This window comes from Neodiprion pinetum, chromosome 4 (assembly GCF_021155775.2).
Source record: "Neodiprion pinetum isolate iyNeoPine1 chromosome 4, iyNeoPine1.2, whole genome shotgun sequence".
Taxonomy (NCBI): domain Eukaryota; kingdom Metazoa; phylum Arthropoda; class Insecta; order Hymenoptera; family Diprionidae; genus Neodiprion; species Neodiprion pinetum.
This window is the reverse complement of record NC_060235.2, coordinates 40,687,661-40,961,088: the sequence shown is the minus strand read 5'-3', so window position 1 is coordinate 40,961,088 and position 273,428 is coordinate 40,687,661. Positions and strand designations below refer to the sequence as shown.

Here is a 273,428-nt window from a genome sequence, read left to right as displayed (position 1 = left end):
GCGCATCCGTGATGTATTAAAGTTACTCTGAATTTTTTTCCATACGAACACTTTTCGAAAAACAATTTTGCTTCTTCACCCAACGTAGATACTTCACTTGCGACTAGCTAAAACAGCGTTTCGATTCTATGCCTACGAAAATTCAAGATCGAGAGAGCAAATGAAAAGTTGTTTGAATAATTATGAATATTAATGTTATAGAAAACATGGATGAGCAGGGGGACGAGGAGGATGAAAGTGGTCGGTGTTGGTCGGAGGTGGTTGAAGGTGTTCGGGAATATTAGGAAGTGTTTGGTGGTGGTAGGAACAGATCGGCGGCGGTCGAGGAGGACGATGACGATGTTGTCGCCGAGGGGTGTGGGGTGGAGGAAGAGGCCGGGCAAAAGGTGGACGAGGTGGGCGAAGGTGATCGGCGGCGGGAGGAGATGGTTGATGGTGGTTGGAGGTGCTCGGCGTTTGTTGCGGCGGTTGGTGGTGGAGGCGGTTACTCGTCACTCACGGGGATGATCGAGCTGATCGACGTTTCTAAGTCGCAGTCGGGAAGTAGTCTTACGTACTCACTTTGTACCGACTCAATCTCAAGCTTCCATACCGACACTACTTTGGCTGCTACGAATATCAATGCGAGCCCGTTAAGTACAATCGATAGAGCAGAACCCTCCTACGCTCCCAGGCCCACCTGGGCCCACTTGCCCACCAAAAACTGGTCACAAAAATTTACCCAAAGGTATTCGTCTTTATATTCTTCATTCAACGATTTTTGTTATTGATGCATTGATGTCGATAACAGACATAACTGGCGAAGGAAAAGCCAAAAAGGATTCCAAAAAATCTCCTTTCAACATCGACTGACATTTACGGTTGATAATGTGACTCGTCAAAGTTAGCACCAGTCGATAAGGTAGTAATCTGCAAAGAAATTCCTGACTTTTAAATCTTTACATGTAGAGATCGATGAACATGATCGATTATGAAACTCTCGTTTCATTGTAATTTTGTCTAAACAGTTTTACAGCCTTTCAACTGTGTATGACGTTTCACTTTCTTTCTACACACAATTTCCGAGAAAAATTATTTTTTGATCATAACTTTCTATGTGTAACTATACTATCCGGTGGTATATATCACCTTATCAAAAAAACGGTAATATGATTAGATGCATCCTAGGCACTGATCTCTATTATAACTAGAGATCAGTGATCCTAGGTGAAACGTATTATCATTCAGGGTTACACACGAAGAATTTTCGTGTGGGATAATCATTAGTGATTATTGCAATGCCATTAAGAAAAAAAATATCTATATTGCAAGAGAACGGATATTCCGAAATCGATCCTACATGTAAATTTCGAAATTGGACCGCCTTTGTACAATGGTCTGTAATAATGAAATGGTATACATAAGAGTGTATCCATGCATACGAGAACTTGTTTTCAACATAATTTATCAACTCTACAACTTCGCTAAAGCTGGCTGACCGAGGGACGATTTTGTATATGTAAGAAAATGATCTGCAGATGAACTGCTCCATATTTACAAGTTTAAAAATTCGACGATTAAGGCCAATTTTGCTGTTGCTGTTCGTCCTTGAAAATCGGCCATTTAGGACGCTTATACATACATGTATCAGTATACGTATGAAATTGTACATAGTAAGGAATTGATCATAACGGTATAAGCGATCTGAATATTTGAAAAAATGTTGAAATACCGTGACTAAGGCGTTAAAATTACACCTCAATTCCGCGAAGGAATTATTGTCGTATATATCTGTAAGACTTTATATAACCGCAGATCGTTTGCAGGTGCGCGTGGGTTGTAGAACAGGAATTGCATGAATTTGCGCATAAGCCAGAAACCTTGATATTGACCGTCAAGAGATTGGTCATATTAAACGACGCAGAAAACGATCTATCAAATATGTTAAAAAGCGGAGCGTTCAGTTCTGCTTTCGTAATTCCGCCTGGTTTTGCAAGGGTACGTACATAGGTATGTATGATGCGAAGCCATTATTATACGAACGTATAGGTATATAGTAGACATATACCATAGACCATAGACTTACAAAAGATTCGTCGGAGCGAGTGTATCCAAAGTTAAACTGCGTTATGTGAATTAGTTCTGCTCCAAGTGGCACCGCAGAAAACTTATTCTATTATTCTTCTTTGCCTATTAAACAACCGTATGTATAATAGTAGGGTATGTACAATAGCTGCAGGAATAAGTACGTCGTCTACACATAGATATCTATGCACATACAGTGCAGGGTAGTTATTACACGTGGTGCGAGTTACAACGCTTCGAGCATTGTAACAATACGAAAATCCTGTAGCATTTAAAAGTCGCCATTACGTTATGCATGGTGGGACCATTAATACACACCTTTTTTCCCTACCAAGATACCGCAGCATTCTTCCCACTGTAATGCTGCGCAATCTTATACTGACATTCGTAAATACGATAGGTGGTAATATCCATTCGATTTCTTTCTACCAACGTAGAAAGTGACCGTTCTCTAAGAATAACCAAAAAAAATCGGTTTTCGATTAAACCGATTATTTTTCAAACTCGATTAATCGACCGACTCGATTATTTTTCCTCACGATTGGTTTTTGTTTTTTACACCTATGAACGATGCAATTACTATCATTGTCTTACTTACTAAGTAACTATTTGATATAATATGTGAGAGATAAATTAATATTTTCACCTGAAATTGAAAAATATTTTGAATGAAACTATAAATTATCAAAAAACTTTTCCGCTATTAGGATTGCATACTGAAATTTTACGAAACTTTGGCTTCAAATGCACCGTTTCAAAAAAATACGAATCAATCCATTAATCGATTAATTTTTATCGATTCAATCGAGTCGTGTTCGATTATTTTTTTGGACTCAATTAACCGATGTATCGATTATTTTTAGCTCAGTGGCCATCGTTAGCCTTCTCAGCGCTGACTCGCCAATTTTCATGGCAAAGTGATTTTTGCGTGCATCACACGGTTTGCATTCGCATTTAATCGTTATACTGCACGGAATTTAATTTGTTGACTTTTCATACTCTCAACCAGTGTTCTCTAGGCGCAAGATAATGAATTCAATAATTATCTTGCGAATGATTTGGTGGCTAATTGTAAGAGAAACGGTACTTCTTAACGACTTGATTAATTGAAAGTAATTCAGGCGTATAGATGAAGATTAATTTTCTCTCATTACTCATTGAACAGATATGACATTTATGCGGACGTATTCTCCTTGTAAACACGACGAGGCTCGGCTGATATTATAACCCCGTGAAACGACGATCAGCGGATAGAAAGAGGATGTGCGATCAATGATGTAGCAAGTTTTATTTAATACAAGCAAAGGTCATCGCGTCTGTATTCGGTTCTTCTGTAAGTGTAATGTCACGATATAAAAGGAATTACTAACAATTCAGGGGCGATCGCGGATATTTATATATATAATACCTGTTGCTTAAGAGCTAACAACAACCTGCAGCCATTGAAGTTTGAATCCATTGTCCGTTTCATCTTTTTTATTTAACTCACAAATGCGCAGAATTTCGAGCAATTATTTAATCTCCCAGAAAAAAAGACCTGAGAAAAAATGCGATTCATCATTACCTGCAAAATTCAATCACGAGGTAAAACTCGAGAATTTGATCTGTACCAAGACGTGCATAAAAAACGACTTCCGAGAGGCTTTTCCGACTTCGCATTGAGACGGCGGAAAACCCCGGGGAAATCTTGGTCGGCAAATTTAAGGTTCTGCACGTTAATTATGGAAATTATACCGAGATACTCGCGTTCAATCGCTTGAATTTTCAAGGATTATTGGCAAGGATTCCGTGTACGTAGTATACCACAAATAAAAAATGAGCTCGTCATTTTCACCCGCAGCTCGGTCAAACATCATCTGCAGGAAGTGAAACGATTCGCCCGTGAGGCAATTTATATCTAAGAATGAAAACTTTTTCACCCTGTAATATAAATTTGAGATGCTCGATGTATCTAAACGACGATAATTCAACCGGGCAAAGAATCTCGACTTTAAAGAAAATATTTTCCGTTCGCATGGTGCTAAGACGTTGCGAAATTAATGTAAGTCCGGCTCTCCGTGGAAGGAACGTGTTCCACGTGTTCCTACAACCAACGCTGTGAATCTGGCACAAGGATGAATCTTCACCGTTTCGCGCGCTCGGTTCACGACTTGATGCATCGGAGTTCTTATACTTTTCATATATCTTTCCGGTGCGATTCCGATGTTCCCAATTACGCCTCGCCATTATAACCTGAAGGTACGTGCATGACGGGGTATACATTGCAATCTGGCCGAAAATTGGCACGCGCAAATTGCTCAAACTGCAGCTGCGGACGCGTGCAAACCGGAAACTCTGCAGAATTATCTTACTTTTATCGACACGTGACGTGCTGAGAAGCCTTCAAAAATAGGCAATTTAAATCTCAAGCAGATATTCGCGGCCTTCCGCTATCGTTAAACACGCCGGTAAGCAATATCTACAACGTATTATAGGCAATTACTGGTAAATTGGCGGAAATCGGTTGTTTGTTAAATAACCGTCTATGGTTGTAGAATTATATACAGCAACTCAACACGTTTTGAGATTTATTTCACACGTTTATAATTGTGGTAATCGACTTTTTTCTTTTTACCTCATTCTCAAGGTCTACGAATAAATTTTCTCTCTCGTCTTGTTGAAAATTAAAAGTAAAATATTTATTCACAATCAACGATCGTGGTTACAGATTCATACTAATTTGCATACTCAATTATTTAAGCTTTGGCAGTTTGCGGTTGAATTGGGTGAAAAATAATAAAAACGACAGCGTAAAACAATTAAAAGGAGATCGGCACTGCTCAAGTGTGAGAAATAATTGTTATACGAAGTTTAATTAGAATCAGCAATGTAGTCTCTGTGTAAAAATTGCGCAGTAAGCAATAACATATAATATATCATTGAGACACACATCAGTGGGTGAGTGTATATAACGCGTCGTGTCTAAATCATCTTCACGCATCACTTTCTCCTTTCACCTTTCTCTCTTAAGGCAATTCTCTATAATGTACCTCTACTATGTAACTTCCTACGCAACGCATGTCCACGTGACAAAAACACCGTTCGAAGTTCTTTTGGGCGCCGGTTTCAAGCGAACTTTGACACGCTAGCAGCTGTAGAGGAAGCGTCAGTTGTTATTACACAAACCCGGTGTAAATTGTTCAGACTTTCTTCAGAACAATTACGCGGAATTTCTTTTCGGGTGATTTTTGTTGGAAAAAAATATAGCGCCTGATTTTTCGACAACTGTGAATATAAGACGCATGATATTTTCCTAATTGCCTCATAAGATCAACAATCAATAAAATTGTTTGGAATGAAATTAAGATTGGTATATTTTTTACCTGTCGAATTTTCCGTCGTTCGAAATTTCGATTCGTTTCTCGGTAGCCGAACATTGACTCGAGTGACATAATAAGGCAACTAGGTATATGTATACCAATCAAGGCACAAGCTTATGTAGAAAATAGCGCTTGCGTTGTAAGGGGATTTTTCCCATGGTAAGTAAATTCTCATAACGTGAAGGATAATAGAATTCGTTGAATGCCCTGAGGAGTTGAGACCTAATTAGCAATTATTATAACATATACACGGAGACGAGGACGACGACGACGACGAGGTAACTTTATGGGAAAATGTCTCACGGAGATTGCGTGTATATGCGCTTCTATGAATAACCTGAGACACATAACAACGGTGTATTGCCGCAGTGTTTGACGCGACGCGAAGTGACGTGTTTTCCCTAGGCTAACGCGATCGTTACGCGCGATTATGAATATATATCGCACTCGTTACATAGTTTTGACGACATCAAAGACGGGGGCGCAGCGAATGCGTCTACGAGCGAGAACCCAACGTAACCTGAAAAAGAACATGGCGCCGATAATTGGGCTGCCAGCCGATGATTTGAGGTCTGTAATTATGGGATTAGAAAAGTACGGATAACTTAGTGCAAGCCGTGAGGCTTTAGTTTTTTCACTTGCTATCGATATATTGAAAAAAACACGACGAAATACGTATTTTAAAATTAAATACGGCGGCCATGTTAGAGTGACGAATATTTTTGCCACCAGATGTCACGCCGCCACATCTTTATCCCTAATGATTGCAGAACTCTGCGCAAATTCTGGGAAGGAACAAGAAAGGAAGAAAAAAAGAAGAAGAAGAACGAGAAATAGAAGAAAATCACTTCGTCCTCCGTAAGTGAAAGTTCCTCCGATACGCGAGGCCATCTTAGTACATCGCTCTGACCTATGGGATGATCAGCTTCACTGATTTATCTTCGACTTTTGTGAGAGTCGCGCAGATGCAGAAGAAGCACCGTGTGTGCAAAACTGCGTGGCTTTGAAAACTGCAATCCGCGTTTTGCAGAAAAGTGTAAGGACGGGCAAATTCCGTAGGAGCGTCTGCTGGTGACTCGTGCGCTTGAAGACGTTGATGATGTCACTATTGCATGCGGATCTCCCTGAATCAACAACACGTTTATCGTGACTCGTGGCTCGTGGCTCGTTCTTCTCCCGGGAAGACATTTTACGGTTCTCAATTCTGCCTTAAATCGCAAAAGGTCAAAAATTATCGATTTTGTTTCAGTCCTTGTAAGTATATATATAACACAAACTTTGTTGCGAACGTTCTTTCGCTTATTTGGTGTATTTCTATTGCGATTTTGATTGGTTGTTAGACGGGTTTGGTAAATGTATAAACGGAGTGCCAAACAGGAATCGTAAAAATTAACCATTATGTACTTTGATTTGCAAGTATAATCGACGTTTTCGCCGAAAATTTATGTACAGCAAGAATATTAATTTTATTCGTAAAAGAAGTGTCATTTGTGGTTCGTATTTCGCGTCTCTTTGAAATTTCGTATAACTTTTTCAAATTGAAAATATTACTATGAGCATTTAAACTATGTAATTGTAACTAATTTTCAAACGATAACCTCATATTCAATTTTGGGAGAATGAGTCGTGTTATTATGAAGAAATTTAAATAATTTATCTCAAGAATCATGTCAAAAGTCTAGCGTATAACAATTTTTTTAAGTAACAGTGAAAATTATCGATATTCAAAAAACTAAATTACACAATTAGAAGCATCCCCATATATCATAAATCGAAACTAGAAATTGTGGTAATTGGAAAATTTCCGCAATAGATCGTTTTTAAACGCGTACTTAAGAAATCATAATTCTTAAGAGGACGATTTTTCATGCGCCTGTCGAAATCAATGAAACAAAATATGTGAGATCGGAGTCAGAGATTGATTTAATCACACTGTATAATTAAGTTTGTTAACCGATACCGACGTCGTTCAGACAAATAATAAAGATAGCGTAGAAACAAACTAGTGCTTAATACAATAATTACTCACGAGTCAGGCTGTCACGTGTTAATCAAATGAAATTAAGATCGTCGCGTGATAAATAACCATGGACTGCAGCTGCCTTTCGAGAGTCTAGTTGGCGTATAAGAAAAACTATACTCTACAGGCCTCAGTAATTCAGGTTAATCGAGGCAACCGGCTATAAAAATGTTCTCGTTCCATGCCTTGTGACTAGTTTGTTGTACAGGTACTGCATACAAGCCTGTACCTACTATAAATAACGTAAATCCGGTCTGTACGTACGAGCCTTATACCTTAATGCAGAGGATAATCAACTCTGGTATACTCGCAGTCCATACCTGCAGCAGGATTAGAGTTATCATCGTTATTATTATTATTATTATTATTATTATGTAAAACTCCATTCAGCGAAGGATTGAAAAATTGTGTTCACAGGGAAACTGTTTCGAAACCTTTGCCATGCATGTTATCCGGCTTATACTGCTACTGCATTGATGCGGCGTTTTACAGTTATATTGAAAAACGAAATAAATAAAATAAAATTTTACGTAATCTTGAATATTGCATACGTATGGACGAACCGTTACGCGATGTTGATTATTGTGATGAGGAAGCAGTGGTGATATTTTATAATATTTCATGTATACCTGCAATGATTATAAACGCCGATGGATATTTTATTATTTTCTTATCGACAAAAATTTCGTTACGCCTCCGTAAGTACGACTGTTAATAAATTTAATAAAATCACTTTCCTCGCGCAGGGTTAAGAATTTTACCTAATTTTTTCATTCGGCATTTTCATCGTTTGTTCACATTCTCAAAATGCCAGATCCCTGCAAAGAGGCAATTTACGAGTTGAGTACTTCCGCGAATGTATTTATTTTTACAACGCGAAATAAGAGGAAAAAGGTGGGGGAGAGAGTCGAGGGTTGACTGAGTTACCGTGAAATGAAATTTCACCGGGTAATTCGGAAGAAATTAGGCAAAAAAAAAAAAGAAGATGAAAAAAGACGGGAATAATGGTTTTACAATGTTCAATGGTCACAAGATACTTTAAGTGTGCTACAGGCATGTTAAAACCACTCAAATGTTCTCTAGGGGGGGGCTGAACATCTTCCATGGACCATGACACGCGGAATACGGTGTATTTCGGATCAAGTTGCGGTGTGTAATGAAGAATTTTAATAACCTTACAACCACGAGAGCATTATATATATTATACGTATAGCTCCAGACAAAGAGTCTTCTAACATTATACCTACTGTTGCATGCACGGTTAACTGTTTTCAAATCGAGTTACAGTTGGTTGTACGTATCCGGATGGGTGTGTAGGTGTGCAATATACACATAAGAAGAAGCTGCCGAGTTACTTTCACTTTCCCACGTGGGGATCTATCAACGCGTATATACCCTGGATCAGACGAGGAGAACATCTCCGCAAACTATGGAAGGTAATCACCTACGAGACGTCTACCTGCTACACAATCAAAGCCAAATGTTTGTGTCAGGGAACACGGACATGTTCCCCCTTGACTAACACAAGGTATATTTACCAATGCATGCGGCAGATGCCTCGGCGCATAACTTCGTCGTAATCCACCTATTCATGCGCTACGTTACATGATCAGCGTATCGCACTTTGTTTATGAAATTGGAACCCTTCGTGTGCAGCACGGATGTCAGGATTGTCAGGATTAAGCAGTGAACAGCGTTATTTCTACATCGAATTAAGGATGTATCAGGTGTACAGTCCAGTGGAAAGTAATCCATGAAAGAAAGAATCAGAGAAACGAAGACGGAACAAGTGGAACTCGGGTTAACTAAGGCCAAGAAAAAACGGATGGTACTACGTTTTATGTATGAATCCGGAATTAATTTTTCAATCAACCCTCGAGATTTTTATTAAAAAAAGGGTTGAATCGTTCAATTCGGAGCCTAATAACTTTGTCAAAAAAAATGTGAGACGAAATTTGTCGGGGAGAAGAAAAAAAAACAAACGTAAAAAAGTGTCCTGTGTTCATCTTCGTATCTTAAAAAATAAGAAATATCAGCAATCAACAACCTTCAAGATATTAGTTCATTCTGCCCATTTTCGCAGGTCATTTCCGATGCGAATGGATTATATGCAAATCACTTGGACTTGAATTTTTCTTGCATTCTTCAATTCACCATAAAAATCGAGGGTGCACCGAGGAAATCATTTTACGATCAATCTTGCCAGACCCTAATTGAGTTGCTGATTCGAAGCCTATCTTTCCTCATTTCTCCCTTTTAACACTTCTCGGCTGGACTGTACACGTGATGCATCTTTAGGCCTGTCCTATGCCCATGGTGTGGCATGTCTATGATAACATCGGGTTATTTGTCAATCTCGTATTTCTATTTATCACTCTGGCATCGTTCGTGACACCCATTCGAATTTAAATTTACATATCAGACCTTGAGTACATTAAAGAGGATTTATCAGAGCGAAAGATAGTGTAAGAAGAGGTCGAAGAAGAGAATCGGATTCTCCCGTTACCAATGCAGATATACGACGATTACACATATCCTGTGATAATATGTAAAATGTAAAAATAAATATATGTTTGCGATAATATTATAGGAAATACTAAGAACGCGAATAATTTTGCGGATATTACACGTCGAATGGTTTGTTTAAATGCGAATACAATGAAGAATTTTATTCCTTAATCTTCGAAACAATAAAACAATGGGACAATGAGGTCGGAGCGACTGGAGGCAGGTATAATGGGTATAATGTCCGGGCGTAAGTCACACTTTCCCCAGCTCAAACGAAATCTAAACAGAAAAAGAGAGGATCGGTGTCCTACGTCGTTAATATACGAGGTGAGAATTGAAATTTAAATAGAGATTTCAACTCTTTATTAGCGATATTTCAAGTCTGGGCGATGGCAGCAGCGGAAGAGTATCATGTACTTTTACAGCCGTACCTGTATATTTCTTTCCCTTCCATTTTTTATTCTTCTTATTTGTTATTACAGATCACGCGTGTACGTCGGTATTACAACGACTAGATATTTCACTCGCATACGCTTAGCACCTTTTTGCATCCGCTTAGGTAACATCCCTGCAGCCTTACTGCATCGAACCCCGTTGATTATGAACTCGAGTCTTGACACCGTTTGGATCTATTTTATAATATGTAGGAATGTGGCGAAAACGTTACAAATAGTTGAAACTATTAATCTGTCCTCACTAATCGTGAAAGTCATCGGCAGACAAGATGGATTCCCGAATTATACGAAGAAATTTCACAGGCTGAATTATCGAACCTTGAGCTTTCTTCGTACATCAAATCATAGCTCAACAGACTCTTGCCATCATTTTTATTGACGTCAGATACCTCTCGAAAATATCTTAGTCACGGGAATGATTGTACCGTCGAAAAGAAATCGCAAGCGTGTCGATGGCGGCCATTTTGATTTTCTTCTTGCAACGCATAACATATTAGCGGATTGTCACATATTCTACATTCGTTTCTCGAGAATTACTTGAGTTGAATTATCCAACGAACTGACCTTCGCTATTGCGTGCGAAAAATTTTAACGTTTTAAATTTAAAAATATGATGATTCGATTATATAACATCGACCTAGAAACTGCTACAAAGTTTTTCAAGTACCCAACATTCCAACCAGAATTTCGTGTTCTAGTGAACGTAATATCTGCACACTGTGTAATTAAACCAATGTATACAATCTGCGGTTGCATGCATAATTGAAGCATTTGACGATGTGGAATCAAGACACTTATTAATACCCCTAGACAATTATCCGAATCAAGTCTGAATTAAGGACGAGTGCAAATATGGCGAGTGGAAGATCTTACTCGAGACAGTCATTTGCAAATACGGCCTACAGTCTGCACGACAAATTTTTTTCCACACAGGTATAGAATGTGTGTCAAAAACTGGAGCTTTCTCTCGTCGCGCATGAGATTATATCTATATACAACGATTAAATCGTGCAGCTATACTCGAGACCTCCGATCTGGAGGTTCGTTGCTCTCTGGGATTGAACTTAAAGAAAAAGAAATTTACTGACGAGGTGGATTGAATTTTTGACACCACATATTGACGCGCCTTTTATAAACTTATCCGAGAATCATTGCCGCACGTTGCGTTTCTAACGGAATATTATCACGTATCAAAAGCGATCGATCAATTATAATAGTCATGAACAGGTTCATCAGCTTGTAAATACTGACGCGAGTTTGAAGGGGCAAAAGTTATGCGCATGAAAATCCCGGCTCAAGTTCTGAGTTCTGAAGCTTGGAGATGAGCAGCGCGATTCTTTATACATGAAACCTAAACGTCCAAACACATTTTCTACTATTCATGATCCGACCTCTGACACGGCAAAAAATATCTACACGTAAAACGATGTAGAAATACGTCGACGAAAATCAACTTCACATTCAACAATATTATTTCTATTTATCGTTTATTATACCTTATACAGTGATATCTATGCATCCGAGTTTCATCTTAAGGATCCTGATAATTATACCCCGTATATTATTTGTAGTTATACCCATAGACGAGTCGCGTATTGCGTAAACGGCGACATTTAAATCCGAGGAGAAAATATCTCCGTCAATATGTTGCATTAACGATTGATAAATACATAGTATAGAAAATATAAAAGAATAAAATAAAATACTATTGCAAAACAGATTGCAAGTAGTTAAGAACATGAGATGAGATGCTATAGTCAGATTTTTTGATCTGGAGGAACGGGATTGCCGATAACGAACAATTTACCCGGCTGCATACGAGGTGCATTAATTAATTTGTTGGTTGCATTATACATCGGCTGCACGGAAGTAGAGACTCGGAATCAATGTGGAACACCGGTGTTACGTATTACAGTTGCTTCTTCTCCTGCGACTGATGCCTTAGCAAAAGATGGAGTGAACCGAGTCTCGAGTTCCGAAGACAACTTTCGCCCTCCAAGGCTGAGAAGATTCCTTTGGTGTAGCCTCACCGCGATATTACGGAGAGACGATGCGGATGCCTCGGCGCGTGAGTCTAGACGCGCGATTAAAACGGCGATTGGAACTCCTATGGGACATGGAATCGGCTCGGCATTCTTCCTTGCTGGCAGCCAGTTACCCTGATTCCGGAATTGCGAAACCGTGGATTCAGGATTATCGATGGCGTAAACGGAGGTGGAATAAGATTGGAGGAGCAACGGACTGCGTTCTTCGTTCGTGGATATCCGGGATATCCGTGACCAAGGCTGATTTTTTCCCAAATGATTTAACGAGCGCGGTTTCTCCTTGTACGAGATCCTGCAACTTTTCGTTCCCACAACCGACGACCTTGATCCGACCCCGCCGCCGGTGAAGATGAATCGTACATCCAAATTCGCCGGGGCTGATCATCCTCCGTTGTTATTATACCTGCCTGGACGACTATCGTTTTTATAATTTATATCACGCGGTGCGGAGAACACGATTTCGATGTTTCGTTACAGGTGGTATACAAGGTATACTGTATACGTATAATGACGAGTCGTGACTAAAATATCGCTGATCATCGCTCCGTGTTTTTTTTCGGCCCATCAACGATTGGCCTGATTATCGTATTTCATTCCGTAGCAACTTAACAATTTTACTCACGGTACCTTCTTTTTTTCTATTCCAACTGAATATACGAATGACAGATTATTCGTTCAAGTTTACTGTACGGGAAAAACAATTTCGGAAACGAACGAATTGCCGAATGAATATACTAAACAAATTTAGATTTGACGAGAATTTATTTACGGATAAAATAAGCTACTGATCATTGAAACCGATCAAACCATACGGAATTTTGCATCAAGTTAAGGTACTCGCTAACGATAACCGTTTCGCGTTACTAACAATTCTCGTGTTTAAATTTTCTCTGTTTGTATACCGTGAGGATTATTTTTTGGTAAAACTTGTAAGAACTTACAAAACTTCTGTTACTTAATCGTTCCGTTTTGGCGCTGTTTCTAACGGACTGTACAGGCACATGACACATCCGTAATTAAGCGGTACGAGATGATTGTTTTGCTTTGTTATTACCTAACTGGATTTTCGACAAAAAACTTGTCTCTCATACTGTGCTGGATTGTTTAATGAGAGGAAAGAAGAAGAAAAAATAACGACGTCTTAATTGCTAAATTACAAATTGCGAAAAACGTCTACCTATATAGAAAAAAGAAACTCACAGTGTGTCTTCACATTGTATGCGTGCTGCAGGCATTAAACTCTGCATTGTATGGACAGAGTGAAAAGGGCAAATATTACATTATCGTACAGAGTTTGCAAAAACAACGGTTAGGGTATTGGAGATCGATCGGAGAATTTTATATTGATTACGTTGCGCAACTTAATTATATGTTTCGCTTGTACATGCGTAGATCAAATAAGTTCCCATCTTCCTAGAGGAATTTTTATATTCAAGAGAGGTGCTCTACGCAAGCACGCTACCTGTAAGATAACGATGTAACATAATCGAGCTCGTGCAGCCGTGCCAGCAGAGGCTAAAATACCGGTCCAAGCATCAAAGGTGACGGTCGTCCGAGAAAAAAGAATCATAAGATAAAAAAGAACGTCGTTAAATACGTCTACTTATCATTAGGCAGTGTTGAGCAAGCTGAGATTAACGATCCACATCCCGATAGCGCATTGACAGTTAGATAAAGCGTTTAAACTGGTTTCGAAACGCAATAACGAAACGCAGGATCTGAGAAAAAGAAAAAAAAAATTCATTCAGATGTCTCTGATTGTTGTTCGATGAAATTTTTAGGCGAAACGGAAGTCGTCTGATAAATCTTTAACGTATATTTGAACGTGAGTTTTCCACGAACCGAGAATGTATCACGATTAGTGAATAATCAGCATCCATGTGGTGTAATATTCTAGCCTCTAGCCAACCCGATCAACGAGTCATCGAAATTCTTAGTTTCTTTTTTTTTTTTTGTAAGAAACAGAAAAACATTTCAGTAAAAAACTGTTGTAGGAATAATGCAGGTGTAATCATAGGTTTTTTTTATTTTAACGATCCAGGATACTTTTTCTGTACGTAATTACAGGGATTTTATGCCCATGAACTGCTATCGATATAATTTTACAAGTTTTCGAAATCTTTGAAGAATCGAGGACAAAAAGAACGGGCCAACATTCTATCGGGATTTAATCGCGTGTCCAGAGAAAAAAATTTCACAATTAAGGGCCCGTTAATTTATACGAGAATCGTTTGATTGCACGAAGAGGAAATTAGGTTGAAACTGAAGTAACGTCAACGTTAATGTAGCGATGCATTTTTAGTTGAACTTTACGTTTTTTTCTGGATTTCAGAAAACCATAACGGAGAAAGACGTACTCATATTTTGAATGATGAAAATTTTCGAAGTCGTCATAAAGTTGTAAGACTGCTAATTTACTTCAAAGTTTTTAACTCGAACCTCGTAAATGGAAGGGCGAAACTCGGAGATGAATATGGGGTGTTCCACGCCAACTTGGTAAACGGTTGACTATGACATTTTTCAATTTCACCAAGGATGTTTTCTGCTTTAGCGCGAACTCTGCAAGGCTTCCAAAAAAATATTCAAATTTTTTAAATCACTTGTCTTTACTCTATGATTTTTTAAAACCCATCTCAAAACCACCGCAACTGATTTTTAAGAAACATAAAAAAAAAAAATTGGATTTTCGAAATGAAACATTTTCACGCAAGATTCAGAGTGGAATCTCTTTTTTTTTCTATTTTACTTTAATCGTTATTTCTATTCTCATACCTGTTCAAAATATGTGATAAAATTTTGAAAATTACGTATGTGTGTTTCAGAACTGGAGAAACAATTAGAAAAATCAGTTATCTCTCTGAATCTTGCGTAAAAATGTTTCATTTCTGTAGGCAAATTTTGTCTTTCCTGTTTCATAAAACTCAATTTGGGTGTTTTTGAGATAGGTTTAAAAAATCATGAAGTAAATACGAGTGATTAAATAAATGTGAAAAATTTTCGGAAGCTTTTCAGAGCTCGTATAGAAACGTCGGACAAATCCTTGGTGAAATTAAAAGAATGTCACGTTAAACCGTTTTCATGAGTTGGGGTGGAATGCCCCATATACATCACGACAAAAAACCGGGTCTGAAGAGTCCCAAAAAATTCCAGCGGAATTACTAAATCAACATTTCTGTTTACACAGAGATCGATCCTCTTTATTCATTCGCAGAAGACTTGCATCTCGGATCTTCATACTCCTTCCACAAGTCCGAGGAGAATAACCGGGGGCATAAGATCCCTTTCTCAAATCGGTCAACGGCGCTCAAAGCGACTTACCCGAGTGACGTAATCGTTCGTTACGTCTTCAACAGCAGCAGCAGCAGCAGCAGCAGGAGAAGCAACGAGTAAAATAGACAGAAATCCCTTCTCTCGGATCGGATGCTCGCGAGGATGGGACAAGAAGCTTCTTCAGGGGATCGAGTTGATGGGGTCAGCCGCTTCAGTTCCATCCCCGAGGTCCGTACGAGCAGTCAAGCCACTCCATTAGAGACCGAGTGATCAACCGCGATTTTGTTTTTTCATCCTCGTCTCCGATTCGTCAAGTCCGTGTTCTTTTCAGTGCACTGCAGGAATCGAGTCGAGTAAAAACGGTTTGGCTGAAGAAAACCTTCGATAACATCCACTGTAAACGATCAAGTTGCAGCCGATCGATCGACTGCTATGGCGGATCAGCGAATTTTCACTACTTTGCTCGGTTAGTATCGCATAATTTTTTGAAAAGAACGTCACTCGCTTGGTTCCTTTTCTCAAGTTAGGTAATCGCGTTTGACTGTTGCACGGAAATTTTCTCACCTATCACCGTGTCAAACGATTCTACAAATAGGCGGTGGAGTAACGAATATTATGTAAAAACAACGTTACTTTCGTTTTCAATTCGCACATTCGTCGTCTCGCGCGGTCGTTACAACGCGGCAGGTGATTACGAAATTTAAAAAAACGAAACGACGCGTCGTTTTTACGCATAATTAAAACCGGTTTTAGACCGTAATTTTCACCGCAGAAAGTATCGTACATTGTAGTGTCATAAAATCAATTAAACCCAACGCCGAGTCCCATCTTTTCCGAATACCTTGAAAATACGAATTACGTATTCCGATTCCGCATAACTTCAGCGTAATTTTTGTGTCTCTCCCTAAATCACTTTCGATTGACAATTTTGGGTGGTTATGGAAGATTTTTTAATTTCGTTTAACGGCGGTAACGTCCGAGTTGTAACAGGAACGCGAAAGCCGGTTGCGTGAATATCTCACACATTATGCAGATTCTAATTTAGAAAGGCTTATCAGCATTCGTGAGATCTTGAATATCGCGCGCGCGCACTTAGTACAAAAACCGCAACTGCCCAGAAAGCATTGAAACTGCACGAAACGTACGCACGTTGTATATTTGCACCGCAGACAATTAGATCATATCGCTATATTCAGTACATACTCTATCTTCGGTCTCGCTTCGCTGCAAGATTTTCTTTCATACCGCACCGCATGATGCATTATATGCAGTGCTTACATGCAAATCACTTGTGCAGCTATTAATTAAGACCCGTCGAGAGAAAATGAAATATCCTTAAATTATAACCCATCTTTAGCCCCAATCGGGTATTTACGCTAATGAGTTTTAAACAAACTACGTCTCTCCGTTAGAATAGAAATTTTGCCGGTAAATCTGAGGTTTCAAATAACATCGCGGAACACAAAAATTCTTAAGCTTGATTTTAGATCCAACCAAGTGTCATTCTGATTTCTAGAGTATTAAAAAATATGGGTCAAACAATGGATGCGGAAACGTTAAAGACTATTAGAAATTCACGTTTGTCAAGAAATTAAAATGATATATCGTTAAATTCATCGTACGGATTCTATGCATGTAACGAGCTTTAAATTCGAAAAAAACTCGAATTAAAACAAATACAAATCATTTTCAGTGGCAATATTGTGGGGATGCGTATTGGGCCTGCAGAGACCCGCGCCTAGATATTCGCAACAATTAATGCCGGACACGTCGTTCACATGTCATCACAAAATCATTGGAAGCTACTACGCGGACCCAGAAACTGACTGCCAGCTATTTCACGTGTGCGTTTCGGTAGCCGGAACCGTCCAGGACTACCGGTAAGTACTTGATGAAATTGAGGTAATGATTTTTCAGCGTTCGGAAAGGTGGGCAAGGCGCAATAAAATGGTCTTCCATGTTGTGCCGACAGGTTTTTGTGTCCCAACGACACCGCGTTCGACCAGGAGAGCCAAACTTGTGCGGATTGGTACGACGTGGACTGCGAAGCAGCGACGCTTTACTACGCGAGCGACAACTTCGATCTGTACAGACTGGGATCGGGTCTTGAGTCGCGGCGTTATGACGGAACGCAAAACGATCTAGAGCCGCTGGATCATCTGCAGCGCAGCGAGTCTAGCGACCCGGTTAGATCATCGGTTAATAATTTGAACAGGGTTGCCCCTAGCACGAACACGAACAACAACAACAACCGCGACATCTTGAGGGGAAGCAGCAGCAGCAATTTCTTTAACAACCGACACAACGGCAAGGAGGACGATTACGATAACGAGAAGATTTACCGCGAACCAGAACAGAGCCAGGCGGAACCGAAGAGGAAATCGGGAGTGAGAAAAGTCGCGAGGAAGCAACAGTTCAACAGCAACAGCAACGTTATCACACCGACAACCGCCACTCCATCCACAACCTTCGACAATCAGAACAGAAACAACAACCAGAACAGCGGTAGTAGCTACAACCAGAGAAACAACAACCAGAACAACGGTAACTACAACCAGCAGAGAAACTACAACTACAACAACTTCAACCAGAGACAAACACAGACCAACAATTATCCCACCTCTTCGTCAGCCCGGCCTTACGTCGAGCAGACCAACAATTATCCCACGTCTTCGTCAGCCCGTCCTTACTTCGAACAGACCAACAATTATCCCACCTCATCGTCAGCCCGTCCTTACGTTGAACAGACCAACAATTACCCCCGGAATAACCAGAACAGAAACTACAACACACCGTCTTCGACCTTCAGACCTGCGACGACTAACGCGTTCCAAGGCAGCAATTACAACAACAACAACAACAACAACAACAACAACAACCAGCAAACTGCGGGGGGCTTCGGTAACTTCGACAGCTCGAAATTCGGAGCGACCAATCAACAGACCACGAACTACGGAAGCACAGTCTTCGACCGAACTCCTGCGGTCACGACGACTGTGAGGTCGACGGACTTCACGGCGAACGTTGCCACCAAGATTAAGAAGCCCACCGACCAGAGCAGCCCGACTTTTACCAATCAGTTCAACCAATTCTCAACACAACCGACGACCCTAAGACCCAGCACGAGCTTCCAGACGACCGACTACACCGGTTACTATCAGAAAAACTACAACACCATTCAGAGAACAGCGAACACCGGCGGTACCACGTTCCAGACTTCGACTTTCGCGTCAACCTCCTACGACGACTACTCGGTCACCCCGAGAACCAGCGAGCCCCAGACTGCGAACAAAATTCAGACCACCAGACAGCAAGATTTTACTCAAACCACTCAGAGATTCGCAAACAGCTTTGCGGGTAGCAGCTACATCCCGACGACCTACAGTCCGGTTACCAAGAAACAAGCGACCATCGGTAATGGCAACACCCAAAGCCAGGTGATCAATCGAGGGAACGATCAGTACACCGGGCAGTACGAGAGCGCCAGAACAACGAACAGCGGCCAGTACCGCGAAAGGAACACTCAGCAGACCGAGCAGACCTACGACACCTCGAGGTCCAACGATAACAGCGGACAGTACAATCGCGAGGTGGCTACGAAAGCCCCGAAGAAGGTTGCTACGCAGTACAACAACTATCAATCTAAGACAAATTTCGACGGAAGCACCAAGAGCTTCGACAACTTCGACCAGGGCGGAAGAACGGCTTCCGTCAACGGATTCAGTCCCGCTAGTGTCAACAAGCTCGCAGAGAGTCCCGTCACCGTGAGAGCGACGACTCCCGTTCCGAGGTAGGTGATTTTTCTCATTGAAAGTGCTTGGATTGAAGGAATAGGTGTTTATATGTTTATCACTGATGTCTAACTTGTGATGATCTGTTATAGAAGGACTGTCTACAATAACCCAACAACTCAGAGGCCGTCGTCGGCTGCAGCGACCAATTACGCGTCGCAAACGACGCCGAATTCAAGAACTGGAAATTTCGTCAGTGCGACACCGAGGCCGTTCACATCCACGACAAGGACTGTCGATCGGCGTCAAGAATCTACCACGGCAAAATCAAAGTCGGAAAAGAAGAACGACTACGATTACGCTTACTACGACAATGCTGGAGCTTTGGAATACGACGGTATTGATCTGGAACAAGTTGGCGGCTCAAGAGACACCGCGAAAGTAACAAGAAATTGAAATTCATTATACGGGTTATATTATACTTGCGGGAAAAAATAGTTAGACGCAGATTTTTCAATCCATGATATACAGTCTTATTCGATCTATTCGTACGTATGGAGATTCATACGTATGTATTTGAGATTGCCAATTGCCAAACTGCGCGATTTTTATGATAAATATTTTTTGTCCAGATGTCATATCTGTCGATTAATACAATACAATACGCAAACAATGATCTGCTGTACTTACAATTAAGATATTTTTGTTATGTATGTACGTCTACTACGCTACGTACGATAAATATGTTATATGTATTATGTCGATCCACCTAAAATTAATTTGAATTTCAAGAATATTATTAAATATGGTTTTTTTATCAGTATTTTTAGCTTAGTATACGCCTGCGCCGATCGAACTGTGTCCCGACAAACATACAATAACAAATTTTTCACGCACATTCTTTTGTAAATAGGTCGCTACTACGGCTACCGAGTGTACATATTTTATGTATTTTAATAAAAAAGAAAAAGAAAAAAAAAAATAACAGTAGGTATAGAGATCCATATGCTCACCAAAAGTTGTAAGGTTCAGATCACCCGGTGATGTCTATATTCGTAGAGTAATGAATAAAACGTGACGATAAGAAGAATCATTCATCGTGGTGGAAAGAATGTATCATGATCATTTACGACTAATAAACTTTGATTACCGTTTTATATAGGTAGACAGTTTTAAATTTCCCGGGGTTTCCGTCACGCGTTTGTCCAATTTTGCCGCCACTGTGATTGTACTCGTTGCCTTGGCAACAAGAGCTTGTAAAATGATATCGAGTTTTTGGTCTTCCTGCATCTGACCACCGATAATTCGTCGAAGGATGGCGGAATTCACGTTATTCAAACGTAATCTAACCTAGGAAAAACATGTCAACAATGCGAAATTCTTAGCACGCGTTGCGACGAAATTTTTTTTAACCATATACCTCGCCTCGAAAGATGGGGGATATTTTGAGAGAGCCTGCTTTATTTGTGGGCGAAATTGACGCGGAATTCGACCTTATGCTACCTCCGTCCTCAGGAGAGGAATACATCAAGCGTGTGGTGTCGGTATTCCTGTCCCATCTTTCAATACGCTAATTTTCCCTCTGAATAATTCACTGCAATTGCAAAACATTTCTAGAATTGAGGCGCAGCAGTGCGACGACGTGGTTGTGGCAGAGAATATAAAAGCTCGTATTAGGACTCCCATGGTGGCAGTAAAGCCTGTAAGTCAATGAAACAAAACAAGAAGGCGAAAGCAATCATTTGTACGATGTGTGAAATGAGTAATAAACAATTGCTCAGCTAGCAGGATGTGTCGAGGCTCCAGCTTCGATGGTTCCGACTCTGGACTGGCAGCAGTGTCAACTAGCAGACTTTTCTTCTGTGAGACTAGAGATCGACCGGATTAAACACGATTTACAAAATGCTGAGGGTCGCCGCAGGCTTCGACAAACTGTTCTGGTAAGATTTAATTTCTGATCACATCTGATTTCAGATTACACTTATCCTTGTGCAAATTACAGCCTGACGCGGATGATCAGGTTGGCTGGCTGGAGTACATCTGCGACATGAGACCGTTGCTTGGACTAGTATTAAACATGAACCAGCCGCTGATCGAACAAGTCTTGGAACATCTCGTCGAAGCAGTAGAAGAAAAGGGCCTGATCTCGCAGCCATACGGAGGCTGGATTTATGCCCTACTAGCTACCCTCGAATTACCTTTAAATCCAGACACGTGTTCCTGCTTACGCTCGCTTGCTAGAACATGTTCGATAATCAGAGCTAGCATGGTAAAATACATTTTGAAAACACAGTGGCAAATGTTTGGAGTGGTAAATTTTTTATGGATAATATTTGTAATTTATTTTCAGACAGAGGAGAACGCTAAAGATGTCACAGCTTTGAATTTATTTATCTGCCTGGTCGCCAGATATTTCAGACAAATGGATTTGGTGGACTTGTAATTTGTGATTAAAGAACGACGTAATTGTGAAATTGGGGATCAATGAAATTTGTAACTACTGATTAAAATAAATATAGATTAATTTTAACGTAACAAGTTTTGTTTTATTATTATCATTATCTTGCACTTAGTTAACAGCTAAACATGATGGATGAATGTCGATTCAAGCGAGCGATCATTGAAGAGGCTACATTACATCTCTTGAATATTAGAAATTACATATGCTTAAAATATTCCTTAGGTCAACTCAATGAATTATTCACGAATGGAATTTCGTTGAACATTGCTGTTAAATATTGTGCAAATCAATCGTCTCAGCCACCTGTGGGTTTGCCATTTTGTGAAATGAGAGGGAAATTAATGCGTAAAACGGACGAATGTATAGAAAATTTGTTGTAAATAATTGATTAAAAAAGAGTGCAAAGAATTAATTTGTAAAAGTGAGCAGTACAAGAAAACATTATTCACTTTTCAAAAAGCACGGAAAACCTTACAATTAAAAATTTTCTAGATGCAGAGTTTTATTAAAAATTAACAAACGAATGATTGAAGGTATTCTGCAGAAAAAAATCCAAGGAAAATTTCTTCAAGTGGTACTTTCTTGATCCTGAAGCAGAGCCGTTGCTAATCTTTCCAAGTCGTCATAGCTCAAGCCGTCTACTTTCTTTTTTAAGTCTTTCATAAACTCATTAATTATCGACTGTGTTTCAGATTCTGTATAATAATGCCTCAAGACTCTTGACATCTCGCTTCTGAATAATTGGATGCCAGTATCACCTTGAGCACTCTTACCCTCACTTTGAATTTGCTTCTTTACAAATAAATTTAACTTGCAACCGTCTTTTATCGTTGGATAAAAACTCAGAAGCTGGTCGTCTGAAACGACGAAATTTTTTAGGATCAACTTTAAAGATATTTTCAACCAAATTTGAAGCAATTTCTCGTTTATTACTAGAAACCATTTAAATTTAATGATTTTTGAGCAATGATAATTGCAGATTATTCGTACCTGCAAGAGCCTTTCCTGTATGAATCAACTTCTGATGCGGTACAGCGATTCCTAATGATTCACTAACTTTATGTTTCAACTCGAGGACTGTGTTTGACGGCAATATCTGAAACGATGGATGGTGAATTAATGACAAATTAACGGAATTGTTGGAATGCTGGAAATAACAAAAAAAAAATGTGAATAATTCGGAGAATGTTTAATAATGAATACCTTCCGTACGTCTGATTGATAAAAAAAAATGCTCCAAAGAAAGAGAGCATTAGTCTTTAGCAATGTTCTCGAAACTTTTGCGGGGTGGTTTGGAACGTTGGGTGATGAAATCTGACTACGAATTTGTGATTGAAATGTGGCAAGGAAAATACAAAAGGTGAATACTCATAAAAACATGTCAATATTGACGATTTGACAATATAAAGACAACTCGTACTCACGTCAACTACACACTCTCTTCCCTGTAGAATTTTCACAACGATTTTCATGTTTGAATTAATTTAACACAGAACGGCGGGGGTAGAACTGTGTCAACGTTGACTCATCTTAATTTAAATATCCAATACCTCGCAATAATTAAACGATTAAAGCAATCTGTCCTACACCTAGGTTGGATTCCAGGTTAGATTCGTTAACGCAATTTTTTCTACTACTGCTGCTGCTGCTGACGACAGGTGAAGGCACAAAGCAACCCTCAATTTTTGTCCAATATTATCGCCATGAAGTATACGACGACTCAAGAACGCATACTCGCATAGAAATGTGGTATATATTGATGTATTTCGTTTATTCGGATGTCGCTTCGATGTCAAGACTGGTCTGAACCTTGCCGTTGACTGAGGAATATTTCAGTGAACGACCTTGCTATCAATCGTGCAGAATATGGCCGCCGCCTGTAACTTGCGGCCACCTGTTACTCTAGCCGTGTTCTAGCACTACTTCGGCGGAAAATTTATTGATCGTATCGTTTTAATCGAAAAATAATGTCATAAAAATAATTAATCAGCTCACATACGAACCCAAAACATTATTATCCATGCATACCTGAAACATTTGACTATCTAGCTCTAGCTATAATCTTGAGGCGCTGCTCGTGGTAGAAAGAGAAATTACTTTCAGGCGCCGAATTTTGACGAACACAAGGCTAGTCTAGCCGCCCTCACTCCTGCGCGCCAAAAACTTACACGCGGTAAACAAATAGAGAAAAAAAGCTATTCTCTTGTTTTGGTTTCTCAATATTTTCACTTCGACATTCTTTATAATAAACTGCTCAAAATCATGAGTGAAGACGAACAGAAATCAGAATTTGCAGTGGAACCAAACGAAGCTGAATCAATAAACGGTGTCGATCACATCACGTCCAGAGCCGATTTGACACCGTATTTCGTAAACAGTGATCATAGTGTGAATAAAATACACGTTTCAAAGGTATTCTTTCTTTTAGTTTCTACAGAAATCATTCTCGGTCTCACCGATAGACGATCAAACGTCGCGGCAACGTCAGCCGTTGCCGAGCTTTGAGGTTATAATTACAAAGTGGATCACGTTCAACGGTTTTCCAAACAAGAAATTGCCTATATTTAAAATTGAATTAACGTATTGTCACACGTAATAATCACGATACTATTTACTTATTGCACATCATGATGCTAAATTTTAATTTTGAAATTCTCTATTCGTATGGGACTACAACAATTATGAAAAATATACGATAAGAAATACAAGGTCTGTGAAACAAATAAAGTTGAGTTTCACTCATTTCAGGTGCCGCAAATTTGTCGCACAGAACCATGTCAGCTGGGAGTAGACGAGGCGGGTCGAGGTCCGGTTCTGGGTCCGATGGTTTACGGAATTTCGTACGCTCCGTTGAGCGAAAAGCAACTGCTGGTGGACTTGGGCTGTGCGGATTCGAAGACCCTGACTGAGGATCAAAGGGACGCAATTTTCGACAAGATATGTGAAAATGACGATAAAATGGGCTGGGCAGTAGAAGTAATATCACCCAATGTCATAGCGAACAGCATGTACAGGCGTAGCAAAGTTACGCTTAACGAGGTATCGATGAACTCTGCAATCGGATTGATCAGGAGGGCGATAGAGGCGGGAGTCAATCTTGCCGAGGTCTACGTTGACACTGTTGGAAAACCTGAAAAATATCAAGCAAAACTGAAGGAGATATTTCCCGAACTTAAAATAACCGTTGCAAAAAAGGCTGACTCCACTTATCCTATCGTTAGTGCGGCTAGTATCTGTGCCAAAGTATCCAGGGACCATGCGCTGAGAGCGTGGCAATTTAGGGAGGGTGAAAACGAGAACGAGTATGGTAGTGGGTACCCAAATGATCCTGTAACAAAAAAATGGCTCACTCAGAACATCGATCAAGTTTTTGGCTTCCCGCAATTAGTCAGGTTCAGTTGGTCGACAGCTGAGAAAATTCTTGAGTCAAGCGCTCTACCTGTTGATTGGGAAGAGGTCAACGACGAAGAATCTACCCCGAATAATCAAAAGATATCTAAATTCTTTAGCAAAGTTGATACGCACAATAAAGTTAACAGGAAGAAACACACGTTCTTTGCAGACAGGTGCTTGACCAACGCGACTAGCCTCTGATTGTTAATATTGATTTTATTATATCGAAAAGAGGAAAATTTTATTATCGCATTTAAGTTTTAAATTGCTGACACAATTTCTTGAAGTATAAAAACGAAATCAAGATATTTTAAGTCGCAAGTCATAATAAGCGAACAATTGCAGGCAGATTGAATATCTTGTTCTCTACCTCGATTTTTAATTTGTTTTTTAAATGATAGATGAGTTCTGGCAGTTTTATTTTTAATGGTCGATTTCACCTACCCAAGCCCCAGAACACTTTTTTTCTTAAACTTATTTATTGTTACTTTCAGCATTATAGATTTCAAATACTATGAAATTCGAAAGTATTGTCTCACTATATTGTACCGCCTTTGAATTACAGTTAGAAAAATAAAGCATTATTTCTGATATTACTTCGATCAGTGTTTGACTTTTGGAAAATTTTAATACATTAGTGTATCATGGAAGTCCTCTTCAATCCTTTCACATGTTATTTCCTTTCTGATCCATTTAAGTTTAAGTTGAACGAATACTCATTTCATTAATTCTACAGAAATTAGCCGTACACCAAATTGCTGTTGATTTATCGATTATTTTTGATATAACACTTTTATTACGGAATATTAAATTAATTCAAATAATTTTAATTATATACATATTTACATTACATATGTAAGGTTAAGTATAAGTAGATGAAAGCATAAAATACACGTTATTATACTATTACACGAATATTTGAAGAACAGTCAGGAATGTCTAGCGAGAAATGTGATCTCTTACAGCTAATATAGACACATGCTAAATTCACACGTTTTTTTTCGTTTTCTTCTTTAGAATATCAATGTAATACAATATTATTTGATGATTACTAAATACCGACTAGATTAGTAAAGGCTATACAGAAGTTATTAAAAATCAAAATATAATCTTTGAGAAGTATACAATAACCAATAAGCAAACTATCCTTGATGAATGACAAGTGATCGGGGACAACCGAAAAAAAGAAGTCATCGTCATTAATTTCCACCACCCGTATATGTAGAGTTTTACAATATCTAAAAAATAATAATAAGCCATTTTTTATGGACAGTGTTTGCGAACATTAATCATTTTTTATACGATATACTAAAAATATATTCTCTTTCTACCAAGATCAGTTATAAAATTTGAAATAGTGAATTGATAGTAGAAATCGTTCTTACTTCAAAGTAAAAGAATTTACTGCTACGCACATATCGCAAACCGAAAATTCTCATATCATGCAATAAGAAATTGCAGACTCTGTTCAGTAGAAAGACTTTTAAAAATGATTAAAACAAAGTTTACATATAAGTTTATGCGAAATATTCGTACCTCAACTCTTTATCACGTCTGATGTGACGGCAATAGTTGCAGTGGAGTCATTTCATTGTTATGTTATAGAACAGAAGCGTAAAATTCTTTATACCATTCACGTTCTTTTCAAACAAGTCAATAAATAGACTGCCCGATTAGTTCATTTTTTTCTTTATTCCTTAGATTTTTCCGAATTCCTGTTCGTGAAAAACGCGAGTTCCTTCTTGTGAATCTACACAATAAAAATTATCTAAACAATGCAATTATTACGAATATAGCAATGCAACAACCCCAGTACGTTAGAACGTCATAAATATGTGTTAAATATATAATCGATATACCTAAATGATTAGGCCCTGATAACTATTTTCGCATACGTTATTGTATATTATACATATATGTGTATATATATATATAATATATATATAATATGTATCTCTATATGTATATTTACATATAAAAAGTATTACAAATATGCATCATATAATATACGATATTCTATTGAGATATTTTTTATAATAATAAAAAAAAATAATAATAACAATAGTGATAATAGTAATCATGATAATAATAATATATAAAAAAATATCAATGACATAATTATTACTTTTCCAATATACATATGTAAGTATGTATAATATAATAATGCGCGTTTGCTTCATAGAGATATGTCTCTATGGTTTGCTTTCCTTATCTTTTCTCCGTTTTCGTTGTGAAGAAAATTCGTCAAACGAAGTCGAAAATGATGAGCTGCTTTTTTGGAAGAGGCAGGCGTATGCATGTGTGTGTCTGTTCAAGGTATCTTTTTATCGCAGTAAAATTAACGCTGCTGTCACGAGTACCAGACAAGATTCGATAGTCGTTCGACCACTGCTGGCTGTAATATGATTTTTATTTATCTTTTTTTAATTAGAAAAAACGAACATAGCACAGATTTATTCGGTGTGAATTAATGGCAGTTTGATTGCGTTTTTCTTACCCAATATGTGCTCGGCATGAGTGTGCCCTTGGGCTCTGGTCTCGCGACTTTCCATGGCCGGTGCTTTGACCGGTTTATCACCCTCGATGCTCTGCTCGTTCGATTTCCAGTACACGGTAGCTATCGTCGCGAGACATTTAATCTTCATGTCGCCACGCTTGAAGTGATTCGTCTGCAAACGAAACTCCAGACCCAAAACTGGGGTTTCCAACCCCTCGTGATCAACTCCCGTAATGTGCGGGCCTCTCAGGTATTGAGCTTTGACCTGAAGGAAGGAGGAATGAAAAAAAAAAAGAAGAGTTTATCAGCACGAGGTATATAACGCAACATCTTTATTTACTGTAGATTATGATAATTATTCGGATCTCCTCACCGGCTCTCCGTTAATAAACCAACTCAATATTGCTGGCGGCTTTGATTTCGACGAAGTGCAATTGAAACGGACAACGTCTCCGACTCGGAATCGTTGTCGTCCAGGCCTTCCTGTAATCACTGGTCCTTCTTCTGGTAGAGCTGAAGTACAGAAATCGTAGAAGGACAAAGGTTATCAGAATTTAAATTATCGTTTTTGAACCGTAACGATTCTAGGTACCGAAAATTCGGTTATAACGATGTTTAATTACAATTTTTTAGGGTTTATATCGGGAGTTTTCGGTGAAAAGCCCCGAAAACGAACGATCTTTAGCCTGCAGATAGGCAAACACAGTTACATCAGATGTAGCTTCGGTTGTCTAACTGCAGGCGCAGGCGTTGTTTACGTCTGGACTTTTTACCGAAAACTTCCGAAATACCACAGCTCGCATAATTTGGTTATGAAATCTACAAAGCACAAGACTTGTACTCACCGATAACCAACATGTCCGCGTGATCGGAAACTGTTGTGAACGAGGGAGCTTCCGCGGAAACTTCGCATCTGTACCGACCCGAGCTCATCAGCGTGACCTTTTGGAGTACGACCGATCTTTCGGTGGAATTGTGAATCTGTCGATGAAAATGTGTCGTTACAACGTTTGTTCGAGGGTGTGTTTTTCTTCCTTTATAAGAATTTCACCGTTGGCGCAATTAAGTTTCCAGCATCCAACGGCGATAGGGATTTTATTACAGGGTCGTTATATACCTATATAAAAAGATAGGAAGACGGATACGTCCTCGTCGTCTATCGGGAATCGCGCGACGAGGTGGGAAAGGGGGACAGAAACTATACGTCAGGTAGAATAATGACTTACGTCGACCGTTACGCCGGGCAGTAAGAAGTTGATAACGGGCGGCATTTCCTTCGGGACGTATCGGTAAAACTCGTTACCATCTTTGTACCATTTTACCGAATAAAGCGTTTCCTTGTCCAGCTCAAAGTTGCACTCGAGTTTAACGTTTTGCCCCCGCACAACGTGCTTCGGTATCAGTAGCTCCATCATTCTCAGAGCCTCGATTTCTGAAATTGCAAAATAATCATGCTGCAGACGGTCTTTAAATAACTACGAACGTGTTCTATACGTAAGGTGTTCCTTATTCATCTGTTATTTGTTCTCAATTTTATTCATACAAGCTGACCTCTCGGAGAAATTCTTTGTTTGTCGAAGGATCGACTCGCTGTATACTTCTGAATTATTTACCGACCGAAGACGAAAAATCCTCAGTAGATAAAATTGATCTTCAGGAGTAATAATTATGCTTGGGCGTACTTAACCGAGATATTTCGTTGAAATGTTCCATGGACAATTTATTCGGATGGAGTAAATCCGCCTGTATTTATGCAAGTCAGTGTACATTTCAACGACCGATATTTGTTTGTTCATATTATTCAGGATTGGCCGAATTCTTAACTAGCTCTAATCATTTACTACGAAACAAATGTCAATCGGTAAAATGTAACCAGCATTGCATAAATGCAGGCGAATTTACTGATCGCCAATTTGTCAAATAGAAATTCGTCAAATCGACTAATCTAATGTTTTTTATAAATAATTGGTTATACTTAAGAGTATCTACTGCGTGGAATTTCTAAAAAAAACATTTCATCGACGATCGTTCAAATACATAAATTTGTACAAGAAGTTGTTGTAAGGACATCCTTTATACATAATCACCCGAAATCACCCCTCATTAATTAGCAGTCATTTGACATTTTCCAGTCGACGGAGAAAAACTGCTTAAAATATCATTACGCGAATAGTGTTGAATAAACTAAATGGGTGAATTAACTTTCTAAATCAATGAACTTGCCAAACTTGGTGAACGGCGGAACTATTAAGTAGTGTCTTGATAACAACTTGACTCTGTAAATATCGTGAGGAAAAACTCGCTGGTTGTATCGGAATAACGACTGTGGGTAGAGTGATTGATTTGAAAAAGAAAAATTTGTGACCAATATATACTGAAAAAAAAATTGTCGTAGAACCTGGTGGAAGTAGGAATATATTTAGAGATCGCTGCCAATTATTATAATATTTTTTATTTAGTTTTAAACAAAATAGGTACATTAAAGTGATGTGATACTCCTCTTTCGATAGCAAAAACTGTTGTCCAAATTTCTCCGAGACGATTAATCTTTCCTATAAAAGGTGAGAACAGCCAACTGCGGAATTGTTAGGCGCAGTTTGGTGTTGATTGGTCAACGATTAATTGGACAACGATACTAAGAAAAAAAAAAAACTTATATATATATATGTCTGTGAGGTGTACACATAAAAATAAACAAAAAGTATCACAATAATTGGTAGCGACCTCTAAATATTTTCCTACTTCCACCAGGTTTTACGACAATTTTATTCCAGTATTTGTGACAAATTTTTCAATCAACACCTCAAGAAAAAAAAAAAAAAGTTAAAAAATGAACCACCCACTGTGGGGGTACAAGTTTGTCTGCGTCATCAGGCACAGCGTGTTTTTCGGCGGGGGTGCAGCGAGTCTAGTCACCCGTCGGATCGCTGAGTGCATGGCAGAATGACTCACGAAACAATATGCATATTGAATACACGCAATTGCATCACGTTTAGCTGCCGCCGAGCTGAATTCACACGCATAGTCATTCGCTTGAACGCAATTGTGATACACACAACTTGTGTGTCTGAATCATGTCGTGTCGGTTATATACTTACAATGTTAAAAAGTTACCCATGCACCGGACGAAAGTTAGACCGGTGTGTTCAAAATGTTTCGGTTTAATTAACCCCTGCGGCAATCTCGTCACGCCGCCCCATCACCCCGATAAATTTGTATAAATCTCGGCATGCGTGTGATTATATCTACCTGTCTTTTATTGCTTTGTTTCTGTACGTATACGATTACGTGACACGTTCATCATCCCCCCCCCTGCCCCTCCTTTCAAAAAATTCTGCCATGCGATCTTGATTCGGATTAGCGTCGCGCTTGTCCCTTTGCCGATTTTATTGACTTGTTATTTATTTGTTTTAATCCCCCCCCCTCTCCCCCCCCCCCCCCCTCTCCCCCTCACCCCTCATTTTCGTTCATTACACAAACCTATTTAATCGCAGATTATACTGGGATTTGATTAATGTTATTCCGAAAACATATCCCCAGCTGACTTGCTGCAGGAAAGTGGTCATATATATATATATACGTATAGGTATGCATAATCTAATTTGTCATTTTGTTGGCGATATAAATATGGAAATAAAGGTGACGCGGATACAATTTTCACGTATGATACCCCGGTTTTACATCGAATTTCATTTTTCGCGTCAAATTTCCTCAACAAATTTTCTGTATCCAAAGCTTGTCTGTCAAATTTTTATTGAAATCTCACACGACTCCTCAGTTCTTAATGATTACAAAAAAAAAAAAAATACAATATGTACCGTTTGATTTGTGCTGCAACTAAACCGTTGAATATTTATAATTATATAACATACGATATATATATATATAAATATATATCTACGTATAGTTTTGTCCATCGATTAAAATGCGCCAACTGCACAATAAATGCGCTCACGTTTATTATAATTATACGCAATACATCTATAACATGTACATGTACAAAAACATATGTATCCACAGCGAGGATATAGAATATTCTGGTTCAAATTACGACCTATTCGTATTAGAGAGCAGCGTGTCTCCGCGTACAGCTTTTATCATTTTGAATAAAAATTTAATTACAAACGGCAGACCAACGCTGATGTTAATTAACAATTTATTAATCATTCAGTCTGCGCGCGGTTATCACAGTGTCGTGTATTTGGAAACTCGTGTGCAAACCGCAGTAGCAGAAATTTTTATCCAAGTTGAAACAAGAATTTGAGTTCAACGAATATTGTTTGACGATGTATATCTTCTCGAAAATAAAAAACAATAAAGATTGTAAGAATATGGTGATAAACAATCGTATGTATGTATGAGTAATCTCCGTATAGATGTGATTTTGAAATTCTGTTACTGGAATGATAAACTGATGTGACATGTACGGATAGACCCAGGTATAATGTAACACGATAATACCACTACGATGTACAACGAAATCTAGAACAAGTTTCCGATTTCAAAACCTTCATCAAGTCTGTACTGCAGACGTGGAAAAACCGCCAATTAAAACAACCAAAAATCGTGGTAAAAAAAGAGAAATCGAAAAAAAAAAACTAGGCGATTAGATCGAGTTGCGTTCGTCGTTTTACAATAAAAAGAAGTCCACGAGTACGCACACATCGTAGGTTTTTCTTCCACCACATCCGCGTGTCTGGATAAATACACGAGGTATATAAGTATAATAAGTTATTAACGAATATCCCCCCCCTCCCCATTGATGATTCATAATACTGTAGGGCTGACAGAGCGGTCAGTAGCTTCGAGAGTTAGGGTAGGGGTTGCAGGAGAGACTGGAACAGCTAGCACACCTTGGGTGAAATTCGTTGCCGAGGAAAGGTGGCAGTTGACCGATAGATCAAGAGACGTGGGGGCCGAAGTATAGAGCTGATGGTTGGTGAAGTGGGGTGTAAACCGTGAGGCATACGAGAAGCCGACGACATCGATACGTTCACAGGGCAGGCGAAAATTCGAGTGTGTGTATATGTCGCGATGCATGGGGCGCGCCGGTGATAATAACTACACCTATACGCCTATATCTGGATCCCGAGTAAAAAGTACATCCGAGCCGCAGTCTAATTTCTGTTTAGTATTGTTTTACAGAAATCTAATACCTGACGATCCGAGGTGGGAGAAAGAGAAAGTAGATTGAGGGAAGCCCGTTATCTGCGACATCGGCAACTTTGCAGTCCGCTGCTACCACGGAGGGCAAACGGGTGTCGGATATCGAGTTAACACTGAGCCGCATTCGAAAGGGGTCGTCGATGACGACTGCAGCGCCCCCCCCGTCCGGCCATCCGTCGGGGGTCCCCCTCAACCCCGATTACTCCCGCACTAATTTGTTTTTTTTTGCCCTCTTTACACCCACTTTACTATCTTTTACTCCCTCTTTCTCTCTCTCTCGGCTCTTGCAATGCGCCAGCAGCGCGCTCTTTCGGAGAAAGAGATGTAGATATGATACATACATATATATAAATATATAATATATATATATATATGTGTGTGTGTGTATATATATAAATGTAATATGTATAACGGTGGACTCGCACGGGCAGCGGCCATTTTGCGGAGGGCTTCCTCGTCTCTATATAATATTACTGCTTGACTAACGCTCTCTGCAGCGCCATGCCGTGTTCATAATAATTCATCATCAACGTTTTCGCCGCTCGCTTACATGCAGGAAAAAGCAAATAGAAACGCCCGGTAATTATTCAACGTTACAACCTAACCTCTGCACCCTCGCCTCTTTACTCTAGCGTAATGCTCGCTAAGTAGATATAACGCGTTATGCGTGTTTACGCGGAACGGCCGTTCGAATTGATTTCGAATTTTTAGCTCGAACATGCGCCTCTGGGACTGTGTACAGGTTGCGGACACTCATTTTTAGAACGCGAAAATGAAACGTAAAAATTTCAGGGTTCCCCGTTCTTTGCCAATCGTGTCGTTTCTTTCTTGTTTTTTTTTTTTTTTTCTGAGTGGATCGGTATTAGGTATGTTGATTTTTTACTTGCACTGAAAAGAGACAAATTTAGATTACACAACTGAACAAGTTTGAGTTTCAAAATTGAAAAAGTTTGGATAACCTGTAGAATGAGGATTAAATATTATGTACATACAGTAGTATTCATTAATGCCTTAATTTTCCGACTAACTTGTATTCGGTCCGAAACAAAATGCGAATCGGGTTCTATGCGAATTATGTGACAATGACTCGCAATCTCGTATAGAATCGAACTCGTATTTTGTTTCGGATGGAAAACAAGTTAGCCGAAATGTTAAGGTATCAATGAATATTATTGTACCCAAAACCTGTAGGTTACCAAGTGGGTTCTAGATTGACTTACATCGTATTGTTCAAGCATAGTTTAAACAAATGTCACTCATATAACTCACTTTGTATATTATAAAAGGATTAGCAAACGTCAGCAGGATGTATTTCATAAGAATGAATTCAGTGTAAGTTTATAATACGCTTTGCCGGGAACAAAAGTGGATAAATATAATACTGTTTTCTGTTTTAATACATTTTGCTTTGACGAAACATCAGCGCTAGGAAGAACGGAAAATTTCGTATTCCTGTGGAATTAAAATTGTACACATCCTGCGCTCTATGATGTATTATTATGTACAATAACACATGTACGCATCTACTTAAGATACGATGTAATATTTATTAAGAAAATCAGCGCACCTACAGTGTTTATTTCTATTTGTTTGTTTTTTTCAGAATTCTCTCAACGACCAAATTCTGTACATCAAGGCACACAGGTTTCTTTACAATATACGTATACACGCATACGCAACCGGCTTATATTTACTTCCCCGCATCAAATTGATTCACCTTGGTTTACATATATATGTACATACATATGTATAAGCGGTGTGCGTTATATACCGTGTATAACATCCGTATTATTATCGTTTATGCTTATTTTATGCTGTTTATGTACCGCGAGGCAAACATCGAAGGGAGCAATTGCTCTTTATACATACAATTATTACATTATCCACATTCCATCGTCTGTGTATATACGAATATATACATTCACAAGTCCCCGATATCTATTATAAACAGTTCCCTCTTGCGTCTGTGTGCTATGGGAAACAATACACGTAACCCGTAACGCGAAGCGATGATTAGTTGATTACTATTTAGATTAGATTAGCAAGGCTGGACGTCGTCGCTGGAATGTGAGGGACTCGACATATACATTCAAGTGAAATCCGAAACCCCATGTAATCCAAGATAAGTTCCGCCTACCCAAAAGGATCGCAAATTGCAATTGAATATATACTGGGTGCACAATTGAAACGATATCAGTTACAATTCAGTGAAGGTATTTTTTGTATTTTATGAATCGTCTTATTTCAAATTATCACGTAGCAAACGTTGGAAACGTGTACGTTTCTGGAACATTCGACTGCATAGAAACTGAAATTAAAAACCGCTAAGCGTTTTCAGCGGTTCTAAACTTTCGATATCCTAATAATTAAGAATGCATGAGACGGTATGTCAGGTCAAATAAGGGTTGAAAGAAAAACCTAGTAAAATGAGGCTTTGATAAGTGTCATTGAAGCTAATCCAGCCACCTCTATTTTGAAAAATCTCCGTGATTGAGGACAAAATTTAAAAAACGATGTATTTCAACTGTCAACATCATTGTTAGATTATTGTTAACAACATCACAGTAAACCAGATTGTTCTATATTGATTGTTCGATTCTGACAAACAATACAGCTAATTTTATTCATAAATGAATTTTGGATGACAATAATTTATTTCCTTCTAAATAGTAAGTTTGTTATCGGTAAATCACGACGATTGTACATATCGGATTTTATTTATCCTGCAATTAACGAGCTCGATTTAAAACTTGTCTCGAATGAAACGAGCTACTTTTCATCATAATCTATCAAACTACACTTTTATTTTGTCGATACAAAAGTCTAGTATATAATAATGTGATTTATCCGAGACTGTTGTAACCTTTGTTAATTGTCACGTCTATCTTTCGACAAATTTTATTTATTTATTTTTTACATCTAAACTATAACTGCATAAATACACGCTCGACAGATCCAAAAACCTTGGTATCGTAAATTTTTTCGTCAGCAGTCTTTTTCAGCGCGTCGAGTTTGCTTGTACAAATTTTACCGAACGGTGGATAGGCTCCCCTATTTTTTGTCCGTCACGGAAGAGTGAAAATTCCAGAGGCAATGCGGAGTAGGACAACATATGGTCAAGTAACGTAGTCCGAACTTACGTAGGTACGTACACGCATACACGTGTTGGTACAAACGTAGAATAAAACGAGGAGTCGTCATCGCGGTGCTGCAGACGCTGCACGCGTGCCGGCTGCTCGTCGTTTAAAACGGCTTAATTGTTATTAATTGAAAACGGGTCAATTTATCTTTAATAGTCGTAGGTGGAGGCGGGAGGATATACATATAAGGTGCCTGCAATAAACGGGATCATTATTATTACGCCTGCAGCTGAGGCGAAGCCCGGGGGCGTAACGATTGAGTTATGAAAGGTGGAGGGCTAATACGGATGGATATACCGATGAATAAAAGGCAATTGAACCCTCGGATTTGCGAATCGGTGTCGTTCTCTTCGTTGTCCAACTAGCCGGATGACGACTGGCGTAATTCAAGCGCACAAACCCGAACGCGAACATTGAATGGCAAAGCAGTCACCCTCTCTCTCTCTCTCTCTCTCTCTCTCTCTCTCTCTCTCTCTCTCTCTCTATCTTTCTCTTTACCTCTTTCTATTTTATACGTACTTTGCATTTAGAACGAGAATTTTAACGACCTAGGACGATAATGTATAGACCATACGTATAATACGCTAAATATGTAATGCAATGCCGAGCGGCGATTAAGATCCTTATCAACCACTTATACGGTTTATCTTTCACCCCCTGTTATAACACAGAGTATATATGTAGACGTAACACCGAAACGTAAATAATATTTTTCCTCCCCCTCTCAGTTGGTAAAAAATTTTGATTTATACCTACTCAGACTGGGATGAGAATATCTTGAAGCTTTAGGCTTGGAGCCTAGCAAAAAAGCACGAAGCTAGTCTGGGAAAATAAATTTTAAAACCCATATACATATCGTACCTATATATTATACGTACGAGACTAATTTGCAAGCTGACGTTGAATTATTTTCGACGGAGAGTGAATAAAAAAAAAACGGTAGTCAGATTTTCCGTTCTAAACTTTCAAATCAATTGTTATTATTATGAAGCTCAAGTCACGTATTTGCTATAATCTACAGTGCAATTAAATCCTATTGAACGATACAAAAAATTATAACAGATACTGCAAGTAAAATTTTTTACTCGTTTTCAAATTCCGTATGATACACAAATTATATTTGCGGCTAGCTTATACATAGCGAAGCAATGAATTACACACGTCAGAGTCAGAAATATGACATATTATGCGGGTTCAACGAAATCGTTTAACTGCGGTTAACCATTGTCGATTCGATATTGTTACGATTGTTGTTTTGCTCGCGAAGCAATTGATATGGGCATACATTATTATACCTATACACGTATGGTAAATGTATGATACCTTTACACGCGGATATATAAAACCTTTTGTGATACCGGGATGAAAATTGGTTTACAATATATTCAAGCAGAGAATTTTTTATGCAGGACCACTGACATATATATATATATATGTATATATATATTGTCCCTAAAATGAATTTTATTATTTTGCAGCCCGCCCGGGCGTAAATATAATGTACCTGTATATAAATATTCAATTCCCGTCGGAAAGTTTTCCCCCCGTGCGGTAAAGGCAGCCAAAGCTTTCTCTTCGACTCGGGCTTGTTTAACAACATCCGAATTTCATTTGAAAAGTATATTATACGCCCGTTTTTTCCTTCAACGTTTTCATCTTCGCTAATGAAATTTAACGAATGTAAATAGTGTAATAATTATTTTATCATATTTTACGAAGCTTCCGTAAGATCGATGCTTTTATTTGTAATTATACACTTTTTCCAACGATTCGACAAAAGTTAGGGTGAAAATCGTGTAATCACCTCTAACCCAGTATCCCGTAATGACGCGCCCAAACACATACACAAAATAAAAACAAAAAAAAAAAAACAACATAGAACCTTTTTCAAATCCGTAACAGGTCGTTAAACTAATTACTAGCAGCGTCAGTCATAATGTCAAGGGTCTCGGTGGGGTCTCGGGTATACCCATAGTAGCCTGAAAGAGAGGAATTAGACGTTAGCGACAAAGCCGAAGAATTGAAAAGCGGAATTTGACGCGTATTACGATACGCATCACATTATTATACACGCACGAAATTTAATAAACGTGCTTAATTTCCGGCCGATGGAATTCCGGGTCTATTTATTAGGGTTCGGGTCCTTTATTTGGTTGTGTTCGTAAAAATTTTCAACCAGAGCCCCCCCCCCCATGTATAATGAACCCGCACCAAATCATCTAATTGTAAAACACAACGTGTCTATAATTTCAAATTTTATTTCCATTACAATTACAAGTAATTGACATCGATTGATTATCCGCAGGTGTTGTGTGACGAGTTTCACAAAAAGCTCCCTGTCGACTGCTCTCGAGTTTGGAAGCCTTACGTAGATTATAGGTGTAATGCATATAATACGTGCAGAGAACTCGAGCAGTTGAGGTTAGACTAGACAGTTTGCGCCGCAGCGCAAAGGCGCGTATATTAGTTTCTGCGCACCGCGCAAACACGGACAAAGAGAACTACCTAGAGGGGTAACTCCGTATAATCTTGACGCAGGGTTAAACACAATGCGAGCCTTCGAGAGAAGGAGCCGTGCCTTTACACAGTGACGGGCGAAGTCAGTAAGTCGTGTAAAACTCACATATGCACCGTGCGCACAGTGCAGCAGACATGCATTTATACATAGACAGAGAGGACAATAGGCACGTGCCTAGATATATGCGCTAGTTAAGTAGCACTAGAAACCAACACACAAGCGCAGAGAACGACGCGCGTGAGAGTGCATCGCGTAACGATTATAGGGGTAGGTTGAAACTCGTGTGCCCGTGGCTGGTGTTAGACGACGGGATGATGATGTGGATGTGTGACCGCCGCAGCTATATAACTAACTATGTAAGGATCGAATCGATATTTCCACGGTTCGCTGAAACCCGCGAGCGCGCGAAGCTGCTCTTGCGAATCCACCAAGATATCTCTGTATGCATAAAATGGGGATGTAGTTGGTCGCGTTGGCGTTAACGATTCGTGTTTGGGAATAATCGTTACTTTGCACATTTTAGGAATGTCGGAAATTTAGTAAACTACGACGAAGAAGAAATTATACTCGATGTTTTTGCAAAGCCAACTCCGCGAATGTTGTCCTAAAATTGCGAAATAATTACTTTTTTTACTCATATTTTCTTACGTTAACGTTACTAAATTTCGGCATTGTTATGTATAATTACTGTATTCCGTGCGTTAAAAAATTATTGCACTACCGTGCATTTCTGCGGATCGTTGTTGCATAGTTATAATGTTAAAACGGTTTGAAATTCTTCTTGCAATTGCAGGGGAATTTCTGTTCCGAGATTTATTGTAGACGTTCTTTTTTTTTTATTCTGCAAACACGGATACATTTTCAAACGGGAATATAGAGTTGGACTTGTATACATATAGTTAGTTTTTAAGAATGCTTTGTTAGACGCTCCTTTTATTTTGCAAGCTTTCAAAGATTCATGCTAACAAGAATGTAGAGGTGGAATTGAACATAGTTGGACAGTAAGAGCAATCACATTGTAATTTATGGATTTTTTTTTTCTTCACTTCGTGTACATTGTAAGTACAATGGAACGTATTCCTGTAACCAATTACCATTGGATATGAACTATTCTGTAGTGAAATAAAAATAACCGGTTAACATAAGAGGCTTACAAAACAACAAAAAGTTATCACAGCATTGGGCTGATTTCAAACAACCTCTGAAATCAAATATGAAACCAAAAAAATCCTACCCATTATTTAAACATTTGTAACTATTTTATACCAACAAACAAGAACGCGATGAATGAGTTTTGAGGTTATGGCAACAAGGAATAGAGAACTGATGTAATAAATTTGTGGATTTGTATTTTTTAAAGCTTAGCGCCTGCATTTTGTCAAGGCACATAATAGTTGTGTACGAAAATACCTGCGTCCAACATTTCATTAGATAAATTCGCAGTACAGGATTTCAGACGTAACATCAGCGCCGCCTAGCGGTAGCTAAACTTCTTCATTTTCGTCATATTTATTACGAAGTTGAAGGTAGTTTAATCGTTATTATTTAACGAACCGCATTTACAGTGAAAATAATTGTTTCACGACTTTATATAATTGTCGGAAATTCAGCGAACCGTTAATCGAATCAAAACACAGGCGTATATTATCGAAAACTCAACCACATCCTTCGATACAATAAATTTCCTTCAAACATAATATTCACTTTCTCTTCATCACTTTTCTCTGCTCTTATACGTATATCAATTATGTTGACTCGGTGAAAAATAATCGTTGTAACATTATTTTATACACAATTAAATTTGTAAATTTTTTTACGCTTAGATCATACACGCACCATTGAACGAGTCGACATAAAAATTTCGATGGCATTGTTACAATTGCATTGTCTTTTTTATATACGCATACTATGCAGCAGACATGAATTGCAGCATTTGTCGAAGTTCAATACTCCCTTGAAACGAAAAACAAAAGCATTACAAAGTGATTTTCTGAAGTGAATTCGGTGGGTCTCTGCACCGCGTTGACAGCGACCAATTTCGCGGATGCCACCGTATCCGGTTATTTCACGTGTATGTAACGTACGTACATGGTATGACATATGTATATGTATTGACCTGTGTCTATTGCGTGAAACACAAGTGAATGGAGGCAAGCAGGTAGAACGAGTAGAGTGTGTCATTGGATATATTGACCACTGCAGGGTGGTTTACGGGGGGACGGATGACTCGTTTCTTTCATAATCATTCCACGTTTGTTAAACAATTAAACACGAAACTAGCCGAACCCTTTTCCGTATTATTATATTATGTGACTTCCACGCATAGACATAGAGACATTAATGAATTATAATTGCCCCGGTGTGGATGATTTATGAAATAAAAAGGGGGCGAACAAACGAACGATCCGTGAACTTTAAAGAGAAACAATTTTTTGGAGTGATCGCGTTAGCTTAAGGGTGTATTCGCTGTACATGCTCAACCAAAAGTGAGTCTCGTCGACGATATTAAATGCTTTGTGATAAGATAAAAATATGAAAAAAGTCAACCACAATAAAGACGAGAAGAAAATTAAATTTCAATACTAACAATGCCCAAAAGATGTTGACAAATTTCTAGGGAAAGCGATTTTTTTTTTTTTTTTTTCATCATGTGAAATAAATTCGTCAATTTTTCTGAATACACATGAATTTTTAAAGAATATTCTCAATATTTAAAAATTTATTGATAACTTTTGGGCACTATTATTATTCAAATTTAATTCTCTTATCGCCTTTATCGTGGTTGATTTTTATCTCATCACAAAGTATTTCGGTCGATTTATATACACATTGCGAAACACATTTGTAATACGATTTACTTATTATATATACTTTATACATGTGTCGCGGTTTGAGTTTTTATGTACCAGACTGTAGTGTACACACCGGATAAATCCCCCTAATTCGTCCATGCGACTGAAACGGTAATTTGTACTACAATAATTGTATAATAATTCATTGAATTGTTATGGTCGATAATCGTTGAATAATTAATTTTAATTATTACCAGATACCCGCCACTGAACTGATCCATGAATTATAAACGCATAGCGGACGCTTTTTTACTGCAAGAAATTTGACAAGTGATTGAATTGAACGAGACGGAATTATTAGAATCGTTTTGGGTTTCATACAACATCTAAGCGCAGTGATATAATCCGAGACGACTTGTCTGAATATATGTATACATACAATGGCATATGTTTAATATACGAAATCTATTTTTGATGTAAGAATACAAGATATAAATATAATGCGGTGTGCATAATATATTCGTATAGATATATACTTATATACGCGCAAGATATTACACGATATTAGTATATCCCACCTTCTGTTGTAAATTAGACTCTTTTTTGCGTCTCTTGTCAGTAGAAATGTCAGGCTCAAAGGAGCGAGATTTTCAAGCAGCGTGGGCTGCAAGAATAAAATTAGACGCTGCTCGCTTGTATACGGAAGTATTTTTCCTTTTCTTTTCAGTTCATTTCATTTCATTTATTTTCTCCCCCTTCACAGTCGTTTCCTCCGGTCCACGATATACCCACAGACCACCAATTGCCAACGACCGAATGGTTCAATGCGCATGCGCTGAAATTCACGAGCAATAGCAGTCGTTCTGTCAGGGTTACCAACATTTTTGAGGTTACATACATCGCGGCAACCTATCACCTCAATTTATGATTCAGCGGGATTGACACTCGACTCTTTAGTACAGGACCCTTATTCAAAAACACGTCGCAAAACATTATGATGTGATGAAGCAACCAAATGTTAGTAAAACTTTCAAGTTTTCCCCCACGTTTTTTGGTAACAAAATTTTTACGCGGTATACTCTAGAAGTAGAAAAACTAACAAGTTTCCATTGTTTGTAATCATTGCAATCAATTTCGTCACTCTTGCCGGTCAATTTCCTTGGCAATAAAATGTCACGCAAGTTTACAAATAAGAAATTGGAAAGGGGAAACTTGCGTAACTCCGCTGTTATGAATTTTGGCCGGCCTGTCAGAACAACTGCTTTTTTTCTGCGCATGCGCATCAATCATTCAGACGTTCGCAATTCACTCTTTATAATGTACATATATGCTATGCATGCACGTAATCTCTCGACGTTTCGTGTACGCAGATCCGATTTGGAGTTTAATATAAAATATACAATAAACAATGATCCCAGCTATGAGGCAATGCAGGTTTTTAATCACCGCTTAGCGATCGCGTTTTTCTTTTTCAGTAATTTTCACCGACTGCACGTCACTTGGCTGCCGCAGTTCGTTCTCCCCCTTCTTGATTCGCAGTTCGCTTCGCTTCGCTTAGTTTGGCGATATTGTTAATTAAAGCAATTTTGCGGTACAATATCGCTACGCTACATGCCGACCTCGCTCACTCACTCGCTCTTCTTCTCTTTCCCTCTCTCGCTCTCATTTTCTTTCGCTATCTCGCTCCTTTGCTTCTCTGCTCGGAGGAATACAAATGAAGGTATTAATTCGTCTACCGCAAGGAAGAGAGACGACGAAGAAAGGAGAGAGAGAGAGAGAGAGGAAAAAGAAAAAAGCTAAGAAGCGGGTGGAAAAAAAAAAAAAAAAAAAACCCAAGAAAATGAACAAGAAGGAAACGGAAAAAAGAGGAAAACAGAAAAATGTCACGCGAGAGTCGCGTCAATAATGTATAATTAATTGCGTTATATCGTGCCGGAGTGTAACTGCTACTGGTCAGGTGTAACTTTTAAATGTTATCCGTACTCTAAACGATAATATTTTTCCCTGTATGTATAATAATGCATTCCTCACACGCGAACACACGTTTGCTGAAATCCTTATATATATATTTTTTTTTCTTTCATGTTTCATTCAATTTCATTTTTCTCAGCTGTCTCTGAGTCCTAATATTCGGACCGATTTGCCGCTCGGTTTATAAATTAGCGCATATTATAATGTGTTATATACATCCGTAATCGTTGTTCCTATACTTTGTGCGAGTTAACTTTAATAAATTGCAAATATTAGATGTACATATAGGTATAACAGATTCGCTCACGTTGTGTAATTTATTATCCCAGACAAGCGATCAATTTTCATCTTCTTCTTCAAGGCTGAGATTTACTATTTTCAAGAAAAAACTTCAAATGAGGATATTTCAAATTTGAGTGCTGAAATTTGCAGAAAATGTTAAATAAACAATTTCATCCCTTACATAGAAACCGAAACTTTCACAGTTACAATCAAAGTAAAAAAGTTTGGTTTGCAATCAGTTATGATAAAGAGTTTAGATTTTTTTTCTGTAAAGAGTTTGTGTAGTAGCCGCGTAAACATAAAAATTGAAGTCTGTTATAAAATATGTAAAACCCTCTAGAAAAAAAGTCTTTAATATAGTATATAATCAATGAACCGATAACAGGGAGAAGAGTATATGATTCGTAATTGCAGTTTGTAAAAAGAAATCGAACTTTTGAGAAAACATATTTGTATCAATGTGCGAATGACTCACAGCGATCTGATTAATTTACTTTATACAACGCGAGCATGTTTTACGCGTTTTTCCATGCTTGTTTTCCGTACAGAAAGTACCCGATTCTATGACAATCGAGTTATTCCGCGAATGCGCATGCGCGGAGTACAGAAAAGACCACTTTCAAATCCTAAGAGTGTTAAAAGTAGTCTTTTCCGTACTACGCGCATGCGCTGTCGCGAACATATCTGACATTACGCGATCCTAACCTCAATTTCGTGCTTGGTGACAAAACGCGTAACATAATCTTGTTGTATAAAGATTCCTGTGCAACAAGGAGGCAACGTACTTTTCGCCTCTCGTATTTGCAATATTCGTCTTCGACATCACCTACGACTCACATTGCAAACTTACGCTCGACCCGACAAGACCGAGTTTGCCTCCTTGTTACACAATGTACTATTCCCGCACCGGAAAAGAACGAATTGGTTTTTAAGCCCGCCTTGGCTGCAGCATCGACGATAGGTAACTGGAGATTCATTGATCTGTCACTTGAAACCCGAATAACTCCCACCTCGCTCTCCTTCTCTCTCTCGTTTTTTCAATTATCTAGATGCCGTAGAGGTAGCAGATTACACCTCCACCGGAGCCCGTTCAACCGTAAACACAGTTACTGGGGACACCATGCGTTCCAACTCGATCAGAAATTCAGCGGAAAACCGTCGCGGTGATGCCTAAAGGTGTGTGTGTGTGTGTGCGTGTGCGCCTATCTCGCTAATCGTCAAGTCCGCGAACTTCGAGGGTTCAAATTATTTTCCGCAAATAAACCCTGATGCGGTGAAAGGTTTTTTTCCTCTCCCTCTCTCTCTCTTTTTTTTTTTTTTTTTTTGGTTCGCATTTCGTTCGTCACACCAATCGCGATTTGATTTCAACGCAAAGCGAATCGAATCAGCTTTATATACCATTTTTCGAGCACGAAAGAAAAATAGATTAACGAATTATAAGAATGTGGAAAATAAAGACGAAAATAGATTTAAAAAAAATAATATTTTCATGTAAAACAACGGTTTTCAAAATTACATAACGGTAAATATTTCAGCTGTATGAGATAACACCTGTCTAGATCAACAAAATAGATTTTTTTTTTTGAGCTTCTCTTGAGATAAATAAATTTCGATTCTATAGATTGAGTAATAACCAATACCTTTATTTATTACTTATAAAGTTTGCTTTTTATCTTTTTTACGTTGATAAATAAGTCTTGAAGTTTTTGGTTGATAGCTGGTATGGGTGCCTGTTTGGAAGAAAAAGGAAAATGTTTTTACCAAGATGTGATCGACTTTGTCGTTATTAACGTTATCAGAGGCAGTATAATGAGAGCATGATGACAGATTACGTTTGGGGTTTGATACGAAAAAAGTCTGTAATAAAGTAGAAAAAGTACGAAAAAAATTGATTTTTAAACTTTGTCAATTTTACATTTGCAGTTTATTATTAATTATTATTTGTGAATAAAAGTGATTTAAATACAAAACTGAAGTTTGCTTAATAGTTACTTACAACAAATGATTGAGAAGATAGATAATTTTTCGTAAAATCCGAAATATCGTTCTGGTTTCTACAAAAACAAACTTCACCTGATAAAACTATTTTTTTTTTTTATTTGTCAGTGACGTAGAAGAAACCAAAATTTGACATCTAGAACCCAGAATCAAAATTCGTGTTGACCGGTTTAATCTTATATTTCATATCCCGCCGGTGTATAAATGCAGCTTAAATTACTACAGAAAGTTAAAAATTTGCATCTATTTCTTTCTAATACGCTTAATTAAACTCAAACTCCGTGCCGTTTGACACGATAATTATTTTCTACACTTTTCACCCGCCGCTGTGAAAACAAATCGTCGTACTTATAGGATGAATTACGATCCTGGTATTAAATTTCAGTTCCGCAGTGACCGAAGCCAAAGATCATATCCGTTAAGAAAATAAATACGCAATTGCGAAGTGAGGAGAAACAGCGTGGATTAAAAAAAAATGAATAAAAAAAAAAAAAAAAAAATTGAAAGAAAAATAAAAAGAGACTGTAGACGGAATTAGTTCCAAAGATATGTTCATTTAGTGGAGACTTTGCAGCAGCGGTACGCGGCAGAAGGAGGAAAAGAAAAAATAACAAACACCCGTACAGCAGAGCCTAACATGTTAAACATCTTACGTTTATATTTTTTTTCCGCTAACGCTGCAAGTCGGATTATTAAATTAACTCGCTCGAAACTTTTCTTCTGATCTTCAATTTCGTTCCTATGTATGTTAGTATAATCGTCTAACCGCGAACGAACAAATATCACAAAGTTAAGTAAGTCACGCGTTTTAATTTATAAATGGATATAGTATACACACGGGCGAATTGCGAATTTACATTTGCAAAACACTTTAGCTTGTATATTACTTGTATACACAGTAAACACGATGCGCGGTTTCGAGGTTTTCCGAAATCGTGTCTTAATTTTGAAAGTTCCGACTTTTTCAAAGTCTTCTTAAAAATAATAAAAAAAAAAAAAATACAAGGAAACAGTTTTAGTGCTGGAATAATCAGGAAACTAAAGTAACACTAAATAAACACTTTCTTATTGTACCAAATTTGGCTTCTAATTTGAAAAAATATTTGAATCCTTACATTGTATTATATAAAAGATATCGATTTTGCCGGAAGTTTTTGTAATTAATAATCATACGTATGTAACGTGACCATTTTTTTTCTTTTTTTTTCTTTTTTTTTTTTTCCTACCGCAGTGAACAAAGAGAAAGTCAAGGGGCGAACGGATAAGACACGACAGAGATCCCCTAAAACCGCAGGATGAGATAAGGGCTGGTGTAATAAATCTGGGATGAAAATTTAAATAAATAAGAGAACAGGCGAGTGTCTCTTTTCGAAAAAAATTTGCATCTCCTTTTCCGGGCAGGTTGGTTTGCTCTGGTTTTGTCGGCCGAGCGTTGGTCGCCGGAGAGAGAATCGATAGAACACGACCTCCTCTCCTCTCCTCTCCTCTCCTCTCCTCTCCTCTCCTCTCCTCTCCTCTCCTCTCCTGCCCGTCTGGATGGTGGGTATATAGCTATATACGATATATACATATATATATACACACACATATATATATACAGTATACCAATGTGCTTTGCTTTCCTCGTGTACACTGTTTAAATCACGTTTCTGTTATAATTCGTAACTCCGCGGGTTGTGTGCTGTCTGTAAAATGCATACATACGTATAGGTATTGCACGTATCAATGCATGTAAATTGAACGTGCGTTTAACACACTCGCGTTTTGTATATATATGTATATTAGGTTGGTTCTTGTTTCGGATGTGTTGGAATTTCTTCGCGCTCAAGGCCCAAAAATCGATCAGATTGTGTGGGAAAAAAAAAATTAGGCCAGATCCAAAATAAATTTCCGACAACCTTAACACACTCCGCCAAGCGGTAGAATTTTATATGGAAAAATGCAGGCATGTGAATTTTTTTTTAAAGAGATCTGTTAATTACTTTAACTATAGATTGCAAAACAGAAAAAAAAAAAAAAAATTCCTCCGGTTGTTTTGTAAGAAATTTAATCCTCTGCAGAAAAGATATGTTGTAAAATTTTCATAAATCTAATATTTATCACGTTATCAGCGAAGATCAGTTTTTTTTTATATGTATCAGTTTTATAACATATAGTATTTAAGTAGTTGACAGTGTTTTCTTTGAAAAAATTTTAAACGCCTGCATTTTTCTATACAAAATTCGACTGTTTGGCGGGGCGTGTTAGAATTATCGGATTTTTTTTTTTTTTGGTTTTAGCCTGATTATTTTCTATACCACATGCACTGATAAAAATTTCATTTGTTACAATAATTAAAAAAATTCAGTAAAAGAGATATCGTTAAACTAGAACTATATTTTTCGATAGTGGTAAAAAATGAAAATAATTAAAGACCGAGCGGTAACCGGAACTAAAAATTTCTCTCAGTGTGACTACTTTTTGTGGTTGAACGCGAAGCAATTCCAAAATTACCCAAATAAGAACCAGCCTATTATTTATGCACAAACAACATGCAAATTCCGCGGAACCTGTGGCAGCGAGTACTCGTGATACGTATACATCTCAAGTTTTCGATCGTGTGCAAAAATGTACGCAAAAATTAATCGGCGGATTATGACGACGACTTTTTGACTGGTCCAGTTAAATTTACCCACATATGTATACGGTGTCGTGTGCTTTTGCGCACCTTTACGAAAGAGGGACGCAGATCCTCCAGGACGAGGAGGAGGAGGAACACTCGCTGTTTTAACCATTTCCGCATGGCTAATGGACCCTCGAGTTGTAAGGCTTCAGCATGTTTTTGTAGGGTGGAAAAATTCGAGATCGGTGTACGTTGTAAGGTGACGCTGTGTCGTTTAAAATTTAACGCGAATCGCCGCGTCGTCGCATCGCTCAAGTGATTTTCTAATACCAAAAAGATGTATATTACATTAATATTATGCTGCGTGAAAAAGAGAATAGAATTTGCTAAATTTCCCGATCAAACACGGCAAATTGAATGTTTACTCGTTTATTATTATCATTGTTATTGTTATTATTTTTAAGCGAAATGTCACGTCACTTGATTTGAGGAAAAAAGAGTCATCTTGATCGAACGATTATTTTTTATTATTATAATCAGTGAAACTGCAAATCTGTTATCAAAATCAACGAAACATTTATTTCGGCATGTTTGTTAGACTCGAAAAATTAGCGATTTTTTTTTTTATGTCTGTGTAATTGTGATGTTTTTTTTTCTCTCTCGCTGAAGAGAAAAACACATATTATTCTGCACTTCGTCGACTGATTTCGAGAGAAATTTAGTTTAAAGTATAAAATCTTGCGTGATTCGTAATTTGATATGAACCGAAGAAATTCGAACGTGTATAAGAAGAGAAAGAATTAGGTACTCTTGTTTGATTACAAGAAAAATGGTCAGAATACACGAACTTGACGTTGGTAACGTTAACCTAACTTTACAACTGACGGTGAAACAGATATCTTAGTAATTTTCAACTTTACAGAATGACCTAGAATACTAGTTGAGTTTTCGATATCTTCGTGTTGTATTTACATGTTTCGTTTAATTTATACGGTTTTATGATCGAATGTCAGACAATCCCACCTATAATGTTGCGAAATAACGATTTTTTCAATATCCGGGATCGTTAAACGAACTGCAACATTGTTACAGTACAACAAAATGTTTTTTTTAATCATCTTCAAAACATAAGAAGAATTAATTTCATTGACTTTACCAATTGTACCAACGAAAAAAAACGTTACTTTTTCTATTTCTATTGAAATATCTTTGTTCCATTACGAGATGAAAATTTGGCAAATTAAACGAATGATTTATTTGTCTTATTTTTTTTTTTCAATTTCTCCTCTCATTCTCTCTCTCTCTCTCTCTCTCCTTCAATTCGATGCTGCTGAGTATATGTGTAAATGTGGGTTCTTGGTTATACGCGCGGCAAATAACCCCGGCAGTCTGAACAATTACCGTCAATTCGAACAAATAAGCAGAACTTCTTACAACGTCTATTATAACGGGGTGCGCATTTAACAGAAAACTAAGAGACGAAATAACCGACGCGGTTTCTTCGCTTGCGTGAATTTTTCCACCCCCTGTTTACACGTGCGTATAACGTGCGTACAAACAGGCCCACGGGGAAATCATAGGGTTAATATGCACATGTACGTTACAATACATAGGTACACGTATTGGTGGGTATGTATAAAAATACGTACATAACGGCAGGGCGAATGTTACGTCCAGAAATGAAATGAGAGAGAAAAAAAAAAAGAAAAAGAAAGGAAGGAGCTTTAAAATAAGAGAGGGCTAATAAGCAGGAGCGTTAAAAGCAAAAAGAGCGTAGGTATGCTTAAAAAATATACGATCCGCAATTTGACGTTCACGAGGAGCGTGGATTAACCGTAGAGAGCCGCAGGCACGACATACGACAATTACTGCACCCCCTCTATATTCGCGGGGTGAACCCTTTCGGCCCTGCTGCTTATGCCCCCGTTATATGCATAATGCGTAATTTACAAAAACCGTTCGTGTGTGTTGCCCGATATTATTATACATACGCCCGGTGGGATAATTAAATCCGCGGTAGAAACATGCGGATGGGGGAGGGGGGGGGGGGGGGGGGGTCGAGGGTTAAAAGTCGGCGATGCCATCATCGACGGGAATTCGCGTCGTCCTTGTCATTATGGGTATAATATACAGTCGCATGGGGTGGGGTTGAAATTACGAGTTTGAAAAATTCCGAAAGCGGTGAATGCCAAATTTTTTACCGCGGCGAAACTTGAAGTAAAGAAATAAAACTTGAAAAATTGAAATCAAAGTTCCGAATGTCCGAGAATGAGAAAATTTAAAGATCTGAAACAACGACGTTCCGAATGATCGAAGATTTTCAGTTCCGTGAATATCTGGCTTGCTGAAATTTCGCCACTTTCATCTTTCTTTGGCTTTGGATTTTCGATATCTTAACTTTCGGAATTTTAGACCGTCGGAACTTTATTTTTCGGAATTTTGGTCTATCGGGATTTGAATTTTCGGAATCTTGCAATTCGGAACTTTGAGCCGTCGGATTTCCGAGTATGTATTCGAAACTTTGTTGTTTCTTCGAAGTTTGATTTATTTACTTCAAAGTTCGCCATCAGATAATTCGGAATTAGGTGCCTTCGGAACTTTTCAAATTCGGAATTCGGAATTTCAGCCCCCGTTTTAAGACATGCGAAATTTTCGCCATCACCAAATCTCATGCTGGCCTCTCCAACATTCGACTCACATCTAATCACCCATCTAATCGTTTCCGGAGAGAAGAGAGACGCTATACGCTGTAGTTCAACGTTCAAGAGTCAAATATCCCGATGACCCACTGACGGCTAATCGTCCAAGTGCTACTTGCCTTGCTCATTAAAAGGGGGGTGGGGGACATGGAAAAGTTCCGAGTTTGCGCCTCGACAAATCTTCCCTGCAGACAAATGCCCGGATGCTTGAACTCGGTGCAGCGATTCAACTCGGTTTATTCGAAAAAACAATCGAGACTGAAAGATGATAGTGAAATTTATTGGTCGGTATAATTTTTATAATCCATGAAACACGATTAACGTCAACAAGACCGTATAAATTGTAAAAAAAATTTCAATCATACCGCAGTGATGACTGTGAATTTTTATTTAACAAAAACAACGCGATTTTTTAATCAAATTTTACCGTTACAAACATATCTTTGGTCTGTTTTCAACTGTCAGGGTTTCTCAAGACCGCCGTCAAAGATGCCGGTGATGCATGAAGAGAGAATAATTGAACGAATCTCGATGTTGAAAAAGTTGTTTACAAGAATAGAGAGATTTTTTTCTCAGCTCTCCTTTGTATGATACAACAGTATTTTTAATTGAATACATAAAAAAAAAAAAAAAAATCTCATCAGTTTTCAGAGAGTTCGGTTCGTTTGATAAAATGAATTTTCAGTACGATCGGATTTAAGCGTTTTTTACATCCAGGTAAACATATCGCGACATTTCACCGGGACGATAAAGAAACCCTTGCCTGGGAAGAGTTCAAGCATCGAGGAACTGTAAGAATAAAAAAATAAAAGAATCACTTGTTATTCCCTTGGAATAAAATTCCCGTCACTCGTTTTACGCGCATATAATAATCATAGGTAAAGCGTTACTTTTTATACGCTGATAGGGATCTTCTTTTGACATGTCAAAAATTCGCCTGGGGTTATATATTACATTTATACGTGCAAGGTTTACATCAGGTATGTAGTACGTTATGCGAACATCGCGTCTCTTCCTATAAAAGTTGTACTGAATTTTTATGAACACTGCCGCGGTGTGCTTCGCAGATTCTACAAGAAATACCTGAAACCATCGCATAAGTATGTATAATTCGAACTCCCTTCCATTTTTTCCACAAAATTTCTCGACGTCTGAGCACCCCGGAATTTTATTACGCGGTAAGAAATTAAAGCGTATATTTCTTCTCAAAATTGCAGGGCAATCGGAGACGGGGTTAAAAACGTCGATTAGCGGATTGATGGGTAAACAATAGTGGTAGTTAAAGTCTATTGACGGTATTAAAACATTAATCAACTTACTGGATGGAACGGAGAGGATGATTGCCGCGACGAGGATAATCCCTAGGATCCAATCCATGTCTCGACTAGCTTTGCGTTAACCGAATGAAATCTGCGGTTAAACGACCGGATTTATCCCCAGCAGAGAGCAGGAGAAGAATCAGAAGAAACGGCAGCAGCGGCAGCGGCGACGGCTGCGGCAAGAATGCCGAAGGGCGTGCAAAATTCGTTTTCTCCCCTATTTTCCGATACAAATTATCTTCAAAATGCACCAAAGATTGAACATAAAAAAAAAAAATGAATAAAATAAACAAAACTTATTACAAGTTATTACGTCTTGTATCAAGAGTCCTAGAAACGGTCACAGAAATTCACACAAACAGCGTCGAAACTGCGGCGTTAAAACAATTCGCACTGATTTCAGGTATAATCACAGTACCGAAAATCGACGGGCGAATAACGTCATCTGCAAACTAGGATAAATCGGTGTGTAGGAATCGTCCGGAGAAGCACATAGATAACTGCAGGGTTGAACCCTCGGTGGGAACATTTGTCGATGGGACGAGAATGCGCCGTCACGCGATTTTTAAATTTCAAAAATACATATACGGGGCAGTGTTACGTTTATCGGTTTCCCGCCGCGCGACCCTCGCGAAAATCGGCACGCCAACCCCTCGGAAAAAAATATCGCCCCTCCCAGTAATTCCGCGGCCCCGCGAAGGCTTGAGACTGTAATCGGCGTGAAAACAGCCGGCGCTACCCTCGGATGGATACCTACTCGGCAACCCTTCGCACTTGGTGTCTCGGGGTGAACTGAGTGGAAATGAGTCGGCGAGTCGAACGTTCGCGCGCACGCGTCTCTCTGTCAACGGTGCCACTGCCGTTCAGGCGCCGGGGTTCCCCCTCCGAAATCCACGGCCTCGAACCCTCGGCCGCGCCTGCAGCTGGTCGACGGGAGTGCCACTTGCGAACGCCACCTGGTGAGCGCTCCTCGAACTAATGAAATAAAGAACCGGTTCTCGTCTCGGATTTTAGGGTTAGGACTGTCGGAACTTCGAATCCTAACCGAAAACCGAAACCAGACGTGCATTTGCAACGTTGCTGTTATTTTTTTCCTCGACATTGGAAGAGCTTTTTTGCCATAGAGCCCGACGTAAACGATTATTAAATAGTATATACTTGGTGAAAATTATTTATAAGATTTTTATACGAATTCTTAACGACGCTGGTACATTTCGTACAGGTTTTTTTAGAAATAATTGTTCTCGCGGAAAATATGAAGTATACATAATTTCTCATAAAAACTTGTAGATTTTTACGAGAATTTTTATTGTTTTTTGGTAAAAAGATTTACAAGGTAGTACAGTGTTTAACGAAAATTAACTATTCTTTACGAAGATAATACGAAATGTTGCAATTTTTGTAAAAATTTGTTTTAGTAGAAATTTCCACCGGGGTGTATATTGTGTAATAAGGAGGCAAACTCGGTTTTTTCGGGCCAAGCGTAAGTTTGCAATACGAATCGTAGGTAAAGTCGAAGACGATTATTTCAAAAACGCGAGGTGAAAAGACCAATGCCTTTTTGTTGCAAACGATTCTTTATACAACAAGATTATGTTACGCGTTTTGTCACGAAGCACGAAATTGAGGTTAGGATCGCGTAATGTCAGATCTGTTCCCGACAGCGCATGCGCGCAGTACAGAAAAGACCACTTTTAACACTCTTAGGATTTGAAAGTGGTCTTTTCTGTACTCCGCGCATGCGCATTCGGAGACTCACTCGATCGTCATAGAATCGGCTGGTTTGTGTACGGAAAACACGCATGGAAAAACGCGTAAAACATTCTCGCGTTGTACAAATAGTGTTGTACAAATATTACACAAGCACGCTAAACAAAAAAGTCTTGCCGAGCGGACTAGGCCACCATACCTATGCGGAGTTGCTCCATCACCCCCAGATTTTGACTTACATTCCACGCTAACTCACGTACGGAAAAATTTTTTCAATGTTTGATGTTCAACGAACCAATGTTTCAGGTCGGCGTACCAAAAATCTGTGGGTGAACTGATGGAGAAATTTTGCAACTGATTCGAGAATTTTAATACTCGGTAGGAGCAAAAAAAGTTTAAATTTTGTGAGGTTGGTATTTCGATACTCTCGCAACTTGTTTAAAATTCGTTACAGGTGACGCTAGTGTCACTCTAGGCCACCAGATCTACAAAATGTTCGATTTTTAAGCGAATTACAGGTCGACGAGCATCTGTAAAATTAATTCCAGGAGAATAATTTATATCATATATATATTTATAAATATTGCAGGAACAGTTGCTCGAAATTGCATACATCGCCTTCTTTCGTTTCGACCAATTAAAAAACGTTCCTCGTATAAATGAGGTAAACTTCTCGAGTTACCGATCTTCGAAATCTTTTTAGTTACCAAAAACGGCACGATCTTTTATTTTCGAGAATTCTTCTTGACTCATGATTCGCGTGCATGGAGCCACGTCGGTCGTGCTTTTGTCCGGGTCGCAATGGACATGGTTCGCTCTTAATTTACCGCTAAATTCATCGTAGGGTCAATTTTCCTAATTGTCGGCTGATTCTTGGTACCGCGCGACTACAAAGGGAAGCGGACGTAGACGACATGCGATGTGTGTTGGCAATTTTTTTCTCCCCCCCCCCCCCCCCCCCCCCCCCTCGCCCCTTTTTCAGCTAGACGTACGCATGTTACATACAATACATAGATACTTCTGCGCGGTACCTACTCTTTTTCATTATATTCGTCGTTTGATTGCGATCCGCTTTTATACTTTTCACTATTTTCTCGCTGTTTGACATCAATTGTTTTTCTTTGTAAATAACGATTAAGTAAACTAGCGTCAAGCAAATTTCATCAAGAGTAAATCAAATTTCTTCATTTCTTGCAATAAAAATCGCCGGTTATTCGAAAAATTTTTAAAAAACCGTCCCGATGTATAAATGACAAGAAAAAAAATAAATAAATGGAACGTGTCAAGGTCACTCATCCGTGGTACATTATATAATAAAACCCAAAAACTAACATCCGTCTTCACTTAAGCGCCAACACCCGTGCCATTACCGTGCTTTTATGCGTGAATATGTACAACGTAAATTCCCTGACATTTCCACGTATATTTTTCAGACTATAAAATTCTACCCCATAATAATATTATACATTTCCAGATTTCCAGCGTTGTTTCTGTCTCTCTTTCTCTCTCTCTATCTCTCTTTCGTTCTTTTTTTTTTTTTTTTTTAGTTTTTTCCTTCGACGCAGCACGGCATTTCGCGGAAAATCGGAAAACCTGGCGCTTAAAATTACTTATTTATTTATCTCGTTTTGTTTTTCTTCACTTCTATTTTAACTCTCTTTTCACCGCGTTTTCTCGTTAATTGAAATTCTTGCGTGGTTATATACGAAAGAGAGTGTATAAAACTTGGCGCGGATCGTTGTTTTTTTTTTTTTTTTTTCTTTCGTTTTGTTCTTATTTTTTTGCTGTTGCTTATTTGTAATCTATGGAAGGGAGAAACGGGAAACGACCGGCGATACGGTCATTTCTACGTCGGTGGGTCCGCGCATCGTGAACGAACGGTTTCAGCGGCTGGAGGAGTGACTAATTTTGACATCGTCGTCGGGAGCCGTACAGGCGGCAAAATGCTTGATACTATCCCGAGGGTCCCGACGGAGCCACGAGGCTTTAAGTGCAATTAACGTTATCCAGGATTCTCTGGTTTGCAGTGGCAACTCCCGAACTCTCCTCTCCCTGCGTCTCCTCCCTTTCCTCTTATCCATCCACCCTCCCTTCCTAACCACCGTCCATCCGTCTGTCTCTTCCTCCCCCTCCCACTACTTCTCCTTCTTCTCCTTCTCCTACTCATCTCTATTTGTTATATAATACATTACAGCCTACGAACCGTCCGTCCAACTTATATACACATATCGTATACGTATTTTTATACATTATGTACAAATTTATTTACCTTCGCCCCATCATTATACAATTAATGAGTCACCGCGCCAGCGATCAAAGATTACATCTGCGGTATTCACTCATGTCGTTGGTATAAAGTAACATATGTACGAATACAAGTCCCTGTAGACTAATAATTGCTCTTTTTCTACAATTTTCTGGTTTGCGATAATTTTCCATAGTCTCGATTAGTGTAAAACGAAACAAAAAAAAAAAAAAAGAAAACAGCAATACAAATGAAAAATTACCTAATGTAACTTGAGAATAACGAGAAACAGATAGAGAGAGAGAGAGAGAGAGAAAATTGGTATTATACGTTACCGTGCATACGGGGTAAATTATAGATAATCGAGAGGAGGGCGTGAGAAAAAGCTTTTTCGAAAAAGGTAGAAACATACAATCGAACAAATAAAAACGACAGACGGACAAAAAGGATAGAATAAAAATAACAAAAAATAACGAGACGACAAATGAAAATAAATAGATTTAAAAAAAAAAAAACAAAAAAAAACGGGTACCGCACAGTGCGCTATAGTCTGAAATATGGGGGTGTGGGATAATTTAGGGGGAGATTTATAACCGAGTAAAGGGAATATTTCGCAACGACAAATGTACACGCATCGCCGCGGCCCGACCGACTGCCCGAACTGCTAGCAGCAGAGCGGTATGATTTAAGAGGAAAGAATAGAACGGTAGAGACAAAGAGGGAAATGATGAATATTATTAAGCAATATAGAGAAGGCGTTAATAAATTGAAGGAAAAAAAATTATATACACAAATTGTAAACAAAAAAATAAAATAAATAAATAAATAAATTCTTGATTCAGAAATGAGTTGACGGAAACGAAAAAAAAAAAAAAATAAAAACTCCACATTTTTCTATCCCTCTCTTCATTCCCCTCGATGTATCCTCATATATATATATATATATATATATATATATATAGTATTGAAGCACAGCTGATACACCATACTATCTCATATACTGGGTGGATTATCGATTTGTAAGGTGCATTATTTGTATGGGTAGATATGCGTCTACCTATACACGTTATACATACGTATAATGTTATGTGTACAATATACACACACTGATGCAGATATGCATAATGCCATAAATTCCGTCTACCTGTAACAGCTTTTTACGTTTTTCTTACTATTATCGTTATTATTTTTTGTTTCCATTTTGATTTTATCAAACCAAACCGAAAAACGCAGGGGAAATTATTTTAGTGAAATGAAACGGAAATGCACCCTAGATTTGTACCTCTGAGGAATTTTTTTTTGTCTTTCTTTACTTTTTTACCATTCCCATTTGTTCAAGATTTCTGTTCGGAAAATATAAAATTTCAAACGTCTCGAGTTTTCAACGCGGTAGGTACGACAAAATCAACCGTCGTGAGTATATGTATAGAATAATATTTCTTGTCGTCAGTGAATGAAGGAATGAACAAATTAATTAATTAAAACAGACTTGAGGCGATAAAAGTTTCTCGAACTTACACACAGTTACAGTTTCAAAGATTAAAAATTCGTTCCAATTTATCATCCAGCTGTATTTAGTGGGATTGTAGATTTCGCGAACTGTAGATTACAGGTGAAGCTGCGGTGGATTACAATGTATAAAAATACTTGAATCAAATTAAACACAGAATATTCAGCTGTAAAATCTTGCATGTGCGTGCGTGTGTATGTGTGAAGCGGTAGTGTGTTATACACGTTAGCCTCTGTTTATAAAGTTGTAGCTCGGCTATAAGTACCCAGAGTCTCCTCTCCTCTCCGCCATGCCTTCTGTGTTACACCTCTATACAACTGTTATACATACGCGTATGTAAAATACAGGAACTTCTGAATGGGTTTTAAATAAATAAAACCGGCGTAAAAGACGGGGGGGGGGGGGGGGTTACGGGTATGATATAGGTATAGGTGCAGGGTATATAACGCCACCGGTTATATACACGAGATCCGGGTAAACTCTCCCGCGTATACCGAAACATTCCAGATGTTTAGATAGGCATAAAACAGACAGCATTGCCAACCGCCCCCAAACTCTGCATCCATGTGCACGAGTCGTGATCGTCCCGCCAAGTCGACGTAAACTATCCGCCATCAAGGTGTTGTGTCCGTGTGTGCATATGTATGTAAATGCGAGGCTAATACTAAAAAACCTCCCCCTCCTGCGCCCCCATCATCGTTTAGAAACACGCGGGCACACATTTACCGTTTGTAATAATATACAAACAGGTATAACTGTATAAGTTGTATATAACTCGGGCTGTAAGGTCGCGCCTTTTGCCCCTGATGCAGGCAAAATATACACAGAGTGCAGCGAGGGGGGTTAACGTTGATTATACGTCAGGTATAAAGTTAAATTTAATAGGTTACAAACCCGAATTTACGACAGTAGGATGCTATTTCCGTTGCACTTACGATGGTGCGGTAAGGTTGGCATACGAGGATATATATCCTCGATTCGATATCGATCGTATATTAAATATACATACACGTATAATGAATATGAACTTACGATGTCAGATCATGGAAGAAAATTAAGCAATATTAACGCGTATGAAAAATAGGATTAAACGAAAAATGGGCCCCTTGTTAAATGTAGAAGGAGTATCGAGGATGAAGGATGGAAGTAAAGAAGGAAAAAAAACTGTCTCTCGCTGTACCTATAAGGAATTAAAAAAAATAAATAAACAAAAAGATCGAGTCGAGGTCTCTTCTCTCTTTGTCAACTATTTCCATTACTGGGGCGTATAAATTGAAGGTCCCAATTACTTTACCCCCCCCCCCCCCCCCCCCTTCGCCCGCCGACCATCTCGACGAACCCGTCTCAAATTCATCCTTTGAACGTGAATTTACTCCGGCATCCTGAACACCAACGTCTCCTCCTTATACCGACATCTTAAACGTATATATATATATATAGTATATGTATACCAGTTTGTCAGAAGTCTTTTCTATTGTTCCTTAGAACCGGGTCAACCGATTAGATTAATTGGGAACGTGTGTGCGATGTTGAGACTCTGTGTCTGATCTCCCAGTTTTTCCTATACCTACAGTTCCTATCCCCCCCCACCGCACTGATACTCCTACTTGGAGGTTTCAGTTTATTTACCCATTCGCTCCGAACGCCGCCCACATACTTCAACACCTTCAAATATACGGCACTCGGTTCGTAAAATTTCATTTTATTATGCTGTCCACTGCTCGCATGGAAAATAATAGGATGTTGTAATTAATCGACGTTTTTACAAAATTCTGCGATTGAAAACTAATTTGCAAATTTCTTATTACACATGCGCGCACAAAAAAAAAATATCAAGATTCAGCGGGTTTATTGATAAATCGTACAGAAAGTTGATAACAGATGTCGCTAGCGCTCGACGTTCCCGTGGCAAAAAGAAGTTCTTACTTTTTCGTGTTTAAGGGGGGATATTGGACGGTATAAAATCATACCTCTTTTTATGAGGTTCTTGATTTATTATTTATAGTTTATATTTAAAAAAATATTCTTCGAAATTAACAAGAAAATGGCAGAATGGCGCATACAAGTAGCGAACGATTACATTTTCAAGCTGGTCGCACAGATTCCTCGGTCAATTCTTATCCGATCTATTTGAAATTTTGACACAATCTTTAAAACCTGTTTATCGATTCGAGTTCGTAGCTAGGTTTTTGAATTTCAGCCCCAACTTTTTTGTACAGAAATTTTCTTAAAAATTTTTTGATCATATATTTGAAGAAACATTTTTTTTTTTACATTTTGGCCACGAGATCTAACCCGAAAACGTATTCTTAACTCTAAATTTTCTTCTATCCGTTACAAATTGAACAGTGATGTCAGGAGAAGCACCACCGCAAAACCCCTCGAGTTCGGAGTCGTTTGCTACTTATACGCGTCATGCCCCAATATTGTTGTTGATTTCAATGAAAATAAATTAAAAATATTCTTGAAACGATAAATAACAAAGCCCTGAAACTCAAATCGCTCCAAGTGTTTTCATTTTCTTTAAAAAAAAAATATCCTAAATACAGGTATGATTTTAGACCGTCCAAGCTGCACCTCTCCCCTTAAATTACCAATCAAACCTTTGCTTCGACAAGTGTTAATCTTTCATCAAGATGGGATAATATTTCAATCAAGTACTTGCATCACGAGGTTGAATTATCACTAAATCAAACGATCTTGTGTTCATTTAATAAATACACTGGAATTTTGAGCGCGTCTAATAGAGTACCGTTGTATCCAAGGAACAAAAAATTTTTTTTTTCAAACAGACATATATCCGAAGCACGAACCTTTCCATACTTCAAAAAGAGTGAAATTTCTGTCAGTCTTTCATGAAATTTTTTTCCAACGAAACCCGTCGTACAACGCGATGCAGTAGCTGCGAGTGTCTCGCGAGTCTGTAAAATTGCGATGAAATATTTGGAGAGTTGGCCGCAGGTATGCGTTGTAAGAAAATACCGCGTCAGTGGGCCAATAGTACAATGCCGCATATATATCGCTCTATAACACGTGTATCTTGGGACGTGAAATAAGTAAGGAGATACTGCAGTGTCTCAAAGTACACGCGTTGCGTGAAAGCGAATATTTTCCCTCCTACTTCTGCTGCTGCTGCTGCTGTTGTTGTTGCTGTTGTTGTTGTTGTCGCTGCCGCTACCGTTGCACGCGTTTTGTTGTTCCGTCATTCGAATAAAAGGTGGTAGTAGGGGGTTGGCGTATTGTGTATCGTCGATTCTCCGACATCTCAAAATCGACTTCTACGAATCGCCCCGAGCTCTTCTTCATCACTCGTGTATCCAATGAGTAATGAGAAACGCCCTTTCCTTTGATCGTTCGCCCACCATCACCGTCGGCAGGGTCTTTCCTGCATTTATACTATTATATACCATATACCTTCCACAAGCTGCATTATTATTCCTTGAACATCATTACATAGGTATACATAAAATATACATATATATATACGTATAGACGCTTCTAAAGTTTTACGAAGGGAAAAATTATTTCCATCTAACGCACACGCGATGCTTACTTTCTGTTTTTTTCTTTTTTTTTAATACGATATTCGTGCTGTGGTAATTTTACAAAATGAAAAAAAAAAAAAACACTACAACAACAAAATACGAAGACAAATTTTTTATCGCTCGTTCCTCGTCACCTTTTCTTTTTTCTTTCGCACTGGTGTCAGACTGGCGCGATTAAACATTCATCAATTAACGATAAGCTATTCTTCAGAGACAGGTCAAATGCAGACAATCAACCTTTTTAATCCTGTCCCAGCAAAACGTCCCTTGAATATTTAATTGTTCATCGGTTTTGACGTATTAATATTTAAAACTGAATCGAATTACCGGGTTTACTTCTTTGATCGTTCCACCGCGAGCTAATCTCATCAAATTTTACTTTGTTGCGTTAAGTCTTAATGTTTTATTCCATTTCTCTCTTTCTTTTTTCTTTTTTTCTTTTTTTTTTTTTTTTACACGCGAGCCGTTAATACCGAATTCTTTCCATCTCTTCAACTTTTTCTAGCATTTTTCGCACCAGTCTGGAATTGCCTTTCACCTGCACAATTATCTGTAGCACCGTATCGTTACTCAAAATATGGATTTCGGGTTCCTGTCAACCATGCACTTAGGGTTTTAAGTGGGTAACGAAATTCTTGCGAGACCTTCGCCATATCGTCTATGGCTTTGAGATAATCTACCGTCGTAGATCTTCCATTTTTCTTGCAAGTGAACTGCAGCGTTCACGAAATTCTTTACGAGTCTTAGCTCGAGGTATGTATAATGCATATCGGCACGGGTGGCGATATTTTGTGTCGTGCGCACAGACGATATGCGGTTTTTTTTTTTCTCTCTATTTCATCCATAAGTCACGTGTCTCCAGGAATTGTATATTCCTTGCGAAATACATTCGTTCGAATAATCGCGAGACAGGTATGCGTGGCAAAAAAGCAATACCTCGAGTACCTGAAAACGGCATTTTGTCACTTCGAATTTTATTCGATCTCAAAGCTATCCAATATCATTCTAAGCAAGGTAAAAAAGGGAAGTAAACGATTATATTAATAAATATAAATTTTTGTCCAAATTCGATTGATAGCCACGGCTGATCGTATTTCTTCCAATTCTTGTTACCCAGATTTCTAAATTCATGGTTATATCTAACTCGATGGTGTTTGAATGTTTCACAAGTACAACATGTGCCCATAATTTTGAAACAAAGAAATCAGTCTTTCTTGGCTTGGTGAGAAATATCCATGGATAGGTGAAATTTTTCTAGTAACATTTCAATCATACGACTGAAGTGCAGCTGGAGCAGTTTTGAAGTGATTGCAAAACGTCGATTCGCCTGGTTGCACGTAGTTACGCGACAGTTTCTCCGATTGGCCATCTGAACTCTCGTTCCGGTAACTCAAACACCATTACCTGTAATACCGGCCCTAAGTTTTCGAAGAAGAAAAAGAAGAAGTTGAATAACAATAATGACGACGAAAATAGGAACGCGGACTCAGTCGACGTTACAGGAAACTTTACCACCACGCCTGAATCACCCTGTACAAACACGGTCAGCCGACCTGCGTTGCTTGTCTAACAGGCGATGATCCAGTTGGCGAATGCGCGATCTCCGGCGTAATCAAACGTCGTCATCGCAAGAGGATGACGGGGAGGAGGAGAAGTCAGCAAACACGTCACCTCGGGGTGCGGAGAATTGCATTTACAGATGCAGGGAGGGTGCAGTCCGGAACGAAAATTCACACCGAGCGGTGAATCTCAACAAGTCTCTTGAAGCTTGACGGTAAAAGGATTTCCTACCGCCACCGACTCAATTAACGTCGTGGTCCCGTAAGCCGGTCGGTTATGTAGGACACTGCACCATTACCTCCGCGCTTTTTATACGCTTGCTTTTAGAAAGAACATCCCATGGCTGCGGGCAATGAGAAAAATTTCAGTTGGCATTGTTTGTAGTAGAAAATTCTAGCAAAATGTATATTGTTACGAGACTAGGTGCGGTTCAAATTTTGCCCAAATTGCAGATAGATAATTTGACACAAGTAACTATTCAGTGTAATCATAATTGTTGATACGAATTTTCTGGTTATTACTGGATTTATCAGCGTTTTGAAATCTTTTGAAACAATAAATCCACATCCAACCTATCGTTTATGATTAGGGAAATACCGAACTTACAATTAGGAATGCAGCAATTTGTTAAACACTCGATGCGTGAACATCTTGTAGAAATGAAATGCCGAATAAAAAGTATTGTTTTTCAACTATACAACTTGTAACAGTATCACGACTAGAAAGTTATTTCGGTGAATTACTCAAAGTTCTTTTTGGCAATCTTCAGTAATGGTCTTTACCCATGAAGATCTTCCTGTTTAGGAGGGTGGATTGCGGGTTTTCCGGGGTGCAGATCACGGCACCGCAGCGGAGTTTGAGGAATTAATTGGGGCTCCGATGTGTGCATGGCTTTCCACCCTGCAGGGGATGAAGGGGGATCCAGCGTTGCAGGGTGCATCATAGCCGGGTCGGATTAAGACTCGGCATGAAAAAATGTTACATGCGTACTAAGCAGAGAAACCAAAAATAATCAGGTCATATAGTTTCTCTTAGCGAATAATTGAACAGAAATTGATGAAAATACAGCAGACTTGAAAGTACAACAATATGATGTCACCCAGGTTAGCTGCATATCTAAAAATCACGAAATCAGTGAAATTTAATTCCTTGTGACACTCGCAGACGTCTTTTTTTCAAAGTAAAAACAAAAAATACGTCCTAAATTATTCTGTGTCTGTCGCGTCAGGTACATGTAAGAAATGATTTTTTTCACAACCAGCTCGAAAAGTTCGATTTTTAAATCCGGTCGAGCGTGCGTAAAATTCCCCATTTCCAAGCAATGCGGTAAAACGACGTAGGCGCATGCGCGTAACTGAAGTGCTCGATATTACTCACCAGAGCTTTCTTCGGCGCACGTGCACTTTCGTATAATTCAATTTTACGCACCGCTCCGCTGCTTCTCAAATCGAACTTTCGTTCACAGGTTTTGGAGAAAATAGCGTATGTCACGCGTGCCGATGGACGATATTTGATTCGCGTTGTTACAGCGCTCGCCTTGGCTCGTGCGGCAAACTTTGTCGCAGAGATGAATTATGGGACAGGATTTGTTTGATGGCACCCTTTAGCCTTTTAGATTTATCTATTACGATATAACAAGAAGCAGAAACTGATACAATTAGCATAGCTTCTCTTATAGCCTTTTATTGACGACGTCTCGATAGCTGCAACGAAGACGACCATAGAACACAGATAACTGTCTAGAGGGTCATCTCAGTCTTTAAAGTCTGTCTTTATAATTAGCCTCTTTATCTTTGGCTTATTATATTTCCAGTAAACTTCATGCATATTATAAATTGCCAATTTTCCGCACTAGCAACACAATACACTAGGTATATTATATTTTTCAAGAAAATTCCTTTGTTTTCTTCCTCTTGCAGGTATTGAAGAAAATATCGTGTGTCACACGTGCGGATGGGCGATACCCGACTCGCGTGGTTACAGCGGGTTCACACTCATCGGAAACGGCCTACTTTCCGCACTGGTAACACAACGTGCCGTGTTACCTTCATGAAAAAAAAAAAAAAAAATACGAACTTAATGATTCCGTGTTTCCCTGCGTCAGGCACATGCGAAATAGGATTTTTTTTTTTTTTCTTCCAACGCAGAGACTCGGCTCATCCTCGCGCTCCTCTCTTTCAAGGGCGTGGAGGAAGGAGTCCTGCGGCGCTCCGAGCCCTCGAGGCCGTACGTGCAGCGTCCTTACACATCCTTATCGCGCACGCGTCCCCCTCGTCGCCCCGGCAGCTATTTATTAGTAGTGCAAGCTGCGAAGATCGATCGAAATGGTCGCTTCACTCACTCCACACACCGCCTATTATGCTCAGGGCATGTGTATGTACGTCGGTGCTCTCTGCCCGTTTCTTCCTCGCTCGCTCCGCAGGCTGCCTTCAATTTCAATGGGCTTCTTCGTGTGCGCCTCGCTGATCCCGCCCTACGTGCGTATGTGCGGATCCTTTAGCCTCTCCGAGCCTCTTTCTTCGCCCGCTTTTCATCCCCAAGGCCGCCAGATTTTTTACTCCAGCACCTCGGTGCTCCAACTTTATTACACCTTTAACCGGTTTTTGTTACTATATTTTTACGTAAAAAAAAAAAAAAATAAAACAAATAGACGAATGCGATTTTTTTTATGCTTACCAGAAACTTCGATATCGATAATATTCATAAGATTTGGACACTGAATAGTTATTTGGAAAAATTGTTTTTTGCATTTCCTACAACTATTACTATCAAAATTTATTGTAACATTACCCATTTCACTAAAATTCCCTATAGTAACTATGATTGCTGAGGGTGGCGAGAGAACCGGAAACACATAATTTTTGGACGCTGAAAAATTAGGGTAAATTGTGGAAAGATATTTCTCTTATATTTGAGAAAATTGTTTAGATTTTATTGATAACGATTAACGAAAAGTCAAATAATAATTCGTTTTAAATGGAAAGAATAATTGTCCGATTTTAACTTCGATGTAACACATCTGATTTATAATATTACCACACGATTTTGTAGAATTTACCTTACATTATTGAAGCATGATAATTAGGTATGAATTGTGAAAATATGTCAGAGAATTCCGAGGAAATGAGGTCTGGGAATTTTGTACTTTAATTTCTCTCGTTACTCTGCAACAATGTAACAAAATTGCATTTCTTTGATGTCATTTACTTCAGTTTTATACCCGCTCATAATACAATCAGCATCAATGATTCTCAAAAACTGTTGCGAGAGATTAAAAATGATGAGATTCCGAAACATTTCTGATAGTGATTAGTTTATACTTATACATATGTAAATGGTGAGCCGGCTTGACGAAAGCTCGTTATTAAAAATTCCTTTTCGACAAGCCCGGCTTCTTAACACTTCACCCCCGTTCCCTTAACTCTATCTCGGACATATTATCGGTCGAAGCAGCGTCTCTGTATTTGGTACAGGTATATTCTAACATGAAAAATTACACAAGAAAATTATAACCTGTACATGATGTGTTACACCTTGGCGCAAACATGTTTTTGTTGTAAAACGGTTATTTATGAACGCTACGCCAGGCTGTATTAATCCGCCTGTTTATAAATACGTTAAATACAGGTAGTATTTTTACGTGAATTGATTCACTCCATATATCACGTGCAATCTTGTTTTCTTTTTTTTTTTTTTTTTTTTTTCTCAGCTCTTCGAACACAGCTATAATTCTTCTTTTGCACATAGACAAAAAATCTGTCGTATGCAACTTGACGCAACTTTGGAGCTAGTGTAATGTCGAAAAAGTGACATGTGCGGGGAAAACAAAACGCACGAAAAAAAAAAAACAGAATTATAAAAGTGGATCGACAGAAGTGGAAAAAAGAATAATAAAAAAATTACCGACAGCGACTTTTTCTCCTCTCGCATCCTCCCATGTGTATTATATGGGTATATAGCTCTAATGTATTATTACATTACATACACGTACGTTCTTTATCCCGGGAACTTGTCCGTATTCAGGCGTTATAGGATACCGGTATAGCGGCTATTAAATATACGTGTTATCGACGGGCTGTTAATACCGTTAATAGATATATAGGTCCATATTTACGGATATATACCCTTATGTATAAATACTGAAATAAAACGGCTACGGGTGTAAAATATGAGTAAAAATTTATATGTGAAATTAGATCGTTCCCAAAAGCACGGTGCGCGATCACACAATTTCTTTGAAGTGAATCTTCTGTAATAATATTTCACAAATAGTGTGGAAAAAAGTGCAGTTGGATATAAAATTGAGTCAATAAAATTCCGTCCCGGTTATTTTTCTATGTTCGAATCGTGCCCCTACAAAGCCACTTTCCCGGAAACAATTTCTGCCCAGAGAAATATACAGGTAGAGGCTTAAGTACCTGAAACCGGAAGTTATACAACGCGCGAGTAGATTAAGTTTTACGGATGCGGATGTATACGTACATGGGTATGCATTGTATCGGTATATACAGAGCTTACACGTATATTGTGTAACGAAAGCACCGCAAGGAGCGAACAACAAGGTGGATGTGGGTCTATACATACCTACGTACGTAGGTTGGACCTTCGCGAGATACCGCGGAACGTTTCTCGGGAAATTGTTGGGTCTACCCGTGTAGGCGTGTAGTTATATACGTATAAGGGATGCCCACGCAAGCTCGACCATAAAGCTTTCAATCCTGACTATAATCTATTATATCAGGATCTCATTCGTCTGTATTAATCTACTTTTATAGATTCTTTCATAGATTCGTTCTTTTCTCGTATTTGTCTGAATTATTCGTGCGTCTGTTTTCTCTGAATTCAAATTTTTGTCATTCGATTGTTGTTTTTTTTTTTTATCTTTTTTTTTTTATTTTTACTACGGACTGAAAATCGATTGGGAAAAAGAAGCGGAAGAAAATAAAAAGTAAGGGAATAAATTTCAAATTCACGTACGATTGAAAATTAGATCGTTCATACGGGTTTAGGGATTGTATGAAATACGATAGTGTTAACCGAACCAGGCATGAAAAATTGAAAAATTCAATCGAGCAAGCTGAAGAGTTGAAAAAAAAAGAGAACAAACATTGGTGACAGTTTTAACGAGAGCAGAGGGTGAGGGTCAAAATACAATAGAAGGTTCGCAATAACGAATTTTTGGAGACTGCGAATCTCGTGGAATTTCGATATGAATAGCAAAGTCGAAATACAATATGCGTACATGTAAAATGGTAAATTGTTGAAAATATATGATGTGAAAATGGGAAATACGCAGAAAAAATAGTGACACATAATTCTGTCTTTCTTCTAAACTTTGAAATTCTGTAAAAAAAAGATTTTCCCATCATTGAAAACGTCGTTACCTGATTTTTCTACATTTTCCTCCTTCCCGCGTGGAAAAAAAAATAAATAAAAAAACAAAAATACAGAAATTTACAAAAAATACATTTCGAAAATCTGTAAATTAGATTTCTACGTTTTTAAAAGTCCGACACACGTCGATACCCTGAATCCGATTACCTGATCAAATTTGTCTAAATCCAACCTTTTCAACCCCACCAGAAAACGACAAAAATTTCATAATTCATAAAAAAAGAAAATATCAATTCCGAATCTTCGACGAATCGATCCACCATATAGGTACATACATACATCCATACATCGCGTTCCTTACCAACGTAAACATGTCCGTTCCACTTTCCGTGCCTCAAGCTGCACGGAACAAGTGCAGTCGCAGTCAGAGTCGCGTGAAAAAACGGCGTATGCAGAAATCGTCGATTCCGGTGGTCGGCGGGGAACGGCCGGGAACGGGCGAGAGGTTCCGAAATCGGGTATGGTGGGGCGAAAGCTCAAAGCTTCCCAGGCGGGCGCGGGGGTTGAAAGTGCGCAAGCTCCGACCCGGGCCGGACATGCGCGTTGCCGAGCAATTCGGGGCTTTCTTTGCCCGGCGCGCGCGATCGTTGACGGGAATGTCCAGCCGCGCAGGAGCCGTTTCGACCCCCTGCTGCCCCCCCCCCCCCAACCCCCCACCCTCCCCATCATGCTACTCCGTTACCGACGTCGGCCGACGGAACGTCGCGCAGCATTGCCCAACGTCGACGACGTTTCAGGGCCCGTGTGCCGCAGTACCCGGAGGACGACGGGATCCGTCGGCGTGTTTACCGCGGCGTTGAAACCGCGTCGTTTTTAACCAGCCGCGAAACTGACCGTTTTTTGTGTGTTTTTGTTTTTTGTTTTTGTCCGTTATTGTTCTCGCCGTATCACCAGGCGAGAAATTTTTGAAACGTTGTTCAACGATCCGTAAATTTGTGGATTTAGTTTTAACGTTTCGGAAATTCGCGTGATCGATATGTCGCCCGGTTGATTTTCTATCTTGGTATTCGGGTTTCCCCGATTTTGTAATAAAGAAAATAATAAAGAAAAAGAAACGAAGAAAAAATGTGTAAATCCGTTTGTGAAACGAATTGTGACGATTTTTTTAATCGATTGACAAATTGTCGGTGAGGAGGAAAAACCGGTGAATTTTAAGTTAAATATACCGGATAAGAACGTTGAGTTCATGGTGTCTGATTTCGAGATGTAATATACGTGCGTCTACTTTGCAGAGTCCGATCGATGAGGCGCGGGTGGTGTTTTTATTTTTTCGTTACGTGAAATGTGTCGTGGGATCGGTCTCGGCGACGTCATGATGCCGATGATTGCTTACCCTGTGATTCGAATTTACTGATATATATATATGGATGATATACATTGTATACGTATACGTATATAGACAACGTCATTGAAGGGGGATATTAAATCTTCGAGTATGATGTCAGCACGGTTTACTTGCCTCGCTTACGTCACTCTGATCCTCGTCACGCTTTTGCTGATCCTCGTTGCGCCAGGTTAATGCTCTTTATGTGCCCACCTTTTAACCTCTTCGATGAATGTTCGTGTTCTTTTTTTTTTTTTCTTTTTACGATTTTTCGCTCTTTTATGAATTTCGCGAATTACGGAATTTTCAAAAAGCTCGGCGATCAGTTGCCTGAAAGCGAAAGTTGACGAGATAAAGACGAACGTTAATAGTCAAGACCCAATTACCGTGTGGAAATTATTATTAAGCTAACCGTTCAGACGTGCGATGATTAAAAACGAGTCGACGATGTTGGAATTTAGCTTTATTTATTCCTCTAGCTTTTTTTTTTTCCATCTCAGCCATGGGGCTGATAAATAATTTTTCGAAAGTCGTTGCGGAAAGATGGCAGTTTTTAAATCCGATGTGCAATAATTATCAGGGATTGTTCAAAGTTTTGTGTTATACAAAGGCATTTGATCGCTTTATACGGTTTCGAATTTCAGCAAACGCGATAAAGGAAATGGCGATAAAAAAAAAATAAACCGGTGAGAGAAATTAATTTCCTCAAGACGATTCGTCAAATATTCTAGGGATTAGTGTAACAGATCCATGAAAAATTTGAGGGCACGGGCCGTTTGAAATGACGTTTTATAAAGATCGGTGAAATATTTTTTTCACAATATTTGAGGTACATAATTAAATATTGTGTTTTATATTTTCAGAAGCGAATGTACGATACGCCGAACCGCGATGAAATATTGATAAGTTAATCCACTCGAACCGCGATTTGGCTTCCGATTATCGGCCGCGACGAATCGGTGTCTTCTAATCCGGGAAAAGGCGATGTAACACAAATGGACAGGCGAATTTCGTTGTGTTCTAATCGTGCGATTATCGTTATTGGATAAAAACCGGCGAACGAAAAGCGGGATTTATTTCTTGCCGATTTTTCACTTCTCTTTCGCCTCGATCCCGCGTGTCAAGGATTTTCAAGCTTTGGATGATTTCCTATTTTTCTTTCAGAAATCGGAGCGCTCAGGATGACGGCGCTGCAGATACCGGAGCACGTGGTTTTCAATCAGACCGTCACCCTTCAGTGCAATTTCAATCTCGATCGGGAATTCTTGTACTCTGTGAAATGGTACAAGGATGGCAACGAATTTTACCGATACGTTCCAGGCGAGACTCCGCCTGTCCAGGTCTTCGAGCTTTCCGGCGTCTCCGTCGACGTGAGTTCGCATTTCGCATTTTGTCAGGGAAGTGGTCACACACTTGAAAAACTTGGATTTGTCAGGGGATTTTCTAATTTGGACGTAGAAAAAACTGAAGATATAAATAGGAATGATTTTTTGTGATATCAAATTTACTTGTTTTTCCTCTAGGAAACAAATCGGCTTAAACTTACTTTTTTGAACATTATATTTTTCTTCGATTCGAATTGAATTTGAATCGAATATAGATTTAATAAGCTGAACGATTCAGGTTCCAGTAACTTGATAGAACTGAAAAAATTTCAGGGGAAATTAGATTTTAGGTCTTGGAAAATCTGGAAATGTTACGGAATTTTTTTCTCATTAATTTTTGCCCACACTGGTCAAGCATCTAGAATTTTCTTAACGAGTTTGGCTGGCCAAATGACAATACCTTTCATCAAAAATAAATGAGAAATTTTAGAAATCGTTTGAACCCCGAGTTCCAATTTTTTATTTTCTCATTAGAACCTCAAACATCGGAATCGGGATTAATTCTCAGTTTTAAGCCTAGCAAACCTCAAAATTTTTTTAAGCTTCCAATGAATTTTAAAATTTCGTCTTGGGAGGGTAAGAGAAAATTTTCCCGTTGAAAAATTTTAAAAGTGAATAAGCAGGAATAAAACGATATTTTAACCATGCGACAGAAATTATTCTGAGCGAATTCGAACAACAGAACCTTAAAATATCGCGACAATTAACTCAAGAAATTCTACAATGTAATTATAGAACGTTTAAAATGATTGAACCGCGGTGTTTTCGATCCGATTTTAATGTTTCGGGCCTATTTTCTGCACCATAAAGATCGCCCGATGAAAAATTTATACCGTTTCATAACGGAATGGCAGAAAAAAAAAAAAAAAAAAACTATTGATATTTGTCTCATCAACTTATTCTTTGTGCAAATCATACAATGTGATGAGTATCATTGCAGTATAGCAGTATCTTATTAAAAATTCTTATCATCGAAACGGAAATACATTTTCTCTCCCGCTAATGAATCGTTATATACATTATATGTCATTTTGTATATATATGGCATATATATGTATATATAAATTATACATATGGCTATAATGTGCACATGCACGTAACGTCCATTGCACATGCAACCATGCAACGTGCATTCATTCAATTTGATAGAAAAAGCTGAACTAATCGCTCCGCATCGTTCATTTCCGGTCTACATGCGTTAACCCGCATCAATTACAGCGCTCCGCAACCTGCGGCGTTCTTTTTTTTTTTTTTTCTTCTGCGTTTTACTGTTCTTTGTTTAACTTTTATTCCACAACCGTTACAATACTTTATATCATCTATTGTTGTAAGCACTGCAGGCAGATAATAGAAAACGCTGAACGCAAGTATAAAAAATGGAAAAATTGCAGAGCGGTGATGTAAAATGCATTACATTATAAAAAAAAAAGGGAGAAAAAAAAATACCTGTGCACATTTTTTCAATCATAAATACATATAACTCGCGTCGTATTCATCGAACATACAATAATTATTTTACCGGATTTTAATTGCAGGCTACATTGACTGGGTCCGCTATTTCCCTAAAAATACCATATTTTTTTATATTCCCCTACAAGGACTCTAAAACTGAAGGTTTCCCCTAAAGCAGTCTATTCCCCCCTAAAACCACTCTATTTTTGCCAGTCAGTTACTTTTTTGTCATAAATTATAATGGACTGAAAAAATCAATTCCATGGTTGGGAACAATTTTTATACTTCGAAATTACCATAGGAACAAACAAAGAATACGCTGAATTTCAAAACACCCTTATATTTCACAAAACCATCATTTTTACGATTTAATTCAGTGTCGTTATCTACGAAATACGTTTGCTCATCCCAAATTACGTTGTTCCGACATTCAGTTGAAAAAATAAACATTGTACTCAAGCGTTAAATTAATTTTTTCAGCACACTCAAGGTTATGAAAAAATAAAAAAAAATAAAAATTAAAAAACATCGAAAGTTTCAATGTATATCAAATTCAAATTTGAAAACTTTTATATCTGCGTGGGATTTTTTTTCTGTAATATGAACATTTTTTTTTTTTTTCGTGGTGCAAACAGGTACTAAAACTGAAAAATATGGGAACACCTCCCGTATTTTCCCCTAAAATTACCTGGCCTAAGCACTGCGAAGCCTTTAATTGTATGCGAAATATATTCGTTGTACAAAAAATGCTGCATATTTTTTTAAATACAATTATATTTCGAATTATAATATATATACGTATTTATATATTTTTTATAATTTGACCAGATCGCAAACTCTACGGAAAAATCGCTCGTTTTACGCAACGTGGATTTGTCGAGCACTGGACGATATCGCTGCGAAGTTTCCGCCGAAGCCCCGTCCTTTCAAACTGTATCAGATCACGCGGACATGGTGGTCGTAGGTGAGTGACAACAATAAGCGATTCGCGTATAATATGTATAATTTACATAAATATATCTCGAATTTCCAATCTTGGGCATTTAAAAAAAAATTCTACTAGCTTTTTTCATAATATTCCGAGGAGCGAAAAATAAAAGAGGCAAAAAATTCGCGTAACATTTGTCAAATTGACTTAGGTGCCTTTACGATTTACGGGGGGGAATGGGGCTCGAATAACCTGCAGTGATATTTTTTGAGGAACTGTTACACTGCCGGTGTGTTAGAAATGAATTTTTCAATAAGGCAATTTTATTACACCAGTTTTACTGCAGCGTGGCCCCGTGTATTTTCCCTTTGTAAATGAAAGGAAGGGGAGGCAAATGAGGATAACGGGGAATAAAAGTCTTCTCTCGTATAATTCATACCAGATTAAATTTTTCCGTTTAAAACTATTCACATCATGCGTATGATAATAATATATTCGCCTTTTTATGTGCATAACTCTGTATGTAGGTACAGTTATATTCGTTTACAGGTTTCCAGTGGCTAACTATTTTTCTGAAATTAAAACTGCAACGAGTTTCCTTTCTAATCAAATTTCATGTGTCTATGACTAGCGACGCGAGTCACGGGAGAAACAAACGATACGTTGATCATAGACACGTAAAATTTATGTACAAAGAAAACCCGATTCAGTTTTGATTCAAAAAAAAAAAAAATACCGAGTCACTCGAAGCCTAGTAATGAACATTACTGTACAGTAAAATGCAAAAATGCTTTAACCTTCCGGCAAACTTGTTTTCGGTCCGCAATAAAATGCGACGTCGATTTTATACGAATTTTGCGACAATGTAACCAATTTCGTCACGTCAATTGCATCGCCAGTCATTGTCACATAATTGGTATAGAATTGAACTGGCATTTTGTTTCGGATCGAAAACAAGTTAGCCGGAATATTAAGGCATTTATGCACTTTATTAAAATATCAAAACGACAAATTTTACACACTTAATTCATCGTTCGTTGTATTGAAAATGGCATATTTTTTTTTTTCTTTTTATTTCTTTTTAATAAAAATGTGTATAAAAAAAATTTGCAAAAATTGCGATTTTCACCTGCTGAAATATAATCAAATTGATAATTATCTATACCCATACACGATACATATATTTCACTCATCACTCCATTTCGTGGGAAAATTATTATCGCCCGCGTGAACCAAAGTTACGGATTCGCTATTTGCCGTACGATTACAAACACTTAATACCGTTCTCTTTGTTCTGTTTCCTTTATTTTTTTTTTCAACTTTTTTTTTTCCACATCCGTTTTGCACGGACAATTGAACAGTTCTGCCGAGTAAAGGACCCCACATATCCGGAGGTCGTTCACGTTATCAGGTTGGAGACACGGTCAGGCTCAACTGCACTTCTGCCCCATCGAAACCTGCAGCCATGCTGACTTGGTTCATAAACGGAGAACCCGTAAGTGTCGTAACAATTATCTTATATATACCTATGTATACGTAACTATCAGTATACCACATCGTAATTGTATTATTGACGATCTAAAGGGTATATTCTATGAGTTGCTGTACCTACTGCAGCTGATGCCTGATATATAATACATTCCTGTAATATGGAAGTGTCTCGCGTGAAGGGTTTCACGAATTTTGGAAAGGAATTAGTGCCTCGAAAAATTGGGCATTTTTTCTTACAATTTTATATTTTATCCTCGTATAATAAATACTTAAAGTTTACAATCGTGAGTTATGTACTTATAATATTATTATAGGTCAGTAACCAAAGACGAAAGTTTGGACCTCGTTTGGACCTTAGGGGAAAACATCGACGTTTTCCAGGGTTATCTAGTGAAACCTTCTTGGATACGGAAATTTGGATTTAAAAAAAATATGTCATTCTAACCTCAAAATTACGCTCAAGTCCCAATTCCGATGTTCGAGGTTCTATCGAGATGAAAAAAAAATTGCGACTCATTTGTTCCTCAGAAGTCTCAGTTGCGATATTCCTGGCTTACACCTCAGTTAATCACTGAGGTTGTTTTTCTGGAATTTGGCAAATTCGGAGTTGGAACGATTGTTAGTGTGATCGAGACATGCGAGGATCTCGAGGTTGAATTTCGATCTAGAATTCTTAGAACTTGGCGGCTCTGTTGAGTCAAACTAAGCTGCGAGGATCGGAAGGGTGTAAAAAGTGAGACATAAATTTGATTCGTTATGCCTGAGTTCTAAAATTTCGACTAGGGATAATTTCATTACTCTATGGCGTAAATAATCGTGCAATGAGCGCGAGACGTAAACGAAGCGTATCATGAGAACAACTAACGGAACTATAATGAATGCGATGGCGCCTTGAAACAGTGTACATATAGGTATATAATAGTGCCTAAAATCGGGCAACACCTGCTGCGAATGAAGTTCGCTAAGTGTTATGCGCAAATTCGATATAATAACGATTATCGCTGTTCCGTATTCACGCGTTAACCCAGATGGAAGGAACCGTTTGCCTCATGATTAAGGTGATGGACGAATGGATGGAAAAGGGGGATAAAGTCGTGAAAAATATACTTTTCAGCCATCGTACGAGGGGAACAACGAACCGAAATGATTTCAAATTGTTTTCGAAATCGATGTAATCCTGCAGGATTTTTTTCGGAGCGATTTATGTTCGAACGGACAAATTGTTTCGATTCATCTTCGGGTGATTTGATTTGACAATTGAAATATCGTAAAAAATGGATATCCGCATGGATATGATGATGTATACATGGTTTCCAATATCATGGAATACGTACAACATAATCTTAACCTCGTTGTTTCGTGTTTTTGTTCCCTTTTTCGTCCCGTTTTTCCACGATAAAAATTTTTTTTTTCCAAAACCTGCTTCGAAAATTTTATTTCCGAACCGTGGGGTAAAATGGCGTGGGCGCATGCGCACAACCGAAGTGCTCAATTTTACACACCAAGGCCTTCTTTGGCGCATGCGCACTTCCGAATAACTTCATTTTACGCGCCGCGTCAATGAGCGCAAATTACCTAACCTCAATTTGACTCGCTGTCAGTGGCATCTGCGTTGCTTAGCAAATCGAACTCTTCTTCACAGGCATTGGAGAAAATAGCGTGTGTCGCGTTTGCGGATGAGCGATATATGACGAGACTGAAGTTAGTAACGTTAACGTATCGAAACGTTGCAATAAAAAAATTAATATTTCGTACCTTCGTTTATATATTTAACTGAATACATAAATTGAATTTACGAAATCTGAATTTGTCGACGCTGTATTAACTTTGGTTTGCTAAATTTCAGATAATCCTAAAGTAGCCAAATAACGACTTTTTCTAGAAAGGCATCGTTACAATAACGTTACAAACTTAAGCCTGATGATATCTGACTCGTGCGATTCGCGTAGGTAAGTGTACCAGTTATTGACCCTATCCCAATTCTTGACCTTTTTTGGTTGTATCTGTTTGATCCTTAATTCTAGAATAACCAACGGAAAAAAAAAAAATTTGGAGTATCCAACATTCCAGCAACTGGTTTTAGTCATCGAGAAATTGACAATTTGTGGCATAAATTTATAATTTTGTAAAATACAGGGGTCAATAATTAGGTCTAAGCGTGTCAATAACCGGTGCACTTACCTTACTCGCGTATTGGTCCGATCGCAGCAAACTTCGCGCTCATCAGAAATCACCCACTTTCCGCACTAGCAATACAATAAACTATTTCCACAGGCGGACGCGAAGTATTTGAAAGGTCCTCCTCACATCACGGGCGTCGATGATAGGGGATTGGAAACGGCGATGTTGGGTCTGCAGTTTCACGTAACGCCGAAACACCTGAAGCGTGGCGACATGAATCTCAAGTGTCTGGCCACAATCGCGACGGTATATTTGCAGAGCAAGGAGGAAAGCGTTAAGGGCGTCGGCGTACCTGCACCGGGACATTCTGACCCCGATGATCGCAACAACGCCCTAAAAGCTCCCGAAAGTAGGGAAACTCGGGCGCAGAGTCACACCCGCAACGATCTCGCCCACGGTGAGTGCCTTTTTCTTTTCTTTTTTTTTTTTTTCGACTTTTCCACGAATATTTATGGGGATAAAAGATAAGTGATGGTCCGGCGACAAGAACCATGTTCCCCGCAAAAGTAATCCTTCGAAATATTTTCTTTGGACAAATTTTTTATTTTTTTTCTTTCTTCTACTCCAGCAGTTTTTCTTCACCGTCTTTAAATTTTTCACCCCTAGGAATAAAAGTATATGATAATTACAGTAACGGTGTGATAATGAAAAATAAAAAAATTACGAACTAATTTATTAATTCTCGCGAAAGAGAATGATGGTTTTTTTTTTCTTCCCTTACTAATTCGTACTTTGATCGGCGACGTAGTTTTTTATTTTTTTATTTTTTTTCTTCTTCGTGTACTAATGATTTTTTTTTAATTTTTAAATGTCCAGGTTCCAGCGGTGAATTCGTTGCGGACTGGTTCTCATTTCTATTGCCAGCACTGGCGGCGATCTTTTTGACACGATAATATTTACCGTTGCACGTACTTCCGTTATACGTACAACATCGTGCCGGAGATATGATACATAAATATAATATGTATAATAAATACATGTCAAAGTGAATCACAAATAATCGTTAATATATAAATCACGTAAGTATAATCTATAAGTGCAGATACACATTTATATATATATATATATGTATATGTATATGTATGTATAAATATAGGTACACCATTATTTAACATAATGTATAGATATATGAAAATGATCAATACATACTTTTAAACTGTGTTATTATGTACCTATATATACACAGAAATATAAACATCTTCGATGCGATCCCCTCACGAAGGTTCGCGGGCTTATTTTAAGCCTGTAAAAAAATAAAAATAAAGATCGAAGCTTGAAACTTCTGTATTAATATAATACATAAAAATATATGTATATGTAATATAACTATATATTACGTAGATATATAGAAAACGTGTATATGTATTATGTTTATACGAGCATTATACATATCGTATATTGATATGCATAAAATATTCTGCAATAAGCTCAAAGGAAAAAAGAGAAAGAGAAAGACCGCGCGCACACACACACACGAACACACACACACACACACACAAAGAGACACTAGAATTTGAATACCTAATCAGCTTGAAATTTCGCTCGACGCTTTACAATTTTATATAGGCTATTAGGAATCTTCGAATGCAATCATAACAAGAATAATAACAATAACAACAACAATAGTAATAATAATAATAACAATAAATAAATATTCAATAAGAATTTAACATACGTACGATATATACATGTAAAATATAGTTCAATATTTTGTACATAAATTTGTATAACGCCGTATACATATTATTACTTGTAATATCTATTTAAAGTATAATATACACAGGCAATTATACGCGTTTCCTCGCTTTACATAAACAGAGAGAGAGAAAGAGAGAGATGGAGAGAAGCGGGAAGATAATTTATTTAAAAAAACGACGAAAGTCAAGGAAATTGGGATAATACGATAACTTCGAAGTGAGAGACACGTTGAGACCTATACCTATAAACGTACACTTTACGTATCGACCGTCCCATGTAACGTCGTCCGAGGTCAAGTGTCGATGGGTTTTATATTCCATGCATCATATTATGCGATATACGTGTAAGGTAATATTTTGCACATCGCGGAATATGTTGACGAAACGAGCGGATATGATGCCTCGTCCGAAATTGCAGTGAAATTCGAATCGCGAGCCGCGGTATAATTATTTATTGATTCGGTTTGTTGTTATTATCGTTATTACATCGTTACCTGTATCATTATCTAGTATTACTATAAACGGCTAACGAGCTCAATTCCACCAACATGTTATACCCAACAAATACGTAGAGGAAAATGTCGTGTCATAATTTTTTGTTTGTTATAAGAAAGAAAAACGAGAAAAAAAATAAAATAAAATAACAAACAAACAACTTTCTAAAGCCTGAATCTAATTTTTTGATTCGCGCAAGACTTCCCGCGTTTTCACAACAATTTCTATTACCGCAACGCGAAAGGTTTTCTGCAATTGTAAATAAAAAAAATGACGAAAAGTCATTGCAAAAATTATTGCCAATTGTTCGGTAGATTGATTGACTATCGTATTGTTTGAAGATAATCAAAAGAATTGAAAAACAAAAAAAAAAAAAAAAACATTAGAAAACGGTTAATGTGATTTTGTCAAAGTGAAAATCTAGAAAATATCCATCTCGCCATCTTGTGGATAATAATACTACACCGTTGTATTATCGATTTCGCACGAAACAGCTGAACTCATTTAAAGTTTTTTCTTCTTGTTTTAATAGCGGCCCCATTACAGCGATAAAATTACATGGCTCAATTTTCTTCCTTATTACAATTTGCGTTGTACATGCCAATTTGCCTGCACTCATTCTTTTCTTACACATACCTTTACTGTATAAAAATCCAAACGTCGTTTGTTCCCGACTTTATACCGAAACGAAGTTACGTTACGTATGTATGTGCATACATACATAAGTAAATATCTTTATACCTACGCCTGCGTTACAGTTTATATACACATTTGCGATAAAGTTTGAAGCTATATATATATATATATATATATATTATTATAGTATGTAATATATATATATATATATATAGTATGTAATAGATTATTTTAGTTAATACATAATGTTATAATGTATATTGAAATTTCTTTTATTAAAATGTCGAATCCTCCGCTGAGTTTGTAATAATTATCATTACAAGGGTGATACTTTTGTTCCTTCTCAAACTTTACATTCGTTATGAATTATTAATTATATAGTATAACGTTACACTGGAGGTAGAAATATATAATTGAACGGTGATCTGACTCCGTACTTTAGGCTATCATATTTAGAAAATATGTTAACTTATATCCTAACAGTGTGTTAAGATTATATATTGAGCAAAACTTTCACAGCGGAATGAGGATTTTCATCGCTAATAACTCTTATCATCTCCGTACTAATTAAATTACAATCACTACTGTTATCGTTCTCACTCTGAGCTGCAAGTACGTGAAGGAAAACAACAAAATTTTTTGCAAAAATCCACGCCCACTGTACTTCATAAACTACGGGTATTGTACAATGTTATATATGCAGACGAAGCGGAAAATCCTCATTCGGAAATTACGTCAGTATTATTTTTTCCGTAGAAATATACAAATACATGTTAAAAGCGTCGAGGTGAATGCTGATGAAGTACGCTGGAGTTTTAAATATATATGTATGTTATTACGAATGTATGTATGTACTACGTATGAATGTGAACGATGAAAATAGGTCGGGCGTGGAATGGAACTTATTTATCATAATACATGACGTATGTATAATGAAAGGGCGAATTCGGTGGGGAAAAAAAAAACGACGTCGTCGCAATTGTAAATATGTACATAATTTACAGAGTTGTTGTTGTCGTTGTTGTTGTTGTTATTATTATTATTATTATTATTATTATTATTGTTATTATTATTAAAATTAAAATCAATCGACTAACTGAATTATTAATTCAATATACATATACGATTACGTACGTAAAATATAATGTTTTTATTATCCTCATGCCAAAATGTATCGTTGAAGATTTTTTTTAATTACACGAGATGCATCTTACATCAATTAATTGGCCCGTTTTACATACAGTTAGCAAGGCGCGACTATTGTACATAGTGATTAAAATCGTCTAGACACATACCTGTTTTTACGCATCGAAATAGTCACACAGAGAAAAATTTCAACTCTTATGGTAACTAGAAAAATTGAGTAAAACAGGTATCGTTGAGAAAACTGTTTGAATGTCGTTGGAATTACGAAAAACGAGGCACGCGTAACGATTTTGCGCTATCGTCGATCCTTTTTTGGTTATTGCAACGCAAAATCAGTTTCCGAGGTTTACTATACTTTTTTGTTTAAACAAGGCTCTAACGTCAATTTATTCTTGCACGAGCATTAAATTTTCGCAACAGTTGCAAGAAAATATAGCAACAGTGATCGTAATGAGAAAGAATAGCAACGGATACCAGACTTTCTGGTATCAGTTAGAAAACTAATTTTCATTTTCTACCTAAAACTATATTTTTCGATAGTGGTAAAAAATGAAAATAGTTAAGGACCGAGCGGTAATCGGAACTAAAAATTTCCCTCAGTGCATCCTCATTGTTTTGCTCATTCAAATCGATTATATATAGTTTCTTTATACATATATTTCACGTTACGCTACGAGTATATACCATATGTGTATACTTTTTGAAATTAATATATTCGTATCATCTGGCATGATAATAACAATAACAACGATAATAATGATAATAATTATACGTACATATATAGATGATGAATCTAGGGTAAAATTAAAACGAATAGCATACGTATAGAATATCGTCATGGTATTACAAATCTCTACGTGGATACACGTATCATAAGTGTTAAACCACGCAACAATGCCATGTAATGCGTGTTAATGAACGGTAATTAATGTACTTTGTATAATCCAATAATCGCAAGTGTTGAGAAGCGCTCAATTGCGGGATGATTTAATTACTGGTAAACGCGCCGATAATCATGTAAAGTTAGCTGGTTGATCGCTGGTGTGATGTTTAATAAAACGATTATTTAACGCTCGACTTGCGTCGATCAAGTATCAATATTTCCGACGCGTGTATAATGGACGAAAATTATTCATGCACGTACGTAAGTGAAGAGGAAAAAGAAGAAGAAGAAGAAAAAGGGAGAATCGAGCTCCACAGCGAATAATTATCATGTTGTAAGTTACGATAATATTTATTTATTCATCTATTTTTTGACTAGATAAAATCGTGGTAGATTTATCGTTGTGTCTGGCAAATATCTTAATTGTAAATTGACTGGTTGTTAAAATCACAGAAAGATGTAAAAGTCAGAAGAGAAAATAGCGGCGTTTCGTTTGTCCAATTTGAATAATGTGATCTTTGGAAGCTTGTATGTGCATGATTACATTTATACAAATATGTAACTTGAAAACTAGGATATCAATGTGTAAGATAATTGATCGAAAAATTAGGAGAACTGCAGGATGGCAAAAGTTAAAAAATGCAGATTGAATGTGTTACCGTCATATAACGATTTGTGTGGAACTAAAATAGTCGCGTATCAACAACTTCATCAACATCCCAGCAGGCAAGGAACCAGGATGCGATGTATCATTTATAATTCGCGCATATCTGAACAGTCCTGTTATAATTATTATCTTACCAATCATACACATATTATCATATATGACTAAAAATCATGTCGATTGACAACGTGACGTAATTAATAAACTAATTTTTATCCAAGGAAAACCTTGATTTCCCTAATGTTTGTAAAGTAGGCAGAACGTATCCCCTAAAGAATTGCAATTCAAATCTGATGACATTGTCAACAATTTTGAAACAATTAAAAAAAAACTTGCAAAAATAATTTTACTAATCTTTCAATTTTCTAAACAGTTCAAGAAACTGACAGACGAAGGAAATACAAACTGTGACGAAAAAAAAAAATAAAAATTTCACCGAAATCGCAATGGATTATTGTAAGTATATGGTACAAGATTGAATCCTTCCCCTTCGTTCTCAAAATAAATCGAATCACAATAGTTCGCGCGATTCTCTAGCATCCGGTTAACAGACAGCCGATAACCGGAAGTTATCGACAACAAAAGGTATGTGAAGAGAACAGAAATTGGATAGCGGACCGAGGCACCAGATGGAGCATCGCGACAGGCGCTGCCATTCGGAAAGGTGAAAATAAAATACCTGGTGTAGTGAAAATGAAATGTAAGAAAGAAGAAAAAAAAGACTATCATATACAAGAGCGGCCATGTTGGATCAGAGCAGATGTCGATGCGCGGTTGCGGCAGCGTGGCACAAGAGCACTGTGTTTGTTTTCACGATGCAATTACAACAGCTGAGCAAATTGTCAATGAGCTTCAGGATGGAAATATAACGTTGGTGAAATTTGTTGAAAGAGATGAGATAAGACGTGCAACAGAGAAAAAAAAAAAGATAAAAGTAAAAAGGATTCTACAAAAAGAATAAGGAAAGAAATTGTTGGGCAGAATTTTTCAGTTCTATCGAATTTTCTTGTTTCGCGTCTTTTTCAGTCAATGTAGATGGAAATCATACGCTATAATGGGTTGCGAAGAGTTATTTAATATTTTATTTTTATACGTTTTAGTGTAAAATGCATTACTGTGTTAATAAAACAGGAGGCTGGTTTGCTTCAAGATTTTCCATAATTAGTACGCGGAAAACGAGATAGCTGCATATACTGGAAGTTTTCCGTGAAACTCGTCGCGAAACGCCGGCAGATAGGCAACCGAAGTTACGTTTTATGCTCCTTGATATTGAAAACGTAGCTTTGGTTGCCTATCTGCCGGCGTTTCGCGACGAATTTGACGGAAAACTTGCAGTTTACAGTATAATATACATTTGTATTAAATTACGTAAAGCTATATGATAATAAGGCAGTATACGAGTATAAAATTGCAGTCGAGGAAGGTTACAATATATTGAATATCGTTGGTCTTTTTTGGTTTTTGAGAGAATTTTAGACCTTTGAAAGAAAGAGTTTAACGGTGTAAGAGGGATAAACATGACTGTCGACATGAAATTTTACGTATCCACATACAGGATACAATATGGAAAATTTTATTTAAAGAGGTTTAAATATTTTTCAAATACGGTACAATTACGATTCCTTGGTTATTGGAATATTAGAAGTCCGTTCATTCATCCGACTGTAATTCTTCAGTCACTACACTGCTGTAGAAAAACTGATTCAATTCTACACCCAGAACTATGAGGTATAACTTGACTGTTACGGCTAGGGCTCGGATTAATATGTAAATGCATATTAATTTTTATTTAAATAATTTTTATTGCTTATTTGGTTTTCTATATAAAGTATGATGTTTGGAGCCAAAAAATGCATTTTCTATTTTTCATATTCTTTTTGTCTATATTTTAGTTTTTCAAGTCTATACACATACATGTGCGCATATTTTGTAATTTTAAATACACCGAGAGAAATTTTTAGTTCCGGTTACCGTTCAGTCCTTAACTATTTTCATCTTTTACCACAATCGAAAAATATAGTTCTAGGTAGAAAATGAAAATTAGTTTTCTAGCCGTTGCCGGAAAGTCTAGTATCCGTTGCTATTCTTTCTCATTACGATCACTTTTACTATATTTTCTTGCAACTGTTGCGAAAATTTAACGCTTGTGCAAGAATAAATTGACGTTAAAGCCTTGTTTAACTAAAAAAGTAGAGTAAACCTCAGAAACTGATTTTGCGTTGCGATTACCAAAAAAGGATCGACGATAGCGCAAAATTGAAAACGAGGCGTACCTCGTTTTCCGTAATTCCAACAATATTCAAACAGTTTTCTCAACGATACCAGTTTTACTCAATTTTTCCAGTTCCTATAACAAATGAAATATTTCTCAGTGTAAATTAACAGCGACTGCAACCGATTGGGAAATCAACAAGTTGGACCCTCGGAGTCAGCGACGTCGTCGGCACGGTATTCTTGGGATATATTGATGTAGTTCGCATCGGGGGGAGACGCAGGCGCGTTTCAGGACACCGTTGACAGGGTACGGGCGGGGGTCTTCGAAATGGTCGATATCGAAGCTATAGTGGCGCGAGGCTTTCCCGAGGCCAGTCCGCCAGCCGACGACGCTGTCGTTTGTGTACCCGCGGTAGAATTTTCGTGTCCGTGAAACGTAATCAGGTCCTGACAATCGGCAGGAAGAACGGTCGAGGCTCGATAACGAGAGTTTAGCGAGATAAATATCCGGGGGAAACGGAGATCGTCGATCATCCTGACCAGCAGCAGCCTGCATCGCCGGAAAACCGCCGCTGGGCCTTAGACTAAAATCATCGGAGCCTTCGAGGGTCGTCAACGACGGAACTGTGAGTCGATCACTGAAACGAAAGCTCCCGTTCCATTTCCATCCGCACCATCTCCAACGCCAACGCGGACTCGACTCGTTCGTCGATGGCCTGCTTATTGATTTCCCGACCTTCCTTCGCACGATGCACCCCTTCTCTTTTTCTTCTTCTTCTTCTTCTTCTTCTTCTTCTACGGCTCCGCTTTCGCTTGGCTATTTTTTCAATCCGTGTTTAGACTCCCCGACTCCTAATCGGCGACTAACGCTTTTATTTAGGTCGACGCACCTCCGCCAATCAGCGAGCCTCGATAAGCCTGCAACAGCAACTCGCTTGTGACGTGCCTGCTTCCCACTTCCTTGAAGATAGCACACGATATTACGCTCGTTTATCGCCTCCTGACAGCTGAGCTAATTTGGATTCGTTTCTTATAGCCGTGAGGCGAACTTGAACGTCACTTGTTTCGACGTTATTCGGTCAGGTTCGAAACAAGCGAACGGAGAGCCAAGGAAAACATGGCTGATTGTGGAAAAGTCGAGTTGAGTTCGTCTTCTTATTCATCACCCTTGTCATTCAAGAATAGCCATATTTGATTCGGTTAACGGGCGAGAGGATCTGTGTTCTCGCGATACGGCAACGAATCACGGTCCGTTTATTCCGTTCTTTGCGTTTTTTGTTTTATCGGTCGGTTCGTTTGAATCGATTCTGTGCCAACTTCGTACCAGATGTTTCCAATTACAATCTTTGATGGCGGGCATGTGTAAGGTGCGCTATATATATGGGTATACGTCGTTTGTACGTGGTTCAAGAGCTAAACCCCCCTGATCAATAATTGAGACTGTCAAAAAGTAGTGAAATTTCGGCCATTATTTGGCAGTCGATATAAACGATATCGGATATCGCTTAATACAACGTCCGACGATTGCGTGTCGGGCGATTGTTAACTTTAGTACAGGAATAGACAAAAAAAATTTCACCAAATTTAACATTAGAATTAGAATTTTCAACAACAAGTTTATAATTCGCATCGAAATCATTTTCTCTACAACGGAGGGGTGGAAAATCTTTAGAAAAATTGAATCTGATCCTCGGTTGAAAAACAGTTGAATCAAAACCGTGAATAGATACTGTACGAAGAATACTGCAATATTTTGTGTTTTCTTTGAATTTTGTTAAATATTTTATTCTCATTTTTCTTTTGCACAGATATTCAAATAAAGAGGTTTAATCACTTTTTATTTTTCTCGATTCTCTGTCTTATCCGATCTTAACTTTATCCATTTTTTTAAATGTACCTAAATATCCCAAAAACAGTTTCCGCAAACTGTCTAACTTTGTCGAATATCACGTTGGATTTAAAATCACTTTTTTCAGCACAGGACAACCAGTTAAAATCCATAATACAGTTTCGTTTTTCAAAATTACAAAAATTGTATCCATTCCATACGGTGAAATAAATGATCTTTTCGCAGATTAGAAATTCGCACTATTTTGCGCTATACTGTACGGAAAATAATTTATACAATGCACTGATCTAAGCGACAGAGATATTTTACGCGAGATAAGGGAAAGACTCGAAAATATCGAATTTCACTGGAAAGCGCCACAATTTCGATAATAGTTTTTAACGATCTTGAAGAAACTAGGAGTGAGTGTAAATTAATGCACCGTGTATACGGACGATATTGAAGTTGGTAACATTATCGTAACTAAACATTGTGGAAAAAAATCACTATTTTCTTAATTTTACATTGATTTTGAAGTAACTAAGATTTCGGAACATGAAACAACGCTCTTTCGTCAACATGAATCGTTTCGATAACTTTACTAAGTTCAATATGACGTACACGAGCCAATCGTGAGTCGAGGTGGAACTAAGGTTAAAACATGTTCCGCAGAGCCGATCACTCGAAAGGCGACGTTATCAGCGTTACTTAAAACTGCGAACCGAGTCGTTCTTCGACTTGAAGCCACGTAGACCGAAGTGAGGTTCGCGGTGTGGTTTTGCGTTTTCTCTATCAGCAGCGGAAACCCAGTAAGGCGATATCGTAAATACCGAGGATAGTAATTATACATCGACAGGAAGGAGATCAACAGACGGGGAGAAAAATTTGATCCCGACGTTTAAACCGACGATTCTGTCACTCATTGACTGACTCGCATCATTCATTCATCTCGCGACGCGTTCTATAATTCGCATTCCGTAACCGTATTTTCGCTATTACATCGCGACAATGTCCGAGAATAAGGACAAAGATAGCGCCGCTAGAGTTCCTGTCAAGGATTCAGTGCTGGAACTTCGTACGCGAATGCAACGGATGATATCAATCGTCGAAATCACTTCCCCGGATTACGCGGTACATGGATTATATCTTTTCATTCCCACTTCGCGAAACGTCGATTGACGGTATTCTCAGCATCTGTTTTACCCGATTTTCGTCTTTTTTTGTTTATACTTTTCGATGCGATCGGTCAACGCATTATATTTAAGTATCAATTTTCGAATTGGTTTGAAAAGTAAGGTTGGACCGTAAAAGAGGCAGTTGTTAATACCGTTTGGATTGTTTTCAGATGGCGGGCCAAGACCCTAAGTGGCAGAAGGATGCGGCGGATCAAAATTTCGACTACATGTTCAAGCTGTTAATAATCGGCAACTCATCCGTCGGTAAAACATCGTTCCTCTTCCGATACGCCGACGACTCGTTCACCTCGGCCTTCGTATCGACGGTGGGGATCGATTTCAAAGTGAAAACCGTCTTCAGGCACGACAAGCGGGTTAAACTGCAGATATGGGTTCGTTCTTTGTTACTGTAAACGATTTATCTCTACTTACCAAAGTGAGAAATTCTATTTTTCAACGCGTATTTATAGTTGAGTGGAATATATTATGCTGTAGTTAGTTTATACCGATCGCGTTAAATGTCATTCATTTTTACTGTACTATGAAAGCCTACGCACGTCCGATATGAAAATACCGCAGTAAGCGTAATTAAAATACCCATAGAACAGTCAAAAACAGTGACATTTTGATCCGTCGGTAAAGATGGACTGTAGCGTATCCTCTTAACGGATAAAAGTGGCAATTAGAATGTCTTGATGAAATGCTGCAGTCAGCTTAATAAAAATACCCCTAGAACAGTCAAAAACAGTGACATTTTGATCTGTCGGTAAAGATGGACTATAGCATATCTTTTCAACGGATAAAAATGGCAATTAAAAAGTCTCGATAAAATGCTGCAGTCAGCGTAACAAAAATTCCCCTAGAACGATAAAAAATAGTGACATTTTGACTCGTCGGTAAGGATGGACTATAGCGTATCCTCTTAACGTATAAAAATGGCAATAATAAAGTCGTGATCCTAGTGGAAATGAGAATTGTTTTTTATTCCTGCAGGACACGGCGGGTCAGGAGAGATACAGAACGATTACGACGGCCTACTACAGAGGTGCGATGGGTTTCATACTGATGTACGACATAACAAACGCGGAGTCATTCAATTCCGTCCAAGACTGGGTTACGCAAATAAAGACATATTCGTGGGACAATGCCCAGGTTATTTTGGTCGGGAACAAGTGCGACATGGAAGACGAGAGAGTCATCAGTTTCGAAAGGGGCAAACAATTGGCCGACCAATTAGGCGTACAATTTTTCGAAACATCGGCCAAGGAGAATGTCAACGTCAAGGTAAGGTCATTCGAAATAGATATGGTCAACCTTTGCGTTATCCTGCAATCAGACAAAGCTAAAAAAAGTTGACACTAATTACAAAGTCATAAAATGATGTGACGGAAGGTTGGGAAAGTAAATATCTGCAGTCATGAGTCGAGTTAATCGACTGATTTTCACTAATTGGGATGAAAAAGCGATCAGAAAAACTAAATTCAAGCCAAACAGATCCTACAATTGATTGTGAATCAATTTGTCAACCACTTGAAGTGCGAAATCATAAAATGAGTTACAGGTTTGAAACAACACCCTGCAGAAATCGATTGAGTCGAGTCCTTTTCGATAACCTAAAATGAATTAGCCGGTGAAAAAATGTTAATGAAAGCGCAAAAGATTCTTCAATCAAGTCAATTTCTGCAAGTAAGCAAAGCGCGAAACAAAAAATTGACTAGTTAGAAATCTGAAGTGAGCAATATTGCAGAAGTGAACGAAGCTAATTGATTTACTGCTGATTAGAATGAAAAACGGATTAGGAACAAATAAATTTTACGGAAAAAATTTTCTCCAACTGAACGAATTTCCTCAATTAAACAAAATACGAAACGAAAAGAATGATTAGTTACAAGATTGAAAAAATTAGCAGTACCGTAGAGACGAATCGAGTTAATCAATTCACTTTTAATCAGAACGAAGAAACGACGAGAAATAAGTAAAGCCCATCAAAAAAGATCCTGCGATTTAACCAGTTGTATAAATTTTGTCAATTATATTTTCGTAACTAATAACAGATGTGTTCAAAATTTTTAGGCTGTGTTCGAGCGGCTGGTGGACATAATATGCGACAAGATGAGCGAATCGCTTGACAGTGATCCAACCCTGATGGGAAGTGGAGGTGCAGGAACCGGGGCGAAGGGCCAGCGACTTACGGATCAGCCGAGTAACACCGCTAATGCAAACTGCAACTGCTAAGGCGTCATAATTGCGCCTCATGGAAAATCCCTTTGAGTGCCGACGCTAGTTGGCTAGTCCATAATTTCGTCGTTCCTTGTTTGTCTCTTCTTCCTCTCCCTCTTAATTTCACCCTCTCTCTCTCTCTCTCTCTCTCTCTCGCATTCCGCCCCTGTACTTCAATTTCCATTCAGTCCAAGCCTTTGTTTTTACGGTTAGCGATACTCGGTTAGACAATACTCTCTTTACATTCTCACCGTTCTTATTCTGGTGTTCAAATTTCCCGCCATGTAGATTTACTCGTTTAGGATTCGCAGAAATATTATACAATTTGAAAATTTCATGCAGCAGATTTGAGTAAATGAATTTTTATCGTCAAATCTCGTCGGATTTTGAAATATCAATTCTGGATCGTTTGAAAAATTATCAACCGAGTAAAAAATAATCTTAGATTTAAGTTCACCTTTTGGTCAAAGTTAAACGTTAATTTTAGCCTCATTAAACCCGAGTGTTTTTCATTTCACATAACGTAAGAGTTAATCTACTGATTTTAGGATGAAATTCGTCACGAAGAGACGGGCAATTAATGGGAAACTTGTTTAAAAATGTTTCGAAAATTTGAACACCATTTTACGAAAGCCAGTTTATGGTCTCTCTCATCATTAAACATGAATATTATTATCAACTGGAATAGCAGTACGGTGGCTAACACAGATGACAACTGTTATGAGAGGAAAAATTACACGAGCGAAGGAACCAAAGTATAAACACAATCCTGTTGCACCAGCATCCTATAATATACGATATATCACTAATGTAATGTAATATTGCGCGGTGTACAGCTGAAATCAGCGAATTGTGAATTTATCAATTAGAGTCTCAATTATTAGAAGAATCTTTGTATATACATATACATGTACACATTACAACCGATTGAAAATGAGTGTGTGATGTATATTTAGATACATCAGCTATATATTGTATAATCTATATTATTAACTTATTCTATGACGTGTCAATTAAAGTGAATTTCAATTGCCTGCTACGACGACCACGATAATTTTCGTCATTGTATACACGAGTTGTCATTATGTATAGAAACTGAATCATAGGCCTTTTGTAACAGACAGAAATCAAACACGTTTAGTCAGGGGATTCGGTGTGGAAACGAAATTTGGCAATTTGGCGAAGTACAGATCGGTGATCCATTCCGATGAAGTAAAATCGGTGTCACGAATCAAAGTCTAGGCTTTGAAAAAAAAAAAAAAAAAAAAAAACAACGATATCAAATTTTCAACCGATACTCGATTTTTACAAGCTATCGAATTAATCGCTGCTATGATTTGTATCCTGGAAAATTTTAATTCTTCTCGAAATATGCAATACAGATAAAAGGCAAATATTTCGATGAAATGATTCTTGACAAAGTCATCGAGAAAAAAAAAAAAAAAAAAAAAAAAAAACCCACCAATTTTGTCGACTCAAATTAAAATGTCTTTGAAGTATGTAATATTCGTCATAACAATCTCTTGACGATCAGTTTGACGTCTTACGAAATTTTAACCCTTTTTGTTAAAATTAAAGATTATAATTCCTGTACAACGATTAACTATGTGTATAAAATAATCTGCAAACAAGATATTTTCCAAGTCGAAAAATTCATTCGTATCCCCGATCTTTCACAATGCGGGTTACAGACACGCTGGAAGAATTGTATTTCTCGCAAAAATTGTAACCGCGTTAAATGAAGTCTGTAATTTTTGTCACCTTGTTAAACTCAATTCGTACCGTTCTCTTTGAATATGTTAGTATAATAGTATATAAATTTATACATACGTGATAGAGGTATGTTATATATAGCTCACGTAATCAGCGCTACAGTATTCGCATATACATTGTATATGTATATTATAGATATGTATGCGGTATAATGTCCGTAATGTTATTCCATTGTCTATATTTTTGGAACTTTCCTTATCGTTCCATTGAATTAGTTTCATTTCAATTCCTTTCATTCCCTATTTCTTCACTCCCGTCCCGCCCATTTGAAAACTAGGCGAACTACCCTCTGTAAATAAGATATATTAAATATTATTGACATATGTAATGAAGTGTATAATGTATGCGTTAATAATTTATCCGTGTGAATTAACGAGGGTCCATTTCCGCACGATAGGATGCTGATAGAACCCGCAACGCAGAATATAAAACAATAAATGAATCTGATGATAAATTGAAAAGAAACCGCGTTTCGAATTGCGATTACAAATGTATATATATATACATGAGGGTGTTTCAAAAAAAAAAGAATTTTTTTTTTTTTTCTTATGGTGTCCAAAAATTGATAGTATACCTAAAAACAAAAATTTTGGCACCAATATGAGCTCTTAATATCAATAGTAAGGTTTGACTCTATCCATTTCTTTATTTTCCATTTAAATAACACGGGAAAATTTAATTTTTATTTTGGAATTCTTATTACTTTGGAACGGTTCATCGTAACAACAATCTGAAAAAGGAGATTTGTAGGAAATTTCACGCTCTACAAAAAACGTCTGAAGATCAAAGTTCCTCAGATCAACCGTTTCGAAGATATCAGCTATCAAAAATTTGTTGATTTGGTTGATCTGAGGAACTTTGATCTTCAGACGTTTTTTGTAGAGCGTGAAATTTCCTACAAATCTCTTTTTTCACATTGTTGTTACGATGAACCGTTCCAAAGTAATAAAAATTAAAAAATAAAAAATAAATTTTCCCGTCTTATTTAAATGGAAAATAAAGAAATGGATAGAGTCAAACCTTACTATTGATATTAAGAGCTCATATTGGTGCCAAAATTTGTGTTTTTAGGTAAACTATCAATTTTTAGACACCACAAAAAAAAAATCGTCTTTTTTTGAAACACCCTAATATATATATATATATATATACAAACATACTATATATATATATATATATATATTGTTACAAAGGGTGAAATCACCGTCTTTTATCTATGATGACTACTAGATCATTTAAAAGGGGACAAAACGGGTGATTTCACCCTTTGTAATAATATATATAATATACTACCTGCAATAGAAAATTTTTTATTTTTCTTGTTGAATTTATTGCTTTAACTCAATAATATATCAAATGCGATGTCTTCATGCGACCATATAATATATATATATATATATATATATATATATATATATATATATATATTAGAATTGTGCAAAAGGGAAACAAAACGAGAACAAACATGATAATAAGGAAGAAAATTAGAAGAAAGGTAAAAAAAAAAAAAAAATAAATAAAAAATTACACAATAAACATAATATAATAACGTAATAGGTAATTTTCCTACATATTTTGTGTGAAACGCCGTTTATCTATGCAATTATTATTACAGTCTGACGTCAAGGGGTATACAGATGTATTATTATAATAATAATAATCTGCAAACATACTATATATATATACAATGACAAAGAGCGGAGAAAAGGTATGGAAACAAAATCAAATAGTCGGCGGACAGATCGAAAAGATACGAATAGCGTGAAGACAAAAAGTAGGAGAAAGAAAATTGAAAAAAAAAAAAAAAAAAAGTACACATTAGAAAAGCTGGTGGATGGACACTGTATGTATGTATTGTAAAACGTATGTAACTACCGTTACTATTAATTTAATTATTATTGTTATTGTTGTTGTTGTTATTATTATTTTTATCAATAATATCATCACACGCCTAATAATAATGATAATAATAATAATAATAACCTGTTACTGGGACTTACTTCCTAAAAGTTATGCTGATCGTTCGTATTATTACAATAATAATAATAACAATAATAGTAATAATAATATTAATAAATAAATGTAGTATATATGAATATATAAAGTTAATGTTTTCAGTGCTGTCTACACAATATTATAATAGCAGGCAACATTGTCAAAAAATAAAAGTGTATTATAATAATAATTCAACATACGAATTGTGCCATCATATTTATTATACATATATATATATATATATATATTTAGGCGATGTTCGTATAACCGATAATTGAAACAAGCATACCCCATGTCATTTCTCATAGGTCACACGATCACCGGGAAAATCGATTTTCAAACCCCATTATAGCCGTAAACTTGTCGGGAAATGAATTTTTATTGACGAATAAAATCTGGAATGAAACGAACCGAGCTTTCATGCTCGATTACAACCATTCTAGGTTATTCGCAGTGAAGTGTTTCGCATTATATAATATCACTGCAGAGTTCTATGTTAATTATAACGAGGTATTTCAATTCCCCTCGAAGTTCGTTTCTATGCGTGAACCATAATCGACAATTGATGATGAACAATAAACTAAATTGAATTGTATCGGCCGTAAGACCGACCGACCCTTGACTCACATCAGCCGCGTATTTTCTTCACCCTCGATCAAAGTCAGCTCCCCGTAATCCCTGGATAAGGATAGGTTTTAGAATAATTAAATTTCATCGATCGGAACAGCAATCGTTCTTCCTCGACGATTGATTTGGGAATAGTGGCGGAAGTTGATGGGTCAGTTTTCTTGGAGGGGGGGGGGATTTCCCTCACCGAGAGGGTGTGAATCGAACCTTTCCTCTTGGGTTTCCGTAATCCGGTAAGTTTTCGAATTCCACATGTGTCGGGTATGCTATCTCTTCTACGTACGGGGTTGAAACTGGGTCACCAGTGATAACAATTCCCCGTCATAAACGAACGAACGCGACGTTACCCCTAAAGGCCTTGATTCTCGAGTGACGCGTTAACTCGGAATTAAATCATAAATTACTCACGCCAGACTAGCCCCAACGTTTCCTCATATAAGTAAGGAGACCTCCTGCTGGTTACATAATTGCTGAATAATTTCGATCTAATCAAGTTAAGATACTGGTGTGAAAATACCTTAATCAGGTTCTTTCGTTACTTGATGACGACGATGATGATGTGCTGAGGTGCAATTAACCGTATCAAGATATCTTGGGCGGACTATGAATGGACACGTTTACAGAAAGTACCCTGAAAAACAAAAGTGACCGAATGTTCGTCAAGTTTGCTCCTTATATCCTTGCTTCTAGGTTCATCTTGACTTTGACTTCATTCAACTTGAAAATCTTGATGAAACACTGAATCGAGACAGTCCGATTGTTGGTAAAGAGGTTTGTTTGAAGCGACGGGTGAGAAAATGTTCTCGTTGTCAACGTTGAGCAGCTTCTCACCTATTACATGGTTCGTGTTTGTACGAAACATCACGTTATTGGTAACAGAGAAGACATTTCGGATAAACTGTCATGTCGAAGGGCAGTTCTCCAGAGGGTTCTGCTTATCCCCCTGCAGCGACGGCGATGATATCGATATCTTGTAGGCGAACATCGAAATGGCGAATGGGTTGCCTGGTGACTATTATCGCGCTTCATCCGCAGGTGATAAATTTAGGAGTGAGAGCTGTGAAAATGACCAACTACAAAATGAAGGAGGGTCTTTGGTGTCGCGAAAGAACTTGGTGCTTCAAGCTCATTGCAGACTGCAGACTAAAAAGTCGATCGTCCATTTGCTTGGAAGTCAAATGAATCATTTCGGTTCCGTGACGTAGATTTCGAATGATTTCTATCGACTTCTGCCTTTTCATGTAATTTTCGTTACAGAATTCTATTTTTTCACGATTCAAAATGATGTCCGTTGATATCGCAAAGGTTACGTACCTGATTTCCAACGATTTCCCAGTGATCTCGGGAAATTCGGTGACTTTTGGTCTCAATGGAATCCTAGGAAGTTCCAGCAAGTGACTCGAAAGAGTTTGAGGACACCCAGAGAACTCTGAAAAGTCGTTGGAAAACAGTGAAAACCACTAGGTTTACTGTGAGTCAACGAAAGTACAAGATAAGACAGAAGTCAATAGAATGTCATGGGATTGAAACCATTTGGCGTTTACCGTAACGCTGAGGAACGTTTTCCATGACCTGCATCGTTCCTCACGCGATTTCTTCAGTGATAGCAAGTGATTGGCGATGAATTTCGATAACATGAGAAATCTCGATGAATTCCCCGTGATACCGAAGAGTATTTCCGCCATTGAAGTTCTTTCGAATATCGTCCTTCGGGAAAAGAACTTGTTTCGATGTCACGTCCGGTTTGATGACAAGGACGAGCGTTGGGTCAATTGGATCGAACCGCGTTGCTGAGAAGAGGAGGGAGGACAGGCATGTCTTTGAAGTACGGAGCGAAGGGGTCGAGGTGATCCTTCTGACGGCATTGATCCTTTGGCCGACAATCCTCACGTAGCTTCGAGACAAAGACGATATACCTCGAACATCGAAACTCCCAATATAACATTGACTACAATGAGCACGCAAGTAACGGAGGGCAATCGATAAACAGGTTGTTGGCTCGAATGCGAGCAGACGACGAATGGACAGGGAAAAATAGCCCGATCGATTCCCAGGCCCAGGTGAGAGAGAACCTGGCCTCACTGCTGCACGACCGTTTACGCATGTAAGGTTTCCTCTAACCCGGCGATGTGGGCGTCGACTCCGCTGCCCGATGGGCTCAAGCTTTTCTGGGAACAAGACGAGCTCGCGGTTCACCAGGAGCTCAGGCAGCAGGGCCGTTTCCAGGGCGACGAGACGCGCCTTTTGTACTCCCGTTAAAAAGGTTCCTCACCATGGGTTCTGTCCACGTTCTCCACTTTTCGAGTTTTATCTGTCAGGCTACTCCGTTACTTGTTAAATGGTGAATGATGGTACATGACTCCTCGACTCATTAACGTGCCAATAATTTCAAGCCGGCAAGGTCAAGTCTAAATTCCTCGACGTTAATATCTGCTCCTGGCAAACTCGCGAATAATGGTACATCAGTCCTGGACTCCTTCGTGCTAATGACTTCGAGCGGGCAAAGTCAAGTCCCGCTCCTCGACCTCACCTGAACTTTACGCGGTGTAGAAATGGTCGATGGCCACTTGATGACCACTGGCTGCCCGGGGTTTCCGCTCTCCTTGACAAGCATGAAATTTGTTATAACGATGTGGCGAAGCTGTGGCGGCTTCGCTACCGGTCCCAACATATGGTCTGACTATTATTCTCTTTGGTTAACGCAGTTCTCGTAGCATCGACTTCAGGTATCTCAAAAGCAGAGCTTCAGGGAACTAACAATACGTCATAATGACATGGTACGAGCTTACAAAAGTCTAGAGCATCGACACTTCTTTTCCCCGTCTTGGCGAAGCTGCTGGCAGTGATGGAAAGTAGTTTATTCACACAAACAGGACCGAGCTTTGCATCTTCGGTTATCATCATCTCATTGGTCCGACGAATTGTCGATATGCAAGAATTCATCGCAGTCAGTTTGTGCTGCGAATATGATGAGAGGATCGAGAATCATCGACGCTTGAGCTTTTCTTCCAACGCTACGAATAATCCGTGACTAACTCAAAAGCTTTCAGCTTGTCTGAGTAATCGTCAAACCGTTCATTAGTTTTATGATGAGAAGGACGTCCCGCCGCGTTTAGCTCGACTCCATTAACGGAGATTCAGATTAATGCCAGAGAACCTCTTTTCTCGATGTTTTCAACTAACTGTGTCAGGGATCCGAGGGGTCCGAATGTAATTTTTCTCCCAAGAGAACGTCTCGTCGAAACTTTCTCTCGGGCTGTATATTTCATTGCTGAATTATAAATACGGAATGGAATTCCTCTGGAGGAAAAGAACTGGACGTTTTATAAAAATCACCATTTGCAGGTAACGGTTTCTTCTACATGTATTCTCCATCTTTTTGATGCACCTCGCATACACCCTTTCGATCATCTTGTTTCAATTTCGAAAGCACCCTTCGTAAGTACATGACGCTCGAATCGGGAGAGAAAGCTGTGCTTTTATCGGAATCGAAATATTCGATGTATTCCCCGTTGGGTTCTATTGACGTCCGAAGTTCTAGAGAAGTTCCAAGTGTTCGGGGATGGATTTTCCCCCCAACTGCATTTCCAGAAAATCAAGAAGAATTCCGATATTCTTTATCCAGAAGAAAGATGGTTCCTCGATTTGTATCGATCTCACCTTCCTTAAACTTATTGTTTCATACTGCGTTTCGCTTTATCGAACCATGTTCGGAAGAAAATTCCCACCCTCTGTATCTAAATAATTACTATCCATATGCCGGCGTGTAGTTTCCTATAAATATCACAATAGTTTCCTATTTTCTGACTCAGCAATTTATTCCCAGAGTTTTGGCGCGCTAAAATAACACATCTCTATTCCAACTTGGATACAGTGTATCGCACGTACATCGAGACTTGATGTATCGTTGGCCAGCTGGCAGAAGCATTCCGTAAAAGATCGTATCACGAACAATAGAAATAATACCTACAAGACGTCTTTATTTCCTCGTGTTTTTATCGAACCCACAAAACGTTGGTATACCTAAATAGTTGTTGATAGCGTTTCAAGGAATTTTTATTCGACAGACCTCGGCCGAAGCTTCCGAGCTTTTTTTACCCTACTACACAGTTTCTCACGACCTCGTTTTGCTGTGTATCAATTAATACAAGTTATGCAGAGTGCGAGAAAGGGTGATGTAATTATTAGATTACGAAAACTTGGATCATTTGAGAAGCGGGCGTTAAGACTGTCGCTTAATGTATGCAAGCTCACGTCTCTAAAGCTCGTGGTAAGAGGCGGTGCTCCGACGTCGTCGGGGGGAAAAGGTTGAAACGTGATTTGATAAGTTTATCGATGAATCGAGGTTGCGGCATGCTTTTTACTTTTTCTTTTTCCTTTTTTTTTTTTTTTTGTTTTTTTGTTGTTTTTTTTTATACAGAAAAGAAGAAAAACGTCGTCAGCTATTTACAGGTCCCGGAGAAGAAAGACGAGAGAAACGGCGTTGGTGGGAGTATAAAAAGAATATCGGAACGAGAATAATGGCGATAAATAAACCGCGCAATGATACAAGCAGGTAAATAAAAACGGTGACGCGTTTAGGCTGCTTGCGCTGGGGGCTATTTCGTGCGGATTTTCGTTGGTTCTATATTTACGTGGGAATATTATAATTAACCCAAAATGCGCACGTACCGCACGGATAAGTTGAAAACACGAATTATACACACACCTATAATATTATTGCCGCATGCAGCAGCAGCAGCAGCAGCAGCAGCACATGTTACAAAAACGCCTCCCCGCCTATCTTTGAAACCAGCTAAAGCATAAGCTGAAATGCTTTACAATTAGAGTTAGGTACGATCTGAAATGTTTACACTTAGTCTCGAAGCTCTCGGCTGCAGGCTCGTTTAGTTTATTTAACCGACTCCCGGGAAGAAGTCACGTCGAGATTTTAACATCATCCGGCTCTCCGCGCGCATTTGTATGTTCACACCGTTCGCACGGCGAAGACAGGCAACTTGACGAAACCCGGTTCCTTTTCGAAATTAAGTTGCCCACGTAGTCGGATTGATCGGTGTATATTCCGCCTATTTTGCAATTTCGCAATTTCGCAATTTCGCAAGACACGATTTGCGTCTTTCGCTGCGAATTTATCGTGATAAATTGTCTAGTCGTTAGACTGCGTTTAAGTTTACATGAAAACTTTTTAAAACATACATATTATATGGGGCATTCCACGCCAACTCGGTAAACGATTACACCAGCTATCACATTTTTTTAAACCGTAAAATTTCTTTCTTTCCTCCAAGGATTTTCCCCACGTCAGTGCGATCCCTGAAAAGCTTTTCCAACAAAATTTTCAAATTTTTTTAATCGCTCGTCTTTGTCCAATGATTTTTTAACACCCGTCTCATGAACACTCAAAATGATTTTTATGTAATGAGAAAAAGAAAAAAAACAAACATTTAGTTTCCGAAATGAAATATTTCACGCAAGATTCAGAGGACCTCGTTTTTTTAATTTTCTTTTCTTATTTTTTAATCATTCTTTCTGTTTTTCTCATTTTTTTTTTCTATCTTCATACCTGTTCAAAATATGTCATAAAATTTTGAAAACACTCGTGAGTGTGTTTTAGAACCAGAGAAGCAATTTAAAAAATTAGTAATCAAATCGGAGATGCGGTATGTATTATAAGAGATTTTGAACAGGTATGAAAATTAAAAAAAACTATATTTTTTTTTCTTGTTTCATAAAAATCAAGTTGGGTGTTTTTTGGAACGAAAATTTTTTTCGAAGCTTTTCAAGGGTCGCACTAAGGTAGGAAAAATCCTTGGTGAAATAAAAAAATGTCATGGTAAACCGTTTACTGAGTTGGCGTGGAATGCCCCATATATATTTCTTACCTCGAGTTATGGTAAAATTTCCGTTATCTGCAAATTCCAGCTATCAGTCTAAAGGTTCGAAATACTGCGAACGAAAATCTGCTGTACACAACTTTCGTGGAGATTTTATCCGCGGGAAATGAGAAAAGTTGCAGCACTTTTGTTCCTAGTCTTGAGACCCTACCACGTCTCTTTAAATTTTCAGCCTGTTATTGTGGATATTTTATCGCGGTTAATAAACGACCTAATATACAAAATCAATCACATATTCAAATACTTCTCATATTTTTATACGCAGGTATACGATCGAGAGCAAAAATTGTTTTACAGGTATCGTCAAATTACATGATAATACCTGTTTGAATTTGGAACTTAAATGCGGGTTACTTTTTTGTTATCCACATGTACACATTGCTTACCAAGAAGACAAAGAAAATTACAATCACAGCAGCGAGAGAAATTTCTGATTGTGATTACTGTACACTACAGAGTCTTTGACTATTTTCAATTTTCAACATAACCTAAAAATCCTGTTCTGGGTACCAAATAAACGGGAATTTCTTTCGTATACCATTTTTTTGAAACAGTTGTCATAATTTGATGCTGGCGCGACGAGAGATTGATCTTAAGGCCTGATTCAACTGAAGCAATGCATTAAGTTGAACGAATAAATTTTACGTTGCAGTAACCAGAAAATACGTTATTGACAACTACAAGGTGAAAAAATTTTGTCCAGATTTCGTGTAATTTGAAGTCAATATACGGGCTCGTGTAAATTGTTCCACCAGAACCTGAAAAGTTTTCGCCCAAAAGTACTAAAAAATTTTAACAGTATACGTATGACACTAGACTACAAAAATTGTTCAAACCAAAAATGTTCGAATCGATGTAACCATTTTACTGAAATTTTCGATTAACACATAAACGAATGAAACCCTTCTGATTCCGAAAATGAAAAATATGCTATACAACGACGAATTTGAGTTTGCGGATAAAAAGAATTGAGTATTAAAAACCAGAAGTTCAAACTCTCGAAAAATTCTGCAACATCGTGCAAACGGTATAATACAAATATATATACGTAGGTACGTACAAAACCGTTACAAATAGTATTACATACAAGCCTCACAGAATCCAGTTTCACTCCGAGTCAAGTCAATTAGTCTAAAAATAAAGCCAAAAGGAAAGAAAAAAATGAAGAAATAGAAAAAAATTTCGCAAGACAAGTTCAAGTTCTCCAACCCTCCCGCCTTCCCCGCGTCTATCTTAAACATCGTACCTACCTATAGACGTCCGCCAGGTGTATGTACATACCTGCACTAAAGGCACGCTACATAGGTACAGTAGGTGTCTGCGCATCGAGTAACGCGGCGCGCGAAAGCTCGCGTACGATGCGCGCGCAGTCAATTCTCGTTCGGCAGCATGGTGGGGGGAAAAGCGCCGGAGCAACAAGCGTACGTACGCGTAAATTTGCGGTCCGCGCGTCCCCGCGACGTACGTACGTCTCTATCCGCGCACACATACCTGCGATACCTCACTAAAAGCTCCCGAAAAGCTCTCGGAGGTCCGCGAGGGCGCGTGCGACGTTTTCGCGTTCACCCTTGGCGCGTGTGCCCTGCGTCGGACGTGTGTATACGTATACATGTACGTTATGTATAACTGATATATACATGAATGTATATACATACACACACACACAGACATATATATATATATATATGTATATATATGGGATGAAACCGAAGAGCGAAGAACCAGACGAAGGCGGCGAGCGCTCGCCGTCAGTGCTGCGCGAGCTTTCGATCCGCGTCGACGTTGAATCCCTCCTTCGACCGATTCTTCTTTTCTTCTTCTTCTTCCGGTGCTCGTCGCTCGTCCGCGTTGAGAAAAGTTAATAATAGACAGAGAATAAGAAGAAAATAAATAGAACAAAAAAAAAAAAAAAAAGACAGTCCGAAGACTTTGCAGACAGATAATGAAGGAGGAAAAGCTCAGTGTGAGTTTTCACGACTATTGCAAAATCGTAAACTCTTCTCCCCTTAACGATCCCTGATGAAATCGAGCTTTTCTTCTAACGATCTTGCCGTTTTTTTTTCTTCTCTCTCTCTCTCTCTCTCTCTCTCTCTCTTGTTTTTGGCACTTGAGCGAAAATCCTTGGGGCCTTGTTTTTCCAATTTTCATCGTCAGTTTAAGCACGGCGTTAGGTAACGCGACGGCGGCTTTGACTGTCTCGGTATTGAAACGAATATACGCAACGATCCGTTAATTATGTATGAAAAATTGGCGAAATTGTTAATTAAAAGAAAATTTATGCATTATACATATAACGCGTTATTATAACACGACGCGTTCAGCTGCGGAGGATGAAAGTGGAACGTCTGAAGCCGGACAAGCGTGCGGATTGGAAGTGTATAATAGAGGTTATTTCTTTTTTAAATAAAGAAAAGCTCAGCTTAGCGGGGAAAAAATGTATGCAAATAATACCTGCGGTGTCGCCCGCGTCATGTGTTTCTAATATATACATTTGTTAACGTAATCGGTGAGCCGGGTTTCAAACGGCGGCGGTTTTCGCGATTCGCGGAGTTTCCGTTTTATTCGTTACTGTCGTTGTTGTTTTTTTTTTTTCTTCTTCTCTTCTTTTCATACAATCTTTTCTCTTTTATTTTTTTCAAAAATCGTCTCAATTCCGCGTTTCGTTCCTACCGAGTTTACGAAAGCTTCCGATGTGTAACATATGTATTATGTGTATATAATGGAGTGTAGAGCCGACTATATATAGCGGGTGTATAAATAAATCCTAACTGAATATTTAATGCTGCCAACTTCTCCGCTGACCAACACCGAACGTAACGAAACTAAACGAAACGAAACGAAACGAAACTGACTGAAACCCACCGTCTACTTGAGTATTTTTATTTCGTTCACATTATACCCAGCGGTGTTGCAGGACAGGGTCGGAAATCGGGCGAGGAAAGATAGCGTTTAGTTCGATCACTCGGTTATTTCTACGACTCGTCACTTCGGTCAGAAATCGCTCTCATCGTCGGCTAGGAGATTGCAACTCCCCTAGTTGACGATTATTTTTATATTCTCATTCTGTCTCTCGCTTCCCGCCCCTTTGCCACATCTGCCGAACATCCGCCGAGTGACAGATATTCGTGCGGCAGTCTTTTCCTCGCAATCGGTCTCTTCAGAGCTCGGGACTCGGTTTTTTTTTTTGTTTCGGGACAAACCGCACGACGTCTCGTTTCGTCGCGCCGATTCAGTAATTTTTATAGAATTTGATCACTTTGTTTAAAAATAAGAAAGTAATTGCTGAACAAGAGGAAGAAAACTCATGTAATTTTGTTACGCTATACGGATATCATTTCGCAAGTTTATAAAGCATATTTAGCTTTACATATTTCAATTTGGCGAAATTATTCTCATAAGATTTTGTTGCAAGAAACAAGTCCCAATTTTTCCAACTAACAATGTATAGAAAATCGAATTTACAATCTCTCGCAAAAGAATTGAGTAGATCATTTTTTTTTTTTCACCACTTATTTGAAATGTGTTTAAAATACTTTTGTAAACCTCTCGCGCGCGATTAATTTGATCTTTTGTCGTACAAAACGATAAACTCTCGGCTGTCCGGTCGAATTTTCAAAGGTAATAAAAAACTTCACGTCGGTTAAATTTAACGATAAATCTATAACGTTTAATAAATGTATAATCGAACAAGGTGTAAACCCGTTTTGAATACTCCGTCGTGTTAATATTGACTCAATTTAGGTAACCAGTTTCTCCAACCGTGTGAATAATAAGTCTCATCAGTTTGATCGAAGAGGCCGATTACTTGATTAAAGAACGTATATTTTTACATCAAAGCGATTGTGAAAGATTGTGAATTTTTTCAGTAGCGACAAAGAGCGTGAAACACGGCTAGAGGGAAATATTAGTCGGATAGTCAGATTCTATTTTACTTTTATTCACGATTTTCGTTGAACAAAAATAGCCGATTTTAGGGTAGCTCAACCTGCGCTGGGATACAATACACACTGTATAGCGCGTATACCGTATATTATGATGAGCTATTTTTGAGTTGATTAACTTAAGGTGACGTTGCCGCGTGTCTATCGGCTGTTTGTGAAGGTAATACGCTGTTTCTTGTTTTATAAAAGTTAAAATTAACCGCGCACCGGTGAGAATACAAATATATATATATATATATATACATATATAGCATAACGAAAAGTCGAATAAAAAGGCGACGGCTAGAATTTGACGAAACAATTTTCACAAAAAAAAAAAAAAAAAAAAACCAAATTCGTTAAGATTCCTCGCCCGATTATCCGCGCACTGATAAAATTATTCACTTAACAACGGTGATAAATAACTGTCTGATTTCAGGTGACGATGGAAACGCGTTAAAGAAGCCCCGACGCGTGAATAAATAATAAAAATATATACAAAAAAAAAAAAAAAAAAAGATTAAACAAAAAAAAATCAGGTTTTTTTTTGTGCTGCGAATCACGGCGATAATCGGAGACCCAGCTACGGGAGTATGAGAAAGATGTTTTTCACGGGTGGAAAGGACTTATTATACTACGTAAATAATCGCGGGGATTATAATAACAATAAAGGCCGGGGAGCAGGTGCGTTTAACGATGAAGTGGAGGATAGAAATGGTTGCTCTAGCGGTATTAATAATAAATTCGTCTTGGATCGGGCATGTACGTCATCTATCCGGCAGAAGAGCTCCTTAGAATCTATGAAACCAACAGGCTACCCGCGGGGAGCTTACTGAACGCTGGCGTGTTGACGAGTCGACGGTGCCAAGTTTCTAACTGGAGTCAGATTGACTCGAACGCTAAGAAGATAGAGAAGAGCAAGAAGAATAAGCCGGGAAAACCGACTAGGAACGATCACGATCAGAACAACAGTAACAATCATAATAACAATAATAATAACAACAGCAGCAATAATAACAACAACAACAACAACAACAACAACAAAAACAATAATAGTAATAAAATCAACGGTAACGGCAACAGTAACAGCAACAGTAACGATAGCGGTAGTTATAGTAATATCGAGAAGAGCTGTTTAAACTCGTCCGGAAATTCCGGCACATCTAAAGGCCGTAAGAAAAAACGAGTTATTATGCAAAATAACCGCAACGCCAACGAGGAGGGCGCACCAAACCCCCTTAAGGACTTGACACATGCATCCCTCAGCGAACCGCTAAAGCTCCACAATGCCAACACCCTCAAGCTCGTTCAGAACGGTCAGTATATCAATCATTTTTCTCTGTGACTCTGTAAGCTCGGTAATAAAGCACAAAGTTCAGCGGTATGAAAGAGTGCGGTGAGGGAAATTTTTACTTCCGGTTAACGCTCGGTCCTTGACTGTTTTCATTTTTTTTTTTTTTTATCGCTGTCGAAAAAATATTGTTCCGGGTAGAAAGTGAAAATCAGTTTTGGTAGCCGATACCGGAAAGTCTGGTATCCGTTACTATTCTTTCTTTGAAAAAAAAATTATGCAAATGTTTGTTAATTATTTGAAGTTGATTTGGGAGGGGGGGGGCGGGATGGAAAAAATTCGTCACACCCTAAATATGGACCATCCTAGTAGTCGGTATTTTATTTTTTTATTTTTTTGGATGGAATGGAAAAAAACGGACCGTTCAATGTTGCATTTCAGTAAATTGGAACTCTGGATTTTCATTCGCAAATGAATTCGTAATTAACCGGAAGCTAGTTTGAGGCAAATTTTTTCATTACCTTCAAACTAAATCACAGAATACTTATTCGATATATATATATATATATATATGTATATTCAAGGCAAAAACGTTTTGAATTATGATTGATTTCGACACTTGGGACCGAAAAAGAAATTGAAAAAAAAAAAAAGAACCAGCACTTGATGTCAGTTTCACTGTACTTTTTACTCGACCGTAGGTACGCCCGGTGCATTATATTTAATCCGATAATAAATTGATGTTGATATAAAAATGTGGGGTTAAAATATCGAGGAAAATTGAAACGTTTTCATTTTGTATAATAATACCATCCATGTATTCTGCAGCAAAGTGGTTTTCGACGCTTTTTATATGCATATTATATCACCGCAGATTCGAGTGGAATAAAAAGCAACGAAAAAAAAAAGAACAAAAAAAAGAAAAACGATCGGCCTTAGCCGTAAGTGTTGGATCATCAGCACCTTCTGCACACGTCAAAGAGTCACTCGTAGATCGCGTATCGCCGTGACCCATAACTGGTAGTGTAATTATATTTTCCCCCCAACAACTAAGGTACAGTCAATTATCGATCCTACGAAACGTGCACGGAGCAACTATTTTAATAGACGCGATGCGACGGTGAAAGTTGAATAGAATCGGAAAACATACATCGATGCTTAATTAAACGTCGCGTGTTAAATTTCGGTCAATCAACAACCGGTATAATAAGCCTGAACAAAGGGTGAGGTGCTTTCGAAAATGCCGGAATTTCAAAAGCAGCGTCCTTGTTAAATTCCGGTTGAAATTATTGCGATTTTTCGTTTTTATTTATTTTTTTTTCTAAAGAAAAAACGAACAAGGGATGTTATTGCAATCACCTTGGAAATGAAAAATTCAGTTTTCACTGTATCTTGAGTCTCGACGTTTCAAGGGAGGTTTAAAAATAATTTTTGAAAATATTCGAACGAACGTCTGAGTGTCTGTGCTATCAATTTTTCATCCGACGATATCTGGAGAACGAAAGAACGGATTCGGACGATTCTGGTCTAAATAGACGAGGCTTTCCTCAACTTAGAACCGATTGAGATTTTGGATAAGATCGATCCATTAGTTTTAGAGTTATTCGATTAACCGTACGAGAAAAAAAAAATGTGTATATGTGTAAAAATGATGATATCTCGAGAATGGATAAACGAATTTTCATGATCTTAGTCTAAATCGACGCAGCTTTTTTCACCTTGGAACCGAATCAGTTTTTGAATTTCATCGGCCACAAAATTTTTCCAGTCGTTTGATCAAAACATGAAATGCAAAAAAGTGAGAAAGTCAAAAAAAAAAACAAGCTTCTTCCGGATGTTTCACCGTCTCGAAACGCATCCCAGAGGAATGTTTTTAGGCTGGCCTTATCAAGGTCACCGAAATTAAACCACTTAATTTTTTACCCCGCCCAGGGGAGGGAGGGGATCATACATCGCAACGTAACGAGCAAATAATTTTGAATCAAGTTATTCGGCACGCAAATAGAGAAAACTCGCGTGCGGGGGCGAATATCGAGCCAAGTTGCAGGGTTCGCACGGCGAAGCTTCGCGACGGGACAATTTGCCTGTTCACAACAATGCGACCACGTCGCGACGCGTGTACGGAACGAAGTTCGTCGTGTGCCGTCGTAATTGCGGTAACGAGAACCCCGCAATTGAGTCGGGGGTTGTATCTGTGAACCTGCTCGAACCCCACGGATCGTTTTCTAAGTAGAGTTGGACAGCGACTCCGGACCTTGAATCATAGTTGAATTAATCATCGGGGTCGCAAATGGCAACTGGGCCTGAAGCTCATCCGCATTAACGATCTACGGGGTGTACAGTCGGGCTGAAAATTGTTGAAACAAAGACGCGACGAAACGGGTAGCTTTTAAGTAGCGTCGTTCAGGATGCTTTAGTTACATTTGACTGTAACTGACTTTCCCACGATGGAAGGATTGAATGTTGAAACATTGAAATTCGACCATAAACACATCGTTACTTTAGCTACTTCATAGAAATCTTATTATTATACACGTTTTTATTTTTATTTCATCGGAAACACCATATTGCTTGATTCGTTCTAATCGGCATGAGCTGATTTTGTTTTAAATGAATTTTCTTTTTTTTTTTAACGATAATTTATTCGTGTGTAAGTTGTTACGATTGGATAATCGTGGAATTTTTTTTTTTTTTTGTCATCTGACGAACCCAAGAAAGAATCTGCCTCAGGCAATTTTCCGGGAATTTATTTACCAGTAGAATAAGCTGTTTTTCATCACGATCAGACGAACTGTATCAATTTACCGGAAAAAAAAGTAAAAAAGAAAAAAAAAAAAAACAGTGAAATAATGTGATTTCTTTGATGTCGTTAATAACAAGTTTTTTACACTTGAAGTTCATTATTAAAACGCTTTCATCCGGATCACAGTGACTTCTCGAATTAGATTCAACTTGATCAACATCACTTGCCCTGTTTAACTTTCATCTTGTTACGTTTTTGATTCGACACATCTTTGACCTGACTATACGTCCCATACATCCTCAACCCTTTGAGTCACACATTATCGCGCTGAACCAACTTTTAAAACGAGACAGTGTTCTGTGGTTTTTGGGATCGCTGATTACGAATCCGAAATCAGCTTTCAATCATTCAAAATGGCGGATCCAACATAACGGACGAAAATTTCAAATTTGTTCGAATCCGGTCAAAAAACTCTGTGCAAGGGTTTTTGGGGTCGCTGCTTGGATTCGCCGTACCGAATTTTCAAAATCTGATTTCCGATTCGTAATCAGCGACCCCAAAAACCCCTCTACAGAGTTTTTTCTCCGGATTCGATCGATTTGAAATTTTCGTCCGCCATATTGGATCCGCCATCTTGAGTTTTTTGAATCCGGTATCAGATTCGTAATCAACGATCTTAAAAACTTATAACTTATATAAAACATGTATTTTCTTCAGTCAATTTGTGTCTAACAATAACAATTTACATTACATCGCAACAATTGCTCTCGAGTATTGAAAATCTATTATTATACCGTCAGATATAGTAAAAAAAAAATACGTTTTCAAATTTCTTTAAACGTCCATAAATGCGTATAAAATATTTGGTAAAAATGCTTCCACCACTCTGACTCAAAGGGTTAAGAGACTCCGGCGTTCCGTTTTCTCGCTTCGTTATGTCGGATGAGGTTCCCTGTGTTCTTGTTTACGAATATATTAACGCTGAGGTTATTAATTTTCCATTCGAGAAGAGGAACTACGCGTCTCACTTCGCCGATTCTTAACGCGCAATTTCATGTAAGTGAAAAAGCTGATAACCTAGAACGGGTAATGAAAATATTTAACAACGGAATTATTACGAGCCAGCTCTCTAATCTAATATCCTTCGCCTCGTTGCGGAATATTAAGAAGCAAAGAAGTTATCTCAATATGTTTACTGCTATGTACAACGTACAGATATTATACGTACAGGTATTTTTTTATTCGTCTTCGCCATTTCCCATCGGGGCGATTTACACTGCTGGTAATGTTTCGAACGAGTTTTCCAATAACTTTCAATTCTGACTGTGCGTATAATACACTTATATTTGGTGTTTGCTCTATGCGTGCAGGGGATGAATTTAATCAAATTATTTTCGTTCGGCCAACTTTCATTCCCGGTGAATAAACAAGACGAATAATTTTTTCGTACAATGTTCGCGTTGTTTCAATGCAAAATATACGAAAATCTGAGGCTTATAAAATCGGACGCAAATAGAATAAAAATAAAGAAAGAAAAGTCTACTTATGCATACAAAGTGAAATAAATCTTTTTATGGACGATACTTATACGCGTGTATACTGGCCGGGTTAAAAAAGATCTATTTTATTTTTTCAGAATCTTGTAACTCACAAACCAATAAACAAATTCAAATGACTCGTACATATTCTTATAGGAAGCCGAACACTCTACAAAAAGTGTTTCTTAACATTTTTTGATAAATTGACTCCTTCCAAAGTTATTCAAGCTCGAAGTCAAATTTACAGTACATTCGACTATTTTTTTTTTTTTAGTTTACGGCAAGGTGTTAAAATTTACTCCTAAACATCATCAAATTTTTCATAAAATTTCTATAGCTTGTGATATTCTACGAGGAAGAAAGTCAGCCAACAATTTTCAATTTATAAAACTCTACTTTCAATGATAAAATAACCTCACTGAAATCAATTCTACTTTTAAGTTAATGGTTAATTCCGTTTCAAATATTGTAGTATGAAATTTCTCATTCCACATGTTGAAAAAAAAATTTTTTTTCTTTAATTGCATTAAAATTGGTTTGCGAGCTACGAAATTCTGAGAAAAAAAAAAATTTAAAAAAACAAAGAAATTTCCTGTACCACTTAAATGGAAAATAGAAATCCGCGATGATTGACCTCTGAATATTAATACTGAGAGCTCTGCTTTTGACAGGCATCTTTTTTCACCCCCTCGAAAGTATTTCAGATGGGATTTTGATAAAAATAACAAAAAAAAAAAAAAAAAAAACACTCGACTTTTTTGAACCACTCCAATGTATACATATTATTTCACGATCGATTATATACGTGTATTATAGTCGTGCAGGAAACGTAGCGGGCATCGGTGAATTTGGAATTGTTTCTGCACATCCGCAGGCAATGAATTTTTTATGGTCTTTGGGGTACGTGCGTATATACGTGCCAACCGACGATACGCTTTTAACGACGTGAATGAATTTTTCATTCTTACAGTAGTTCGTTACGTGGCTAAAATTCTCGTCCGCGTTGCACAGCGATTTTTTCACACGTTTTACGCGAAACACCAATTTATCGCAACGCTTAGATTCTAGTCTATAAATACGCCTCGTGTTGAAAAGACGGAGAAAAAAAAAATCGATTTCGAATCCATCCAATTTCAACGCCATTTCGTGAAATTTTAAACAGTGGAACGAACGTGATTTGAACTTTTGAGATTCGCACACTGGAATCACAAAGTTGCTCGATTCAAAATTAACATCTCTTCGTTAATTTTGATGATTCTCAAACGTGTAGAAACTTAAATAAATATTGAAATTAGCAGTTTAAGAGGTTCGATAGCGATTTTTCATTTCGAGGTAATTTCTTTAAGAATTATAAAAAATTTCATTACACATACCTATTACAGATGAGTCATTTTGAAAATTGATCGGTACAGAAAAATTTATTACAGATATACTTTTGTTATTCTTATTTTACATCTTGATTGTTATATAACGGTCGGGAGAAGTTGATCGTAAAAATTTTTCTCTCCTCATATCTTCCGTCAGTAAATACCTCTCGTAATACTTCGGCGCTATAAATATATATATATATATATATATAATCACGACACCGTTTCAGGTAAAATGATTTTTATCATTCTTCTTCACAGTATTATACAGAGAATATTAAATAAGCAAAGTGAATGCAGCGTAATTACATCGATTATTCACGTTCTAACTGCACGTCGTGCTGTCGACGGCTCGAGAGAGAGAAAGAGAGAGAGAGAGAGAGAGAGAGAGAGAGAGAGAGCGATTGAGGGTTGAATGCAATAATTGGCCGAATCGAATTAGCAAAAGTAATTTGGTCCCTATTTAAAAAAATCGTTATGCAAATTCTATCGCCGTTGATAAAATTCGTCGAACAAGTTGTTTTGCAATTCGATTCCGTCGCCGTTAGTTATAAATATCGTTGTTAAAATTAGATTTCCCTTTGACGGTTGAAACTAGTTTGAAATTCTACGTTACGCGTAGTACACGGCTATTAGCTAGATAGAGAAATCAGGTGGTGGGAAGGTTGAAATTGGATCTCGGTTGGAAGGTAATTCGAGGGGTTCGTGTCGCTGAGCCGGAGCTGAAAACGTATTGTCCGGAGTTTGGTAGAGCGGATCCATGAGAATCCTGCGAGCCAGGCGTGACGCGTGACATTTAATGTAATTGTTTATATTTGTTTAAAAAAAAAAAATCCCACCTCACCGACCGAATCGGCATTATAAATATTTTACAATGTCGAAGGAGTCTGCAGGTTGCCATGGCAGCACAGCCGAGCTGGTGAACAGGCAAGGTATTGATCTGCCCCACCTGAATTCAGGTCAACCCCTGACTAAACACCTTTTCTGTATTATGTATGCATACCCACCTGCAATCTTTGACAAGGTTACATTAATTATGCATATTACCGGCCTGGATTAAAGGATCGAGGCTTCCCCGACGCGGCGTTCGTCATTATTAACACCACCGACAGCCGACCTGATAATTAAGCGCCAAGTGCATTCTGTGAATCCTCGTTATAACCGATCGTTCCTGACGAATCCGCTGCCGCCGATGCTGTTGGAGTCGATCGAACGGGCGACCGTTGTCTGGGGGAAAAGGGACGAAAGTGAGAAGTAGGGGGAAAAAATAGAGACGATAAGAATAAGGGGGACAAAAAAAAAAAAAAAGAAGAAAAAAGAAGAAGAAACCCGAGGTGAGAGAGGAAGGAAAATAATGTCGGCGGAAGGTAAAATCTAACGGCAACGTGATATCGGAGAGAGTCATTTGATATTCTCATGTTCCAATTAGGCCGATCCTGGAACTCTCAGAGCTGATGGATACTCGTTGTTGAAACAAACCGTCTGCGAGACCGCGGGTGAAAAATGGGGAGGGAGAAGGTCGTTCGTCGGGCGGGAGGAAGATTTTTGAAAATAAATTCTACTTCGACAATCTCGATCTGTAATGTTTTTTAACGAGTATACGGAAGAAAAAGTAAGTGAAACGATGAAAAACAATTCCCTGCGATGTCAGCGATTTTATGAACTAAGCTTTTTGAGGCCGCGTGTATAGGAATTTTTTGTTTCGCGGGTAAAAATGACAAACATATACACAATGTACGTGTATCCGTGAATTTTACAAAAGAAAAGAACGAAAGAAAGAATGTGTTACAAGTATAATACATCTATGCAGTCTATATCTTACGTATCGATCATTCGATTCACATCGCGATGGGTATTGAAATGTGTACTTTTCTTACACGCCGCTGCAGAAAGTATCATGCGACGCTTTTGTGCCTGAGAATTCAACGTATTCGCGATAGAAAAAAAAACAAAACAAAAAAAAAAAAATACCTATACAAATAATATTTAGGTTATACATTTTTTCGACACACTGTTTGCGTATAAAATTTGTACGATTCTTTGATTTTTTTCATCTCCTTGTATTTAACGTTATTTTTCCCCGTTTATCTCTTCCCGTATTTTTCCCGTACACCGCGATGGATAGATTTATTGTAAATAAAGAACGTTGCAAGGTAATCCCGCAAATGGGTGCAATAAACGTTTGAGAGCCTCATATGCGGGAGGAAAAATTGAGAAAGAAATGGAAATAAAAAGGGGAGGGATATGGAAAAAGAAGAGAAAAAAAAAAAACGAAACAAAAATAGAATAAAGTACCGTGGGATACGGTGACACGGTTTCCTGATGGTTTTCCTGGGGTTTTCTTTTTCGCCTCCCATTTTTTTTTTTTTTTTTTGGTTTTTTTTTTTATTCATCGTCAACTCCCGTCATGAAAACGATCGTTACTCACATCGGCTGACACCGGATCTTGACCGCTTTTCCAACCGGTATTATCTCATCGCGATACAGGTCGTATTAAGCTCGGCTGTACAATGCCTGTATACATAATCGAACGATGCGATGTGTCGAGTGTGTGCGCAATTAGGGAAAACACGCGATTCTACTTACGCAATTAACCGATTTCGATCCGCACGTGGCCGCGGGAAGATAATGGCCTATTCACTCGTAAACGCTAATTGTACTCAAACACCGTACATCGTATGGAGGTTGAAATGTTTCTAGTGTTGGTAAAAAAAAAAATATATATATATATATAAAAAATAACAAAATTTCCGGAACCGAAAAGGTTCAACGATTCAATTTCAAACTACATTTTGAAAAACTTTCACATCTGTGTCGCCCTTTGCGAATTTTGATTCCATCTGATTGGCATGAAATATTGTTATTTCTTCGGGTTTTGAAACAAGCAGCGATTAAAATGGTAAATATTTTTTTTCTGATCCCCGATCATTTTCTGCACAAAAAAAAAAAAACATTGCCCAACGGTTTTTAACGTCCAGGAGAATCGGGCGCTTCGCGCGAATTTTGTCCGTGCGCGAAGTCGTACTTTCCATGCAGATTTTACATGAAACAAAAAAATTTCTCACCTCGTTACAACCGAATCACACTGCTTTCGACGTATTTAATTTAGACGGTAAACTTTCGTACGGCCGACGTCGAACAGAAATTTTTTTCAATCCGCTGATAATTCAATGCTTTTGTTCTTCGTTTCGAATATGACCACGAAGAGAAGAGAAAAAAAACAAAAAGAAAAGAAGAAAGTCATCCAACGACCAAATTATTTTTCTCTAATTAGTCGTTAAAATAATCTCAAACGTACGAAATTCAACGAAGCTTACCTGACAGAACAACATTTCCTCGAGGCAAAAAACACAAGTATACGAAAAAAAAGAAAAAATGAAAACGTTGAATTTGTTTAATTAAACGAAAAAATCTGAATCATTGCTGCAATAATTTTATAAATTTCTCATATTTATGCCCTGCAACTTTTTAGCTAGTTATTTTTTCTCATCGGAAGCTAGGGTGCATTTTTTATTAATCAAGGTTATCCCTCGCCACGTTGTTACATTTATGACGGCGACACACCTCCTCCGGAAGTCGTAAAATTACACAGGATTAAAAAAAAAAAATACCCAGCGTTAATTATCACCTGTACTCCCGCCCCTTGCAGTGTCGGAATTCGCTCAGGAATTGGGGGGTGCGATGGAAAGCCACGCGGCGAACATACGGCGGCTGGTCGACGATTTTCGTGGACGTTCAGGAGAGCCGAGGGGAGATTCAGGAGGGATGCGACGCGCCTGGGAAAGTCTTTTGCGGCAGGTCGAGGCGGACGCTGCGGCGAATTTGGATCTCGCGGGTGTCCTGCAGCAGCAGCTTGCGCGGCCAACGCAGGAGGCGAGCTTCCACCGGAAGGTGCAATCGAGAAAGGTGAGAAAAGCAAAAAAAAAAAGAAAAATAAAAGATTTACCAACCAAGTGCGCAAAACAGTACATTCCCGCACTAGTGCGGAAAATGTTACATTCTCGCACTAGCGCGGAAAATGGTACGTTTTCGCACTGGTGCGGATTTTTCTCACTGTGATGGGAATAACAGCATACGCAACGGAAATTTTTTTCATCAAAGTGCTCCAAGTTTTGATCAATCGATCAATTGGTCAAGAAGAGTTTCAATAGTGAACGAATATGCAAGGTATGCATACAATTTCCGGTCAATAATCCCACCATTTGGTATAACTGTTTCATTCGCTCTTCAAATATTCATCACAGAGTCTCGGTATGTACGATGTCAGCAGGAGCTCGAGTTTTAGATCAAAATTGATCGACCGTAACTTCGGGTACATGTTACTTATTCATGCCGCGAGGATGAGTATGGATTGATTGAAATCCAGGAGATCGATCGCGCGGATTACGGCGTCGTGTATAAGCTGGTACATCTTTCCGCATTGTGAGTACATAATAGCTGAGGAGTAATAATCCATCTTCGGAAAAGAGAACGGCCCCCTTTTTCAGCTCGAAAAATCGACTTCGTTTATCGTAACGAGCGAAATACGTGCGAAGGTTTTCATTTATTTATACAAATATCGCCTGTTTTTCTGATTATACGACACGTATGCCTCATTTTCGCATGTATAAGTAATACGCGCTTTATATATAAGGTAGTTAGTTTTATGTTCCCGGACGATTGATTGCTTTGAGACCACGTAAGTCAAGGTTCTTATATTATTTATACTCTAAACGTGGTGGTTTTAACATTTTCGAAATATCGAGCAGAGTTAAGGATGTATCAGGTGTACAGTTTAGTTAAACTGACATTAATCAAAGTTTCTCCGTCATGTAAATCACTTCGAATTACTAATTACTCATCTATTTTAATCAAAATTTATAGCTTTCAATGTTTCCCTGTACAAAGGGTAGAATTTATTAACGAAACGTATAAGAACTTTGTTTGGTTATAGACTCTAAACATCTGTGTCTTAATTTTTCACTCGACTGTAAACATAAAATATCTTCAACGTTGTTTAATGCCCGCAGGATGATGTCAAAATTGTGAAGAAACGTCAGGTTTCATTTACTTTTGCCATAAAATACTTAAGCTTGTTGAAATGTTTGGGAATACTTTTAAAACTAATTTGCGAGTAAATTAATTTCAGAACTCGTGTCAGTTCCGAAAAAGCTTGTCAGTATTTTTAGAGTTTAATTACTTCGGAACGAGCTTACCGAAGTGTGTTTGAAATTCTTACACTAACTTTACAATACTCGTTGACTGGCCTTGTTAAAAAAAATTTATTCATGTATTACGGTTTTTTTTTTTCTCACGAATCAATCGCGTTTTGTCTGACTATGAAATAAGAACCGTTTTTTATAACCCGGCGAAACGACCTTTCGACTCGTGAAATTTCGTAGCGCGGCATTGCGGTCTGTAAGAAATTTTGAAATCAGTCCAAAAGCACTTTAATAAAAGGTCGGTGCACCGCGGAGCCAGCAGTTGCAGTTGGCTAGAGAAAGTACTCGACTGCCATATAATCCTGACTCTGCAACGTCGAGTCTATTTCCTGGAAGAAACGAACGGAATCGCGATATGCGTAGAGTTGGCACTGCGTTTTTTACGACCCAATAAAGCTTCGGTATTTCTTTTGACGGTTTATGACTCCTTGCGAATAAAAGTATCAAGCTCGTCAAAATGTCCGAAAGTAACTCACTGTGTCAGATCTCCGAGACTGACAACAATGAACCTACTGTCTGAAATCCGGGTGTAATTTACTCCTCTGCAAGCACCGGCTTAACACGAAGTCGTAAAAACTTACGATCCTTACTTCGGGGCGATTACACACTCGCATGTCAGGTACAACGATCAACCGATTTCAACGTCCGCATCTCAGAACCATAACACGATCGACACAAAGATATCGTTCTTTCTACGTGCGATTTTTTTAACGATTCCAAAACCAAAAATTTCCACATTTGAATCCCGTTCAATTTCCGAATCATGATTGCAGAATATTTTTGATCACTTTAGTCTTCGAGTCATTAGACGGGGAGGAAACCGGTGCAACTTGACAGTTGAGTGACAAGACTTGTAACAGTTATCAGTCGTTATTCAGATACTGACAAAAGTTGGTCAATTAGTCATAAACTAGTGCTGTGCGACTAATCGATTAATCGGCAGCTTCGATTAAGCAACTTTTCGATTAATCGTTTTTGCAATTGATCGGTTAATCGATGATTTCGATTATTCGTTTTTCCGATTAACCGATTAATCGACGGTTTCGACTCATACACCGATCGGTGTGCAGAATTATTACGAAGCGACTTCGATTAATCGATTAATTGGAAAAACGACTGACCGAAATCATCGATTGATCGATTAATCGCACAGCGCTAACCTCAACCGTTCCATATCTAGATAAATCGCGCAGGCTGCGGTTTACAGCCAAACTTAATTGAGTTGGCCCGCCTGCATCTTTGAAATACGAAAAAAGCTCAATCTGGTAATTTTCACCGTTTTCCCCTAACCGCTTATTTCAACGACCGCACAACGTCGACGAGTTTATCGCGATAATCATCGAAAGATATGATTAGAAAAAAAAAAAAAATCAAGTCCGTGTAACGTAACTCGATGCATCTAATCGACCCCACCGGCCTCGTTTAACGGCTCAACGTTTACGCGGTTGGTAACCGACGTCCCGCGGGCCGAGCTTTAAGGATCGTCGACTAACTTAGTCGCCAATGTGATTTTGGTTATGTGACGCAGATATTCGCCCACCGCGAGGCGTACGAGCAGGTTGTGAGTAAAACGGAGGAGAAGCTCCAGCGCGCCCGAGTCGATTACAAGCGAGCTTACGCCGCGCTTTTGAGCGTTGACGTTGAAGGTGGGGGTGATCACCAGGGCCTTAAGCGGTCCTACCTTGAGGCCCACAACGCTTACGTTCTCCAGCTGCGGGCGACTAACGCGATAACCGAACGATACCAGCTTCACTGTCTGCCAAATCTCCTCAAGGAGATGACCGAGGTATACGAGGAGCTTTGCGGGCTTGCGGGGAGCTGCATGGCCGGCATTGCCGAGGCGGGGGGGGAGCGGGCCGCCGATCAGGCCCGCCGCTTTCAGACCGCGGCTAAAGAGGCCCGCGCTGTCGTTCCGGCCAACGACCTTCAGCTCGTTGCCCGAAGCTTGGCTCCCGCCCCCGGGACCCGAAAGCCACCGCGACGCCTCTTCGTCCCTCCGTCACCCCCGGAGCAGGTGCCTCAGGAACGGCTGGCCCAGGTGCCTAATTTACGGGATGAGCTCGTGCCAACGGGAACCAGCGCCGCACCCCTGATGGAGGACCTCAGACGGGAGGCGGACCGTCTCACCCAGGAGATAAGCCGCCTCCAGGACTCGCTCGAGGCCCTGGTTCGCATTCAGCGAAAGTGAGTATATACCGCGGGGAGATTGTTAATATTTTAAAGGCACGCACTTCAATGTTTCAACCCGACCGCAACGAGTTACGAAGTTCGTGACACATTCTACTTGTACTTTTTTTTTTTTGTCATTTGCATTTTGATACAGGGTCGCGAGACGACTCTAATTGCCTATTCGTGATTCGTCTTGAAACGACGAGAGATAGCTCGGAATCGATGCGTCTTATTTATTGTAACGATAGACGGTAATGTATTCGGTAGAAATATATTTTAAGACAAAATTTTCTTACCCCCTCTTGTCGGATATTCCGACTCGATTTTTACATATCTGGGACTAAAGATTGTTATGGAAATGCTTCAAAAGTCACCGTGATAAGTATTGAAATATATATCTGTACAACGAGAAGATTGTGGAAGATGATTCATTTTTACGAGTCGATATCAATATTTCTAAAATTCAGAATAATTTTAAACCTAATCTGTGGAGAAATGTTTAATACAATCTTTAGTTTTTTTTGTTACCAAGGTAAAAATGTTAAGTTTGTTTTTTCTAACTTCTAAGCTCTTTTAAGGGAAAGTCGACCCTTCACGTTTCAACGACGAAATTTAGCGAATCGTATTTGACATTTTTTTCATCGCTTGCACAGCAACAAAACCGCTCAAAATTTGGTAGAATGACAGAATTTATGATCGCGCTTGTATTTTTACTATAGAAAAAATTTGGGAAATTGATTAATAGAAAAAAAAAAAAGTAACACATGAAATATATGAAATATATCTTGTCTCACGCATCTGTAGAATAGCATATGTCATAATTGCAAAACGTAAGTGTTTCACTGAATTTTCTAAACTTTTTTTGATTACCGCGCAAGCACAGTATTGCAAGTCCATTATTTTCTAGAGTTTGAAACGATTTCACTGTACTTAGGAGATGAGAAAAAAAAATGCAAAATCTGACTTAGCACTCTAAGCTCTAAAATTCTCTTGATACGTACGAAGTATTTTATATTCGTGACTTTATGCGCAGGGTAAACGTTTTTTAATTATGACGGGTAAAAGCTTTGTCGCATAACCGCAGGCGCGAATTAAGGAGCTTACATCGGAATGTATAATTAAGGACGAAAATATACAGTGTATAACAAACAAGGGTACGTAAATTTTGATTTCCTCGTTTTTTTTCCATCCCTAGGTGACTTATCGTGTTAAGAATTTCGCCAATCTTCTTTCCGAGCGGTTTAAAATTTTTAAGTTTCAGCTGTTAGGTTAAAAGCTTTCGCGGTCTTGTAACAGAATTGAAATAACGAGCAAGCGATGAAATTTTCGATCATTATCCTTGATTATACGCAAAGAAATTTACCCACGGATTGCTAATGTTGTAGGGTGTTTCAGTAGAAAATAATTTACGATTTTACACCATGACACTCCCTAAAAAGTTTGTTCGGGTCAAAAGAAAGGTTCTGTGAAAAGATGGGCGCTCTACGTTATGTGGAAGATCGCGTTCATCTGATTTTTCACTTTTTCGGACATTTTTTCTTGGATTTTGTGAAGAAATACGTTGTAGCTCTTCAATTATTATTTATTTCTTGCTACTCAAATATTCAACCCAAAGATTACGGTCCGTGACACAAGGATATATTAACCCGAAATCTTATTCCCCTGAATCAAAAGTTCACATTGAATTATTAATATTTTATGAGATTGAATAAATAATGAAAAAGTCGTCAGATACGCTTTTCAAACATCAACCGGAGGCTTGATATTACGAGTGTGGATTTTCTTTGTTACGAAATTTGTTATTACGATTGATGTAAGGGATGAAAAAAAAAAAAAAAATGAATTCACGATTATACTTCATAAATTTTTAAAAAATGCATAAAAGTAAAAGATCTTCCGCGTAACGTAGACCGCTCATATTTGGTCAGAACCTTTCTTTTAACCTACAAAAAATTTTCAGAGGGTGCCATGGTGGAAAATCGCAAATTGTTATTATCTTAAACACCCTTCCAGATACAGGAATCGATAATTTAATTCACAAGCGGGTAAACGAGCAAAAAGTAAAAGCTGACTTCTCCGTTTTCAGAAGCGCAGAAAGCAGCCTGTTCACCAAAGCAGCGGAACTTCAAGAGGACATATCGTTGAAGCGTTTTGACCTGGGGGTTGCTCACCTCCAACTAGCCGCGGTGCAAGCTCAGGTCTCGTATTCCGTCATTACTTTACCGTTTAAACGTAGCTAGCTCATAATTTCGAGCGAGGGTTTGTTTCACGGCTTTGCGAACTCTCCGAGCCCGAGACACTCTCGCTTTGCAAACGAGCTATGAAAGAAAAATAAAATGAGGTAAAGGGAGCTTTGCCCGCATCGAGGGAAGCACAAAAAAAAAAAAAAAGTAAATAATCTCCGTCGTCAAAAGAGTGATCAGCCAAGTAACGTCTCCTAGTCTAAAAAGCTTCGTGAATGTGTTATCGCAATCGAAAGCACGGCTTTGGCTGTACGTTTCTGTACATTCGCGCATTCACTCGTCCGTTTCTTATCGGATTCGCGCTGTTTAAAATCAAACCAGGCATCGGAGCTTTCGGGCTTAGCCGATTAAGCTCCGCTTCGCGTAATTCGTACGGCTCCACCTTTTCTTTACCCCTTTTTCGGCTACATATTCCAAAAGTCGTTGGAGTGGCTACGTGACTATATCGGGCAATTTACGCCGAAACGACGAGATTTTCGGAGGCTTTCAAGAGGACGTTACAGAGAAAGAGAGAGAGAGAGAGAAAGAGGTCTCCTTATGAATTCCGCTCGTGCTTCTGATATATTGCCGACCGTTGAAGAAGATGGCCGCGTGTTTCGTGCCGCTACAAGTTAACAACTTGTTCCGTGACCCTTGAGCCTTGGATCATGGAAGACTGACTGGGGTCGTTTGGAAGGTTGAAAAAGTGACAAGGGCGAGTCAGCGAAATGCGAGGTAAATTCGACGAAACACAAACGATGACAGATACGACAGGCTGCTGAAAAAAAATCTCCGCACATGTCGCACCTTGCTCGTTTCTCCTCTTATCTTCTTCTTTCCCTCTTCGTTTCGTCCAGCTCTCTTTTTCTTTCTTTCCTATTTTATTCGTTACCTCGCTGAGTGAATACCTCTGTTTCCCGAATCGAGTCTTCACTCTTGAAACGGACAGAGTGATGTGCACCCTTTAGGCTTACCCGACAGTTGAAGCTACCGGAAGCCTTGTTCCCGATACTTGCGGTCGGTATTCGGATTTATAAACCCGCGCGAGCAACATTTCGATTCGGACCGAGTAATTGGAGGAGAAAACCCCAAAATATCCTCACCATAAAATTACTCACTCGGACGGGTTAACGGTTCTTTCAATTCAAGCTGAAAATATAATCCGTCACTCAGCGAAATTCCATTTCTTTATTGTCTAGCTGTTTTCTTCGACACGTTTCAACGCTTGTATCTGTCGGTTTTGCAGCCCCAATTATGGAAAACTTCCGACACTCCCTCGAGCTTCGGTTGTAAAAAATTGTCGATCGTTTCTTGTAACAAATGTCTAGAGAATCGAATCCATGATAGAATCTTCGAATTTCAAACTAAAAGACGAATTTTCTATTGCATGAAGTTTTTTTAAACCGTCATCGTTGGGTCGAGTACGAAAATCGATATTTTTTATTCGTTTTATTGCACTGAGTATTCATCAAATTGTCATAAAAACTAAATTAAACAATTACGGCTAGGATATCGTTGCGTTGTTTCAAATCGCTTCTGACTGGTTCAAAATCTAAGTAAGATTTTTTTTTTTTTTTCCAGCTGTCAATTCTGTACTACCAATTGTTCGTTAGAATCAATATCGCTGCAATGTTGTAAAATTAACCGTTCAACGATTTCGACGTAATAAAAAAGGAAAGTATTTTACTGAATTCGCAGGCAATATAATCCGTTTGAACAAAGTGAGCTATCGTAGATTGAAATCTAACGTATCTAATAAAGTTTTACCGATTTCGAAGTGATTCGAAACGGGGTTTGGAAATTTGATCTTTCGTTTTACCATTTTCAATTAAATATCTCCGTAGTTCACTTATACGATGATTCGATAAATATCTCAATGCACGACTATCTATTATCAGTAAAACTAGTAAAAATTATTCAAAATTATCGATTTTTGGTCAAACAGCCTCCTCAAAACACTTCAAAGACTTACTCAGTCGTACTTCTTCCACCTTTTCATTGTAATTGCGAGATTTCAAGAACTGCTTGGACTAAAATCAGGGACTGATCGTAAGTGGAAACTTGAAACGGTGCTCGAAGCGTGGTTCAAGGGCGAGAAGGCATGGCAGGGAAAGAGCGGAAGGTGCGACTTTAGGAGGGTGTGATAATGGAGCGAACGACTAGAGAGAGAGAGAGAGAGAGAGAGAGGGGGAGTTTTCGCTTTGAGTAGTGGCAAAAACCTTTTTATAATTCGATAAGGCGAAATTGAACTCACACCTTCGTGACCTGTTCAATTGAATTGGGTCCCACGGATAGGCGAAGAGATAGACAGATAGATGGATAGATAGATTGAGTCAATTTTAAAATAAGATGGCTGCTAGGTTGGATCATCGCACGATTTCGCTAATTCTCGACAAATCGACATCTTCTATCGGAAAGCTTTTTCACTCCTTAAATTTTGAATCTTTATCAGACAAATTGAAATCCATTATTCAGCTCAAGAATATGTAAGGTCGGATAAAGCACTCGGGATACCGGAAATTGTTATTTCAAATTAATATTATGTTCAGATTTAATTGCCTTAAGATCGCCGATTTCCTCTGACAAACGAGCGTTTTCATATTCAATGTGCCACACCGAGAAGAATTTAAATTTGTTACAATAAGTAGAAAAATTGAGTAAAACAGGTATCGTTAAAAAAACTGTTTGAATATCGTTGGAATTACCAAAAACGAGGTACGCGTAAAGATTTTCCGCTATCGTCGATCCTTTTTTGGTAATCGCAACGCGAAATCAGTTTCTTCGGTTTACTCTACTTTTTTAGTTAAACAAGGCTTTAACATTAATTTATCGTCGCACGAGCGTTAAATTTTCGCAACAGTTGCAAGAAAATATAGCAACAGTGATCGCAATGAGAAAGAATAGCAACGGGTACCAGAATTTCCGGTATCGGCTGTAAAACTAATTTTCATTTTCTACCCGGAACTATATTTTTCGATCGTGGTAAAAAATGAAAATAGTTAAGGACCGAGCGGTAACAGGAACTAAAAATTTCTCTCGGTTTGGATAAGTTGGTAAATAAAATTAAATAAGAAAACGATAACGACAGTAAGAATAACGAAGATAAACAAATAAAGAGACAGAGCTTCGGTTCAAAGAGTCCACCCCTTGTCGAGAATCGAGCCTCGCTGCTCGACTTATCGAATTCCTCGCTTCGAGAGCGAGATAAAGGGGCGCGTGTGTCTCGGCATGCGCCTTGAAAACTGGGTCAACATGGCTCGCCCGAATCCAAAACCAGTGCAAGCCGCGGCGTCTGGCTAGGTCAGGGTGCTCTTATCGAAATATCGCCATGGGCTGGACAACTCTTCGTTCCCGAATTGTCAGTATAACCCGAATCTCACCTCAATGCTCGCATTACCGTCCCCGTGCTTTCATGCTTCTACGCCTCGTCGCCTGACAGTTTTTTTTTTTTTTTTTCTTTATTACGTTTTTTCTTCTTCTTCTACTTCCATCAACCGTCATCGCACTCGCCGGACAAAGTCCGTCTGTTCGTTCTTACGCTCGTACTTGTTTTCACGCGAATAATTCGTACGTAATTTGTCAGAATGAAACGGGAAATTGAAGCTGAGATATTGAGGAATAAATAAAGTACCGATAAGCGGTTTAGAAAAATTTAAACCGGATGCTCAAGTCTCTACTGTGGAAAATCGTAATTTTACGGTATCGATACGCTGCACCTTCTAATATTCTCGTCAGAATAATTAATCCTTATTCGGGGAATACATAAAAATAGAATGTTCATTAAGCATTATAACCGGACTTGGGGAAAAGGGATTGTAAAATAAATATAAGTCGACGCAAATAATTTTTTTCCAATATCAATATCAATATTTAATATTCAATCATTTTCTCTTTTTTTTTTAAATCAACGGTTTTAACTCTTTCAGTCACACATTTTTTCACTCAATATTTTGGCTGGAATTTTGTTACTCCGCGGTTTTCGGGGTCGCTGATCACAAAATCTGAGGTCAGAATTTGGATATATCGCCATATTGGATCCAGCATTTCGGATTTTGGAATTGTCAAATTCAGACTTCATATTCGTGATCAGCGATCCAAAAACCCCCGATTACCTAAATTCAGGCCAAGATATTGATTGGAAAAATGTGTGACTGAAATGGCTAGTCAGTTTTGAAAGCTTTTTGGGGTGGGACTTTTCTTTTCGTTAAAATCACAGTGAACGCATTCTGAATTTATAGTTGACGATGAACACCTCCGATTTCTCCATAGTTTCTTTTACTTTTCAACTTGTACGGTGCCTTTTCGTGCCAAACAAAAAAAAAAAAAAAATACAAGAACCCGTGAAACAGAAGTCCAGAGGCAGGTTGATCAAAAATCTCACGGAGTAATACGACTCGGTTATACGATCACTTTAAACAATCTTCTTAACAAAACGCTCAATCATTTTCTTCGTCGTTTTAATTCATACGGTTCGATTCTACGTGTTGTCGAAACGTAGAAATCCCGCTCCGGTGATTTGATCGGTAAAATCGGTTTCCCTGAGCTTGAAATTCAATTTCCATTTTAATACCTCAGACGAGAGATTCGTTTGAAACGCTTTTACGATCTAGTCTAACGAAAACGTTGTTGTCACTTTTGTATGAAAAAATAATTCTCGACAAAGGGTGCAATTTTCCAAATGTTCTTCTTATTCTTATAGAAAAATTCATCTTCTTTTACTCATATTCTTTGGATTCGTATCCGATGATCGTTGAAGAGCATTTAATTCTCCCTAATTCTTCTTATCAATAACCAGCCTGCTACCTCCTGATCGAAGATGATCGTAATATCAGAGACGAATCGGATTGTACGGATTATGGATGAGAATTTCACTGATCAGCTCTGACTACAAGAATGAAATTTTCGATTTTTAGAAGGAGCTTTTCGGAGGCAGCGAAGCGGGTCCCCAGGACGGGATGAACGATCGTAAAATGTCCAACGGATCAACCGGCAGCACCAAGCACAAATGGCTCAAAGCTTTTAAAAGCCTAAAAACAAGCTCTCCAGCGGCCTCGCCGGTTCCCGCAGAAAAGTAAGCTTCTTACATGTAGTTTAACGCTGCACGCATAGTATAACGATTATATTACCGAAAATTGCAAGACGTTTTTTTACTCTCTCGGATATGTAGCGTCTAGGTACATTTAAGGCGAATTTTTCTCCACCCCGAAACCCAATTTTCGGGCTAATAAAACCTATGACAGAATAACCGCATAAATATTCATTTCTTTACGTTTAAATTTTATTTTGCCATATGTCGATTTCTGGTATCGAGCAGTCGAATTATGATAGAAACGAATTTTGAGTATGGATTCTAGATGTCAAGTTTTTATTTCTACCCCGTAACTAGTTAGTGAAAAACTAGTTTCACTAGATAAAGTTTGTTTTTTGTAGAAAGCAGAACGATATTTCGAATTTTAAGAAAAATTACCTATTTTCTTAAAAATTTGCTGTACGTAACAATCAAACAAACTTCCAGTTTTTTCATTTAAATCGCTTTGATTCAAAAATAATAATCGATGATAAAACGCGAATGTAAAAGAATTGATAAACAAAGTTTAAAAATGAATATTTTTCGTACTTATTCCATCTTCGTACGAACTTTCTCGTATCAAACTCCAAACTCAATCTCCCATCATACTCTCGTTAAACCGCCCCTGGTAACGTTATTAACGATAAAGTCCATCATATCTTAGTGAAAACGTTTTCCATTATCTTCCCTTCGGGCACCCATATTAGCTATAAACAAAAAACTTTAAGACTTATTTATCAACGTAAAAAAGACAAAAACAAACTTTACAAGTTATAAATTAAGGCTCAGTTTATTATTCGATGTTTGTCGAAATCGAAATTTGTTTATATCCACAGAAACTCGGAATGTTTTTGTGCTTCTTTAATTTTTTATTTTTTTTTGCTGACCCGTGTTATTAGTCAGGATTTAGAGTTTCGTACCGTCGTACATTAAAAAAAAAACAACTTCCCCAACTTGTGTGTACGTAATTCATAAATTATACTCCACCCAATAATGATTAAACCATAATCCGGAGGCTTCGGTGTTTCGCCGTTTTATTTTCATTTGCTGGAAAATAACGTCAGTCAATGTTTGTGTAATGCTAAACTAACAAAGGGGGAAGCAAGCGATGTATCACGCTGTGTCCACCGTCGTCGCGATGTCCAGGTAATTTATCAACAACCCCCCCCCCCCCCCCCTAAAGTCCGCATACAAACGTCTCTAAGATCTGCAACCCTCTCACAACCCGCCCCTCACCGTTTTTACTGTTATTATATACTCGCAAGCATCCGTTTGTCACAGCACACAATCTATGTACATACATACCTGTATTTTTATACATTCATACCAGCAACGTACGAATGCAAACGGAGCTGAAATTTACACGTACGTTATATTGACAATACAACACGAACACGCAATCGATTCAATGACGGAACAGCAATTTATTAACGATATTTTTCCACCCCTTGATGGCTGATCACAAATTTCCGCTAGATGGAAATGCTGCATTTATTATTTTTCTATTCATCGTCGATATCTTATTATTTTTATCATCATTTTTTCACGCAATTTTTCGCTGTTCTCACCTTGCGCAAAAATTTTACGCCTTACCGTCTGCGGTTTGGCAATCTCTTGGACGAGGCGGGGTTGAAATTCCGATTGTGAAAAGTTACGAGAGCGCGAAATACCGAGTTGTTTGGTGACGAAACTTAAAGTAGAGAAATCAAACTTTGAGGAGATATCAAAGTTCCGAAAGTACGAGAATGAGAAAATTAAAAAATCTGAAAAACCGAAATACCGAATGACCGAAGATTTTCAGTTCTGTGAATTTCTGGCTCGGTGAAATTTCGCCACTTTGATATTCCTTTGTTTTGGATTTTCAACGTTTTTACGTTTTTCTCATTACTTACACCCACTCGTCGAGTAAACATACGCTGTGTGAGTATATTATTAATTTTCGAAATTTTACTCCATCGAAACTCTATTTTTCGGAATTTCGCTACATCGGAACTTTACTTTTGGTAACTTGAATTTTCGAAATCGTGCGTTTCGCAACTTTGAGCCGGTCGGGTTTCCGACCATTCGAAACTTTCTTGTTTCTTCAAAGTTTGATTTCCTTACTTCAAATTTCGCCACCAAATAATTTGAAATTTGGCGCTTTCGGCCCTTTTCAAATTCGGAACTTCAACCCCGCCGTTTTTGAACGTCGCTACTATACGTTATACACACTAATTCGCATTGATTACATAATTATGCTAACGCGGCACACTGATAATGAATGTGAATGTTGCACACCACCTTGCTTTACTCTCAGAATGTAAGTACGGCTCTGTTCTTCTCACAATCCCTGCACTTTTACACCGATCGCATAAAACCAAAAGAATAAAAAACTCAAAAGGAGATGGCAGACGACCATTTTTTTTTTTTTTTTTTTTTTTGATCCAAAGTGTGAAAAAATCCACCTAAAATAACGATCTCAACCCGAACCTGTTCGCATCTCTGAATGAACGAGACGAGTCGCCTTTTGAGTTCCGGGAAAACACTGAAAAAGAATTACAAAACCCCGGAGCGGTTATTTGGCAGGATGTCAAGTCTGACTATTACAGTGAAACCATTTCGTTACCCAAATGACCAGGAAAAATTTGGAATCCGAGGGCGGTCACGCTTGGAGAGAATACACTTACCGAAAGATCACACCGTGCGATGCCTGCGGTCAAGTTTTACGAGGCCACAGTCGACAGGGATTTCGATGTCGCGGTTGCAAAACGAACGTCCACGCCGACTGCATAACTTCCGTTCAGCCAGCCACTTGTCCGAGTCTTGGCTCGAAACGAAGCGGCGGAATTCCTCTTCTCCGCAGACAGCGAAGCACCACTTCGCACACCGCCGAGGACACTTCGTCGACAACCGATCACAGTAAGTCCCTCAGATTCGTTCGATCCCGGGACCTTCTTCGTCAATACGGTCGCGTTTATCGGTCACGTTTCGCCAACTCGCACGCTTCGTTGCTACTTGAGAGAACTGGTTTTGAAAATATTTTTTACGGATTTTTAACACCCGGGTCTTTTTTTTCCAACTTGTTTTTCACCAATTGAATATATTGTGAAGGAAATTTATGAAAATTTATGTAATATCTTCGAACCTTGCGTTATAATTCTATGAAAAAATTAAATTTGAGGTGATTATTTGCAATGTGTTTTTGGTGCAAGTACATTGCCACCGGATGCGTGATGCGCGTGGTTATCGATGGGTAATCGTAACTTTTGAATGAAATGTGGTGAAATAAAGAATCCAACGGGAAATTGAAGCTGAGATATTGAGGAATAAATAAAGTATCCGTAAGCCGTTTTGAAAAATTGAAACCGGATGCTCAAGTCTCTACTGTGGAAAATCGTAATTTTACGGTATCGATACGCTACATCTTTTAATATTCTCGTCAGAATAATTAATCCTTATTCAGGGAATACATAAAAATAGAATGTTCATTAAGTATTATAACCGGACTTGGGGAAAAGGGATTGTAAAATAAATATAAGTCGACGCAAATATTTTTTTTCCAATATCAATATCAATATTTAATATTCAATCATTTTCTTTTTCTTTTTAAATCAACGGTCTTAACTCTTTCAGTCACACATTTTTTCACTCAATATTTTGGCTGGAATTTTGTTACTCCGCGGTTTTCGTGGTCGCTGATCACAAAATTTGAGGTCAGAATTTGGATATATCGCCATATTGGATCCAGCATTTCGGATTTTGTAATTGTCAAATTCAGACTTCATATTCGTGATCAGCGACCCAAAAAACCCACGATTACCAAAATTCAGGCCAAGATATTGAGCGAAAAAATGTGTGACTGAAATAGCTAGTCAGTTTTGGGTACTTTTGGGGTGGGACTTTTCTTTTCGTTAAAATCACAGTGAACGCATTCTGAATTTAGAGTTGACGATGAGCACCTTCGATTTGTTCATAGTTTCTCTGACTTTTTAACTAACACGATTCTTTTCCTTGCAAAACAAATAAAAATTACAAAAACCCGTGAAACAGAAGTCCAGAGACAGATTTCAGCAGTCGAGCTACATAGGCGGTAAAACATGGAGTAAACATGAAATTGCTGGACAATGTTCGTCTCAAAAGTGTAATAACAGTAAAAACCGACACAGAAAAGCTCGTCACAATAAGCACGCGAGAACTTTCAGAAGTTGAGGATAGAGGAAAGAATACATTCCAGAACTAATTATCGGCAGCAAAACGTGTTGTTTCAACGCGGTTACTGTTATAACTACACCTCCAATTACCGTCACTCAGCACTCACTGTCCTCTGTACGCGGACACGTGTTGCTTTCGTATTGTTACGACGAGAAGTAACACGAAAGATTCTCAAACTCGCCGGTTTAACGCGTGTGTAAACACTGTCATTGTTGTTGATCGATAAATCCGGTCCAAGACGCGTAAACGTCGATGGCACGATATAACGTAAACAAGTTTGATAGGTGGGTAAAAAGGCTTAAAGAACACTCAAATATACGGCCTATACGCTTGTTGAAATGTAGATACATATCTTGGCAGGCATGATCGAAAACAGAGAAGAAAAATTCGCATCAAATAACGTATCGCAGAAATTTTGAATGTCAAACTCGTCTATGAAATTGATAATCACATAGTACATGTATAACGCAAAATGCATGACGAATATTAAATTAAAAATCCGTAATAAATTGTACAACAAGTTTTCTCACCTAGTAATATTGCGTGAAATTATTTATAAAGTTAGTACCAAAACTGACCCAATTGATAAAGAAGTTCCCCACATACAATACCGTAGAATGTAAAATAAATCACGTAAATATAAGAATCATTTTCAACGTAACATAACCGATATACCCAAACACATATACGTTTTTGCGAACGACGAACACGAGGAAAATCTGATCCGAGATAAATATGATTACAAGCTCGTGCTCGATGCTATAGATAGAATATTTGACGAGCCGCGTCCCTTTGATGTGTGCAAAGTTTAACCAACAGACACGGTTGACTGGTGAATTTTGGCAATGAACGGTTTATCCCCTCGTATAGCTTCAGCTAGTATCAAAATCATTGATCCGACGGATGATTTTCCTCGGTGTATTCTTTTTCTCGTTTTTTTTTTTAATCTCTCTCTCTCTCTCTTTCTCTCTCTCTCTCTCTCACTCTCTCTCTCTCTCTCTCTGTCTGTCCGTCTACTTCTCGTTCGTTCGTTCGTTCCTCCTCTCTTCTCTTCTCTTCTTTTTTTTTTCTTTTTCTTTTATCTCACACACCGTTTCCGTTGGTCCATGGAGAGCGGACGACCACAGCCCAATGATATGCCAATTGATACGCTGATGAAATCCTTTACCCTAACCAAAAACATCTCCTCGGCACCCTTGTGTGCTTGCGTTTGTACCATGGCAGACGTGGACGCGATATACCAGGTGCTGAAGCAGGCTGGGGAGATAAGGGGGAACTCGACGAACTCTCCACCAACACCTCCCACGGCAGATCATCCCCCTTCCGGTGCAGCAGCACCCCTGGCTACGAGGACCTCTTCTTCCCAACCCTGTTCCTCGTCCACCTCTGGTAAGCCACCCCTCTACTAACGATCACTACCAGGGACATGACTCGCCGCTCCGCTGATCGTTGTTGCATACCTTACCTTACGAGCTGTGCAAGCTTTTACGTGTCGTTTTACACATCCGGCATTATCTCACCCGTCCCGAAACTCTGCCAGTGTTCTTTCACTTAATACATCTTAAGCTTGCAACTACGACTGTACAGCTGCATTCGGGGACAATGAATCTGAGACGGATCATTTATTTTTTACACTAGACAGTCACGTTGGCAACACTGAGAAACCTACAGCGCCACGGTCGGCCGAGCGCGAAACAAACTCAATCTCGATAAACGTAACATAACCCGTGACTGTCGAGGATAATGACTTGTTGGATTGGCACGTATTCTAAGGTTAGATTCGACGGTCACGGGTTATGTTACGTTTATCGAGATTGAGTTAGTTTCGCGCTCGGCCGACCGTGACGCTGTAGGTTTCTCAGTGTTGCCAACGTAACTGTCTGGTGTAAAAAATTAGCCGTCTCAGATTCATTGTCCCTAAGCGTACCTGACTAGGAGTACCAATCTCCGACTGCTCTGCATTACGTACGCACGCACACACGAAACGTGTTTTTTAACGCGTCGTTGAACGAGGTGTGCGAAACCTCTGAATTTGCCGCCATGCTGCCACTTCGTTACGGAACTCTGAACACACTGACGGCTTGAATAACCAATTTGTGTTTTTCACCCTGCAGCCTTGTGTGTAGTGGGTACCTACCTGCGTTATTTTTGTCACCACATACCCCGAAAACCGTAATCACTCATCCGTCTATCAATCCGTACTTTTTTATGTCTTGTTTTTTTTGTCCAAGCTTGTTCTGCAGGTTTTAATGTACACCTTATTTTTCTCCGGAGTGTTGATATTCGAATGTTTGTTTTTTAAATAACACGCTGTTTGACGCGGACCTTTTACCATTAACTCTGAATCGACATCGAGCTGGTGTCCGATCTGGAAAGCATGGAATAACGGGTCTTAGTTCATACATTGAAGTCAAAATGCCCGCACGACATCGGTTCAACGCTCTTTCTACATTTTCTAAACTGGACACTACCTCGTTGTAGTTTTTATCTCGCGATTATTGCTGCGAATTTTTTTCCTTGCGGACGAATTGAATTTGGCAACGATTACGAGTCGAGTATACTACCAACGTCGACTTGATCTCACGATCAGTGATTTTATCACTTTTACGAAGTGCCGCTGTTGCAGTAACCGCATTTAAACCTGACGCCCGAAATTGCAGCAAAATGAGCAGAAATATCGTACGATATTCTTTCTATTTACATCAGTGGAGAAAGATTGAAAAGAAACCACATTATGACATGGAATTGTTGATTTTACCTGACGAGATTTGAAGAAGAAAACAGAGGAAAATATGCTTATCGAGATGTGTTCGAACCTCGACGGAAAAGCAATATTTTCTTTTCACATTCGCCCGTCGAAGACAGCTCATCAATTATCCTTTAACGGCTGAGTTATTCACCCGGCGACGGTGCGAAAATTGGTCGAAATAGAAGAAGATAAAAAAAAAAAAAGAAAAAAAAAGGGTTCCGCTTGTTTCCCTGCAAACGCGCAGACGGTGAGACACAATTCCGTCCCGTTTCCAATTTCGGATCCCCGACAAAAGCTGCGAGACAAGCAAAGCTCTCGCGATCCTTCGACTCGGGATAATTACACGTCGAAAAAAGACACCCCTGACCCGTTTGGCTCTTGTGCGTTTTGCTCCGCGAAGCCAAGTGGAATAGCCAAATCCGGCGGATCTAGCGTTAATAAAGCGTCGCATCCGGACCCTCGAAACATCAAACAGACAGCGAATCCCATGAAACTGATTCCCCTGCCAGTCTAGCGCCGCCTCGGTCTCGTTTTTTATTCAGCTTTCACCCGGGAACTCGCTCCAGAGATTTCTCGATTTACATTCAGGAGCAAGCAATTTTTTCTCGGATGGTACTGTGGTATAAATCCACTTCCTTTGATACGTACAGCTGTATATTTTCTCTTCGTTGAATTTTCACCCTGCTTACCCGGGATGAAATTTTATACCTCGTTTCGACGCCGAGAAAATTTCGAGGCTTTTTAGCCTTACGTGAGACGCTCTTACAGGGACGGTAACTCAGGTCGATATCTCCGATTTGATTTCTTTTGTAACATGATATAGTATACTAAAAACTAAGCGACACGTATGTTTTTTTTATCCGCCATTGAACACTTTAAGATGATGAAACTACCCTCCGAAGTAAGGGATGTCAACGGGTGATTTGACAGTTTTTTTTTTTTAATTGAGAAATCACATTTTTCATTTCTCGTTACGAGAAAACTTTGCTACTTGGATTGGTTGAAGAATATTATGTGCACTTGACACGCCTCACTTTGCAGGGTTGTTTCACCACCTTAAAGTGTTTAATGGCATGTAAAAAAATACGTGTCGCTTAGTTTTTATTAGTAGTCTAATGTAACATATTACAGAAGAAATCAAACCGGAGAGATCGACTTGCGATACCTTCTTTATTAAACAGAGAACTCCTGAGTCAAAAAGACCCTATTTTAATCTCGAAACTGCGCGTAAGGCCCGGTTCTGATGTTTGAAGTTCTAACGAGAACCAAAATTGGAACTCATTTGACCCTTGGAAGCCTGAATCTCAATATTCCGGGTTCAGACGTTAATCAATCCTCACGGTTTTCTTTTCTCGAGTCTTTCCAGACTCGATTTTCCATTAAGTGAGATGTTAGGATCTCTAGGTTAAATATCGATCTAGAATATTTGAGATCATCGATCTCGATCGAATGAATGCAACTAAGCTGCGAGGATCTCGAGGGTATAAACGAGAGCTAAATTCGATTAGGTTTAATTATAATAGGTTCGAACAAGTTCCGAAACTTCGTTTCGGGTTAACTTACTCAGCCGATAGAGGGTCGAACGATGAAAAAGTTTTCGAGTGTTATTCCGTAACAATTTTCCCGCAGCTTCTTCTTCATCATCAGATTATCGATGACGATGTAGCCGGTGCTACGGTTGCAACACTAACAAAAATCGTGTGGAAGATTTACAAGCTGAAGTATGAATATAACCACAAGTTTGAATATTAAAACCACTCACGCGATTTTGGGAGGAGCAAGGATAACGAGAATAAACAAGTAAATTAACGAACAAACAAACAAACAAACAAACAAACATAAACAAAGATATGCAGAAGAATATTGACGAGATTCGATTGGCTAGGGCGGGGTAGCGGAGGATCAACTTCAGGCACTCGACCCTTCGGACAGCCTCTGGTTCTGATGGCTCGAGGGCCAGCGAATCAATCCACTTCGTCCTCGCTGCAACTTAGGCGTAAATCGACCACGCGAAAATCCACGAAACGCCGATGATTTGCGTTTCCGATTCACACCTTTGTTAATTAATTTTTTGACAATTTTTTTTTTTTTCTTCTTCATTTGTTTCGTTCATTTACCTTGTTTCCAACAGCGAGAGTGCGGCTTCGAATTATATACGTACTTTTGCCTGTAGTATGTGCGCTACTATGCGCAAAGTTTCACCGTCGGATCGTTTGCGCAGAATTAATTTTTATCGCAGATGGATAAACAATCTTCGAAAGGGGGGAGGGGAAATTACTATATTTCCTAGCCAAATTACTATATTTCCCCTCCCCCCTTTCGAAGATTGTTTATCCATCTGCGATAAAAATTAATTCTGCGCAAACGATCCGACGGTGAAACTTTGTCAATTAGACTTCTGATTCTTTTCCACTTCCGATTTTATTTACATACCCCGTACATTTTTTTTTTATCTCGTCGAGTTTGCTGAGGAAAGGGGAATAAAAAATTAATCTACAAACGCACAGCGAGGAAGCGAACAAACGAAAGAGGAAGAAAAATTTATATCAGGATCCTACAAAGACCGGTAATACTCGTCAAAGAATTGTCTTTCTCTCTCTCTCTCTCTCTCTCTCTCACTCTCTCCCTCTCTCTCTTTGTAATTGAATGTAAATTGAATCGCTTGAAAGGCGCATGCTACGGATCGATAGAAGGAAAGAAATATCTGTGTTGAATTCTAAGACATGAAATACCGTTTACTACTGTTACCTCAATAATATAATTAAGCGATGTATATAATGTAAATAATAATGATAATAGAAATAATAAAAAGAACTTTATTTTCTTCAAATATCGTACGAATATCGGTGTGTCTTATTTTCAAATTTACGTACGCGTTACGTACGTACCTACCTATGTGTATAATTTATATATGTATAATGTATGTTCGTATGTATTGCGAGTCGTGTCCCAGCTCTCTTGGTATATCCTCGTTGTGCGCACGCGTATTATTGTGATGGAATTGTGAATGTTTGTTATTACATCTGTACGTCGTTGCCAATTTTATCCCCGTATTTTTATATACACTATATGTATTATGTATGTTTCTATAATAATCCAACGATCTCGTTGAAAAATCAACGCTTCGATAGCGGGCCCTTGTTTCGCTCGCTGTGGCTGGATGTATATTATGCAATATATGTATACGATACGTGATGCGATATTACAAAAAAGAGAACAGGAAGAAAAAAAAAAAAAAAAGAAAAAAATGGGAAAAAGACAAAAACAGTAATTATACATCGTAGTCTTATAATTTCAACAATTTTTATACCCTCGTTGATTATTTCCAGAGTATTTTCAAACTAGAGAATTAAAATCGAATCTCCTTACTTTGGTACTATTCTTTTAATTCCCACTCCGTTTCAATCCCAGAATTGTTTTTTTTTTTTTATTCTGTTTTTTAAAGAACGATATTCTCATTCGTCATTACGACCGATCATCATTTGTCACGCGACAATAACTGTTTCCTCCCCCTGCGTATAAAGAGAAATGAAAAATAAGCAAACACCGAAAAAATAAAAAAACACGCAAACACACACACACACACACACACACACACGCACACACAAGTATAAGAAAAGCAATAACAATAATTCGGTGGAGTTTCTCGACGAGACGAGAATCGCGCCGATACGAACGTTGAGCGATTACAGATAATGCTAATTGAATTGATATGATGAAAAATGAAGCGCCCCACAGTCCACAACGTCGGAGGGAGCGGCTTAATTTACGGATGAAGAGTTTGAGCCTGGATTCGCCGGAAGGTTCGGCTCACACGCGTCAGCGTCCTCGAGATTACTATGCAACTGGTCCGAGGGAATCTACGCCCCCGCGGTTATCCGACAGCGGTGGCACCAGCCGGTTATGTATGTATTTCACCGGATGATTGAATAATTTACACAACAAAGCCCGTGCCTTGATTAAAATCGCAGGGATTAACCCAGAGTTCGGCGGTTATAAGCGAAATACGTTACGCAGCCGCAACTTTGCGGAAAAACCGGCGTCTCGTTGGCCCCGATAAATCTGATCCACAAGGGGATATTCCGTCTCGTTTCACCCGATCGCCTGTAATCGGTACAAAAGTTCACCGACGCCGATACATTCGACCGTTTTGTTTTTTTTTTTTTTTTTGTATCTCGACTGCGTCACCGCAAAGAAAAAAGTGGAGATTGACGCGTGTCTCCGTTTTTCGAACAGCGCAAGTCTTCTGTTTTTACTTAATTATTTTCAATGTTTATGCAGCTTTTTTTTTAACTTTAAATGTTTATATTTTTCGAACAATTATTCGAACAACGAATTTGTCGTTGGATTGAAACTTTTTAAAGGAAATTTTTAACCGTAGAATTTTTAGATTTTCACGTTTTGACGAACGCATCGTTTTTCCTGAATTCGACCGATTGTAGTAAAGATTTTGTTTCAAATGAAATTCTGGAATTAAAATTCTCTTCGATGTTACAGGAACAATCGAAAGTATTTTGAGTAGTATTTATTTTTCTCTTTCTCTATCTTTAGCCTGTGCCAAACTTTTTTTACTAAACATTTTCATTGATTTTCGTCAGATTCTTTTCAATTTTTCTGCTGTAGTTAATTCGAGTTAATAACGGGACGTGTTGAGTGAAAAAATGTCGAATATATGAAAGGTGCCGCAATTCGGGTACGTTTGATGTTTCTCGACTTGATCTGAAAATCTCTTTAAATTCTGTTATTGAAAAGATGTGAGTTTTTTCGTTTCCCCCGAAGCTCGGATATTACGACAGAATGGTTAAAATTCGTTAAAAAAGTTTCTATTTTCGAAATTGCTGAAAAACAAAATAATTCGTAAAACCACCAGAGATGGTCTAATTAAAAATCGTTACAACACGTCATCACTTTTTTCATCGGCAAAATCTAGAAGAAAAACGGAGGAACAGATCGGTGTCGGTGAATTAGACGAAGGGCGAAAAACTCTGTCTAAATTTTCATAAAATTCTAGCGCCCTGCAGTCCTAGCCAAGGACACGGGGGTCACAAGCTTTTAAGAAGCACAATTCGGATGTCAAGCATGGAGCTTCCGGACGATATCGAGAAGTCCTATTCCTCGGCGAGTACTTCCCCGTGCCCCTCCCCGCACGCGGGGAACGCGAATCATCTGAATCCTTTTCCACCAGGAAAGCGTGTCCTGCCGCCGAACAACCTCTACGTTGTTCTCTACAACTTCAACGCCCGTCATCGGGACGAATTGGATCTGAAGTAAGTGCATAAATGGATCGAGAGGAGCGTAATCAAGGGGATCGGAAGGGGGGGGGGGGGGGTTGGTGGGGGTGTTAATTGCTCCGTACCGCCTGGAAAGCGAAATCGAATGATTTTATACCGCGAACACTCTCTTCTTAATCACGTTTCAGGGCCGGTTACAAAGTCACCGTTATAGACAAGTCCGATCCCGACTGGTGGAAAGGCAAATGTCTAGGTGGAAGAGCCGGCTATTTTCCAAGCGCCTATGTCATGCGCGTAGAATCTGGCCAAAGGACGCTTCAGGTCACCCGGAATCTTCAGCTAGCCGATCAGACGACTCTGCTCAGAGATCAGGTGAATTTTCATTGTTTTTTTTTAACGGTTCTTTAAGCACAGTGTTCCGCTTGTTAAACCGGATGAAGAAGAAGAAGACGAGGCCGGTTGACTAGATTCTTGAAAATTTTTTAATCCGATGTAGATGTCCGCCCGAAGTGTTAAAAAGCGAGAAGAGATGCACTGCCCCTATTTCTGGACTGTCCATGATCGTACAGATCTTCGGAGGTCGAAGAGACGGAGACATCAAGTCTTTCTATGTTTCAAATTGCGCATCGCATTCAATGTATACAAAACTAGTTCACAGCGATTCTGAATCACGGATAAAAATACATCGTGCAACGCGGAGGTCGTTCCGTGCCAAATCATTTGCATATTCAGGCTGGTTTAGCTAGCTATTCGGGAATCCTCCGTAAAATTAACAGCCCCTGAGTTTCGAAATTGAAGTATTTCCGAAGATGGATCGTTAATGCCTCGTCAATTGCTTATATGATTGCTTGTATTTTTTGTTTTAAACTTGTAGAAGACTAGTTTGGTAATAGTGAAAAAGAAATATGAAAGGAAAAATAATTAGAAAATAATTCACCCTGGTAAACGTTTCGATTTCAAAAAATTAGAGGCAAGGCAGGCAACTTCAGGGCGGTCTTCAGAAACTGTTCTATGAAAGAGCGTGCCGCGATTTAAGAAATGACACTTTTGTCGGAGGGTGAAGAATTCTGACTAGGAAAAGTTCGGGAGCCCCGAAGGAACTTGACGGTACCTATAAATTTATATTTATGGAAGATTAAAAACCGCGTGTTTGCTTCCCTCGCTGTTTCGAACAGATCGTGATCCAGATCGGGGAGGAGGTGGATGGCGTGGCGATGGTGAGATGCGCGTCGAACGTGAACACGACGGAGAGCCTGAGCAAGGAGACGGAGCCCCGGTTAAAGGAGACCCTGTGCCCTCTTAAGTACCTGCAGGAAGTGTGACCCCCGCCTCCACAGCGGAGTTTCCGTTTCATATCGCAGCAGCGATCGAGCGTTCCGAATTCTAGCGGAGGTGAGGCGGGTCTTCAAACGCCCTCTTCAGCCTCGGAGAAGTATTACGACTGTCTTCAGTGCGGCGAAGAGTGTCGACACGCTGGAAACGCGAGTCCGAATTTACCGAGCGCAGCGCCGCCAACGGCGAAGCCGGCGAACGAAGAGCGTCAGCCGGCCGTTTTCCTCCCGAGAAAACTTCCGCAGACTCCGGCGAAGAAGCGTTCGTCCTTGGCGCGGCCCGTCCGCGTTCACGACGCCTTCGTCCAGCCGAAAATCGCGGTCAGCTACTGCCAGAAGCCCCTGGAACGCGCTTCCAGCAACCTAGACGATTTCGACAGCAGCGCCACCTTCCAGTGGCCTCAACGCATACGCCTCGATGACGCCATGATCGACTACTCGCTACCTTACGCTCGGACCAACAAAGGTGGCAGGCGAAATTTCAAGGATACCGATAAGCTGCTCAAGCTCATTAGCGTCAACAACGTGGACCAAGATTTAGATAGCGTTAAAGGATGTTCCCTCATGTAGTTGCAGCTAGCTAATTGGCTGAAGATCCCGTGTCCGGCTGTTAATGGTAGACGGATCCTCGGTTTGTTTATACTTTCGGATCGTTCTTACGGAGACAAAATGGCTCAACGATTTTGGCAGACTGAATTACCGACCGCGCATGCATAAGATTATTAAAATTCATTGATCGGTAATTGTTTCGTCCATGGTACAAGGAAATAAGGTGTGTTCGTGAGAACGTGACCCTACATCATGTCATTTTGAGCACTATTTTCAAAATCTATAGAACAACCGTTCATTCTCACGTTCACGGAATCTTATTTTATGGTGGAAATAATATTCAAATATTAAATGATCGGTTACAGAGGTTATGTTGTACTTTTTACGACAGAAAAGGAATTTTTGTTGTGACATCGTGACTTTTATACTGCGCATCTCCGTTTCGAGCACACCTTGTTCCTTTACATCATTGTTTCGTCTATTAGGTAGAGGAGCCAACTTATGCGAAACGAGGCACGAGATGCCAAACTCCCGCATCATGTGTCGAACTGAAATTATATCGTTCTCAAGATTCGAATCAATACTTGAATTAACTATTCCAGGTCTGCTTACCGCAAGAACATCGCATAACCTAAATAAGCTTAACAAGCGGAATTTTTCAGCTGAAGCTTAAGTTGGCTAGTCTGCACGAAAAGACAACAAAATTCGCGCATGCGCGGTCGGACGATCGATCTGCCAAGTTTCACCATTTTCTCTCGACACAAGTGTGTACTGTCATTGTTGGAGTGAACTTTTTATAGGAGATTATACATAAAATATATATCGTACCTGTCCTCTATCCCATGAATGACGTCGCAGACGTGCTCGGTTTCTCAATCGCTCACTGCAGTTTGCGATTCCACATGAGGAACTCTTATTCTTTTAGATCAAAATATTGAGTCACGATATCGATCGTAATTCAGAGTTTTTGAACTCTGCCAAATTTTTCTTGGAAAAAATTTGATAGCTAGAGTACATTTTTCGTCATCAATCAGACGGTCTCTTTTTTTGAGGGAATATCTTAAATTCATTCTCACTTTCATCGTACTTGCGATATTGAATCTTCCGAGACGAAAGATTGTCATCGTACTTCCTCAGTGGTCTAATTTTTTAGAATATCGAGTTGAACACCAGTACAAATGGCAAAATAAATGCAGCATGAAATGTAGAACAAGGTGATGCTTGAAGTGAGCTGAAAGATCAGCGTACGTCGCCACGTCTTCTTTATATGTTTTTAATCCGCACCCTATCACTACCTTGATCTTGATGTTTCAAGAGCACCCTGAATCAACTTGCACTATTGTTGTGTACAAATTATAAAGACACGACGTCAATATCTTTTTGCGAAAAAGTCGTCTGGTACAGTCAAACATTTTTTTCAAAACTGGATATGTAATATAAAATTTCGTGTGTGAATTGGGTAAAACTTTTGTACCGTATGTTTTTACCTTGGAATTTTCTGTTCTCGTTTTAGCCACCCCGATATAGCAATTGCAGAAGAATATTGTCAGCGTAATGTAAAATCGATATCCTGCATAGATGAAAATTTCAGTATAAATATTTGATATAAATAATATTACATATATACATATATGTACCCACAAGATATCGGTATAATATACAGATGAAACGATGTAACGAGTGCCCTTTCCTTGTTGAACCATACAATATATTATATAATGCGTATGATAAAGTATATTTTAAGTGTATAAGTACTCTCAACAAAAACAAAAAAAAATAAAAATATTAAAAAAATTAAAAAAACCTGCCCAGTATTTTTTAAGTATTAAATGCAAGAGCAAAGTTGTTTATGTAATATCGTTGTGCCCTTCATCTGTTAGATAATTGATATATTATACATATATCAGTATATTATATTATAATGTTTGAACAGTTATGAAACTATGGATTGCGTGCCTATCAAAGATTTGGAATAATTTGAAAATGAAAGAAGAAGTACACGATGAGGAAAGATGAATTTTGCCGCGTTCCGTGAAATATGGGTAAAAGTGGAAAGTAACAAAAAAAAATTTTAATAAAAAAACAGCTTTGAAAGTAAATGAAAGAAACGAGACAGGTTTTCCGAACTGTTATTGTGATGTTAATAATCTATACCTATGAATGTATCTTTAAACCCTACGTGAAGCGAATGGGTAGAAACGTTGGTGCTGCGTTTGAAATCTTTGATTGTGCACGCTTTGTGGCGTGGAATATAGAGAAACGTGTGTTTATTCGAGTTATAGACTGCACGTAATATACATATATATATACTATCTAAATTATATACACGTATACACTGAGTATATACGCTCATGTTATAGGAAAGTCGAAGTAAAAATAAGAAGAAAAAAAAAAGAACAAAAGAATAACAAAAACAAAAAATATACCACCGCACCGAAATTAATTAAGAAGCAATTTTCTATTTTAATTTAACTTAACTTTAGTAGAAAAAAAAAAAAAAAAAAAAACTATCATAATCATTTACTTGTTATCAGTTTTCCTATTTCTCGCACGTTTTATTAATCGAGCTATAAATACATACCGATGTTTGTTAAATTTGCAACACAATCAATAGACGGAAATAAATGAAAGAAAACGATTTTCGCGCATGGATAACGATTAAAAAAATTATAATCGAAGAACGTGCGTAAGTTACAAAGTATGTAGGTATAGAAATCAATCAAGCATTTAATACACAGTCTAGAATCTAGATAATAAGATATAGTATAGGTCCTGAATACCATCCCGAATTTTTAATAAACTAGAACACAATTAATTGTAATCGATCCTACACTGTGTAGTAGTCTTTACCTGCAGTACCTCAAAATGGAAAAGTAGTCTTTTTTTTTCATGCCTAAGTTTTCATTGTGTCGCTGAAAATCTTGTAGACGCGTGAAATTTCACGCGTCGTAGCGCGTCTTGTTTGATTTATATTTCAAAGAGAAGGGAAGAAAAAAAAGAAAAAATTATGTTCAATAGAAGTAGAGTTCTACACACTTCTACGCAAAATATGATAGAATTTTTTATAGCTAATCTTCTACCAAATTTGTAATACACGAGAAGAAGAACAAGAATGGAAAAGAAAACTGTGTCAAGTAGAGACAAAAATAATACTGCAGGCAGTAAAGTAACAAGAATAATATCCACAACAAATTTTAGCAAAATTCTCCAACAATTTTTCACTGCTTTGTATTACTTTGCAGGTTTTGTATAATTATGTATAACGTTATAATTTCTGAATAACTTTATTTCGACAGATAATAACCATTATATAGATTCGTCTTCGATGGTAAAAATAAAAAATAAACCATTGATTTATCCTTTGCTTGTTGCCGTAAATTATTCCCGAAATTTCTCTCGTCCACAATATATGAACTTGTTGAAATCGCATCTTTTTGCGTACGTTCATCGATCCCAATCCTAAATCGATGAAAATGTCTATAAAAAAAGAAACAAGAGAAAGGAAAACAGTGGTAGTTTCGTCAATTAAAGGGGACAAAAAATTGCAAGACAAATAACGTAGAACATTCGTACAGATTTTACTTATATGCACAAGAAAAGAAAAGTCACCTGTAAAGCTTGCGACGTCTTTTCAAAGCTTACACATCATATATCATTACACCATATACATCAATAAACGGGTAAAAATTTTAAACTGAAATTATAATTTGGCAAATTCGAAGAACATAACGGAGAAACAAGACAATCGAACGCTTAATTGTGCCGTTCACTGGCCCCAAATTCCGCTTTACAACTTGTACTTGGCTGCACGGGTAATCGGGAACTTGTCACCGGTGCAAACGCCTCTGAAATCGTCTAGGGAAAGATCGACGATCGCGACTCCACCGAGGCCCTTTGCCTTCACGTAGTTCGCCTTGTTTCCGGCAGTGTCCGGGTCCTCGTATCCGACCCAAATGCCGTCGGCGCCGGTCGCATCGTTATACGACTGGTAGGCGTAGCTTCCGTACTTCTTCGAGGGATCGCTAACCCGGCGTAAAATTGTGCCGAGCGTCGTCTCTGTGAGCCGAGTGCAGACCTCCGTGTAGGAGAGGAGACCAGGTGTCAAAGTTTGCGGTCCTTCTGCTCCAGGGCCGTCCACGTCCAGTGGAGGCACTCCGGATATCTGGCTGTCAGCAGTCAGCTTCCAGGTGCGGGCGAAAGTCGGAATCCCGACGATGATTTTACTTCCTGGAGTGCCGTGCTCGAGCCAGTACCTGGAGACGTATGGTTGGTTAGATACCGAGAGGATATTGTGAGGATTGGAAGATAGAGCGTTCCATTGCGCATACGCGAACCTTTTATGCAGGCTGGCCAACTCAAGTTTCAGCGGTGAAACGTTACACCGCGGCTTATGGAGGTTCTGTAGTTGAAATAGTCGAAAGGTTGATGTTAACGATTCGGGAAAGTGTCACAAACTTTAATTTTGGTTACGTACCGAGATGTAGGAATTGGAAGTTTGAGTATCCGATTGCGCATGCGCGAACCTTTTATGCAAGCTGGCCAACTCAAGTTTCAGCGGTGAAACGTTACACCGCGGCTTACGGAGGTTGTGTAGTTGAAATAGTCAAAAGGTTGATGTTAACGATTCGGGAAAGTTTCACAAACTTTAATTTTCAACTGGCTGGAATTACGATATTTCAATTCGCCATTCAACGCGGGAATATTTTACACCGCATGATTCGTTTCTGCAAGATGGCTCTCCTGCTTTGCAGACGAAAATGTTGCGCCTGCGCAGTCGGTCTTTCAACCTGCCGACTTTCACAGTTTCTTCTCGCTATTCGAATCTGAGAGTAGGTTGAAGTGTGCGAAAACGTGGACACTTTGGTCGGTTTGCAAATGCGGTAGATCGAAATCTTGCAGATTTCAGTTTCTCTCTTTCTTCCATTTTTTTTTAATGATCCAACGATTGTTGTCTCTGACACTTACCTCACTTGACCGTCGATGTTTTCATCGAAAGCGCGTCCGTAGCTTTCGTAAATCGGGGCAGGGTAGTCTGCGTCCTTGGGGTTGCGGTCTGGAGTCTTCTGGTCGAAGGCGAAGAGATGTACCGCTTCGATGTTGGGAGTCAGAGCTCGAGCGTCGTAGTAGACTGGAAAGTAAACGATTTTCGATATACCAATGAATATAATATAATTATGTCTGCATGCCAGTACCCAAACCTCGGTGTCACAAACTTAAAGAAAAATAAACCGACCAAGGCAGTAGCATAAAAATCCTAGAACTCATGATCCGGACGGTCAGTAATACGCTGAATCAACTTACTGGAGGAGTTCACGTGGGGCAGGACGGTTATGGTGAGGTCCTTGTTATTCCTCTGTCTGAGGAGGTTCTTGATGTCTCGTACCAGGATGGTGAACCCGTCACGGTGGTCCTGCTCCCTCTCGTCCTTGAACTTGCCATAACCGAAGACCTTCTTGACACTGTGAGCAATGCTGCCGAAGAATCCACGCTTCTTCTTGACCTTGACCTCGGGGAACTGCCACGCCAGATCCACACCGTCGAAGTCGTAATCGGTCAAAAGACGTCCGACAGAGTTGACGAACTTTGCTCTGGTCTCGCTCGTCTCGGTCTTAAAATCGAACCGTAAATATCGTAAATACGAAGAAGACAGAACAAATGAGTCGACTAATCGGCTTACTCTATTCTCCACTCACCACGACGAGGTACTTGTGGGTCTCTTCATAGGGGTCATCGTTTCCACCAATGCTAAGGTAGACCTTGAGGTCAGGGAAGGTCCTCTTGAACTGAGTAACCGTTCGGAAGAAGGCGTAACCGGCCCCAGTGTCGATGTTTGGATGGAGAGGTGTGGCTTCGTGGGTCTCGGCGTTGATGCCAGCGTATCCGTAGACCAGGTGGGTGCAGAGTGACAGTGCCGGGCGCAGATCTTCCATTTGGAACTTAGCCGGACCTGAAAAACACGCACGAATTTCGAATTCGAGCCTTCGGGATATTCAACGTGTACGTTGTAACTCGTGAAAAGTCATCGATTCTACCTTGGCGTTCGAAAGAGGTCGAGTTCCAGAAACAAACAACCTTGTCGTGGGGGTGCTGAACAGCAAATGTGGCGACGCACAGCGTCGCCAAAACTCCTACAGTGATCAGCTTCATTTCGCAATCTGTAAAAAAGAATCATTGCTTTATCCAGTGCTTTCATAATTTGCTTGGAACTATCACTTTCTTCTTTCTCATACACTTATTGCTCTATAGTGAAGCACAGTTTTTGAGTTCGGAAGTTATTCCATACAGCATTAAATGAAAGAAATTTGTTGAGTCTGCATTCTATTCCAATCTACTTTGTTAGCTTGAATTAATTAATAATTGTCAGTTCAGCGATAGCGTTCCTCTTCCGAAATCGACTATTAAAGTCGAACGTTCCTACAGATTATCTCCGGAGATCATTCGCAGTACGATACATCTTTAATTAAACGTTTGGTTACTGAAAGTTTGTGAAAAATTGACCGATTGTCTCGAATTCAACGCTCTTAAACGAAGAATTGTAATTATTCCACACGAGGATCGACCGTCATTGGAAATTGCGCTGGTTTCACAAACCGTAGTATAACTTTCGAACTTGAATAAACTCTTAAGCACAATGAAGGAAGGAAAAACTGGACTTACCTTGCCCGCGAAGAGACGTGGACTGGCCAGACTTACCAGAGCGAGCAGCCAGCGAAGGCTTCGAAACTTCGCCTTGGTCCCAGCGACTAGTCAGTGGTGGGGTTGACTATAATTACGTCATCGTTCAATCCGTACGCTACACACATGAATCGGCGAGACTCTGTTACATGTGCACAGACATTATGGATGCTCACTATTCAGGGACGCCTTTGTGCGTTGTATTATGGGGGTTTACACCTAGCGAATCCTTAATCTCAAAGACCCAGTACTTCTCAAGGAAAATCTTCCGAAGCTAATCATACCACTCCAATTCAACGCACAGTCTTTCAAAATATGTACAACCATCTTAAGCCCGTCTTTGATTTTTTCCCTCACGAAGCTGCAGGACGTGGTAAAAGCTGAAGCAATCACGGACCGAGAAATGGGATCACTTGGATCTTCCGATCTCTCGATAACTCTTAGGAATTAGGCGTAACAAGTAAGCCATTTTTTGACAAACATTTCAATTCGACTGATTGTGAATTGGACTGAGACATTATCCTTGTCCCCGATCAGGGTGTGAGTAAAACAGTGTTTGCACGTATATATGACTGAATCGATTGTTCTGTTGGAATTCATTGTTATTGCGTCCAACCCAGTTCGTCGATTATCTACTGTTCGACTGACCCGACTACCAGTTTTCACGTTGTAAAGGGCAGAGTGCAAAAATACGATTTCACAGGCAAGTAGAGCATGGAGTCGATGTAGGTTGTTGACGAGTTTTACGCGTTAATATCTCTGCTGGATTGAATTACAAAATCGACATTCGGCTTGTTTTCTTCTAGCATATCCAATTCTCGGAAATAAATCAAAATCTAATTTTTCCAACTGGGTATAACCCCTCAGACTAAAATTATCCTCGTTAGCAGGAGACCGGTGAAATGTAATCGCACCGTGTCAACAGCCTGCGGGTAAATAAGCGTAAACACCTACAGCAATCAACGCATTAGTTTCAAACAATGCGTCGAGCCTTCGAAATGGAGTTTAGACTTTGTTCTGTGTAGCGAACACGTGACGCCCCAACTAATTGTTTGAAGCTGGAAAACAAAGTTTGGTGACATGAGCGAGCAGGCGAAAATTTGTCAGGGCAATGTTATCATTATGACTGTTACTGTTTCGTACATACACTCGTAGGTTTTACGTAGGTGCACGGTTCGAAATAGAATGGTTAACAGGTTGGAAGAGGCGATTTTTTTCAAACTCTTTCTTTCCTCTTGGAGAATATGGACGGGTTTGGATTATTAAAGGCTCAAATTCGAGTGGTGAAAGTTGCGGGAATAACAGCCGAAAGTTGTTGTTGAATGTTCCGACTGGGAAGAGAGACGATAACGATTAGAGATTTTTCAGAGTTCATCATCGGAGCTTCGATAATTGCATTGAAGTTTCTGGCTTCTGTTGAGATAGTGGAAACGAGTTTCTCGAAACTTAATTTTTAGCGCCCAAGGCCAATCGTGATCCGCATTTCGATTCGAGATAACACGATGGTTTGTTTCTTGAGATCGTCAGTTCTTCTTCTCCGCAATCTGAAGCTTAGCCGAAAATTCTACTCGCGTAACTGACGCAGGTGACCGTTTTCCTGATAAGCCTCCAAATCTCGGTTTCGCCCTCCGTCCTAAACCAACTTCAGATCGTCGTCACCTCTGGGGACAATGCGACGTGACTGTGCGATGTGAAACTTTGGAGAAGAGGGAAAGAAGCAACAGAAAAAGAAACTTGAACCATTCCTTTATACGTAACGACGAGTACCGAAGTCAGAATCCCCGATTCTTAGTAACCTGAACCATTCGTCATGACCGTAAATCGTTGATAATACGAAGGCAAATTAAAGCTATGAGATTGGAGGAAGAGCGAAGGCGGAGACCAGTTTAACAATTTAAATCTACGGCTACAATACGCTTGTATCACTTATAGTATCTCTTCTGCGTAGCAAGGTAAGTAGTTCAATTTGGCACGGTCGAACCACTGATCCATCCGGTTATGTGACCTCAGACAAGATTAAACTGTCAGAATTACCTCGTTACGATCCTCACTCGCTTGTTTTGCACGGCCCAGCGTATTTTGTCAGGCATAAAAAATAATAGTCTGCAATAACTTACAATGAGTAACCGCGATATTTTCAATGTAATACACGTGTCGCAAAGATGTTCGAACTGTCCGTGAAGTACTCTGCTTACTGTCATCAATAACGACGCAAGAAATAGAAGAAAAAAACTAACAATCAAACAAGACCCGACATTCGAACCCGATGATTCACCGCAGTCGATATTGGACATCCAAAAACTTTGAAGAAAACAAGATTTCCTGATTCCCGATCAGACACGACCGCTTGTGCGGTTTTCGGAAACGATCACGTCGTGTGCGAATAAATCTTTGACACTGGAAAGGCGAGAAATGAGCGGGGAAGAACGCGGCGTACAAGTTTGCATATTTTGCACTCGTTCAAACTCCAAGGTGAGCGAAACGTGCCAAGCTTGTCAATACCGGTCGGTCTTTTCTCGCCTCTGTACGTTAAACTGATCGTACATCGATGATCAGCCGTGCTTCGAGGGAGGGAAGAAAGGTCAGAGAAATCTGCAACAGCCTCTAAATTCAGTCGAGATCTCATTCTCACCTGGCAGTCATCATCACGTGTCTTCATAGACGGCACAGATTTTTTATTTTCTGATTTGCGGATTCAGAAATAAAAGAGTTCTGATTCATTCCTGTGAGAAGAACTTTCTTCAATGGTTCCCAATATGGAGATTAAAATCGTGACTTTTCAACAGGAATGGTACCTGTTTAAGTACGATGTTTAATCTTGTACGAAAAGGCATCGAATCAAGTACACAACTGTTTCACGCCTCGCAAACATTGTTGCGAAGTGTACAGAAGTTTGGTACAGGGTCGTGCTTTTTGACACTGTTACAGAGTTGCGATAACCAATCGCGTCCCAAGGTTTCAAAGTTGAACTTTGCTCAGGAAACTAATATTAGGTACTCAAAATACAAGAAGTTAAAGCTTCAAAATCCCAGTGCAAAAAAATACGACTTTACAAGTATTCTCGGTTTGTAGGTTGAAAAAATTTCTCGTATGACGCCCGGCTGAAGTTGGGTAAACATTAAACGGCGACGAGATGAAAGTCGACGTACCTACGACGGGCTGTGCAAATATTTAGAGGATATCTTCTAGGCAGACGCGTTGGTGACAGAGGGTGGAAAGCTTGCAGACATGCGAAATCTTCAAAATCCGCATCGGCTTTGCCTCGTCACCAGCAAAGCCGGGAGCCCAGCTCCGTCTACCTTATCTCGTTTCCCCAGTTGGTATGCATAACAAATATATTCCTTGACCTTTTTTTACAGAGAGCTGGGAACAGAGCCGATCAAACACACTGACTGCAGGCTGTGCTCGGCATTTTTCTGTTATACGTTCTCTATACCGCGGATACAAAGGTTAACCAGATCAAGCGTGGATATATTCTTTGACGGTCGTGGTTTTATTTTACATTTGTTCGGCGAATCTGCATTTTCGACGAAGCCATGACCTGGCAAATGGAAGCGTTTCGGAGTATTCCGAAGGCTTGAAATCGGCAGTAAAATTAAAACGAAATGGAAATTTCTCGACGAATGTTTCGATTCTCGGAGTTGTTTACCAGATCTTGTTAACCTGTCGGCTCGATCCCCGATTGACACAGCTGATAGTGGCGTTCACGGTTCAAACGATGCGAGATAGTACCGAATTATCTCCTTCGGGAAACTCTCTCTCTGCATGTGATAACACAACCGAGCTGTAATATCAGCATCTTCATTAGGAAAATGGGCGGTATAATTGGATGAGCGATAAATTAATGAAGAGAGTCACAATCAACCTCGTAACCGTGCGTGTAAAACGTGAGTTACGATTCGTCGATACCGTTTTGTCAGAGTACTTACTTTTGCACTCCTCTCTCGCATACAGTGTTTATTATTATCTTTCTCTTTTCTGTGAGAATCTCGTGGATGATGAAAACACACGGCCGACAAGCAAGTGGAAATAAGTGAATAAATTTTACTCGACGTTTTTTTTTTTTTTTTTTTTTGTAGCTGAAATATTAGATTCTGGACTCTTATCGCTCGAGGCCTGTGAACTTGGGATAGAAATTATTTTTAAATCAGAAGTGAGACAGTGTTGAGGTTCAAAAGTTGAAAAACTTTTATCGTTGTAAAGTAGTTACGATAACACGCACAGAGACTTTTTCAAGTTTTTATCACATTGGGCAACGCGATAATCGATGTTCTCGGATAATGAAGATAAATTAAGTAAATAAATATAAATAAGTAATATTATACTTTCCACCTGTCTGCTAAAGCAGCTCGATGTGTTTACCTGGTTTCACTGTCGTCCATTTCTTCGATTTCTCGGATTATCATTTGTTGCTGCAATTTATTTATAGAGAAATCACGCAGTCGATATGAGTAGAATAATAACCACGTGCATTAATTCGAGAAGGTGCTTCAGCTATACGGAATGAAGTCACAATTTTTTCGAAGAAATGTCGCAAATGAATAAATAAATTTAAATAAAGAATAGATTAAAAATTTCTTGAAATTCGATGTCTTGAAACTCGTCACAAAACGAAAATATTTCGCAAACAATGTCAACATCGCGCATCATTGTGCTAATCTCGAAATTAAAGAAGCTGTAATATGTGCAGAAAACACACGTTTTGAGCACAATTATCGTGGGTATCCGTCAAACAAAAATTAGTGGACAACTGCTAATGACGACGAACGTGCTAAGAATTTTCTAAGAAACTATCATCTCGTTATAATAATATTCAAACTCGCCGGACTTGAGAGATAAGAAGACGCAATATCCGAGCACTTTGTTACGTAACTTAACCTGCGATCTTGAGTCATGCTTGTAGTTACGACTCGTCTGATCCCGAGTAGATATTACACGCACTAAAAACTTTGCATATAACAGTAGGCTGTGAGAAAAAGGCGAACGATTCAGGATCGATCAGAAATTCTTTATGCGGGAATTTTTCTCCTGCGCGGACATTGAAAAAATCCTTTATTTCGCGTCGGTGTCTTGCTTACTAAATGAAGGCTATTTTTCGCGTAAGCTAATGCAGGGAAATAATATTTTTTTTCTTTTCCTAGTGACGATTATTACGAATTTCCATGCAGTTATAAGCTGTTTCTCTATCTCGTAAGAAAAAATTTTCAATGGCAACGAAAGATTATCCCGATGTATTAACGTTGCGCGCACCTTTCATTTCTGTTCCAAAGACTTACAACCTTGGCTAATATGTGCCTTGGGCTGCTTGGGATGAGACAGCCGTTCACTGTAATCGACCAATGTCAATGACCAAAGCTGACGGCTTAATTGCGAGTCGTAAGCAACGAGCGATGAAAATAATAAAAGAGAAATTTACAGATCGTTCAAATTCATTACCGCCTATTTCAAACGGTGCTGAGTGTAAATCTGTACTCGGTGAATATCTTCACACGCAAAGTAGGCGACGGATTTATAGCCTCGCCTTAATCTGCGTGTGCAAACACCAGAAACTAGTCGCGTCGCGAATAATTGCAAAGGTATTGCGAATCGTGTGGATCTTGTTGATAGTTAGTTGAACTAGTGCGACGATATTAAAGTATGCGAATCGCGTTTGCACTTTATTCGCATTCCTCGTTTCCGCGAGAAGCGTTGCACAAACAACCATGCAATTCAGCCGTTCGCATTTGGATCGAATTACGAGTCGATATAATCGATTCCTTGAATTTATAACGATAAAAGACTTTATTTACTCTACTATTTTTTTTTTTTCTTTTTTTTTCAACAGACAAATTACTGGGAAAATACGAATGAAATATCAAAATACTAATCGGTAAGTAACCATAAAATTGTGTTAATCAATCTTGTTACAGTGTTAACATTGATCGAGTAACTTTCCGAACGCAAGACAAGTGACAATATTTATATCGGTTCAGCTTTCAGCTCTGTTATTTGGTTTGAGATTATGTTTTCAATGTTTTTTCTTTTCACAGTCGTGAAAAGGTCAAAGTGCCAAAGTGGCGATTACGAGAGACGAAAGATTACATCACACAATTACATGTGCACGCGATTTAAAAAAAAAAACCGGCGATTAATGAGAGAGTAAATCACATCGGGGTCCAAAGTACCTAAATCTCCCGTTTGACGGCGGATTTCAAATCGCTCCGAATGAGCCATATTTAATTTTAAAATTAATTTTTCATGACGGTTTTTACCCTGTACCGACTTATTGCAACAAAATGGAAGTTCAAGTGCTTGCACAAAGTTTCACGTGCCTTTACATTCGTCTAATCTCCGTAAAACGATCAGCTGATGAAACGACGCCATCTTACTTTAGTCACGCCCAAACTTTGGATTCCGATACCGATTTAGTATCGGAATTTGAAAATGCAATAGTGTGGATTCGTTAAATTGGTTAGAAATATTATATTGTGTAACGAGAAGGCAATATCGATCTTTTCGGGCCTAGCGACTTTGCAATATGAGTCGTAGCTGAAGTCGAAGACGAATATTGCAAACACGCGAGGCGAAAGGACGGTTGTCTGTTTGTTGCATACGATTTTTTATACAACGAGAGTATGTTACGGGTTTTTTCACGAAGTACGAAATAGAGGTTAGGATCGCGTATGTCAGATTTGTTAGCAACTGCGCATACGCGGAGTGCAAGAAGGACCACTTTTCACTCCTAGGACTTAAAAGTGGTCTTTTCTGTACTCCGCGCATGCGCATTCTTAGACTCACTCTAGTGTCATAGAAACGGAAAGCTCTGTGTACGGAAAACACGCATGAAAAAGGCGCGTGTAATATGCTTGCGTTATATAAATACGATTTATTCGACTAATAATAGACATTATCGTTGTATCGTACAGCCGTTGTATGAACAACGACCATTTCTGTGATTCATTACCGTTTCATTTCTGAGTACAATCTCAATGTAAGCAAATTACTGCACTGCTGCTGTTTGCGATTGCATGGCGCAAGGAAACACGGCTAATGTTTAAGCGGGTGTAACAGTGTGTGTCACCTTTGTAAATATATCAACCTGCTCTTGTTGCCATCTTGTAAAAATGCGTCATGTGTCACAAGGTGCAGGTTCGTTCAGTTTATCGCTTACTTGCCCGTTTGTCACGAGATCAGCAGATATGATCTGCAAATATGGTGCAAGCCCTCGTTATTCTCTGTAGCGGTTAAACATATCATCACTTGAACATTCTCTGAACATTTACAAATCACGTTTGTCGTATATTAAATTTTCTATCCTGAACTTTCCAACTGAAACCTGAAAACTCCGACCATGAGTCAGAATCTGATTTATTCGAAATTCAGAAGAAATTGTTGTAACTCTAGGAACGAGTGCGTGGTATTCATATGACTGTTGAGGTTATAACGTTTACAATTTTATTACGAAAAAAAGAACATTATTTACAGTGCATAGTGCGTCTAGTTTTGTTCGTAGGTTGAGATTACTGCATATCACGTAATTACGAATTATTAAAAATATTTCGGACTTTTTCTTTTCTAGGTAAAGAAGAAGAAATTATACGAAAGAGAATAAACCAATTTATAAGTTACGTCGAAATAATTACGATAGAATGTTACCGCTTTGATGAAATAGAAACAATGCAAACAAAGTTAAATGTTCAACCGTTCAGCTTTAAAAGTTGAATCGATATACGCAATTATTAGATTTCCTGAAAAAGTGCGCAAATAAGCTTTCGCCGCTTTTGACGAAATTGAAATTTTTTCCTTATTCAAAATATGCGAAGAATTGATTATGCTAATGAGAGGCGTTAGATCATTGTCGCAGGAATAACGATCCTGAAGTTGAACCTACTAAAAAAATCGGAATATTCGCTACGCAATAATCTCCTCGTGTTAGTTTAACAATACAGTATATATAATATACATATAATATTTATATATGCATCCTTGAAATCTCGTAACAGGCATCATCGCTTTTACCGTGTATAATAACAACTCACGCCACGGCATATTACACATGATTTTTAGACAATGTTTCAAAAGAAATACGAGTGTAAAATATAAGTTCCGAAGATATCTTCACCGTGAATAGAAAAAAAAAAAAAAATAATAATTAATAACTAAAAAATTCATAGTCGTAATGCGTGATAATTTATAACGCGATTTTGATTCTTGAGATAAAATAAGTTAAAGCTAATATTATCGATGATGATAAATAACTATGCGATTAATTATGTATCAGTATGAATTTGGTGGAAAATTTCGACGCCTTTTCTTTTATCGATTTGACAGCGTCTCGTAATTCCCAACACCTTAATCAATATGAAATTATGCACTCTATATCTGTACAATTGTGTCACGAATTCATTTACAAATTTGTATGAAACGTGGTGAAATTTATAAGTGAAAAGGCTAGAAAGTAAAAATCCGCACGATTATCTCAGTGATCAGATTCAGTCACAATCGATTCGTTATAAAAAATTGGGTAATCTGTTATTTTTTTTGTTGCTCACCCTGCAACTCATTCATCCATTTTCCTCGGCTATCAATATTATTTTTCTACAAAAATACAGTCTATTCCCTACAAGACTATGATCAATCATCAGTCCATTCAATCAACCGTGTATAACTATTTGTCTGGGAATATTTTTCATTAAATTTTTTCTGCTTTTTTTTATACAATAGTGCTTTATCTCGCTTTCGTCTTCTCTCTTTCGTTTGCGCTGATATAAGTCGATGTATTCTTCTATAAAATCACTATCGTTATTTTACATTATTGTTATTATTACTGTATTTCAATTGGTTAATGTCAAACCTTCACCGTTATTATTCGAATTTTTTCGCTCATTATTTTATACCGTCATCGATTATCGCTACGCTACTGCGTATAAGTTCAGTATTTAACATCGGATGGTTTTTTTCTCCTTTTGGTTTTTCGTTGCGTTATCCATCAGCATTCTTGGCATGTTCCGACACACCCGCAACACCGCAAAATTTATTATTGTTCCTTTTTTGATTAGCTCACTCTACGCGACGTGTAACTCAACGTTAATTTATTCTGGTAGGAAATTTTTTTTTTTTTTTTTCCCCCTCTTAAATCGTTGCTTCTCATTCCGGATTCTTTCCAGCCTTCATATTGTTTCCCTCGAGTATCGGATAGTCCAGCGGGTCGTCTCCGTCTTGAAAATAAATATAATATAAGAAAGTTGGGCGATATCGTAAAATTTGGCTTACATGTCAACGGATTATTTCAATTCTCACTTATTTCCCAGTTGGTTTTTTATATGGAATAATTTTACAGCTAACTGATTATTGCAGTTCGTAAAACGTGATAAAAGTGAACACTCATTTTTATTCCTCACCTTCTCCCTCTTCTTCCCCTTCCTCTAAGTGCAGATCGTTGTTTTTCATCGGCGAATCCTTCTCGTAATCAGCACCGTACTGACCGTACTCAACACCGTCAGCAATTTGTCGAATCCCCGTCTCCTCGAGCCTGTAGAGTGAAAAACATTGAAAATAAACAATACAAATATTTGGTACATCAGAGTGTTTCGTTTGGAAGAAAAATCCTTTCCTCTTTATCTGGACCTGAAAAACTTGCCCTCGGTAGTAAAAAAAAAAAGCATTCCCAGCGAAAGGATACCTCTGAAATTCAACATTAAAAGATCGTCCTCGGAATCCGAAGTTTTCTCATTTGGAAAGCATGGAGAAGATTAAACATTCTTTATTTTATTTGTGTTTTTTTTTTTTTTTTTTTTTTTTTAAATTGATTTGCTCGCTTCTTTGCAAAACTTGTCCGTTGAATGAAATTCGTAGCCGAAACGGTTCCTAAGTTATAATTACTTACTTTGTACGTAGAACTTTATCTTCAACCGTCTTTATAAGTGGCTAGATTATTGACTTTACGAAAATAATTCGAAGGATACTTTGGTAGTAATTTTAATTCCAGAATCAAGTCCGTGTCAAGTTTGACTTCCGTCTTGCCGTGTGCAAGAAGAGTTTCAGATGGAGTGGAGAAAAGAAAAACGTATCTTCTTATCGAAACACGAAGGTGAAATGGATCAGGTGATCTTACGTGAAATAAATTCTTATGGTTATTCAACAATATGTAAAGAAAACAACTAAAAAACGCATATATGTATATGCCAAATTATATTTAACCCTAGTCACTGACAGAACTGAATTTAACGTAAACTGAGAGAAATTTTTAATTAATTGTTTAACTAAAAAAGTAGAATAAACCTCGGAAACTGATTTTGCGTTGCGATAACCAAAAAAGGATCGACGATAGCGCAAAATGTTTACGCGTACCTCGTTTTTCGTAATCCCAACAATATTCAAACATTTTTTTATCGATACCTGTATTACCGAATTCAACACTCACCCTGGTATCTTTTCCCTGTTGCTGAGCTCGTCGCCAATTTCCTGGACCCCGGGGGCAACTTTGGCGGGCCAGGCCCAGCTGTCCTGGCGAGGTTGGGCCTGTTCCCCAGGATGACGTTGCGCGGCGGGTAAATGAGGAGGGTTCGCGACCTGATTATCGGCGACTGGACCTTGGAGCTTTTCCTCCTCGAATGGAAGCTCGGCGGCATCGCCCCGGCCCTTTTCAACTTTATCTCCATTCGTTGCCGCGGGGTTTCTTTCCGCCTCGAATTTCGGGATCGGCGGAACTCCAGCGGGAAGTTTCACCTTCCGGACACCAGGAGACGACTTTTCTCCGGGTTGCGTCGATCCCTTCGTACTCGACTTCAAGGAGCCGTCGCCAACCTGCGCTGCTCGCAACCTCGGCATCGTCGTCGACGTGCTCTGTAAGGATGAGGTCTTTGAATAAGGGGGGCCACGAATTTAACGGGTGAAAATTAAATCGTTCAGGTTGTATGAACCTGGGTAAAAAATTTGGCAAATCGAAAATATAACACAACGAAAGTTAAACAGGGTAAGTGAAGTTCGTCAAGTTGAATCTTTTCCGAAAAATTTACAGTGATCCAGATGAATACGTTTCAACATTGAATTACAATTGTAAACGTCAAAAAAACTAAATTGTTCTAATATTTTTTCACCAAAAATCACCGGTACAGTTTGTCTGATTGTATTAAAAATGTCTCATTTTATTGGTAAATGAATTATTTGTACTGGATTTGATTAAATTTGGAATTTTCGTCCGCCATATTGTATCCACCATTTTGAATTTTTGAAATCTGATTTCAGATTCGTAATCAGCAAGCCCAAAAAAATACTGTCTTGTTATAAAAATTGACTCGGCACAAAAATGTGTCTAATCAAAAACGTAACAATATTTAAGTTAAACAAGGCAACTGAAACTGATCAAGTTGAATCTGATTCGAGAAAGTTACTGTGATCCAGATGAAAGCGTTTCAACAATGAATTCAAACTGTAAAAACGTTGTTATTAACGACATTAAAGAAATCACATTACTCCACTATTTTTTCAGCGAAAAGCCGGTATAGTTTGTCTGATTCTATTGAAAAATAGCTCATTCTGTTAGTAAACGAATTTCCTGCAACTTGCCTTGGATGCAGATTCTTTCTTGAGCTCCTTAGTTAGTGGATAAAAATCACTACATCCAATCGTAATAATTTAAAAATGTTGAACTTTTAATTGAACAACTAATCGTAATTCATCATAATTTGACTTGGAAGATCTGTGGAGAATTCAATTACGAATAAAATCAGACATTGCTCATTAGAATCAGATGAGCGGTATGGAGTTTTTAGGGGCGAAAAATTGAAATTTCTATGATGTAAGTAAAATATTGAGGTATTAATATTCGAATTTAAGTATTTTAACATTTTCTCCCCCATCATGGGAAGTTTTATAGTTGAATGTAATTAAATTAGCTTCAGTGAATCTGTTGAAGGCTTTCGCCACGTTTTTGTTTCGACGCTTTTTCACCTCATAGATCCTTGAACCAAAGAAGCTTGAATGATCGAAATATTTCTCGAAGTAACAGAGAATCGTCAAGTTAACCAAAGTCGTTGAAAATCATCGAAATTGTTGCAAATTTTGCGGTAGAGGGAAAATTGTTTCAATTCGTCAACATTCCGTTGACTTGCATCTTATCGTGTGCTTTCGACGATTTGAAGTGATTTTTTAAAAGACTATCTATCCATATGTAACATCTCACCAAGAATCGTGAAAATCTGATGCAATTCCAAATTTGCATAATCAACGTTCTTACAAATTTGGGTTTTACAACGAAGTGGAATGATCGATTTAAATTCCACTAAGCTATAACTATGAAATAAAAAAAATAAAAGTAACTGAAAACTCTGTTAAATTTTGTGACTTTAATCGTTGATAATTTATATTCCCTTACTTTTATCATTTCTCCAAGTTTACGAGAACTCTGCGATAATTCTAAGGCTAAGACGGGTGTATGGTTTTATTTTTCTTCTTCTCTTTTTCCCCAACCAGATGCGAAAGAATTTTCATGCAAATTATAAGATTAGAAGCTTTGGCACTGTTTTAAATAAAATCATGCACAATTTTACTACTTACGTGATTATCAGTATTTTTCTGATAAATCTTTCAATTCTGAATATAACAGCGTAAGTTATTATAAATTACCGTAAAATTGTACCGAAGTAATATATGAATTGTTTCACCGAGACGCAGGTAAATGTTGGAAGAGATATTTCGAGAAAATAATAAACGAATATGGTATTTGGCAAAATTTATTCAGGTAGATGAACGAATCGTTTTTATATTCGTAAAGTTTTAAACGAGTTATTAAATTTACTTCCTGAAAAACCGTTGAGCGCTGGTTAGACTTTGCCGGTTTTATTTGTTCGCGGTAAATTGTTTACTCTAACTTTATACTTGCTCAGCTGTAATTGAACATTAAAAGTTTGCTGGCGACATTCGGCGTGTTATATTTAACTATAAAAATTTCAGCTTCATACGCGTACATCATTTATGAATAATTGAAGCGATCATTTTAAACGTGTAATCGAGAGATATTGTATTCATTGTATTACACCTCTTGCGAAGCCAAACAAATAACATTATTCTTTCGACTGCATTTTATTCCCGATATTAAAACGTATTTTTTATGAAAAATGCGTTCAACGTCAAAAATTGAAACAAAATTGGGTAAAGAAGCGACAAATAACAGACAAAAATTATAAAGAATCGCAGGTAAACAACTGTAATAAGATGTAGCAGCATATTATAAACAAGGTTACGCGTACGTGTATATTACATTAATAAGGTTCATCAAACGTAGATAGAAAAAGTGATAAATTTATCAAATAGTTTGAAATGTAAAAAAATGTTTACAGTATCTAAATTAATAAATTAATACCTTGTCACGTGATAAAATCGTGCATGAGCAAGCTCGAGGTTAATTAAATATCTAGTTACTACAACCACTGAATTACATAATTATTGTCAACGAAAATAGCACCACAAGAATCGTTTGCAGAACGTAAACGTGCAAGCATTAGGTTAATAAATAAGTAAAACCAATCGAATCTGATCCAAATTTTGAACGTTATGTCGTTAATAATAAAAGAAAATAAATATAAAATACAGAGAAATAAAATTGGTGAGAAATTGCTTTTAGTTCAAAAATTAAAAAATTTTTTTTTTTGAAGAACCTACGTCACGATTGACACGCGATATCAGTACGTACATAATATACTATATACACGTAGCTGTATTTAGTTAGGTGCGGGTGCATGTATGTACAATATATATATATATATATATATATATCGATATATATCATATATGATAAGTAAAAAAAAAACGCAAGCAAGTAGAAATGATAACAGTTTATTATTTATAATATTTTAAGTAACACAGATGTACAGGCACATTCAAGGCGTAGCACGTCCTTCGTTCACTCTATAATAATCAATCTATATAAATATATAAGCATATATAATTCACCTTTCTTTGTCGTTTCACGATTCCCATTGTACATGAAAAGACAGCTAATTCATTTACACAGGGTCTTTATTCACTCATATATATATATATTTCATATATATATATGGGTGCATTTGTGTGGGTATGTATTTTTGTGCTGAAAAATTGCCTCAAGTTTTTTCAACTCAATTATTGCATACTAATTGTTATCAGATTAAATGGAATTAGATGCGCGCAAATCCTGTAATTGAAATTTTTTCGCAATTAATTTTTTAAAATCTCTTCTCTGTCATGTGATGTTGACATTTTTGGTAATTGCGTATATGAAACTTGATTTGTATGTATCGCCAATTATCAAACATTATATGCAGTTGTTTAACGTTTTTATTATTCATACCTGGTTCTTTGTTCTTTTACCGAAAAATTGAAATTACAGACAACTGCAGAGTGAAAAACTTTGCAGGTTTTAGAGATTTCTTACCGTTTGATTGTTTTCAGGAGAGTATAATCGATCAATTAAATTATTGATAGGACGAGAGAACAATGACGAATTAGAGAAAGAGAGGGATAAAAGAGAAAGAACGAGGTTGTTTCGAAAATTCAATCAAACATCCGGCTCGAATTACGGAATTTTTCTAATCGAGATACTAAAAAATAAAGAGAGAAGTAAGGAACAGAAAAGTATATTGCAGCCACGGTTAGTCGGTATTAATATACATACATAATAATGTGTCATGCAAGGTGCCCTGCGGAAAGAATAATCTACAAACTAAATAGCGGTTTTCCAGCCATTTAAACGAGACAAACGATTACACAAGTAATGCAGGGGAAAGTCGCTAATCACATCCCAAAGCCACCTGGTCTATATTAATATAACATGGCGAAGTAAATAGTATAAATAATAACTAGGTGCATACATACAATAGTTACTATCTGTAGTATAAATAATCTGTGAGAATGCAGAAACAATAGCGGAAAATTATTACACGTGTGTCTTTGTATATTACAAATTATATGTTTAATTTGTATAACGATGCATTACGTTATTATAGTGAATCGATATTTTATGTACCTATAATTTTCTGATTCAGGTTACTGCACAGTTTGATTGATATAAAAATAAGTTCTAGCATATGTATGTAATAAGCAGAACTCGTAAAATTCTAATTTAATGCTCATGTTATTATTATGATTTATTATGTAAGGTCAGGGTAAAATATCAGTCCTCCAAAAGACCGCAAGTGTTTCGAAGACGTGCTTTTACGAAGACAAACACAGAGGCCTTGAGACGAAGTTTCAAACACTAAAAATAGTATCATTCAAGTTCGAACATAAAGGTATGAAATAACACGCAGCTGTGGATCGCGATGAAATTTGTTTTGGGTGATATTTTGACCTTTGTAAATGAAGTTTCGTCGGTGCTCGACATTCGTAATTTAAGTGTTTGAAAATTAAATCAAAAAACCCTGCGGCTGTATTGAAAAAGAAAGCAAGATAGAGAAGACGATAAGAGGAAAGAAAGGATAAACGAGAAACTGACGAGAGACGCAAGGAATGTATATAATTATCGCAGAGTTATGAAAACTGGGGTAACTTAAATCGATCCCGTATAATATAAGCGTCCAATTATATGACAAGATGCGAAGTTAGGTAGGTACGTGGCAAGTACTCGACAATTGAGTATAAATCTTCCCTTGAAAAACCGGAGCGGATGTATAATTACATCGGTTGATTATTATTCGGGATATTGAACGTATACAATCGCACGATAGAATTCAGTGATTCGCGAGCTACGTCGTGATTTCGAGTGGAGGGGAACTCAGCGGTATAAAATCACGATCTTCCAAGTTCGAAACGTCATTGCAGCAATCCGTTTTTTAGAAGAAAGAGAAAATCATAATTTCGCAACTTTAGGATGGTTAGGAATACACTAAACGATCATAAAGCGACGTGTGATCAAACATTTTGCAGACTCAACTTTCCAGAAGTATTTTAAAAATGGAAAATGGCGAATCTCCCCCTACAAAGTCTTGTTATCAGAGTGTTGACTAAAACATGGCACCAAAATTCCCTAAAAATTTCAGATTATTTCAGATAATGTTTATCATTGTCCATGTGAATCTGAAATACCGATCCTTATTCATAGACTGCTCAAATAATGCAAATCATTATACTTCTCACATTATCTTTTTTGTCGACAATTTTCAGTATTTTTGTCTGGTATTTATTTCTATCCCATTATTTTCCATAGGTAAAATAATTTGTGTACAGCAAAAAAAAAAAAAAAAGAAAGAAAGTTGGTCACCCAATGAGTATAACAAGAAGATACGTTCGATTCTAAAAAAAAAAAAAAAAAATGTTCTACGATTTCAATGGGGATGAAGTTGGTAATGGTAATGTAACGATGCCTGTTTAGGAAAAATCGTTACTTCACACCTTAAGGGGTACCTGAAATTTAGAGAACCACGATGAACAGAATATACTCATCTTTTTCAAAGTCAACTCCTTGAAACCCATTATAAAATTACTCAATAATGATTTTTCCATAGTTTCCCTCCGTGATGTTCCATTACGTTAACGTTACCAACTTCATTCTCATTGGTTTCAGGCTTTTCCATGAGAAAAATAAAAAAAAAACTCCCCAAGAATTTCAGGTTTTCCCACGAAAAAAAAAGAAAATCCCCAGATCCCAGGTTTTTCAGGTAGTAGTTAGTCGCTCTGGATTTACGCTGACGTTTCTAACTTCAACATCGTAAAATCAATCACCGTGGTACGAATCGCCTATAAACCGCGCTCCGGTTATTTCGCCAGGTATAAGATCAGTGCGTCTCGGGTCTGTCCTGAACAACCTGACCCTGGTCCTCGATCTTGACTATAGGAACATTCGGAACGGCCTCAGGATTGCCGTCTCCGGGAGGCCCGGCGCTCGACGTTTTTTGTGCGAGATTCGGGGCGGCTAGAACGTTTCCGTCGTTGTCACCGGCGTTTCCCGAGTTCGGTATTGCGTTATTCTGGTTTGGATTGTCGGCGACGTTTTCCGAGGGCGGTTTGTTCCCGTTATCGTTCAGGGCCGCGCGATCCAGCTCCTCCGCCGCGTTCGGCCCAGCCGGTACGACGACCCCTTCGTCCACCTCGAATCCGACGTTGCTCGCCGGGTCAACCTGCGCCCCGTCCTCGGGACGAACTGGGACGTGGTTCTGAGGCGGCTGAATCGGCTGTGGTGGACCCCCGGCGCCGTCACTGGGCGGACTTACCTGTTGCGGAGCCGGCGGTTTCGCCAGGTTCATTGCTGCTCCAGCGTCTTGGCCCCCTTCCGCCTCCTTCGGCGCCGCTCCGTTCGGTTCGCCTACAAATGACGGAGGTGCGGCGGGCTGACCGCAGGATCTCTGCGACAAAAGAAAGAGAAAAATTAGTTCATAAGAATCTGAAATTCTTTTCTCACGATCGTGAAAAAATTATATTTAAAGGATCTCAAAACAACTCAAGGATTCACGGTTGCAAGGAAATTTGAGAACAGAATTAGATCGAATGTATGTACATTTGGGGACGATGAATCTGAGACGGTTAATTTTTTACACTAGACAGTTATGTTGGCAATGCAGAGAAACCTACAGCGCCATAGTCGGCCAAGCGCGAAACTAACTCAATCTCAATAAACGTAACATAACCCATGACCGTCGAATCTAACCTTAGAATACGTGCCAATCCAACAAGTCATTATCCTCGCAGTATTTTAAGGTTAGATTCGACGGTCATGGATTATGTTATGTTTACCGAGATTGAGTTTGTTTCGCGTTCGGCCGACTATGGCGCTGTAAGTTTCTCTGCGCTGCCAACATAACTGTCTAGTGTAAAAAATGAGCCGTCTCAAATTCATTGTCCCCAAGTGTACATATCATCGTAAGTGATGAATATCCTGTTCCGTCTAAATCAGAAGTCGGGAAAAATGACGTAAAATCGCTTAAAAATTCTCCAGAAATGTTATTTGCACCAATAATAATGAACACAAAAGATACAATATCCCTACTACGTGAAGGACATGAAGATAAGTAGGTTTGGATCACAAAACCTTTCATCAAAAATTTAAAAAACGCTTTTATCATCAGTAATTTTGAAATTCTCGAAAAACTCTGGTATTTTTCATCCGATTGCAAAGTTTTCCGGTTTATTTCATTGATTACACGAGTAGATGTGAAAAAATAAAAACTTACAAATATTATCTCCACAGTGGATAAAAATAGATTTGTCTGAGGAAAATACAAAAGATTTTCGTCAACAATCACATTTGTTCGTCACAACTGTACTTGTTGTAAGATTTCTCGAATAATTTTCGGATAATCTATGAGAATCTGATCATGGGTCAAAACGTGCCAGAAAACATCTAACAATAAATCGGATGAAAAACACCGGAGTGTAATCATTTTGAAATTTCTGATGATAAAACCTTTCCTCAAATTCTTTACATCTCAGCTTGTGTTTAATCACATAACAGGAATGATGTTTCATTCGTGTTTATGATCATCGGCACAAACAGCGTTGCTGGAATTTTTCGTAAACAGTTTTTTTTTTTCTTCTTTCCTAACTCCTGATCCATACAGCACACGAACCCATCGATAGTCGAAATAACCTACCGAAACTGAAAAAATTCATTGCACAAAACGAATGATTTTTATCAGTTACATATTTTAACTCCGATCGCGTCTAATCACGTCTTTACAAACTTAGCATCCTGCTATTTTTTTCTTTCCGAACTATCGCAACCTCCTTTCAAACACCGACACGCATTACCAGATATCGAACTCACCTTCACATCTTCGAGCTCAATTTTGAGCTGGTGAACATGTTTCTCGAGTTTCTGCTTCTCCATGGCCGTCGCCTCATTAGTCTTGACCATGTCGTTGTACATGTTTTCGAACCTGCCCTTCTCCGTTTCGACCGCAAGATACTTGTTCTTGAAGTTCTCGAGGCTGTTCTTCGCCGCGTCCCTGTCTTCCTGCGCCCGTAGGACCTCGGTCCTGAGCTCCTGCAAAGTGTTTTCGAGCCTTGTCTTCTCCTCGGACGCCTGTTGCTGCTTCATCGCGCACTCGTCAAGATAATCCTTGTACTGGGTCTTGAGGGTCTTGAACTCCTGGTCCAAAGAGTTGTACCTGTGATTCGCTTCCACGAGATCCTTGTCCCGTTGCGATTTCTCGATCGTCGCCCTATGCTCGAGTTCCTGCTTCGCGGCAACGTTCGCGCTCTTCTCATCCGCCAGAGACTTCTCAATTCTCATCTTGTACTCGGATATCACTGCGAATCATCATAGTGTATTTCTGTTAAATCTCATACAGTTACCGTAACTGCTGTTTGCTATACATATAGTGCCCGATTATAGTAGATAGTTTCACTTTTACATTTTTACTCTGGTCAAATCATTGCCGATTTGTCCATTGAAAGTTTTTCATATCTTGTTAATGGTTTACCTTGTTCTTGAAATAAGCGCTCCTCTCTCTCTCTATCTATCTATCTCTCTCTTTCTGTTATCTTACCTTGAAACTGCGCGGCCAACGATTCTTTGTCGTGGGTGCACTGGACGTGGATTTCTCGAAGTCTCGCCATCTCCGAGACGGCTGCGCGATACACCATCACCAGGAGCAGGAGGCCCACAAGACTTCCAGCGTAGACCGCGAGCCGGCCACCACGGCCCCTGCCAAGCCGAGAACCGTTCATCGCTGAAGGGGAAATTATTAACAGAGATTAGTCTAGTTTTTTTTTTTTTTATTTTTCTATTTTTCCTCTTTAAATTAATATTTTAATTAGACCTATAACCTGGAGTTTTCTGTGAAACTTTCCACTCAGCCCCGGCAGATAGGCAACCGTTCATCGAAAATGTAGCTTCGGTTGTCTATAATCTGCCGGCGATGAACGGCGAGTTTCACAGAACGTATTAAAATTGTTGGGGAAATTCATTTTCAACCGTTTTCCATACAGGTAATGGAATTATTAACAACATATCCGGGCTCATAGGATTATTATTTATATATATACGTTTCAACGAGTGTTCTTCATTATTTAGTCAGTTGAATTAACACAAGTGTTTTGTATAATGCTTTACAATACGAATTCACCGATGAATTTTGGCCTCGATGTTTTTCTTTCTTTTGCAACGTGGAGGACACGAGTTCGTCTTTCCGAGTGTTTCCATTAAGCTAACATTCTGGTATAAAATCTGTTAATACGAGAGATCTAATATTGTACAATTTTTTTACTTTTTCTCATGTTTCATAAAAAAAGATAGAACACATGTATAAGAAGAAAAACCGTAAAGCGTAATAAGCAAAATGAGTGAAAAAAAATTCTGCAATCGATAATACAGCTATGACAAACCACAAATCATTTTCAATTCCGGAGAATTAGGTAACTTTTATACTACGCGAATACACAATTCTTAAAAAAAAAAGAAACACATCAAAGATTTCGTGACGAGGAGCAAAACTGTTGTAAAAAAAAATTAGCACGATCCATACAGCTCTCGAAGAAATTTGCAAATCGCGGATCGGTCGCCATGAAGGTGAACACAGCTGTTGAAAATTGCGAATTACGTATCGTACTGCCTACTTAGCGATTATACGCGGAGCCGGTCTGACAATGAGCGGACGACTTTTTTCAGCTGGAAAATGTCGCGTGTACTTCATCGCCCCTCTGAAGCGCAGACTGTAGTCGACGCTTGAAGATTCTGGCAAATAAAGTTTGTCATTGGTCGCTGTTTGAATCGAGTTTGCACGCAATCGTGGTAGTTGAGGAATATTGAAAAGTCATCACTAGTGTAGTCAAATGATTGGAATAAAAAAAAAAAAAAAACGTGCCACGTAAGACAAGTTTACCAGTTATCGACACGTTTAGCCCCAATTATTGACTCTTTTATTTTTCAAAATTATAAATTTACGGCACCAATTGTGAATTTATGCAGGTTTCAGGCTAAAAATTAATTTTTTGGTAATTTTCGAACCAAGGATCAAACAGATACGACTAAATAGGTACAGTCATTGGGACAAGGTCAATAAGTGGTACACTTATCTTATAGTCGGTTGTAAAAACAGTCGTATAACACACGTCGGAACGATCAAGATATCGTCATGTGGGTGTTTTTGAAGCGTTATATGAAAAACGTGACGCTTTCGAGTACGAATATGTGAATGGTGGAAAAACATTGGAATGAACATATTTGCAGCGATAACGATCATATGCATCAGATGTATATCTAAATGCGAAGTATAGATCATCGCAATGCTTCGCAGCGCTTCAGTGGATCACGATGATATTGTCGGGCTAGTATTGATGATATTGCTCGGAATAGTAGAGCAATTTATGTATCAACAGTGTGTCGCACAAATAAAAGAGAATGCACTTGCAATCACATTTTCGCTAATCATTTGCCGCGACATAATTAATACAGATTTTATATTTATCATACGTAGGATTTGCTTGAATGCTGATGTTGTACATAAGAGAAATATTATATACAAATGTACACGCATATATTTTGCCTTGACGAAGAGAAAACTTTTCGCGAAACGAAACTCGCGCAGCCTTTTCAGAAAGAAATGATTTCACATGTAGGCTGTAATTAATATCTATGCAAATCCGACTATTTTGTTTTTCATTAGTCGGTTCGGTTAAAGCTATCGAGTTCGGTTACTTTTAAGGGGACCACGAAGGCTTAAAATATTGAAAAATATCATCTTTTCTCATTGACCTATTGTATTAGGATAATATTTTACGAACATTTTTGCGTAAAGACAACTGAAAAATTCGCGAAATTGGGCTAAAAATGAGGTAAAAATTCGAATGGCGTTTACGAACAATCGAAATAACGTACGCGATTTTTTATTTTGAAGACCATTGATCGTCATTCAAAATTGTGACAATTAAGTTAAAGATAAGAAAATCGCGTATATTTTCTCACTCGATCATAAATGACATTTAATTTTTCATCTCATTTTTAGCCGTCAGAGCTTTCCTAGTCCCCTTAAATGAAAGGATAACATCGAATGAGTAAAAGTTCGGGTATAATGCAGAGGAACGTTTCTCTTTCGAATGCATAGATATATAAATATTATACAAGTTGTAAAGCCTGTAGACATTTCGGGCAAAAGCGGTCTGCCTACTTGTAAGCTGTAACTGATTGTGCAGTCGTTGAAAATATTAGTCGGATCCACGATAGTTAAATCATTTAAAACGAACCGGGATGAGCAATTTGACGATCCGCATTTTCTGCCTTTCAGAAATTGATCACACATTGTAGAAAATATTGTAGAGGAATTTGGATGTATCCTATGGACTTACTGTAGAAATTTTCAACAAAGATTTTCAACGTTGCGAATCCCGAATGAAATAGAAAATTTGGATGACACAAATTGGTGATTTTGATACTATAATATGGAGTGAAAGAGTACTTCGGTGCGACGATATTTCAGGAAATTTTCCACACCATAGTGCGTTAAGTTTGCCGAGTACTCGAATAATAAAGTGCTCCAGAGGTGTCTTTTCTCCCGCTAATACTGCAGCTCGATATTTTACACCCGCGCCTGTGAGCCACGTAGTCAGTGTTGCCGTACATATTCACAACTGGGCCATACTTTACCGGGGCCTAGCAAAGCGGACGGTAAATACTTGGTCTTTTGTCCGTACTTGAAGAGGGCCGAAAGAACAAACGAAGAAAGGCGTCCGTCCGTGATCCGTCGAGAATACTCGAATCGCAAACTTGAGACGAGTATTGTGCGCAAACACAACCCGTTAATTCTATCCCATTACATCGTTTTAGGGAATTGAATTGATACTATGCGTCGGATAATTACATTCGTGTTTCGGGTTATCCGGCTCTGGATTTTCCGGCGTCTCGTCGCTGCTCGCCGTCCGGTTTCTGTGCCTGAGTAGCGGTAACATTTTCAAAATTCGAACTGGTCCGCGACGGTTAATTAAGAGAACGGGTTGCGATCGCTCAGGAGTAAGAATCGAACTGAGATCAAAGCCGCCGTTTCGGTTCTACCAGTTATTTGTCCTTCGCGGCAATACTGCCACCAAGTGGCAAACCAGGTTTGTCGGAAACGGAGACGTGGAGCCAATTGTGAACATGTGTAACATGTGTAACACGGGGAAAGAGACGAAAAATTAAGAGACGTGTGTAGTGGGGGCGCTGCGATCGATCGACAGAGTAAATAACGCGGTTAACCTATCGGGTTGAAGTTAGTAACGTTATTGTAATGATGCATCCTTGAAATAAGTCGTTATTTTGCAGCTTTAGGATTACTTGAAATTTAGCGAACTGTTGATACAGCATCAAAAAACTCAGATTTAGTAAATTCAACTTTTTTCATGTATTCTAAAGGTGCGGGTTAATAATTTTTGTTTCAAAGTCTGGATACATTAACGTTGCTAAGTTCAGCTTCGTGTTAAGTTAATCTGCAGCGAAGTTGCTGGTTTAATGCTTATAAATTATAATGAAATGGAACATTTTTGCTGAGCTGGATGAGCGCAAACTAAAGTGTACGTTATACCGAAAAATACATTTCCACTTTTATTTCTGAACCGCATTGATGATGATCGTTGTTTCCACGAGTCGGTTGTTTTTTGTTTTGTATTACGTTTGCACCAATAACAACGAATAGAATACGCTAGAGAAGAGAACAGAAACGTTTCTCTAATATTCAATTTCGAAGTACGTATAATGTTTGTAATTCGGCGCAAAAGTACAAATTGTCCGTAGGTATCCAAGTTTGAAAACTATTAACTTAAGTTGTTCTGATAATACAAGATCGTGCGCTGGTTTCATCACAAACGAGAACATGTCTAATCTTCAAAGCATTAAAATCTATCGAAGGCCAGCTGTTTGCAGTCGTGGTTCAAAGCTACCGAAGAAGGTAATAAAACGGAACGTGACAATGAAAGCATCTGGAGGTGGTAAAAAGATCAAAATAAAACATCGCGAGATAGTAGAAACAGATTAGCCACGCGTCAAAGCGACCACTCATAAACTCAACCATTCGCACTGAACATGACAACACGCTTCATACCCAACGCACGCGGTTCCTTTCGTCCGATAAAAGATACTCATTAGTGCGTCGGGTACTGTCGTAAATTAAGGAAAAAAGGACTGAACGTGGGATTAACGATACTCTATAACGTGTATTTCTCTTTCCACTCATCCAAAACCCGAGGTATATATCTTGTTACAGTTTATAATTTCTTTCATGCTCCTTGTTAATCGGCTAAGGCTGATTTTATGTAATTTTATTAAGCTAGTGGGTCATCAATACGCCATCCATATCGGCCACTTGTGATCGAGCGTGGCTTTTTGTAACGATTACAAGGGATTGAAAATTACGTAGTCATATCTTATTAAAGCTACATATTAATATGCCCTCTATTTTAATTTTTAATTTACTCTCCCGTCTCGTCCCCCTATCAACGTGAATATGTCAATGAAAAAACACGACACCGCAATCCCTCTAAACCTAATTTGCGTGCAGTTTGCGGATCTCGTTTAATCGTGATCAATGATCGATTCACCGGATGAGCTAACACTTGTCTGCAGCAACTGCAGCAAGTTGCAGGACCTTTGGCCTCTTTGAAATTGGCGATTAGGAACCGGGATGCACGTGTTCTTCGAGTGCACGCGTGTGCGCAGGGTGTTCGCGCACGTAACAGATGACGAGAAGCCGTCGTTTCTCGTGTCAGGAAATTGGGGTTCGACACTCGACTGTCAAAGTCAGTCGAGTAATTTGGGTACGATTCGACCGTACAGCGTCGTACGATTCGTTATCTGCGGCCGGAGAAGAAACGAAGAAGAAGAGCGGACAGCGGCCGCGTGTTGCACGGGTTCACTGACACTTGGCTGACGTTCACGAACTAAACAGCTTGGAAGCGTCTCCGTTGCGCTTTCACAGCTCGAACGAATTCCGCTCGGGTTTTCGCCGATTGTCCTACCTTTCGTCGGCCCGAGGACTCGGTCTGGCTTTACTCCATACTCCCGCAATCGAGAATTTTCCTCTCGTAGTGCGCCAGCTTATCTTTCTTTCTTAAACCACGGTTTATTCTTATCACCACTGACCGACCGACTCTGCTTAGTGTGAGCTGCTCGAGCCGCCAACTACCGACTCGCTGCGCTTTGCTTCGCGGCTGCGTTCGCTCGATTTCCGAGTCGTCGCAGTCGTCCGTCGGCGCTGCGGAAAGAGACCAACTGCATAAGCACACGGCCGAACGAGGAAACATGGCCGCCAATCTCGCGATCGTCCGTTGTTTCTCGGCCGCTGGCCAATCGCCGCGCGCCTCACACGTCCGGTCTGCCAATCGCGCGGAGAAAAGTCCCTAGGAAATGTCGAGCGTGTTTTGTGGTCGCTGCTGTTGTCTCTACCCTTGATCCTTGATCTCTTTCATTGAGAAACCGAGCCTGCTGAACGTTCTACGCACGATCGTGCCGTAATCGTGCCTGCGGGTTTTTTTCTCTTTCTTCGTTTTGCTCTGGATTCTTTTTCGGAATTATCGTCTTCTGCCCGGGGCTTCGTAAGGTCGCTTCGACACAATTATGTATACACCGGTCGTTTAGTCCGGGTGCGAGGATTTAACGTACAGCACATTACGCTGTACGAAGTACGGCCAATGTTTGACGAAGAATTAATTTTACCTACGGTGAAAGGTTATTGTATTATACAAACGCACTGCAGCCGCGGTCGGTGTGGCTACAATCGTCCGTTAGAAACTGGAAATATGTTACAGGCACTCTGCGGAATTTATCAGGCCGTAACAAATTGAGCAAAGGTTTTTTTTTTTTCTCGAACCTCCAGGGAAATATGACCGTGTTTTATTGGGCATAGCGAAGTGCGTTGATTAAAGCGATCACAATTTACCATAAGTAAATTTACAAGCGTAATGAATGATTCGAAATTTGAGATATATTGGACTTGGGCATATTGAAATAGGCTTCATACTAAAAGAATTTCTTCTTCTTCCGGAAATGATTTCTTTCAAATCCTGATTCAAATTGGTAAAGCAGTTAAACTTTGAAAACTGAATATCCATAGACCCGTGCAAAATTCTGTATACACAATGAAAAGGTGTCGAAGCTGTTCGATTATTCATTTGCATTTACTTATTTCTCTAGAAAACAAACTATAGCAATCCCGAATGGAGAACTAATTAATTTTTCTCCTTATCGTTAGAACACATGTATCTTTTTGTACCTTTTAACCCGTGAGTGGGGTCATTATCGACCCCATGCGTGTCTTGTTCGTAAAATCGTTCTAAAACCAATAATGGGACTGGAGGTATAGAAATCTTTTCGTGTTTTATCAAGAAATCCAGTGTCGAAGAGCAGATTTAATTTCATTAAAGTTCAGTTATAGTACTACTGAAAGTATTAACGCGATAATGACAATTTCTAGCTTAGGAGCGCAGTTAGTGGGTCAACTGGGGTCGTTTACGACCCTGTAAATGTGTTCTACGGTCAAATTAATACTTACGGCGAAGGTACGATATACCTAGAAGTCGCATATATATACTCATAACGGCATGACAGGAAATAATGAAGTATAAAGGATCACGGTTGGGTTTAGGGTAAACTGCTTAGTATTTCCCTTTAGTGTCCATGACCTGCAGAGTGGTGAGTATACATACACAGGTATGTATAATGCATTATATACCCGTATTTCCCACAATGCAAATCATAAACATTGGGCTAGGTGCTTAACCACAATGCGCGTGTGTCTTTGCCCGAAACGTAAATTTTCTCTTCAACCGTTCGTGCTGCTTATGTTGGGTGCATATGTGTATATGCCATGTATCTATGTACACCTTCCACATACGTGGCGAAGTATTAGGTATATTTAGCCCTGCACCGTTTCGAAACTATCAGCTGGCCTGCAGCCTCATAACATTCGGTAAACGATCACTACACCTATACATATATCGGACCACTTTGCGGTTAGACGAAAAAATTTCTACTCATAATTGATCTCATACATAATGTTATTCCCAACTCTCAACTTTCTGTGTCACCAATTATTATCGATAAATAATCGATTGCCTATAAAATCAGTTCTAATAAGGCGAAACCTTCCGCGAATTTAAAACAATTTTCTAACAATTACCGTAAATCTATTTCCTGGTATAAGATAACGATTTAGACTGTTATACTGTGGTGAACATATGCTATTGATTTGTAAGTGTATTAATATGTACATATAATCAAAAAATTTATATACTGCGCAATAAGTTTGGTGAGAAAACATTATCCATTCATGACTGAATGAACCACCGCCTCGAGTAGCTATTTCTGTTATTTACATTTATTATTGGAATGATTATATAGATAGAGCAACGAACCAATAATTTCCCTATTACATTCCGATTATACGACAGCGCCGCTTCTACCTGTCCAGCCTACATTTAATACAGTGACGAAGCATTCCGTGACATATCATTTATACCTAGGTATAAGCGTCGGCGACAGTCAATTATGATGAATCACGTATAAAGCAGCTGGTTGCACACAGGTTTAACGTACAGAGTACAACCATTCAATTTTAGTGGAAGTACCTTCAGCGGCGGGGGGGGGGGGGGGGGGGGGGGGGGAGAAAATACCCAAGTTTGGCTATGAATTTGAATATCTGAACTTGTCGTTACCCCCCGCGTTTCCTAATTTTCGTGCAAACGCAGGGCCTTCCGAACAAGCCCGAGGTATATGTATACTTATATCGTACATACGGTAAGGGAACGGCACCGAAGCCGCCGAATAGAAGTGGATCACGTCATTGGGTCGAATCGAGCGCTACTCGGGGCGGAACCTAGGGACTTTTGGACTCGGGGGTTGGTGGCGGTGGCGCCGAGTGGGGCACGGCTGCAGCAGTGTCGAGAGCTCAGTACGGAAACTCGGTTGCACCAAACAACTACGAGGCGCGTCCCGAGGCTCGCGGTCGGCAGTGATCGAGTCTCGCCCGGCGGCTGCTCCGCGATTATTCCCAGCATTTCCCACCGAATCGCGGTGCCTCTTTCTTTCATTCGTGCGCGTGGTGTGTGCTGTGCGACAAACGAGACTATCAGCCTCAACTCCGCCCGCCCAGTCCGTGAAATCTGTGCACGACGTGATGACCGCAGCGTTTTCAACGCTCTGAGTGCGACGGAACCAGCCGACGACTGACATCTCAAAGCCACTTCCCGGGATCATGGCGTGAGTAGAAAATTTAACCGTTCTTATCGGAACGAAACCGCACTGCTCATTCGATAATCAGGTTGAGAACCCCGGCGCCAATTTTATCCGCCCGTACGAATCGCCCTCCCGGCGATCGGACCGCCGCTCTTCTACGTTTTTCCGTCTCGCTTCGGGCTGTCGTCGTCGTCCCTTTATCGCCGATCCCCGTTTTCAGACCGAGATTTCGCTGTCTTTTTCCCTGCCACCGCCGTCGACGCCTCGCTTGTCATCGCTAGGCAACGTGAAAACAGAGCGCACGATCAAACGTGAAACGAACGCCGTTCAGGCTTACTTGACACGAAATTGGAAGAGAATCGAGAAGTCAGTCTCCTGTTTCCTGCTTTACTCGCGCGATTACGCCCCGAGTTCAGCGAGCCGTTTGTTCTTTCACCGGACCCAGTTTTATTCGCGATTTTATGCACTAGACAACTTATGGAAAAATGGAAATCGATCGATCGATACGCGGAGAAACACGGAGAAGAATGTGACATTGGAGGAATTTTTTTCGCCGCAATGACCAAATTCCCCATTGCTCCGAGTAGCTTTTTACTCTTTTCGCTCACCGCTGGTCATGATCATCCTTGTCTTGTTTCACACGTCTCGGTTCTTCTCACCTTCCCTCGAAATCGACGTCGGGCTTCCTCCTTCGGGGAGGTAAAAACAGGATCATGAATAATTATTCAACTAACTCCGTTTACGCCCGAGCCACGAGAATCTCGGATTTTTATTTCTAAGCTTACAGCAAGTATGAAAGATACTCCGTTTATTACCGTCCCTCATTATTTCCACACCCTCATCTTATCTCCGAAAACTACGTGATCGATATCAGAGTAAGAAACTGGACCAAGTTTCGTCTCCCGGAATGAGAAAACCCAAATTTTAGGTATTTTTAGTAATCGTTGAACTCGTCGATCAATCGATCGCTGAAAACTCAAGATTTTCGGTGAACACTGCCTGAGACGTGTTCTTCATCTGGGAATATTAACCCAGCTGCAACTCGAGCAGCAGTTCTCTAACATCCTTTGAGCGACCAGCGAACCTCTGTCAGTGGCGGTGCTGGCCGGTGGTTCAGGACGATCGATTTTTACGACAGAGACGGTCTCTCCGAGCTAGGAGTTGTGCACGTTCTATACTCGCCACTTCGTACATATGCATGTATGGTACATATGTACGTCGAGAGGCAACATCATCCACTTCCGAGTCTGCCGGTAACTTGCGATTTCGGATAATAATTTCGTGGGGAAACACAGTTTTCATCAAGTTTGCAAAATTGGATCATAAAAGATTATACGAGAAGTAAATAACAATGATAAAAAACAAAAGGCGATCAAAAAGAGAAAGAATCCTATTCGAACTTCCGGCTCGGCGTAAAATTCTTCGAGTAGAAAGAAAAGATTTTGAATTTATTCCCTTGCGCTGAACAGAATAGAATTGCATCGACAATCTTACCAAAATTCTTCACTTATAACCCTGAAGAGTCGGAGTTGTGAAACTGTGGAAAATGTGGAGAGAATATGCTTCACTGAATTTTCATTGTCTTTCGAATTTCTTTGTCTTACTCTACACCCAGCAGCACTACGACACTGATCGGATAAACACTGTATTTCTTGTGAATAAAAGATAAATCGGCGAACATCACATTTGTAAAAGAAAAAAAAAAAACCAACTTTGGAAAGGTTGTACGTAAAAATTTTCTCCAACTTCAATAGCTCGTGTTCAATCACAGTGATAAAGCTACCTATGCAATACTGCAGAATATGGTTTTCCAATGCCGCACGAAAGTTTTACCCTATCCCGTTCGAATGTGTGTGTACGTATATATAATCTATGTACAGGTATATTATATACGGATTCAGAAGCCTCTGCGAATCACATTTTTGCTCTCGAAAATATTCACGGATGAACGTGTGTACATCAAAAACTTGACGCTGTATTTTTACCCCGCGGTCTGAAAAGAGCCCATTGGAACAATTTTCTCCCCGCTATGTTCACGGATGATGGAAAAAAATTGACACTCAGCTGTATTAAAAAATAGAATGAAAAAAAAACCCTAGATTTTGGCTTTCCAACCCTGCAGTTACGCTATTTTCTCTCAGGTACCGCAAGAGGCGTATTTTTAGCAAAGTCGTCAGTCGACGACACGGTTATAGGATAGCTAGGCACACGACGTCGAAGAAAGTTCGGGATTTGAACCTGTTCTGATCGAGCGCCTCGTCTTCATCCTCGTCGTCGTGAATCTAAGATAAAAAAAAGCGGTTTCCTGCCCTGCCCGCAAACAACAACGGTACCAACCATAAGGTAGAGAGTTTGTTTTTGTTTTCGCCAATGCTTACGATTCGTAATCGTAATTTTTTCCCGTCACACTCGTCGTCGGGTATTTTAAAATTGTTTTCATCCCGACTGAATCCACGTGAAAATCGAATCGATGATCCGATGTCTCTCTCCTGGGCACAAGCTAGTTGGAGTTAGTAACGCTGACGTAGGTATTATCGAAATGATCTTACGACGAAAGAACGATTCTTCCTAGAAAACGTTATTACGTTACGAACTTCGTGCCTCTTCTTCCTGCTCCGTCATCGATGTCATCGTTCCAGGCCACCTTGTAGAAATCCGTATCTACTGCCACCAACTTCTTGCTGTAAGTAGGTCGCGCATTTGAGTCGACTGTGTGTGCCTGTGTGTGTGTGTGCGTGTGCGTGTATCTGGAAAACGCGACACGACACGACGAGGACGAGCAGCATCGTCAATAGAACCGAACTGACGTGTAGGTATAACGCCATGACCAACAACGCCGTCAGGGAACAGCCCTGCTATCGCTGAAAGTGCCGATGGCCTGAACACCACTGCAGTGCATCGACAAGGGAGTCCATTTTGATGTGGTGCGAGATCTTTCTTATTGTTAGCAGCGTCGAGTAACTCATTGTACTATCTGAAGTTTGGAATTGAATGAGGAAAGAGAGAGAGAAAGGAAAAATCGAAGAGATATACCTACTCGGGACGTTCGTTTCAGGAGAACGCACCTGGAGAATTTTTTTTTTTTTTTTCTTCTCGAACTAGATCGAAGAAAACAGGTATGCAGTCGTCAAACAAGATTGAGAAAGTTTCGACAAAATTCTTGGCGTAAACACTGCTGAGGAGGAATAAAACAATTGTGCTTCTTGAACGTTAGAAAGAAAAGAACCGTAAGGTGATTCTTGCAATAGTGTAGATACGTGTATTGGAATGTGTGATGGGATCCAAATGTGGGCGTGAAAAGTCCCTAGGGCTTCTGTATTCACGAACAGCGCTATATTGCTGCCGACTTTTTTCTCGTAAGCAGATTCAAGTCAATCATTCCAAGCCTTGTCTTTAATCTAAATTTGTAATTTCCAACTCGAAATGTTGAAGGAAAACTGATGAAAAATTACTGGCCGAGGTTAAGTGATCTCTTTCGACATCGAAAAAAAAAGCAAGAAAAATAAACACACAGACGTTACTTGATTTATGAAATTTTAATTCGTAACGTTAATGTAAAGATGCAATTTTACGGATATTGTAGCTCGCAACATCTTCACGACTCTCTGAAACTCAACAAATCGTGATCGAGGCAAATCATGTTCATATTCTAGTCAAATTTTAACTCGTTTAATGTCATTCCGAACTTGTAAAATAGTGATTTGGTGTTCGGTGTTTGGTAACATTAACGTTACCATAACTTCAACATTGTCTCGATTTCCCCCTACGATTTTCACAAGATTGAAGTTAGTAACGTTATCTAACGAAACATTGGGAAAGAATATCACTATCTATGATTTCGAAATACGAGTGTGTTTTGTTTTATCACGGTTTACTGAATGTCAGACAATTTCAAAATCGCGGATTAACGCTTTTTCCCTAGCATGAATCGTTACAATAACGTTCCTAACTTCGATATGATCGATTTTCGATCACTGACCTATAAAAGACCGGACGAAGATGACGAGCGTGAAGTCAGCAACGTTAAAGTTTCACCCAAACGCCAAACAAAAGTAACGATCACGATATCTTCAAACTTTTTAGAGACCTCGAAGCAGTTTAGTTACAAGATATCACGTGCTTCTAATTTAATTACGGCCAACCGCGACCGTAAAACGATCCTCTTCAAAAATTTCAGTCGTTCGACGGAAAAACCGATCGGCTGCAACGAAGAAAAAGAGATAAATAACGTAACTCGCCGATACACACACGGTGTGTGAAATTCGTTCGGTATCTGTTGGCCTCTGAGCAACAAGCAGGCAGCAGCGAAGGTGGACAGACGGAGGATCAACCGAGTAGCGGGCAGTGTAGTGGGCCACACAGCTATAGGTGGTCTGTTATATAGGAAACGGTATTTTGGTCAGCCTTGATACAGTATACACGTCGCGTGTGCTGCAGCAGTGGTCAGTCGAAGTTGAAGCAGTACTGTCTGCCTACCTACCTATCCACCTACTCCCACCTTCGGTCTCCGCTGTTAGCCAGATCTAAAACATGCACTTGTCCCAGTACCGTCGGACAATTGTGATACGCGTACCAATGTTACTAGGCACCTCTTCGTTCATCCATCCGTGAGAATCTTATTGTTAGATGGTTAATTTTAGTCCCACGGACCGTTGCGACGCGCATTGGTAACACCCCGGGGTGTATGAGGTGGTATTTGGTTATATAGGTTGAAAAGTATGTAGCGCACGGATGGATTGAAGTAAAATCGTCAATTCTTAACCCGACAATGACGAATTTGAATGTGATATTTGGTTCAATGAATTTCATCGTCGGTCGTAAGAGACCATCCTGGCAATTGAGAGTAACGATTTTTCATAAAAAGCATATAGTCGAGTTTCAGTTACCAAATTCAAACTCATGCGGGACTCGGCAGGGCGTCGCTTCGTAATGTAATGAGTTTAGAGTGAAGTTCCAGGCCACATTTTCAAACTTTTGTAGCAGCAGTCAGTAAGTGGCTAACTTCACTCGCCTTTCCTCCTCCTCCTCCTCCTCCTGACGCTACTTCTAACCGTGTAACTATCTATAAACTGCAAATTTAGACGCGCCCTTTGTCCGTAATCTATGCAACGTTCAGTACTTCAACTATATTTATATTATAACATTGTTGTACACAAGAATGTCTCTACGTAATCGCGCTGCGAGGTTTCTGTGTTATTACACACTTGGGATGAATGGATCGATGGAACCATACTGAGGATAGTAACGTTAATATAGCGAAATATTGAAACTAAAATCATTGTTTCGAAAGTTTGGAGATACTTTAAATGAGTTTAATTTTCAAAATCTGAATATACTTTGCTTTTTAAAAACAGATTTCTCAATTTGAGACGATTATACATTTGCGAAATTATTATTTTTTTTTTTTCTTTGTCACGAACTTCACTCTCTTTGGGATGGATGGATAGCTCCGCTGCTGAATCGTTGGCGTCACCGTCACCTACTTTTTTTCTCGATACGATTTGGCTCCGTGACGTCACGTTGCCAGAATTTTTCTTCGTGCGCAGTTTTTTTCGACACTGTACCGTGAATCGGGTTACTAATCGTCGAAATCATGTATTACACTATTTTCTCTTTCTTTACAATCAACAATGACATTTTTATCTTGACAGACTAGCTAGTCACTGTTACAAAAGCCGTTCAGTGGTAATTATACTGTTATAGAACACCGTTTTTTTTCATGACCATTCTCACGTCCAATTATTACTCTCTCTCTGTCTCTCTCTCTCTCTCTCTCTCTCTCTCTCTCTCTCTCTCTCTCTCTCTCTCTCTCTCTCTCTCTCTCTCTCTCTCTCTCTCTCTCTCTCTTTCTCCACTCATTTTTCATTCTTCTTTCATTTGCTCGTAGCGTACTCGTGAATCGTTATTCCTACACCTAGGTATCGAGATTAATCAAATCTAACGTATTACAGAAGCGAAAAAGAAATTTGAAGAAAAAAAAAACAGATACACGAAAATATACTTATTCCGATATGCCCGCCACTTTTTGTTATAATACGTTGTACGTAAAATACTTTTGCCGTCTTCACACCTAGCAGCTCCGAGCCTATTACTACATACAATGTATCACGCATTTTGGCTGTTACTAATGTTATTTACAGTAGTTGTCTATGTACACCTTCGGCGGCGCGGGAGGGTAAGAAACGGAAGGTAATGTGTAAATTACCGTATCTGTTATACATATCAGTTCGTCTGTCCGTCTTAACGGTAAATTTCAACAGTCACGCATTGCCCGTATTATGTACACGGCTGTTACATACCTACATGTATATTACACATATCCTATACCTACCTACGTTTAATGTACATGATTATGTTCACATACCCACACACATATTGAGAAGAGAACTCTTCAAACGTACTTGAGCGATTTATTTATCACCTGCGCACTTTGAGCTGGACATAAATACAAAATGTATATATGTGTATATATATATATAATAGACAGAAGTTGCGAAGAAGGATATTATTGGTTTAACACTCTTGTCTCGATTTAGAATTTGAACGAAATTGAATAGAATGAAATAAAAAAATCATTTCTGGTAACAATTGCAAGATGTTTCGTTATATGATCAATTTGTATAATATTTTTACGACTTTTTATACGTGGTTAAATTTTCTTACAAGTCTTACGGTAAAATCTTTTCTTTCTTATTTTTTTTTTTCAATTTGCATCCATATTTTGACACTTGCAACGTTATCCGACGAATATTTCAATGTTTCTAATATTGCCAATCGTAAAAGAAAAAAAAAAAAAAAAACCTACGTGTACAACACATTTATACGTAATGTAGAATGTTTACAGATAATTATATAACTAAAAAATTCCCCAGAATTTAATGAATTCCCTAGAAAATTTCTCTCCCCAAAGATGATGGTTTTTTTTTTTCTTTGTTTTTCTAACCACACCCACGCTCGTTCAAATTTCTCGGCAATATATTCATCGCGGCTATTCCTATAAACTGAGAGAATTTTTTAGTTCCGGTAACCGCTCCAGTCCTTAACTATTTTCATTTTTTAACACGATCGAAAAATATAGTTCTAGGTAGAAAATGAAAATTACTACTATCCGTTACTATTCTATCTCATTACGCATCACTTTCGCTATATTTTCTTGCAACTGTTTGGAAAATTTAACGCTCGTGCAACGATAAATCGACGTTAAAGCCTCGTTTAACTAAAAAAGTATAGTAAACCTCAGAAACTGATTTTGCGTTGCGATTACCAAAAAAGTATCGACGATAGCGCAAAATTTAAAACGAGGCGTTCCTCGTTTTCCGTAATTCCAACAATATTCAGACAGTTTTTTTAACGATACCTGTTTTACTCAATTTTTCTAGTTACTCTGACAAATGAAATCTTTTTCATTGTAAGTAGGTATACACTTTCTGCCTACCTGTACATAATATAAACTATTACACATATACCTACTTAGGTTAAGCTGTGTGTATGCGGTAAATCAAGCGTCGTTTTTCCGGCGTCGGGACGTCAGACGTCTGGTTTTAAAGGTTGTGCGTCGGGCTTCGGGGCGACGGATGAAGGATGCGAGGGAACAGAATTATCATCCCGGATTTTCCTTCTATCTGCTGCGCATCCTCATCTCGTTATATATATATGTATATATATATGCGTTGGCTCGTCGCTAACCTGCCGTTTCGATCGCGAGTTTTGACGACCTGATTTCAAATTCAACGCGACTCTCACGTGCGGCGCCCGAGTTCTAAGGGTGTATTGTACGTACATAACAGTACAGTCGTGAGGAAAAGATAAGGTATTTACTGAAAATCGACGAAATAGGGACGGAAAGAAACAGACCAAATATCAAACAATAATTGAACAACGTCAAATCAAATCTTTACGCAATATTGCAATAACTCGATTGACTTGGAGCAGAATTAATAAAGTAAGGAATATATATCGCAATTCTAAAACTTTAAATTTTTGACGAAAATTATAATACAATAGCACTAATTTCACTAATTTTATTATTCTTCACGAATCCGTCGAAATTGATTGTAGATAACGAAGAAGATAAGATAAAAAAACAATATATTTGATAAATCATTGCAATTTCATAATTTAATTTTTTTCTTTTATTTATATTGTTATTAATCGGACGAGTTTACGAGAAGAGAAATTTTTACAGTAAACCTGTTTTCTAATATTTATATACGCAAAATTCTCGCTCCGACGGACGTAATTCAATTACTATTATGTTTTTTTATTTTTTTTTTTTATTTTCCTTTGTCTTTTACTTTCGCAATTTTTACTTTCCTTCTGTTCGAAGCGTGCGTGTAACACGTGACCACAATTTAACCGATGATGTGACGCTTTATTCGCATTGTTTTCTATTCTTTTGTATCGTATCGTATCGTTATTCAATCATCTTGAACGATTATACAGATATATTTGCAAAACGATTTCAAGTTGCACCTTGGAAGTTTCTTTCAACAGGGAAAAAGTCAAGGAATTTCGAAAATAAGATTGGAATGTTGAGTCTGTCGAAGCAATAAACTCGTTCTTGTATACAAAGTACTGTCTAGCTTAGAAAGAAAACACAAATTGCACTAAAAATTTTATTTTTTCGCACCGTTTCGTACATTTTATATACAAGGATATTACTTGATACCAAATCTTGTTTCGTTTTTATTTCTTAGGGAAAATCGTAGGTAGTTGTTTGTAAATTGATAGTCAGACGGCAAGTTAGTTACTAATTAATATTGAAGATATTAGTATTAATGTGTTGAAAAAGATTGTCATTAATCAGCGGTATATTTCGTGAAAGGTTACTGAAAAAAAAATAATCGTATTCTCAGAGGCTGGAATACCTGGAAAAGTCTCGGAAAGGAATTTCAGGTTCGAAAAAGCGTAATAATCCTGGTTTTTAATTCCTGTATTTTACGCGATTATCGCAGGTTTGAAAATGTTTTCTCATTCATCTGCAATAACAATGAGGTTTCAGAAAACTTGTGTTTTTTTTTTTTTTTTTTTTTTTCTCTCTTCCATTCGTTGCTATTATTCAATTCCGCGCCAACAGCGTCGCGAATGAGGTGAAAATTCGCACGCGAATAATAAATTGCACGTCGTCGTCTCGTTGGTTGGCAAAACGTTTTTCAACGGAGCGACTCCACGCGCGAAATCGGCACGCCTCTCTACGCATCTACGTTATTTTACACGCGTAACGCACGTTCGCACACACTTATATTCTGCACACCAATCGTCGTCGTCCTCGTCGTGTGGGGGCAACGTGCGCTGTTGCTGGTTTTGTTCACAGCGTATGGAGATGTACGTGCTACACGACCACGAGCCCATGGCTGTTCCATTTACCGAGCGAGAGACTCCCTGGCTTGTACATATATGCGTACCGACGTTTTTTATACACTGAGAAAAATTTCATTTGTCATAGCAGCTAGAAAAGTTGAGTAAAACAGGTATCGTTGAAAAAACTTGTTCGATTATCGTTGGAATTACGAAAAACGAGGTACGCGTAAACATTTTGCGCATTTTTCGATTGTGGTAAAAAATGAAAATAGTTAAGGACTGAGCGGTAACCGGAAATAAAAATTTCTCTCGGTTTAGCTGTACAAGTGACATTATTCAACCAGAGACGAGAATACGGGATCTTACTGCTTAGCATCATTTTGATCCGATTAACATTACAGGTATAAAAGTTCGATATTACGTTACGAAGTATGTATCGTACATATGTAAGAACCACGATGTGAGGAAACAAGGCGTGTCAGAACCGAAGATCGATTTTCGCTCAGTCTGCGCGTATCCAAGATGAGGTCAAAAAATTCACGAAAATAGGTTACTCGTTTATTTCCGTACATACTGTTTGCTGAAAATGACAGTTTTTGCGGTCAGAAGTTGCGAACATAACGATATAAACACTAAAGGAGAAAGTATCAAGCCTGTATGACGTCATCGTGGATATGTTTTGTGATTAGTTCAACTAAAGCGTTTATGCGCGTTGTTTTATCTTGTTTGCTCACATCGTGGTAAGAACTAAAAAATTATCGATTTATTTGAATAATAAAAAAGAACAAAATCCATCATTCACCGATTGCCAAATGAATTTTTTTTTTTTTAATTCGATGAAAAATTCAGCAGTGATACAATGTTTTCAAAGAGTTCCGTAAATCGATGCAGAGAAATTTCTTTCGGCTCAAAGATCTTCGTCTCGGATGATCGAGTTTGACGCGGGATGAAAGCTGTAAGCATACCTGCAGGTTTAAGCCAGCGGTGGTTTTAGCTTTATCTGAGAAAAGCTATCCGACTTGTTCGTAACGGTTATTCGAGGCTTCCTGAACTCGCTGTTCGAGAAAATTTTCTCGATCTTGTCGAACCTGAATATTTTGATGTATAAATTATTAATGTTGTGAAAACTAGTTTAGGGAAAGTCGAGGGGAAAGTATTGTGGCAGAGTTCGGAATTTGCATAAAGTAAAAAACGTGAGTGCGGCGAGAGACGATCTCGTCATGTTTACCAAATTCGACAAGTATAATATTTCAAAAAACATCAACGATAATCACTTTGGAATATACTCGTGGTCGTTGAAATCGGATCATTCGTATTCAGGCGAGCATGATGCTCGAATGGCCGGAAGCGATCGGCCCTGGAACTTCCTGCTATTTTATCTATGGATAAACTTGACAGAGCCATGTAGAAAACCTCAAACACGAGGTGTTGTAGTATAATCAGGTGTTTTTTAGGTTCTAATTGGATGCTGTGATGAAAATTTTCCACACCGAGAAAAATTTCATTTTTTACAGTAACTAGAAAAATTCAGTAAAATAGAAATCGTTAAAAAAAACTGTTTCAATATTGTTGGAATTACGAAAAACGAGGTACGCTTAACCATTTTGCGCTATCGTCGATCCTTTTTTGCTAATTGCAACGCAAAATCAGTTTTTGAGGTTTACTCTACTTTTTTAGTTAAACAAGGCTTTAACGTCAATTTATCGTTGCACAAGCATGAAATTATCGCAACAGTTGCAAGAAAATCTAGTAACAGCGATCGTAATGAGAAAGAATAGCAACGGATACTAGACTTTCCGGTAACGGCTAGAAAACTGATTTTCATTTTCTACCTGGAACTATATTTTTCGATTGTGGTAAAAAATGAGACGGCTAGAAAATCACGTTGTTTTTATCTGGTTGGGATAGAAGTGATTGATTTTTTATGTAATACCTCAAAACGATGTCGAGATATAGCGAAAATTTATCATCTCTTCTTTGCCGGTTTGATCGTAAATAACTTTCCATCTTCTCTGGACCATCTCACAGAGAAGCGACAAGTCAGAAATTGTGATCGTGAAGCAATTCACGACGCTCGCTGAGATTCGATCGATGATCAGAAACCAAAGATGGTTGCATACCAAACGGTCTCATTCCAATAATCAGGAACTCAAATCCTTTCCATAAAAGAACAACCTAACCGCAGCTAATGACGGTAACGAAGCTCCTCGCGAGAATGGTGGGTGAAATTTTCACCAAGCCCATTTTTCGTCAGTGCAAGAACCGCCTCCGACAGAGTACATTTAGCCGCTGGTCTCTCTGTTCGTCGTCTCACTCTTTTCAATCCTGTTTTTCCCTACTCAGCGAGGTTAAAATCGATAAAAGACACCCCGCTCACCCTGCGGCAGAGGGAATGGATGCCAAGCCTTCCAAGTGACTATACAGGCGCCCAGCTAACGCGGTCGAAGGGAAGGAAGGAAGCGAAATCGTTAAGAGTGACCTTCTCGTTCCTAAGCTTTCTTCGATTACATCTATGAGGAGGGTACCACCGACCTGTGAAAGCTGTGCAATCATCGGGCTTCCCTCATCTTGAATAATTCGGTACAAAGGAACATCCGAGAAAATCAATTAATTAAACTCTCGATTCTCGGTTCAGCTCCGAAGTTAGCCAATGGATGCACTGACGGAGTCTTCGGACTCAGGATGCACCTGCAAGAGACGAGAGATTTCGGTCTTGGTCTGCTCAATTGGGTTCAATTCTTATAGTTCAGTGGTCGACTGTAACCACGTGTTACACTACGTCGTGGAAGAATAATGGGTTGTTAACTGCTCGCGCGTATTTGTGCATGTGTCTTTAAACTTGCGAGCATGCAATGCGAATGAACGCAAGTGTAATTTAGGCTGCATCCATGCTGTCTTGAGGTTCTCCTTTAACGAGACGCCAAGTCGTCCCACGCAAACACGCGCGAAGTTACCTAAATTTAGGTTATATTAGTGGTTAAGGTACGTGTCACGCGTCAGAATTTCGTCGGTAAGATATCGCAACCCCATGGTTCGAGGATATTGTTTATATGCTGCAACAATCGTGGCCGTGTATTGCTTGGAAAATTCACTAACACACCTAGATTCAGAGGAACAAATGTATAGAACACAGAATTTCGTTGGAACGGTACTTTTGGACAAGGTCCAGGAAAATTGTATCATAGTGTAGATTGAAAAATGACAGATATAAGTGGATATTCTTCATCTCGTTAACTTGCTGACTGGTGTATAACCGCATAATTTGATGATGAATGAAACCCAGGAGTGTAAAATACTGAGGACACGCAACTGAGAATGAGAAAGAGAATAATGAGAGGAAGAATGAGCTGCAGAAGAAAGTAGAGGGGGGCATAATGATGAAAGCGGTAAAGTATAGATATACCTCGGGGTAGGCGGAAGTTGGTAACCTAGGTCTGGTTTTAGGTGCGAAATAAAAATACAATCGTCTTTCAAGTGAGTCACCGGATCAACGGGGCCTTCTCCTCGTCCTCTTACTCTCTTTTTATGGGCTTCAGAAGAGACTGTTCCAAAGACTGATGTGGGTAGCTGAAACTATAAAAGATGCTTAGTATAATGTACCTACTCGAATAGAACATAGGACTCGGAGATACGGGCAAAGAGTTATAAGAGGATTCCATTTGGGTTAGGAATGACTTCCAAAATGTGAGTTGAAAACCTGTCGGAGTTTTCGTACGACTATGGATGAAAATTGTGTAAAATATATGAAATATATACGATAACGAAAAGCTTGTGGCGAAACTGCTCTGATACAGCAGAGCCAGAAAAGGGTCGCGAAGGTCGGTTCGGTCCGATAACGCTTTACGCTCGGAGGCAATGGCTACCGCTCTTGTGTTACTGCTGCTCGTGACGTTGATCATCGTCTCTTTCGCTCGATTGACTTATTCGTTGCTTTGCCGAATCGGATGGATTGCCTATTATATACACGGGCGAATTAGATACCCGAGTAGAAGGGGCGCCGACGCTGACGAAGGGCTGCTTGGACACACCCTCTGAATAGTAGAGTACATTCGCTGCTGCGGAAGACACTCGCAATTTATTGTGTAAATTCAAAATTATCCTTAATACGTCATCCGAAAGATGGTCGTGGTTTTTTTTTTTTTTTCTTTTTTTGTTACTCCTCTTTAAGGACTTGAGTCAAGTCAGAAAAGTGATGGAACACAAATGATTAAAAAGTTTCGCTAAACCGAATCTAGTTACATGTGAGTAAAAAAGTACACGTACCTTAAGATTTGATCGACCGCAAACGTTGTCGAGATCTCAATTTTCCATTCGTACTGAATTCTAGTGATCAGTTTTTGAGGGGTGAATGAATATTGCCAAGTTGGTTTTAGGCTCAATGTTAGGCGAGTTTATATTCGTTTTTATAACAACTCAGTTTGGTGACTGAGGACCGTGGTTCAGAAAAAAAACTCCAAGAGCCCTGAATTCGAATTGTCAACGCCTGGATGTGCACTAACAACATTAGTAGAGAAATCAGATTATACTATCATTTCATAAAACAAATGTAGCAGCATAGTGTGATATCATTAACGTTGAATAATAACATGTTTATAGTTGAGATTCAGTGTTACGTAATGTTTTTCTGCAAACCTTTGGCATCTCACGTTTTTCTTTTTCGAAAAATTGTCGACCGGACAGTAAGTCCTGAAATTTGGAAACTTTTTGTTCAAGCTCGATTACAATGTCGTTCGGTTTAACGAAATTGGAGGAACCATATACATAGATATAAATAACTCTGGCTGTTCACCCAATCACTGCATAATATGTTACTCTTGCGAAATTCAAATTATACAACAGCAATCGTTTTATAGTATAATGTATAGGTATGAGTGTGTTGTGTTTTATTACGGCTAACTGAACTTCAGACAATCCAAAAATGGCGAAATAACGATTTTCCCTCGGCACGAATCGCTTCTAACTTCAACATGTCGGGTTGCCTACCACCGAGGGGAACGAATATCGGTCAAACAGAACTACCTACGGAGTCGTAATCACTTGGACCAAGTCAATTCATAGATATAATCACTTTAACGCATCACTTTAAAGAAACAACTGCTTGGCCAAATCCACACAACATTAGCAGACCCAGCTGACTCGTGCGAACTTTAAACGCGCTGTCTATCGATAACTCGGTAGATCTGTATTACCGATATTTGTCCCCCTCAGTGGTAGGCAATCCAATATACCTCGGCGTTTATTCGGAAACACTCTGTAAATACGCTGTAAAAAATATTTCTATCCGGACTTTTATAGACTATAAAATTTTGTGTGTCAGTTTAAGAATATCTTGCGGTAAATTACCAAATAGATAAAAAGGAAAAAAAAAAAAAAAATCGTTCTTACGGTGCATGGTGTAACACCGACAACTAGTGTTTGCTGAGCTGTTTCTTCCCCATTTATACATCTGCGTTTCTTCTTTATTTCTCTCGCAGTGACACCCAAAGAAGCCCATGTTCTCCAGTGCGGTGGCTCTGAGGGGGGGCGCCGAGGGCGTCAACCATCCTTCGGCCCGGGGAGACCCGGGAGCATGAGGGAACGCACACCCTCCGCCGACGATTCCCCGCCGAGGGCGCCGCCGATACCGTCGACGCCACCGACGCCACCGAACCCGCCCGTCATCTCCCCAGGTGAGCAATGCCACGACTCGATATTGCCCGGTGTCCATTGGTTCTGGAAGTCATTGAGGCCTTGGAAACATCCTTGAATTTTGATTCTCTTTAAATAGTCCCGGGAAATGATATGGTTCTTAAGGTTTTCTGGGAATTATATATTTATTTTTGATCACACGGTAATTGTTTGTAAAAAATGGATTCCTGCGTCGAGTCGCGTTTTTTCTTCGTTTTTTTCCTACCAACAGATTGTCGCAGAAATAACGTATACATCGTACGTCGCGTTGATCGTGTACAGTGTCCTGTGCATTCGTGTATTTTTGATTTTTCCTGAATGTCTTTGAATAACCGGAAAATGTTTTTGAATTTGTTGAGGATTTTTTACTAAATTTTTTCACATTTTACTCGATGATCGTCTACGTTTTACGAAAATGGCAAATTTTCAAGTTCACATTTTACCATCAGGGTAATCGGTAATTCGGTAAACTGGAATATCTACCGCATTTAGAAACTCGGATTATGGGAATTCAACTTATTCGGTTATTTTGATGCCGCGAGGTAGTGGTTTTTAGTTATTAGATTTCATCACTTAGACTTTGTTAACTTCTGCTGTTTATTTTACTGATAAAGTCCTGATCAAGAAGGCGGAAATATATGTAATAAAAATATTGTAATTGTCAACAAAAGCTTAGAAAAATTAGAAAAAATTATAAATTTCAATTTGCTTTAGAATTGTTTTAAATCTCTGATAGATTCGTTCGATTTCATTCCATACGACGGCTCTCTTCGTTCAGAATTCTATTTTCTACAAATTTATGACTGAAAGACTTTCTCATTCGTTATTGCGTACGATCAACTAATTTTAATATCGAACGACTGTAAGGAGAGAAAATTTGTCTCGGTTAAGCAAAATAAGCCATCGTATAAGATTATTAACAATCAAACCAATCTGCTAGATTTTTAACAATTTTTAAGCGATTTTAAGTAAAATATCAATATTCAAGATTTTATTTACAATTCTAGGATTTTCTTATTTTTGTATCCTTAAGCAGATCTTTAACCCTAGAACGGTAACAAAGGGGTGAAAAAACACCCCACGCGAGTTTAAGTTTCCGACCGTAAGAGAACAACTTACGTTATCGACTCGAGACACATCATTTTTTCATCATTATTTTGGAATTTACGCAAAAAGTTTTTTGGCCCACGTGATTCTTTATTAAAAAACGAAGAAAATGAGTCCCTATAGGAATCTTAACGAGATGACGTACCCGAGAGATGGAATTTACAAGATTCGGGCGTTTTAAATAAAAAACAAAAAAAAAATTCCACCCTTCTAGGGTTAAAGTTGATGTTCAAGATGTTAACGTAAGGAAGCTAAAAAAAAAAAAAAATGTTACTATTTCACTGCTTTTACAATTTGTAATCGTATTGAATTAACTGAGTTTTCAAAACACGCGTGCATGTTTTACTTTATTGCGTTTTACTTGATATTCGAGAATTTCAATATTCGAAAAAAATTGCGAACTAATAATAAATATAATAAAACTCATTTATACAGTCCGTGAAAACTTTCAATATCTACACAATTATATTTACTTTGAAATGTTTTGCCATTTCCTGCACTGACTACGTTGCCGCTCAATTAACCCCTTTGCAACAGCACGATTCGAAGAACCTTATTTAATGTACGTATATCAAACGTGTTGGTTTATACATATATATTGAGAGAGAGCGAGAGATAGACTATTAAGCTCTTTGCCTGCGGTCACGTTTTCCCTTTGCTCATACACAGGATGGCGACGGACCGGGAAAACCGGGAATAGTCAGGGAATTATGACGGACCATAGGGAAAAGTGTACTTTTTCTTTTAAATCGTTTTCAAACTTCAGCTAAGCTTCGTAAATTCAGTTCAGCTAACTTTCGAAAATGGTATTGTTAAATTTCTAATTATTTGTGCGAATCGAAGCAATACTACGTATTTTTCTCGATCCAAACGTATTATATTCAAGGTGCAAAACTTCTGGAGCTTTTTGTCATAAAAGCCGTCCAACATTGGCTAAGTCTCGTGGGAAAACGTTAGGGAATTATGAATTTTTTTTTAAGGGAAAAGTCGGGGAATTTTATTTGAACAAAATTATCGCCACTTTCATATACACAAGTACAATCTGTTGAAACTTGAAAATCAATCGCGCATGCGCGAGTTTTATCGGCTGGCCAACCCGAGTTTCAGCTGTCAAACTCTTTCTGCCGGCGATGCGGTTGATAAGAATTTTCGAGGTTAGAATCTCGAATAATCGAGGCAGCGACTCGGAAAGGTTTCGGAAGCGTTTGTTGTCGGGTCGGAAAGTTGATTCTTCAAAGAATGGTCGGAATTCAACGCTTACGCTCTTTGAAAATTGAAACGTCGACATTTTGCGTAGGTTGGCCCGCCTGCGTCGCGGACAAAGAATATCGCTGCGGGAAGATTTCGCCGACCAATGAGATTGAATTACTTGGCGCATGCGCGGTTGATTTTCAACTTTCAAGAGATTGTCTCGGTATATAGACTCCCATGTATTGGCGAATCATCGACATCCACGACTATCAGACCACCACGGCAACACCATCAGGGGTTCTCGACGCTGGGCTTAATAAGGGTAGAGCCAAAGGTCTCTAAGGGCTTCTTAACCCTATCCGGGTTCTTGTTCCATCTATCTACGTACTTGAATTATACGCATAGAAAGAAGCAGTGGCCTCGTTTCGTCTTCTTCTTCTTCTTCTTCTTCTTCTTCTTCTTATTTTTTAAACTTTTTCTTTCTTCGTTACTTCCTTTCTTCTTTCGCTCGCCGAGGCAGAGAAGTTCGATATGAACGTCAGACTTTCGACACTGGTGCAGGACGACAGTTTAGTCAGACTTCCACAGGAATTTTTTTTTTTTTTTTTTTTTTTTTCACTCAGGAAGAACCAATTATATTATGTATTTCTCCTCGGTTGTTTGCTCGTCGTTCTTCCGCCTCCTTTATATCACCTTCACGCAATTAACCGACGTTTACTGAATTTTATGAATTATTATTCAAGCAAAAGGAGGGACTTCAGGAATGCAGAATCTGTTGGTGACGTAACGGGATCGTTTTACGATTGAAAATTGCGTAACCCTCCCTGCATTGCAGGATTAGCTTGCGCCGTGAAGACGGCACAGCAAGGCATTCAAACTTTGGTTACGCAACCCTCGTTCCTAATTCCCTCCAGTTTCGTAATAATACGCTATATACGTATATTCGACGATAATTGCAAAAATTCTACCGCACATACGATATTTCACTCCTTCCTCACGCTTGAACGAATTTTAAGATCCAACTTTTCAATATCACTTATTTAATATCAATACCGTAAAAACGGTCTATCAATATCTAATACATCAAATACGTTTTCTCATGGTATGAATATGTAAAGTCATGTTTTACTTCCATTTATGGAGAAATATCTGAAAACACTATCGTTCGGTTTCTTATACAGATTGTTTTTGCAAAAAAATCTTGGAGAATTTAATTGCAGCAGTAAAAATTTTTGGGCCCATTCCGTTTTCACCTAGTTTTACAAATTTCTTCTTTCTCATTTTCTCTCTCTCTCCCTCTCTCTGTCTCTCTTTCTATTTTTTTGTTTATCGGCGTACTCTTTTATTTTATCACACGATCGCTCGCTACATCCTCGACGAAATTCTCCCCCTCCCGTATGTCCCCATTGCCAGTACGGATACCATCCCGTTACAAGCCAGCAATGCCCGCTTGACGGTCCCTCGCAGTCAATTAGTCATCTCCTCATCCTGCGGGCAGCTGCAGCAGCGTTCATCTCCATTCCGTTATCGAACCGAGAGCCTGCGGGCGAAAGAGAGATATCCGTAGTAAGACGTCAAAAATTTCACGCTTTTAGTTTCGCGATCATGATTGATACGCCCAGGAAAAATTGAAAGAAACGAAAATCAAAAGGTTAGGGTTGAAAGAAAAGAAAAAAAACAACCGTCGCCGATGCAAACTTTTAATTATTCAATTTAACATTGTATTACACACGTTCTTAAAATAAATATCTCACACCAACGTAAAGTTCGCAAATTTTTTATTTGTTCAGAAATGTCAAGGTATTGCTTAAATTAGCAATTTAAATTCTTAGCTTTTTTTTTTTTTTTTTACCTCCTTCGAACGATCGTTGCAGGATTCTATTTCGGGATAGCATATCATGGTAATTCTTTTTCAGGGATATATGAACTTTGATTGTGCAATTTTATAGTACAAGTTTTAGAAAATTTTTTCTCTTCCTCAGTATCAAAAATCGCGGATATTCAATTCCGTTCTTTTCATACATTCATTGATAAATTTATTCATTTTTGTTCTTATACTCGGACATTAATATTACTGTATTTGTTTATTTATAACAAATATGTGTGTGATACCATTATTTTCTCCAGAAGTATAAGCTAATAAATTACTCGCTTCATCGTTCTTCCGTTTACTAAATGCAAAGTTTCTCATAAAAATTTTTAAACGTTCGTCCGCCGACATGAACAAGTCAGTCAGTCGGTCAGTCTGTTACTTGGTTAAAAATGATGTCGTTTTCAGTAAATAACAATGTTCCCGTCAGGTTATGTAACGAAGCGAGGACACGCTCGTAACGTGTAACGTAACAATCGTAGGTGTCTTCTCAGCTTGTAGCGAGGCAATTATCGATGCTGCGCATTGCTTTTTCACTCGCGGTTGTTAAACGTCTCTGCAGTTGTGGCACCTAACCAACCAACCGACCGACCAACCGCTGGTACTAGTACCTGTACGATATGCACCTGACTACCTGCCTTACTGCTGCCTGCCACTTCGTCTTACCGCTATCACCTTGTCACACGCAGCGCGGGCGAAATCGTGTCAAGGTGAACGCCTCGAAACACTTGATAAACTTGCAGCAACGATCAAGAATCGCGCCACTCGATATACGGATCCGTTTCTTCTCCGATGCCGAATCTGCATCGAAGCCGAAGCTACACGGAAACAAAATTTTTAGATTTGATTCCAAAAAAAGTCGTGTCCAAAGGTTAATCACGACAGATGTAAAATCTACGTTACATATTTTTCCGTCACAGCAAATATGACGTTCAGTTGTATCCTAATCATTCTATCTCAAAGTCATGGTATTTCACATAATTTTGATTTTCAGACTTCGTTACCTTCGGAACGTTTGGCTGCTAGCTTCAGCCTCGTCCTGATCATCAATAACGTCATTTTGGTCGGTAGGAAAAATCCACTTACTTTTTTAAAAAGAGTTTCGAACAGCGAATGGCAAGTTTTAACTTGGACTGCAGATTGCCAGGATAAAGAGATGAAAAGGAGAAGAGAGAGGCTGGAAAGTTGACCATTTCCATTTACACCTGACGTTAGTTTCAGCTTGGAATAGTTGTTTGTTCTCCTTCTCAAAACACGTTGGTTACTAATCGCAAGTTAGATCTGCAATGTAACCATTAGTTGATGGTTCGATTCAACCAGCTGTTGGCACTCTGATCCGCGCTGTTACAGATCCAGAAATCATCTTCGAATGAATATTGTTAAATCAATACACCGCAGTGTGATGATGAAGAACCTGCAGTTGTTGAATGGAATAGACCGACGATCATTAGTTCATTTTTCCACGAATATGAACGTTATAACGTAGTAACGTAGTAACGTTAACGTAACGAAACATCGGGGAAAAAATCGTTACCTTTCGTGGAACTGGCTTTAGAAATATGAGTATGTTTCGTTTGTCATGGTTTATCAAATTTCGGGCGATTCTAAAGGCGCGAAGTAACGATTTCTCCTGAACATGCATCGTGAAAGTAACGTTGCCAACTTAATCCTCATCATTTTTCAACCGACCTCGGTCTTCTTTACTTATTACGTGTATATCCAAGTCCTGGACACACATCTCCCTTTCATACGCGGTACAATAGCAACGAAACAGGAATATCACATTCGCCTTATGGAATGTCTGCAGGAAATGGTGCTTCAAAGGGGCAACTTTCGACGATGAAAAAGTAAGCGAATGCTTTTCTTTCCAGTATGCGTTACGTAACGCACGTATTCAACTTTCAAGTGACTTGAAATTTCGAGGATACATCCTTTTCAAGACCACGAGCGTAATCCTCGATCATCAACGATACCAATGGACCGTTGGGGGTGGTTCGTAGTTGGAAAAGCGCTCGATCAATCAATGGCGATAAGTGTAAATCAGAATATCGATGACTCTTGGGTTGTCGGTTGAAATGAATCCCCCCCCCCAAACTGATGTCTGCATTACCAGCACGGCTCGTGGATTAAAGTAGCTGAGACATTGCACACGCGGAATAACAGCGCAAGCCTTTCTCCAAAGATACGAAACCACGCTTGGTATTATAGGTATAAAATATTCAAAGGTTCTCCACGCCGAGTAGCACAAATTTTATTATATATATAAAAAAAAAAAAAAAAAAACTTCCCATAATTTGGGCACTTGGGATCGTATCATTAAACGCGAATATATCCTTCTATCTGTTCAAAGTATTAATACACGATTCTGAATGCAGAGGATAAATCATTTTTATCACGATGATTTGATAACCTGCAGGACGATGAAATCACGAGACTCAAAATGCGTGCGTGATGAATAAATTAATTACACCGTAGTTAATCACAAATCAGGGATTATCAGAAGCAGGAATAACTTGACGACTAATATCACTCCGATCGGTTGAACCGTTTTGGATAATAATTCAACGAAAGCTACGTGCCGGATCCTCCTCTAAGTAAACTCTGCAGTAATAATGAATTCGAAATGACGTTTAATAATAAACGAATAATAAACGGTGCATCGCAATGTTTCTTGTATTTTGCTTTTTTTTTTTTTTTTTTTTATTCTTCTCTCTCTTTCAACGCTCAGTTGCCGTCTCGATGATTTTATCACACCGTGCGATGCGTCGCAGTGTTACATTTGCACCGAATTTGCACGATCGGCAGGTTCGTTGTACTACTTTTTTATTTTTATTTTGTCGTCTGCTGAGTTCGGACGCGATCACCACCGTTGCCACGTTTACGACGCTTCCAATGCGTGTCGCATAAAATATCGTCGTCGGAGTCAACGGTCTTCGCCTTCTTTTTTTTCACGTGGTGTATTTTTTTTTTTTTTTTCTTATTTTTCCACTCTTCCTCATCGAACACGACCAGTATATTCATTTCGTTCATCAGTCCAATAAAAGTAACAAAAAAGCAAGTAATGTGTCAAAAAAAAAAAAAAAAAACGGAAATACGTTACAAATTATATAAAACACGAGATTAAAATCGGATCTTCATTCATCTTCATCTTCAACATCATTTACATTACTATTCACTGAGAAAAACTCCATTTGTTACGGTAACTAGAATAATTCGTTAAAACAGGTATCGTTAAAAAAAAAACTGTTGGAATTACGAAAAACGAGGCACGCCTAACCATTTTGCGCTATCGTCGATCCTTTTTTTGGTTATTGCAACGCAAAATCAGTTTGTGAGATTTACTCTACTTTTTTAGTCAAACAAGGCTTTAACGTCAATTTATTCTTGCACAAGCATTAAATTTTCGCAACAGTTGCAAGAAAATCTAGCAACAGTGATCGTAACGAGAAAGAATAGCAACGGATAGTAGACTTTCCGGTAACGGCTAGAAAACTTCATTTCATTTTCTACCTAGAACTATATTTTTCGATTGTGGTAAAAAAAAAAAAAAAAAAGAAAATAGTTAAGGACCGAGCGGTAAACGGAAATAAAAATTTCTCCAAGTTTACAATGACCGGGTTTTTAGAATCGACTTTGTCATTGCTTATTTATGTATTTTATTTCATTTATTTATTTTTTGTTTCAATTTTCTGCCACTTCTGTTCCACGTCACTCTGCCGCCCCCGCCTTTTTAATGAAATAGAGAGAGCGAGAGAGATGTAGAGAAATTGATGCGGCGTCGCGTCGCGACGCCCAAGTTGTGCATGAGAGGCGACAGGCGAGGCCAGGCAGGCGCCGCGAGTTAGCAGACGAAAAGCAAAGATGGCGGCAATGGCGGATGTGGATTCGTGACGTCGTCGAATCGTGGCAATAGCCAGGCGGGCGAGCCGTCGCGGCCCTTGGCAAAAAAAAAAAAAAAACCAAAGAAAAAAAAAGATATAAAATAAAAAGGAGAGGATGAAAAGCGCAAAATTACCATCCCCCGTTGAAAAGAGGAGTGGTGGTATCGAAAGGCTTGCAGCACTTATTATTATACTGTCCATTTTCTTTGCAAATTTAATTTTACCGAATGTTTTATACGTTTTTGTACATTTTTTTCATATTCGATTTTTTATTTTTTTTCATTTCTGGAACACGCGTAATCGGTATATTATAAGGTTGAACGGAAAAATTGGAAAAATTCCGATTTACAGTCATTTTTTCCTTTCGTTGTATGCAATGTTTGCGAGAAAATGGAATTATTTTATCTGAAAATTATCGCGATGATGGTATGAAAATTTTAGAAATTTCAAACGGTATGCCGGAATGAAGTATTTGAAAATCTGATCCCAAATATCCGGAGTATTGTTCTTTTAATTTAAAGGTCATTAAATATTATGTAACGGCATGGCACCTTAAATTTCGAACTTATTTTTGTCATGCATGGGTTCAGAGTTGTTTAAATTATTTAAAGCAAAGTGAAACAATGTATTTTTTCCGTTTTTTTTTTTTTTTTTTTTTTTTACATATTGTTTTTCTAATTTATTTCTCACACCCTCGTCTCGCAAAGAATTACTTTACATAGAAATTAATAAATAATAATCCTGTTTTGCAATGTTTCGAACCATCGTCCAGCATAACCACGACTCGAGATGTAATATTTGACGTTATAAATTGGGTAGATTGATGCAATTACAAAATGTTGCTAATTAAGGGCGGGTGTTGAATTTAACACCGCTTTCGAATTGAAAAGTGGCTCAACCCTGTTAGGTGTTTAATTAAACCTTGTTCGCTGTTAATTGACCCATTTCCCCCCATGCAGTAATATTCTTTGTCAATTAACACCGCTGTAGGATTCGATCGATGTTAAATTCGCGAATAACGCGTTTTTCAATTTACTTACAACGCGGCTGTAGTAGAGTTATTTTTTTATTATTATTATTATTATTATAAGTAACTCCTGCGGAAAAACCTCCCCCCCCCCCCCCCAACCGCCATTTGTTATATATTTTTGTTTGACGATATCCGAAGGAAAAATGAACGGATTTTAATGATTTTGGTCTCGAATCAACGGAGTTTTTGTTGACTCAAGACTGATTACAGTTTCGATATGATCGGTCCGGTAGTTTTTCAGTTATTTCATAATATCCCTGAAACTGAAGATTAAATTTTACGGACACAAAAAAAAAAAGAAAAAAAAAAACGAAATGTATTTGAAGAAGGAATGAACTTGATTTCGGTCTAAATCGACGCAACTTTAGTTAGCCTAAAACCAACTTAATCTTGGATTCTATCGGTCACGCGGTTTTTTTTTTTTTTTTTTTTTTTTTTCTTGTAACAAAGTAAGGAAAAAAAGAAAGAAAGAAAAAAAAAATAAATAAACAAATTTGCGACATCGTATTCGTCAGTGTTTTACCGGTCTGAAACGCATCCCAGCGGGAATCTTTCAGACTTGACCTTGATCAAGGCTATCCGAATTAAACCACCTGTTTCAATTCTGTACCCTGCAAAATCGTCGCAATAATTTTGATTGTTGTGATTTAAATAAAAAAAAAAAAAAAAAAAATTAGAGTAATCGGAGACCGTCGAGTAAACATGGAAAATCTAGAAATCTTCTCCTCGGTGCTCTATATATATATATATATATATATATATATATATATGTGTATATAAACCCTTGATCGGCCATTTCGTCACATAATATCTACAAGCAGACGACGCGTTACTCCGATTCGGAGATAAACGTACAGCGAGCAGTAATAAAGTCGGATCGCACTCTGCTCGTCTATAATTCTTCTTATCAGAGGACGTGGGTCAACGCTACGTGGTTTCAAACGAGCCTCGGCTTCGCTCCTCGACCATAGAGAACTCTGCAATCAGACCGCAATGCACTCGAACGACTTACCGGCTGCCTCGCTGGCCTACGGATGTTAGCTACGCACGAGCACCAGCTGCCGTACGGAAGTGTGAAAAGAAATTCGCGTTATATATACGCGGTTGCATAATCCTGCCGCGTGCGTTTCGTGATAAACGCGTTGACGGACGGTGACGATGACGAATCCGGTGGGAAATTAACCCCTTAATTCGTCTACGTGAAACACCGAGCTTCCCCCGAATATCGAATCCCTTTGTTCGTTTCGTTATAACTAGGAGATTGTAGAAGGGCCATTTTTTTTTTTTTTTCTTCTTCTTTTTTTTTCCCCTCATCTTTTGTTTCCTCCTTTTGGCAAGAAAATGACAATCACAGCAGCTTCGCTATCGCAATCTTACTGCTAAGGCTGTAAGTGCCATTTTTTTTTTTTTTTTTTTGTATGCAGCCCTTCCGCAATCTCGTATTACGAAACGAATGAATGGAAGAATGGAAGAGGAAAAGTGTCCTTTTTTCCAAAATAAATTTAAAAAAAAAAATGGCACTCGCAGCCTTTCCAAAACGAATAAAAGGAGGAACGGCTGTAAGTGCCATTTTTTTTTGGATACAACCGTTCTGCAATCTTGTAATACAAAACGAATAATTGGAAGAATGGAAGAGTAAAAGTGCCATTTTTTTTCGAAATAAATTTTTAAAAAATGGCGCTTACACGCTTTCCGCAATCTCCTGTAACGAAACGAATAAAAGGTGGAAAGGCTGTAGGTGCCATGTTTTTTGAGATTGCAGAAATGCTGCAAGTGCCATTTTTGTTTAATATTCTTTTTCAAACGTTGACACTTATCCTCTGCTATTCTTCCTTTTAATCGTTTTGTGGTTGGAGATTGCAAAAAAGGTGGCTCCAAAAAGATTTGAAACTTAGAAATTCCAAAGAAGTGGCGTTTTCAACTTTTCTGCAATCTTCCAATAACGAAACTGACGAAATCTGTTTTTTTTTTTTTTTTTTTATTAAGAAAATGGTACTTCCAGCATTTTTCTATTATCCTCTTCATTTTTTGTCGTTCAGTATTTCACGTGTAACAATCGAAACGCGTATTCGTTATGACTCGACCGTGTTTTTCTACAGGATTGAATTCCGGTGTCACCGCGTAACCAAAAACACTCCCAAAACAAGAAGAAGAAGAAGAAGAATAAATTGAAAATGTGCGCGGTCCCTTTTTACCAATAATTACAGGATACGTTCGATCCTTTCTTGTTGGCTTTTTTGGCCCGTTATTTGATCGCGGGGAAACTTTGCAGTGTCGAGGGTCGAGGATATACAGCGCATTCTATGCCTACCTTATTGTATTATATAAAAGTCTGAGGTATTTACGGGGCTTCGATTATTCACAGGGGTGCAAAATTTTTCCCTTCAGCGTTATTAATCATACAACCAGCTGCATAATAATCTTCACCGCCTTTTTCTTTCTTCTTTCTTCTTACAAAAATAACGTCAAGTTTTAATTATAGTACGTAATATTTATATTATACACGGAAATATTAAAGCGCACGATTTCACCCGATAAGCAAGTTTAAAACAAACTCTGTGCGAATATAAATACAGTAGGATAAAAATCTTTTCCAACTCCTAGAATTTTTCCAATTTTGACTAACGAGTTTGCTCAACGTCTCATGGGATGGGACGTATGTTCCAAGCCAAAAGTGAGTCTCGGTGAGAATATTGAACACTTTGCGATGACGGAGAAATCTGGAAAAAAAAAAACGAATCCTAACCGTGTTGATGAGATAATTAGTTTTGAATAACAATAATAATGGCAAAATAGAAATTTTGATAAACCCGTTTTTTCAATTTTGAAAAATGGAACGAATAGTTTCATAAATAGATGCGTCATAAAATTTTGGAAAACGGGTTTTTTGAAAATCGCCGAATATTCTAAAAAAATTTACAGCTATTCGGAAAAATCAATGAATTCATTTTATGTGAAACGAAAAATGAAAATTCACTAGAGTTTTGTTGCACAAATTTTTGTTTAAACAATTTATCAACAACATTCTGTTATCTTCTGTTATAATTATCTTATCAACTTGGTTATGACTTAATTTTTCCAGATTCTTATCTCATTGCAAAATGTTCAATATTCTCACCGACACTCAATTTTTGTTGGGAATATCCCCGGAACGCCTTAATCATTGGAAACCCACTTTGCAAAAAAAAAAAAATCAAAAAATCTTTTCGCTTTTACGATGAAAATTCTTAAGTCGTCCAGCGACTTATTATTTATTTATTTTTTTTTTTGTTCTTGTATCTAAATTTTTTTCGGTGCATCAGCAAGGGTTGTACCTGTACCTGCAATTACCGGGGATATTTGTTGCCAATTTATTTCGCGTCTCTAATTAATACCTACCTTGTATCATCGTTGAACCCTACAAGACATTGATTTATCGAATCGGGTCATAGACGCGACGTTTGATTAATCTTGCGGCAATTCCGCCGCCGCCGCCGCGATGCCAAGGGATTTTTTTCATCGCCCCGATGCGATCTTCTGAATTATATAATCGGTTGAATCGAAAAGGGAAAAGCGAAAGCTGAAGAAAATTGGGGTTTTGACTTAACTGAATATTTCAATCGTAGTGACGGAATTTCGTCTCAGGGTAACGCCGTTACTTTTTTCAAATTCATTTCATTTCTTATACTAATTCTGAGTAGAAAATAATTTGATAGAAAATTTTTTTCAATACGGTTTTTAAAAACCTCGAACATCAAGGATTTTTGCAAGTAAAAATTTTCCTCAACATTTGACGGAGGAATGACTTGATTATGAGAATGAGGTTAATAATTAAGAAACTAAAAATACATTTTTTTTTTTTATTTCGAGATGTGTGTGTGTGTGTGTGTGTGTTTTTTTTTTTTTTTTTCTCCGCAACTCGGAAATCATTGCCTGAAAATTTTTAATGAAATTACGAGGGGAAGGCTTCACGCTTCGCTTCACAGTTTATAATTTCCGTAACAAATGAAAATAAGCGCAGTTAAAAATTTCAAATAGTCGGAAAAAAAAATAAAAAATATTAAAGAAATTACCAAAGTAGATTTGTTTCTTTTGTCTTTTTAATTTAATTATTCTAAAAATAAAACAAACGTTTCAAAAAAAAAAAAGCTATGTGATGTGGAAATGACTCATTTCGTGAGAAAATCCGGATATTTATAATACGTACATCGCTTTGTCAAATTTTTTACAGATCACGTGACCTAGCAATTTCGTTCTTTGAATTTGCGCAGTTCCGTTATTTTATCGGGAAATATACAAGTGTAATAATTCATGAATCTTGTTCATAATCCATGACTAAAATAACATCGCCGTAGATTATATAAACGGTTTTTTTTTTTTTTATTTCGTTGCTCTCCCTGCTCGATTTTTGATTAATTGAATTTTAATCACAGTGTTGCCAAAACCTACGCGAGATTCGGGGTGACCGACATTAATAATTCGTGCAAAAATAACCCGTGCAAAAATTAACACACGATAAAAAAAACTTAAATCATACCGAAATAGATGAAATTAAATTAAATTTCTTGCGTGTTATTTTTGTCACCGATTACTTTTGCTCGGGTTCTTATTCCTTGGTTATTTGGTCCTAGTATCGAGATTTCGTGCAGAACTCCCCCTGTACGACGAACCCGCGTAAAAATAACCCATGACAAACAATTAAATCATACCGAAATCGACGAAATTCAATTTATCGCGTGTTATTTTTTCTCGCATTGTTATTTCTCGGTTATTTGGTCCCAGTGCCGAGATTCGGCACGGAATGCCCCATATAAGACGGGCGGTCGTCGATGCGAGGGTAGCGCCGAGTCGATTCGAGGCAGGGTAGGGACGATATCGATCCACGTCGAGAATCCTCCCCTAGGGTGGCCGAATGGCGACGGTAGAGGAAAGGTTTTGCGGAAAAGCAGCAGAAGCAGCTGCGCCGGAGGAAAACAGTCGGGGTGAGAACGCGGATCCGCGGACACGCCGCCTCCGCCGCCTCCAGGACGACGAAGAGGACGCCGAGCGTCCTTCCGCCTTCCTGTCCCTCCTCCAACTTCCGAACTTTGTTTGTTTGTTTGTTTATTTTGCCGAAAACTTGACTGAGAGAAATTTCACTTCTTACAGTAACTAGAAAAATTGAGTAAAACAGGTATCGTTGAGAAAACTGTTTGAATATCGTTGGAATTACGAAAAACGAGGTACGCGTAAACATTTTGCGCCATCGTCGATCCTTTTTTGGTTATTGCAACGCTGAATCAGTTTTTGAGGTTTAATCTACTTTTTTAGTTAAACAAGGGCTTCAACGTCAATTTATCGTCGCACGAGCGTTGAATTTTCGCAACGTTTGCTAGAAAATATAGCAACGGTGGTCGCAATGAGAAAGAATAGCAACGGATACCAGAATTTCCGGTATCGGCTGTAAAACTAATTTTCATTTTATACCCGGAACTATATTTTTCGATCGTGGTAAAAAATGAAAATAGTTAAGGACCGAGCGATAACCGGAAATAAAAATTTCTCTCAGTGTTGAGGAAGAAGGAAGAAACTTGAATACATGGGGAGAAAAAGAAACACTGACCGATCGGAAAAACATACGTACGAGTAATTTAACCGAAGAGAGTGAAGTTTTAATACAATGTATAAAATGAAATTGTAAACAATTTTGAATGTTCGTTGAAAGGGAGAACAAAAATTGATGAACGAAAGTTAATCGGCGTAAGAGAAATGAAAAAATTAAAACTTTCCCGAAGATCGACGATGAATAAAAAAATCTAACAATAATGTAACAGCGTTATAGTGGAATAATTCGTGTTTAATGAATATATATATATATAAATAATTATTTATTCGTATGTATTTTTTTTTTTTTTTTGGTTCTCTTCTTTTACATTTCTTCTACTTGCGGAAATTATCGCAGAGTTAATTAACGGAACAAATGACAAAATAGCGGATCATTTGAATCAAGGTGCTCGTGTTACGTGAAGTGCGTGCGAGTGTGTTTGTAAAAAAAAAAAAAAAAATGTTTAAAATCCTTTTCGTACTGCGATATATCGTAATTAATTGCACAACAATGCATGATCGAAATGTTTTTATTCCTATTCCCACGCGCGTTGCGCGTTGTGTCGAAAAGCGAAATTCTCGACGACCTGCCTCACGTCCGTGTAATAAAAAGAGGAGACACTCTCTTGAAATTTATCGCGGGTAATTTCGTGACGAACTTCGTTCAAGGCTCCTATCCGCCACTCTGCTCGTCGTTTATTATCGTTTTTCTCTCGCTAAGTTTTCTTTTTTTTTTTTTTTTTTCTCCTCTCCCCTCTCCGTATCATGGCCGTTTACCGGTTTGCGATTTCTTTTTTTTTTTTTATTCTTTTTTTCTTTTTTGCAAGTTTTTTTTCTCCCGAAGCTTTTTACCCGCGATCAGGCGATTGGCGATAATATCATTACTTCTGCACTTTTTCTTTTTATCCTCCTGCCGTTTTATCCGCTTGATATTTTTCTACTCCCTTGTAGATTGCGCGCGACGTTTTCATATTATTAATTGTCGTTGAACGTTTCTTTTTTTTTTTAGAATTTTTTGTTCTCGTTGTTTTTTTTTTTTTTTTTGCTCTCGTACTATGTTCAAAAACAGAAGTCGGAAACCTTGACGCGTCCGGCAAAACAATTTCGTTCGGGACAAAGTTTACGTTGTTCAACTACACGGAAACACGGTATTGTTGGTGCAGAAAAATGTAGGAAAAATCAAAGAGAGAAAAAAAAACGTGAAGAGAAATACCGCCTCGAGTTTTGCAATTTCATTGTTTTCATGATAAACTGTATAAAATATCCATTGTTGTTATTTGAACCGTAGTTACGAATGTAAAAACATAAAAGATACAATTCTGACTAAATTTCTACCTGGAAGTTTAACGCGATCGATTCGGCATTGTTTTAAAAAGATGAAAATTTTCTGGTCTTTAATACTGGTGTTGAAGAAATTATTAACGAACCTGTAAATTATATACGTGTTATACATTGATTGAATTTTACAATTATAATCTGTAAAATACATTGAACGATTAAACTGTCAAAAATAACTCCCGCGTATTGCAGTATTAAGAAAGTAGGACCCGATCAAAATAATAATATCAAATTAACGTTAACCGTTGCATAATTCGTTGTAATTGTATGCAAAAATCACCGTGTAATAATTTAATCCAATTGTTTTAAAGGATCACTCGGTTTAATTGCGAACGAGAAAATTTTAAGCAATAAACGGAACAACAGTGGCGGTATTTATTTATTTTTTTCTTCTTTCCCTCTTTCTTTCTTTCTTTCTTAGTCCTTCTCGGTGAAATTTTTCAGCGGATAAACTTCTCTGTTTTCTCTCTTTCAGCCTGTCCTTTTTTTCGTCTCACTTTTTTCTGTCCTGCGCATTCTTTTATACACAGGTGTGTATGTATATATATATATATATATATATATATATATATATATATATATATATATATATATATATATTACGCGATTGTGCCTCGAGCACCGGAATTTATACATACGACCAACCTACATAGCTATATTCACCTTCTTCTCGGGTCATGAAATACTTTATGTTATATGAGCCTGCAACCTTTGTACCTTCTCTAAGCATTTTTTGCTCCTATTTTCTTCTTTTCAGAAAAGATTTTTCAGAGTATTAATTCACTCCTTTAGAAATTTTAAGATCGTTTTTACTCATTTTTGTGACAATTTTGTATTTTTTTTTTTTTTTTTCTGTTTTTTTGTCCCTTTCCCCAGTTCGACAACCACGGGATTATTTTTCTGTTTTTAATTTAGTAGATGGTATGTCGAGAAATCGCATCGAAATTTATTGTTTATCGCGATTTACAGTATTTCTGTAAGTTTTCATAAATCGCACGCTATTTCGAATTAAGAAATCTGCGTGGTAAAAAGTTTGAGGAAAAACACAGGAATAACGAAACGCCGCCTGGCATGTAAGAAAAAGAAATTGTACATCAACGAATTTGTACAAAATAGTCTTGCGATTGAAATGAGAGAGGTGGTCGAGTTAAATTTAACGAATCTGCCAATTTTTTTTTTTTTTTTTTTTTAAACAGATCCTTCCTAGCTAGCGAATTTAGACATATAATAATTCGATAAATATTCAGCTTAGAACAATTTCGTAATAATAATAATTAGAAAAAAAGTATAGATTTTCGGCCAAACAACACCTCCTTAATAAATAAAAGCTTGATTATTACCGATCAATAATCTGTAATAACGTTACATTGATCGTAATATTTTCGAATTTCACATCGATTACAGTGACTGTAAAATATTTGAAATATCTGTACACCGAACGATTTGTGCTCACTGAAAATTTCGCGATTACGTATTTCTCTACGAACGTATTTATAATTAAAATCGCTTGGCGAACGTCTCGTAATCATCGTTTCTGTTCATCCGCGTTTTCCGCCGGAAAGTTATTAGTGTAATTAACGGCAGCTCTCTCTCTCTCTCTCTCTCTCTCTCTCTCTCTCTCTCTCTCTCTCTCTCTCTCTCTCTCTCTCTCTCTCTCTCTCTCTCTCTCTCTCTCTCTCTCTCTCTCTCTCGCTCTCTCGCTCTCTCTCTCGCTCTCATTGCAGGATGGCAGTGATATGCCGCACGGTGTGAATGTACAACCTGTGCAATTAAACACTGTAGGTATATACCGATATATGCACGTGTGATAATAACACAAAATGGAAATTTTACACACACGCGTACACGCATGCACGCACATCGCGTGTAAAGATTAAACGATTCAAAAACACTTGTCACAATTCGCAATTTCGTATTTGCGTTTCTTTTTTTACATTTTATTTTTTTTTTTTTTTTTTTTTTTTTATACACATCTTACATCGTTTCAAGTACAATTACGTATTAAATATCGAACTGTAAAATAAAATGGGAGCGAATATGTTGAAAGCTTTTCGTTTTACTGGAGTAGTAACAACAAACTATACTCGATAATTTAGACGAATTTACTGTACATCGTTTATTGTACGCACAATAATTGACTAGACGGAGAAACAAAAACTTTTATTTTTTCGTATATGATGTTTTTCACATCCAAATCAGTCTGGTACAATTCATCACGAGTGGTAAAATTTTATCGCAAACTTGAGAAAAATTTCGCATAATAAAATCGTCTAACGTGTATGATGAGAAAAAAATTGTTACTATAGAAAATCAGACCGATACTCGACTTGTTCTGTATACATTATTATTATTACTATTATTACTATTGATAATATTACGTAGTACGAAACGTGTCGATTACCGCGGACTCAAAAGTCAGAAAAAAGAAAAAAAAAATTAAAAATTGGAAATGAAAAAATTTTAAAAACACTTCTCGCCGAGCTTTCTAAACAGTATGGAATATATCATTAATGAGCTGTGAAGTCACAGTGAAATTCATACCGTGTAATTTAAAGTGCGGAATTAAAACTCCCATAAGGAAACACGTTCTATATAATTACTTATCCCTCTTGTTCCGAGTGCTGTTTTTTCTTTTTTTCTTTTTTTTTTTTTCTTTTCTTTTCCTTCTTTCTCGTCTCCATTACACGGTCGCTTTATTTCTCTTCTGGGACGGCTTTAAAATCCGTAATTGACCCTCTGTTGAAATTAATTACTGCATAAGGTTTACTACACTTGCAGGCATATATATATATATATATATATATATATATATAATATATTATTATATGCAGAGGTGTGATCGACTTTTTGCTATTTCATTATTATCCTATTTTTAATTATATATTTCTTTCACGCATACACGCAAAAGTACACCTATATGTATCTGAAAATTTTTTGTTGTTGGGTTGTGCAAGCGGATAAGGCAAGAAAAAAAAAATAAATAAAAGAGAGAGATATAGACGCGCCAAAAAATAACCGAGTTGAATTTGTCCAACCAAAGATTGTGCCGGAGAGTGAAACTGTAGTGTACATGTATAAAAATACTCTCTCAGGCGAATCCAATTCAATATACCTACCTTATTTCTTGAATAACAAATGAGGGGAGGGTTTGTGTTTTCTTACGCAATCACACTTTTGTACATTCGTTCAATGGATGATGTACAAAACGGAGGAAGAACCGAACGAAGGGTGAAAAGATAGAAGATCGTTGAAGCGGGTTAATTTTAACGATCGTTTAACAATTACAAGTAATTATTATCGTTATAAACGTTATCCACACTCTATATCCCACGTATAAAATAAGAAATTATTCTCGATTCGTGCCGTTTGTATTCCATATCTATTTCTGTACTACATTACACACCTACGTATAATCTCTCTATTCGTCTCTTCGATTGGCCATTAAATGTTTATAAATTATTTCAATATCGTAATCGCAAAACCATTACGTGTAATACTTACGTATAGCATGTTCGATGTAATAAGTGATATCGACGCGCAGATAATCGTCGCCGTTTTGCGGTATCTTCTCCATTCTTGTACAGTACACACACAAACACACACATATATGTAATATGTATGTATATAATATATATATATATATGTGTGTGTGCGTATGTGCATGAATGCGCTTAGCGTTGTACGCGTTATACAATTTTTAGCATCCGTCTGCAGGTCATCGTTTATTGGCATGGAGAATTGCAATTATCTATACATATACATATATATATTATTAAACATTCACGCGGCACAACGATGCGTATAATAATAAATTATAATCCGCAATTCCGACGGCGTCACGATGCAGTCGGGAATCCGAATTAACCGCATTGCCGAGACTGCGGCCTACGGGTGAACCTCTTACTTCGCTCCTTATCGATGCTGTACCGTTATAAAGTCTGGAGAGAAAGAGTGAGATAGAAAGAGAGAGAGAGAGAGAGAGAGAGAGAGAATCATTTATCTCCTTCCGACTGTCGCTCAACTTCTGCTTTGATGGTTTTTTGTTTTTTTTTTTTTTTTTTTTCGCTTCCGCGCTAATCGCCGATTCGGCGGAACGCTAAAAACGTAGCTCGCCCTGTTTTTCGACCGGCTTTTCCTCTTATCTTATCTCGCCGGGCGATCTGTCTCGATCCGTGTATAATGACTAGAGCCATGCACTCGAACGCTTGTTCTCACCTCGTACTTTGCGCTCTTTGGCTTTGGCTCTGGCTCTGGATCTGGCTCAGGCTTTGGAATAGAAAGGGGAAGCCGCGATGATGATGAAAGAGGGGATGAGCCCGAAAGCTTCACGCGAGTGCAGCAGTCTCTTGTACAAATAAATTTTCAACGTGCAAGTCTGAGTCTGTGAGGAGAAACGGAAGCTAGGATCGAGCTAGGGCAAACGCTTACTGGGTGCAACCCGTCAAATAAATTCTCTAGCACCTCTGGATGCTATTTTAGAAACTTATACCCGTGCAGCCCACATTCGCCATGATGGGAAACTTAACTAGCCTCGCCGTTTATCCCGAGCTGATTATCTATCCTTATGTTCGAGTGCTTCTTTTCTCGCTGAAATTGGATCGTTATTTTAGCATTACAGGTACTTTTACCAAATTTGTGTTCACGGATTTCGGACAGTGAAAACATTTCTTTGAATCGATTTTATAGTCGTCGGACAAATCGACCCAAACATCTTATCCTTGGTGTTGGAAAATCTTTGATTCCATATTTTTTTTTTATTATTTTTTTTTTATAGAGATCGGCTCAAGTTACTGATATTCTATAAAATCCTCGATTTATCTTGAAGATATTTTTCATCGATCCAGTCACCAGCATGTCAGACGTTGTTTCGTTTCATCACTTTGATCAAGCACACGATCGTCGTTAGTCATAAGTGGAAAGCCACTTTAATCGCTTATGTAAAAAACATTGCACCTGATAACTTGAACACTCAAAGGTTCGACTGAAAGTCACCAGTTCAAAGTTCGTTCATCATCTTGTAAATTGCGGTGTAAGTCATTACTCCGCAATTTTATCTACCGCAGGTCAGAAACAAGTCCGTTATACTTTTATCGTCAGACGAAGTAAAAGAATGTTGTCCTAGATTGGAATGCAACGATAATAACAGTCTTTTAGAGAATTTTTACAGCAGAAATAGATGATTATAAATTGGTTTAACAGACGGTCGAAATGGCGAGAGAAAAGGAAAAAGAAACAGTGAAGGGTACTTCAGATTCGATACCTTACAAAGGTATCACGTTATCGACTTATACTCCATACTACATTTAAGTATATACACATAATTGCAATGTTCCAAGGTTAAATTTTTCGTTGAAAAATGGTCTTTCTTTGCCTGTTGCAGATACAACATCAGCGAAGTTATTGGGTATTGATCCCGGCATAACATTGGGACCGGTGATCTGTCCCACGACGAGTTTGAATCGCAGTGTGGTGCCGAAAAACATGGTAGCGTCGAGTCACAGTCTAGAAGAACTCGGGGTGAGTCACCCGGCAAGTGCGAGCGGCGATCGAGGATTGTCCGAAAGCAACAGAACGGCCCAGACGGCGCTGGACAAGCGGAGTAGACTGAGCAACGTTATAAACAACCTGAGGAAGAAGGTGCCCGAGTCGTCTTCCCAAACCCAAACCCAACAGCAACAGCAGCAACAGCAGCAGCACCAACGACAAGAATCACAACAACAGCGTAACGAAAGCGACAGCGATGGGCGCAATAGCCTCGAGCGGAATCTAGAAAGCCTTGAAAAGTACGTGATGACCGTTCTGAACGGCGTGATAAAGGACGAGGCAGAAGATGTCGCCGAGGACCGGATTGAGGAGTCTTCAACGTCGTGTGCCGACGATGCTAAGGACGACGAAGAGGGCACGAAGCCGGAAAGAGACGCCGAGGAGGCGTTGGAGGGGGCCAAAAACGAGGCAGTAAACGATCCCGTCGTTGAAGAAGAGGACTCGGAGAAGAAGCATTCTAACGAGACCGAAGACGACAGCGAATCCGAGAAGCTGATGGACGCGTGCAGGGAGCTGATGAACGACCTTCTGAACGACATAAACAACCTGATCGAGAGAAAAGCGCCACCGAACCGCGACCCGGAGCCGGAAGATAACCGGGTCCAGATCGCGTCACCGACGAGTCTTCACTGCAGTCTGCCTCTGGAGAAGGTCGCTCCGATGCTTCGCTCCTGTCAGGACTATCAGCCCGTCACCTTTTCCCAATCACTCCAGCGTTCGCCGTCTCGACCTTCGCCACCGATGGTGCGTCACCTCTGCCTCTACTGCGACAGGAAGTTCCTGTCGATATCGCTGCGACAACGGCACGCGGAACGGGTTCATCAGGTTGGCGGGGCAAGCCGAAGGTCGGAGAGGAACTCGCGGCGGACTGTCCAGACCTGCCAATACTGCTCCGAGAAGGTCGTCGGTGACGCATCCGAGACGCCCGAGTCACCCGAGGCTGTACCCTGCGAGATCATCGACACCCTGGACGGGCTCTTCAAACACATGGTGCGGTACCATCCGGACCGGTATTACGCCTGCGTTCGGTGCTCGACGCGGTATGCTACCCGTGAAAGCCTTGCGAACCATGCAACGGAGGCACACAACACCGTTCAGGAGAAGGAAAAGGAGGCGGTTGTAACTAGGGTGAAGGAGCAGCTCGATGAGACGCTGGAATCGGTGAAGAAGGAAGCCTTCGCCAGTCCCGGAAGCCCGGATTTTGATAGCTCGTTCTACAGCAGTGTGAGTTGCAACATCAGGGAGAACCTTTTACACCATCTGGATGGTAAGCTTCAGGCAAATTCGACCCTCGTCGTGATCCCGGTGGTCGAGGTGAAGCCCCAGCAACAGCAGCAGCAGCAGCAGCAGAACTTTTACGAGAGCAACGCCGCCCAGATACAGCTACCCATAGACATATCGCTGACCGCTGCTACGCCTGTGTACAACAAGGAGTACTCGAACGACGGTAACGAGAACTCGAGCGAGTACGCTCAGCGGCCAGGAAAGACAAGGACCCATCCGAGGAGGGTGTCCTTTGAGAAGTACAACTTCCCGAGGAAGTACGACGGCAAGGAACCGTGGTCGTGCTCTATCAAGGACCTCAGCAAGTTCGACATATCCACTCAGCTCACACTGAGGAAGAAGCAGCAGCTATCAGACAGCTCCGTGGGATTGACGACCGGTGTTAGACAGGTTGGACAAACCGACATCGATGTTGGAACTTCGGCCGGTGAAGAGACACCGGTTGGCGATGCTCACGACGCTCTTGGAACAGCCAGTGTACCCTCCGAGGAATCATCGCCAAACTCGCCGCGGTGCTCTGACCTCAATTTACCCGAGATCGACTCCAAGACAACCATGTTTACATCAGAATTTGCCAGCTTCATGAGGCTCAAGAGGTGGGATGAGGTCGTTAACGGTGATGCTGATCACAGGAAAGTCGTCTATGCCGAGCTCACCGGCGAGTGGTCTAGACCAAGGATTTATATTTGCGGTGCCTGCGCCGAGCGTCACGTGAGTTTTTTACAGACTTCTTCGGTTACGATCAAGGTCAGAGGAAGTAATCAGAGTTACGTAAACTATTGTCCATTCGCCGGCGTAGATAATTATTCACCAGTTCAAATCGTCTCTGATATTATGATCGATATGTAACGACGTTAAAAGTTGTCCAATGATTTTATTTACCAAATTACATACCTATGTATTCGTGTCACTGTTTTAGTAATGAACTTTAAACAAATGAAATGAACCAATGTGCCCCAGTATTTTCGTGAAACAGAGGAGAAAATCCGAGGAAGCATTTTCTTTGAGTGACTAATTGGGATAAGGGTCGAATTCAGGCTATAGGAAAATCCTTCTTTCCGGTATTTATCCGACTTGGAAGGTCGAGTATCAATGTTAACAGTTCAAAATTACCCAATTTGAAAGTTTTAAACAATCTTTTCATTGAGAGCGAAGACTTTGAAATGCCAGGCAGGTAAAAACACCTCGGTCTTGTTTCCCTGTTTTTTCGAGTCTTAATTGCCCATATTTAAGAAAAGCAAGAGGTGAGATTCGCCTCCTCTCATTTTCACTTCTGCTCCATTCAACGCTTCTATCTTTTCTACAAGTCAACCTTGAGCACCAATTACCGGTTTTCTTTCACCTTTCATAAAAGATATCGCGTCTCATATTTCGTCGCACGATTTTCCCACCACGGTATATCATAGAAATTCTTTCCCGAAGTAAGAAAATGCCTTTAGAAGTTTTAACACCCTGATCAATTTTCCGGCCTCCTCTGCATTGGTCCTTCATCATCAAAACATGTGTTTCCACGTTCCTTCACCCGTTTTATCATGAAATATTTACTAAAATACACCTAATTATGGTTAGCAAACTATTCCAACTCCACACATTGACCATTGGGAATGAAACTTTTTGCGCAGGTGACACTGAAGGAAATGGAGGAACACAAATCGTGCACCCATCCGAACGTGTGGTGTTCGCACTTTGAGTTCGCAGGCGATCAACGCGACCTTTACAAGCACCTTTTCTTGCCGGGTAAAGGTTCACCGACGGCGACAGCACGGGCGGCGATATCGCCGGAAAAGATATGCACAAAGTGTTCGAAGAACTGTAATACCCTTGCGGAATTGCACAGGCACATGCTGGAGTGCGCCGGCGACCAGACCTGGCTTCTCGGGCTTTTTGGTAACGGTAAAAAGAAGTGCAAATGGCGACCGTTCGGTAGTCGAAGCCGGCGGCGAAGGCAGCGCGGCATGAAGAGGAACATCCAGAATTCCCAGACCCCGAGGGCGAACACCCCCAAGGATCGACAGGCGAACGGACCCCGTGTCCGTCCCAGTGATCGTAAGATATCATATCGATTATTGTCCTCATCCATTTTAAACGGTAAACTCGATTTCGAATGGATGTGAGTAGGGGGCCGATAAGTGCACGGGCGGTAATTAGAACCCCCGTAACTTTCGTTAAACTGATGATAAACTTAGGCAGTTGTTTTGTCATGCATGTCCGCAGGAGAAAGTATTCAGAAAATGTTGGCCAACCTTCCTCCCAAGAGAGCATCTAGAAAAGTTCTCAGAGAAGAAAACCTGGCTAGATCGCGTCGGGAAGCAGCGCAAACCGTAAGTATCAACGCGCCATTTTGGACCTCGTTAAACTTTCACCGTTTTTTTCCCCCTCTTCGTTTCTCTGTCTCGCTCTTTCTCTCTATCTCTCTCGCTCTTTCTTCTTCAAGCCTTGACATTTTCTACTGTGCCAGAAAACTGCAAGACGGAAATCAAACGCGCACTATTCTTAGACCAAGGAAGTTACGAACAAGAAATGACCGAGATGTGTTGTAAACTGTAACCTCGGGTCGTTGCAATATTTTTTGCTGCTATTGCAGTAACAAATAGAATGAAAATTATGTAACCTTTATTATACATGTTAAAATACTCACCGCTTAAGAATACACTTTTCATCTTTGGGATTAAATTGTTACGTTGTTTGAAAAACTTCACGGCCACGATCGAAGTAGAACGAATTGAAACGATTGATTATAATTATCAACGTCAGAATATGTTCTACAAGTATTTGTTCAAATGCAGACTCAGAAATATGTTTTTCGAGTATTTGATACCTATGAAGTTTCCCAAATTTTACCTCTCTCGAAATACGCATGTTCACCTGTAACGTACTAATCGATTTTTCGAATAATACACAGTTTTCACATTTATTAACAACTTAACACACAGTAGTTCTGTTTATCTCTTATTTACTAGTACTAGCAATAACGTGATGACTCCAGACATGTTCTAAATCACTCGGCAAGACAAATAACGCATAAAGTTTTGACAACAATGTACTCAATGAATTTCAACGGATGAATTAAACCCTGATGAATGATTACGTTAAAACGCTTTCTTCTTATTCATTTTGCGCCTGAAAAAACAAAACAAAAATAGTAATTCCGTCGTTTAAACCACTGCGTCAAGTGATCAATAGCAAGTACGTTATGTCTAACTGAAGATTCAGTTATTATTAGATGCTTCACCCCTGAAAACGGATCAAGGCATCATTTAGCGATCTCTGTCCGAAACGTCAGCCAAGCCATACCGTTCGTGTTTGTATAAAAATTAGACATCTTGCTCAGTGTGTAAGATCATCATCGTTTAGCGTTTAGGAGCCTTGAACAGCGCAGTGAATATCACGCTATAAATTTTTGGAAAGCCGGCATATTGGATGGATGAAAAAAGGCAATCTCGGAGGTGCTGATAAGGACGAGTTGGCTCCATCTTTCTCTATTTCCTCCTCGCTCTATCGCTCTCAATATCCGTCGCCTAGCCTCTTCGGTTTCTCCTTCCTACTACTCATACACACAACTTGCCGATGTAAGTGAAGCGTATTGATTGGTGATACCGGACACGCACACTGCACTTAGGCTCCGCTAGCTCACGTCGCGAACGGAGTTCCGATGCTACCAGTGTGCGTGTGCACCGGTAAACCGACACGGCCTACGGATTCCCCACTCATCGCCACAAAACGTGAATCCAGGCACCTGGTGTAAGTTGCAACGTCTATGTATCGCTATACAAGGTGTTCAGAGCGGTAAAGTCACCCACTCGTCGTTCGCATCAGTTTTCGTGGAATGTGCCCTTTGCTCAGGTTTTTCTCCATTTTTTACTTTCAAATCTAACTGACCATTGGTACTTTAAGAAATAATTATGCTTGGAAGGTGCTCGAACGTGATATGGGATATTTTCCTTATCAATGCATAATAATTACCAATTGGCTGGTTCATACGTACAGTGCGTTCTTCTATCGAATTTCATCTCGCTCATTTCGCTTTGTTCACGCACCTTAACGGTTGATTAGAGAGACTCAGTCTCGTCTGCCGCCGTCTCTCTGCCGCCGGTTATCCTTGTAACAAGGCGGCGTCGAATGTGTTCAAGGTCACACATATTTGTATTCATGATTCATGAATAAATTTCTCGCGAGTTGAAACGGCCGCCGAATACCAGCAATTATAATACCATCACCATCGTCATCTTCTTCAAAAACTATATGTATTCCTGTTTATCCCTACTGTTCACTCGCTCGTTGAAAAGAAATGAACTCGACGCAAAGTGATTGATGAAAATTTTTGGCCCCAGGTACAAACGCGGTCACGACCCCGAATATCGACGGACGTAACATCGTCGGCGGTTCAGTCGAGGAACAAGACGGTGCTGAAGAACAAGCTGCTGAAGAACGCTAAATCCTTCCAGCGCAACAGGACTAGAATTGACAACATAGCAGCGGCTATCGAGAGCGTGGTAACATGCAGATTGGCGCAATCAACGTCCGAGACGAAATCAACAGTCGAGTCGGTCAAACGAGGCGATGAGTCGGGAACGAGGATGGCGAAAATCCAGGCAAGAAACGTCATGGCGGTTCTGAGCAAGAAGAAGAATGTCAAGACGAAGGTCAGCACCATCGCAAACATGGAGCATCCCAGAACGAGAGGACGGCCCTTCGGAGCCATTAGGGTTTCCAGTCGTTCGAAAGTGAACGTGGTTCCGGAAAAACCGGCCTTGAAGAGCGGCAAACCTCCTAACCCGAAGAACCAAGCGCCGCAGCAGCAAGCGGTCGGCGCTAAGCCTCCCAAGAATTCCGGAGAGGCTGAAGAGGCTGGTGTTATAGGGCGGAAGAAAAAGGTGATCGACCCAGTCGCCTCGATGCATGCCTCGTTGAAGGCGAAACAGCAGCTCAGAACCAACGACGGAAAATTCGCGAGGAGTCCGAATCACAGTTCCGACGAACTCCCGACCCAGGAACGATACCCTCGGCGCCACGCGAGCATTCCGCGATTCGTAATTCCCAAATCCAGGATCAAGGCGACTAAGGAGGTTGGTAAAAAGAAGACCGCAAAGATAACTGGACGCGTGCCCTCCGATGGCGACAGGATGCCGACCCTCGAACCGGCCGTGCCGGTCAGAGACTCCGAACTGTCAGGGCCCGAAGAAGAGCCTGAAATACCAGGCCGCGGAAACGAGCTTCCAGTCCTTTCGCCCGCCGCCATTGGCACTGTTCGTCGGACCTCGCGGGCCTCCGACAAAAAGGATCCGACGACCGAAGATCACCTTGACCTTGACGACGTGCTCGAGAAGAGCGTGATCGATGTCGCCGAACTGAAGAATAAGTATGAGCGAGAAAATGCCTCGCAACGGAAGGCGGAGAGCGAAAAGAAGGGTGTTCGAGGCCCGCGCAGCAAGCGAAAGACGCAAGTGGCCTTGTCTTCGTTCTCCGCGTCTTCTTCCTCACTGACGCGGGTTAAAGAGAAAAAGAACTTGCCCAAGAGGAGCGTGAGTGTTCAGGACGGTTACAGGGGTGCGCAAAAGAAGCCGGCACAGACGCTCGTCGAATCGAAGGAAATCAAGCAGAACCCAAGGCGATCAGGGCGCACCTCGTCTACCAGGGAACGACGCGGGAATGATGCTGAAACTGCGCAGGACCAGAAAGCGGTGGAGGCTGTCGAGGAAGGAAGAGATAAAAACAACACGAACAAGAACCCAACGGAATATAAAGAGAGTCCAAGGCGCTCGGAGCGAACATCGTCTATCAAGGACCGCAGAGACGAGATCGAAGGATCGCGGGACGAACCATCCACGACGCTGAAGAACCGGGAGAAAGCAGAAGATGCCGGTCAGAAACAGGGTCTAGTGATGATCACAAGTCTCAACGGATGCAAACCGAATCCAAGACAATGTGGGCGAACGTCATCAGCCAAAGATTATGGCGAGGAAATCTACGCGGCTCAAAATCAACCGAGATCATCAAAGAGCCGGGATAAAGTGACAGAAATCAGAGATGACGGAGTGTCTGCCAAGCCGCAGGGAAAATCGGGGAGAAAAAGCGCCCAAAAAGCGACCGGTGAGAATCACGCTGTTAAAAAACTCGCCGACCATGATCAGCCGATTTCCGCAAGTGACGCGGAAGGTCCGCATCTTCAGGGGAAACTGGACCCTGAAGAGGAGGAACACTCGGGACTGCCGAAACGCGGTAGAGGTCTCGGAAAGCGTCGAGGCCGTATCAAAGCCCCGGAAGTCATAGAGAAGCACACCGACGAGGACGAAGAGGCCGTGATAGAGTCCCCGATCAACTTGAGCCTTGAGCGGCTCCAGCAGGAATCGAGCAACTCGAACGTCGACAGCGGCAAAGAGAACTCGTCGGAAACTCCGATTATGGTTCCAAAACCGCGGGCTGTTCGTCCGAAGAAGACGAAGACCGGGCGGACCGGTCGCGACCGCCTCACGAAGCGCCTCGGCAGCGTCATCGGGATCCTGACCGAGGGTGTAAACATTCCCGTCGAAGCGCAGCAGAGCGTCGTTCTGACAGTGCAAACCGCCTCGGTGAACGCCGAGCCAGCCACTTCCGGAAGCCAGGTGAAACCCGAGAAAGACGCCGTTGTCGAGGACAAAGCCTCCGACGAGGAGAAGGGTCCGGTTAGCGATGAGGCGCTTTTGGAGCTGGAAACTCGCCGTGGTATTGATGCGATGACTGGCTGCGCAGAAAAGGTGGAAAGCAAGTCTGATAAACCTGAAGACTCTAACGACCCTGAGAAAAATCAAGTCGTCCAAGAAGCTGTGCCTTCCGGCTCTTGCGGAACTCAAGCGACGGTGGAACCTCTGAAAAAGTTTGAACCAGTGCCCGGGGAAAAAATGACGAATCAAGTTGAGCTTCAAGTGCCGTTCGAACCCTCGAACGATATAATAATGGATTTGTCGCGGAGAAAACCGAAGGGTAAGGGTTCGTTCTTGGAAAAAATCGTCTCGAAAATAGCGAAGCAGAAGGATGTTTTGCTCGTCGAGGGTGACGTCGGATCTCTCCTCGACAACGCCGTCGACGAGCTGACGAATATACTCGATGAAGTTGCGCCCAATCTTACGGAGAGCACGGAAAATCTTACTACCAGCGTCAACGATACGCAGGCTCGGAGCGACAAAGCCGCTGGTTTGAGTCTCGCTGAAAAAAGTCAGGGGGAAAGTTCTCGGGTTGAAAAGGAAGACGAAGACGCGGTACCGACTTTGAGAGACCAGAGCGAAGCCGTCAAGGTTTGTACCGCCGATTTCGTGCCCGTTGACGACGTGGGGCCAACTTTAGACGAGGATCGATTGATCACGACAAGTGCCTCTGATAATCTAGTTATCCATACATCGAATGAACCCAAAGCCAAGGATAACGTGAAGAAGAACGATGACGTCACGGTGTCGAAGAAACGAGCTATCGAAACGAGCACGCCAAAGAAAAACAAACGGAAGTCCGTCGACGCCGAGGCGATCAACGAAGTCGACGATCTGCCAACGGACGAACTCTGCCTTGCCGATATAATGAAGCTTATACAGAAGCCGAAGACCAACGGAGAGAAGGAAAACGAGACTGTAGCCAGGCCGGGGAAACGAAAAACGGTGAGTGAAAGTGAGCCGCGGACGAAAGGGCGGACCGAGGACCTCGAGATTGGCCTCGAGATATCAGCAACCGAAGACAGCGACTCGAAAAGACCGAAGCGAAGATCCTGCGTGAAGACGTCGCTAATTGAAGAGCACTTGCCGCTGCTGATTGACGATTTGGAAAAAACCTACGACGATGATGAAACGTTTACGAAAAATATAAACAAAAGAAAAAACCTTCAGGACGAAGATGCGGCTGTGATTGAGCTCGAGGCTAACCAGGTGCCGAGATCAAATTCTGCGCTGAACAACCGTGCTGCGAAGAGGAGATTGATAGAAACGAGTCGTCAAAAGACCGACGATGGTAGTGAATCATCGCAGGAACCGGAGAGACGATCTTCGAAAAGGAAATCATCCCTCGCTAATGAAAAACCGGACACTTGTGCAGAAAAGGACTTCGTAAGTTCGGAGAATGATAAACGCGACGAGAACTCTGGAAGCAAGGCTAAAAACATTAAACGAATAACTGGAGAGGCTGAGGAATCCCAGCCGGATGCGAAGCTCGAATTCAGCGTCATCGAAGCTTGCGAGAAAAAGATAGCAACGAAAAAGAGGAAGTGCAGGAGCAAATCTGAAGAGAAATCGAGCAGAGATGACGAGTCGAAGATCGAAGAAACGCTGGAAGAGTCCAAGAAGATGAAGACGTCTCGTTCCACCCCCGAGAAAATACCCTCGCTCGTCAACGAACATCTTGACTTAGACGACGAGGACTCGACGGCTCTTTCCGAGGCCGAAACCCCGGCCGATTCTCTCACCAAGGCGAAGCCCGAGTCCCCGCAAATCTTTCACCGCCTTAGGACGCTCCGACAGAGGAATCCGAAGCGGAAATCCCTCGCCGAGGATCATCTGGAACTCTTCGACGACGAGGAGGAAGTGAACACAGAACCGTTCAAAGTACCGGAAGTGGGCGAAGCGCATCATTCGCGAACGCGACGGTCTTCGAAAAGGTCACTGAACGTGGCTGACACCGAGGCTTTGATCGGTTCTGCGAACGGCGAGACGATTTCGACGAAGAGGAAATCGTCGGCTGAATCGTTGAATTCGAAAGCGGTAGAAGTTGGCCAGGATTTAGAGACGGCGATAATCAACCGGACTCCGAAGTCGAACACACCAATCGAAACTGAGACTCCAGATGAAACGGCGAACTCCGAGAATGCCGAGAGTCTCGAACCATCCTTGATTAAGGAGCACCTCGATCTGTCCGACAAAAACGAAGAGGAAGTGCCGATCGATGATCCCGAGGAAAGCGACGGGAAGCTCAACGAGTCGATACCGGTTTCGGAAACGGACGTGACGACAGAAATATCAGCGGAAGACGACCAGCTGCAGCAGATCCCGAAGAAACGAGGAACGGCCAACTTTGCTGTAGGTCACACAAAGAATGGGGAAATATTGATAGTCGAGAAGAAGAAAAAGCTTACCAAGGAGGCGGCTCGGTTCTTTTGTGAAGTGTGCGCGACGAGTTTCACGCGTAAGAGTTCGCTGAAGAAGCACAACTTGTCTCAGTCGCATCTCGTCCAGATCGCGAAGTCGGAAAAAAATTCTGAGATCGAAATTGCCCAAGGCGAAGAAGCGGCGGAGAAGGAGTATCCCGAGGATGAGGATCGAACCCGGGATTACTGGGGCTCGGAGGATAGTCTCGACGACGTTGACGAAACGCCGGTTGTCGATCCATTGGGTTCGAATCCCGACGACACGGCGCTTCATCGGGCACCGAGAAACCCGCTCACGCCGCAGATATCCGAAGAGGAAGCCCTAGAGGAGGAACTGCTCGACGAGGAGATATGCAAGATAACTGAAAACATGACTCACGACGATTTTGTCCTGACTGATCACATCAGCCCGGAACCTGATACGGCGGTCAGCGTTACCGTGAAGAGCAAAAACCTGAAGAAAGATGAGCTACCGGCCCTCGACGCGCACAAAGCGAAAAAGCGCAGGAACCTCGCCGAGGAACATCTCGACCTTGACTCGCCAAGCCCACAACCGAAGCTCAACAAGGAAACTGATCTCGAGCCCTCGCCGCCGGAAAGCCCGATTTTCGGAACAGACACTCCGTGTAAAAGTGTCTCTAGGACGGAAAACTTGTCCCTGGAGTTCCGGAGGCCGGGTTCCGACCCCGAGGAGTCCGATTTAGCCGAGAAAACGAAGGAAGCATCGCCGGGCAGTTTGCAGAAGACCGACGGCACGGATTTACCCGCTGTAAAACATCCGCTCGTCAGTATTCCTGTCAAGATTCAACGAGACGTTCTCGCTTCCTCCAACCTCAACATTGACGACGATTCATCATCGGATCGACCGCTGGCCGAGATTTTATCTAAGAGCAGGAATTCCCAACTCTCCGAAGTTTTCAACCAGAAAGTGGAAGAACTCTCCGTGTCTTCAAAGACGAAAAAGTCCACCGACCCGCATCTCGGACTCGTTAACGCCACCGAGAAGCCGAACGGATCAAAGAGCCGGAAAGCTGCGGCGGAATTCGAGAGCGACGAGAGCGCAATCAACACCGAGGTTTCGGTGGATGTCAGAAAACTGTTAAAGAACCAGGAAGTGAGCGATTCGAAGCCGGGGGAGAGCCAGCGGGAAGTGAGCCCGTCGAACGATAAATTTGAAAATGAAAAGCCGTCGGTGAGGAAGGTTCACCCTCGAAAATCGAGGTCGGTGAGACCAAAGCGGAGACGAAACGTGACCCCGAGTTCCGGCAGCGAATCGAGCGAGGCTGAGAACATGTCGTCGGATTCGAGGAACAAGAACAAGATCGTTAAGAGCGTGTTCGGGCGGGTCTTCGGCGGTGAGAAGTCGGAAAAGGTCCAAGACAAGGTGAAGGAAGTCTTGGACGACTGGGATTCTCGTTCGGACGACGACGTCAGGAGACGCGAAGCGTCGCTGTCGTCGGAGGACTCGAAAAAGCGGCGGAATCGCTCTAGGGCGAAAACTAGGGAGGACGAGAAACGCGCGAACGGTGAATCACGGGTCAGTCGTCGGAGCAAGAAACGGGCCGAAGAGCGGATATCCAAGGCTTTCGAGGAGGAAGCAGTCTCCGTCGGCAATCAGAATGGCCTCTCCGAAAACGGGCACGAGGAGCTGGTGGAAACGACCAAGGAGGAGCCCGCCGCCAAACCAGGTGCTGACGAGTGGCCCATCTTTGGCACCAAATCCGAGATTTCGGACACCAAACAACCCCTAGGAACCGGTGACGAGCGCAACGTTGTTTCCGAGGCGGAGAATTCGATGAACCGGGCATCGCTTCCGGAATGGGCGTCGCTACTTCCATCGCCGTCGCCACCCTCGTCACCGGCGCAGAGTAGCGTGGCCCCGAGCAGCGTCAGGAACCGTTCGCCGACTCCGGACCGCAATTCACAGTCTTCCGATTCATCGGAGTCGGAGGACGACGGGCCGCGATGCAGACTCTCGCCGCTCTATATTAGAAACACCCCCGACACGTCGATGGACAGCGTTGCCTCCGACGCGAATGGAGATTTTGTCGCCGATGATAAGGCTCAGAAAAAATTACCGCTCGTCGATACGCCGGTTGTGAAACTCGCCGAGGAACACCAGGTCGTTACCATCGCTCCGACCGACGCCCTCGAGGACAACGCCATCGACGTTCCTCGACCCGTACTCATCCATGCTGCCGCCTCTCTGCAGAAGCCCCGCCAAGTGAAGGTCCTCAATTGCGACGAGAAGTTGTTCGTCGAGTGCTGCTCAAGGCTTAAAACCTCCGAGAACGAACTCCGGGGCGCCAAGAAAATACAGCTTGATCACTCCGATGCTTACAGAAAAAAAGACACCGTCGATGGATCCGGGTTCAGGAGCATCTGCGACAGGTTCAGAGATGCAGAGAGTCAGAACAGCCTTGGCAGTCTGCTTGAGTCCGTGAATCAGGTGAGTTGGAATTTAAAAATTCGTTTAACACTCGATTGTCGATAGTTCTGGGTAATTCCAACAGGGCTTTTTCCTTTTTCCATAGTGGACCAGTTTCCGAGTAACTTAGCCTGCGGGTTTAGCTACTCAGATTCGTGCGACTAAAGAAACTTTTGCAAAAGATCAGCATGAACTTTTTACACTTGTAATATACCGTATACACCATTTTTCTCAAAGCACTCTACCATCACCGACGCCTAATTGTGCGCCTCGTTTTTCAGCTACTCGGTGAGGAGAGATACGCGAACAATGAAAAGGACTACTCGAAACATGCGACGCACCATCGGCGAAGTGAGAATTCTAGTCGCTCCGTAAGCCCGGATCTCGAAGCGTCCTGCATCCTGCCCGACAACCTTGGCTACGAGGACAGTCTCGACGTCGCCTTCGAGCATAACAACAAATTGCGGGACAAGATACAACAGCGAATGCGGGAAAGCGAGAATCTGATCGCCAGCTCGTTTCCACGCGAGGCTAACAACCCGACAACCCGTCATCCTTCTCATGGGGACTTGAATTCGCCCCATGGAGTTGCTCATCCAGCTTCAACCGTTCACGCGGATGAACCGAGAATCGCTTCCTGTGTCGCCAAGGGCCTAGACGATCATCATCATCATCATACCTCGAAAAATGCTTCCCTTGAATCCGCAGGCTTCAAGCAAAAGATGACATCCACCCTGGGTGGACTTCTTGACAAACTCGCGCTTTCCAATCTGCTTCACGACACCACCAAACACGATCACAAGTAAGGCGTATTTCCTAATTATAATAATTTTTTCAAATTTCTTATCCAAATACTGATTTCAGCATTTGGATTTGACCAATGAACTCCCGAACTTTCGAATATCGCCCAGCTTCGTTTAAGTTCCTCAATTTAGTGATTAATATGAACCTGAACTCGATCCCTTGACCGAAGCGTAGGAAAAGCTAAATTGAAAACGAAAATCGTTTCGCGACTGGGACACTCGCTGAAATTATGCAAACCACTCATTTTATTTTATACCTCTTGTATGTACGTACACACCCGGCTATAAATCATTTGAATTAGTTAAGCTGGCATGATGGTTTTGGGTTTAAGCGCGCTATTACTGTGCCTAATTCATCGCGTGTGCGGTCCTCTATTCAACGACTCGTACGTAGGTGGGTATTGATCCAAGCTTCGGACTTTTCGCGTTACACTTCGACCCGTGTCGTCCTTCGTTGTCCTTTGTCATCCTAAAACCACAAATACTCCCCAGGCACACTATCCTCACAGTGTAGTATTACATATGGTCTTTAATGATCCTTTCCTGTTGTCCCAAACGTCATCATATTTGGAACGATCACGCTGTTTACGATTAGAAACTTGCCACAATAGCTTTTGATGGAACAACATACCGACCATGCCATTTTATTATTTTTACTTTTTGACCTTATGCGATTCTTTACACCTCATTGACTCTCACGAATGTCCAAATATAAGTACCTAGTTGCATGGTTTTTTTATTATAAATTCACGTTACTTTTGAATTTCATAAACTTAATATGGTGACAGGAAAACTGACCTCAAAACTAGTCCATTTAACAATAAAATAATTCCTTAGAGGAATGGTTCTGAAGAGTAATCAGATCATTTAGAGTCTTGCGAATTCAATTCTTCTCTATTGATCGAGGAAAATAGTTTAAGAGATATGAAAAAAACAAACTTGCTAGTCTTGATCAAGTCCTGCCATTATTTTTCAAAGTTATGTTACTTTAAATAACTTGTTTTTTTATTTGCAGTGGTTCGACGCCGATGACGGTATTGGCAGAGTTGGCCTGCGCCCGGGCACCGTCGGCAACAAAGATTGGTGAACTGGAGCCAAAAGTACTGGACAGCATGCCGACGGATCGGAAGGATATCCCCATCCGTAGGATACGGAACCCAATAAAAGAGTTATTCGAGCGTAAAAAAGAGCTGAACGATCGCAACCAAAGCGACAGAACAAGAGCCGTTGTGGTGGCGGTTGCAGCGCTCAAGGAACTGAACGTCCATCGGCACCGTAACAAGAACACAACGACAGCGAAGAAAGCGAGGAGGCAACAGCGTTCGCAGGAATTTCCGTTGGTACGGAAAAGTCCCTACAGTGGAATGGCCGAGAAGAAAAAGCGCAGGGATATTTCGTCGGAAAAAAAGGAGCCGCTGGTTATCCGTAGTGACAAGGTCAAGGACGTCTACGATTTCGACGACGAGGAGAGCCAGGCGGAAGTCGCGATGCCCAGCGTCGTCTCGTTCCGGAGCAAAGTCACGCCTCTGGAGGTTGACGTCGCCAGCCTGGCCTCGAAGGCCATCGTCCAGACCCTCGACAACGGTAAGGAGGCGGACATCCTGGGCCGCAGACTCGAGTCGATGATCGACCGGAAGTTCAAGGAAGTAGAGAAGTCCGCGCCGAAGACCAAAGGCGCTCTCAAAGCCTTCCAGAACGACCGAGGCGCCCCAAAAGACGCCGAGATCGATCCCGGGACGAAAAAAGCCAAGGAGCCGAGTGACGTGAAACTGGAAGACCAAGCCGCGGGCCCAATGGACGATTTCGTGCAGCGCGGTAAGCAGGGCTCGAAGCGTAACAGTGAGTTTAGGAAGAGGTCGAAGTCCAAAAAACGGGGTAAAACATCGCGGAAGAAATCGCGGCCCTCGGCATGGTACGAAAATGATAGTTCGGACGAATTCATAACAGCTGCGAAGACCGAGGACGTCGGTGTTGGGATATCGAAGAGCCAGAGAACCTGCTCGAAAGGTAAGCAAAATCTGTTCGCCGAGTTGTCGTCGACCTCGTCAGAGAGCGAGGAGGAGGTAGAGCTTGATTATGACTGTGGATCAACGGATGTGTTACCCGACGAAATCGACGCTGCAGAAGAACCGACGCGCGACAAATCACCCAATGATCGTCTTTGTCAGCAAACGGAAGAACACAAGACCAGAAATTATTCCGAGACAAAGAAATCCGAGTCTGAAATGTCCGACCATCCGCTCGTTATCGACGAGAGACGAGAAAGCGACGAGGAGAGCAATGCCAGAAATAATTACGAACCTTCGTTTGAAATGGATGACCTTTACAGAGAAGACAGCTCCGACGAGGGAGATGCTGAGTGCCCCGTGTTCGAGGAGGTGGACAAAGTGGTCGAGGATAATTCCGAGGTCCTGCCGAAGTCGAAGTTCCTCAAGGAGGATGAACTGATCCCTCTTGAGGAGGCTCTCGATCTTCTTGACCAACCGGGAACGCTCGAAGAGTCAACGAGTCGGTCTAAGGATAAAGGAAAGAAATTTTCAACAGACAGAGAAACCGAGGGAGATAACATTAGTGTTGCAAAAGGTGAAGAGCTCGTTGAAAATTACGCCGGGAGTTCGACGAATGAGAAAATCGATGAGGACGAGACGGTTCAGCTACCAGAGAAACTGCCCGGCAATGAGAAGCCAGAGAAAGCCTCGGACAATCTACCGCTTCACGTGTTCCTAAGCAGAAAGGTGCAGGAGTCGAAGAAGCGGAAACAGCAACACCTCAAGAAACTCCAAGAGGAGCAAGAGCGGATTTTGTTGGAGCTACAGCCGACTAGGAGGCAGAGGAAATGCGCCATCGGCAAGCAAGGATTGCTAGCGGAGATCAGCAGCTCTTCGTCCGACGAGGGTGGTAGCGGTTTGAGGAAGTATCACGACAAGGACAGGTCTTCGGATACGTCGGAGAAACCGCGACGGCAGAAACGCGAGTCGAGGGAAAAGCGGAAGGAAAGATACATCGAGAAGAAACACGAGCAGATAATAGCCAAGGAGCAGAAGGCGATACAGGAAGAGATCCTGCGAGAGCTTGGAAAGAAGAAAGATGGGAGAACGACCCCGGTAATGGATTCCGTAAAGTCATTCGAGGGCGGCGAGTTTGATCAGGACGAAATCAAAGAAGGAGCTGAGAGTAAAATGAGCCCGAAAAAGCAGAAGAAGCAAAAGCCCCAAAGAGCTGGCAGTGTCTTGGGTGATTCGATGGAAAAAACTGCGGACACCACCAGAGAGAAAACGTGCATCAACGAGTCGCCATCCAAAACAAAGAAGCAGTCGAAACCTGATCAAAAATCACCGAAAAAGACGTCGAGCTCGTCTAGCAGGAGCAAAAAACATTCAACCGGTGGCAAGTCGGCGGCTGAATTCAACGGCAAAGAAACAAAGGACAGCAAGGATCGGAGGTCATCGGGAATGAAACGGGACTCGACAGACGAAGAGCTGCGTACGACCAAATCCTGGAACAAGGTTGAGGAAGGTGTTGGCGTCGCCATCGGCCGCAGGAAACGTGCTGCAGCCAATCAGCTTTATTACTGGTCGAGCTCGAGCGACGAGGAAGAGGAAATCGTCGAAGAGCCTCTGGCCAACGCTGAGGAGGAAGATGACCGTCAGGAGCAGCACGGCTGGATTGTCGGCGATTCTCATAAGAGAATGATAACGATGCTCGCCATGGAGAAGCAGCTCAAGGAGAAACGGAGACGCAGTGAGGACGAGTTTGAGCCCAATAAGGCAAAGAATAAAAAGCACAGGAATAGCACGTCCTGATACAATTACGACGACTGAATTTTATTACCAAGCGAAACTGTAGTTTCATTAACACTATTATTATTGTTATTATTATCATTATTTTTTATTTCTTGTTAGTTTCCGCTCGAATGTAGAGGACCGACCTACGGTAACGCATAATTAGCTTTTTATTTTGATGTGAGTTCGAGTTTTTCTCCTTTTTTTTTTTTTTTTTTTCTCTGTACAATTTCATTAGCAGCGTTTCGTTACTTTCAATCATTGCCAATGCTCGTACCGCTAGAACGTATCTTAGGTAATTTATAATAAAAGCTGGTTACATTGGCCAATGAAAACGTAACTGCGGATAAAACGTGGATAGACTTGTAAGAAACGAATAAACCCGAATAAGACATTTGTTTCCAGTTTGAGGATAGTGAAAATAAATATAAAATATCAAAAAGTGAATAAGATAACTTGTAATATATGGCGTGACGGTAAAATAAAAAATCTAAAAAAACTCCCTGTACAATATGCAACACGTACATTCATATATACATACATACATTCATATATACATACATACATGCATACATACATACATACTTATATAATATACATATATTCATTCAGCTGAGATATATTTTACACTGGATCTTCATTGATCTAAATTACGAATATATAGTGATTAAATTTGAGCCAAACACGTTTCATAACAGAGCATCAGAGAGAAAGAATTGTGTTGTATACATGTATACATATATAAATGCTATGAATATATCGCTTACAATTAGACTGAATGTACGAAACATTAGTTGGACTTAGCAGACACGTGAAGGCACTTATAGACAATACTGCAGAAATTGGTTTAATCATGATAAATAACAGGTGTGGTTACTAGTTAGAAATATTATAAATGTATGATAAATGGATTATTTTTGACGGACAGCGCGCAACAGGGGTCCAATCAACTATAGCGTTTTGGCCAGCTTTTCGTGATTGCTACATATCGCAACTTGAGTAACATTTGAAAAAAAAGGAGAGAAAATGAAAACGGATTATACAAATGAAAACGAGAATGATGAAGAAAACGTTAAAAAAAAAATTATATAGATTTAAGACATATACATACATACATATATTATAAATGTATGTATGAATAGAAAATATTACATGAAAACGAGAATAATGAAGAATACGTTAAAAAAAAATTACATAGATTTAAGACATATACATACATGTATTATAAATGTATGTATGAACAGAAAATATTACATGAAAATGAATAATGAAGAGAAAGAAAAGTTAGGTAAATTTCATTCAGAGAGTACGGGTACGTGTCTGAATATTCCAAATAAATGCTTACATTTAAACCAATTATTATTGATGCACGAGAATATTTAAGGCTTTACTTTCTGTTTGTGTTCAAATTAATAGATCTCACAACGTGGCCACACGTGCCGGGTTAAATTATTTTTTCTTAAATATAATTGTTTATTATTTCGTTTACTTCGAGCACATCCTCAATGGGATTGTGGATAATGATGGCGGTGATCGTGGGTATAGTAACTATTCAGATTTTCGTATTTACAATTAGTATAAAATCACAATAAGTATATGTATGTATAACATGAAGATATATGATAGACTTTATTGTAAATGTACTGCCATAACCATATTATAATTATACGGAAGCCTATAATGATAGTTAATTCCTGTAAAAATAAAATAATAGCACAAAAACATTGACAAAAAAAAGAAAAGAACTAAAAGAAAGAAAAAAAAACTAGGTACATCCGATGTAAATAGAGCATATTTTCAATGTGTCTTGAAAAACAAAGTATGTTTTGTAATATAATAAGAATTGCAAAAATAAACTAAAATTATCGATAAAAAAACAAGTTTCGAATTATCTCCCAAACTTTAATGACGCTTGTCGTTGACTGAAGATGTTCAGTCAACGCACTTGAGGAAAGGAAAGAAGAATTTAAACGAAAGATTAATAACAAAAATATTATAACTTGGCCGATGATTAACTTTGATCGCGATTTTTTTACTCGCAAAACTGTGGCCGTAAATATACCTATATCCACATATTCGTTGACTGAAGAATGTAACATATTCTTCATTCAACGACACGGACACGTATAGAGTGATGTTTGAAAAGCGCGGGTCCTAATATGAATCATCATAATGCTGATAATTTAGGATTTGTAACAGGCGACGGCTGGCAACCCTGAGATCGAGAGAAAGAGTGCAGCAAAGTTCCGATGACTCTGCGTGCTCTGGGCTCTTTTCAAATATGGAGAGGTTATCTTTTTAAAGTAATATGTGGGATTTAGGAGACCGGAACCGTGGTATTTTTGTGTTGATAAGTGTGCTGAGCGGATGCGCTGTTTTATACAATGCCTGGGGTCCGATTCTCGCGCTAACTGTGTCGATAATCGCTGTGATACACGTATGTTACTCCCTGCTAACCAACGACAGCATTCTATCGCCGCAAGCGTTATTTTTCCTCGAATACGTGAGCGAGGGCGGCAGGGAAATATCCGCCAATTTGAATGCTGCATCGTTCTACCTATCGTCCACCCTCCGTAAGTTATACACTATTTTAAGTAACCACTGCCGGACTTACGTCGCGGCGAAAATGAGCAGATTTAGAAAAAATTCCTCATACCAATTGAGCAACGACAATCGCCAAGCGTCCAGAAGCTCTTCAAGGTTCGATCTCACCACCAATCCGCTCAGCCCCATACCCAAAAATAGCTACCAAGAAAATACCCCCTACATCGATCATCCTGCCACTCGTCAACTGAGCGATAACTACTCGTTGACAAAGCTCACCTCGACACCACTTGACCCCTGGTGCAAAGACCCTCAGGTACCATCCAACGGAGGCATAGAACTTTTCACACCAACTCGACCTCTTCGCCGAGAAATACAACCAATATTCGGACCGAATCACTCATCGATGATACAAAATGAGACTGTCTTTAGCCCTGAGGGCTCTCCGTGGGGAACCAGCATTAGCCCAAAAATGCGATCTAAAGCAGCTGGAATTAAGACTGTACAAACCGTCGCTGGACCCCTACTTGCATCTACGAGATACAACATCGATCCCAAGTAAGAAATTCATGTCGTTACTAATTGCCCAAGTTACCGCAGTTGACTTCCAACATTACATCACCTGCATACTACATATTTTCTCCTTCCTTCAGAACATATTCGGATGTAACATCTCCAGGACTGAGCACACGCTTGGCGAAGTATGCCACGGAAGCCAACAACAAGCTGACGCATCAGTCGCAGTACGCGACTGGCCAATTTCCCAAAGTCAATCTCAGCGTCAGTCCATTACCGTTAATAAACATGAAAAATGTCAAGGTCAGAACTCCCGTGACTGTGCGGATAGCTCCGCCAGAAACGAGCAGGTACTCGCCACCTGAAAGACAAAGAATTATCTCAGACATATGCAAAGCTGAGAATAGAGCACCCCAGAGCGTTGTGCAAGTGCTTAGAGAAATATCACTTAAGAGGCACGCGTCGAGAGATGATGTGAGCTTGGATTTAGCAAAAAAACAGAGAACCGAGGATATATACGAAGACAACTTGGATGATCTGGTAGAAATGACGCAGAAAAGAACCAGGGAAGATTCGCCGAACAGTGAGGAAGAAGAGGATTTGCTCAGGAACAATCAGCTTAGGCCAGTCAAGAAAACTAAGACCCCTTCTTGCTTCGATGTTTTGAATTCATTGAGCTCGAGCAATCAATATTCCTCAGGAATCAAGCGAAAAGCGAGTAGTCGTAAGTACCACAAAATCGATTTATATACTGTCTTTTCTGTGCAGAGGGAATCAAATTCTTTGCTTTTTTTTTTAGTCGATTTATCCCGATGTGGCACACCCAGCATAGAGAAACATTTCAAACCTTCGGACATGGTTCAGGGGACCCCGAAATTATTGGTAACTGTAATTGAGCCTGAAATAGAAAAAATAAAACTTCAAAGAGACGATCTGAATCTGAAATCTTCTCTAAATATGGAAGTTGAGATGTACAAGAAATCACCTGAACGGTCCTCAATGCAAGTAAAAAGTATTTTAAAAAGCGTCTCTACCAAAGACACGGTCGGAGATCAAAACCAGGATCAATCGGACAGAGAAGGTAAAAAGATAGAGGAAAAACCAGAAATTGAACCTATGAAGAATCTTTCTCCTGCAGTGAACAAATCAATCAGCTTCACTGAGAAATTATTTATGAAAGCAGAACCACAAGCTAATGAAAGGTTGAGAACATTAATTGAAGAACAAGGAAATATCAGAGCAAAATTCACCAGTGATGATGTTGACGAAATTAAGAAAGAAGACATTGTGAATATGAGGCAAACAAGTATGAGAGCCAGACTGCAGAGCATGTTTGATGCTATATCCGGAAAATGTGAGTATATATCTCAAATTTCATGACAGATTGCCTTTATGATATCGGATACGATGAGTGCACGAGTAGGAGTTTAGGTGTGTATCAGGATACGAGGAGTATGCGTGTGTGAGTGGGAGTATCGGCAGTGAGCTGTTTGCGTAGTCGGTCGAGAGCAAGCGGGCAGGTGCTGTGCTGGCCGTACCACACTGTATGCGAGAATCAGTAATAAAACTATATCTACTTGATTTGTTTAGTTGGTTGTACATTGCTTTACTAGCCCCTACCTGGAAACATCACAGGTTTGAATTCTCGCAGTTAGTTAATTGTTCAAATCAGTTAGTAGAAAATAACTCGACGTAATGGGATAGTTATATTCACACCATTGATATAAATTTGTATATTATACCGAATGCTGAACTATTGTGTAAGATTATTTTGATTTTTTTGAAGTGAAACATTTCGTAACATAGCACAGAAAAAAACCTAAAATCTCGTCTCTTGATATTTTGCAGCTGCCAAGAAGATAAATCCAGACGTTATTATACAAGCTGACTCAAACAACGAGCCTTCTACCACCTCAGATGTACCATCGAGCTCAGCTACTCTGAGATTGACGACTTCGACTACAGACATCAATACATCTCCGATTGCAACATCATCCGTAGTACCAACAATTACTAATTCGAAACTCGGCAGCACAATTAAGACTAAACACGTCACCTTCGACTTGCCTAGTTCACAGCAACCATTGATCTCGAACAGCAGCTTGACATCATCGATCTCTTCAACTGGATTCCAAGCAAGTACAACCGAGGCACAAAATCAGTCAGAAGTTCCAAAGTTGAACTTTGGAACTGTTGCTACAACTACAATAAATACTACTGCAACTGATCCCGCTAAAGTATCTTCTTCAAATAGTCAAAACACAAACAATATGAGCACTCCTGCATCTTCTGCAACCATTTCAACCATTGCTCCTCCTTCATTTGCCGTTGCAACATCTTCTACGCAAAGTTCAACTGTGTCGTCAGGAATTCAGAGTGGCTCAAACTTGACAAGTAGTACAAGTTTAGCAACAAAATTCTTACCTCCGAGCAGCATTGGTGCATTTAGTTCATCAAATTATACCAATGTAACTCAAAATACCAACACAGTATCGGTATCCGAACCAGTAATGACAACTTTGTCACCAAGTACGGGGAAATTTGTTCAAGAACCGATCAAAGTAGTTGAGCCTGTCAAGACCAGCACTCACACTCCAGCCCCGATGCCCAATTTCTCGTTTGGTGCCGCTAAAATGACTTCCTCATCAGCATTTGGTGAAAATAATCAGTTCCCAGCTAGTACGCAAAATCAAGTAAACGTCAGTATTACTACACCGACAACAACGTCGTCTTTCATGCCTGGTAGTGTATCCCAAACGCAACAGTCTGCGACTAAAGTTACGTCAAACGCAGGTAGTATCGCAGTGCCTGAGACAAAACCAGCAGTCTTTTCATTTGGCGGTAATAGTGCCATGCCACAATCAACGAGCAGCGGAAGCTTCTTATTTGCAGGCAATGTTAACACCGCCATGAGCCAAGCTCCTACTTTTGGAACCATTACTAATCAAAGTAACGTGACCTTCGGAAGTACGGTGGCAACGACGCAAAATCCACCAGCCTTTGGAAGCTCGGTTAATTTCCAAACTATTCAAGCTCCTGGGCTCAGCGTGGCAAGCACTACTTCGCAAAATGCCCCGACGTTTAGCAGCAGTACGCCAGGATTTGGAAGTGCTGTGACGACTGTAACTCAAAACGCGCCGACATTCGAAACCCTAGCTTCATCTGCTCCTCCGCCCGCTTATGGCATTAATACATCCACCACAAGTACATCATTTGCATTTGGAAGTACAGCGGGCCAAACTACCACTGCGTCTGCATTCAGTACAAACGTTAAATCTACTACCCCTTCCATTGCCCCTGCGTCAGGTAAAGATCCAACATTCTCCTTTGGCTCGACCTCAGCACCTGGCACTAAACCTGGCTTCTCGTTCGGCGCAAACGCTGTACCAACTACCACTTCTAGCGGGGCGGTGACTTCCGGCAATACCAATCAAGTACCTGCCTACAAAATTCTCAATAGTAGATGTGCACCAAGATTTGGTACTCCTGCGACTACCGCGCCTTCGGCCTTTGGAGAATCTTCAAGCACTGCAGCACCGGCACTCGGCGGAACCTCTGGCGCGGCAATGACTGCATTTGGTGTCACATCAAGTACAACTACACCATTGTTCGGTTCACCAGCCACGACAACATCGGGAATGTTTAACACTAGTGCAAATCAGTCAACCTTTGGTACTGGATCTAATTCTGCTGCTGCCCCCTCAGCCTTTAGCGTACCAAAGACAACAACGCCGCCAGCTTTTGGTTCCCACACAGCCGATACTGGCTTCAATTACGGAGGGAAAGCTGTTCAGTTTACAGGTACAGGCCTGAACCCTACGCCCAGCACTGCAGCTGCTACTGGTTCCACTGTTACATCGACGGCAACTTCAGCGTTCGGAGTAACCACAGATCAAATAACTCTTTTTGGCCAAGGAAAGTCACCACCGAGTTTTGCCAGCAGTACATCACAGGCTTTTGGTAGTGGCGGAACTCCTAGCTTTGGAGCACTGAACACCTCCTTTGGCGGTGTTGCCACTACGGCATCTGGAAACAATTCTGGGTTTGGTGCTCAGACTTCGATGGCGCCAACTTTTGGAACGCAAACTCCAGCAGTAAAGCAATCTTCCCAAGCTCCTCCTCCTGCATTCGCGTCGACCAATACAAGCTTTGGCGCGAGTGCAGCGCCTTCTACTGGGTTTGGATCGTCGGCAACTACGTTTGGAACTCAAAATACAACTACGCCAAATTTCGGTGCTGGCACTGTGAGTTCCGGCTCTACTTTTGGCACCAATGTCTCGACTCCGTTTGGACAAAGCCAAAATCCCCCACCAGCTTTTGGAACTCAAAATTCAATTACGCCGAGTTTCGGCTCAACCAATAACAATGCTAGCGGAGCATTCGGCTTCAACGCCAACCAACAGCAAACGCAACAAAATTCCAGCTTTTCGTTCAGTGCCAACGCCACTGCAAATAACACGATGGGTGCGGCACCCTTCCAGTTCGGTGGTGCACCAGCTAAAACAGGTGTGTTGGTTTTTCGCCATTCTTATTTCGTGAATGTAAAATTCAAGAAGTTCTCAGCACTGAGATTTTCATGAATCTTGACGAACTTTTTATTTTTTGCAGATGGCTTCAATTTTAATGCGCCAACTACTACTCCCAACTTGAATTTTGGCGCCAATGCTTCATCTTCTTTCGGTGCACCAACACAAGGATCAAACATGTTCGGAGCAGCAGCGCCAGCTGTTCCTGCTAGCGGAATGTTTAGTATTGGGGCTGGTTCTACAGCTCCGAGATCTCGATCGAACAGGACGCGGAGTAGGAGATAGTGGAGAATGTAATTTTAATTTACCATTATCGAAATGTATAATTGAGTAAGAATTAGCTACAAAGTATAAGAAATTAAATTTAGGTTATTCGATGCTAATCGAGCAGAATAATGATAGGATGATTTCTAAATTTTATAAAATCCGGAGAAAGTCCAACGGTTCAATTCACATATTACGCATAAGATCTTTATTCCCTTGACGCTTTTAAATGCGGGAGGATGGTACTGTAACGGTAACGAGAACGAATAATAATAAATTTACAGGGCGCACCAAATTGGTTTCAGATTTTACTCACCTTAACTTTTCCTCGTGGTTTTTTATAAGTATCGTTACCACGCATGTTCGTAATTTGTAATATATAATTATTACAACTACCATTACTAAAATGGTTGCCTGACACGGTTGACAAACCAATTATTTCAGAACACTGACAAAATGTATTTCACCTCTTTTCACCGTTTACAGATCAAGTATTGAGCGGGTTAAAATTCTACTGATGACAAAACCAGAGTCCTGACTAACTTTAAAATCATGACATTTTTCAGCATCTATTGATGACTCTGTTAAGGTTTAACAGCTGGTGTCAAATACTCATGAGTCCTCCATTTGATCAATTTATCCGCTCAACCAATGATAAGTTTTTAATATTTTTTGTTCCGTACTTGTTGCACTTGGTGCCCCTATTGTTAATAAGAATACCTTTCGATTAGTTTGTACAAAATGTATTTATATTCTTTTGCAATATTGAAAGAAAATCGCAGGAACGGATACAAAATAATAATAATAATAATAAGTCTCGTAAATTATATATTAGTATAACTTTATTAAATATCACTGATTGGTTTTATATTCAATATACCGTGCTTGCCGGATTACTTTCAAGGGCATTAAATAATCGTTGTTTGATCAAGTGTCTGCCATTTTTTAACTCCCGAACTAAAATTCCGTGCTAAACGATACATGTTGAAATAACAAGCGTTTGGATCTATTCAGGTAAAATCATGTTTGGAATTGTTATTTGTTTTCTACTTTGACTATTGAGCTTAGTATCGTATTAATTTGTTCGTGTATAGTAAGTAAGTATCTCTAAGCGGAAAAAAGCCAGTCTTATATTTAAAAAAAAAAAAAAAAAAAAAAAAACTGTATACATATGTATAATAGATCTTATCCCCGACGCGCCGTGTCTAGATACATTGTATGATTCATATTTTAGTCGATATAATTGTGTACGCAAAATTACGCACGTACGGGATTCGATTGCCTATGCACTACTATTAAATATCATTATACCATACTAACTTAACGGTAACGGTAATAATAAATACTGTAATAGTAATTAAAATGAAACACATACATCTGTTTGTACGTACACTTTAAATTTAAGTAAGTATAGTAAGAGTTTTAACATTTTGTAATCGGTGTTAATTAATAGTAGTATATCAACGATATATCGTTACGTAAACACATGTATGATACTATTATCGATGACTATTAGGACGAAAAAAGTAATAAATCAATATTCTCATATTATTGACGCTTCTAATCCGATATTGTAATTCTATTTGTACCAAGTATCGACGTCGATAGATACATACATACATTGAATATCGTAAATCTGTTTGGAAAAAGTTTGGCAAATGCTCGCGAAAATTTGTTTGCATTCAAATATATCGAATCATTTCTCAACGTCTTCTAATCCTCACCCGTAGTTCGATAATCTTCATGTACGAGCTTAGGGTTTACATTTGTATCTCGAAATTTCTATCCAATACCCTCGTAGCTGATTATGAGTGTAAACTAAACAGTTTACATTTGGCCGCAAAAATGTCTGTTAGAAATTTCTCGCCGTAAGTTTGTGATGTAAGCGCGAGGCCAGAAAAACCGAATCGTCGTTATACGACTGCAAGCGAAAGTATACTTTTTTTTTTGCTGTTCTAACGCTGTACTCGATAAAGAGTCGAGTAACCGACGACGGTTTGTCTACGATTTTGATTTATTCGATAAACTAGAGGTCAATAAACATCGTGAAGAGTAAATCTTGTATTTTCGTATTTTCGAGCTGGAAAAGAGCCATACGCTTAATCAACCGGCTGCATGAATGACAAAGATTCTCGAAACGACACTTGACTAGTTCGGATGCCAATTTAAAATTAAGATTATTCGGCCCTTGTACCCAACGTGTTGACGTCCAGTCAACAAGCGGTAAAGTTCTATTCACCGGGTCTTGTAACGACGCGAGTTGTTTACGAGTCCGAATTAAACGCGGGGAGTCTCGGAAAACAAAACGCGTTTGCGAGAAAAACACAGGTACACGCGATATATCGATTTGGCCAGAGTACGCATCAGCGGTAAAAAATAAGGACGGGAAAAAGGGGGTTGAAGGCATCGACGAAATTAATTCCTGCATTATTCCGCAAGGTGAATTTGACCCATCGGTCGAAAAGCAGCGACACGCGGCACCGACGCGGATCGTCGGAAGAGCGAAACAGGCAGCGCAGGAAAGAGGCTCGATTCGTCCGTTCGTCGCCACGCTCGACGCGCTCATCGTTTTCGGCCGGCTGCCGGCGGGGTTCGTGACGACGATATCAAAGCCAGTGAGTGGCGCGTGTGCTGGCCGAAGTAACTCTGACGGTGATTGGTTGACCCTGGCGAGCGCCGGCTGGGATAGCCAATGAGGAGTCGCGTTAGATCGGAAGAATGTTTGCCCGGTTGCTTGGAGCCGCAGCCATGTTGGGAACATTAGAAGGGAACCAACAGTACAACTAGAAGGACGGGAACACCTAGGTTCGGCAGCGGCGTGTCGTTTAACACCTAACACCACCACAATGGCTGACCCGGAGAAGCAGCCCGAACAACCCAAGGCTGTACAGCAAAAGCAGATCATCGGTGAGTAAATTTTCAAATCTCAACAAAAATATCCCTCCGTCTCGTTTCGTATACGAATCGGCACCCTACCACGGTCATCATCGGGTAATGGCGCCCGCGCCGAGCAGACGTATTCGCCTTTCTCGCCATGTGGCCGGCGTGCCGCGAACGCGAGCGAATCGTCTCTATCACCCAACCCCCCCCTCTCCCTCTTCCTCCCTCCCCCCCCCCTATAACCCCTATCCCGCGGAAACGTTGCCCGTTACGAGAATCTTCGTTTTCTCAACACCTCATCGATTTATCCGCCACCGCAGCGCAGCATTTTAACGAAAACTTTCTTCAAGGCTTAATAAATTTGGTAAATAGAAGCGAGGCTCTACTAGCATTACTTAGCGGGAAATGGCAATCGCTCCCGCCCCCCCCCTCCCCCCCCCAGTTACGATTTGTTCTTTCTTCAATCCCGTAACCCTCGACGATTGTTCAGAGGTCAAATTTCACTCTGCTTTCGGCGTACGCTTGGCTAATTTAAAGGAACGTCGTGTACGGCAAGGGGGGGGGGGGGGGGGGGGGGTCGGTACAAGGATCACCTAGTAACCTTAAATGATTGTAATTAAGCCGCGACGCACATGTCGTTCGTATTATCACACCGGCGAGTATAGGGCGCCGGATTATCGACTAAACTGTCTTCCCTACCTTTTATTCGATATCGTTAATTTAAGTGAGAAACTGCCATTGACTGCTTGCTCGTCCGTTACGCGCCGATAGTTCGAACCGTTTCTTAGCTTCGTTTTTTCTTTTTTTTTTTTTTCTTTTGTCTGCCGTTTCCTCTCACGGTTTCGTTTCGCTCAGGCATCAACGAGAGGAAGGGCGAGAGAGACAGAGAGAGAGAGAGAGAGAGAGAAAAGAAGAGAAGAGAAGAAAACAAAAACACAACGCTCCTCGTTTATTGTCCGAGGGATATCTTCTGCATCTATCGCCTTCTTCCGGTCTGAAAATCACGAAAAACTGGTTCTCTTCTTGCAGTTTCATCTGCATCATCGATTTCCTCACACTAGCCTTCTGCAAACCGTTTATATATATATATATATATATATATATATATATATCCGGTTTAGATAATTGATTTCATTCTTGAATCGTCCGCGTTTACTTCGGCCTAATCCTCCTCAGCTCGAGCATTATAAACTCAGGCTTGTAAAAACGACGACGTCCAGGTGTTGTGCGACTTTTCGTCACGTGTATGTAGCTCTACAATTTTTTCTTAACACATTCGAGAAATATCTCCAGACATTACAACGTAGCTGTTACAATACAGCTATTCAAATAAATGCGATATCGAGTGTGAAATATTTTATTCTGCTGTCGGTAAATTTTCGTTATTGTATGCGGCTTGACGATTTCTCGTAGTAACTTCCGCCTTAATAATCTAACCGAGACCCAATCGTGCGTGCGTGTGTGCGTGCGTGCGTGCGTGTGTGTGTGTGTGTGTGTGTATGTATGTATATATATAGATGGATTATAGTAGGCATAGAAGAAGCAAGCAGAGATAGAAGATACCTACGATTCCTGACCGACCGCGTCACCCAAACAGCACGCTGCCCAAGCGAATGGTTGCTGCATTCGAAGCTACGTGAGATCATCCCTAAAATAAGTTTAAGGTGTTCCCTGACTCGTTGAGACTCACTTAGTTTCTTTTCCCATTCTCACTTCCGTTCAAATCGTTCCTCTAGGAGAATTCTTGGAGAATAATTATTAATAATAATAACAACAATAATAATAATGATTGACATATTCTCTATGCGTAGTATTAAAATCTGCGTATGCGTGAATATTTTTCCATACAGCGATATTGAAAATCGTTGTGTGAAATTATTTTACGGAAATATAGTACGATTGAATTGGAAATATTCAAGTCGCTATCGCAGGTATCGCAAATTCGTCAAACTTTCGTTATTCGTTCGAAACGGGATATGATTTGAAATGTATGAAAAACGAGAATTTTCCCAAGACGTTTATTGTATGTATGTCGATAGTCTTGATTTGGTACCAATTAGAACCGAGGGCATCGATCACTGGTGCACCGATCCGATTGCCCGTTTATCGTCTTGTTATGCACAACTCACCGCATTGCTAAAGAAATGCAAAACTACAAAATATTACACTTTGTAACGTGTAATAAGTGATAAGAACGAACAAGCTAGTTGAGCTTTTAGACAATCTTCCGCCCTGCGTTGAGTGATAAGCAATTATTACGATTATATAACTCGCGTGTGCCTGTGTATTTATATACATATGCATATGTGATATTTATTCTCCACCGCTGTTGCTGATTATTCGTATATTCGTACAAATTTTTTTTTTCTTCCTGTCCCGGTTCCTCAATCGGGTCACGCACCGTTTAACATTACCGTAATTTTCCAGCAGCGTTTCGGCATGTTGGTTCGCGAATTATCACGTCAGCAATACCGGGATAGATATCGAATTTGAAAAAATGATCGTCTCGATCTCACACTTACTTTTCAACTCATTACAACTGGTGGGAAAATTTCATTGTAGCAAACCAGCGTCTCGATTTGCTAATCTTTATTGTTGCCGTTCAGAGTAATTGAGTAGCGAGTCTCCTATGATTTGTTAATCCGAGTACTCAGCTTATCTGAATATCACGTTTACGATCTCGAATCGCTTTATTCACTCCTGGTTCTTTCGTATCTCGATATCGCATATGCAGAATCGAATCTCCAGACGAGCGATGACCCGAATTTGAAACGCTATTAATAACATACCTTTCGTGGATTAGAAGTTAACATTTCTCCTTATGCGTACTTTTCCGTCCCAATCCCAATTTCAAACTTTGTATAAAATAAAGTTACGGCGAGTCCGTTTGTTTATAAATACCCATTAGCAGACAATATAGTACGCGAAATTTTCGGTATGTAAAATTGGCTAATTTTAACAAATGCTACGGCATCAACGTTTTCAATCGATTTTCACTTCACGTATCATAAAATTCCAAAAAAAAAAAAAAAAAAAACACAAACCGCTTATATTAATACTAACATTAAAATAAGCGGCAATAAAAACTTGACTACCTTTTACAATATAATTCGCACGCGTCCGTTTCGCCTTTTTTCATTTTTAATCCATTATTATTGTTGTTATTACAATACATCGTTTGTGTTTACACGGTGTCGAATGAATACCCATTTATAACAAGCAGGTACGAGCTCGCGATTATAAAATGTACGAGGCATAGCTGATGAAATAATATCGCACTGTACCGTATCAGCAGCAGCAGCTTCTCTTTTTATACATCCGTTAATAGTTTGTATATATATGAATTACTACCAAGCTACCGACTGCCGTGTAATCTTTCACTTTCAAGAATATTTTACGATTGAGATATTTTGACGAGCGATGATCGAGTTACAGCCGATTATTTATGTCGGGACGCGTCTTTATTTATTTATTTATTTTTTTTATTTATTATTTGCAACCGCTATAAGATCCCTCACTATATATTTTATGCGTAATGAAAACTATATGAACGAATGATTAATATATTTACGTATTTAAAACAATTTTAATAGAGTATTCTTTAGTATATTAGTGAATTTTGTAAAAAAAAATTTCATAAATAATTGTATAATCCCCCCCCCCCCCCCCCCCCCCCCCGTCGTTTTTTAATTTTTATTCCGTACGCTGCACGATGAAGAGAATTTGAACTGACGATTATTATTTGTCATTTATTTTCAGCTAACAAAGTGACCGGGACTGTGAAGTGGTTTAACGTGAAGAGTGGCTACGGGTTCATCAACAGGTGAGTTTAATTAACGTTTCGTTAACAGCGAACTGATTTATTTATTTACCAGTTATCCGCATACGCCCCGTGCTTTAATTTTACGTATAAAAAATTGCGAAGGCGGATTTATGCTTCCCGGTTTTTACACTTTTTTTTTTCTTTTTTTTACGCATACACATCACGTTTTCGCTTTCCTTTCCGCACATGTATAACGCAAGTATACGTTTATATACATATACGTATAAACATGGAACGGTGGAAGCAAGAACGCGCAACAGGTGCGAGGATCGTACAGTCAGATATCATTCTGTGGATATAAATAAGCCTGCAGGAATAAGCAAAGAATATCGCAAGCGTGTTAAATATTCGTGATTAATATTATATAAAAATCTACGGTGGAGAAGATGAAAAATTTCTGAAATATACGTGTTACATGTGTTATTATTTTGAACGGTTTTCACGTGAATAACCTTCATATACATATCTCTTAACTGCGATAAATTTTTTTGCAAAATTTACACGCGCTGAATATTCTTTGCTTCATTTCCGGTTCGGACGGATGTCGCGCAGCTTTTTACAACAAAACGCGCGAGTAACGGTCGTTTATATAAAATGTCTCTGCGGTATTTTTTTTTTTTTTTTTGACGTGAAGTATTTACGTATTTAAAGATAATTCAATATCTGCAAAATAATCAACGAGTGTAATAAAATTCAATTCAGACTTTATTTTATTTTTATGTCTGCAGAAAATTTTTTAAACAATTTTTGTTGGCGAATCTTGTCACTTTTGATTTTTTTTTTTTTTTTTTTTTTTTTCATCTGTTTAAATCACTTTTTTTTACAATTATTCTCATCGAAATAGAAATGAAGGATAAAAAACAGGGATAAATGTTTAGAGAGAAAGAATTCTTGGCTTGAAAATTTTGCGGTAAACCGGCGAATAAAAAAAAAAAAAGAATTTGCGTCAAAAACGTCAACGGAAACTGCGACCTACTTGTAGATAATGAAAGTTTAACAAACCAATTTCACTGATTCCTATTTCGATGCGGTTTGTGTGCAAAGGCGATAAGAGATTATCGCGTGCTGCACTAACAGCCACGTGTCACCGTCGCTTGAGATCTTCCAGAACGACGCTCTATTTCTAGGCCCCTTTTTCCCCGTTTTGGTACTCGGCCAAAAAATGTACCGTTCTATAATCTCTTCTCGAGCCCCTCTTTTTTTTTTCTTTCTTTCTTTTTTTCTTTTCTACCTTCGCTAGTGTAATTTTTTTTGCTAATTTTATGCACTCTCCATTTTTTATCGATTTTGATAGCCATTTTTTTTTTTTATTTCTTCTTTTTTTTCTTTTCATATTCAAATTCATTTTGCCTTGTAAATCGAATTTTAGTTTGCTGAAAATGATCAAAAATGAACAAATTATTATTCTATGATACACGACATGATGGAAAGTAAATTTTTATTATTATTATTGTTGTTGTTATTATTATTTTTTTTTTATACCGCACACTAGAGCAAGGTACGATAAATTATTATATTATATGTATACACGTGGAGAAATGATCGTATACGTTACAGAGAAGTTTGGAAAATTTTTTATACTGTGCCGTAACAGTTGTAATTATAATAATTATCTATAGATAAAAAAAAAAAGTGCTGGTAAATCTGTTTGAATAATTTAGACAAGAAGGGGGGGGGGGGGGGGATACGATATGTCGATAAAATAGATTAAATTCAATTGCAGGTATTCCAAAATTCAAAGCTACATTAGACTCACCTTTATTCAGTCTCTTCAAATTTTTTTTTTTTTTTCTGCATATATTACAGTGAAATTAATCGAAACCTACAAGTCCCGTACATTAAACTTTACCATTATATCGAATCATCTGTAGCTGCATAAACTTGGAATAATTAATTTATAAATTGCTTAGAAATCAGATGTAAATCGATCAAAATCATCCCCCACTCCCACCCGGTCTTTACTTACCCCTCTGTACTAATTTCCTCGGAACGACGTCAACGCTCGCTCGTTTCTTGTTCATGCGCGTTTCTTATTACGTTTTTCGCCTCATAGTCGTCGTAGTCGGATATTGCCGTGGGCGGCGTACAAGTTCAACGACCCGCTTCTTCTTCTTCTCCTCCTCCCCGTTCTCGTCCTCGCCCTCATCTACGCTCTGCTCTTCCTGTAACATTGTCCATCTACTACCCGGCTCTCTGCTCTCCGTGGTTGTGTAGTTTAACTTTATAGACTCGAATCGACGTGTCTGCATGCGCTTGCGCATTTCTCTCCCATCTCTCCCTCTCTCTCTCTCTCTCTCTCTCTCTCTCTCTCTCTCTCTCTCTCTCTTTCTATCTTTCTATCTCCCTCTTTCTTTTTCTCTTTCGGGCTTTTACACCACGGTACTCTTTCACATGCAACTATATAACTATATGTATATGCATAAGTATATGAGTATTATTCGTTAATCATCGTCCGTCTACACGCGAGCCTGAAATTGTTCGACGTCAACTATTTTCATAAATTAATATACCTATTGTTTCGAAGAATTTTGAAGCGGTTTATTCGGGATTATTTATTTATTTATCGTCGATCTATACAAGAAAGTGTTCAGGTCGACGATAAATAAATAAATAATCCCCAATAAACCGCTTTAAAATTCTTCAAAACGATAGATACATTAATTTATCAAAATAGTTTTTATAACACGTTGACGGCCACGGAATTTTTCACGATTCCGGTCTAAAGAGCCAATTTGATTTAATCATGTTATATTATTTAAAACTTTAAATAATAGTACATAGTAATAATAAAAAAAGCTTAAGAAAAAACATGTTACAATTATCCTCGTAGTTGGCAGTCAACGTTTTAGTTTTTAAAATTTTTTCCCAATCAAAAAACTCCTTTTGTTATCAGACCTATGTATTAAACGTGTATATCAATATGTTACCAATCTTAGAATGCAATTTTGTATGTTACAGGAATGACACCAAGGAGGATGTATTTGTCCATCAAGTAAGTTGTCTTGCTAATTGTTTCTTTTTTTTTTTTAATTTATCTGTGTTTTTTTGACGAGAAAAAAAAGGATATCAAGTATTACGATTAAATTTGGATAACCTTTTGTACCCTTGATTGTTCTCACAGTAAAAATTACTACCTTGTTTGAATAGCCAGACACCCGGCATTCAACGAGGCTGAAGTTAGTAACTTTAATGTATAGAAACGTTGAAACAATAACTACGATTTTGTACCTTTAGAATACCCGAAGAAGGGGTGAATTGACAATATCTGAGTTTGTTGACGCTGACATTAAAAGTTTACTAAATTTCAAGTAATCCCAAAGTTGCAAAATAACGACCAAACTTTTTCAAAAAATGCATCATTACAGTAACGTTTCAAACTTGAGCCCGATGACGTTCAATTATTTTAACATTCAAAATTATTACTCTATTAATCTCGAACTAACCGGCATATTTCTTTTTTTCTCCCTATACTTATAGTCGGCCATCGTAAAGAACAATCCGAAAAAGGCTGTACGCAGCGTGGGGGACGGGGAAGTGGTCGAGTTCGACGTGGTGATCGGGGAGAAGGGCAACGAGGCGGCGAACGTGACTGGGCCGGAAGGAGAGGCGGTCAAGGGCTCGCCCTACGCGGCCGACAAGCGACGAGGATACCGTCAGTGGTTCTACCCTCGTCGAGGTGGCGCGAGGCCGCCGCGCAGGCCACGCGAGGGTCAGGAAGGCTACGAGTCGGGCGAGGGCGGGAAGCCCCAGGACGACGTTAGCGCCGGGGAAGGAGGAGGGCAGCAGCAGCAGCGCCGATACAGGCCAAGGCGTCGATTCGACGGATATTACCGAGGGCCGCGTCGCTCCGGTCCCGGAGGCCACCAGCACCAGGGCGAGGGAGGCGAGGACGCCGGTGAGGGAGGCGAGCAGGGCGGCGAGGGACTCGCCGAAGGCAACGTGCCACGCGGTGGGGGAGGAGGACGAGGACGCGGTGGAGCTCCCCGACGATTCTTCCGTCGCAATTACCGCGGCGGCAGGGGAGGAGGTCCCCCCAGGCGTCCAAGGAGCCAGGATGGCCAGGTAAGAAGAGATCGCTACTTCTTTTATTACTCGTTACTCTATTACGATAGCGAGGTACACTTGGGGACAATGAATCTGAGACGGCTAATTTTTTACACTAGACAGTTATGTTGGCAACACGGAGAAATCTACAGCGCCACTGTCGGCCGAGCGGGAAACTAACTCAATCTCAATAAACGTAACATAACCCGTGACCGTCGAATCTAACCTCAAAATACCGCGGGGATGATGACTTGTCAATCTAACAAGTTAGATTAAGGTTAGATTTAACGGTCATGGGTTATATTATGTTTATTGAGATTGAGTTAGTTTCCCGCTCGGCCGACAGTGGCGCTTTAGGTTTCTCCGTGTTGCCAACATAACTGTCTAGTGTAAAAAATTAGCCGTCTCAGATTCATTGTCTCCAAGTGTACATTTTAATGTCGTTGGTTACTTTTACCGCATACTCTTTCACACCATCTCGAATCACGCATCGTTTTGTTAGTTCTACTGGGCGTGTTTCATGCCGTCGATATTGAACGATCGTCTCGGGTTTGATTACAATTTTTTTAGTATATGATTTTTAACTTTCTTTTTTTCACGTTGTTTGATTCGTATCGTTGTGTTTCATTTGTACAGGTCTCTGTAGCTTGTTGGTCTTAATTTAATATTTGGACAATTTTACTACGGGATGATCGTCGTACGTTCGGTGTTTGGTAAATCTATGAATTCGTAAAGTATGGTGATATTTCTGAAATTGAAAGTGAAAGAAAACAGAACTTTCAAAAAATTAAACAAATTTACGAACAAGAGCTTGGATAACTAGTTTTCATTTCAAATCATTTTCGAAACGGTGACAAATCCGGTGTACTTATATTCATTAAATTTCAGTCTCTGGTGTGTCGTTTTGTTCAGAAGATGATGACGAAAAATCTATATCGAAGTCTTTGTTCGTAATTTTAGACTTTTGTTTTTAGAATTTCCGGAAGAATCACCATGAATTATGAAGGTAACAATTTGCGAAAAACACTCGACGTTCGTCCATCTCGGTATAAAATTGCCAAGAAAGTATTGATTTTTAACAGTACAACTCCAAATTATACGTAGTCGATCAAATTTGCGTTGGCATGAAATTCATCATTTTTCATCTATTCACTCCTTCAGTTAGTTATTCGACTGGTTAGTAATTATTTAGATAATTTATTTACTCTTCATTTTTGCGTTTGATTCGTACTTGGAATGCTGGTTCATGTGTTATACAACTTTGAATCTTTAGCGGTCTTTTTTTTTGAATGCTGATTTCAACGGGTTTGCGTTTCCTTTTATTATTTAATCCTCGTACATGTACATACATATAGATGTCGCTATATTCCAATATGCAAATAGTGCATTTATCAATAATATAAATTGCGCCTATAGTTTTTGATTACATGATAGTATAAATTACAAGCCGTGAATAAATATGTAAATATGCAGACAAAAATTATCCGTCGAGAAATTGAAATAATATGCAATATACAACATGCAAAATCGAATAATTTTATGCAAATAAATTAACTTGCTAAAAAAAGAAAATTACAAGAACATTTTTTTCATCAGTTTTCAAAGTAAACTGGACTAGCCGATTATATTTTTCTCTGCATATTCATCAATTGAACACTAGTGTTTGATGTGTTGTACCGATTTTAACAACACCTGTCTATATACTACAACAAATTTGGCTCGCTAACTCGTAGAAGCCTGCATTATTATCAGAGTTTTAATGTCAGTATTGTTCGTCCTTTCGTACACTTATATATAAAACAATGATTACTTTTCTAATATATATCCCTCATAATTTACTCGTTTAGATATTTATTTACTTATTCCTATTAACTTTTGAAATTCGGAAACAATCGATTGTTTATTACTGTATTTTATTATTATGCACAATTTACACATCTACTCGTACCTGCGAAATAATTTAAACTTTGTGTCTTAGTTTGTTGCTTTTACTGTCGGATTATAAGCGGTTAAATCAACGTAGAAAAAGAGAAAAATGGAGATTCTCTCAATTCTATAATTCAATTTGCAGTAAAATTCATCGTCGTTCGACTCGAGCACAAGTATCGAGTTTATTTTTATTATATAGATTTGTATGTATCGTAATTTAAGAAATTTGCACACGTAATGCGATATTTTACTTACATAGAAAAGGTTGACAGCTTTGGGTAAAAAAAAATCACCTCGAGTCTTGAATGGATGTACAAAAAAGATGAATCAGCAGTTCTTAAATCGGAATTCGTAATCGGGATCTCTCATGCCTTGTCTTTTTTTTTTTTAATCCGAAGAACTGTAAAACTTAAATTTATTTATTACACATACAGGGTACAATGATAGTCATATTCCCATTTGGAATACATCTAGGTGAGGAAAATCCCGTGTTTTTTTTTTGTCTTTAAATCATTCAGGATTATTTTTGCAAGAATCGTTTATAATCATATCAAATATTGCGTGGTTGGGGATATTTTTATCAATTTATTTATTTTTTTTTGCCACTGACTGTATAAAGCTTTACGAATAATCAGTTCATCGTAGATTTCGATTTCTATTTTTTTCAAATAATCGTAGACTTGCATTAATCGTTTTTACAGTTATTCGTATTCTTCGATTCACCGTTTTCCCAGTTATTTGTAGACTTTAATTAATCGTTTTGTTAAGTATTCACAGACTTCGATTAATCGTATTTCTTTCTCGAACTAATCGATTTATTGGACAAATCAACAATGAATCTAAGTTACGATTAATCGAATAGGTAATTGGATAAACCAACGAATCAAATTCTTCGATTAGTCGAATTTTTGGACAAAACAACGCATCAAATTTTTCGATTAATCGAATTTTTGGACAAAACAACGAATCAAATTCTTCGATTAATCGAATTATTGGACAAAACAATGGATCGAAGTTACGATTAATCGAATAATTGGACAAAACAACGAATCGAAGTTACGATTAATCGAATATGCAATTGGATAAACCAACGAATCAAATTCTTCGATTAGTCGAATTTTTGGACAAAACAACGCATCAAATTCTTCGATTAATCGAATTTTTGGACAAAACAACGAATCAAATTCTTCGATTAATCGAATTATTGGAGAAAACAACGGATCGAAGTTACGATTAATCGAATAATTGGACAAAACAACGAATCGAAGTTACGATTAATCGAATAATTGGCCAAATAATGAATCGAAGTCATGATTACTCGAATAATTGTACTAAAAGGTTGAATCGAAGTCTACGATTAGTTGACGAACTGTACAGCCTTATTTGTGAGAAAAACAACCGATGGGTGAAAGGTGTAGTAAGGATGTGGCAAACGTAGTAGGCGGTAGTTTTAATGCGAGACTGGGAATGTGACTGGCATAGACGAAATTGCGCTGTCAATTGTCAGGTAAGCGATGACGAGGAGGGTGCCGGTGAGGGGGGCCTGCAGGGTGCAGGCGGCTCGCAGCGGCCCCTCCGCCCCCGCTACAGGCGTCGTGTTCCCCGCCAACCACGTCCGAATACCCATCTCCAGGGCGCCAACAAAGAGAACCTCCAGCCCGCGGCTAACAAACCTGCTGATCCTCCTCATGCACAAGCTACAGCCAAGACCCTCTCTGAGGGCGGCGACAAGCCTGTCAAGGTACTAACAGATCCAACCTACCTGCAAATCCCTCGTTCAACCTCTGCTACATTGCTTCCGTAACCCTATCGCAAGCCAACCTCCGACTTTGGTTTAACGAACTTTGATCGGCTCGAAGCCAAAAACTGAAATATCAAATTGAGGAAGAATAAAATTACCTTTTTTTTTTTTTTTTCGTCCATCGAATTATTTATATTAGACAGAAAACTCAAAGATGCAATTTTTATGTGGGAAAAGTTGTTGTGTAACTTTAGGAACGTTTCAAATTCAGTAAATTTCTTATAAATAAAATTTCAAGCATACTCAAACGTTGCAAAATCTGTTGTTCCTTCGAAATCGGTCTAAATTTCCATTCGCTTATATTTATTAGTTTACTTTGACTAGAAATCGCGAATATTCGATGGTTTATATTCGTATAATGGTAACGGAAACAAATTGGAAAGAACCTGAAAAAATAGTCATTTCGAAATATCAGTCCGCGGTCTGAATAATTCCATCTACATCCTTGTGATTCTGTACTTTATTCTTTTGCAATTTTGAAATAAACATATTTCTACATATTATTTTAGAAAAAATCAGTTTTGGTAATTGCAAAGCTTGTCGAAAATAATTGTTGAAACATCGATGTAAAAAAAAAAAAAGAGAAAAAAGCTATCAACAGTTGAAGAAATGATTTTTATTCTACTGAAATATCATAAAATCTATTTCGGATACTTTGAAAATAAATATTATAACTGTAACGCTGTTCAATTCAACAAGTTCAGGTAAATTCTCTGCGACAAATGAACGAAGAAAAGACAAGAGTACAGGTTCAGTTCTCGCGTCAATTTTTTCATTCAAAATTTTTGCCAACTTGTAACAAATTGCAAAGTAAATACAAAAAAATTCATTTCGCAATGAATATCGTAATAGTCAAGATGTGAACAAATTTGTTTTTAAACCGAGGTAAGCGTGGTTGGCTGGCGACAATTTTCCCACATCCCTCAGAAATTATTGATTAAAGAATGATTGACCCTTGATCAGAAGGGGAGAAACCTCGAAGCTGGAAGTGACGTACGTGTCGAAAAAAACACGTCGACTAGAATCGCGAATCCCTGCATTTAAGTTAATAATAACGTGTATCTATCTCTGCCTCTCCAAGCATCGCATTACATGTGTATCTTGCAGTGCATCAAAGCTCGTCTCCCATATGCGGCTCGTCTAATTTTGCTGCTAAGTTTTCGCCATATTCCCCCGACACATTTTTATAGGTATATTGTACCCACGCTGCTGTTTAGAATTTAGAAAATCTACAGCTTGCAAGCAAATTGACAATGCCATTACACTATTGTTACTATCATCATTAAGGTCCCATATAATTCTCTGAAAGTATCTATGAATAATGTTTTTTTTTTTTTTTTTTAACTTCCTTTTTTATTTTCAATTTTCAATTTTTCTTTTTTTTTTTCATTTCAACCCATTTAAAATATGTGTTACTTAAAATTTGATAAAATTTCATTGCCGTTACTCCCCTACCGCTTTAGAGTTTCAACGTATCATCTTAGATGGTAATATTATTGAGGGTAGTGTAATTTCTTAGTTGGTATATAATTGTTTTATCGCTAGGCCATTGTGTTCTTCATAAAATTATAGCTCTCGTTGTTTGTTTGAAATATCATTGTTTCTCATTTACAAAATTTAGTTTCCTTAAGTTATTACTATTGTTATTGTTATTAGTATTATTATTAGCGCTCTTTCGTAGTCGCTTTACACGTACACGCACAGCAGTACTATTGCATGTATTTTTTTTCTTTGTACTATTTTCAGTCGGAGCAAAAGCCGGATGCACCTAAGGATGCACCTGCACCTGCCCCCGCTCCACAGGTAATTTCACTATTCGTTTTTCTCTTTATTTATATCAAGTTCTTTTTCCACCCATTACTTTTGTTTTTTTTTTTCATTTTTTTTTTAATTTTTTCACTCTCAACTTTACCTATACACTGTACGATATACTCGTATCACATTTGTAGAATGTTACCATCAAGTCACTACGCTGAAAATTATACTTATTGTTCTTACAAATATCGTAAGACTTTTGATAGCATTCAGGAATTCCTCTAAAAGCAAATCATGAATTTACTTCTGTTCCTTCAATTTTCATCCATACGCATAAAATTGATCGTATTCATTTATTATGTTGATAAAATCGAATCCTCTTTTCGTTGAACTTGAACTATGAAGTCAAACACGCGATATCTTTCTGCTTTCTGTATTATAGATATATGTGTATAATTAGACTCTTCTATACTCTCATTTTGAGAAGAACTATTTTACAGCTTAACTTTATTTGCTTCTCGCAGTAGTTTGCACACCCTTGCCTTCTCGTATAATGCGTATATAACACACGGAAATGATGTAAAACGGAGGGGGGGAAGAAACTTTGTGCGAGTGATGAAAGATTGATCTTTTCGCGTTACATTGTTAAGAAGATCATTGTTTACTGGTTATTTATTTCGATTTCGTTTTTCTTATTCAATTTTCAGGAAAGTCAACCAGTGCAGAACACCACCACCGAAAGCACTGCTTAAGAGAAAAGATTGCCGCTGTATCTTCCGAAGAACTTGCGTCATTTTGATCCGACGTGATCGCGATTTAAAAAATATTTAATTCTAAATCTTAACAACACCAACATCAGCTATAACAAAATGAAACTAAAATAATAATAGCAACAAACGGAAGTAAATCGCGCGTAGAACGTGCAGCGGCAGTAATCATGCTAAACATCAGAAGTAGCAGCAGCAGCAGCGGCAACAGCAACAACAACCAACAACAACATACTATAACAATTATTGAAAAAATACAAAAAAAAAAAATAATACAAATACACAAAAAAAAAAAAAAAAAAAAAAAGAATGAAAGAAAAGAAATCTCCCACCCCTCACGAGTTAAAATAACAATAACAGTAACAGTAAACCAACAACACACTACGAATTTATATCTACTGAATATAGGAACCATTCTTATACCGCGGTATTACAGATGGGGCCCAAGGCGCAATTAAGTAATTATAATAACCGTTTAGTTTTTCATCACACAAATATTGTATACGAATATCTAACCACAGCGGAGATGTCGAACATCATCGTAATATTAAGAAGAAGGGAGAGGAAGAAGAAGAAGTAGAAAAAGAAGAAGAAGAACTATTATTATTATTAAATGCGTTGTAGGAAAATTGTTTTGCTAAATATCAACTTATTGCCATTTGTATTCTATTTTACGTACCTTTTTCACAACTAACTGAAAGAATTTTAAGTCAGGGCTCAACGCGAGGTTCGTAGATCAACAAACTGTGTAACTTGGTCAAAACATATAATATTTCGTGCAGTTTCACCATTCAGTGATTTCAAGCGGTGGTTGATATATCTTGTGTATAAGAATTTCAATTTGTCTTTTTTTCGTCATGAGATCGAATTAACGACAACATTAATGAAAACAATTTTTCTTTTTTCCAACAAACAAAGTCTCTCGCGTCGCGTTTCACACATGTTGTATCTTTACGCGAAAATTTATATACCAACTATACTATTACTGCTACTACTACTACCACTACTACTACCACCACTACTACTACTACTACTACTACTACTACTACTACTACTATTGCTACCTAACTGCGGGTAGAAGCTAATGAATTGAATTTTTTTAATCATGCAGCCTCGTAAGAGAAGAATAATTGGGATGAATTTCTTTTCTTCTCACTAAGAAAATTAATCGAGTACAATTGTTAACTGCATGATGAAAAGAAAGAACGAGGAAGAAATAACAAGTTAATTTTTAGTCAAATCGCGCGGTAAGACTTGAGATGATGACGATAATAAAAGAAATAATCAAATAACGATCTTAACAATATAGTTATACCATTTTTAATTCAAAAATGAATTAAACTTGATTGAAATATTGGAGGAGGATAAAAGATTTTGCGGACACGGTATATATATGTATATATGTGTATGTATATATACGTATATATCTGTCTGGTCATGTATGTGATGAAATTATAATTTTGGTTTTTTTTTTTCATGGTTATTTTTCTAAGTTTTATTCTGTTGCTTCGCAAGTTATCACGGAATTATTTTTCTCCTGATTTGTTTTTACGTTTTTTTTTTTCGCGGACGCATTGGACCAAGTTCTACGTGTGACTTATATGACTAATGAATTAGTTTGATAATAATTGTATTAGTTTTTTTTTTCCACCCCTTCCTCTTTCTGTGATCTGAAACACACATCACATTCATACATACACTATGTGGCATTATATCGCTGATGATGATCGATCGATCGGTTACAATTAGAAGAAGAAATGATAAGTTGAAAAATTATTAATTTTAACACACTCACTAAACCTCCACACATTTAATCTAAAATTATTACGAAACGTGAATGTGACGATAATTTGTAAATTAAGTAAATTTTTCTTCCACTTGCGTCAATATGCGTAGTTTTCAACTTTGCGATTGTTGCCTAAAAAGTAAACAATTAACGAAAACTGTTAAATCATGTTTTTACAACTCTTTACAGCAATAAAAAAAATAAAATAAAATCAATAACGATAATGATTACCCCTAGTGGGTTGTACTTGAAAATGTGTAACAATTTATTACTAACTAGCAAATGCAAATGAAATTTCTAAGTTTTTTTTTTTTTTTTTGTTTTCCCCCTCAATGTACATATAACAATCACTGGCATCGACGCATGCAAAAAGTTTTCACGGAAAGACAGGAGTTTAAACGATTATTATGAGAAAGAAGTAAGAAAGAAAAATGGAAGAATTTACATCTTGTTTTTCCTCTGGATCGAATATTTCAATTACCTCCTATACGCGAATTTTTTTTGTTCTTTTATCAATCTTTATACCGAGATTCTTTGTTTCAAAATTTTTATTTGTACATTGCGATGAAGTGATGGAAAAAAAGTGGAAACAAGATAAAACAATAAAGTGTATCATTTCTACTGATAATTGTAAGATTGTGTGTAATATTATTTTATTTTTCAATTCTCAAGTTCTCGTACGAGTCACGTTCGTTGTTTCATCCAATCAACAAAATCATTTTAAGTAGGGGAAAGAAGTTATTGGTTGGAAAAATCATTGACGAATCAAGAGTCACCAGGGTAGTATTTTATCTTTGCCTCGTACTATTTTTTCCTTATTAAATCCATTGTCGTGTTGTATAAAGTTGCCGCTTGCAAAGATTCGATCTCGTTCAATCCGCATTGTAGAAAATAATATCGACGTACTTCATGATCCTGAATATACATATACACCACGTTTAAAGCGTCAGTATATGCGAATATTGTTTGGAACACATTGCTGTGTAAGAATGAAAAATAAGAGGAAATACCCCCACGAAAGATTTGTTAAAAAAAACAAAAAAAAAAGATACGTTTTGTGTTAGTGTCGTCGTTTGTTATATACACAGCCCGTTGAGTCCTTGTGATGTGCATAATATCTTTGTTTGTGTATTAATAATTATTTGCGAGAAGAACAAGAAGAAGAAGAAGAAAGAGAAGAATAATAATAAGGTGATGAAAAATGTGAGGAAAAAAAACAGAAAATAAGAAAAAAATAATCATAAAAAAATTAATAATAATAATCGAAGTTAATATCTAGAGAGTGCTGGAATTTATGAAGAACCCGCGGTTACCAAAAAGCTTCGACATTCTAAACTAGGAGCGCTCCTCGCGTATTCGTCGAGTATGATATTTTACCTAGTAATTCGATTTTCACTGATTGACATTATTATTAATGTTTGAAGGCACGATTAATTGTAGGCGCTGCTAGTAGGTCTGGTAATGAAGCTTGCGAAATATGCATGCAGGGCGAAATACAAAGAGGAAGAGAGTTAAAGAGACCTCAGAGGGTAGCCGCGAAGTCAACCGAGCACCGTAGACGTATGTAAGATCAAAGCTTACACGAAGAAAAAGAAAAACAAAAAACAAAAAAAAAAAAAATGAGACAAAATTTTTTTTCTTGATACAATTGTATTTAACTGACTATACAAAAAAGAACAATGCATGTGTTAAATGAAATTGAAGCAGAAAAAAATTGAACAACAATTATTACAGAAGCCAAAAGATGCAAAACAAACACATACACACACATAAACATCGGGATAAGGTATAATAATGTTGATATTATCCGCTGCCATACCCATCCTATTCCTAACCTGGTGAAAAATACAAGACAAAACAGGTGAACAGAAAAAAAAAAAAAAAAAACGTGCAAAACCAAACAACTTAAAATCAATCTCCCAAGTTGCAAACTACATGTAATGTACACGTTTACCGGTAGCGTTGTATATCTATTACTATAAGTACCGCAATTACTGGTGGAAATGTTAATCAGCCCGCGGTGTTTGCAGTTTCGAGTTTTCTTTCGTTTTCTTTTTTTTTTTTTTTTCTCAGTGCTATGATAATTTATCGGATCAGTGAAAAAGCAGTGAATCTTGCTTGCGACACTGAGTATACTATGCCTGTAAAATTGTTGACGATATTATTCGTTCATGTTTTCGGCAAGAAGACCATGTCTTTTCCGGCAAGTACGGCTACATTTTAATTTCTTCAATATACCTAATTTTTCATCTCTGTAAGAAATATATTAACGAATCAAGCGTAGAAGAAGGAAAGTCAACAACTGTATAAACACAAAGAATTCGTATTAAAGTCTATTAACTTACAAAAAAGAGCAGGAAGAGTTTTTGAAAATGAGCAAAAAAAGAAACATTGAATCGAAAAACAACTTCGTAAATTGAGTATAATATGTATATATATATATATATTATACAATGATTGCAATAATACTGCAACGGTCAATTAGTTAGATTTGAGTTTGATAACTGGAAACTTGAAACTAATGAAACGTAATTAAAAAACAAAAACAAAAAAAAAAAAAGGAAAAAAAATGAAAGAGAAAAAAATGTAAAACTGAGTCAAAAACGTTCACTTTTTGAACAAAAATTTGTTAAATCATTTTTCTACGGAACTGGCACCGTTTTATGACAATGATGACGATGATGATGATGATGAATTTAAACTAACGGTTGCTATTAATATCCGTTTGCCCATTGAATTTTGTACCGTAACATAATTATACTTCCCCTCCCCCTGAACCCTTAAAGCTAATTTCATATATGAAATTTGATTTTTTCACGAAACATGTGCATTATAAAAAATAAACAATTGAAAAAAAATCGAAAAAGAAACGAAGATTTTGCAAATTTTTTCCTTCACATGTCGCTTACCTCCCTCTGTTTATTAAGACGCCATACCAACCTCATCTTCACGTTTTCCTGTTTCCAGTTTTTACTCCCGCTCCGGTTTTTTTTTGCATCCTGATAATTTTCCGTCTTGCTTATAACAAATAAAACACCGTAATACTGTAGAATATATTATCAGGCTTCGAAAACATTTAAAAATAATGTTATTTCTTTTCTTTAAATGATCAAACACGTTTTGCAGATCAGCTTTATAGTTTTCTTTTTACATCCAGTATATAAAAAAACGAGAAATTCTAGCAGTCGTACATTGTTACTTTACGAATATAATTATTAAGTTCGTACAACAAGGTGTTAAGTCTCGTTTTCCATCCTCATAGGTGTCCACGTGTTCCCGGAATCCGCCATGCACGCGGCAATTCCGATTTGTGCTAGATGCGTGTCTCTGTGAGGTGGAAGTGCGATCTGATGAAACTCATCGATAGCCTTCGCTAGCTCTTCGACTGCTTCTTCGGGTCGTTCAGCTTCCATGGTATCCAATCCTCTCGTATATTTTGCCTCGCATTCCCGTAAACTGGCGAGACGCTTCTCCAGACTGACTTTCGATTGGCAACCTGGACATTTTATCAGCTTGCTCGGGTCTCGTGGCTGCGCCAAACCTCTACTGCAACCTTCCGTTGGACATCTGAAATTCCGTGTTGGATAAAGTCAACTTTGTTCGATCACTTTTTTAAAGAATCTACCAAATGGTGTCGTGACTTCATACGCGAAAGAATTCTTTCCGCGACTTATAGGTGTACAACGATTACAAAATAAAGCTTGTACGCGTCTTTCGACTCTGCAGGCAACGAGTAACTTGTTGTCACCAACATTTTGACCAATTTGAGCTTTGATCGCGAACATTTAGAGTCCAAAGTCGCGAGGTGAGCCAATGGCGACAATGGTCAAGTCACGGCAGCCATGATCCTCTGCCGTAGATCCGACAGTTTGTTGTTTCTGAATAGCGTTCGAAATTCGATATTTTACTTCGAAATAAGTAACAATTGCCAAATTGTATTTTAACTTGCCTTAACCGCGTAGAATCATTTGTCAAAGTCTTGAAGGTCTGCCAGTCCTCTTTGCAGGCCGTGCACTGGCACCTGAACCAGTACCTGGATGCCAAGGATCTCTGACGCTCGCTAAGGGTTCTCTTTGTGAAAATAGGGCCGTAATTCTCAGCGACAGGTTCCCCCGACTTCAGAGGTCGCGTAGCTCTGATAACGATATTTTTCCCGACGAAGTACCTTGTTTAAAGTTGAAATCAAAATTAAAGCATAACGCTTCTAGTGAATTTTATTTCAACGTTTATGTATCCCGCTCTTACCTCGTGACGGCAGGGTAACAATCGTGATTGAAAAGAGCGACTGATGGATAAATGGCAACACCTATATACAACTGTTTACTTCCTCGGAATTTGTGCTCGCTACCAAGACGCGTTTCAAATATTTCGTGCGCGTTGAACTGCAGGAATTGTAAATAACGCAGCAGCAGAGATCCTATGGCAGTTTCCTCACCGCTCGGTGGCTCTGAAAATTTGTATACATAAATTAAGAAACAGAATGCAGTGAAAATGTTTACAATCCGCTTACGAACAACGTTATACCGTTAATCTTCGACGGCTTTTCGAAGAAACCAACTCTCTGAAGACACTTGACAAGGAAAGCGGCCATCAATGATCTGTGCAAGAAGTCTTCGGCCGGTCTTTTATCCGCGTGAGTGACCAGCAAATGCGTCGATCTTACGACCGCCTCAGACTTATCACGACCACTCGTCTCCTGCTCGTCATCCGTTCCACCAATACCGTTTTCCTTCAGCTTCTTCTTCCTCTGTCGTCTTCTGGCAGATTTACTCAGCTTCGCAACTGTCCCCGTAGACTCTTGCATCTCCCTGTCGTACGTCTCCAAGCACTTTTTCAGTCCGTCTTGGGTGATCATCCGAAAGGCTACCGTGCTGAGAACGCTCATCCCAGACCCTGGTACGGTGAATAGTCGAAGTCAAAATCGAGCGAGTCGAGTCGATCCTTGCACGTAAAGTCGAAAGAGAGCTGCTCGGTAACTTTACCTATCAGAAGAGCGATGATCTTGCATTCGAACTTGTGGTAACTATCCATTGCTTCGTCCCGGCATTTCGTACCGCAGAAGGCAACGCTACTGCAAGTCGGACATCCGACGGGAGCTCGCAATCTAATTTTTAATTTAATAATAATTAATTTCTGCGCCAGTAAAAATCGGCTTTAACTACTCACCTTGTAAAGCAGTTCTGGCAATGGGATCCATAGTTTTCGGGAACCAGACAGGCGGCCAGAGGAGGCTCAACGGCCAAAGTCTCGCTGACGTGGATTTCTTCAGCGGCCACCGCGTGTCTTCCGGCCGTTGGCGTCTCCTCGATTTTCACAAGCCTTGACAGTCTCGGATACGAGGGATTCGGGCCCCCGGTCAGCTGCGGAGTCCTCGCTTGCAATAACAATGTTTCACGTGCATAACAAATGTAAAAATCAATTTTTGAAATACATGTAACCATTACCAGGCATTTAGAATTCCTGACTTAGGTACACTTGGAGACACAGAATCTGAGACGGCTAATTTTTTACACTAGACAGTTATGTTGGCATCACAGAGAAACCTACAGCGCCATAGTCGGCCGAGTGCGAAACAAACTCAATCTCGATAAACATAATACAACCCATGACCGTCAAATCTAACCTTAATCTAATTTGTTAGATTGACAAGTTATCATCCCCGCGGTATTTTGAGGTTAGATTCGACGGTCATGGGTTGTATTATGTTTATTGAGATCGAGTTAGTTTCGCGCTCGGCCGACAGTGGCGCTGTAGGTGTTTCTGTGTTGCCAACATAACTGTAAAAAATTAGCTGTCTCAGATTCTTGTCCCCAAGTGTACATACAAAATTTAACTTGATATCCAGCCTAACACGAATTTTTCTATAATTGTCTTTGTATTGATCTGATTATTTTACTATGAAACAAATGAGTTTGACCGTCGTGGAACGCCCGACACACACAAGGATCTTCTTACGATTAGGCCCTCTTTATATTTTTATATCGAAATCATTTAAAGTGGAATGTATGTTATAGTGGAATACATTTATGTATGATAATGGTTGAATGAAGTCATAAATAAATTGTTCATTGTTCTAATTGTTCGAATAATGGAGGTTCTACGGTATATATATATTATAGGCATATTACGCGAAGCTGCACGCGCGTCAAATCGTTGCATTTTCGTTCTTTGTCCCTCCTTGGGACAGCGAACTGGTGTTCTTGAAACCGTGTAAATTCCGAGGATATTTCGCTTCTATCATACCAATATTAATTAGAACCTACATCGATTCTTAGAATACATCCACTTTTAGTTGGCAACAATTTTACTCACGTTCGCGTTTCGGTTCCTCGGGTTGAACCGGACTTCGGAGCGCGTCGATTTCCTTCAGCAATGTCTCTCTCTCGATCACTGCTTCCGGGCCCAAGAATCGCCCAGCGAGCTCCAGACACACTCTCGCCTTTTCCGATTCGCCGATGTTTCTCTGGCAAACTCCCATCTTCCGGTAAAGTTGCGATCTGTAAAAAAAAACTGAATTTCTTCAACAACTGCATGTATCATACCTAGGTAAGCACGGCATCGTTACATTATTTTAAACCGCAATTCGAAATGCATCATTCAAGTAATTTTCGAGTTCGCCTAAAACCAAATCGCAGCTGACGAAAATTTCGCTTCTAAAGTGAACTGCGGGTGAACGAATTGGATAGTAAATTCCAAGGTCGCCACCCGTCTAGAAAATTGGGAAAACCACGAAACGTAAGGGAATTTTAGCAAATACCACCTGATATTCAATGCTAAATTTCCATCTTTCAATTATTATTCCTTTCAAAACTCGAATTAGCTGTTCATAATTTTTCAAGATTTTCTTTTTCAGCCTAACGATATTAATCAGAACGTGACTGTACGAGAGGTTAAGAATTATGCAAGTGGCTTAACTCAGTTTAACTTAATTTCTCAGAACAAAAGAATTCGCAATTGAGAATACTAGCGATTCTGGGTTCAGGAAAATTGTACTATCTTACTTTGTTCCATGTCTTAATAACATTGCAAAATTACTGCTGCTGAAATATTAGGTTTATATTCAAACTAGAATGAATCACCATTAAGGTCCTAAATGACTCACACCACTTGCATTTTCAACCCCTCGTATGTACGATGAAAATAAAAATTTCATGACTACCACTGGCAGGGTTCGTAGCCTTTTTGGAAACTGAAATTACCTGACTTTTCCAGGTATTCCCGGTTTTCCCTGTGCGTACGAACCCTGGTCCGGCCTTCGCGATTTTATATCTTCTGATAGTGAACGGGATATTCAATTTCAATGTTTATGGAAGTACTGAAAAACTGTTAAGAAACGTGATTATCCGTATACCGTGCTTAAACGTAGAAATCGACCACCTCGGCGCCAAGCAGATAGGCAACCGGAGTTACAATTTCGTTCGTGAAATGACAAATTGTAACTCCGGTTGCCTATCTGCTTGGCGCCGAGCCGGTCCATTTCCACATTTAAGCACGGAATGTGTCGAAGCAAAGAGTCGAGACAAAGTGCAAATTTGATCGGGGAAACATGAAAAATGTTAGGGAATTTTCCGTTGTACATTGATTGGCCACTCTGTTCCAAAATTATTAGAATACCTCATGGAGTCAGGAACTCCTTCGGAAGCAGCCAATTTGATGTCCTCCAGAGCGAAGAGATACTCCCTCTGGGCAAGGAAAACGTCGGCTCTAGCGAGGAGAGCGAGAGCCAGGGTGAATCCCCCGTCGACAGATTTCTCGACTCCTGAAAGTTGGACAAATTTCCTGCAAATACCAGCACGTGAAATAATAATTCTCCGGACCAGCAAGTTTAACGCTGATACAGATATATAGAAAAAAAATGTGTGTCCACAATTACACTTTTGCAAGGTTTTATAATCTATAAGCGGATTCGTTATAAAAACTATCACACCGACAAATTCAATTCTAATGAAAAAATTTCACATGGATTTTCTTCATAATTTTTCCCGTAGAATCGATTGACGCAGTCAGTTTTTCAAAATACGACTTTTAGCACAATTTGTTTGAACAAAAATACGTATAATTTATTGTTCAATTTTGCTATGAATGGAATCAAAAGTTTGATGCTATCTAACCCAGTTTTTTTCCTGGACTTTAATGGGCTATTTGGGAAAACATAATTGATTATTTCTGGTCATTCCTATCCCTGTCGTCATTGAGCCCTACCATTTATAGGCGCCCTGAGGACCGCTTGGCTGAGGAGAAGCAGAGCCCTGTTGTGGTAATTTTCCGCAGCGTAAAACGCGCCCTCGAGTCTCTTGCCGCGGGAAATGGCGGCGTCCTTGTCCCTGTAGAGTTCTTTGACGTGTCCGAGGGTTCCGAGGACGGTGTCGCTCACCTTCGGGTCGGTGAAGACGGCCCTGATCCGGTCTTCATCGCGCTCCAGCTTCCCGAATATCTTCGAAATCCATGCCGGACCCGCGGCCTCTGTAACAGCCTCGCTGAACTCGCGAAAAAACCCTTTGCTACCCGACTGAAGCGTTTCCGCGGAGCATCGGACGCGGTAGAAAGGGTCCGGATCCTCTGAGGACATGACGATCTTCCCCCTGATCGATAGATCATCCGGCGGCGGTCACTCACAATTAGTCGCCTCGAAATGCGGCGAAACCCAAACGGATTCGAGCGAGTAACCGAACGGCGAGTTAATTAAGCTTGGAGTAAAAATTTCCGTGAAACCCTCTCTTCGCATGCGTATGTTACTTATTTCAACCGATTGACGTTACAATCAACCGTACAGACAATTATTAATCGCGTACGTGTACGTCTCACCTGAAGGAGGATATATTAAACTGTTTCGGAGCTCGATTTACCGCAGGTAAATACCAAAGAAGTTTTCTTTATTATCGTTTTTCATCGAATTCTAGATGCCGTTGTAATTTACCCTCAATTGAACAAACGCTCTACCGAACAATCACTTTTGCCTCACTTCTTGACAGCCTTTCGACTCTCTTGCCGGCCGTCCCGGTCAGCATCGTGCGATGTAATTTTAGACGATCCCAACTCTCCGGCTAATCCAGATCTATTTTTGAATTCCCTCACGATGCCAGACTTCCAGAGACATCTTCTGCCCGTTTGAAATTACCTCTCACGGATCTAGGAAACCGGATCGAAAGTCGATAAAGAAATTTTCGTCAGGTGTTAAAAATTGTTGGTCTAGTTTTCGGAGATAAATTCATTCGAATCCCTTTTTTATTTGAACTTTCAAAGACGCAGGATACAGTAATAAAAGAAATTGAGCTTATCACCAATTTGACACACGAATCCTGAATTCTTTTTTTTTTTCATCAGTTCTTTGATTGCTCGAAATAACTATAAAAAATAAAAGAAACTTGTGTATAGAAACAGTATTATACACGGAGAGAAAAAAGTTGTCGAATGGGAAAAAAACTGTTTCAATGATCAACTAAATTTTCAGTTATTACAACAATATATAAGTTGCACGAACTAAATGAAAAATTGTTTTGTTGAATAAATTATTATTCAATACATATACGAGGATGTACAGTCAACGAAATATTAAGTTGAACGACTTGTGTTATGTAGTCAATATGAAAATCATTTTGTCTGAATATCCTACTTTTCGATCCAATAAATGTCTGATCAATTATTTTCGAGCAACAAAATATCCGAAAGAAGCTAAATTTATTAACTTATTCGTGATTGTAAATAGATTCATTGAACTAATTGCATGGATAAGAATTTTGTTGCTATTTCGACTGATATATACATTTGAATCAAGAAAAGTACTTGCTGTTATACGAATTATATTCATTGACTTTGATCAACGAAAGGGGCGAAATCAATTCCTTTACTATATCACAATTTGACACAATTAAATATTGTTTGGAACTATCAAATTTTCAATCAAACCAACCGTATAGTTTAAATAACTCGTTTGGTTGATTTGTCGTGACAGAATTTATTATGCTGAATACGTTATGTTCATTTTCACAAAATAATGATGAAGCAACAACTTTTCCACCAACTAAATCAATTCCGTTGATTTAAACATCTTTTTCTCTTCATATTCGAGTGTTAATAAATAATTGAACTAAAAATCTCTTTGATTAAATAGAAATGCATTTTTGTGTGTCCTTGTAATATATTTATAGAGAAGCAATTCTTCGAAGCGTATTTCTATTTCAATAAACACGTTCTGTTTTTGTGTTTAAACACTTGCGTACTGTTTCTACATGATTTCCTCATATTTTAACGTATTTCGAGCCGGCGAAATAAAAAAAATTCTCCGTTCCGAGGCCCCGATTTGTACTGAAAATTACGGCCACAGAATTTTTGATAAATAAATACAGATGTATGTTCTATTAATACAGAGATTGCAGAAGGTTTCGAAATATGTCGCAACATATGAGAATGAGGGATCATTCGGTATAAACTTGAGAGATTTACAAGCACTTGAGAGATTGCGTAAAAGCTTTAGAATTGTTATCAAATTCGGATCAAAGGATCAGAAAAACGAATCTCTAATCGTTTTACAACCCTTTTCTCGATTATTTTAAAACGTGACAATATTTTTTCTCAACCGAATGATTATTACCTGTCATTCGTAAATGTTCATTTGTTACAATCGAGTTTTGCAGGCTGATTTCATATTAGCGATAAAGCTGTAAGGAGATCGATGTAGGCTGATAAATATTACTCACTGCATCTAATATTATTGATAAAAATTCGTTAGGTAGGCTGGAAGTTATTTCGAGTCGGTTACGAAAATATTTATTCGGCTCAAATTGGTAATCGCGAAACAATAATCACGCCGGTAGTAAATTCAAAATATGAATATTGCAAGTTTCGAAAAGATATTGCAGGATTTTTAAATCGTATATATGTATATATGTACATTGAGAAAAATTTCATTGGTTATAGCAACTAGAAAAGTTCAGTAAGAAAGGTGTCTTTAAAAAAACTGTTTGATATGAACTCTAAGATAGTCCGCTTTGTAATCGAAATATCTTATGGAAGTAAGATGCGAAAAACTTTTTTTGCTTTTTGAAATTTTATAAGCCATTGACGAATGTACCGACAATAATGGAAAATACAACGTAATATATTTTATGACAGAGTTGTTCATTTCGTAGCTATACTTGACAAAATGATAATTTTGTATAAATTAAACTTTGAACGGTAATTAAAGTGTGAATGCTTTCGTTTGAGAATTTTATGTATCACAGCTTTTTTGTAGAGCGTTCAAATCTGTACATAAATATGTATTTTCCTTTATTTTCGGTATGTTTGTCAAGGATTTATAAAATTTCAAAGAACAAAAAAAACTTTTTCCCATGTTATTTACATAAGATACTTGGATTACAAAGCGGACTGCAATCTTAGAGCTGATTAGAAAGCTCAAATTTCAGGGAATTTTTTTTGTTTTGTCATATTGAAAGCGCCCAAGTCCCTAGGAGCATAAAATTTCAAAAACACCCGTAGTAAAAAGGACGAAAGTAAATTCTTTGACATTTGTAGTTTATGATTAATCATTATTTTTGAATAAAACTGATTTAAATGCAAAACTGGAAGTTTGTTTAATTGTTGTTTACAATAAATGTTTGAGGAAATGGGTAATTTTTTTTTAAATCCAAAATATCGTTCCGGTTTCTACAGAAAAAAACTTTATCCATTGAAAGAATTTTTTCATCTGTTGGTTACGTAGAAGAAATGAAAATTTTGAAAAAAAGAAAAAACAGTTCACACTTTTTTTCGACTGTATATGCAAATGTTCGTGTGATCGGTTGGAAACAAATAGAGTTTAATTGGGGAAGGTCAGAAATATCGGCTGGTCGTAAGAGGTAAATACACGAAATTAGACGCCATTGTTCCGAAACAAAACGCGTCTAGATATCAGGCGCGATTTGAAGATCAGGGATTGTTCGAAAGACAAACAATTCGTTTTTACGTCATGTTATTATCGTTTACTTTCACGCAAGAGCCGAAGGAGGATGGGAGATCAGTGTCGACCTCGAGGCGTGAAAATCTGCCAAAACAAAAAGTCACGTCGTCAAAACTCAGCCGAGCCAAGCGACAGTTCCAGATCCGGAGGACGACAAGACGGCTTAGGATTGACGGCTAATTGCTGGTATCTACGGTGGAGGTTTTCAACACCTCGTGCAGTGCCTGTTTTCTTCTTCTGCATCACGATCCGTGAAGAAGTTCAAAAAAACGTAAATCCTTGGTACAGCTTCTTCATTGCGCAGGCGATCAACCCGGCGACCGCTGATTTTCATCGTATCTATTTTAGTAAAGCGCAGGTAAAATTTCTTATTCAATTTTTGGAGTGATATGATAATTTTTTAGAGCAGAAAATTTGATTTAAGTGTCAAGTGTTGGGGGAGGGGGGATTTTTTTCAAAGAAAACGACAATGCTTGGAGCAATTTTAGTTTAAGGCCTTTATTGTTTATAGCTTGAAGAACGTCTTAGAATTTTTTCATAGAAATTAATAACAAAATGGCGGCATGGCGCATGTAAGTAGCGAATGACTTCGAACTCGAGGACTTTTGCGGTGGCGCATCTCTCGAAATCACTGTCCAACTTGTAACGGGTATACAAACAGCTTTTCAGGTTCGACCTCGTAGCCGAAATGTTGAGATAAATTTTTTTTTTTACTAATTATATGATTATGAACAAAAAATGTCATTTTTCGACCATAAAATTGCAAAAAAAAATGTTGCGAAAAAATGTTAGGATTGAAATTCAAAAATCTAGCCACGGGCTCGAATCGATAAGCGACTTTTAAATATTGTGTCAAAATTTTAAGTCGATCGGATAAAAATCGACGGAAGAATCAGCGCCACCGAATTGAAAACGTGATCGTTCGCTATTTGTATTCGCCATGCCGCCATTTTGTTATTCGTTTCAATGAAAAATATCGGAAATGTTCTCGAAGCTATGAATAATAAAGCCCTCAAACTCAAATCACTCCAAGTGTTTTCATTTTCTTTAAAAAAAATTTGTTTTAAATAAGCATCATCTTCGACTGTCCAAAAAAAAGCAAAGAAGATTTTCGACAAGAAAAATTATTGCTGTCTCTACATTAAGATTGAAATTTGATGATCGAGTAAATTATATTTTGAACTTCCCGCTCCTTTTTTTCCAAGAGCACAGTGGATAAGGAAAGTTACTATAATTCTCGCTAATCGACGTCTGTGATATGTTTCTTAATTGAACTAATTTCAAGGTTATGATTCCATTTCGTGCATGCAAATACGAAAGTAGATGAATTCTCGTAAAGTAAAAACAACGACGATAGTTCACTGGTTGTATGATGTAAAGTAATTGAGATTGCGTGAAAATTTAAATGAAATATTAGAAACGCCGAAGATATTTCAAATTACCATAGATATTAAGACATAGAAAAGTGAGTTTGTCCTCGCTATAATATATTCCCTGGCAAGAAAGAAATCTATAAGTTTTGTCTGACAAAACCGGAAAATTTGACATGTCATTGACACCTGATATTTATACCTGTAACGAGAATAGATCTATTTAGATTTTTTTTCTATTCCCGTATGACAGCTCGCGTTATAAAATTAATCTACATGATAACATCGGCGAAAACTTACTCGAATCGGACTGTTCTGTTTACCTCTTTTTCTTGCCGTTCGTCATTTATCGGCTATAGTGTAACATTGGTATTGTCACTTTGCGACGCGCCACCTGATGGAATAAAATCAAACTATAATAACGCAACCAGGCTGACAGCTGACCGTTGACCTTATTTTTTCGCGTGTGGATGGTAAAACAGGTACATTATTGATTACGTTTCGTCAATTTATCTGGCATGAGTAATTTGAAACCCTAAGAATAACGATTCTTCTTTATTAAGATTAAAAACTTAGGTTATGTGGTGATAATATAGCAACGACAACGAGGCTCTGACGTCATGCGGACATTTTCGAATAAATTTAGAAAAACATGGACCGTCCATGTACGGAATTCCCAGAGAAGTTTGCGCGAATAACCGGCGCTTTTTCATGCACGCATAGATCCCAAAGGAACAACGGGGATAAGAAGACAGGCTGGCGCCAGGTCTTCGTGACGCTCTTGCGGTTGATCCTAAGATTAATAAATATCCAAGTTTTTGCCGTACGCTCCTGAGCAACGTCGGCTCACTGCATAACCGTCAACTCTCGTGACACTGTCATCGTACGGACAGAATAAGCATCAACAGGGCGCTGGGTTAAGCTCATTGTCAGCCGAACGACGTAACTGTCGGTGCAAAGGAATAAAATGACCAGTAATCGCGCATGCGCAAATAAAGCCCCAGTGTGTAAAACGTAGAATTTCAGTCAAGCGCATGCGCCAGCTTCGTTTTACCGCACTGTTCAGAAACGGTTCACTTTGCGCACGCTCGAGATGCTTCGAAAATGGTGACTTTCCAATCATGTTTTGCAAGTGAAAAAAAAATTTTTAAAAAATTGACTAAAACTTTCTCCAATCCAACGAACGTTCCTTATCAATTGTTCGTAAGCCAATATCCGCGATTCTTTCAAATTGATTCAACTTTCCTCCGACAACGAGTGCGCACGATCTATCGATCGATAAGCGGCCGCGTTTCGCGCGTCCTATCGAATCGCGTCGCCTGTCGTAAAGATCGCTGTTTTACACCACCTACTCACAATCAGTTTGCTTTTCAGTAGACGTCGCGGCGCAAGGCGGCGTGGACGCAGGCTCGAGAGCAGTTTGCGTCGCGATTTCGAGCCGCCCGCCTCGCCGCGTGCCGGTGACCACGTGTTTCCGCTTTCGATTTGTAACGTCGAAAGAACACGTGCGTGAAAAGTCAAAGACGACGTCTGCTCGTCCTCCTCGTCGCGGAATACATCCAACAGAATTATTGCAACGTCGTTGTTCAGGCCTCTTTAACACGAATTTCATATACACGGAATGCGGTTCCGCACGTTATTTGTTTTGATACATTTTTGAAATGTTTCCTCTTTTTTTTTTTTTCATTCTATTTTACCCCGTTGGATATCAATATCGATCGTTTTTGTCAATTCAACATTCTATAAACTTATATAATGTGTATATTATCACGGTTTTTGACATTCACCCGCGTGTGCAGTGAGGAAAATGTGCCAGTTTTTATCACACCTCAGCCATACATCCGATAATTTGATGATACATTAACGGTTCAAACTGTGATATATGTGATTTAAATAATTCCGTAATTGATACATGTATAAAATATACGTAGAAATGTATACGCGTAATTATCACGCATCCCTGATGGTTGGTAATAATACCTGTTATATAACTGAAGCTTATTAATACGTCGTGTTATTTTTTCTCATTGGTATCAAGATTGTTATTATGGATATCAGTTGTCACATTTCTTCACTTCATTTTCTTCCAGATGATTGACTACGAATATTCGCTTCGAAAATCGTTCGTTGCAATTTAAACATTCGTTTCTACATCACTAGGGATAAAAGTTTTCGTTCTGTATTGCAATTTTTTTCGACATTTAAATATGGACGAGTAAGAAAAATATAATATAACGTAATTACGTAATCTTCAGCTTGAAATAACGTAAATTTTAACGAGAATGTATATATATTCACATAACTCTGTAAACAGCATTTTCACGTAACATTTATTAACGTTGATTCGTACTTTGATATGATTGTATAAATAATTTCAACGCGACCGATTGTGAGAACAAAATTAACTTTCGATATAGGCAACATTGCACTCTCGTAATGTAATTTGGGGTTATTCTGAAGGGCTGATAATTTCCCAGATGTAATTCTTTTCAATATATGTTGAAAGCGTGAAGACGTAGAATAAACGTGCAGAAAAAATTCGTAATGATTTCCTAAATTTTTATTCTATAAAGGTCCTAGTATTTATGGTGAAATATTAATACGACACTAATTTATTAAAATTTATCGAATAAATTTTCGTCAACGCGATAATTTTACGTAAATATTAGGCTTACTCTGAAGTTATATTTAAGAGTTTGATGAAACGCATATGTTTTGAAATTTACCCGACAAATTATTATTAAGCCGCCGCTTTCTTTCTCCTATCATGTAACATGAACTTTTCCTTGTTCGCTTTCTTTCACATTTATATTTCTTAATTCTTCCCGTTATTCTATCTCGCTTTATCTCTGTGTAGAACGTACGTTACATCATACGAGTATACACGTACAATATGCGTATCTATATTTTGTCAAAACGTCGTGCGAAAATATTTACACGAAGTTACTCGTATCGCGAAAATAACAAACGATGCATCAGCCGGTTAGCGGTTTGAAAAGTAAACGTTACGTTGAAAATTTTCTCCTTTTAAAGAAATATGCTTTTTATACAATTTTTAAACCGTATCGCGGTTATAAAGGAAGTCATTTTCATGCATCTACGCATCTAAACAAACATAAAAAAATGAATTCTAACTATAGAAGGCCCGTATCGCACTTTTATTTTACTCCCACGGTGAGTCAAGATTATTATTGAAAGACGTGAGAGTTATTATACACACGGAAATGAAAAGACGTACAACATGACAACGACCATCAGGCATTTAATATTTACACACCATTCGGTCATACAAACATGCGTGTATCGACTGTAATATTGTAAATAATCGACTCCTGTAAATTTGTTATTTTCACACGCCCGTATCAGTGATCGGATAATTTATACAGAGAATATTGAGGAATGATTAAAATTCAATTTACAATCAAGTAAAATCGATTAATAAATGTATGAAAAGTTTATAAAGTGTAAAAAACATCGCTAAAAATCAAATCCATTAATCCCATATATGTATACTACGTATTACATGTCACTAATGGTATATGTGTAATTGTATACAGAGTCTGTTGTTAGTTAAATGTTACGAGGTTTTCTCTTTTTCACTTTTCAATCTGCATTTTAGCGGAATACTTCGGCGCGATTTTTCTTATTACGTCACTTGCGAATTAACCGCGCGGAATTTTAATCGGTCGGTTCATTTTCCTTTCATATTTGTATCAAAGCGTCGAGATATTTGTCTGAAAATTTTCGTAAGAACTTGGTGAATAATTACCGATAAAATAATGCTCATTAACGAGGTTGATTAGAAGAAAATTTATATTGTTTAATAATTTTATCGCTTGCCTTGAGTATTATTTATCAAATTATTATATTCTTAAGCTTGAAATAGAGAAATACAACATAAAATGGTGGAATTGCAAGCAATAGACTTACGCATATCACTTAAAAATTCTTGAAAATATAACAAATTGCTCATCTTATTCAGAGGATTATTTTCCACAAATACATCGAGACTGCAATATTTTGTACTTTATTTTTTTTTTTTGTCATCCGCGGTTTGCGTCGTTAGATATTTAATTTTAAAACATTCTAATGATCCTAATTACGATCAACAAATGACAATATTGAATTAACTACCGGGGAAAGTAGAAAATTTGTATCAATGGATTCGTTGAAAATAGTCTTCAGTATTAAATTAGACATCATAGAGCGAAGACGAAAGAATCGACTGTACCGATTTTTATCAATTTTAAAGCTTTTGCTTGTAATACCAGTATTACTCCTCCGTAAGAAAACAACGAAAAGTATTCGTTTCTTACAACCAGCCAATATTGGTGTTAACATTTCTTCAAATAATATACAACGTTTCGTATTTCATTATTCCGCAGAGATTTTATTAATTATTTAAAAAATGAACAGCCGGTAGGCGATTTCGGATTATCGGGAGAGAGAGTGAAATTTATAATTTATGTTCAAAGTTTCGAAGAACGGAGTTGGGGGAGGCCAATGACATAATTATAATAAATGATTTATGCGGTACAAGGTTTGACGGGATTGTATCTCGTTTTTATTTCTTCGTCACACGTGCTCCTCCTCCTCCTCCTCCTCCTCATCCTCGTCCTTCTCTCCTCTACTCTCCTCTCTCCTTATCGTCCATGTCGTACACGCATCGACGAATTACGTAATCAATTATCATTTCAAACGCCGTTATTTACCGCCGCACGACACGCCTTCGCTTTTTCAAACCCACGCAAACAGTATATGCCTATATGTACTGGGTGTCCCATTTTAATCTTACATCTAAATTATCTCGAAAAATATTGCTCTGATCAAATTTTGTTTAAAACAAAAGTTTTAGAGTTCAAAAGGGGACGTTCAAAAAAAATTTTGTTGAAGGTCCCAAATTTACAATAGCGACGCTACGATGGCTGACATGGTTTTTTTTAAGAGAAACCTAACTTTTTTTTATGACAAAACAATGCATTGCATTGAAACTAACAACTT

The 273,428-nt window shown here is 39.1% G+C and overlaps 15 protein-coding genes and 1 long non-coding RNA gene across 36 annotated transcripts in view; 11 read left to right on the top strand and 5 right to left on the bottom strand.

Annotated features, from left to right (window-relative positions):
- The first annotated feature begins 15,870 nt into the window (after nt 1-15,870).
- LOC124217030 (GATA zinc finger domain-containing protein 14) lies at nt 15,871-20,609 on the top strand. 2 transcript variants are annotated; one of them, XM_046622271.2, is made up of 4 exons: nt 15,871-16,187; nt 17,415-17,601; nt 17,694-19,511; nt 19,608-20,609. In XM_046622271.2, exons 1-4 carry the CDS (start codon nt 16,154-16,156, stop codon nt 19,906-19,908), a joined length of 2,340 nt encoding a protein of 779 aa, XP_046478227.1. In that variant the 5' UTR covers nt 15,871-16,153; the 3' UTR covers nt 19,909-20,609. The 2 variants fall into 2 exon arrangements, with proteins under 2 accessions (XP_046478227.1, XP_046478226.1); XM_046622270.2 differs by having other exon boundaries at nt 15,876-16,187; nt 19,605-20,609.
- Nucleotides 20,610-20,751: 142 nt separating this feature from the next.
- On the top strand, nt 20,752-21,980 carry Gem2 (Gemin 2). The gene is made up of 5 exons (XM_046622280.2): nt 20,752-20,992; nt 21,070-21,154; nt 21,234-21,392; nt 21,455-21,721; nt 21,803-21,980. The coding sequence occupies exons 1-5, from the start codon at nt 20,886-20,888 to the stop codon at nt 21,893-21,895; spliced, it is 711 nt and encodes a 236-aa protein (XP_046478236.1). The 5' UTR covers nt 20,752-20,885; the 3' UTR covers nt 21,896-21,980.
- LOC124217040 (ubiquitin-like protein 4A) lies at nt 21,977-23,713 on the bottom strand. The gene is made up of 3 exons (XM_046622283.2): nt 23,338-23,713; nt 22,904-23,009; nt 21,977-22,770 (listed from the first exon to the last, which is right to left on the bottom strand). The coding sequence occupies exons 1-3, from the start codon at nt 23,383-23,385 to the stop codon at nt 22,481-22,483; spliced, it is 444 nt and encodes a 147-aa protein (XP_046478239.1). The 5' UTR covers nt 23,386-23,713; the 3' UTR covers nt 21,977-22,480.
- Nucleotides 23,714-23,768: 55 nt separating this feature from the next.
- On the top strand, nt 23,769-25,902 carry LOC124217036 (ribonuclease H2 subunit A). Its single transcript, XM_046622277.2, has 2 exons — nt 23,769-24,325; nt 24,662-25,902. Exons 1-2 carry the CDS (start codon nt 24,176-24,178, stop codon nt 25,505-25,507), a joined length of 996 nt encoding a protein of 331 aa, XP_046478233.1. The 5' UTR covers nt 23,769-24,175; the 3' UTR covers nt 25,508-25,902.
- Nucleotides 25,903-26,061: 159 nt separating this feature from the next.
- Nucleotides 26,062-53,128, bottom strand: LOC124217037 (uncharacterized). The gene is made up of 6 exons (XM_046622279.2): nt 52,291-53,128; nt 29,030-29,235; nt 28,649-28,784; nt 28,177-28,316; nt 27,804-28,068; nt 26,062-27,701 (listed from the first exon to the last, which is right to left on the bottom strand). The coding sequence occupies exons 1-6, from the start codon at nt 52,346-52,348 to the stop codon at nt 27,631-27,633; spliced, it is 876 nt and encodes a 291-aa protein (XP_046478235.1). The 5' UTR covers nt 52,349-53,128; the 3' UTR covers nt 26,062-27,630.
- Nucleotides 53,129-68,942: 15,814 nt separating this feature from the next.
- LOC124216644 (uncharacterized) lies at nt 68,943-79,597 on the top strand. Its single transcript, XM_046621407.2, has 6 exons — nt 68,943-69,768; nt 70,743-70,948; nt 73,244-73,379; nt 74,705-74,838; nt 77,109-77,412; nt 77,832-79,597. The coding sequence occupies exons 1-6, from the start codon at nt 69,690-69,692 to the stop codon at nt 77,906-77,908; spliced, it is 936 nt and encodes a 311-aa protein (XP_046477363.1). The 5' UTR covers nt 68,943-69,689; the 3' UTR covers nt 77,909-79,597.
- A 5,492-nt stretch (nt 79,598-85,089) lies between these two features.
- Nucleotides 85,090-93,608, top strand: Rab3 (RAS oncogene family member Rab3). 3 transcript variants are annotated; one of them, XM_046621022.2, is made up of 5 exons: nt 85,090-85,376; nt 85,631-85,890; nt 87,924-88,145; nt 88,747-89,037; nt 89,827-93,608. In XM_046621022.2, exons 3-5 carry the CDS (start codon nt 87,924-87,926, stop codon nt 89,986-89,988), a joined length of 675 nt encoding a protein of 224 aa, XP_046476978.1. In that variant the 5' UTR covers nt 85,090-85,376; nt 85,631-85,890; the 3' UTR covers nt 89,989-93,608. The 3 variants fall into 3 exon arrangements, with proteins under 3 accessions (XP_046476978.1, XP_046476977.1, XP_046476975.1); XM_046621021.2 differs by lacking the exon at nt 85,631-85,890; XM_046621019.2 differs by lacking the exons at nt 85,090-85,376; nt 85,631-85,890 and adding an exon at nt 87,360-87,709.
- Nucleotides 93,609-101,983: 8,375 nt separating this feature from the next.
- Nucleotides 101,984-143,914, top strand: Stacl (Stac-like). 10 transcript variants are annotated; one of them, XM_046622980.2, is made up of 14 exons: nt 103,426-103,568; nt 104,129-104,363; nt 104,622-105,498; nt 114,771-115,027; nt 117,851-118,506; nt 120,578-120,689; nt 125,627-125,784; nt 126,877-126,927; nt 128,399-128,679; nt 131,197-131,361; nt 136,450-136,626; nt 137,733-137,988; nt 138,141-138,324; nt 139,128-143,858. In XM_046622980.2, the coding sequence occupies exons 3-14, from the start codon at nt 104,943-104,945 to the stop codon at nt 139,272-139,274; spliced, it is 3,000 nt and encodes a 999-aa protein (XP_046478936.1). In that variant the 5' UTR covers nt 103,426-103,568; nt 104,129-104,363; nt 104,622-104,942; the 3' UTR covers nt 139,275-143,858. The 10 variants fall into 10 exon arrangements, with proteins under 10 accessions (XP_046478938.1, XP_046478941.1, XP_046478935.1 ...); XM_046622982.2 differs by lacking the exons at nt 103,426-103,568; nt 104,129-104,363 and adding an exon at nt 101,984-102,119; XM_046622979.2 differs by lacking the exons at nt 103,426-103,568; nt 104,129-104,363 and adding an exon at nt 102,000-102,225.
- Idgf4 (Imaginal disc growth factor 4) lies at nt 143,518-146,611 on the bottom strand. The gene is made up of 6 exons (XM_046622994.2): nt 146,490-146,611; nt 145,865-145,987; nt 145,526-145,779; nt 145,134-145,440; nt 144,798-144,960; nt 143,518-144,085 (listed from the first exon to the last, which is right to left on the bottom strand). Exons 2-6 carry the CDS (start codon nt 145,977-145,979, stop codon nt 143,620-143,622), a joined length of 1,305 nt encoding a protein of 434 aa, XP_046478950.1. The 5' UTR covers nt 145,980-145,987; nt 146,490-146,611; the 3' UTR covers nt 143,518-143,619.
- Nucleotides 146,612-155,552: 8,941 nt separating this feature from the next.
- LOC124217432 (Golgi integral membrane protein 4) lies at nt 155,553-171,597 on the bottom strand. 2 transcript variants are annotated; one of them, XM_046622992.2, is made up of 7 exons: nt 171,384-171,597; nt 165,947-166,129; nt 165,223-165,707; nt 163,673-163,804; nt 156,910-157,331; nt 155,888-156,018; nt 155,553-155,704 (listed from the first exon to the last, which is right to left on the bottom strand). In XM_046622992.2, exons 2-7 carry the CDS (start codon nt 166,125-166,127, stop codon nt 155,634-155,636), a joined length of 1,422 nt encoding a protein of 473 aa, XP_046478948.1. In that variant the 5' UTR covers nt 166,128-166,129; nt 171,384-171,597; the 3' UTR covers nt 155,553-155,633. The 2 variants fall into 2 exon arrangements, with proteins under 2 accessions (XP_046478948.1, XP_046478945.1); XM_046622989.2 differs by lacking the exon at nt 171,384-171,597 and adding an exon at nt 169,256-169,447.
- LOC138190834 (uncharacterized) lies at nt 157,246-160,570 on the top strand. Its single transcript, XR_011176933.1, has 2 exons — nt 157,246-157,461; nt 157,734-160,570. It is a non-coding gene; the product is annotated as an uncharacterized lncRNA (long non-coding RNA).
- A 2,728-nt stretch (nt 171,598-174,325) lies between the features above and the next one.
- On the top strand, nt 174,326-230,288 carry LOC124216046 (titin homolog). 2 transcript variants are annotated; one of them, XM_046620102.2, is made up of 8 exons: nt 174,326-174,621; nt 189,372-189,566; nt 210,924-213,082; nt 213,994-214,417; nt 214,586-214,692; nt 216,703-223,920; nt 224,181-224,701; nt 225,718-230,288. In XM_046620102.2, exons 2-8 carry the CDS (start codon nt 189,467-189,469, stop codon nt 228,503-228,505), a joined length of 13,317 nt encoding a protein of 4,438 aa, XP_046476058.1. In that variant the 5' UTR covers nt 174,326-174,621; nt 189,372-189,466; the 3' UTR covers nt 228,506-230,288. The 2 variants fall into 2 exon arrangements, with proteins under 2 accessions (XP_046476058.1, XP_046476057.1); XM_046620101.2 differs by having other exon boundaries at nt 214,562-214,692.
- A 418-nt stretch (nt 230,289-230,706) lies between these two features.
- LOC124217572 (uncharacterized) lies at nt 230,707-237,541 on the top strand. Its single transcript, XM_046623408.2, has 5 exons — nt 230,707-231,586; nt 231,682-232,268; nt 232,344-232,898; nt 233,393-236,050; nt 236,153-237,541. Exons 1-5 carry the CDS (start codon nt 230,793-230,795, stop codon nt 236,353-236,355), a joined length of 4,797 nt encoding a protein of 1,598 aa, XP_046479364.1. The 5' UTR covers nt 230,707-230,792; the 3' UTR covers nt 236,356-237,541.
- A 1,497-nt stretch (nt 237,542-239,038) lies between these two features.
- Nucleotides 239,039-256,799, top strand: yps (ypsilon schachtel). 3 transcript variants are annotated; one of them, XM_069135603.1, is made up of 7 exons: nt 239,040-239,241; nt 242,974-243,037; nt 245,996-246,029; nt 246,515-247,099; nt 250,518-250,751; nt 252,558-252,614; nt 253,274-256,799. In XM_069135603.1, exons 1-7 carry the CDS (start codon nt 239,181-239,183, stop codon nt 253,316-253,318), a joined length of 1,080 nt encoding a protein of 359 aa, XP_068991704.1. In that variant the 5' UTR covers nt 239,040-239,180; the 3' UTR covers nt 253,319-256,799. The 3 variants fall into 3 exon arrangements, with proteins under 3 accessions (XP_068991705.1, XP_068991704.1, XP_046479367.1); XM_069135604.1 differs by lacking the exon at nt 252,558-252,614 and having other exon boundaries at nt 239,039-239,241; XM_046623411.2 differs by lacking the exon at nt 250,518-250,751 and having other exon boundaries at nt 239,076-239,241.
- A 1,439-nt stretch (nt 256,800-258,238) lies between these two features.
- Nucleotides 258,239-264,145, bottom strand: LOC124217573 (SET and MYND domain-containing protein 4). Its single transcript, XM_046623409.2, has 9 exons — nt 263,322-264,145; nt 262,734-262,878; nt 261,432-261,616; nt 260,286-260,493; nt 260,102-260,223; nt 259,644-260,012; nt 259,365-259,566; nt 259,069-259,284; nt 258,239-258,686 (listed from the first exon to the last, which is right to left on the bottom strand). The coding sequence occupies exons 1-9, from the start codon at nt 263,686-263,688 to the stop codon at nt 258,356-258,358; spliced, it is 2,145 nt and encodes a 714-aa protein (XP_046479365.1). The 5' UTR covers nt 263,689-264,145; the 3' UTR covers nt 258,239-258,355.
- A 2,986-nt stretch (nt 264,146-267,131) lies between these two features.
- Nucleotides 267,132-273,428, top strand: part of LOC124217434 (growth factor receptor-bound protein 14) — a 299,568-nt gene continuing 293,271 nt past the window's right edge. For 3 of the 5 annotated variants that reach the window (XM_046622999.2, XM_046622998.2, XM_046622995.2), the window contains exon 1: nt 267,132-267,415. The gene's annotated coding sequence lies outside the window, so the exon portion shown is untranslated. Of the gene's footprint in view, nt 267,416-270,133; nt 270,394-273,428 lie in introns of those variants that run through there. The other 2 variants (XM_046622997.2, XM_046622996.2) reach the window with 2 other exon arrangements.

Excerpts from the sequence above, each read along its gene's own strand:
- LOC124217030 (XM_046622270.2), top strand. The coding sequence starts at position 16,154 with ATGGCGGATCAGCGAATTTTCACTACTTTGCTCG. Across the intron at positions 17,602-17,693 it reads GGAACCGTCCAGGACTACCG|GTTTTTGTGTCCCAACGACA; the intron begins GTAAGTACTTGA and ends TTGTGCCGACAG. Across the intron at positions 19,512-19,604 it reads GCGACGACTCCCGTTCCGAG|AAGGACTGTCTACAATAACC; the intron begins GTAGGTGATTTT and ends GATCTGTTATAG.
- Gem2 (XM_046622280.2), top strand. The coding sequence starts at position 20,886 with ATGGGGGATATTTTGAGAGAGCCTGCTTTATTTGTGGGCGAAATTGAC. Across the intron at positions 21,155-21,233 it reads CCATGGTGGCAGTAAAGCCT|CTAGCAGGATGTGTCGAGGC; the intron begins GTAAGTCAATGA and ends ACAATTGCTCAG. Across the intron at positions 21,393-21,454 it reads GGCTTCGACAAACTGTTCTG|CCTGACGCGGATGATCAGGT; the intron begins GTAAGATTTAAT and ends TGCAAATTACAG.
- LOC124217040 (XM_046622283.2), bottom strand. The coding sequence starts at position 23,385 with ATGAAAATCGTTGTGAAAATTCTACAGGGAAGAGAGTGTGTAGTTGAC. Across the intron at positions 23,010-23,337 it reads GAAGAGAGTGTGTAGTTGAC|ATATTGCCGTCAAACACAGT; the intron begins GTGAGTACGAGT and ends CCATCGTTTCAG. Across the intron at positions 22,771-22,903 it reads TACAGGAAAGGCTCTTGCAG|ACGACCAGCTTCTGAGTTTT; the intron begins GTACGAATAATC and ends TCGTCGTTTCAG.
- LOC124217036 (XM_046622277.2), top strand. The coding sequence starts at position 24,176 with ATGAGTGAAGACGAACAGAAATCAGAATTTGCAGTGGAACCAAACGAA. Across the intron at positions 24,326-24,661 it reads ATAAAATACACGTTTCAAAG|GTGCCGCAAATTTGTCGCAC; the intron begins GTATTCTTTCTT and ends CACTCATTTCAG.
- LOC124217037 (XM_046622279.2), bottom strand. The coding sequence starts at position 52,348 with ATGGATTGGATCCTAGGGATTATCCTCGTCGCGGCAATCATCCTCTCC. Across the intron at positions 29,236-52,290 it reads CATCCTCTCCGTTCCATCCA|AAATCGAGGCTCTGAGAATG; the intron begins GTAAGTTGATTA and ends TTGCAATTTCAG. Across the intron at positions 28,069-28,176 it reads GGTTTATTAACGGAGAGCCG|GTCAAAGCTCAATACCTGAG; the intron begins GTGAGGAGATCC and ends TCCTTCCTTCAG.
- LOC124216644 (XM_046621407.2), top strand. The coding sequence starts at position 69,690 with ATGATGTCAGCACGGTTTACTTGCCTCGCTTACGTCACTCTGATCCTC. Across the intron at positions 70,949-73,243 it reads TTTCCGGCGTCTCCGTCGAC|ATCGCAAACTCTACGGAAAA; the intron begins GTGAGTTCGCAT and ends TAATTTGACCAG. Across the intron at positions 73,380-74,704 it reads CGCGGACATGGTGGTCGTAG|TTCTGCCGAGTAAAGGACCC; the intron begins GTGAGTGACAAC and ends ACAATTGAACAG.
- Rab3 (XM_046621019.2), top strand. The coding sequence starts at position 87,587 with ATGTCCGAGAATAAGGACAAAGATAGCGCCGCTAGAGTTCCTGTCAAG. Across the intron at positions 87,710-87,923 it reads TCACTTCCCCGGATTACGCG|ATGGCGGGCCAAGACCCTAA; the intron begins GTACATGGATTA and ends GATTGTTTTCAG. Across the intron at positions 88,146-88,746 it reads GGGTTAAACTGCAGATATGG|GACACGGCGGGTCAGGAGAG; the intron begins GTTCGTTCTTTG and ends TTATTCCTGCAG.
- Stacl (XM_046622982.2), top strand. The coding sequence starts at position 104,943 with ATGTACGTCATCTATCCGGCAGAAGAGCTCCTTAGAATCTATGAAACC. Across the intron at positions 120,690-125,626 it reads TAGCCGCGGTGCAAGCTCAG|AAGGAGCTTTTCGGAGGCAG; the intron begins GTCTCGTATTCC and ends TTCGATTTTTAG. Across the intron at positions 125,785-126,876 it reads TCGCCGGTTCCCGCAGAAAA|GGGGAAGCAAGCGATGTATC; the intron begins GTAAGCTTCTTA and ends AAACTAACAAAG.
- Idgf4 (XM_046622994.2), bottom strand. The coding sequence starts at position 145,979 with ATGAAGCTGATCACTGTAGGAGTTTTGGCGACGCTGTGCGTCGCCACA. Across the intron at positions 145,780-145,864 it reads GACCTCTTTCGAACGCCAAG|GTCCGGCTAAGTTCCAAATG; the intron begins GTAGAATCGATG and ends CGTGTTTTTCAG. Across the intron at positions 144,961-145,133 it reads GCCCCACGTGAACTCCTCCA|TCTACTACGACGCTCGAGCT; the intron begins GTAAGTTGATTC and ends TTTACTTTCCAG.
- LOC124217432 (XM_046622989.2), bottom strand. The coding sequence starts at position 169,343 with ATGTTACCGCTACTCAGGCACAGAAACCGGACGGCGAGCAGCGACGAG. Across the intron at positions 166,130-169,255 it reads GGATAACCCGAAACACGAAT|CGATGAACGGTTCTCGGCTT; the intron begins GTAATTATCCGA and ends TTTCCCCTTCAG. Across the intron at positions 155,705-155,887 it reads AGGGGAAGAAGAGGGAGAAG|ACGGAGACGACCCGCTGGAC; the intron begins GTGAGGAATAAA and ends TTTATTTTCAAG.
- LOC124216046 (XM_046620101.2), top strand. The coding sequence starts at position 189,467 with ATGAGGGAACGCACACCCTCCGCCGACGATTCCCCGCCGAGGGCGCCG. Across the intron at positions 214,418-214,561 it reads CCGTGTCCGTCCCAGTGATC|TTGTTTTGTCATGCATGTCC; the intron begins GTAAGATATCAT and ends AAACTTAGGCAG. Across the intron at positions 224,702-225,717 it reads ACCACCAAACACGATCACAA|TGGTTCGACGCCGATGACGG; the intron begins GTAAGGCGTATT and ends TTTTATTTGCAG.
- LOC124217572 (XM_046623408.2), top strand. The coding sequence starts at position 230,793 with ATGTGGGATTTAGGAGACCGGAACCGTGGTATTTTTGTGTTGATAAGT. Across the intron at positions 232,269-232,343 it reads CAAGCGAAAAGCGAGTAGTC|TCGATTTATCCCGATGTGGC; the intron begins GTAAGTACCACA and ends TTTTTTTTTTAG. Across the intron at positions 236,051-236,152 it reads TGGTGCACCAGCTAAAACAG|ATGGCTTCAATTTTAATGCG; the intron begins GTGTGTTGGTTT and ends TATTTTTTGCAG.
- yps (XM_069135603.1), top strand. The coding sequence starts at position 239,181 with ATGGCTGACCCGGAGAAGCAGCCCGAACAACCCAAGGCTGTACAGCAA. Across the intron at positions 243,038-245,995 it reads GGCTACGGGTTCATCAACAG|GAATGACACCAAGGAGGATG; the intron begins GTGAGTTTAATT and ends TGTATGTTACAG. Across the intron at positions 247,100-250,517 it reads CAAGGAGCCAGGATGGCCAG|GTAAGCGATGACGAGGAGGG; the intron begins GTAAGAAGAGAT and ends GTCAATTGTCAG.
- LOC124217573 (XM_046623409.2), bottom strand. The coding sequence starts at position 263,688 with ATGTCCTCAGAGGATCCGGACCCTTTCTACCGCGTCCGATGCTCCGCG. Across the intron at positions 262,879-263,321 it reads CCTCAGGGCGCCTATAAATG|GAGTCGAGAAATCTGTCGAC; the intron begins GTAGGGCTCAAT and ends TCCAACTTTCAG. Across the intron at positions 258,687-259,068 it reads AATGATTCTACGCGGTTAAG|ATGTCCAACGGAAGGTTGCA; the intron begins GCAAGTTAAAAT and ends ACGGAATTTCAG.